Consider the following 239,093-nt stretch of genomic DNA (forward strand, 5'->3'; position numbering starts at 1 on the left):
TTACTGATCCAAGATTAGAATCCATTATAGAGATCTAAAGTCTTGGTCCAACAGCCACACCCATCACAGCCCATGTCAAAGTTCAGAAGTTCAGGCCAAAGTTCCATTGTCCATGTCCTGGTTCATATGTAAGGCACAGGCTCTAGGTCCAACTCCAAGATACAAAGTTTACGTTTGATGTTCAGGCCCAGGTTTGAGGCCTAGATCTGAGGAATATATCCAAGACTGAGGTTCAGGAACAAAGTCAAAATTCCATTACCAAAGTTCAGGAGCAAGGTCCAAACTCTAGATCCAAGGTTGACATTCATGTCAGAAATCCTGGTCCAACATTCATATCCATAGCCATGTGTCATTTCAGATCTGATGTCCAAGTCTGAAATCAACTACAAGTTAGAGACTAAAGTCCAAGTTCCAGTCCAAAGTCTATGCCCAGGTTCAAGGTACAGAACCAAACTCCACATCCAAGTTCAGATCAAGGTCCAAATCGGACCAAGTTCCAAGATAGAGATGCTGATTGAAGGCCCAAGCTCATGACCAGAAAAAATGTCTAAATCCAGGTCCAAGGTCCATAAGAACCAGGATGATGCCCAAGATACAGGTCCAGTTAAGAGGTCCGGGCTTAATATTCAGATACCAAAGCCTGCTTAGATTAATTTTAATTTGGACTTGTTTGCACAAACACTGGTTGGATTTGTTTTAACCTGTTTTAACTTTCAATAAAAACTTTTGAGAACACTGTGTGACTTGGAGCTAGTTTTCACAAATACTGCATGGATTTATCTTGTTTGTTCTAACTCAAAATAAGAGTTTCCTTTTTAGAGTAATGTGTGACTCTGAGCTTGTTTTCACATTTACTGCTGAGATTTATCAGTGTAGTTGACAGGAATGTGTATTTTCAGATTTTGCTCATGTAATGCTGATGCCCCTTACAGGTCATTTTGCCAAGCAATAAGAAATTACTCTGGAGGAGGATTTCTGAGACTGAACTTGTTTGCACTAATGCTGTCTTGTTTCAAAACAACAATGCAGTTTTCCAGCTCCACGAAGATGGAGTTGTCCCACTCTCCCTGCTCCTTCTTACAATTAAAAATCCCTGGACATGGGGCAGCCCCGGTGGCGCAGTGGTTTAGCGCCGCCTGCAGCCCAGGGCATGATCCTGGAGTCCCGGGATCGAGTCCCACGTCAGGCTCCGGGCATGGGCCTGCTTCTCCCTCCTCCTGTGCCTCTGCCTCTCTCTCTCTCTCTTTCTCTGCATCTCTATGAATAAGTAAATAAATAAAATCTTTAAAAAAAAAATCCCTGGACATAATACAACAGACAAGCATAAGAAGATTCTGAAGGGTAGAAAGAACACAGACTACCTAGAGACCCATAGATTTGATCAATCCTATGGTAAGTCTCCTGGGTTTCCTCCTTACTTCCCACATGTTCTAGACAGAGTATTGTGCAAGCTCCTATCCCAGAACTATGAACAGGTACAACCATAAAAATTTCAAGAAAATCCTGTTCTCTCTAGGTAAATGACCCCCGCCCCACCAAAAAATGATCTAACAACAGAAAACTTTGGCAGTACTTACCCTACTCCAATCAAACACCAATTTAAAAACCACACCCTGCCCTGGCAATTTGAGCAGAAACGTAAGGGGGTAAAAGGATTGATCTTCCACCCACGCCCTCACTCCACGGAAGTAAGAGGCACAATCTGATTTTTCTGCCAGCAGCGTTGGTGAGTCTGAGGAAGGAGCTAATATTCCATTCCCTGTGTGGCAGAAGCAGGCAGCATTCTGATTCTCCTAAAAGGTGGTGTCAGCCAGGTGCAGCAGTGAGCTCAGCCTCCATCCACCTACACCTGGCATCGATGCAACTCAGCAAGGCCCTGCAAGTTGGGGCTAGTCATCCCTCCACTTTCCTTCCATTCCAGGTATCAGGAAGGCCCAGGTGCGAAGTGCACCTCCACATGCACCCAGCAGCAGTAAGACTGAATGGCAGTGCAAAGCAGGGCTAGTCAGCACTCCAGCACCACCTTCCCACGTGCTATCAGGGCCCAGTGTGGGGCTGAACTTCCACACCTATCCTGTGGCAATAAAGTGGTATGGGTCAGTCCATTTCCCTCCAAATCCATGGTAGCTGTGCAGCCCAGTGGGGAGCTGAGCTTAAACTTCCACTCAGAAGCAACAAGACAGTGTAAGCTGGGGCCACACTTTTTCTGTGTCAGTGAGGCTCAGGGGCAACTGAACTTCCACCCCATCTCTGCCAACAAGCCAGTGTCCCACTTTTGTCAGGGTGGCTGTTGTCCAGACCACAGTAGGAAGCAGAACATAACACTCTCCCAGCCCCTGTGCTAAACAGAGGGACTCCCTGACTTAAAAAAAAAGACTAGGGGCTCAGTTGGTTAAGCATCCAACTTTTGATTTCTGTTCAGGCCATGATCTTGGGGTCATGAGATTGAGCCCAATATTGGGCTCTGCACTCAGCGTGGAGGCAGCTTGGGCTTCTCTCTCTTAATCCCTCCCCCTTATCTCTCTCTCTCTCTTTTTCTCTCTCTCTCTCTCCCCTCCCTCCCTCCCTCCTTCCAATAAATAAATAAATAAACAAACAAACAAACAAATAAATAAATCTTTAAGAAAAATATTAAACAGGACCCAGCATCTTCTAAGATATCCAAAATATCCAAGAGATAATTGAAAATCAACCATCAGAGGGGCCTGGGTGGTTCAATTTAGCATCTGCCTTCAGCTCAGGTCATGATCCTAGGGTCCTACGATCCAGCCCCCATGGAATTCCTGCTCAGTGGAGAGCCTGCTTCCCCCTCTGCCTGCTGATTCCTCTGCTTGTGCTCTCTTTCACTCAAATAAGTAAATAAATCTTAAAAAGAAAGAAAGAAAATTAATCATCATACCAAGAACCAAGAAAATCACAACACTGAGAAAACATAACATACAGATCCCAACACTGAGACAAATCAGGTATCAGAATTACTTGACAGAAATTTTTAAAGTAGCTATCACTAAAAAAAAAAAAAAAGTTTCAGCACATAATAATGAATTATCTTGAAACAAAAGAAAAGGCAAATATCTCAGCAAATGAAATCAAAGGTTTTTGTTTTTTTTTTAAAGGACCAAATGAAAATTACAGAACTGAAAAAGACAATAACTGGATTGCTTCAGGGGCTCAACAGTAGAGTGGGGATGAAGGAAAATAGAATTAGATCAATAGAATTTACCCAATATTAACAACAGAGAGAATAGATTGGGGGTGAGGAGGAAGGGTACCTAGAGGACAATAACAAAAGACATAACATCATACTGTTAGAGTCCCAGGAATAGAGGAGGGGGAGAGAGGAAGTGCAAAAATATTTGAATAAATAATGGCTGAAAACTTCCCAAATACACTAAAAGACATAAACCTACAGATCCAACATTTTCCAACTAGGGTAAACCCAAATAAACCTATGCCAAGACATAATTAAACTTCTGAAAACTAATTCTGTTCAAAATTTTTTAAATAGACAGGGGTGCCTGGGTGGCTCAATCAGTCAGGCATCTGACTCTTGATCTCAGTTCAGTTATTAATCTCAGGGTCAAGAGTTCAAGGCCCATGTTGGGCCCCATGCTCAGGATGGAGCCTACTTAAAAAAAAATAAAAATGTTCACATCATCCATGAGAAACCAAGAAAAGACAAATAAAGGAATAAAAAATACAGAGCGCAGGTGATAAAAAAACAAATCACCAACTAATGTAAATATACCAATAAACAGAGACTGACAGAGTAAATTAAAAAGATGATACAACCATAGGCTGTCTACAAGAAATTCACTTCATATACAAAGACCCTAGTAGACTGAAAATATAAAGGTGGGCCACTCCACCTAACAATAGCAAAATACACATTATTTGTAAGCACATACAGTATGTTTACCAAGGTAAACCATATCCTGGACCATAGGATAAACCTCAGCAAATTTAAAAGAACTGAGGTCAGGACAAATATGTTCTCTGAACATAATGGAATCACATCAGAGATCAATAGTAAAGAGATAACAGGAAACCTGCAAAATACTTGGAGAGTAAATAGCACACTCTAAATAATCCATGCATCAAATAAGTCTCAAAGGAAAATTTTAAATATGTGTATATATAAAGAGAAAGCTGAATTAAACTGAAAATATCACATATCAAGATATGGAGGATTCAGCTAAAACAGAAATGAGAAGAAAATTTATAATACTAGAGGCTTACATTAGAAAAAAAAGAGTTTCAGACCAATAATTTAAGCATCCATTTGAAGAAACTAAGAAAAGAAGAGCAAAATAAACCCAAAACGAGCCAAAGAAAGGAAATAATAAATATAAAAGCAGAAATCAATTTAAAAAATAGAGAAAAATCAATGAAACAAAAGGCTAGTTGTTTGAAAAATTTTTTAAGATAAACTTCTAACAAGACAGACAAAGATAAAGACCAATCACCAGTCAGATATGAAATACTAAAAGCAACTTTATGCTCATAAATTCAACTACTTAGAAGAAATGGACTAATTCTTTTAAAAACACAAACTGCCAAAGCTTAACCAAGGTGAAATAGATAATTCAAATAGTCCTATAACCACTAAAGAAATAGAATTTAGAAGCTCGTGAGAAAGAAATATCCAGATGCATAGGGTTTCACGGGAGAATCCTACCAATTTTTCTAATTGGCACCAATTTTACCAATCTTTTCTAAAAAATATCAAAGAGGAAGGAATATTTACCAATTTATTTTATGAAGTTGGTATTACCCTAAGATAAAAACCAGACAAAGACATTACAAGAAAAGAATACTACAAACCTATATTTCTCATAAGCGCACAAATTCTTAACAAAATATTAGCAAATTGAATCCAACAATGTACAAAAATAATTATGCATCAAGGCCAAATGTGATTTATCCTAAGTATGCAAAGTTGGTTCAACATTCAAAAGTCACTCAATTTCAATTCCACCATTTCAATCTGCTTGAAAAAACAACACATGACTATAATGATACATATAGAAAAAGCATTTGACAAAATACAGCACCCATTCATGATAAAACTCTCAAAAACTATAAATAAAGAACTTCCTCAACTCAATAAAGAACATCGGTAAAAAGCCTACAGCTAACATCTTACTTAATGGTGGAATATTAACACTTTCTCTTTAAGATCAGGAAAAAAGATAAAGATGCCTGCTCTTACCACTGCTGATTACTGCAGTACTGGAATTTCTAGCCACTGCAGGAAGGGAAGAAAAGGAAATAAAAGCATATAGACTGAAAAGAAAAAAATCAAAACGTTCCTATTTGCAATGATATGATTGTCTATGTAAAAATCCCAAATAATCTAAAAACAAAAAATAAACAACAAACTTCTTGAACTAATAAGTGAGTTAAGCGAGGTCACAGGACATAAGATCAATAAACAAAAACCAATTACATTTTGATATCCCAATAATGATCATATATAGAAATGGAAATTAAAAATACAGTACCATTTACAATCATTCCAAAGAAAACAAGATATTTAGATGTAGCTCTAGCAAAACATGCACAGGATATATCCTTAAAATTTTAAAGTACCGACGAAAGAAATTAAAGAAGACCTAAATAAACGGAGAAATGTACTATGTTCAGAAATGGAAAATTCAACATATTAAAATAGGTTTAATGCAATTCCTGTCAAAATTCCCAGCAAGTGTTTTATAGACAAGTTTATTCTAAAATGTATATGGAAAGACACAGTACCTAGAATAGCTCAAATAATTTTGAAAAAAAGAAGAATAAAGTGGGAAGAATCACTATACTCAATGTTAAGGCTTGCTACAGTAATCAAGACAGTGTGGTATTAGAGACGGATGGACACATAGATCAAAGGAACAGAATAGAGAATCCAGAAATAGACCCATACACATATGCCCAACTGATTTGTTACAAAGGCACAAAAGCAATTCACTGGAGAAAGGGACAAACAAATTATTTCAACAAATGATGCTGGAGCAATTGGACATCCACAAAATAAAATGACTAAAATGATTTTTTTTAAAAACTGTGATAACACCAATTGCAGAGAAACTGGATCACTCATACATTGTTGGTGGGAATATAAAATGGTAGAGCCACAGTGGAAAACAGGTTGCCAGTTTCTTAGGACATTAAACATGCAACCACTGAAAGACCCTGTGACTGCAGTATTGGGTATTTATCAGAGAAAAGTGAAATTTGATGTTAACAGAAAAACCTATATGCACATGTTCAGACAGTTTTATTTATAATTGCTCCAAACTGGAAACAACCCTCATGTCCTTCAATGAGTGGATAAATAAACAAACTCTAGTACATACATACCTTCAAATATGGCTCAGCAATAAAAAAAGAATGACCTTTTGATATGCTCCACAATTTAGATGAATCTCCAGGGAATTATTCTGAGTGGGGGAAAAAACCCAAAAGGTTACATACTGTATGATTCCATTTATATAACATTCTTGAAATGACAAAATTATAGAAATGGAGAACATATCTGTGGTTGCCAGGAATGGGGATCAGGAATGGGATAGGGAGAGAGAGGAAAGTGGGTGTAGCTATAAAAGGTCCACTGGAGAGATTCTTGGGGTGGACAAACTGGATCAAGGTCAACATTGCTCTCTAGTATTATAAGTTGCTACCATTGAGGGAGGCTGGGTAAAGAAAGGGTACACGGGATCTCTCTATATTATTTCCTACAACTGCATGTGAATCTATAATTATCCTAAAATAAAACATTCAATTAAAACATTTTCAAATACCAAAATAAAAATTGCTATCTAGATTCATCTTAACTGGCTCTAACTCACAATTAAAAAAAAAAAGTTAACAATGCATTTCTTGGGCTGTTCCCCCCCCCCCCCCCCCCCCCCCCCCCCCCAGATAAAGCTTACATCCGTGTCTGTTTTCTGACAAACATTAAGTAGTTACTTTTGAGAAGAATTTCTGAGACTGGGCTTTTTTCCACTTATAACTGTTTGTTTTCTCAAATGCAGTTTGAGTCATCTTCCTTTGCCTATGTCACAAGTAGGTAGAGTTGAGAAGAAAATGTGTTTCTGAGTGTCTTTGTTCACATTTGTCTCTAGTTATTCTAAAAAGCAGTAATAAGTTACTTTAGAGTAGAACATCTGAGACTGAGCTTCTTTGTTCTAATATTGCTTCTTTTCCAAATGCTGCTTAGATTTATCTTTGTCTACAAAATTGGCAAATACTGGCTTTTAGAGCAATTTCTTCCCCAACTCTAAGATCCAATTCAGGATCATTTATTTGGCTGCCATGTCTATTTAGTCAAATTTGTAAACAATCTTCACTCTTTGTTTTTTGAGACTTGGGCATTTTTGAAGAACACAGGTCCACTGTTTGTGCAGAATGTCCCTCAATTTTGGTTTGTTTGATTGCTTCCTCATGATTCAGGTAATGCATTTATTGGCAAGAATATTGCATGAACCATATGTCTCCAAGGTCACAACAGGAGGCAAATGATGTCAGTTTGTCCCCACTACTGGTGATGTTAACTTTGATCACTTAGCTAAGGTGGTATCTGCAAGTTTTGCCATTCTATATGTGCCTTTTTTCTCTTTGTAATTTGTGTGGGGTTTTATTTTATTTTTTAAAGATTTTAATTATTTATTTGAGAGAGAGAGAGAGAGATAGCAAGAGAGAGCAAGAGCAGGGGGGCACTGAGAGGGAGAAGCAGGCTTCCTGCTGAGCAGGAGCCCAATGAGAGGCTCAATCCCAGAGCCCCAGGATCATGACCTGAGCCAAAGGCAGATGCTTAACAGAATGAGCCGCCTAACTGCCCCTGGGTGTTTTTTTTTTTAAGATTTTATTTATTTATTTATAATAGACATAGAGAGAGAGAGGCAGAGACATAGGCAGAGGGAGAAGCAGGCTCCATGCTAGGAGTCTGACGTGGGACCCCATCCCAGGACTCCAGGATCACGCCCTGGGCCAAAGGCAGGTGCTAAACCTCTGAGCCACTCAGGGATCCCCTTTATTTTTTTAAGCATGTTTGATAATCATGTTTCTTGATATTTGGAATATCCATGTTGAGAGTAGAAGGGCAAATATCTTTATACTTCTGCCAGTTAAAATGTCAATCCCAACAAAGTGAACCTTGGTGGAACCACTTTCCAGTGTGGGGAGTTAACATCTCCAGTATTTTGCATGGTTGTCCTTTGAACACCAAGAAGCTATTTTCACACAGTGCTAAACACTGCATTAAGTAAGTGCTGGAAGCACTACCATCTCCCCAGCAGTGAAATCCATTTCATTCACCATGATGGAATGAGGAGATGATTGCTTTTCTGAAGGAATATCCAGCCAGAGGAAGTGCACCTTTCACCTGGGCACTCACTCTGGCCCCAGCAACTACAGTGGATATGGTGACAGCTCCAAGTGTTCCTGCATATGCTATATTTTTAAATACGCTCTACCCCCAACATGGGGCTCAAACTCACGGCCCTGAAATCAAGAGTTGCATATTCTATTGACTGAGCCAGCCAGGAACCCCTATACTATTTTTCGTGTTCACATAATCAGTATGAAGTTTTGTTCTAATGAACATGGACACGGGTTACTTTTATTTTTAGAAAGAATTTTATATTTGAAATTAATCCATGAATGACAACAACACAGGTCTGCCATAAAATATAATCAGTTTGTTGGTCAATACATAAATAATTTTTAAGTACATCATTATTTAAAGCCTTCCCGTTCAACAAAGAAGATACACAATGGAATATTACTTAGCCATAAAGAAAAATGAAATATTGTCATTTGCAACAACATGGATAGACCTAGAGAGTATAATGCCCCATGAAATAAGCCAGTCAGAGAAAGACAAATACCATATGATTTCACTCATATGTGGAATTTAAGAAGCAAAATAAATGAACAAAGGAAAAAAAAGAGACAAAGAGACTCTTAACTATGGAGAACAAACTGGTGATTATCAGAGGGGAGGTGGGTGGAGGATGGGTGCAATAGGTGAAGAGGAGTAAGAGTACACTTTCGATGAGCACTGAGTAATGTATAGAATTGTTGAGTCAAAAAAAATAAGAATTGTTGAATCACTAGATAGTACATTTGAAACTAATACAACCCTAATTATAGGGTTAATTATATTGGATTTTTTTTTTTAAAGCAACCCCTTTCAGTCTCAAAATTGTCCCAGTTTGGAGTACTTGGATAGCACAGTTGGTTAAGCATTCAACCCTTGGTTTTGGCTCAGGGGTCATGAGGTTATAGCCCCATGTCAGGCTCTGAGCTCAGCACAGTCTGCTTGGGACTCTCTCTCCCTCTCCCTCTGTCCCTCACATACACACACACACACACACACACACACACACACACACACCTCAGTCTCTCTCTCTTTTTGTCTCTCAAATAAATCTTTTTCAAAAAAAAGTATCCCAGTTTACAAATGCGATACTTAAAACTACAAAACTCTTCAAAGAAAACATGATAAAAGCTTCACAACACTGGATTGGCAATGATTTCTTGGATATGAATGACACCAAAAGGCACCAGCAATAAAAGAAAAAATAGAAATATTGAACCTTATGAAAAATTTAAAATTTAGTACATCAAAGACACTGTCCACAGAATAACAAGGCAATCCACAAAATGGAATAAAATATTTACAAATCACATATATTACAAGGTATTATCTAGAATATATAGAGAACTCCTAAAATTCTGTTTTCCCCAAAAAATTCAAAAATGGGCAAAAGACTTGAATAGAAATTTCTCCAAAATAGTTACTTAAATGGCCATTTAATGAAATGATGCTCATGAAACAATGCTCAACATTACTGATCATTAGGGAAATGCAAACCAAAACCATAATGAGATACCACCCCACACCAGTCAGAATGGCTACTATAAATAATAATAATAATAATAATAATAATAATAATAATAAAAAAAATGTTGGCAAGAATGTGGAGAAATTATAACCCTTGGGCACTGTTGGTGGGTGTAAAATGAGGCAACTGCTATGGAAAACAGTATGGCAGTTCCTCAAAAAATTAAAAATAGAACTACCATAGGATCCAGCAATTCAACTTCTGATATATACCCAAAAGAATTGATAGCAGGGCCTAGAAGAGAGATTTGTATGTCTATGTCCATAATGGAGTTATTCGAAATAGCTAAAACATGAAAGCAACCCAGCGTCCATCAGTACATGGCTTGGATAAGCAAAATGTGGCAAAATGTGGCATATCCATATAATGGAATATCATTCAATCCAAAAAGGGAAGAAAATTCTGACCTATACTACAACATAAATGAACCTTGAGGACATTGTGCTAAGTGAAATAAGTCAATCACACAAAAGACAAATACTGTGTGATTCCACTTACATGAGATACTTAGAGTAGTCAAAGCAGAAAGAAGAATAGTGGTTGCCAGGTTAGGGGTAATAAGGGTATTACTGTTTAATGGGTCCAGAATTTTAGTTTTATAAGATCTAAAGAGTTCTGTAGATGGATGGTGGTGATGGTTATACAATATTATGAATGTATTTAATACCACTGAACTGTACACTTAAAAATAGTTAAGATGATACAACTTATATGTATTTTATCACAATAAAAAGTGTTTTTAAGTGTCCCAGTTTGGACACTTAAGCCTACATGCCTGAGAATTCAAAGAAAGATTGTCCTTGAGAAGTTGAATTCAAACATTCTGGCAGAGATGGTAAAAATGGTTCCAAAGTAGTCTTCAGCGCCACCTTCAGTCACCCTCTATACATCCTCCCTTCCTCCATATACTCAACATCAGAGCCCTGAGCCCCAAACCAGATATGCCCCATTGATGAGCAAGGGCATGCCCTCCACTCCACGCTGCCAATGGGTTAAAGTTCCAAGCTAACAAATAGCTCAAGGGACTTTGAGCAGATCGGTAACTGTAACTCTTCTCTCTTCCCTCCCCTATCTCTCCTTCCCTCAAATGCCCTCATTTCACAGGGGAGGACAATGAGGTCCAGAAGAGGCAGAAGCTGAACCAACAATATTGCCAAGATAACCACAGAGCCAGGAGCCAACCTATCCCTTTAACTTCAAGAGAGTCCCTTCATTGGGGTGGGAAACAGGAATCTTGGATCAGGATTCAACCGCTCTGGCTCTCGACAGCTTAGAGAAGAGCCACTGTGGCCATCAGGAAAGCTTAGAGAAGAGCCACTGTGGCCATCAGGAAAGCAGTCTACACAGCACCAGACAAGGCCTCCAAGGAGGGCTGTGGGATGTGGCCTATGGATCCCTGGCCCCTCCAGGCTACAGTGTACCACTGAGTGCCGAGGGATGAAGTGCTCTCAAATCCTGGAAACTCTCCTTTTAAGGATCTCAACTCTCTTACCCCAAGAAAACCCACTATCTCCATGATCAACCAGACTACTCCAGGGCTACAAGTCCCTTCTACAGTCTGATATAGCCATAAATTGCTCCATGACCTACTGGATCACCGTGTGATTTCATCTTTTTTTTTTTTTTTAATTTAATTCAGACTCACTTGTTTTCTGAGTCAAATGCATTCACTAAGATGGGTAAGAAGTTTTATATTGGTCATTGTCAGGTCAGAGTCCCCAGGAGCATAGCCTGAGACAGGGTTTACTGAGGGAAGGACTCAGGAGAAGGGAACAGGTAAAGCAGAATGAGGCAGGAGAGGAGCTGAGCAAGAATGGTTTCAACAGGTCAAGCTCAGCCTGACCCCAAAGGGGTATTGGTGCAGGAAATGTACCAGAGTTGGTCCCATCAGTGGCAAGGAGGCAGACTTTTTTTTTTTTTTCATCCTCTGAATTGGTCTTTGGCTCTGAACAGTCCCTGGGGGTGAGAGGTATAATGCTCTGTGTGATGTAGTTCCCACAGGTGTAAGAGAATTCTCCAGAGAAGGCTGTGAGCCATCAGAACCACATTTACAGAGGCTGAGGTGGAGAGTCTAATGAAGGGGATCTGGGAGGTCACCACATCATCCAGTGCAGCTAACTACCAAAGCCCCTACCCCTGGATTCACCAAATCCCTGGGACCTTCAAGTCCCACAGATGGAGTAAATTTAAGTCTGAGGGTGTTCACTTGTGCTTTTCACATATACCCACTAGACTCACCCCGCCCTGAGGCCAACCCACTGCTTCAAATCCCAGGAATTCAACACTTCCCTAAATCTGGTTGCCAACCCACAGCCTGACTCTCAAAGCTAAGTCTCCACCTTCCCTGTTCTCAGGCAATCCAGTTTCATCTAGTTTCTTCTGAGAGCCTGCTTAGAGGTCTGAAAGGCAGCACACTGCTCCCAGGCAGCCTCCCACTCTGGAACACAAAGAGGCTGTTGATTCCTCCTTGGTGCTAAGGAGGACCCAGACCTTGAACTAGGCCTCTAGGAGGGTGGGTTTGCCTCTTATCCCTTTCCACTGGGTCTTTGAGAGCAAAAAACAATAACTTGTCCTGTGACAAACCTTCACTCCTGCTCCTTCCAGCCAGTTCTCTCTGATTCCAAGGAAAAGCTGTTTTACAACTTTAGGCTTCCTGTGGGTGTGGTGGGTGGGGCTGGTCGGCACACCCGCCCTCTGAGGCAGAATGTGTGCCCTTTGTTCAAGGCAGATACTCCAGGCCTCAGCCCACAGCCCTGAGAGGACCGGAGCTGGTAACCCTCCAGCACGTCACCACATTGCCACACCGCACCAGGGCAGTAGGTGGTGGTGTCCCAGGTGCCATGGGACCTGACCACCTCCACAGAAAGGGCTTAGCCATCCTCCAGTAAGGCTTTGTGGGGCTTACTGAGTTCATCTATAGTTTAAGTGATAGCTCTTTCCATTAACCAAAACATCCAATTACCCAGAACTTCATCAGCCAGCAGGGAGAACCTTCCCGTGTAGGTCAGGGCCTTATGGGTATATCCTGGGCCCCTGGGCCTCCAGAGAAAGGCCATGAGATGAGGAAAAAGAACCCCAAGTTCTAGCCCAGCCCCACTCCCAACTTGAAGATCTTCTGAATCCTCTCTGGGTTTTGACTTCTTCGGAGGTAGGCACCTCTTGGGTTATTCGTCTGGAGATTGCCTCCTGGCTCTACCAGGTCTGCCAGCTGTTGGCTCCCCAAGTATCCCCTGCTCTGTGCTCTGCCTCCGTGGAGTGGGGTCTGGAGGTTTCAACCCTCCTCCAAACCACTAATGAAAAATCAGAAGGCCCTGAGCGGGGCACTTGATGGGATGAGCACCGGGTGTTATAGTATATGTTGGCAAATAGAACTCCAATAAAAAAATATACAAATTAATTAATTAATTAAAGGAAAGAAAGAAAAAACAGAAGACCAGCTGAGGACAAAGCACAAGTTGACACCCTGTAAACCGCATCCCCTCCCCAACTCCTAGATGGGATACGTGTGACAGTCCTCCAGGAAGCTCTCAACTGTCTTAATGTTAATACCTTGCTACAGGGGAAAACAGCCTGAACTTGACAGTGGCAAGGCCTCCAATATCCTTTAGGTCCTCTTTAGAATATGAAAGTTCTTTTGAAAACCTCCCCTTTTCTTACCTCCCCCAACTCCCAAATATATAATCAGCCACGCCTTACAACCTCTAGGTAGCAGCTCTTTCTGCCCACAGGTCCCATGCTTTTATAAAACCACCATTTTTGTACCAAAGATGTCTCAAGAGTTTTTTCTTGGCCATCGCTTCCAGACCTCACCCCACCAAACCTCACCTATATTCCAAAACTACATCACCATCAGGTGTCTTCCTGGGGCCTGAAGCCTCCAGCCCTCTCCAAAGTGTGGACACCTTGCAGCTCCTCAAAGGTAACTGTGCTCCTTCATCCTGGGGTGACCTGGATCTCTCAACCACGTCTCATTTCCCCAGAATGGTAGGAAAGCACAAAGTACACAGGAGGGTCTGAGGGCAGGAGTAAGGGCAGGGACTGGAAATGTTCAGTCTAATTCCTTATGGCACTCTCCCCCAGGGCCTTTCCCCACCCCCAGCCTCAGTTCCCTCACCAGTATAATTGGCACAAGCATACACATTGCCCAGAGGCCAGCCCAGAATCCCCTTAACACTTGTTCAGTTCGGTTCCCTGTGCCAGCAGTCCCCTGATCTGTCACACTCTAAGTCTCATGCCACAGGGAAAACTGGGCCAGCTGATGCCTTCTCACAGGGAATTCCGGGAATTCCATCTTAAGGGGGATGATCAAGCCCAGACACAGCCCTCACCTACAAAGGCCTGGTCCAACAGGAATTGTGCACTCCTTTTTCCAAGCCAAAAGGGTCAAAGAGACTGAACAGCCTCTGAATAACTTGCAATTCCCCCTAGATAAGTAGAGAGGCTTTGCTGAGTATGAAAAATAAACCCCTCCTGTCAGCTGTTACCTCCAGCTCCCACTGCAGTTAGTAGCCACCATATTTCATGGACAGAACAGAGTTTTTAATAGCTTTGGATGTACTGCTTCTGAAAAGATTGGTGCTAGTTTCTGAAAAACAAATTGATTAATTCTCATTGGTAGACCTAAGAAAAACAAAACAAAAACAAAAAACCCAGCCCCTTTCTAACATGTCCTCAGAGCTCTATTCTCAAGCCTGACCTGAGACCAAGCCCCAACCCTGACCCAGACTCAGCCTGACCTTGTCGAGGCCAGGTTCCCATAAGAAAACTGAGCCCATCAAGCCAGAAGTATTTACACAAATCATGTACAATTATGGCATTGCACATGGCAATGGAACAAGTGTTGTATTAAACATATGAGCTGAGAATTCTGGGCAGGGAAAACTTGATGGGCTGGACTGTACCCTCAGAATAGAGCCCAGATGCTGGCATGGAGTAGGTGCTCAGGAAACATTGGGAGAAAAAGAGTAAGTTGAACCCTAAAATGCAGAGGGCCTTCCAGAAAGAAGGAGCAGCAGGAGCAAAGATAGAGAGTTGGAGTCTGGCAGACAGGTGGCCCCTGAGATCCCTCCCTTCTGGTGTTGCCATCTTATATGATCCCCTGCCTGTGAGTTTGGGTGGAAACTGTGACTTGCATCTAACCAGGAAAGGTGATGGAAAGTGTGTGTGTGTGTAATATAAGATTACAGTGCCCATCTTGTGGGCATTTGGGCGGCTCAGTCAGTTAAGCATCTACCTTCAGCTCAGGTCATGATCTCAGGGTCCTGGGCTCACTGCTCAGCAGGGATTTTGCTTCTCCTCTCTCTGCCCCTTGCCCCCAAGTGTGTGTGCTCTCTCTCTCTCTCTCTCTCAAATGAATACATAAAATCTTAAGAAAAGAAAAATATTGTAGTGCTCATCTTGCTATTATCTCTCTCCCTTCCTGGGTTTGAGGGAGCAAGCAGCATGTTGGGAAATATCACATGGCAAGGAACCCAGACAGCCTCTAGGAGCAGAGGACAGCCTCCAGCTAGCAGCCTCCAAGGTCCTCCAGCAGCAAGCACAAAAATGATGTCCTTGGTCCTAAGCTACAAGAAACTTGACTCTGTCAACAACTATGTGCGCTTGGTAATAAATCCTTCCCCAGTTAAGCCTCAGATAAGACCATAGCCGTGGCTTACAACTTGATGGCAGCTTCATGAGACCCTGAGTTAGCGAACCCAGTGAACCATGCTTAGACTCAAAACCCACAAAAACTGTGAGATAATAAATGTTCATTGTCTTAAGCTGCTAGGTTTGTGGTCATTTGTCACACAACAATAGGTAATGAATAGAGGGCTGCCCTGGGAAGTCTTTTTTTTTTTTTTTTTTTTTTTCCAAAATGTAGACTCTGATTCAGGAGGTCAAGGTAGCTGAGAGTCTGCATTTCTTTTTCTTTTTTTTAAATATTTTATTTATTTATTCGTAAGAGACACAGAGAGAAAGAGAGGCAGAGACACAGGCAGAGGGAGAAGCAGGCTCCTCACAGGGAGCCTGATGTGAGACTCAATCCTGAGTCTCCAGGGTCACGCCCTGGGCTGAAGGCAGGGCTAAACCGCTGAGCCACCCGGGCTGCCCTGCACTGGGAAGCGTTAATGGAACCTCTGGTCATTGGGATAGTTGAGGGTGGCTAGCAGATGACAAAATATTGGGTAGCAGTGGGGGTGGGGGGAGGAGAGCATGAAGCAGGTGATAACAGCCACCTCTAACTGAGCCCTTACTATGTGCCAAGCACTATGCTACATGCTTTACATGAGCTAACTCATTTAATCCTCACACACTCCAGGATAGGGTGACTATTACTTTCCCCCTTTTACAGATGAGGAAATTGAGGTGCAAATAAGCTAAGTGCATTCCCCAAAGTCATAAAGCCAGTGAGTGGCAGAGCTGGAACTCAAGCCAAGAAGCTTTATGGCATTGCTCCCCCACTTACCCCACCTCACTCCTTCTGTTTTAAACTGTTTTGCCACACTTGTGACTTCCAATTGTAAGAGAGCTGGGACGTCAGTCTGAGAAACTGCTCTTTGGGCAGTGGGAGCCTCGATTGGAGGGACAGAAGTGAGGCACAATCCATTGTATGTTTTGGAAAACCCTCACTAACAGGACAGAAGGGAGGGTGGGGAAGCAGGCTGTGGGAAGACTTGGAGGCTGGGGCGGTTTGTGGAGGATGGAGGTGTCAGAGGGACACCCAGAACCAGGCACCTGTAGATGGGCTGGGAGTGGACAAGAGACAGAATCAAGACATTGATAAAGAGCCACCTAGGCCAGCAAGCATCTCTAGCATCAGAGTTGGATTAAAATGATCCAGTCTGGTCCCTGAGGCTTATCACCTCTCAGGGGGTGCTGAGGCTGAAGGAGTCTGGGCCTCCTGTCCACAGCCCCCAGCCAGTCCCTGGGCATGCTCTTTCCTCCTCCTCCAAAGGCTCCCGGGAAGTACATTCAAGGGTGCACTTGAGAGGCAGGCAGAGGGAGTGCCACCAGGGCAGACCCCACCCCCATCCCTTGGGACTGAGGCTTGGCCTGGGTCCCCTTGAGCTCCTTGCAGCCTCCACAGCCCCCATCAGAAATGCAACAACACTGGACATGGACAGGAATGAGCCAGGCTTAGAGCAAATGCTGCAATTAGTTTTTTAATCTGGCGATTTTCAAACCTCTAAGACATCTGGACTGCTGAGCCGCAGAGCAGCTGATCCCACACTAGCTAATAAGGGCAGTGGCTTCCAGCCTGAGGGCCTGGCAGCTGTCACTACTGAGTCTAGCTGTCCTAAAGCCAAGATGTGTGCTGGTGGCTGGACTGGCTCTCCGGTAGGTAGTATCCACAGAAGGAAATGCCTGGGGGGCTCAGCATTGTGGAGCTGGGTCCCAGCCTGTCTGCCTGCTTATCTCTGTGACTGTGCCTCTTTACCGTCCTGCCCTCCCTGACTCTCCAGCAGCAACCTCAGAAACTGGCTGTGTCTCCTGTTGGGGATATCCTCTGCCACCCTGCAAATCACACTTGATTTTCACAGGCCAGTGTCCCAGTGACACCTTCCCAAAGCCCATCTAAAATGCTCTCTCTCCTTTTCTTAAGGCTCCTCAGCATGCTTGTCCGGTGGCCCTGACCACATTCAGCTTATAGGGTGACACTATCTCCATGTTCCTTTCCTTCTTGACTGAGCTCCTGTGCGTGGCTGGGGTTGACTCACTCAGCTTTGCCCTGGCCTAGAAGCCATGAGAGTCACGATGTCCTGAGGCTAGAGTTTCCTTCCTGTCCCCAGGGTCTGGATGCACACAGGCTAGCATTTGCCCTGACCTCAGTGGCTCAACAGCAACCAGCCCAAGCAACAAGGGGATCTCCAAGGCAGTGCATGAGCCTAAGAAAGTGGCCCATCTCAGGTGAGGCTCCCCAGAGAAGAGGGAATCTTATCCCTGGGTCCACTGACCCCCAAGAAACACATAAATAGAAATCAGAGGATCCACATATTTGGGTGGGAGAAAATGACAACTTTATTCCCACTAACTTTTAACTGAAATTTAGCGTTTTCTTCCACTATGAATGTAGGCAACAAAACACAGTGATATCTGCAGGAGCTGTGACTTAGTCACCAATAGAAATCCCAGATATTTCCATTTCACTTCCTCACTGGTAGAGAGGCCTCAAAATGTCACCTACTCTCATGGTTGTGCCCAAGATTGCGAATCCAAGAAACCACCAAGGAGCCAACACCGATGCAAGCACACGAGGGTTTATTTGCAAGCTCGAGCTTGGGTCCAAGTGTGCCCGACACAGTAGAGCAGAGACTTGGACCCCGAAGTGGGTTACAGCTGGGTTTTTATGGGCTGGTCTAGGGGATTTTCAGAAGGGGTGGAGGAATTTCTCAAGTTCTGTTTACATTCTGATATGGGGCTTTCAAGGGCATTGAGCTCTGTTCTCATTCTAATATGGGACTTTCTACCACTGGTGTGGGCTCTGTTGTCTTTCTGATATGGGATTCTCTGCCTAGGGCAATTCTGAGCTCTGTTGTCTTTCTGATACAGGATTCCCTGCCGAGGACATTCTGCAGTTTTTCCTATGAAGTTCAGCTCTTATTCACAAGGGCCTAAGATGGCTGTACTTGTGCTAATGCTAAACTTGAGGTGGAATGGCCTTGATTTTTCTTGGCCTCCACATTTCCCCCTCTCAGAGGAACCTAAGGAAGGACCCAATCATGGGTCCTGGTTGCTCTCAGAGTGAGCAAGGGGGAATGATTAAACCAGGATTCGAACCAACCTTGTTGCTGTTCTCTCTCCCGTTTACATCTAGCCAAATCTTTTCTGACATTTGCCATAGATTCCCAGACTATTCCTAAGTGGTCAGTAACGAAGCAACACTCCTCATTTGGGGCAGCACATACCTCCCCCCTCCCTTGCTTGCAAAAGCCTCTCTACAGTTAAGATGCTCCCATCTTTTTAAACCTTAAAAGACTTTAAAAGCAAGGCTGAATTGGGTGCACATTTTTAAATGGCTAATGGAGATTGGTTCTGGCACGAAGAGGACAGAGCATAAGCAACATTAGTGGGGTAAGTGAGAACGGCGCAGTCTTAACAAAGTCCATGAGAACGGCGTGTGGGTCTGCTGGCCGGGCGTGGGTGTAGTGGACCCAGGGAGTAATCCCGTCGACCTTGAGAACGGTGGGAGTGGTCAGGATCGGGATGTAGGGTCCCTTCCAGCGAGGTTGAAGTGTCTGGTGTTGGTATCTCTGCACATATACCCAGTCACCTGGCCGGTATCGATGGGGGTCCGGGGGTGGCCCAGTCTTGTAGAGGGCCCTCAGCTTAGGCCACACCTTGCTCATGGGTTTGTTGTAACATTTAGAGGGAGAAAAGGAGTTGGCAATCAAACTCAGCAAGCACCTCAGGTTTTAAATTGGGGATAATAGGTGGAGGAAGACCGACCATGATCTTGTAGGGAGTCAGTCCCATTTTATATGGGGAGTTCCTCACCCTATATAGGGTGAAAGGGAGGAGAGTCGCCCAGTCCCCACCAGTCTCCAGGGCTAACTTAGTTAAGGTCTCCTTTAATGTTCTGTTCATCCCCTCTACCTGTCCTGAGCTCTGGGGCCTATATGCACAATGTAATTTCCAATCTGCCCCAAGTACTAGTGCCACTCCCTGTGTTGCCTTAGAGACGAATCCTGGGCCGTTGTCTGATCCAATCTTAACAGGAAAACCATACCTCGGTAAGATGTCTTCCAGCAGTTTCTTGGTCATGGTCTGTGCTGTTTCGTGTTTGGTGGGAAATGCCTCTGTCCATCCTGGCAGACAGTTTGCGGCTGTGGGATCCTTAGGACGGTTTCCTTCCATGCATCCGTCAACCATCTTCGTCCATCCTTTAATTTGTACCCAAGGTAGCTCACCTCTGCTCTGCAGATCTGGGCTTTTTTAGCTGAGGCCCGGTATCCTAGAGCCGCTATGGTTTGGAGCAAGTCCCTGGTGCTTCGCAGGCATGTGTCCTGGTCCTCCACTGCCAACAGGATATCAAATGAGGGTGCTCAGAACGGAACTCACCCAACTCGTGTAAGGCCTCATCGAAGATGGTCGGTGAATTTTTGAACCCTTTTGGTAGTCGAGTCCAGGTGAGCTGGCCATTGATGCCTTTCTCGGGGTCCATCCATTCAAAGGTGAAGAGGTCTTGGCTCTTGGGTGCTAAAGGCAGGCTGAAAAAGGCATCTTTTAAATAGAGGAGGGTGTATGGGTTTGGGACCATAGGGTGCATATCCTCTACTTACCGGTTGACTTCGCTTAAGTCCTGGATTGGCCTGTAATCGTTAGAGTGCAGTTTCCGAACTGGCAGCAAGGGAGTGTTCCATGCTGATTGGCAAGGCCTCAATATGCCCGAGTCCAGTAAGTCACCATATGTGGGGTGGTGTGATTCCCTGAACGTGCTATGAGAGGCATGGGGTATTGGTGGACCTTGACACGGTCTGCCCCCGGCTTGAGTTCTATGTATATGGGCAGTCGGTGCCGGGCCAGCCCAATTTCCCCAGTTTCTGCCCACACTTGGGGAAATTCTCACAGCCAATGGTCAATGTCAGTCACTGGGGCTGAGGGCATTTGGTGGAGACAATATTCGTCTTCTAAACTCAGGACAAGCACCTGAATAGGGTGCCCCTCCTTGTTTAGGATTTTTGCCCCTTCAGGGTGGAAGCAAATTTGTGCCCCCATCTTGGTGAGCAAATCCCATCCTAACAACGGGTAGGGACACTCAAGGGTGACCATGAAGGAATGGGATACTCGTCCCATGCCGAGATCCACAGTTTTTCGGGTAGTCCATGAGTACTGTTTGGTGCCCGTGGCCCCTTGCACCCATGAAGTCTTGTTTGCCAATTTCCCTTGGGGTTGTAATAAAACCGAATGTTGTGCCCCAGTGTCCACTAGGAATTCAACAGGTTGCCCCTCCACTCTGAGAGTTACCCTGGGCTTAGGGAGGGGTGCCGAACCCCGACTCCCCTAGTCATCCAGGTCCTCCATCTCCAAGATCTTGGCAGGAGCCTTAGGTCTTTTGTTAAGACAGTCTTTCACTCAGTGGCCCTCTTCTTTGCAATAAGCACGTTGGTTTTTGTTCAGCTTAGGGTGCTCCCGACGGGGACCAGGGCCATCCTCCTTACCTGTCCCTGAAGCCAGCTTCTTGAGGTGCCTCCGTCTTTCCTGTGGGTCATCCATGGTTGTGGCCAGCAGGATCTTGGCCAGGTTTCAGGTCTCCTGTCACTTAGTTTGGTTTGTTGCTCTTCCAGACTTTCTCTATTATTATAGACTCTTTCTGCTACTATAAGTCCTGCAAGTTCTTCTCTCCTAGTATTCTCTCTAAGAAGGCTGCTGGACTCTCGTTCTTACCCTGTCTTACATAACCATACCTCAGCCATATTGGTAGACTTGCACGCAGCAGCCCAGACACCTGCCTTTAGAGTCTGGCAGTGGACCCGGAGTCTCTCCTTACCTTCAGCCGAGTTGTGCGCTTTGGGGAGTAAAAATGGTTTTAGCCAAGGAGGGGAATTCTTGATCTTGTCCTGCCAGACCAGGATGTAGGGTACCTGGTCAGGGTGACCGTCCGGTTTGTCCCTGAAGATCACGGCCTTAACCTGTAAGATAGTAGGTAGGTGGTAAGTTCCTTCTCGGGGCCATCCCACGCCAAAGGTTGGCCATTCTGACATGCAGTAAGTTTGAAATTTCCTTCTCCTTATGTAAACTGTTATGACAGTTAACAAAGACACAGTAACACAGACAAAGGTACAAACAGTTAACAAGGACACAGTAACACAGACAAATGTTCCAGTGCCACCGCAGAGACAAAACAGAAAGTAATCCGAAGGGCTGGCAGCCGGCCCTCCTTACAGATGAAGACTCCCGTCCTCCTTACAGATGAGGACCTCTGTCCTCCTTACAGATGAGGACCCTGTCCTCCCAGTGGGGGCAAGGGATGTCTCCTCAAGACCCCTGGCCGACGGCCCACTAGCACGCCCGCCTAAGCCAATGTCTACCCAATACAGATTGGAATTCCTACAGGTAAAAGTACAGTTTAGAGCTCTCAGAAAATATGCACGCAAAAAGGTGGAAAAAGTTGAGTGCACTCACCACACGTTGGACCCTCCGGATAGGGTCCTGGAGGTCTCTCAGATCCCAGACGAGCCCCCAAAAGTTGTGCTCAAGATTGCAAATCCGAGAAACCACCAAGGAGCCAAGACCGATGCAAGCACACGAGGGTTTATTTGCAAGCTCGAACTTGGGTCCAAGTGTGCCCGACACAGCGGAACAGGGACTTGGACCCCAAAGTGGGTTACTGCTGGGTTTTTATGGGCTGGTCTAGGGGATTTTCAGAAGGGGTGGAGGAATTTCTCAAGTTCTGTTTACATTCTGATATGGGGCTTTCAAGGGCATTGAGCTCTGTTCTCATTCTAATATGGGACTTTCTACCACTGGTGTGGGCTCTGTTGTCTTTCTGATATGGGATTCCCTGCCGAGGACATTCTGCAGTTTTTCCTGTAAAGTTCAGCTCTTATTCACAAGGGCCTAAGATGGCTGTACTTGTGCTAATGCTAAAGTACATGAGATGGAATGGCCTTGATTTTTCTCGGCCTCCACACTCATCCCTACTTTAAAGTCACTAGACTCTCTCTCTCTCTCTCTCAAATTAATTAATTAATTAAAAATTTTAAAGGGGCTCCTGGGTCGATCAGTCAGTTGAGCATCCGACTCTTGATTTCAGCTCAGGTCATGATCTCAGGGTCCTGAAATCAAATCCAGATATGGCTCCTCACTCAGCGGGGAGTCTGCTTCAGATTCTCTCTCTTCCTCTGCTTTCGCCCCTCCTCCCCTCTCTAAAATAAATAAACAAAGCTATTCAGCCTGCTGCTAGGTCTTATTATTTGATACATGAATTAAGAAATATATGTATTACTATGGCACAAATTTGTTTGCAATTTCTATTGATTTCCCTTGTAGTCCTTTATGTTTTATTTTTAATGCTTTAAAAACATCATCCTAACCAGAGTCTACAGGCTTCACCAGAAGGTCCCTGGCAGTGACAAGGTCCAAGCCCCTTCCATGGAGTAACCCCCACAGGAGAGGGAAGGGGTGACTTCCAGTCAGGAGGGGTCCTCTTTCAACCCTTGTGGAAGGGGTCTCAGGGAGTACTAGAAATGAGTGTTCTGGGACAGAAGCTGGGCAGCCAGTCTAACGGAAGGCTTTCATTCCATCTCTTCCTTCTACTTATCTTTAACTTGTATTATGGCTTCAATTTCTGAATATTTCCATTATACCCAGCATGGAACTTGGCAGAAGAGGATTCCTAGCTGGTGGAGTGGAAGGTGAGAGCCTGAGGGGCATGTTTGTGGTCCCCTGGATTGGGGTTTTACATAATGGCTGGCAGCCCACAGGGAAGCCCCCAGTTTCCCAGCTGGGGGTCTGGGAATGATCAAGCCCCCATGTTTCCTGGAGATGGTCCAGGTTGGCTTCACTCAGGGCTGGTGAGACAAGGCCAAGAAGTAAGCTCCAGGACAGGGCCCTAGTATGAGCCCATAGCACTGGCCCTAAGGAGTCAGGGGCTGATTTCAGGCCTTCCAACTTCACAGTCCAGATAGATCCCTGTGCTCAGGCACTTTGGGTAGGGCACAGGCAAAATCATCAGGCTATCTAGGTCAGAGATTGCAGAGTGGCTCTTCTTCTTCTAGAGTGGAACAGATGTTTTGGGGGGTCCCTCCTCTGATCATAGCCCAGCTACAGTGGAAAATCCTATGCAGACTCTCAGTATCCAACTTCAAAAGCACAGAGATCTCTCCCTCTGTCTGGTGCTGCTCTGAAGCCATGGAGCCAGGGGATGAAGTGTGGATAGATCCAGGAAGTATAGGACAGTTTATTTCTCAGGTTGGGGACCACATAAAAATGCCCCAGCTTTCACCCCCAGCATGACCACTCTGGGAGGTCCATGCTGAGCTGAACCCCCATCTCCTAAAGCAGAGACTTCAACAGCACCCTCCCTCTCTTCTTCCAGCCCATAGGATCACCTCCCAAATAACCTGCATCCACCTTCCTGCCTGCAATGTTGTGATTTATAATAAAAAATGTGTATTTGGTCTTCATCCCTGGTTCCTGGCACAGAGCTCCTAAAACCCTTGTAATTTCTAAGTGATAAGAGCACTAGGAGCATCTTTAGTTCTAATATTTGGTCTTTGACCCCAGTTCCTGACATAGTATTAAATGCTTTGGAGTTTTCTGGGTGATAGGAGTGACTTCTGTTTTAGCGAGACAAATCTGGTATGCTCCTGGATTGTACCTGGATGGGGACTGGTCACCAGAAAGACTAAGAGCAATTATAAACTTGAAATTTTCAGCCCTGCCCACCATTTTCTTAAGAAGGAAAAGCATTTAGGGGCACCTGACTCTTGATTTCTGCTCAAGTCATGACCTTAGGGTCATGAGATTGAGCCCGTGTTGGGCCCCACATTCTGTGTGGAGTCTGCTTGAGATTCTCTCTCCCTCTCCATCTGCCCTTCCCACTTGTGCTCTCTCTCTCTCTCTCTCTCTCTCTCTGAAAAACAAATACATCTTTTTAAAAAAATTAGAAGCACTAAAAATGGAGTTATTGATCCATCGATCATGCCCATGTAATGAAGACTCCAAAAGAATCCCAAAAGCACAGCATCCTGACGGCTTCCAGGTTTGCAAATACATCTATGTACCAGCAGCATAAAATATCCCCAACTCCACGGGGACAGAAGCTCTTGCACTCAGCATCCTCCCAGACCTCACTCTATGTGAGTGAGGCTCACTGGCTATTTATCTGAATCCTTTGTCATATCCTTCAACAAACTGGTGAATGTGAGTGTTTCCCTGCATTCTGTGAGCCACTTCATCAACTTAATCCAACACAAGGAGGGGTCATGGGAACTCTGACTTACAGCTAACTAGTAGAAGCAAGGTGACAACCTGGACTGGGTGAATGGCATCGAAAGCGTGGTGGGGTGGTTTTGTGGGACTGAGCCCTTAACCAGTGGGAACCGATGCTATCTTCAGGTGGAGGTGTCAGAATTGAGTTAAATTGCAGGACACGCAGCTGGTGTCAGAATTGCTTGGTAGGGAACCACCCTCACACATCGGGTGAGCAAAAGCAGCAGAAGGGAAGTGTTCCATGTGAGTAGCAAGGGAGACCCACAAGAAGTGGGGTGTGGGGTTTTCCCTACTGGCAAGGGAAAAACTGGCTTTCTTCCACTGTCCAAGTTCTGCTTTCAGAGAGACTCAAACTAAGCCATGCAGTAACAGAAGTTGGAAGCAGGGCACATGCCTGCCCCCTGATAAAAGCTACACTTCCCAGCTGTGTATTGTGGCTACATGTGGCTATGACGACATTTTGGGCAAGTAACATCCCACAAAAAGCCAGCATACACATCCTTAGAGGGCACTGTGCTACCTCCAGGTCACTCCATCACCAGGAAGGGGCACCCTCTCCTTCCCACTGACTGGAAGGCAGAAGTGGTTGATGAGCCACCGTGGGCCATGTAGACAAGGATCTTCACCTCCTGCCTGTACGCCACTGTGTAGCATCCTCCCACACTGAATCAGGAGTGGCCTGTGTGATCCATAGAATGTGGCAAAGTGACTGGGTGTGACTTCCAAGGCTAGTTAGAAGAGGCACTGCTGCTTCCTCCGTCTTGGTTTCTTGGACACCCTCACCCTGGGGGAAGTGAGACACTGCTGTGAGGATCATCAAGCAGCCCTGTGGACGGGTCGGGGGCTGAGGGTGGGGAAGAGAAGATGACTGCGGCCCCATGGGTGTTCTCAAGACAGATCTGTCCAGCAGAGTTGCTCCTAAATTCCTGACCTGCAGAAGCCATGAGAGACAATATGTGATTTACTTAAGCCACTAAGTTTAAGGATAATTTATTACACAACATTGGATAACTGTTATGGCTTGAATTGTATCCCCCTCAAATTCATTTGTTAAGGCACCTGGGTGGCTCAGTGGTTGAGCATCTGCCCTTGGCTCAGGTCATGGGTCCTAGGATCAAGTCCCACATCCAGCTCCCCGCAGGGACCCTGCTTCTCCCTCTGCCTATATCTCTGCCTCTTTTCTGTGTCTCTCATGAATAAATAAATAAAATATTTTTTTAAATCCATATGTTAAAGTCATACCCCCCCCCCAACACCTCAGAATCTAATGTTATTTGGAGACAGGGTCTTTATAGAGTAATCAAGTTAAAATGAGGTCATTGACTGATGTGCTTATAAAAGGGGCAATTTGGAGACAGACATGCCCACAGGGAGAGCACCAGGTGATGTCAAAAGCCAAGATTGGGGTTATGCTTCTACAAGCCAAATAATCCCAGAGATTGTCAGCTGCCACCAGCAGCTAGGCCAGAGGCATGGGACAGATTCCCTTTTGCAGCCTCAGAAGAAACTTTGTGATACTCAGAAGACCCCAGTGATACTTTGACCTCAGACATCTAGCTTCTGAATCTGAGGGACAACAAATTTGTGTTGTTAAAGCTACCCAATTTGTGGTCCTGTGTTACAGCAGCTCTCAAAAACTAATGCCGGGGATCCCTGGGTGCCTCAGCAGTTTGGCACCTGCCTTTGGCCCAGGGTGCGATCCTAGAGTCCTGGGATCGAGTCCCACGTCAGGCTTCCAGCATGGAGACTGCTTCTCCCTCTGCCTGTGTCTCTGCCTCTCTCTCTCTCTCTCTCTCTCTCTGTCTATCATAAATGAATAAATAAAATCTTAAAAAAAAAAAAAAGAAAAAGAAAGAAAGAAAACTAATGCCATGGCTGATCCAGGGGAATAGCCAAGGGATAGCAAGGCAGCCAAATGGAAGGATCCTGGGCCCTTAACATTTCAGTGAGGACCCTCCACACCAGCTCTGGCTTCCATGTGCTAAAGACAAACTTCTATTTATTTAAACCACTGTTGTTTTGGTCTCTACCACAAGCAGCTGAAGCTATATCCTAATTGATACAGCATCTCAAACTTCCCCACATGAAAAAAATACTAATATAAAAATTTTAAAAATAAATAAAACTTTCTTCCCACATGTCTTCCCCTCCCTCCAGCATTCATATGGAAATGATTCCTGCCAAATTAAATAAGTAAATGGAGGCCTACACTATCATCCATGAGAAGACAGCCTTCCTTCCACATACAGACTCTTAGCATTTCGTCCACATGAAAAGCAGGTGACACTGGGCTGGAGGAGATGCAGAGAGCCAGCTTCCCACCCTCCTCATTGTGAAAGAGCAGGTCTCAGGGAGAGGCATGGGGAACCACTGACCCTACTCGCCATATGGAGATGCAGGAGAGCATCTCATTATTGAAAAAGAAAAAGCACCAGATGCAGGAGAGACTCCCTAGATGAAGAGCAGAGGCCAATATGAAGATTCAAAGGCAAAATGTCTACCTGTCAGAGCTAAAACAAGCCACAGGCACATTTTCACTCCTCCCCAAGGTGGGCTTTTGCCCTGAACTCTCCCTGAACAACTCAGGTACTGGAGGAAGGTGGGATTGCAGTACTAGAATTTTTTCCAATTCATGCGACAGAAAGCCAGCATATGCTGGCTTAAGCAAAGAAGAATTTATAGCTCAGAAAACGAAAAGTCCATGGAGATACAGGCTTTTGGTGAAGCTGGATCCAGGAACTCAAACGATGTCATCAGAAATCTATCTCTCATCATCTCTTGGATCTGATTTTGTGTGTACTGGCTCAAATCTCAAGCAGGTAAATATGGCCACAACAGCAGCAGGCTTATATTTTTTTGGCATCATAGCAAAAATCCCTCCCTTCTTTCCCAAAGTTCTGGCAAAAGTTCCAAGGCTGATGCTCATTGGCTCAGCTGGAAGCGTGTGACCAATCAGCTTGACCCTTGTTGGCCAGGTCCGGGACAAGTACCTATGGCTGGAGCTAAAGTGAAGGATGAAGCCCACCCAACCACCCAACTGCATAGGGCAAGAGTAGAGGAGCTGTGGTTTCTACCTCAACAACCAAGGGGCTGTCATAAGCAAGCCACTGGATGCTGATGGGTGTGTACCACATGGATATTTTTTCACACAGACAGAGGACTGAGTAAATGATTCCAGTAGCTGAGAAGCCAACAGGTGCCAGGTAAGAGCAGTCTGGCCATGGCAATACATAGCCAGGCCATCCATGTGGAGGGGAACCCAGGACCCCAAACCAATTCTGGCCCCAAATTAAGCAAGTTGGCACTTTCCCTGGGCCAGGGGTGGGACATTTCTCTAATGCACACAGTTCTATACTTCCCTGGGGCAGAACCCCCTCTCATGGTCCTCTGGTGGTGCCCAGCTACCCTCAAATGGAGTCTCAGCTCCAGCCTACAAGGCCTCTTCTTTCTAGCTCATTCCTGTCCCCCTACTGTAGGTTACATACTTGCACGCGTGTGTGTGTGCACACATGTACATACTCCTCCTCCATCACCAGTCCAAGACCACCCTTCCCTGGTCCTCCATTCCCTTCAGTTCATGGTTCCCATTGAACCCCTCCCTCTGGTCTGCAGCACCCCAGGAGGCCAAGCCCAGCCTGCAGCCCCCACTTAAACTCCAACTCATCCCTATAGAGGATTCTGGTGTCTCCAACTACCCTGGGAGCTCCCAGGGCAGAGGCTTGGCTTCCTCTTTGCTTCCTCTCCCCAACCAGACCCTCCCTCTTCAAGGCAGAGGATAGATATGTCACATACATCCCAAAGGGAGAGAAATAATCTCATATCTTGGAAGCAAGAGAGCTAACAGTCAATCCAAGGTGGCTTCCCAGAGGCAGCAGCAGATGTCAGGGTTTACTTGAGCTGTAGCAAAGTTACTGAAGCTGTCTGGACCCCTGTCCCATCCCAGGCAAGAAGAGGCCTAGGGGCAGATACAACTGGCAAGTGACTAGGGCCTGGGCAGGATCCAGGATCAGGAGGAAGGGAAAAAAGCTTGCGTAGTAGCTGAGGCTATTTTTACCCAGACCTGTGCAAACAGAGGCGTGGGCTGGTCTGGCCAGTTTTCCCCTCCCCTGGTGCCTGGCCTCAAGTCTCTTGCCAGGTCAGCAGTACCAGCTGGATGGGGAGCCAGAGGGAAAGGATGGGTAGAGGATGGCCCGCTGACAAGAAGCTCCCAACTTTGAGGCTCTGGCCCTCAACCAGGGCCTGTGGACTCAGAAGTTCACACACTGCCTGCCAGTAGCCAGCCACACCCTCTCACTCCCTATGACAGGCAATGTGGATTGTGGTGGGAATCAAAGCCAGGGGTCAGCCTGGGGTCAGAAGTCAGGCCTCATGAGATAAGGCCTGCAATCAGAGTTAGATATCACTCCAGGGTCATGGGCCACTCTGGGTTGGGATCCCTGATCGGTGTCAAAGGTTAGTCTGGATCAAGACCCATGATAAGAATAAGGGGTCATCCTGGGGTTGTGGATCAGTCTGGGGTCATGGGTGACCCTGGGTGGAGGCCCAGGATTGTAATTAGGGATCAGCTGTGGTCAAGGGTGAGCTCTGGCCTAGAGTCAGGAATAGGTGTAAGCAGGAAAGGCGTGGAGGAGCTCCATTTCTCTCGCTTCCCAGCTTTCACTGACACTCGCTCTGGGCCTATTATCCCCAGCAGAGGCCCCCAGAAATCTTCGCAGAAGGGATGACTGATATGAACTCAGGCCCGAAAGCATGACAAAGTCACCCCCAAGCAATGTGTGGAGGAAAACATTTCTGGCAGAAGGAATAGCCCAAGCAAAGGCACAGAGGCTCAAAAAGCATGGCATTCTGGAAGACTTGGGTAGGGCAGGAGCAGCCTCCAAGGCCAGGCTAAGGAAGGGGAAGAGAGGTTTCCCATAGAGCCATGAGAGGGCTGCATTAGAAACCTGGTACACAGAGGGCAGCATCAGATATGGGTCTTAGGAGGAATCATTCATTCATTCTGTAGATATGAATAGATTTCCTGTGTGCCAGGCACCATTCTAGGGCCTCGAGATAATTTGGGAACAAAAGCCCCTAAAAATCCCTGCCCTTATAGATCTTCCTTTCCTTCAGGGAGAGAGAGAGAGAGACAGAAACAGAAACAGACAGAGAGAGAGAGAGAGAGAGAGGCAGAGACACAGGCAGAAGGAGAAGCAGGCTCCATGCAGGGAGCCCGACGTGGTACTTGATCCCGGGACTCCAGGATCATGCCCTGGGTGAGATATTGAGATATTTCCAGATAAAATGTTAGATCTGTGATTTGTTTCCAAATGATCAAGGCTGGGATAGGGACACAGGGAATGAACTAAGAGATGGGGGACACGAGGGAGCTGATTACATTATTTTATCCACTTTGTAGATATTGTAGCTCTTAATAAATTAAAAAACAGTAATCATCATCATCGTCGTCGTCGTCGTCATCGTCGTCATCATCGTCATCATCGTCGTCATCATCGTCATCATCATCAAGCTAGCTGCTGAGGTTGAAAAGTTGGGGGGCCAGGGAGAAGCTGGAGGTTATGAGGAAGCTACTGCCCTGAGCAGGGGAGGGATAAGATTCAGAAGAACTGAATAAAACAGGAAGGGGGTGGTGGAGCAGGGATGTGCTTGCCAGAGAGGACTTCCCCCATGTAAGACTTCCTTCCGCCTGGCTCCAGCATTTGGCTTCCCCCTCCTGCCTTGCTCATTCCTTTCTTCTCTCCCAAATTTCTTTCCACCGCCCCCCTCCGAGCCCCTCCCCCCTTCCTCATCCCTCCTCCCCCATCTCTCCTTCCTCTATTCTCTTCCTCCCACCTCCCTTCTCCAGCTAGCATCTTCCTGGCCTGGTTCCCAGCCCTGAGCAACTAGTCCCCCCCAGCTGGTTCTTCTCTGAGGTGGGGATGCCAGTCACCACCCCCCTCCAACCTCCCAGGCCTGTTCTCCCCAGTCGAGGGCTGCCCCCTCCAAGTGTCCCTCAGAGAAGAAAGGTTGTTGTTGCAGGAGCTACTTACTCTCCTCAAAGCAGTCACCTCAGCAGTTCTGGCCCAGCTTGGGAAGGGTGGAGTAGAGCCCAACCTGGCAAGGAGACCACGACAAAGCTTTTAGTGCTCTTCTTCCTGGGAGTAAGCCCTCTCTTGGGCAGACCAAGTCTCCCGGCAGAGCAAGGCCAAAGCTAGGAGGGAGCTGACCCTGCAGAAGAAGGAGAAGGGGAAGAGTTCCTTGGGATTCTGAGGCTGTCTTCCTGGAATAGCAATAAACTCCCTGCCCACACCCATTGTGCCCCACCTGGAGAAGGGGACTTCAGTCTCTACTGGGAGGCTGAACCCATAGACACAAGTACCCTCCAGGACTCCTAGGTCCCGAAACTTCAGCACCACAAAGGCAGCCAATGAGAGGGTCTTGGAATCAACCAATAAGGCCCAATAACAGAGGGGAATAGAGAAGGAAGAGGCTCCCTAATACTTTCCCAGCACAAGGCACTCAGGAAAGCAAAGAAAGGGCCAACTTGGGTTTTCTGCCAATCTGGTGTGAGGAAAGTCAATGCTAATTTTAATCCTAAGAAAATTAAGACGAGCTATATGTCATGAACCCGGGACTTTATGGACTGAGAGCCCCACTCACGTGAAGGGGACGGCAGGGAAGGGAACTGAGGGCTTCTGGCTCCAGTGAAGTCCCAGCCTGGCCACAGACAGCCTGCAGACCGTGGTCCCTGCCCAGCAGTGGCTCTCCAGCCTACTTCACGGTGTGTGGGCTGTGCCCTCAGGGTCTCTCACCCTCTCATGAGGGCCTAGGAACCCTGAAACAGCCTGTTTTCACAGGAAGGGTGTCCACACCCTCTCCAGAGAAACCAGAGGGCAGAGCCTGGGGTTGAGGTTCTGATAATAAGCGCAGTAATAAAGATGATAGTGAGATACATGTAAGGAGGATGGCTACACACCTGCGGGCAGAGTCAAGCTATAAAGACCCAGAAGCCTCTTTGCTAGACATCTGTGGCTAGGGTGGGGGACAGAAGAGGGACCAGGACAGGCTGTCCCCACCTAGCCTACGTCCCTTGCTCTGTCTGCCCAGTCTTCAACCACAGCCCAGTCCCAGTCCCGGAGCCCACCTTTCGGTCTGCAAATCACATGGTAGCTGCAGCAAAGACCCCACGACAGACTATAGGTCCCACTGATGGGAAAAGGAAGCCAGCTGGATGCTTTCACCCCAGCCCTGTGAGGACCAGGATGATGGCCGTGCCTGACATTTTCCAGACCCAGGTGATGCTCCATCTTCTCTGCCCATCCCAGCCTGACTTTGAGCCCATCCCCTTCTGAGAACACCTGACTTATCAACAGCAGCCTCTCTGTGACCAGCCTGTCTCAGCACCCACCTAGCAGGGAAGGCTGGCCTCTGCAGAAACACCTCCCAGGCCCCAGGGCCCCCACCTGGTTGGACAATGGCTGGCAGCATCCTGTATGAGGGGCATCAGCCGATGACAGAACTGCCCCCACTGTTCCCCGCCTCAGCCACCATGGTTTGCCTCCCTTGTCTCCATTTTTGCTTCTATGTGGGTGTAGGAATGTGAATTCAACATTCAACATGAAATCGAATGATGCATTAACGTAATTCATAAAATTACTTATTTATTAATATCCAGAAAATTATAAAACAGAATTAGCATCTTCTTCTCTGGTGCTCCCCATGCCTTGTTTTAATATCAGCAGTATGATACCTCATAAAATATCTTGGAATACAGTCTGTCTTCTTTGCCTGCTTCAAGCAGTTTGATTACATAAAAATCATCTGTTCCTTAAGGGGTTAGAATTTTCCTGTAATAATCCCAAACATCTTCTTGATAGACTGAACATTCTAATAATATGAACTATTTCTTTTAAATTTTCCATCACAAAGTCTCCTTCATTCACATCGACTATGGTGATCAATGTTTGCAATTATTTCTGATCTTTGATTCTGTGTTTTTATTTGCCATGTATTCTTGTCTCTAATCTATCCCTCTGTACCTATGGTCTTTTATTGAATTGGTAGAATTTTCCTTTTTTTTTTTTTCCTTCTTCTAGCTGTTGAGGAGTTACACAGAGACCTCTATATTTTTTTCAGTTGATACCCTTACATTTTTAACACACTCACTATTCTCTCATGACATCGATTGTGTTACTTACCCCCATGTCTGTCTTGTCCCACCCACATTATCTTCCCTTTCCAGAATCTCTGCCCAAGATCAGCTACACACCGATTCACAGGAACACAGGGCTGGGAAGTGGGGAGGTGAGTGGAAATTTAGGTCTCCTATGGGGTTAGTCTGAGCTGTCCCTGGGGTGGAAGGGCTCCAACCCCTATGGGAGTCCACTGCCCCAGGAAGGAGCTCTGAAAGGCAGAGCTCCTGGGCACCCTCTATGACACTTATCCCCTCTCTGCCCCTACTTACCCAGCACCTTGCTCTGCAGTCCATCTCCTAGCACACACTGGCCAAGCCCTGCTCTCAGACATGCCAGCTGGAAGCACATGTGCCCACATAAGGACACATACTCACACGCCCTTATAGATGGACACGTTCACATGCGCGCACACACAGTGATGTTGCAGTAAGCATTTGACCAAGAGACTGTGGCTGCTGTTAGAGAGCAAATGGGTGCTGGTGGAGGGCCAGGGTGGGGAGAGGTTCTTCACTTCTAGAGTCTCCCAGAATCACTGCACCATGACCAGCATGCTGAGTCGCATGATAATAGACTGCTGATAACCTGGACTCAGCTGAGCCTTGGGAGTCTGAAGGAAGGAGTTCCTTCTCAAGCCATCCCTCTGTGTGCCCAGACTGGGCTCCTCCCAAGGGTAGGACCTAAGTCTCTTCCTGTCTCCTGGAGCAGGGGCTCTCTCACTCCCTTCATCTTCCATTGCCTTGGTTTCCGCCCTGTGCTAGGCTTGGACATGCACCATTTGGACCTCCCCTCAAGAAAGAACTTGCCATTCAGCTGTGAGGAACACAGTGAGCCGAGAGCCTCTCGAGGTGGCACTTTCAGGATGCATCACAGCCTCTGAGCTGAGGCCCTGCCCTTCCCAGACAGCTCGCAGCCATTGACTGAGCACAGTGAAGTCACTAAGGCCTCTGTGCCATCCTTGCCCTAAAGCTCACTGGCAGGTTGCCAGACTCTCTCCTTGATCCTGCTCTCTCCTCTGATATCTTTCGTGGGGCTCCCCTGCCATGCCACAAACTTCCACAAACTTAGTTCCATCTTCAGGTCTGCTCACGGGAAGATCTGAACTGACACACCTGAAGTTGGCACCGTTGCCTCCCTTCCCTCTAAATCCTGGCGTCCAGGACCAAGGTGATGTGCGAAACAAAGGCCCAAGAAAAGTTATTAAATGTCCTTACTCCCTACAGCCCATTGACAAGTCCTTGCAACAGGAAAGAGTGACCTTCTTCGAGGGACTCACATGCCTCAATGTTAATACTTTGCAACATCGCAATAGGCAACAGGCAATCCTCGCCCGCCTCCAGGATCCTGTAAGTCTACTTTAACATAGAGAAATTACTTTAGGAATTTCTTTTATCTCAGGACACCTGGGTGGCTCAGCGGTTGAGTGTCTGCTTTTGGCTCAGGTCATGATCCTGGGGTTCTGGGATGGAGTCCCGCATCAGGCTCCCCACAGGGAGCCTGCTTCTCCATCTGCCTGTGTCTCTACCTCTCTCTGTGGGTCTCTCATGAATAAATAAATAAAATCTTAAAAAAAAAAAAAAAGAAATTTCCTTTATCTCGATCCCCCAAGATACATGTTGGCAATCATCCGCCAAGCATTTGGCCCACCCCTACACATCTGAAGGGTCTCATGACTAAGGTTTTATTAAACAGTAATAAATGACCTTTTCCCAACAATAGCCAGCCCCTCAGAGTCCTGATAACATTGCTTCTAAAATCCTCAGAGAATTACACTATCCCTGACCCCCTCCCAACTTGAAAGTATATAATGAACCACTCCTCACAATGCTGGGACAGCTCTTTCTGCCCATGGGTCTTGTCCCCTGCTTTAATAAAATCACCTTTTTGCACCAAAGACCTCTCAAGAATTCTTTCTTGGCTGTCAGCTCCAAACACTAATGTCTTTCCTACATCACAAGGGATGGTACAGGCCTTTTCAGAAATGGTTCCTGAGCTTCATTCCCCCACCAGTCAAGTCAGGGAAATTCTCCCTACATCACCTGTTCTCCCACGAACTTTGCTTTCTTCCTAGGTGCCGCTCTAGCACCACCAGAAGTTCCCCCCAGCATCCCACCCAAGCAATGCTAAGCTCCCCTGGAGGGGCAGCCCATGGCCAAGCCACTGAGACACCTGTAGAACCCATCACTGGCCAGCACCAGTGTAAGTAGGTGACACATAGAGGATAAAGGAATGCTATTTGCTGCCTGCTGTCATGGAAAGGATGGAGGAAATGTTGCTTCTTTAAATACCTGTCTGGATATTGCCTGGGTCCCACTTGCCCTCCATCAAACACAGCCTGGAGGGAAAATCCATCTTCTCCCAGGAAGAGCTAGCCCCAAAGAAGGGCAACTCAGAAGCCTAGAGAGGCTGTATTCACACAGCAATGTGGATGGCTCTGGAAGGGGAATCCTGGAGCAGTGACTCCCAGGCCAGATCCCTGCCTGCCCTACCCCCACCTCCCATGCTGGCCAAAACTACACAGTGGTCCCCAGGGGCCCTTCCACTCTACTGTGGAACCTCACCACGAGTGAGTCCCAGAGCTGGGAGCCTTGAAGCAGTGAGTACACTGCTCAGGGACGTGGGGAAGAACTGGGGGAGGCAAGGGTGGCACCCAGTGCAGGCATGAGGCAGGCAGCCAGGAAGCCAGGCAGGCTCCAAATGAGTAACTGCAGATTCTTCCTGCCTTGCCTGTCGTCACGGGGGAATGGCAAGTGACTGCTTCTCTCTCTCTTTCCCCCCATCTTCTGCACCCCTGTGATTTCAGGCAGCAGCCGGGAAGGCTCTGGGGTTTGGGCCACAGACAGGGGACAGATTCCAGGCATCCAGGAAGGAACATCTCAGATCAGGAATCAATGTCAAAGGACATGGGGGAGCAGGGAGCAGAGGGGGGCTGTGGCCCCCTCCCCAAGCCTGGACTGGTGAGGCAAAGGCCAACTCCCAATGGGGAACAGAGACCCAGCCAAGTCCCTGCTTTTCACACCCTCAGGTAGACTGTCCCCTTCCCCCGCCACCACCCCACAACTTTACCACCCCACAACTTTAGGCTTCTGATATGTGTCGCAGCCACCACCACCACCACCACCCCCCACCCCAGCCCCTGCCAAAGCCCTCCCAGATCTGCAGACAGGTGAAAGGATGGCTTTGCCATAAGATCCCTCAAGGACTCTCAGGTGATGTCCTCCACCTCCTCACCCCCCCAACCCCACCCTGCCACCCTGTGTTTCAGAACACAGAACAAATGCAAAATGTTAATAAAGACATGGTCAAAAGTAACCTCCACTGAATTCTTTAAGTTTTTGTTTGTATTTGCTATTTTCCTTTTTCTGCTCCTTCTTTCACTTCTGAATTTGTTTTGTGCCTTTTGATCTGTAAGGAAGGGTGGGTCCCCCAGGGGAACAATTCTGAAAGAACAAAGGAGTAATTTTCATTGCAAAGAAACTGCAGGAAAAGTGTTCTTCCCTAGTCACCTGCTTCATTCCTGGGAGCCCAGGGACTGCCACAGGGTGGAGAGGCCCTGCCGTCACCCACACTGGCTCTAGCTTGCCCGTGCGGCAAAAGTGGACCACCTTCCAGAGCAAGGGAAAAGGCAGCCCATTCTGGGCTGGGAGCCTTAAGATTCCGTGTCTCCTCTCCCAGCAGCCAGAGTGTCAGATGGCAAAATGGGGTCTGGCTCCCTTCTAATTCCCAATCTTCACCACTCCCCTCTCTATGTACTCTCAAGTACCCAAGATTCCTGTCCTCAGAGAGATCAGAACTCCAGTAGACCAAGAAGCTTTAGTAGGCCAAGCTTTAATGATGGGATTTCAGTGTCCTGCAGCTGGCTAGGTGGTGTGTGTATGTGTGTGTGTGTGTGTAGAGTGAGCAAATCCATCCAAAGCCCATGGATTTGCCATTCACATCTAGGACTCCTAGGACACTGTGCCAGCAGAAGTGACTCCCCATAACTGGGAACCGATTCCACTGTCCTGCTGGAGAACAGAGGCCTGAGAAGGAGTTCTTTCTGTCAGGTCACGAGGGAGGCAAGGCCCCTTGCTCCTGAGCCTAACCTGGTCCCCAGAAGTAGAGATGGCTAAGAAGCCTAAAGATTCTTCAAACCCATCCTCCGCTAAGGGGTTGAGTCCAAACCCTAGAATGGCCAGGTTAGGAGCAGAGGCATCTCCACAGTTCCCCTATCTGGGGAAGGGTTTATGTCCAGACTCATCTGGAAGGAGATGGAAATTATAGGGAGTACAATAGCTCTCCAGGTCCTCCACCCTCAAGAGGTCCCGCCTTCTTATCCACTTCCCTGCCCCAGCGCACAGCACAGAGCCTGGCACACAGCAAACTATCAATAAATGTGCAAGGGAGGGAGGGAGAGAAGGAGAGAAGGAAGAAGCAAATGCTAGCACCACAAATAAGCCTAAATTGAGGAGGGGCTGGGAGCTCATCCCCTTCAGGCTTTTCCCTGACTCCCCATAATTCGTTCCACCCCAGAAAGTCAGTGGCCCCGGTTTCCCGCGCGGTAAGGAGGGAAGCCCAGGTGGGTCTGCAAGAAACCCTGACGCACGTGCTGGTCAGCCAGCGCCTGGGGTTAGACCTCCGTCAAGCAGCCCGGCCGGCTGGGCGCCCAGACACAGGCCAGCCCCTTATCACATTCATCCACTATCCACCCTGGCCCTGCCGCCGCCGCCCCCTGCAGCCTCCAGCACACCCTCGGAGCCCTGGGAAAGAGGGCAAGGCGGCCCCCAGCTCCCGGCCTACAGGAAGCCCTCCGAGGCGCGGCGCCCGTTGAAACGTGGCCTGGTTTTACGGGTGAATAAAATCGCTCCCTAAGCACGCGCAGTGCGGGCCGCCTGGTCCGTTGTCACCCAGCGGCCGACCCGCCCAGGCTTGGGAGCGAGGCACCCGAGGCAGGGGCCCGAGTCCCGGCCTTTCTCTGCACCGCGGTTTCCCGGGCTGTGAAGCAGGGAAGGCGGGAGCAGGAAGAAGCGTCCCGCTCCGCTTGCGGGAGGCGGTGCAGCCGGGTCCCGAGCGCGGGGACGGACCTCCCCTCCCCGCTTGGGGGCGCTGGAACTTCGGCCCAGCCTCCCTCGGGAGGTGCCCGCGCTGAGACGCGCGGGGGCGCGGCGGTGCCGTCCTCCCCAAGGCACGACGCCGCACTCTCCTGCCAGGTCGCCGGGGCTGGGGTGGCACCGAGGAAGCCGGGACGGGCCTCGCTCGCGCCCTTGTGTCGCCTCGCTAGTCCTCGCTAGTCCTCTCGGGGGAAAGGGATGAGCTGGGGCGACTGGAGACGGCTCAAACCACGCGCCCCACCTCGGGGTCGCTTACACCCTGGGACCTTCCGCAGGCCGCAGGCCGCAGCCCACAGCCGGGGCGGGGGGGGGAGGCGGGAAGAAGCGACACGTCCTGTCTCGGAGTCCCGCCCGCCTGCACCGGTCTTCCGAGGCGCGGAAATGCGAAAGGGAGAGGCTGGCAGGGAGGCTTCCTGGAGGAGGTGGCTCTGGAGGTGGACGTGGAGAGCGTCCTGGGGTGGGGCCGAGGGGGCGGGTGGGAGTGGGAGACGGCATCCAGGCGCTCGCAGGGTGAGCCGAGCCGGGAAGGACGCGGCGGGCTGGGGTCTCGAGACTCCCGAGGGCGCAGGCCCAGGGGGTGAAGGCTTGCAGGTGCCTGGCCACCGGGGCGGGGCGCGGGGGCGCCGGCGGAGCGAGCGCAGGACTCCGCGCGGGCGGGAGAGCCCCCAGCCCCGCCCCACACCTGAGCGGCAGCCCCGCCCCTGCCGACCCATTGGCTAGCCCCGCCGCCCGTCAGACGAGCCCCCGGGGCCCGCCTCCGGCTCCGAGCCGCTCCTCCGGGCGCCGGGGCCCCAGCGACCGCGCCACTCGCGGGGCTCTCCGCCGTCCCCCGCGCCGCGCGCCGCCTGCCCGCCTCGTCCTCCCGCTCCCGCCGCCGCCGCCGCCGCCGCCGCGGGGTCGGGCGGACCATGCGCCCGAGCAGCCCGCCGCCGGCCGGCTGGCTGTGCGTGCTGGCCAGCGCCCTCGCCTGCGCCCTGGGCCCCGCGGTGAGTGCCCGCCGAGCCGCCCGAGCCCCCGCGCCGCGGGTGGATGGGGGCGGCGCTGCCGGGCCGTCTGCGCGCACGTCTGTGCGGGGCGCGGGGCGCCGGGCTCGCCTCCCGGCCGGCCTCGGGCCGGATCTGCGCCCGAGGGGTGGGGGCCCGTCGCTCCCGGTCCCTCCCAGCGCGGCGGGGAGCCCGCCCGCAGCGGCGGTCTGGGACGGCGGCGGGGGCGCCGGCGGGGAGCGCGCTCCGTAACTCGCGTCCAGGGTAGCGGCCGCGGTGGGCGTGCGGCGGCGAGGTCGGGGTGCAGGGTCGGAGACTGTGGCCGCCTGAAGCGCAAGGCCTGTAGACGGTGGGCGGCAGTCTGGGGGTCGTCGCTGTGTGCCGAGCCCGCCTGCAGGTATCTGCGGGGCGTTGTGTGTTGCGTGTGGGAGTGACGTCTCAGCAGCGCGCTCAGCGCTGGGAAGGGGCTTTGGGGGTAAGGGGCTGCCGGGCAGGCCTTTCCTGTGCCCTCCCACTGAGCAGAGCCCAAGGTGGAAGGTGGTGGGCAGTGAGAGGTTGAGGATGGTGTTTCTCAGGAAGGGCCAGACATGTGCTTGGTTGGAGAAAGCTGAGCAAGGTGCACACAGCCAAGAAGCAGTGGTGTCCTCTGCCTCCCGCTTCTGCTTCATCTCCATCTCCACGTAGGTGTGTATAAGCATTTGATGCATGTGTGCAGGTGAGCCCCTTGTGTGGATGTGCCCTCGTGGATGGCTGTGGGTGGCTCACCTCCAGGGCGGATGCTGGTTCAGGCAGGAGATGCGTGGATCATCTCCCTCTGAGATCAGGGAAGACCTCAAGATTCACTGAGTCCACCCATTTTGCAGATGGGCAAAATAAGTCTAAAAGACAGCTGACCCCCACTAATCAGACCTGAACTGAACTAGATTTTCTCTCTCTCCCTCTTGGGACTTGAGGAATCTGGGGTTGCTACTTAGAGCCTGAAACCCAGTGGGTCCCAGGCCTGACACCAGCTCAGGGTTGGCTGGTGGGTGAGTAGAGTATATTGATCACCTAGTCTCTTCTATCCCATGATTATCTCTCTTGCCATCACCTCCACCAAAGCAGGAATCTCTGTGTTTCCATCTAGACCATGTCTTGTAAATCCTGGGGACAAGAAGCTCATTGCCTGTCCTGGGAGCAGAACTTAAAAAGAATTGGTGGGAGCCTCCCTGCTCCCATTGAGAGGCCTGAGACCCACCTCCTGAGCACTCAAAGCCTCTCTTGGTTCTGGCCCTGAAGCCACAGCTCCACAGCTCTGGCACCTCAGTGTCATGGAGCTTCCAGGCCTTACCCACAGCCCTCTGGTTTTCCCAACTGGGCTCTGACCATTCAAATTCTCCTTGGATGATCCAGGGTTCTTGGGATCACTGCGGGTACACCATTCTCCAGCCTTGGAGGTTTCTCAGCCCTGGGGCAGGGTGATTTCAGCAGGGCCTCCCTTCCTGCTCAGCCACATCTGTCCCCCACCTCCCAAGGCAGTCTAAGCCTGGCTCCTCCAATGCCTACCCTCCCCTGTACTTTCCACATTTTATTCATTTAATACCCTACTGCATCACTTCCAGAAAGCCTTCCCTGATTGCTACAGCCCACTCAGCCCTTCCCTCCCTGACTCCACTCTCTGCCCTACCCACCCCTCAGCCCGGGCTCTTCTGATCATCCCACAGGATCAAGGGCTGAGGTCTGTCATCTTTGCTGTAGCCCGAAGCCTACAGCAGGGCTGCACCTGCAGCGGGAGAGAAGGGACTCACCCAGGACTGGGTCAGGGCAGCCTGTAATGAAGGAGTCCCCACATCCTCCTCCACTTTTCCCTCCTCCCCACCAGCCACCACTTGCTCCCACACTGAACACCAGGCAATCCCAGTCCAGCGAGACTCAGGGTTAAGGGGGCTGATGTTATCAGAGTCATAAAACGGCAGCTGCAAAGTTCAGTGTAAAGGCCCCTGGCCTTATCATTCCTGTTTATGGTGCCCTGACCTCAGTCAGGGAAGGGGAAATCTCTGAACAGGGAAGCAAAAAAAGGAAAGAAAACTTCTAGTGTCTCAGAAGAGGAAGTCTGCCCAAGGCCACCTGTCAGGCCTTCCACTGCCCCTACCGCCTGGACAGCAGGCACAGGGGCTCCTCGCTGGTAGCAGAACTGCTCAGGGCGAAGCCCAGCCCCAGGGACAGAGGGAGGGGTGTCAGAGGAGGAGGAGACCCAGGTCCTGCTCTGGGAAGATTCTTAGGCTGGTTAGGGAAAACAGAGCCTGTGGCCTAGGAGGAAGAACCCAGAGGGGAGTAGGGTGGGGCCTCCCAGGCAAGGGTTGCTGAGAGGAGCAATCAGGGGAGGCTCCCTGGGGGAAGCAGGACAGTGCTCTAAAGAGTTTGGCCAAATGGGCCAACCTTTCAGCAGATTATAAAAGAGCCTCTGTTGGCAGAACCAGTGGGCCTGATCCCAGAAGGACGCCCTCAGCTTCCCCTACCCCCAGAAGCTGGGATGGCCCATGAGTTGGAGAAAGTTTGGCTTCTCCTAATTCCTTTCTTTTTTTAAAAGATTTTATTTATTTATTTATTTATTTATTTATTTATTTATTTATTTATTTATGAGAGACACACATACACACATACAGAGAGAGAGAGGCGGAGACACAGGCAGAGGGAGAAGCAGGCTCCATGCAGGGAGCCCGACGTGGGAATTGATCCTGGCTCTCCAGGATCAGGCCCTGGGCTGAAGGTGATGCTAAACTGCTGAGCCACCCGGGCTGCCCTCCTAACTCCTTTCTGAGGCAGGTTGCTGGACACCTGCTCCCCGAAGGGCTTAGTCTGCCATAGGCATCCTGCCCTGGTCATCTGCTTTCAGGCTCTCTGGAGGCTGTCCACTGCTGGCCAGGCCCTTTTGGCCCCCAGCAGACCACTTTGTCGGCTTTAAGAAATATGGCTACAGTGGGCTCAGGCCTCCTCCTTGAGCAGAGTGACAACCACAGGCCAACCAGGGCTCCTGGGGGACCATGCTGGAAGAGTGACCTCCCTATCCTGATGCCCTGAGTCTCAGCCTTCCCTGATGTTTCTGGAGCACATGAGACCTGATTCTCACCCTCCTCCATGGCAATGACCAGTTGACCTTGAGAACATGTTTGATCTCTGTGGAAGGGCCTCAGTGTCCTCATCACAAAAGGGATGGTAGGACCCCGTGTGCAAGAAATGGGACGAGAGGGCCAGGCTGGAGATCAGCTCCATCCTGGGAGTGGGGCACAGTCTTCCCCCTGAGCCTCAGGACTCTGTGAAAGGGGCTTGGTCATCCAATCAGGACTTCAGTGAGACTTGAGGGAGGACAAAGTGCTGTGAGAACTGCGATTGGCCATTTCTTCTCTTGATCCCCAGTCAGGATTCCTGGGGACAGGGGTGTCTTCATGAGGTAGCCGGGCAGTGTGGCGGTAAAGCTCCAGGCCCAGGTAGTTGATGGGTCATCTCGGGGAGGGCTGGGAGGTAGGCAAGAGGCCTCCTCACATGGTGGCAAAACAACTTATGCCAAGCCTGTCACTTGGAGGGACCCCTCATTGTGGTCCCTCTGGCCATGGATGTTGGAACAAAGATTAGATAAAGCCCTGTACCTTTCTCCCTTGCTTTTGCTACTCAGCCTCCTACACTCTGCCCTCCCCAGTTGGAATTCCCAATGTATAATACATGCCAAGCTTTTCATATAACTTAGACGTATTTCAGAAGCAAAAGAAACACAGTTTCATCTCTCCACATTATGGATTTTTTTTAATTAACTTTTATTGTGAAACTTCTCAAACATATAAAAAAGAGAGAGAGAATAATATAAAGAGCATGGAAATACCCAGTCCTTGGAGTGATGTCAGCAAAATGGCAGTATAGGAATTTCTAGTGCTCATCCCCTCCTAATCCCTATGTCTGACAACTAGTGACCTAAACAATTAATATTTGCATCATTTCCACTTTTGGCTGAACTATTTTAACATAAATTATAGACATTATGACCTTGCACCACAAATTATTTTAAGATGCATTTCTAAAACCAAAGGACATTTTTTCTTCTGTCACTATGATACTACCACCACACCTAACAAAATGAACAGGCATTCCTATTATCTTCTGTTCAAATATCCCCAAACAGCATTTAGTCAAGCATTCCATGCTGAGTGGTGATATTATTAGGAGTTTGAGTCTGATTGCAAGGATCCTTGCCTGTGTTGTGATGAGCCTGTATAGCGAACTGATAGGTGGGTGAACATCGAGCCCTTAGCTGGCCAGGCCCCAGTCTTTATCTGCACCCCGCTTTCATGTGGCTAATGATGTGAGGGTCCATATCTCTCAGGAAGTGCCTCCTGCTATCTGAAAAACAAGTTCTTCCGGCACAGTCAGTCACCAGAAGAGGGGAAGAGGTCACCAACTGACTCTGTATGGAAGACTCACAGCCTTGTGGCTGCCTGTGCTTGCACTCAGCCCTCTGTAGGTGGCCCCAACACCAACATCGTCCCCTGGACACCGTGTGTGTAAACTGAGTCCTTTTTCCCCAGGGTGCCCAGCATGGCTTTCAAGAGGAAGAGGATTTTTTTTTTTATAGATTATTTATGTATTTATTTACTTTGAGAGACAGAGAGCACAAACGGGGGAGGAGGGGCAGACAGAGAGGGAGAACTAAGCTCCCCGCTGAGCTGAGATCCTGACAAGGGGCTTAATCCCAAGACCCCGAGATCATGACCTGAGTCAAAGGCAGCCGCCTAACCTACTGAGCCACCCCGGTGCCAGAAGCAGAGGATTTAAACCAGAGCCCATGCTGTTCCTGCTTTACTGGTCTTTGCAATAGTGATCCTCTACAAAGAATCCCTGAGAGGCTTCATTTCCCTAAGTACACCTCACAAGAAGGGCCCTTCGATTGGGTCAGGTTTAACCCCAGACTGAATATCTTTGCTTGTATTCTAATAATGAGAGCCCTTGTCCTGGGACCACCCTGAACTGTGGAAAGTTCTTTCTTGCCCCAAGCCCAAACCTGCATCCCCATGTCTCCTTGTCTTACCCCTACCCACCCCCCCACATACCACCTAGACTTCAGCCTATCCTGGGAAGAGGTGTAGTTGGCAAAATTTGGATATTCAGAAAGGGGAGGCCTCAGACTATTGGCAAAAGGGTGTAAAAATAGGGAGAGGGAAGAAATCAGACTGCAGAAGGGGGTGAGGGAATGCCTGACTCAAGACCTCCCCTTCAGTGGTCACAGCTGCCGTGTGGCAGCCAGTGGGACCTTCAGACTGCCTGGTGTCCTGCAGTGCATCCAGGCTGTGGTGAGGCTAGCCTGGCATGAGAGGCTGGCTGGGCCTCTGGCAACAACCACTAACCTTTCCTGGCTGTCCCCTGTCCTTTACATATGACCCTGGCCACAGCCCTGGAAGTAGATGGTGCTGACATTGACCCCATTTTATAGATGAGATGGGAAGACTTGCCCAAGATCACCCAGCCAGGAACTGGCAGGCAGTCTGATTCTGGAACCTGTGGCTAGGCATTGCCACCTCACCGAGAGGGGTTACTTCTTCCAAAGCAACCATAGCACACTGCAGGCTGCCCCAGGGCTTCAGAGACATTTTTAAATTTGTAAAATGGACACATCTGAAGTGACAGCTCAGGGAATTATCACACAAGTGTACACCTATGTAGCCACCACCCAGAACAAGCTATTCCACATTCCTGTCCCCCCATCCATCTCCCTTGTGCCCCTTCCCAGTAGGATGAGGCTTTATTGCAACTTCTTAGAGTGCCCTCCACAAAGCTAGGAGCAGGTTTCTCCTCTTTCCTGTGGCTTCTGTGATTTACCTCCCCTTCCTGTGCCCGCACCTCCTCCCCACTGCCCTCGCCTCCTCCTGCTCCCCCAACTATACCCTCTGCATCTCCTTACCAACTCAAATACAAAAGCCAGAATGAAGGGAAACTGGATTGGGGTCCTGTGTGCCTTTGACTACACTGCTGTCTCTCTGGGTCCTCAGTTTCCCCTTGTGATTCTTTGTTGCCCCATTATTTCAATGGGGGGAGGAGGCTTAAATAAATCAGGGAGTATGAGCTGGTGATGGGGGAGTGGTAAATGGGACCACCCCTGATCTTTATTTCCCATTCCCCTGCCCCTCCCAGCCATCCCTGGTGGGGGGGTCGGGCCCTCCTAGACAAGCCTCTGAAGCACAAATCATTGGGCCACCTGGATGGCTCAGTGGTTGAGCATCTGTTTTTGGCTCAGGTCATGATCCCGGGTCCTGGGATCAAGTCCACATCAAGCTCCCCACAGAGAACCTGCTTCTCCCTCTGCCTGTGTCTCTGCCTTTCTCTTTCTCTCTCTGTCTCTCATAAATAAGTAAAATCTTTAAAAAAAAAAAAAAAAAAAAAAAGTGGACAAATAATTTACACTGGCTCCCAGGGCTTGGTCATTTGCAGGCAGGAAGTTCTTTCTTCTGTTTCACCTAATCCAGCTTGCTGCATTTTAGACCCCTCTCAGAAACCAGCTACCCCTCAGAGGGTCACAAGCTTCTGTCTCCCTTGGCTTCTGCCACAGTTCTCTGGCCCTGAATGAGCCTGGGGGTTCTAATTACAGGTCAGTAACTGTGGAGTTCAAGCTTCCCTGGAGGGGTACATATGGCACCCACAAAACCTGAGTTACCCCCCCATTACTCAGAGCCCCTAGCATCTACAGCCACAACTTCCAGCATCTGCACCCTATCCCAGATCTCATGGACCCCCCACACACATGGAGGAGAAAGTAGGGACCCAAGCCCCTCACAGTGAGGATAGAGAAGAGGGCACCCAGGTAAGCCAGCATAATTATTGAGACTTGATTCATCTGTGCCCCCAACCACAGACTGAGGTTTCTCCTCCAACTCCCAGTTTGTCACCTCCCACACCCAGCCAGTACCATGGCAGGGGACATAAGCAGACCCAGGAGGAAGGGAAGCTACAGACATCCTCACTCTTGCCTGAGCCTCCTCTTCTGGGCTCAGGAACTCCTGCGAAAGAGAAGGTGCCGGGGGCTCAGTCTGGCCTGAAACTCCTACCTCAACCCACCCACAAGGTTGGGTGACTTTCAGCTCCCTTGGAGCTCAGCCCAGCAGGGGAGTTGGGGAGGGCTTGAGAGAAAGCCCTGCTTTCTTCCTCTCCATGTGGGGCATCAGGAGACAAGTCAGGAAGTGTAGGCAGTGGTAGAAAGAGGGAGGGCCTTGAATGCCAGTTTTGAAGTGTGGGCTTTGACTCCTAGGCGCTGGGGGCCTTGGGTTGCAGGTGGTGGGACTGAAAGCTAGTACACTGGTCCAGGCAGGAACTGAAGAGGCCTGGCCCCTGCCTGTATCCCACAACTTGTCTCCCAATGCCTCAGGATCCCTTGCAGCAGCCACACCATGTATTTGCAACTTTGGGTGTATTAGGCATTCTCAAACCTCCATGCTTCTGTACACACTACTCCTACTTTCTGGAATGTTTTTATTCCCTCCAATGGTCAAATTTACACCTCTTCAGAAACCCACCTCCAGCACCCATTCTCTAGGAAGCCCATACCTCAGCTATCTCTCACCCTGGAACCCTTTCCTGGAATCAATAGGCTAAGCTATATTTGGCTGGGAATTTTCAAACTTAATGTGTCTGGAGTCCAGAGGGATAATGAGGATGTTTAGTATAGTGAAATAAGTGAAAGAGGAAGTTCAAAGTCTGACTAAATTCCTCAGTGATAAGGGCTACAGGGAGCTGCCCTGGCCCTGGCCCCCAAAGGGCAGTGGTAGACCAGATGGCCCAAGGCGAGGCCATGGAGAGGGACTGATGCAATCCAGACTAGTGGTCAGAGATGTAGGTCCCATCTAGGAATGTGCATTTTCTAGGGGACCTCAGGTCTTTCTTTGGGTGTCTCCTTCCTCTACCCTTTTGCAAATGGAGTCTAGCACTCAGCTAAGCCAGAGTGAAGACAGAACTCATCTTCCAAACTACCCTCACTTTATTCAGAGACAGCCCACGCTGCCAGATTACCCCAGGGTTTCCTGTCCCTCCCCTGCGAACTGTCTCTCAGGAAAGGCTTTGTGGCTGTACTGCTGGATGGGACGGGCAGAGTTGGCTAGAGTAGTTGACCCAATAGCCTTCCAGCATCATAGAGTGGCAGGCTGAAGCTTCTATGAACCCTATGATGCTCTTGGTAATTGAAAAAGGATTATCTCTTGGCCAACAGCATGGCCACAGCTCTGGCTTAAGAGGACCCAGCAAAAGGGTGTCTAGATGCTTCAGTTGGTTAAGTGTCCAACTCTTGATTTCAGCTAGGGTTGTGATCTCGGGATTGTGGGATCAAACCGTGTGTTGGCTCTACCTTGGGCATGGAGCCTGCTTGTGAGATTCTCTCTCTCTCTGCCCCTGCCCCCTGCCTTCCTTTCCTCCCAACTTACACGATCTCTCTCAAAAAAAAAAAAAAAAAAAAAAAAAGGAGGATGCAGCAAATGAGGGCATCCGTTATCCTGTCCTCAGAGCACAAGTCTGGACTTTTTAGGTTATAGGGATAAAAAAAACTCAACTGACTTAAGCAATAAAGAAAGACATTGATTCATGTTGCTGGAAACAGGCCTACTTTCAGGCATGGCTGTATCCAGGGACTCAGATGATGTCAAGAGGACCCAGTTTTTCTCCATCTCTTGCTTCAGCCTTTACCTGTGTAGCTTTTGTTGTAGTGTTCCACAACAACACAAGAAGTAGCAAGATGGTGGCAGTAGTTCTAACCCCTGCACCCTTTGAGGTTTCCAATCTAGTGGGAAAGACAAAATCTACCTGTCTAATTGCTTAATCCAAAGTCCCAGAAATGAGCCTGCTGGATCTGAGCACCCTGACTTGGGCCATGCGCCAGGCACTAGGGCCAGGAATGCTCTGATGGACTCAAGTCTGATCACATGGTGATCTCTTAGAGGATGGTTTATCAGAAGGAGGTGGTTACGAAGGTAGGGATGAGGACATGGCACCAGAGGAAGGTAAAGGATGGTAGAAAGCAGCAACAAGAGATGTTTACTACCATCCACCCTGTGTTCCTGTTGAGGGGGCAGGGAGGGGAGAATGGGCAGAAGACACAGGTGAGGCTGGGAAGGTGCCAGAAAGTAGCCATGTTGCCGGAGGGCAACAGGGCTGGGAAGGCACTTTGGGGGGAAGCATGCCCCAGAAAAGCAAGATAGACCAATGGTGAGACACAAGCCATCCCCAGATCCTTCTTCCAGAGGCGACCTCTGGGGTCCTTTGGCCACCTCTCTTTCCATGCCTGAGCAGCACAAGCCAACCACAGATCACTTAGGACAGAGCATCTTGAGTGTTTCGGTCTGAGTAATGCTTTTTGGCAAGACGGGAAACACGTGACCCCAGAAAGGGACGGACCACAGGACGTTTCCTTCAAGTCTCATGTATTTTCTTTTAAACAGTTATACAAATGACCATATCCTGCTCCATAAGAGATCTGTTACTTTCCATAAGCCAAGTTTTTTTTTAAGATTTTATTTATTTATTCATGAGACACACACACACAGAGAGAGAGAGAGAGAGAGAGAGAGAGGCAGAGACACAGGCAGAGGGAGAAGCAGGCTCCATGCAGGGAGCCCAATGTGAGACTCGATCCCGGGTCTCCAGGGTCACGCCCTGGGCCGAAGGTGGCACTAAACTGCTGAGCCACCCAGGCTGCCCCCATATGCCAAGTTTTAAATGACTTACCAGCTCACATCTTTACCCCCATTGGCTGATAAAGTTAATGGCTCAAGATGGAATCTAGGTTCACTGTAGGGCTTCCAGGCCCTGACACATGGGTAAGTGAGGTCTGAGTGCTGGAGAGTCTGAGAGGCATCCTGGACAACGAGGCCTTCCCCTGCACCTGGGCCAGGCCAGCTGTGGTGCTTAACGGCATATTTTTCGAAAGTGAGACATTGATGACCTTTGTGACAATGAGGCTGCACCAAGACCTCCACAAGGAGTGACAGTGTTGAGTGGAAGGGACTCAGCTATGCAGCCTCCTGAGCATGGAGTTGTCAATTTTTGCTTGGACCCCCTTCCTCTCTAACAATCGAGAGCTCCCTGGCACCTGGGATGCTTATCCCTCTGTGGGGTCACCTTACTTAGAACAATGGTTAAAGTCACACCCTTGGTACCAGGCCAGAAGGAAGGAAACGCTTTCCTCCCTAGCCCCACTGCAACAAGACCTTGAGTCAGAAGGGGAGGTGCTTAAAGCCCATTTGAGGCAGGACCTTGTCCCAGGGCAGGAGGGACAGGTTGGACGAGACATTGTAAGTCTCTGATTCTGGAGCTGCCTTGCTGAACTTTCTCCAACAGCCCTGTTGGGGACTGTGGCATTCTCTTCCCTGAGCAGAGAGGAAGAAACTGATATGTGGTTGCCCAGGGATGGTAGCCACTTCCCCAAAGCCAGAGAGAACCGCAGAAGTTCCTACCAGCTCAGTGATTCCTCCATGGAGGCCTTCACCTGCCCTGCTCACCCAGTGGTTCCAAAGACCTGTGTTTTTCTGCCTGTCCCTGGGCAGCCATCACCCCTAGTCAATGTTGGCCCCAATGCCAATGTCCACCCACCCCCCACGCCAGAACGCAGGTCCAGTCCCATCCCTGATCCCTAGCCAGGGTGCAGGAAAGGGGAGGCAAGAGGCTTAGGCTTTCCCATCCTTTCTCCCCACCTCCCAGGGGGCAGAGGAGGTGTGGTGGGATGGCAAGCCATGCTAGAGGGGCCTCTCTTACTTCCTGAAACCTCCCCTCCTTCATTAGATCTGATATAACTTGAATAGCTCAGAAGAAGACAGATGAGGTCTGGGCAAGGAGGGCCAGTGTCCCCCTCCCAGCCTGGTGTCCCAGGAGACTGGGTACAGGCTCCCAGAACAGGGACAGATGCTAAAAGATGCAGCCAGCCTCCTGGATTCCTCCCAGGCCTACCTCCAGGGACCAGCGCCCCAGAACCATAACCACCAGCTGGACCCCACTCGTCCACAGAGACTGAAGCACGGACCAAGGACTCCCAACCTCAGGTGCAGGGTGGCAGAGTCCAGAGGGCCAGCTCTGGACTCTACGGAGAGGCCCTCGAACCTTTGTCCAGAGCAGTTCCATAGTGCCACCCGCAGAAAGACACAGCTGTTACAGCTATGGTATTTGTGCCACCAGGAAGCCATGGCAGGGCCCTCAAGGGGGACAGGACCCGGCTGTGGGGACAGTGGATAAGAGTTCTGGGTCCGATCCAGGTCAGGATCGGGTTTTAGTCTGCAGCTGGGATTGGGGTTCCATCTGGAACTTGAGTCAGTCAAAAGGCTAGGCCTTGTTGGTCTCATGCTTCTGGAGTCTGTGGATGAGAGGTAGACTGCTGATGAGGATGAAGGATGATGGGGCCCCTCCCTGTCTCTGTCCCCCAGGGCGGCCAGGCGACCAACCTGCAGTGGGAGGAGGAATGTTACCATCTGCGGATGATTGAGGAGCAGCACAAGAAGTGCCTGGAGGAGGCACAGCTGGAGAATAACACAGCAGGTGAGGCCCCGCAGGAAGAGAAGGCCGCAGACACCCAGGGAGCCCTGCTTCTCATCACATCGTGAGCCCAGATCCAGGCACACTTCTCCCACACATGTCAGGTGGGGATGGCACCACAGAGCTGCTGGGGGCGAGGAGAGGATGCTGGGAGAAGCTGGGGGACCTGGTGGAGGCAGGAAGTCCCAGCAGGCCTGATCCTATCACCTGCCCCAGGCCTGGGAGCTCCCTGCTGTTAGCCAAGGAGGATACACTAAGTTGGGGGTGCGGAGGCCCTGCTCCTTCCTCCCAATCCAGAGATGCCAACACACACACACACACACTGGCTCCTGGGCACACACATTTCCCTCCCCAACCCAACCCACCTTCCGCAGGCCAGATGAACCATCAGCTCATTTATTGTCCAGCTGATGAGACAAGTCACCGTCAAACTTAGAGGCTGAGCAGGTGGGGGCCCTGCTTGTCGTCCTGAGGGGGTGTGGGAGAGCTCCAGCCTGGTGGTGTGAAGGAAGATGCCAGGGTGGGGGGCACCCTCGGGCTGAGGAGCCCTCCCATCAGATGATGGACAGCACTCTCTACTCTCCACTTCCCCACCCCGGGTGCCCCACACTTGACATAGCCCCCCAGGAAAGGAATGGGAGGAATTACAGAGACCTTCCTTTGAAAAGTACCCTTGAGCCAGATTCTGAGGAGCAGGCAGGACATGGGGAAGCAGAGAGGCTGGGAAGGTGGGAGGTGCCCAGGCAGACCGCCCATGGGGAGCAGGGTTGTGTTTGGAGCCCCAGGCTCACTGAGGTGTAGAAGGGCTGTAGCAGCTGGGTGGCTGTGCCTGCTCTGGGCCTCCTTACCAGGTCACCTCCCCAAGGCCAAACTGGAAGTTATGTAACAGCCTTGCTCAGGAGTAGGGAACATCTTTACATCTCCCAGGCTCCCCAGTCTCCTGTCACCTCCTTGAGGCTGACAGTTATGCAACCCCTCCTGGATCCCTCCTTCTTGGCCCTGGTGCCCAGAATCTCTGCCTCCCGCACCACAAGTGAGTAAGTGTAGCTTCACAGATGGCCTTTACCTCCCCCAACTCTTGAGGGAGGACAGGACCCCGTCTCCCAGGGCCTTAAGACCAAGACCTGAGTGAGGGATGGCCAGACCACCTACTGCTTATGCACCCCACCCACCCCACCCTCCAGGGCAGGGAGGCAGGAGCCACTGCAGACCAGCCTCAGCAGACCCCAACAGTAGGATCTGGGACTGCAGGCAGCTCAGAGAGGCCCAGACCCCAGAATTTAGGCCCCACTGCAGTGCCTCCTAGGGCCTGAGGGCAAGCCACCCTCGTGATCCCAGTGAAGTCATTGCTGGCACAGGGCACCTGTTGGGTGTCAACATCCTGTCACGAGGAAGACGGCCTGGGATCCAGAGGAGGGCAAATATGAGTCTGTGGGCAGTGAGTCGGCCTGTGACCTTGCGTGGGGCTCTGTGCATGTTCGTGCATATCCAGATGTGTGGACGTGTGCTCTTGGCCCATGTCTGTCTGGAACTGCCTGTGCCTCTGGGATGCGTAAGGCTCCATGTCTGACTCTGAGCATCTTCATGTGTCAGGGGCATGTGTCTCTGTAAGCCTGGATACATCTGGATATGTGGCTCTGTGTGCTGGTTTGCGTATACATGTGTGTGTATACATGTGAACCCCTGTGGTATGGCCACTCCCGTCTATGCATGTATGTCTATGAGTTGCATGTGTCTCTCTGCATCTTTGTTTGTGTTTTCTAGTCTTTCCATGTCCAAGTGAGCATACATGTATGTGTATTTGCATGTATGTCTGTGGTTCTTTGTGTCTGGGGGTGCATGTCTGTATGTCTATCAGTGCATGCAGGTCCACAAAATGGCACAGCAGAAGCCCCCACCCTGCCTCACCACTTCCCACCCCTGTCTCCAGGCTCTCTTTCTTGTTGAGGTGTCAGTCCCCAGTGGGCACACACAGCCAGGTGGGGCCCTGCATCTCTGTGGGCCTGGGTGGCCTCTCTGGGACCTGCACACAGAGAATACTCCCAAGGCCCAAGTCAGGACAACAGACTCTCCAGATCACTAGCATTTTCGCGTCCTGTCACTCCCTTCTCAACTTCCTGAACCTGCTGCCTCCTGCAGGAAGCCTCCCTGACCACAAGCCCCCAGTGGCCTTTCTTCCCTGGCTCCCCTGCCATGTCTGCTGGCCCGTGCCCCAGCACAGTTCACAACCCTGTCCTGGTGGTGTTGAGATTCTGTGAGGCCAAGTGCAGCCTCCTGAAGGGCAGTGTCCAGTCTCCCTCTCCCCATGCAGCTTCTAGCAAAGCTGAGCTCAGGGCCAGGGACCCGGCCCCGAATCTGCTCTCTAGCCATGCTGCAGAGAGATCCAGAGAGCTCAAAGTCTGGCGAGGACCCAGACACAATAACTGGCCTACAAAACAAGGTGTGCCCAGCATCGTTAGAGAGCTAAACAGAATCCAGCCAAGCAAAATTCCCCCAAGAAATTGGCATCGAGCCCTTCAGAACAGGAGGAGTGCAAGAGGTTTGCTGGAGAGGGAGTGTATGTATGAATGTGTGAACCTGCTACACCACTCACCAGTGATGTGACCTTGGGGTAGTTATCTAATTGCTCCATGCCTCAGTAACTCATCTGTAAAATGGGAGGGTTAAATAAGTTATTTATTCAAAGAGGGTAGAACAGTGCCTCCCACATACAAAGGCCATGTAAGTATTGCTGATATTAAAAGGGTCTTGAATGGCTAGCAGGATTTTCCTGGCCTGATGGACCCCTCCACGGCCCCCAGAGAGGCTGGCACAGGAGTGGAGGAGGGACTGGGAGCCAGAGAAGCCTCAAGACAGAGTGGACAGCAGTGGCTGGGGCCCCCAAGAAAGGGAGGCTATGCCTGGCCAAGCCCTGCAGACCTAGGTGCTCTCAGCCCTGAGCCCCTGGTCCACCTGGCTACTGCAACCCCAGAAGGTATCCCCTCCCCACTGCCAAGCCCAATTCAGTGCTCAGAGTCCCAGGGCTCTTCCCCAAGTGGGAACATCCTTTCATCTCCTCTTCCCAGGCCCCCTTCTTGAGAACTTATGAACCTTCGGACTGGGTTGGGCTGGGCAGGGCCCAGCTGGCACTGGCTTTGGCTCAGGGGTTGGGTTTCCTGAGAAAAGTCTATGAGACTGGCAGGGTGGAAAAGAAACAATTAAATCTCCCCCAGGGAAGGGGATCCAGAGGAGTCCTAGTCCCTCAGGGGCCCCCAGGCCCTGAACTGGCAAAATCATACATCCGCCAATTAAAGCAGACTCCTCGGGACCCCACCGTGCAGCCTTCACTAGCCAGCCCTTGGGGCTAATAGGTACATGGTGGAAAACACCGCCTGGAGGACAGAGTCTTCTCTGTACTCACCTCCTAAACATCACCACCCCACAGCACAAGTCACCATTTGACTGAGTTGGGGGCTATGAGTTGCTTTTTAATTTTCTGAAGATTCCTCCAGAACTAGCTGAGTCCCAATACACCCATTACCCCCATCAAACCCTACACCTCCTTTTATAACAAATATTTTCTAATGTCTCCTGTACTACTAAGTGAAATTCGGGACATGTGCATTCATTTTTTTAAAAATGAAGTTCTGGTTGTAAAAGAAAAATAAAAAGGAAAGTGATTTATAATAAGATACTATGTACACATATTCAGGCATGATCACACTAACAGATAAGAAGACCTAGTCTGAAGGTTGTAAATTCTGGAAAGGCGACAGATAGGTTGATCTATACGGTGGTTGCTTCCCTGCCTCAGATTCACAGCCAGCATTGCTGTGAGTGCTTTTGATTTTTCAAAACCTTGAACAACCCTTAATAATATTCAACATCCAATGAAGCACAGTCTTCCCTCCCTTTACTCAGTTGCATTTCTGGAAAATGCCACACATGTTAAACCTGTACAGTAAGTGCCTTATGTTTATATGCAAAACAGAGTAAGAGTCTAGGCTGTGGTCATTACAAAAGATTCTCCCCTACACAAATGCCCAGTGGCTCATTTGAAAGTCTTACAGAGTACTACAGAATTCATTATTGTGCTGCACCTTGCTGGATGTCTGCCTGGCCTCCCTGGCACCTGCCCATCAAATGCTGGGTGAGACCCTCAATCTATCTGCAGCAGGAAAATACCCCCACCACTGTTCAGAACACACTCAGGGAGAGCTCCATCCCTCACTGAGGACCATGGAGCTGTAGTTGCGCCTCCTCCTCCCCACTGCCTGTCAGGAGAGGCCCTTTACAGCCTGGGCAGGGTGGTCCCACCGCCTCTCAGACTGGAGGTCCCTCTAGGTGGGACCCTCAAGGAGGAAGAGGAATGGGTGCCTATGGGCTCAAGCCCCAAAGCTGGAGGAACCTGGCAGAACCTGGTGACCATACTGACCTATGTGTTCTCCCCCTTCACCCCTCAGGCTGTAGCAAGATGTGGGACAACCTCACCTGCTGGCCAGCCACCCCTCCAGGCCAGGTGGTCGTCTTGGCCTGCCCCCTTATCTTTAACTTCTTTTCACCAATTCGAGGTAAGAGCCCTGGGTTGAGACAAAGAAGCTGAGGCAGCAAAGGTGGTGCCAGCTGGAGTGGGTACTTACCTGTCCAGGAAGTGAGAAGGCGAAGGACAGTGGTCAAAGGGGCTTGAGCAGTCAGTGGGGGGCTTCCTGGAAGAAGATGTGCTGGCACTAGATCTTTGAAGGATTCTCGGGATTTCATTAGCTCTTCACATAAAAGATAAGCACTTGGGAAGGGTTCACTAAATATTTGTTCAGCGATTGATAACTGATTGACTGGCAGATGCCTGACTATGTTAAGGCTCCTGTGTTCCTGTTATCCTGGACTGGTCATGACTGCCTTGCACTGCCTAGAGCCAATGACCTTTTGGGGTTTGCTTACACACCATGTCACATTCTGCTTCAATGAATGTTCTCATAGAAGGCAGAAAGGAAAAGGAGGAGCCTCTTTAGGAACTGGGCTTTCTTGCTATCGACTAACTAAGGAAACTTCCAGCATATATCCAGCCATTCTTTCATTCAGCGAATGTTTATTAAACATCTACTAGGATGACAGGCACGGGCTAGACAAACACAGTGCGGGGAGCGTTTAAACAGCCGTGCTATCTGCCTGCAGGGACCTAATGCTCCGGTTGAAGACATTTAGCACGAAAACCAAACACATGTCATAGATAGTAAGGAGTGCTGGGAGGGAGAAGGGGTGAGGCACAACACTAAGGCAGGTGTCCACGGACGGCCGGCTTGCCGAGGGGGAGGGACAGGCGGCAGAGACCATGCTGGCCCCAGGGACTGAGGGCTTGAACTTTTTCCTGAATTCACTGAGAAACCACTGGGGGCATTAAGCCAGGGACTGACACAGTTCAATTTAGGTTTAGGTTTTTAACTGATAATTTCAAATTTCCATGAAAAGAAAGGATTCTGGGGGTGCGATGGGAAGCCCTAATCACAAGGCAGGTGCAAAGTGGTAATGGTTTGGACTTAGAGCTTGACAGAGGAGCCAAGTGGGAAACTTGCCTATGAAGCGGGTGGGGGGCTCGTGGCAGAGAGGGAGGGATCCAGCGTATCCCCCCCTCAGGTCTAGGTTTGATGAGCTGGAAGACTCATCAAAGACTAAGGGAGGAGCAGGTCTAGACTGGGTTGGACCTGAGGGAGGAGCAAGTCTAGAGGGGAGAGGATTAAGAGGAGCTGAACAGAGATAAGAATTCAGAGGCCCAGCAGAAAGACTCTTGGGTATCTCTTACTCCAGGTGGCCTTTCCCTCTCTGAACCTGTTTCTCTGTAAAATGGGGACAGGAGGTGGACCACAGAAACTCTTTGGAGCAGGCTGGTTTTGCCCCCCAGTGCTCAGTGTAGTGACCCCTCTCCAGTGAGGGAGAGATGTCGGTGCCCTCCCTAAGGGGTCTGAGAGCAGTCAGAGATGTGCTGGATCTCAGGCCGGCTCCCACCTAGCCCCGCTCTCCAGGGGATCCCGGCACCTGGGCAGGTAGGCGATGAACTCCTCCAGCAGCTCTCACGTGTCCAATCAGCAGAGCCTGGCAACCAGCCTTCTCTCGGATCCCTGGAAGTGCCTGCTACTCGTGTTCCTCCCTGACACTCTGCTAATTGCATTCCTCCTGACGGCTTTTCCTTCTGTCCCTGCTGGAATTGTCAAGGCAGCCCTTTCACTTAAGAACCTGGATGGCAGCCCACCATCTGGCTAACCCCGAGGCTGCCAGCCTCACAGGGGCCCACATGGTGCCTTTGTGCAGATGAGAAAAAGGCAGCCCTTCCTCAGGCAGAGTCAGCCTCTCTCACCAGAACCCACCTAATGACAAGTTGGATATGAGGTAGATTGCAGCTCCCACCATTTATGAGCCAGATGCCCTTGTGCAGTGAACAACCTGCATGGCTGTACTTGGTGGCCTTAGCCTCTGAAAATGATGGACAAAAATAGAAGAGTAGGTTAGGAGAAAATGTAAGGGAAAGAGGGTATGTTTTCCTGGGAAGAAGGTGTAAACTGGTGACCTTGCGCTCCAAAGAGGGAGGTTTGTGAGTAAGGCAGGTGTAGCGTCAGGATAATGCCAACCCCAACTCTTGCCTCTTTGGGTAACAGGACTGGAGAAAGAATGTCCTCCCTGGAAGGGCTGGAAGGGATGTAGTTCTACAGGGAAAGCTGAAGACACCCAAAGAGGACAAAGAGCATTTGACAGAAGTCCTCTCCCAGGGCCGGGGGAGGGGTGCTGGCCAGGCAAGGGACTGCTCATCCAGGCACCAAAGTGTCCGTTGGAGCCTAGTCTTTTGAGGCGTGGTCTGCGTATCTTTCATCTGTGGTGTTTTTACCTTTAAATATTTGAAAAGACATTTTTTTTTTTAAGAGTGAAAACTAGGATGGCTGTTTTGGGAGGAACATGAGACTGGGAGATTGTGGGATTAAAGGGCCTAGCCTTTCTCTCCCGCCCTCCATATTCCCACGAAAGCTGTGCTAGTTCCTAGGCCCAGGCTGGAGAGAGACTTTGGACTGCTTCTTGTGGTCTCACGGTGGCCACCCTTGAGATGTTCTCAAGAACATTTCCCTTTGAGACCTGGGCCACAGTCCTAGTGTTCTTCGGAAAGACCACCCAGCCCAGAAGATGACCCACTATCTGCTACCTTCCCCCAATATCTGGGGCAGCCAGGGTTTCAGAGGCCAGGGTGCCCCTTCAACTACCCTGGAAGCCCAGAAAGATGTGGAGTCAGGCTAACCCGGGTCTGTATCCCAAGCCTGCTGCTTCCTTCCTGTGTGACCATAGACAAGTCACCCAACCTCTCTCAGCCTTGGCATCCCCCTCTTTTAGTGGAACTAATCATGACTCCTAATGGCTAGCTTGAACACAGTAACATCTGCTGCCCCCTGTCCCTGCAGAAGGCATGTAAAACAGCTGTGCAGATGCTGAGGGGTCACCTAATTCATGATGGTACCAGGTGCCTGCTATGTCATGGGCCTGGCCTCACCAAGCCCTGGTTCTTCTGGCAAGTGGAGAGCTCAAAACATGAGGCATTCATGTCCCAGCCTCAAAGTTGGCTGATTTGGCCTTTTTCTACTTGCCCCAGGCTGGTGAGGGAAGTCCACACAAGAATCGGATCCTGGGAGGGGCCCACGGTGAGCTCCTTAGATCTGGGGCTGAGGCAGGCCTGAGGCTTACTGAGGGCTTGGTCAAAGCCTACCCAGCTCAGAGGGCAGTGGGGGGAGCTAGGGGGCTGAGTGAGGACTTCTCTTGCAGTGGGAGCCTCTTGTAGCATGAGACTGGGAGACTGTGGGGTTAAAGGCCCTAGCGTTTACCTCTCACCCTCCAAATTCCCCTCAACACACAAAAGCTGTGCTGGTTCCCAGGCCAGTATACACGGGAGGCCTTCTTCGAAAGGGTTGCCAAGTCAGGAAGCTCTCCTGCTTGCTCCAGGACCTTGCAGTGGAAAGAGACCCAGGCCCAGCTACCCTTCCCTGGCTGTCCCCTGACCCCTTAGCTGTCCCTCAATTCCTCGGCCATCAAGTAGGATGCTAAGAACCTCTTTTCAATGGTAGCCAGGAGGATTTCCAGAAATAGCAGGCAGCGAATCACCAGGTCCAGTGAATTCCAAGCCAAGTTTAGAAATATTAAATGCACATACATTTAATAGCTCTCAGGACAGCTCGACCCCTCTTACAGCTCTGCACCTGGACCCCCGAAACAAGTCCTCAGGTCCCCCCAGTGCAGACAGGGCCAAGGTTACCTGGGAAGGCTCTGGGGATCACACCTGCCGTAGCCACATCTCTCCATGTGGCCTTGGCCCCTCAGAGCCTGGCTTCTCAAGTATGAAGTGGGATTCCCTTCCGCACCAGAGGGTTGAGGGGATCCAGTAAGATCCTGGGCCTCGAGCGCTCTGGACGGGATCAACGTGCGAAGGTTCTCCAAACTTGTCATGGTGATGGAGGTGATGATGGCAATGTCACTGCTGCTGGTGCTTGTGACAGTGACAATGCCAGTGATGGTGACAACAGTGGTTGTGGTGACCGTGATGGCACTGGTGGTGGTGATGCTGGTCACAGTGATGATACTGGTGCTGGTGGTGACAGTGATGCTGGTGGCAGTGCTCACGTGATGGTGGGATGATGGTGACACCAGTGACAATATGGCTGTGGTGCTGGTAAGGAAGGCGCTGCAGGGCAGAGACCTTAGGACCCATCTTTCTCTGCAATTCCTCATCCCCTCACCTCATCTCCTTCACTACTGTGCTCTCCCTCTTCCTCCAACCCTTTACCTCCTCCTCTTGCCCTCCTCTCTCCTGCTCCTTACATCCCCTTCCTTCTCCTCCCCTGTCTGCCTCCCTCCCACCCCAGCAAGCCAGCTTTCTCCTGGACTCGGACCCAGGCGCCTCTCTAGTGAGTCCTGGGGTAGAGGGAAGGGGATCTTCTCTTCCTCCCTGATTTTCTCCTCTACCCCTTCCCTGGGCTAGAGAGTGGGCAGCCCTCATGTCACATGCCCCCTTAGCCATCTTGTCCCTTTCCTACAGCTTTGGGCTTCCAAGGACAGTGGAAGCTGCCACTGCCCCGGAGCCCCAGGCCCAGCGAAGTTCAGCCCCAAGATCCTGCCGCGCTGTGCTCCTTGATCCCCCTCACACATGCCTTTGCCTGGGTGGGTTCCTGCCAGGACTCCCTGCTTCTCCATTTATGAGGATTTCAGACCCACACCCTTATCAGGTGTCCCCCTACCCCACTCCCTGCCTCACCTGTGGTGCCTCTCCAGCAGCACATCTGAGCCACACCAGATGTGGGGGGAAAGCAGGCCCGTCGGCCCAGGCAGGCTGACCCAGGAGGAGCCACTTGGCCCAGCCAGAGGGCTGCTGTCTGTACCCACAGGACAATGAAACCATCTGTCACCCCAGTGCCTGTGACCCTATGACAAGGGTGAACATTTAGCTCATGACAAGGGTCCTGCGAGTCATTCTGTACCAAGAATCCAGGCTGTGACGAGGATCTCTTTATTATTTGCCTTGCACCAGGGGTCAGTTTCAGATATTACAAGGGGGCAGGGCTGAGCCCAAAAAGGCCTGCTCTGACTGTAGCTCATGTTGGAGGGGCCCCTGGCAGCCCTGGAGGAGAGTTTCCCCACCTCGTGATGCCCTGGGTCTAGTGCAGGGTGGCTGGAGCCTGATGCAGCCGGGGTTGGCAGGGATGAGGTGAGCTTAGAGACAACCTGTGCTTACCCTGCGGACTCACCCTGCCCCCAGCCTCAACCTCTCTCCTCTCCACCCCTGCCCTCCACCCAGGCCGCAACGTGAGCCGGAGCTGCACCAACGAGGGCTGGACGCACTTGGAGCCTGGCCCCTACCCCGTTGCCTGTGGCCTGGATGACAAGACATCAGATGTGGACCAGGTGGGCCTCAGTGCACCCCTGCCGCCCCCAGAGTGCCTTCGCCTGTGAGGCTTCTTCCACTTTCTCAGTAAGAAGTAAGGTTGCTGTCTGTGTGAAAGCCAGGACTCACAGGGTCTGCCCTCCCCCAAACCTCCTCCCTTACCAGATTGGTACTTCCAGTGGCTCATCCCCCTGTCTCTCCCTTACTGGGAACAGGAAGAGGGCTTTTATCAGGATGACACAGAGCAGCAGAAGCTGAAGCAGCATCCCCCAGCTGGGCCACCCTGGGAGCCTTGCTCCAGCTCTGGAGGTGGCAGGGCAGGCAGGTATCATCTTTCCGACTCAGGCAGAGGGAAACTGAGGGGCCAATACCCAGCTGCCAGTCAGAGACAGGAACAGGGACAGGACCGTGGTCCTCAGTCCCAGGACAGGGTTATGTGCCAGAGCAGGTGAAGCTGTATGGCTGTGGGCCCAGGAGCCAGGTAGGGATGCTGATAGGAAGGTAGAGCGTAAGTGGAGTCCTCAGCTAGGAACCCCTCATTGCTTTGGTGTTGGGACACAGGTGTATATGTGTGTCCATCTGCTACGACCTCTGTCCCACCCCAGACACTCTTCTCAGAGCTTTCACTCGTCCCATGGGAGAAACTTCCTCAGAGGCCTTCAGAGCCCATCAGGTCATCAGGCAGGATCTAAATCCCCTAAATCCCACATGACCACTAGCCTGTACTCTGGCAGGGGTAGGACATGGAGAGCAAGAAGGGATTTGCCCAGTGACTGAGGCTCTGCATGTGTGTCCATAGGGAGGGCCCTGGGAGGCGCCCAGCAAGAATCCCTTGGATTCCAAAATAGTCCTGCCAGCCCCTGAAAGGCCAGATCACCCTCATCCAGCTGACCACTGCCTCTGAGAGCCCATGATGGGCAGTTATCCCCAGTGTCTTCTTTGCTGTTCTAATTCCCCGTGTGCCTCTCTTGCTGCACAGGGAAAGGGCCTCATATGGAGTCTGAAGGGCTAGAGTGTTGGGCCGCGAGGGTGCTGAGCCCTGGGCCTCTTCATCTGCTAAGGCAGGGATGGGAGGCCGGGTGGGGGGGCACTTGCCCCTGCCAGCATACCCTGGATGCGGCCACCCCATCCCACCTAAGACTCCCCCATCCGCCCTGTAGCAGCAGCAGTCAATGTTCTACAGTTCTGTGAAGACCGGCTACACCATTGGCTACAGCCTGTCCCTCGCCACCCTTCTGGTTGCCACGGCCATCTTGAGCCTGTTCAGGTGAGGTCTAGCCCCAGCAACAAGCCTTAAAGCAGACCCAGCCAGGTCACTCCTATGCTCCAGCCCAGCCCCGCCCAGTCGTGCTCCGGCCCCTTCCCCTGACAACCCCCCTCCCACCCAGGCAGCTCACAGTTCCTGCCCCTGTTCCCCTGCCAGGCCAGCCTCCCCGGGAGACACCAGGCTGCTCAGAGTGTCCCACCTGTCTTGGCCGAGTCCCCATGGATGGTGCTGCGCCTGGGGACAGGGCACCAGGGGGAGGGGCTGGCCCTGGAGGCTGAGGCATCGGGAGGCCAGGCCGCCCTGGGCTGGGGTGCCTCGGGGGGGACCTGCCCTCCAGCGGAGCCCCTGGACAGTGTGGTGGGGGTGGGGCTCCAAGGCCCCTGCAACTCCCCAGCACTGCCCACCTTGCACAGGAAGCTCCACTGCACGCGGAATTACATCCACATGCACCTCTTCATATCCTTCATCCTGAGGGCCGCCTCTGTCTTCATCAAAGACTTGACCCTCTTCAACAGCGAGGAGCTGGACTATTGCACGAAGGGCTCGGTGAGAACCCTGCCCGGGCCCACCTCGCTCGCCCTCTGCACCTTGTCACACCTGAATCCCTCTTCTCCCACTCCTTCTCCCTCTTTCCTCTCTCCTCCTTCCTCTTCTCTCTCTCCCCAAGGATGGCCAAAGCCCTATCTGATCCCTTCTGCAGCTCCTTGAATCCCACTCCCCTCCCAGCAACAGGACATGGTGCTCAGCTCCCCAGGTGCTTGCAGACCTGCCCGTGCCTGGGACAGATGCCTCTCCTTGGCAGGAAATGCGACATTTTGTAGCCAGAGTCCACAGCCCCCCCCTCCCCACCCCCCACCCTACCCCCACCCCCACCCACCCACCACCACCACCACCACCCCCACCACCCCCACCCCCGCCATCCTGCCACTATCCCTAACTTCCCGAGTGAACTTTGGGAACTCCCCGCCTAAGTTTCCCCATCTTGCAAGGACTTCCAAGCTTCCTTCCTACTCCCCCACCCCTGACCCCCCCCCCACCACCACCACCACCTGGAGCAAGTCCAAATACACACAGTCCTTCTCTTCCCTTCTTCCCCTGCCATCAGTCCTGTTCTGGACCTTCCTCAGGAAGAGTAGTTAAGAGAGTGTCTAAGGAATTCATTGCCCATCACTAAGGGGTCCATCTCCAATGATCATGAGCTTTGGACCCCTTCTCCAAGTGCTCAAGACCAGCCCTGGCTCCTACCCATTCATGAGAGACCTCAGAAGCAGTGAATTATTTCAGGGATCAGCAATACCTTCTCCCCAGAAAATGAACCTATGATGGTGGAATCTCAGGGATCTTAACAAGAGGGAGAGAAAACCCAGGATGGCCACTCTAGCCAATCCCAGAGCTCCTCAGAGGATCCCACCCAGGAGCTGGGGCCTCTGAGCCACAGAGCCTAGAAGCCAGGAAGCTCCTGCTCTCTTGTTAAGACTAATTGTGGAGCCTGCCTTCCTGGTTCATTAGCAGCTATCTGAAGCTTTTCTAAGGCAAGAAGCACAGATAATTGTCCTGTTAAAGAAATGAGCTATTCTAGTTGTAAAGCAAGTGGGGGAGGACAGGGGACACAGGCCCGCCTGTAGCTGGAAGGACTGGTGTGCCACCTGAGGAAGGATTTTGCAGCCCGAGGGAGAGGAAAGCAAGCTGCTCGCTGAGGATGTCTTAAAGCCAAGGACACAGGAAGGAAGGTTGGGAACCTGTGCTCCAGGGAGCAGTGGAATCCAGAGGGCTTCCTGGAGGGGGATGGCTTTAAGCTCTGGCTCACAGGTATTTGGGCTTGATCTGAAGTGGAAGATTGCTTCTGGGAGAGGACAGAGGGCCCAGAAGACCTTCCAGTGGTGCCAGATGGGCCACCCTGATTGCCCTACTCAGGGATCCCCCTGACTCTTTCCCTCACCTGCCTGAGGAACCCAGTCTCCCACCAGCCCCTCTGCCTCTAGGAGGAATGACCATCCCTTCCCTCTCCATTTCTACTTCCTCTTCCTCTGCCTCTTCCCTGTCCCCACCTGTCCTCAGCACCTTCATCAGAGCCCCACTCCACAGCCCCACTTCCAGCTACAGGCTACATTCCAGCTCTATACCTTTAGGCAACTCTTGCAAACTGAAGCAAGAATTCTCCCTCATACCTCTTCCAGCTGCCTTCAATCCTAATTGAAATAAGGTGAATGAGTAAGTTGGGGAGGGGTTAGTGAATGGGTAGGTAGATGGCTGAGTAAACAGGTGCATGGATGACTGTGTAGGTGGAAGGATAGATGGGCAAAGCAGGAAAAATTGGATAGATGATGGGTAGAGGAGGGGGTGAGTAGATAGGTGGATGGATGAGTGGATGGATAGCTGGTTAGGTGGACGGATGCTAGTGGATGTCTAATAGGTGGATAGGTAGAAGATGGAGAGATAGGTGGGTGAGCGCATGGATGGATTGATAGATGGGAAGATGAATAAATGATCAGTGGACGTGTGGATGGTGGATGGACAGATGGGTGAGCTGGTAGTGGGTATCTAGTGCGTAAATAAGTGGATAGGTGGGTGGGTGGATAGAAAGAGAGAAGACAAATGAATAGATGATAAATTGACGGATGATGGATAATTAAAATTGCAAGCTTATCCCAAAATATCAGATTATCTAAAATCAAGGATAATGGGAAAACCACCAGGTACCTTTCTAAGGGGACAATGCAAAAACATCAAAGAGATTAAACTGGCCGTGCTGCACCTGTGTTTGTTGGCCCAAATAGACCATGGGCAGACAGGGAGCCCTGCTAGCCCCAGTGAGCCCCTTCTCTGTCCTCCGCCTGCAGGTGAGCTGTAAGGCAGCCGTCGTCTTTTTCCAGTACTGTGTGATGGCCAACTTCTTCTGGCTGCTGGTGGAGGGCCTCTACCTGCACACACTGCTTGCCGTCTCCTTCTTCTCTGAGCGGAAGTACTTCTGGGGGTACATACTCATCGGCTGGGGTATGGTACCAGGGAGGGCATCCAGGCTGGGGACAGAAGGGACAAGGCCGGGGAGCCCACTAGAGGGTGGGTGCCGACCCTGCACACTTAACTATCCCTGGGCTGCAGGTCCTGCCAGGCTCTCCGTGGAGGGTTGACAAAAGTCCCCCAAATGTCTGACCCCAGGGCAGGCGCCCTCTGGCTGCAGTTGCTCCTAGGGCCCATCTGTGGGACAGGTTCTGTGAGCGCCTATTTCCCCTCCAGCCCTTGAAATACAGGGCCACTGCCAGTCTGTAAAGTGTCTCCATCAAAATTATAAAAAGTTTCTCCCTTTAGGTGGACACAGCCCCTCAGGCATAGAGCTCCACTCCCTCAATGGATGGAGCATCTTTGCACAATGAACAATCTATGCCACCACAGGTGGCAGCCCTGGCAACCTACCCTCTTCCCCCTTTATCTCTGGTTCTTTCTCCTAAATCTCTCTCTTGTGCCCTCTCCTCTCTTTCTCTCTCCTTCGGCCCTGTCAGGGGTGCCCAGCACATTCACCATGGTGTGGACCATCATCATGATCCGTTTTGAAGATTATGGGTGAGCTGTCACCACGCCCCTTCCCTCTGGCTGCCATCACTCAGGGCAGGTTCCCTGGGTGGGATGAGGGGGACCTGGGAGTAACAGACTCTGGACCTGTAGTTTCTAAAGGGTTCTGGGGCAGAGCTGAGGGAGGGCCTCTGACTCAGGCTGAGGACAACTGCTCTCATTCTCCCCCATCATGCTCTGTTCAGATGCTGGGACACCATCAACTCCTCATTGTGGTGGATCATAAAGGCCCCCATCCTCACCTCCATCTTGGTAAGACCTCTTCCTACCACATAGAGATGGGGAAACTGAGGCCCAGATTGGGTAGTCAGCTTACTTCAGGCCACAGGAAATTCACGTCAGGGTTAGAAATGAAACACAGGCTTCCCACTGCCTATGCAGAATTTTTTTAAAGATTTTATTTATTCATGAAAGACACAGAGAGAGAGGCAGAGACATAGGCAGAGGGAGAAGCAGACTCCCTGTGGGGAGCCCGATGCAGGATTCAATCCCAGGACCCGGGGATCATGCCCTGAGCTGAAGGCAGATGCTCAACCACTGAGCACCCAGGTGCCCCTTCCTATGCAGGATTATCCCCAGTCCTTTTCCCATCAGTTCTTCTTCTAGGGTCAAGAAAATGGATTGGAAGGCCCAGTCTTTAAGATGTGAAGTAGAGTTCCCACATAGCCTGCCCAAAGGGTGAAAAACTAGGGAAAAGATAAGATGGACAGGCAACAGGGTCCTGGGGGAAAAAATAGTCCAGGGAGCTGGACAACCAGGCCTCCTCCCCTTTCTGACCATCAATCTTGACCTCATTCACCAGGTGAACTTTATCCTATTTATTCGCATCATCCGAATCCTGGTTCAGAAACTTCGGTCCCCAAATGTTGGGAAGAGTGACAGCAGCCCATACTCGTGAGTAAGCCCTGGGACCTCCCCATGTCTCTGTCCCCAGTCTTCAAATCTGCCCACATTTCCTTAAAGTTCTCTGAGAACTTTGATGACTCCAGAGTCACCAAAAAGCCACCCTGCTCTTGCCCACCTCCACCCCCATGACCTGGCTCAGCCCTCAAGTGTCCCCTTCCCCAGCCCCACCGTCACCGGTCTCATGAGCCCCAGACCTGCTTATCCTGCGGTCACTTACCTAAGCAAGTGATCTGACCCAGGTATGCATTTGCCACCAAGCCACGGAGCTGGAGAAGACAACAGATAACCTGTGCTTTATTCACACCACGTGCCCAGTCCCTGGCACGTGTCCAGCGCAGAAACGGGACACAGTAAATGCACAGTAGATGCATGCCCTGGGGGAGCCCCCAGCTGAACAATGGGGTAGCCACATTCTGGATGCAGTAGCCCCCAGTAATAGTCCACCTGCAGAGGACGTGCAATAGGCATGTGTCAAGGGGTTTCCCCACATCATCTTATGTCATCTACACAGTCCCCTCTAAGCTGTTCCCATTTTACAGGTGAGGAACTAGACACACACTTCCTCTTCTTCAAGGGTCTGGGAGCACATCGCCATGGCAGGGGAGGGCACGGCATCCATGGGACTGTGGTCATGCTGCTTACTTAGGTGTGAGGGCTGTCCTCTGCTCTTGGGAGGACTGGAGGAACAGGAAGGGTTCCATGAGAATGACAGAGCTTGAAGACCGAAAGAAAGAGATAGTAGGGTGGGCTGTGGGGCGATGTGTAGGGGTCTGCCTGCCTACACATGGGAATAGGAGATTGCTTATCAGTACTCCAGAGACCAGACAACCCGGGGGCTTCCCATAAGGCCCTTCCAGTCCTGAGCTTCTGGACCATTCCTGGCTTGGCTTCTCTTTGGGGAGTCTTGTGCTGTGGTTCTAAGATTCTTGGCTAGAATGTCACGAGCTGCTGGATTTAGGATTCTATTCTGGAATCCTGTGATTCTCTCTGCTGAGACTAAGGCTCACGTTCCTGGTGTGACGGCATTCTCCCCCGCTGGGTGCGTAGGAGGAGCTTCCCTTCCAGTCTGAGAACAGGAAGGCACCGCAGGGGTCTGTAGTCTGCCAGGGGGCAGCATTTCGGGCCTGTGCATCCTCATCCTCAACTTTGCCTGTGGGGCCCTGTGTTCCCCAATGTACCACTGCTCCAAAGGACTTGGATTGGAGGCAAAGAGCTGGTCAACACCAGGGCCCCGTGGGTGAGACAGAAACTGAACAGCTGTCGGCAGTCAGAGGGTGGGGGGAATAGGAGATGGAGCTCCCTGCTGAGGGGCTGTTAGCTCCCACTCTCCACCTCCCCATAAGCCTTCAATTTAAAGAAAGCCTCCATCTGTCAGCTTGGGCTAGGTTTGTGGCCAGAGATGGGTGGGCAGTGCTCAAGATCTTGGCACGGCTGGGAACCAGGTCCAAGAAGAAGGAGCAAGAGGGGCAAGGAAGGCCAGCATCTCTGCCCGCGGTCTGCTGTGGGACCTGAGGCCCAGGACTAATGTTCCCTGGATTGACTGCCAAAGAAGAAGAAGAGATAAAGACCAAGACCCCTGCCCCTCAGCCCTCTCCCAGCCAGGGAACCATGGGTTCACACTGCATGGACCAGTTCTGAGGTCAGGTGGCTGGGAGGCCTACACCAGGATGACCCCTGCTCCACGGGAGAGGGATGAGTCATTTAGAATGAATATTAACCCTACCAAGCACACAAGGCTGGTGAAGGAGGCGCAGGTCCTTCAGGGGAGGCTGGGAGTGTGTGTATTGGCGTGGGGAGGCTGGGAGAGAGAGAAGCAATTGCAGAAAATGTGGTAACTCCTAGAGAAGTGGACAGCTGAGAAGCCAAAGGCAGCTGTGCTAAACCATGCACAAACTTGAGCGCTCAGCATCCTCCCAAGTGGCCTGGGGCATATGTGGTCACCCCAATTACAAAGACTTCTTTCCCAAATGGCCTCATCCCCAGTAGAAAATTGGTCTCTCCTAGATGCACTGTACTTTATAGCACCTAAAGCACTTCTGAGCTTACAGTTGGGCCGCATTTCTGTAATTTGATCATGTTGAGCATACATAAAGATTAGGGAAACTGAGACCAGGAGAGGAGAAACCAGGATCTCCTGTTGGCTGAGAACATCTCTCCCTTTGCTGCCACTGAGCCTGAAATACTAGTCTCAACTTCAGAGTTCAGTACTGGCCTCCTTTATAGTCTCTCCTCCAGAAGGGTGAGAATAGAGTGTCCTCCGTCAAGCTTTCCTCCAGGCTAGGAGAGCTGAGGGGCATGAGGGCATAGGCACTGCAGATACGGAACGGAAACAGGCGCACATAATATTTCCAGGAGCCAGCAGCCCACCCTCACACATCCTGGTCATTGTCGCTATCTCCTGTACCCACTGTCTGCCCCTCCCCTGTCCCCAGGAGGCTGGCCAAGTCCACCCTTCTGCTGATCCCCCTGTTTGGAGTACACTACATCATGTTCGCCTTCTTTCCCAGCAACTTTAAAGCTGAGGTGAAAATGGTCTTTGAGCTCATCGTGGGGTCTTTCCAGGTATGAACTCTCAACCGAAGGCTGTGGTCTTCTCTGGGCTTTAAGGGAAGTTAACCTGCGGCCTTGGCCCCATGCCAGTGGCTTCCATTTTTTTCACCGTAATAAATACTGATTAAGTACCTACTGTATGCTTAGCTCTTTGATTAACCAGGGGAACACAGGGGGGCTAGGGCCAGGGGTGGTACAGGGCTAGGGGCTCTCAGAGTCCATCCACCTCACCTCTCCTGCTCCCTTCTTCTGCAGGGTTTTGTGGTGGCCATCCTCTACTGCTTCCTCAATGGCGAGGTAAGCCCCTCCCAGACCGTGGGGACCAGGCAATAGCACTCTGGTTGGCCCAGGGTCTGGAAACACTTATGGGATATGGGAGCAAGGATGGATTAAATCTTGCTACTCCAAGTGTGGTCAGACCAGAAAATAGGTGATGGCACACACTTAGCACCTGGTTAAAAATGCTGTTTTAAGCCCCACTCATGCCCCTCAGGACTGGCTGACTTAGCAAATGCATTTTAAAACAGACACATACACACCTGGGATTCTGGTGCACCTCAGTTTGTTAAGTAGCTGGGTGCAGAGAATGGAGATGGAGGGAGGGGCAGGGGTGGGCAGCCAGTGGAGCCAGTTACTGTGGAGCACTGGTTACAAAGCACAGAAATCCATCCACTCACTGAGCCCAAGTGAGCTGGTGGGCAGGGATCAGAGAAGGGGGATACAGCCACTCCCAGGCCAGCACCCCTCTCCCTCCCTGGCCTGCATTCTCTGATCCTCTCTGCCTCCTCTCTCCTCCTCCCCCTCCAAGGCCTTGACCTGACCCCCATTCCTATGTGGTCCCAGCTGTGCGCTGGCCCAAGGTTGCATCCGGGTCTCTCAATGTGGACTCCCCAAGAGGATATGACTGGGCGGCTCAGCACCCTAAATCCCGAGCAGCCCCATGGCTTCTTGGGGGCGGGCTTGACGGCCCTTCCTTCCCCAGGTGCAGGCCGAGCTGCGGCGGAAGTGGCGGCGCTGGCACCTGCAGGGCATCCTGGGCTCCAACGCCAAGTACCAGCACCCCTCGGGAGGCAGCAACGGGGCCACGTGCAGCACGCAGGTGTCCATGCTGACCCGCGTCAGCCCCGGCGCGCGCCGCTCCTCCAGCTTCCAGGCCGAGGTCTCCCTGGTCTGACCCCGGGCGCCCAGCGGCCCAGCGCGGCCCCTCGCGCGCAGCACCCCGGCGCCCCCGGGACGGACGCCGCAGGCGAGGCCAGCCCCAGCCGGGTTCGGAGGCTGTGCCGACCCCCGGCCGCTGTCCGGACGCCCCCGAGAGCGCTCCCCCGGCGCCTCCCCGAGGAGAGGAGGGGGCCCAGGTGCGGAGCCGTCGGCTGCGCGCCGGAGCGCGGGGGCTCGAACCGGGAGGACGAGAGGACGAGGGGCGGGGCGCGGTCTCGGACCCCTCCCGCCCAGGCTGACTCGGCGCAGGGAGCCCTCGGAGCCCATCCGGGACCCCGGGGCGGCCGGCGCGCGTGCCCGTCCCCGACGGTGGGCCTGGGAACGCGGAGCACGCGCCGAGGACACAAGGCTCTTGCCCCTGCACGTCACCGCCGCCGCCGCCGCCGCCACCTGGACGGGCCCGAAGTTCCTCCTTTGGGTTAAGCGCTGCCATTCAGGCGTCTCTTCCGAGATGCCCACCCCCACCCGGCGTCGTCCTCTAAGCTGCCAGCCCCTCCCCCCGTGGAGGAGGGCCTGCCCCGGCCTCGGGCAGGTGCGGTTCTGATAGGGAGTTTAGTTTGGGGAGCACACCTGTCTCCATCGTCCCGCCCAAGTGGAGCGGCCGGGATGGCTGGAACAGTTGAGACTGCCGCCAGCCCTGCCCATCCCCACGGGCAGGGGAGGCCTCCCTGGGCTGGCCACCTGTGTGCCAGGCTCAGAGACGTGCCCTCCGGAGCCCTTAACCCTCACGTACCCAGTAAGGTGGGAACTCCGGTCCCTGTTGCACAGACCAGGAAACAGTCTCACAGAGCGGTACCTCCCCTGGCACACAGCTTAGGGTTTGATCTCCGATCCGACTGACGGGAAAGTGAAAGCTCTTAACTGCTGCATTTTATATATTTTAACAAGCTGAATCCTCTTGGTTATTTGTATCATCACTAATATTATTACCACCTTCCCTGCAACCCCACTCCCACCCGACCCACCCTAGCATGTGACTGAGGAGTCCTCTGGCCCCTACCTCATCCGGACAAGGGGCTGGTGGCCCTAGCATCCTGTCTGCCCTGCACCCTGTGGCCACATGGCTTCCTGCCCACGCCCCAGCCACAAGACCCCCTCAGTTCTGCAAACAGGCTTGTACAACAATAAATGGTGGGTTGAATTGTCTTGGTTTCCCCTGGTGAATGATGTTCCCATGTGGTCTAAAACCAGGACTGGCTTCCAACGTACAGCTGTTTTCCCTCATTCAGAGGAGGGGAGGTCACTTTAGCCAGCTGCCACTACCCCTCTGGCTTTGGATGGGAATCCTATACTCCCGAGTGAAGAGTATGCAGTTCTAAAAGTCTTCAACTCATGTTTCACTGAGTGGTATCCTCTGCCTTCCAGGAGTGATGAGATTATACCAGGTCCGCATTGTGTCCCCTGACCCTGTAGATCCAGCCAAGAGGAGACAATTCTATTCTTGGATCAGTAAGAAACAGCTGACAGAGCTGCCTGTGATCCCAGAATGGTTAAGTGGGAGCATTTTGCAGGCCACAGTGATTCCTGCAGACAGGGAGGGGTGCATGGGGGTATGAGCTGACCATATTGACATTGTCCAGAGTTCAGCTAAGAGGAGATAGAGGACAGAACAAATATCATCAAAATGAGTGACAGGTCCAATATGACTAATGGAAAAGTTTAGACACAGAGGCAGTAGGGCAAAGTCGATGTCAGTTAGCAAGAGAGGTCTCCAAAGCCATTGGCTGACCTGACCCCTTGGCTTCCACTTCCTGCAAACTTGCAAAGAGGCTATCTCGCTATAGAAGCAGGAGAGGAATGCCACACTGGTAAAAAGAAAAAGGAGGAGAAGAAGCAGAAGCAGCAGCAGTGGCTAGAATAGACTGGCAAAGGCTCAGATTTGCTTACAAGGCTCCTTCAAAGGCTTGTCCTACTCAGCACCATCCCAGGACCCATCACCAAATGACAGCCCCCATTCAGCACACTGCAGAGGCCCGAGTCCAGGGCAGTTAGGCCAGAGTCAGAGTGACTGAACCCAGCGCAGGGGCAGCCCCAGGCACATACCCTTGGATCAATGGCCCAAGAGGTCTGGCGGTAGCAAACTCTCCCCATCTAGATTCACATGTCATGCCCTGTGCATGGTCAGCTGTAGGACGGAGGAGGGAATGTTCCTAGCTTTGGTTTCTGGCACTGTCCGACCTGCTGGAGAGAGCATTCTTGGCACTCACCATCTCTTTCCCTACCTGGGCCAACAGCAGTGACCACTGATGGGGTGCTGGTGGTGGAGAGCTGGGTGGGGGCATTTGGGGCACCTGGAACTAATTCCATTCTTCCCTGAGAGTCCCACCCCTACTATTCCAAGGCACAGGGTATAAGAGGGAACATGCTGGATGGCCATGCTCCTGTTGCCCAGCTGGGCAATGTCACTCACTCTGATTTCCCTCCTCCCCTTCCCAACTCAGGACCTCTCTGAACTGAATCCAGAGACCTTGTCTACCAGTAAAGTCCAGAAGACCCAGCACTAGTCTTTTAGTCACAATTCTGATTCAGACGTTCTCATAGACTGGTTCTCCCTCTCTGGGCCTCAGGTTTTCCACCTGGTGGTTGGGTAGCCTCAGCTCCTGGCTAAGGCAAGAGGAGCTAAGGAGGAAGGGGCTGCTCAGGGCAGCCACCTGCTGTGTCCTCTGAGCTCAAGGAAGACACCAACTGGAGGAAGATCCCCCAGCAGACTGGGAACAAGAGACACAGTGGGGGATGAAGGTTGTGAGAGAATGAGGGAGGAGGGGAAGCAAATGGAAAGAGTTAACATATCCTAGAAGCAGGGCATTTGCAGAGGAAAGGGCAGCACCTTACTTTCCAAATCAGGGACCCCACAGGCTCCCTGAGCTAGGAGAAGGCCAGGAGGGGCCAAGCTGGACCCAGCCCATTCACCACAGTGCCTTAAATCGACCATTAGTGAGTCACGGCATCAGGGTAAGGAGAGAGCCCTGGGGAGACCAGACTTATCAGCCAGGAGAGTGGCAAGTGAAGCAAACATGGAGAGACCAAGATATTGGGAGGACAAAAGGGAGGACATTGGTGGCATCCTGCCCTAGAGGTGGCAGTAGGGGCAAAGCCCAGTGTTGGGCCATCAGGAACAGAGAGAAGCTGAAACAGCATCTCAGGCCAGCAGAGACCATGGCCAGACATCCCAAGCTGCCTATGGAGTTGGGGTGACCATGAACAGCATCTCTCCTGCACTCCCTCTTCCCTCCAGCTCCCAGGTCTCTCTCCTGCCTCTTAGGGCACCGGCAGGAGAGCCAGTCCGGCTCATCTCTATCGCCACCTGGTGGGTACCTCAAGTACTTCACCAAGGTTGGCCTTTCCGCCCCAAATGCCAGGGTGCAGGCCCCACCCCAGGAAGCCAGGTGACACAGAGGGCAGGATTCTCCCCTCAGTATCATTTCAGAGTGAAATACAAGAGGGAAGAGATTGTGAGACCACAGGACTTGTGACCCCAGGGACAGCCTGGGATTAGGAAGATTAGGGAGACCAGGCCCCTGACTTTTGTGGCACAAGGTGATTCCTGTGTCAGTCCCAACTGTAGGGCTGGGTCTCTAGGGTACAGATTGGGCCCTGGCCCTTGACTGAGCCCTGACTCCATTCCCTGAAGGCAAAGCCCAGTTAACTCAGGTGGGTACCTCCTGGAGAGAGGAGCAAGGGGCCCTCCAACCATCCTGATGCAGAGTCACCATCAATTTGATGGCAGAGGTCACTATGTGGACAGTACCTGCCACTCTAGGGCACAGGCTAAACAAGGAGGGCGGCCAGTGTGTCCACTGAATGGATAGGGAGCAACATTCCAGGTGAAGAGAGGTTGTCTCTAAGGACCAAGCAGTGATCTCTAGATTCCCAGAGGGCATGATGGATACCAGGAATACCTGAATCCAAGTGAGCAGGTACCTAGGGTTGGTCCTTAGCAGCAGGAACCCAATGCAGGCTTCTTAAATGGGGCCAAGGGGATGAGGCAGGGGCACTTGGGGCAGGCCACCCTGTCTGCTCAGAAGGGCCCCAGGGGCAAGCCAAGGGAAAGGTGGCAGTCCATCATTTGGGTGAGGGAAGAGGAGGAGGGGTTTTGGGGAGATGATGACCTGGTTTGGGACATGCTGAATGTAATATCTGTGGGCTATCTGGGGAGAGCCGTGAGCCTACTGAGATCAGGATCTGAAGCAACAAGGCTCAGGCAGGAGTGGGGAGACCAGGACAGCTCCCATGGGGGAGGGGCTACAGGGAGTCTGTATCTGCAGGCACCCCCATCTGGCAGCACTGGGCCCAGTGGGGTGAGGAGTCAGCTTCAGCCCCTCCATTCCCACCACTTGCCCAGGGCCTGTTCCCTGAGCAATGACCCTGCCTCCCTCCAGTCTCCCCCCATGTGGGAACAGGAACTGTTCTTATCTCTCCCGAGGGAGGGGGCCGGAGCCACAGCTGGCAGTCATTAAACACCCTGATCAGGCCAGGGATGGCGGAGATATTAATAGCCGGGAGTCAATGGCCCAGGAGACACAGCCTCCCAGGGACAGGGACAGTAACCTCGGCAGGCCATGGGGATGAGGAAGGCAGATCAGGAGGCCATCCTGGCAATGCCCTAGCCTCCGCACAGGACATATGGGGTAACCAGAGTCCAGAGAAGGGAAAGGACTTGTTGGAATTGCCAGCGAGTCATTGGCAGAGCCCATCCTTGAACCCAGATCTCAAAATCCTGGGGCCCTGCTTCGTCACCTGGATGTCATAGAGGAGATTCATTGAGAGTGCTCTGCGGAAACACAAGCAGAACAGTCCTAGCAGGAGACACCAATTCCTTAGTCTCTTTATAAAAATCTTGGTATTTTGTTCAGTGTGTGTTTTTTGCATTAGCTTGATTTTTTAAAATATTGCATTAAATTATTTTTTATCCTGGTTACTGAATTTTTTGCCACCTCCTTAAATTCTGTATCTGAGGCGAATGTCTTGCTTGCCCAGCCCGGCTCCCAGAGGACCCGGCACCCCTGGGTCCCAACATGTCAGGTGGAAAACCCTGAAGCCTTCTGAACCGGCCTCTTCAGAGCTCAGAGGGCAAGCGTCCTGCCTGGACGACGGCTACTAAAAGTAGGCAGCCCCAGGGTTAATGCAGCAGCTCAACCTAGTAGTTTCTGTCTGTCTCCTCTGCCATCCTCAGTATTTTGACTTTCATCCATAGATGTATCCCTGCACGATTACAAGATGGCTGTCAGTACCCCCCAAACATCATGTTCTCACAGAACCCCATCCAGTGGCAGAGACAATGTCTCCTGTGTGGCTCGTTTCATCAAAAATATAAGCTATCCCAGAACCCACCTTCTGCATGCATTCCTCAGGCTCTTGGGCCAGGACCAGGTCACATACCCAAGCCCCAGCTACAACTTCCAGAAGGAAAGTTGATCTAATAAGGAAGGACGTGTATGTTTTGGGAGGGGGGTGACTGCTGACTCTCAGTCTCTTTCTGGATGTGTCTTTAGGTAAATATGTGGCCTTTTAGCTTCCCTCCACCTGAGCCTAGTGGCACAGTATAAGGTAGAGATGAGGAAGCCCAATTAAGTGTGGGAGAAACAGAAAACACTTTGGGTGTTTTGTGCAGAAAGACATTTAATGTAGGGAATTATACATAGAAACGTTTGGAGAAATGGAAGTTAGGGCACGCTTTTGCCCTGTGGTAGGTCACCCTCCCCCAGCTGCCACCTCGCAGGAAATGATTGCCAATATCCTAGTGCCCACCCAGTAAGCCGGTGACAAGAAAGTGGAAGGAACACGGTGTCCTGCTGCTGCAAAAACTCATGTCTGTCAGATTGCACGCTGGAAGGAGAATGGCCTTCGCCTCCCTTCTGCCTTCCAACTCTGTCCTGCCGTGCTTCCCTCTGGCAGAGCCGAGGCTGCATCCAGATCCCTAGCAGCAAGCAGGCTGGGAAATGTAGCCTTCGGCCTTCTAACCCCTGCATCACATGGGAATATGGAAGGGGCAGGGAGAGAGAACGGGTGCCAATATATGATTTCTAGTGCAGAGGCTCAGGTGGCCTTGTAGCCTGAGTCCCCAGAAAGAGAGCTTGAGACAAAAGTCTGTGCCCAGGAAATAGGAACGGGGGACAGAGAAGTGTGAAACAGGAAAATGGGGAAAGCCAAAGTGAGGGTCTGTTATTGTGCTGGTCACCACTCTGATCCTGCATGAGGAACAGGCAGGACAGCTCAGGAGTGTCCTCCCAAGGGTCAGGACAGCATTCGCCCCTGGCTCCCACCATCTATGGCTCCAGGGCTGCCCACATCGGCATCCTCATACTTCCATGTGTGAGTTGTCAGGTGGGTTCCTGCAGGTGTCCCACACCGTGGCTTCAGAGGAACTCTGGGCAGAAGGTGACAACTGAAGTGGGGAATGGGCTCTTTCTGTAGGAGCTGGAAAAAGAAGGTCAGTAGGCTAGGAGGCAGCAAGTCCAGGACAGGTAGCCTCTTCTGGCAGAGAATAGGAGCCCTGCATGAACATCCTTCCTTGTGCCACCTCTGTACTAGGATCTCTTTATGGATACGCGGCCGTATCCATCATAGGCTGTTCTCTTGGCTGAGGCCCTAGGGCCTGCCCTGGCAGATCCAGCCCCACCTTGGCTCACTCTCCCCTCCTCCAAGCCTCTATCCAGCACTGGGTGTGAGCCCCTTCACCTCATCATTAGCCGTGGCAGTGCAACCATGCCAGGCCCACCCCCTCTGATTCAGCTGTCCTCCTCATGCCATGGGGAGCATACAGGAGCTTCCAGATCCCTTCCAGGCCTCTGGGAGCTGAGAGGGGCCTTGGTGATGCTCACTATGACTTTCTCACCATCAGATCCACAGTTCTATCATTTTTCCCTAGTAAGGCCACCTAAGGGGCACAGGCTCCGTGGGAAGCTGACTCCAAGTGCAGAGTGGGACACATGCCCCTCTATTTTCACCGGTTAGGGTTTTTTCCCCTCAAGATCTCATCCCAGAGAATGACAACAGGACTTGTGTGAGAGATTCTTCTCCTTCTCTGTCTTGCCACTTGCCAGTTGAAAATGGGCTTTCCTCCCTCCCTCCCCATCCTTCCTTCCTGCTCCCTGAGATGGCATTCATCCCTCTCCCACCCCACCCATCCCCTGGGTCATAACGATGGAGTGGCTCCAGGGAAATACAATAGCAGGAGGCAGGAGATGAGAATTACATTGCTTTTTTTTTTTTAAGTTTTGTTTATTTATTCATGAGACACACACACAGAGAGAGAGAGAGAGAGAGAGAGAGAGAGAGAGGCAGAGACACAGGCAGAGGGAGAAGCAGGCTCCCTGCGGGGATCCTGATGCGGGACTCCATCCCAGGAACCCAGGATCACGACCTGAGCCAAAGGCAGATGCTCAATCACTGAGCCACCCAGGCATCCCAAGAATTATATTGCTTTAATATTTTCAAAGTATAGATGCCATAACATTCATTCAGCAAATAGTTACTGAGCACTTACTATATAGACAGAGTGACCAAGGCCCCATCCTCATGGAGCTAAGCCCCTAATGGAGGAGTCAGATCATAAATGAGGAAAGTTACATGAGGATGAAAGGTATAGCACAGGAAAGATAGTCAATAATATTGTAATAACTTATGGTAACAGATGGTGACACATATTGTGGTAAGCACCCAGTAATGTACAGAATTGTGGAATCACAGGGCACCTGGGTTGAGCGTCTGCCTTTGGCTCAGGTCGTGACCCTGGGGTTCTGGGATGGAGTCCCCACAAGGAGCCTGCTTATCCCTCTGCCTATGTCCCTGCCTCTCTCTGTGTCTCTCATGAGTAAATAAATAAAATCTTAAAAAAAAAAAAAAAAAAGACTTGTGGAATCACTAGGTGGTACACCTAAAACTAGCATTGTATGCCAGTTATACTCCAATAATAAAATATAAAAAATAACTATTGATGCTCACAGAAAAATAAATGAGGACAATTATAGAAGGAAGAAGGCCAGATGAGGGGCTAGAGAGGGGGGGTTCTCTGTGAGTTGGGGTGGTCAGAGGACTTCTCCCCAAAGAGGTGAGAATGGAGTAGGGCAGCAAAATTAGAGGACTGTAAACTATATGCACCAGAGCCACGGCTCAAGAGCTTAAGATCCAGGTCAAAACCTGTAGCCCCTGCCTCTGCAGCAGCAGCCTGAGCAGTACGTGAAGAGACACATACTGGGGCCGGGGGCTCGCTGCTCCCTGGGTGACCAGGAGGGGTTGCCCGCCTGGACACGGGGAACCTTGCTTCTTGGGCCTTCCATTGCAACAGCAACCAGTCAGGCCCACAGATGCCATCCGGGTGTGCGAACCGAGAGGTTTCCCCCACCCCTGCAAATCCCAGCCCAGTGTCTTCTATGGTGCCAAGTGACAGAGAACAGGCAGCTCTTGAAAAGACTAATATTTACTCTTTCCAACAGGAGCTGGCACAGGCTATTTCCTGCAACTGGCATCTGGCTCGCCCCATGGGATGGACGCCACGAGGGTCACTAGAGGAGATAGGCAGATGTCCCCACGGACACCAGCACCCAGACAGACGTCGGGCCTCCGAGACGGGGCTGGAGCATGCTCCAAGGTCCCACCCAACACGTGGCATCTCCGTTTGCACACCTTCGCAGGGGCGTGCTCACCGCCCCCGGAGCCCTGCTGGCCAGCCCTGTGAGAAAGTTCATCCTGCTGTTAGCCCTGTGTTCCTTGCTTCTGGCCCCTGCTCTTACCCCTGGGGCCTCAGAAGATGTGTCTAGAATAACCCCTCGGGGCGATGGTGGTCCTGGTTAACTTCACCCTCCCAGACCCAGTCCCATCCGGCTTCCCCAGGCTCCTGCTGTCTGTCAACTCTGTGGCCAGAACAGGCTGTCTCAGGGGTGGGAGGAAGGAAGGCCTCGCCTTGGGGGCACCTCTGTCCCTCCTGCAGCTGTTCCCTTCTCCCTGAGGATCCCCTGTGACAGTCCTTCAGCTGAGTGCCTCATGTGGGAAAAGAGTCTCCGCCAGGAAACTACTGGTCAGACGGTGAGAATCTGGGAAGGAGGGAGTCCCCGGTGGCCAGAGCTGGCTCACCCATGTACTTTCCTCTCTTGAGATCCCTCCTCTGTGCTTTCTGCCCTTCCCCTTTCCAACGTGTTCCAGAAGTCTTCCCTGACCATGATAGGCCCTGGCCTCGGCCACGGTTCCCCGACCTCGCCCACTGGCAAAGCCTGGAGGCTCAAACGCTCTGGCAGCATTTGGACCTAGAGCCTCGCAGAGCCAGGTCTTCTCAGCCTCAAGCCCAGTGAGGCCTGGGCACAGCCAGGGCAAGACCTCCGGGGGCAGTGCAGGCCCCCCGGTCACCCAGGGCTCTCACACCTAACTGCTGACTCTAAGCGAGAATTCTCGCTTTTCTTCAAATTCTTTACTATCTCTAATCCCTAACTCCCATGCTCCAGGCCCCTTGCAGGCAACCGTGCAAATGTATGTAACATGTATCTTTTAAAACAGATTCTTCAGGATCCCTGGGTGGCCCAGTGGTTTAGCATCGCCTTCAGCCCAGGGTGTGATCCTGGAAACTCAGGATCGAGTCCCATGTCGGGCTCCCTGCATGGAGCCTGCTGCTCCCTCTGCCTGGGTCTCTGCGTTTCTCTCTCTCTCTCTCTCATGAATAAATAAATAAAATCCTTAAAAAACAAAAAAGAAAGCTTCCATCTAAAAAAAATAAATAAAACAGATTCTTCAAAATACTTTATCATTTTGTGAGCATGTATTTCTAATCATATAAATGTTATTCTTCTACTGGGCTCAACATTTTGAAGATCCATCCATGCTGCTACATTACATCTAAATCCGGTACTTCTGCCTGCCTGCCGTGTGGTGCTCCATGCTGAGCCTGCACACTTTATCTGCCCATGGTAGACACAAAGGCTGCTTCCTTTTTAAAAAAATTTATTTAAATTCAATTCATTAACATATAGTGTATTATTAGTTTCAGAGGTAGGGTTCAGTGATTCATCAGTCTTATATAACACGCAGTGCTCATTACATCACGTGCCCTCCTTAATGCCCGTCACCCAGTTACCTCGTTCCCCCCCACCCCAGCAACTCTGTTTGTTACCTATGATCAAGAATCTCTAATGGTTTACCCCCTTTCTCTGATTTCATCTTGTGTTATTTTTCCCTCCCTTCCCCTATGCTCCTCTTTTTAAAAAAGATTTTAAAATCTTTAAAATCTCATTCATTTGAGAGAGAGAGAGACAGAGAGCAGGAGCATCAGGGAGAGGCAGAGGGAAGGGAAGAAGCAGACACCCCAATGAGTCAAGAGCCCCAAGTGGGGCTTGATTCCAGGACCCAGAGGTCATGACCTGAGCTGAAGGCAGACACTTAATTATCTGAGCCACCCAGGTGCCCCTGCTTTGTTTCTTAAATTACGCATATGAGTGAAATCACACAATTGTCTTTTTCTGATTGACTTATTCACTTAGCATAATACCCTCTAGTTCCAACCACATCAGGTACAAATGGTAAGATTTCATTTTTCTGATGGCTGAGTAATATTCCCTTGCCTATGTATACCACATCTTCACAAAGACTGCTTTCTACCAACACAAACAATGCTTCTGTAAAATTTAACTTCATACATGTCCCCTTAAGGACCTGTGTGAGCATTTCCCAGAGACATAGAACCAGGAGTGAAGTAACCACAGCATGAGGTGTGTGCACACTACATTTGGGGAGATAGCCATATTAGTTTGTCAGGGCCACCACGTCCCAGTACCACAAACTGGGTGGATTAAACAACAGAAGTTTTTTTAAAAGATTTATTTATTTTGAGAGAGCAGAAGCAGAACAGGCAGAAAGAGAATCTCAAGCAGACTCCACAGAGGAGCCCCACATGGGACTCGATCTCACGACCCTGGGATCATGACCTAAGCTAAAACCAAGAGCCGGATGTTTAACTGAGCCACCCAGGTACCTCTAAATAACAGATTTATTTTCTCACGGTCTGGAGGCTGGAAGGCTGAGATCTCAGTATTGGCAGGGTTGGCTTCTTCTGAGGCTTCTTTCCTTGGCTTGCAGATGACCACCTTCTCCCTATCTCCAAATGCAGACATTCTGAGGTATTGGGGTGGGGGTCAGGACTTCAACATATGCATTTGGGGTAGGGCACAGTACAGCCCATGACTGTGGGGTTGCCCTTCAGACTGCCCATGCATGAAGTCCTATATCTTCTCACATGCTCCAACACTTGGTGCCATCCAGCTAAGTTTTGCCGAACTAATATGCATAAGGTGATATCTTGCTGTTGTTTTAATATGCATTTCTCTGGGTCTTTTCTAATGAATTTAAACACCTTCTTATGCATATTAGCTTTTTGGGTTTTCTCTCCTGCAAATTGTTCATTTTTCTACTGAGGTTGCTGTCTTTCTTGTTGACTTACAAGAATTGCTGATATAGTAATCCCTCTTGGTTTCAGACATTCTAAAGATCTCCCGTTCGTTTAACTTTGCTCAGGACATCCTTATTTGCACATAGTGAAGTTCATCAATCATTTTGCCTCAGGGTTGCACCACTAGCATTTTTATTTAAGAGCACTTTTCCATCCTAGATCACAAAGATACTTTCTTTCCTGTTCTTCAATTGAACTTAACAGTTTTTGCCTCGCACATCCAACTCAGTCACATCTGAGAGCTGACTGCAGAACCACCTTGCCAGCTGCACTCACTCCTCCACTGGCACTACTCAAAGATGTTTGGCAGTTGTCACACAGCACTCCTGCTCCCTGGCCCCATTAGCAGGGAGAGCCCAAGAAAAAGGAAGGCAATTCATCAGCCTGAACTGGCACCCAGCCCTCCTGGCACAGAAAGGGGATCTTTCATGGGCCAAGATCCCCTATTCCTCTTGGCGGTGCTACTGATGCATACAGTACCTTCTCCCCAGCCCAGGGGACAGTGGCTGCACAGTCACTGGCTCCCTGAGACAGGCCTCAGCTTCCCCTCTCGAGCAACAGGGGGGTTGAACTATGTGGTGTCCAAAGGTTCTGTCAACTCCCAAATCCCAGAACCCGAGAACTTAGTGTTTATTTTGGAAGCTTTTGCCCTCTCCCCAAAGTTTTTTGCTCAGGACAGATGGTGGAGAAAAGCTTGGAGCATGCCTTCCCCCAGTGTGTTTAGGATACAGGCAGGAGAGGCTGGTGCGTGTGTTTCCTTTCTGGGAATTGGGACAGCTGCTGTAGAAAGGTCCTCTGCAAAAGGGTGCAGTCCCCTGGGCCCGAGCCTGACCACTGGCTGGTGGCTGCGCCTCCTGCTGGCCATTTTGTGGCGGGGCGCTGTCCTGGGAGATGGGACTCAGAGCTCAGAGCCTAGAGCAAGGTAAGTGCTGGCTCACAGGTATATACATCAGCAGGAGCAGAGCTTGCAAGGAAGGCAGGCCTCCCTGCCCCCAGGGCTGCTCTGTGACTGCTAAATTGGCTTTCCCAAGGTCTTTCCTGGACCCATGATTGTGTTCCAGAGTCTAGGGATTAGTGGTAAGCACTGAGGCGGTGCGCCTGTCTGGACATTGGACAGGAGGACCTGAATTCCACTTCTCTCAACATCCCCCCTCCGTTATGCCGTGCCCACATCACGGCCTCTAGCGAAACAGACCTGTCACTCAGAATTTTTGACACGCATACACGCAAGTTAATAAGCACCTTAGATTTATTCTCCTCTCACTTCTGAAGCCACCTTATTTAACGTATATATACATAGTATATAAATGGCTATACAATATTCTTTACATACATTAACACAAGTTTAGGCCTTAGGACTGCGTGAGAGTTTGTTAAAACATACCCGTTGTTTATTCAAAATAGATCTTTCTTATTACATGAAAACAGTAAGAAGCTAGTACAACATGGACAGCAAGCATCCAGAATGAATATGTGAAATAAATGGTTTTGCCCTGGCTACATCAGCCTCAGTCTTTATACTCTTAGTAGAAAAGTCTATTAAATAAAACCGAATTCTGGGGGGTCAAGTCATAGGAATAATCCATTAAATAATACTTCTGAAGTAACCCCAGAATCACATAAGGGTTAATTAAAGAAGCTCACATGTACCAAGCACAGGTTAGAAGAACAATGGATTTGATCATTTTATCCTAAATAAAAGGCGCTTGTGGACAGCAGCTCTGTCGGTACACACGGGCAGATGTTTCCATATCCGGCCATTCCCAGATATTACTGACAAGCCTTTTTCCACAGGTTCCCTGCCAAGACGTTTCCCCAGCAACAGAGGTCTGACATCACTGCTCCCAGATGGGAGGATCAGAGCTCTCCTCATGTGGGAGGGCCCTTGAGGTTTGGTCCAACCAGCAGAACTGGCCTCCCTGGATCCTGAAGGGCCCAACGCCAACAGTACCAAGAGCTCTGTGACTGGAGAGCAAGAGGCAGGTTAAAGGAGGGGAAACAGAGGCCACATGGCCTTTGAAAGTGAAAGAATGAGTCTGTTTACATTGCAGTGTCAAGAAAATGCCCCCTTTTTGTAAAAGCTGGAAGACATGGCTACACTGTGCTGCCTAGAGCATGAATTGCCTTGCATCAGGTGAAAGCCTTTCTCTACCTGCACATGAACGAGGGATTCACTCCGTGTCCTCCTCCACCAGGCTTTTATCTTCATGACAGCATGCTGGGGAGGCAGCTTATGGCCACCACTTGCCAGCTGAGGACACTAGGGCCCCTGGGCAGGACTGGCCCACAGTGGCACAGGACCCCTAGCTCAGGGTCAAGCTGATCCCCAGGCCTCCTCCATCTCTCCAGGGCACATCTACTCTCTCTTCCTCCACCATTAACAGAGCACACAGCAGAGCTTCTCTGTACCTGGGCAGATTCTGAGTAGGAACATTTGGAATGTGAGCAACACCAGAACAGGGGGCGTGCATCTGATTCCCTGCAAACACTGCCATGCTTGCTGGTCCTCACCTGCGCTGCTGTGTGCGCATAGCAGCAGGCGCCAGAGGGCCACCTATCCTGCACGTTACAGTGAGAGGTTGACTCCTTCAAGAAACAGCCCGCAGCGGCCCTGGATGAGGGTGCAGTATGCGGTCCCAACTGCCCCAGCTGCCAAGGGGCAGCCACTTGAGGGCCCCTGGCTTTGCCACTCACTTGTGCCCTGCTCGCTGCGCCCCAAACAGCCAGTCCTGCTGGCTATCACCGCTGACTCTGAGCGGTGCTGACCACCAAAGTGCCATTTCTCTCTGAGCACAGACTCCTAAGTGTGTGTTTAAGTTCCTGGGGGCACAGAGGAAAAGGGCTGGGCCTCAAGCCATCTGTTCCCACTCTGAAGCTCCTGCACGCACCCCATCAGCTACAAGTAAAGGTGGCCTTCTCATCCCTCTGGAGATTCTAGTTTCAGCCTCTGCCTCCAGGGCTGGAATGTGTGGGACAGACATGGGGAGAGGCAGAGGAGTCCTAGAGAATGGGAAGCACCTAGGAAAATAACGGGGAGCTTAAGGTGAGGTGACAGAAATGAGATTGAATGTTTTCATCTCTTGATGCCCTTTTTCCCACCCCTTAATGAACTTTAAAAATGGTGGGCTTTGCTTCACAGTGCCTACAACAGAGTTCACAGCTAACAGGGGTGCAGGCCTGAGAAGCAAAACCAGGGGCCTTCGGTCACATTCCTCCTGCTGCCAGCAATGGGGCCTCCATACTGAGAAGTGCCACCCCCAACATGCCCCTGATTGTCTCCACCCAGGAAAAAGAAATCAGGAATGACCCTCATCGCAGTAGGACTAGCCCAGGGAAATGAAAACCAGAGTCTGCATGGTTCTTTGACCAGCATGCTTGGGGAAGGGAGAACCCTTCTGGTCTTGGCCCCTTGGTTGGGAAACCCTGGTCAAGAGCACTGAGCCACATTCCCTGCCTGATACAATCGATGGGAATAATGTACTCCAATGTTCAAGATCTTGCAGCATCTGATCGCAGAAGGCACTTTGAAGGTTTGTTTTCAACATTATTTCATCTATTCCCAGATCTATCCCTGTGAGGTCAGCTGGGCAAGTAGCATGATATCACTGAGAAAACAAAGTGCTAGAACAGTGAGCCTGTGGGGTAGTGAGGATGACTCCTGCGATGGGAGGCCAGCTTTCTGGCAACAAGGATGATATGACACAGGGAGCCACAAAACTCCAGGCCTGAACAGGTCGACCCCAAGCCTGGGATTTCCCTTGGACAATATCCCCAGAACTTCTTTCCTATCACTTGTCTCTTCCTCCAGTGAGCTGAGGCTTCTTTCAAGCTGGATTCTAGATAAACAATGTGTATGTGGTCACTATTTTGTACTGTTTGTCTAATGTACCTTTTGTCCTGTTTGTCTAATGTCTAATGTACCTTTTCCCTTTTGTTTGCAAAATTCAATCAATGTAGATGTTTATGGATGAAAACCACATTCAACCAAGTGTAGAAACATCCCCACCAGTGCAGGAAGCATCGGCCAGGAGGGACTCCTTTTCAGGGATGGTTCTCTACTGCCTGCTGAATGTGGATCACAGGCTCAGACCCCAAGAACATGAGCATCTGGGGATACAGGGCAACACGGCGATATCAATAACACTCGGGCTCAAAAAAACCCAAAAAAACCACAATTCACTTGTAAGCTGCTCTTATCAACTTTTAAAGTCCTTGGCTTCCCATTCTATTTTACCGTCTCTTCAAAATTATGTCCCAGAAAACCTTTAGATTCACCTGTTGGGTGCGCAGAAAATTATGCAGGTGCAGGATAAAAGGAGAGACAACTAAAAAAAAAAAAAAAAGGAGAGACAACTGTGAACTTGACATTTGAGGATGCTGCCAATATACCTTTCACATCCAGATGTTTCGTTTGATTGAAAATAGAAAGTTGTAAGAAAATGAAACGACTGTGGCAACATTTTCCCAACAGTTTCCAGTCACATATACTTGTTTTTCTTAAAGTGACATCAAGGTAGCTCAATAGCAAGGCGCTAACAATAACAACCAAGTACAACTGAATTCCCTAAAATTATATTCTTGCTTTCCCCACATCCTCAATAATTCTTGCAATGGTTTTCAACTTTTAAAAGCTATCAAAGCAGATTTTTTAATTTATCAAGGCCACATAATTCAACCTGATACCCCATGCAATTGCGGTTGAGCTATTCAAATTCCAACCAAGAAGAATCCAAAGGGCAAACTCGCAATATGGCCTCCTCAGTGCTACTGGACAACCCAGGCTGAAATTTCTGGAGACCTAAGAGATCTTACTCAGAGCCACATTTTGGAAAGCTGTGACCAATCAACTATTTTGACAATGGGAGAAGAAAAGCAACTTCGCAGAGCAAAGATATAATTATATCTTTAGGAAACTTTAAAAAAGTTAACACCTACTTAACTCCTGTTCATAAAGAATGAGGCCCTCGATCTAATTAAGATGAATGGGAAAGGCGCAGAAAGCAATTAATTTGGGAGGGCTTTCTAGAACAGGTACACAGGTCAGGCATTGATCATCATTAAAATGACAGGCACTCAGCTGCCATGTACAAGGCTGATGACAACAGCTTTTCTTTTTTTTTTTTAATACCACCTGCATCTGTAAAATACCAGTATGTGAATCCATGTGATTCACCTACTCCAGTCTGTGGCCCACTGCAGAGAATCCTGAAATTCTCAGGTTTTTAAGCTCATAAGCTATGATCCAGTAGCACTGGTTACTCAATTTTTAAGATGTTCAGATATACCCTGCAAATAAATACAAAACATTTCTGTACCCATGCGGCCCCACCACCATAAAAAGTTATATATAAATTAAATAAACTCATTTTTCTTAACCATTTTCTCAGCTTAAGTTTGTCCTTTCCCTAAATGAAGATAAGTTCAATTTATATCCAAAATATATTTAAATATTCTAAAGGTATCATATCAGACCTAAGTTATCAAAAAATGTAAACAAAATTGATCTAGCTTATATTTCTGAACCATATTTTAAAATTTTTAATTCACCCTGTATTGACCCTCTACAAAAAACCAAGTCGCATTTAGACTGAAAAGCTGATATGGGTTTTAAAGTGATTCCTCAGAGACAATCGCCAGTTACTAAAACTAGTGTTAATGAATCTAGTGGTTTATTGCATCATTCGGTTTAAAAGACCAAAACAATTCCGTTTTGATCTTTCCATAATGCTCCTTGTGAGTGAGCCCCCAGGTTCTGCTGTCCTAAGATGTGCTGACCTGGAGATTCTGCAATAACGCTCAGCACAAAACCAGGACTGGGAAATCAAGCCACCTCGTGCCTTCTACTGCACCTGTTAAAAATCCCCAACTTTCGGTCTCAGCCAGGTTTGGTCGAAGGGAACTTCAAGGGTGGAAACTTGAGGTGAGGTTGAGAAGCCAGAAGGGAAATACAGATGACCCTCTTAAGAAAGCCAAAAGATCCATCAATCACACAGTGTTGCCTTCAAACTCCACAGTCAGCCTGCTTCTCCTGAAGCTGCCTGGTCAGTATCTGATATGAAGACAGAAAAGCCACTCCTATGTGGAAGAGGATTTGCCAGAGGTTCCTCAGCCCATGCAGGTATATGTTGCCCAGGCAGATAAAGAGCAGCAGCAGCACCACCTTCATAGTCCTAGCTGGACTATAGAACAGGTACAAATAACACTGAAACGACATCATGAGAGACAATCCAATCAGAGATGACAAAATGGCCATAGGTCGGATACAAGATTCACGTCTTGCACCTGCAAGCACATTTGCTTATTAAACCGAATTCATTACAATGGAGCCTGGACATGCTGGGTAAAGTGCTGTTAATCACTGGATGAAAGTGGAGATTCAGAAGAGAGAAGAAAAGTGAAACAGATGTCACAGGAGGAATGAGAACAGGACACTCTTTAAAACACTTAAGATAGGGGGCTCCTGGGTGGCTCAGTCAGTTAAGCATCTGCCTTTGGCTCAGGGCATGATCACTGGGTCCTAGAGTCGAGCCCTGCATTGGGCTCCCTGCTCAGCAGGGGGGAGTCTGCTTCTCCCTTCTCTCTGTCCCTCACCCTGCTCATGCATTCTCTCTCTCAAATAAATAAAATCTTTAAAAAAATTAATAAATACAGAGAGAAATGCCCTAGTTGTAGGCTGTGGAGAAAGAAGAGATGCAGCTAAGGGAAAGAGAGCCAGGGCATACACTCCAATAAGACTAATGGGCCTAAAAAAAAAAAAAAAAAAAAAAAAAGACTTATGGGCCTCTGGCCGGATTCTTCTTTCAGAGGAGTCAGGACAAGCAGGTAAGCCAGTGAAAGGGCCCAGGCTTTTACTATCTGTTTTTCCTGAGTTACAACTACATCAGGAACCAGTGTTCCCTAGACATCCCCCTTATCATGTCTTTAAAAACATCTCTGGGATCCCTGGGTGGCGCAGCGGTTTAGCGCCTGCCTTTGGCCCAGGGCGCGATCCTGGAGACCGGGGATCGAATCCCATGTTGGGCTCCAGGTGCATGGAGCTTGCTTCTCCCTCTGCCTGTGTCTCTGCCCCTCCCTCTCTCTCTCTCTCTCTCTCTCTCTCTGTGACTATCATAAATAAATAAAAAATTTAAAAATAAATAAAGAAGAATAAAAACATCTCTGACACCAGGAAAAGTCTCATAGCTGGGAGAGTGGCCAACATTTAGTATAGGGTTATCATAAGAAAAGGGGTCAGTCTTGTTCTGCAAAAGGAAAAAAGTAGCTTTTTGGTTCAGTCTTGAGAAAAAAACAAGCACATCCTCAAAACACAGAGCAATTCAACAAAGGCTCAGTCTCCAATGAGTAGGAGAGAGTTCCCCACTGAAAGAGCTATCCAAGTACGAATGCAGTTGAGGGAACAGAGGCCAAGGGGTAAGACCCCCATGGCCCTGAAATACAGGCTCTAGGGCACCTCAAATGGCAATACCGAAGGTTCTGGAAACTTGATTTCTCAAAAATGAGTGCATTTTCAGTCCTGGGTTGACAAATTCTTTTTGCACAATTATATTATTCTTACAAAAAAAAAAAAATAGGGGATCCCTGGGTGGCGCAGCGGTTTAGCGCCTGCCTTTGGCCCAGGGCGCGATCCTGGAGACCCGGGATCGAATCCCACATTGGGCTCCCGGTGCATGGAGCCTGCTTCTCCCTCTGCCTGTGTCTCTGCCTCTCTCTCTCTCTCTCTCTCTGTGACTATCATAAATAAATAATAATAATAATAATAAATTAAAAAAAAATTAAAAAAAATAGACCATTCTAGGATGGATATGGAAGAGAGAGGAAGTGTCCTGAAAAACAGAAATTTTAATTGAAAGAAGAAAAAAAAAGGCTTAAGAATGTAGAGAAAGCCCTAAAATCCTAGCCTTTGAGGAGGATGAGGAAAGAAAATTACAGTTTTTTACTAGAATTTTACTAGAATTTTACTAAAAAACTAAAGTTTTTTACTAGAATTAACTCTGCCTATAGGGGATTCAAAAGCCCCGTTAAGTATGCAGCTTATTTGAAAATAACTAAGTAATAATCAAAGCCCACTAGTTAATGTTGTAATGTTTGTCTCAGTTCCTAAGGACAGATTTGAGTCAAATGACATCACTATTAAGAAATATTCTTTTAACCTAGTCCTGTTCTTTTAAAAAAAGCACATATAAATAGTTGTTACTTCTGCAGAAGGATGTTTCTATACTTGGACTGCCCTGACAATAGGTAAGACCTTACCTCACATTAATCAGGCCCAACTCAATCCCCACAGTAATCACATCCCTCCCTTCTTGGGAGTTGAGTCCAAATTCCTGGATTCTTTTCAGCCATTGTCAAAGGCTCTGTGGCCTAGGGCAAGTGGCTTTCTCTTTCTGAGCCTGGTGTTCTTCCTCTGTAAAATGAGATGACTAGGCAGGATGGGCCTAAGGTCCTTCCAATAAGGCCATGGCATTGTCCATGGCATGCCTTGGTGGAACAAAACCACATCCAGAAACATGTTGAGGGTTCCAACAGAAGAACAAAATAAGGCCATGGGGTTCAACCCACTCACCAAAATATCAATGTTTCACCCACCTGGAAAATACAGGCTAAAAAAGGAATAAGAAAAGCCAAGATATTTCCAATTTCCTCATGGGCAACCTAAAACGGACAGAGGAAACAAAAAGAAATGAATATTCAGATGAAAAGAAACACTAGGAGATGAAGCGCTTTGCACCTCATTCGCTCTGGTATGGTTGAGAATACAAAACCCCTGGCTGGGGAGACCTAACTCCCTGTTTATATACCAGAACCGGGAGTTGACAGGCAACTGTTTCAACAGCCTGGACACACCACACACCACACACCCTCGTGTCCCCATGGATCTGAGCTAAGCCCCAAACTGGAATGCCCCTGAACACAACTACCTCTTAAAATCCTACTCATCTGTCAGCACTTCACTTCACCTTCCCTAATTCTGCCCACCTCCTAGATACTGCTACCTTCCTAGTGATGTCACCATACTCTACTTTACCCTCCTGTGGGCCAGACATCTGTTCTAGTACATACAGACACTTGGTAAGTATCTGGGTGTGAATAATCATAAAAAATACGAGTGGGAAAAAAAAAATAAGAGTGGGAACCACAGCACACATTGGCTAAAGACAGGATGTGGTAACACACTCCACACAGGTCAGTCTACACAAGTCTCCTGAGACTCAACAGCAGTTGTGTTTCAGACCTTAGCAATCACAGTTGTAGGTGTGAGCCTTATGGCTCTATTTTTAAAAGCACTATCTATCTGTTTATGCCCACAATGATTCTATACTTAAGAGTTTTTAAGTACTTGAAAAATTTTAAAAATATATTTTAAAACCACTGAAACAGAAAGCTGCTTTGATTGGAGCAGGCTGGCAAATCAACTTCCTTGTGCTAGAGTCCCCTGACAAAGACATAGGGAAAGTGTCATCTGCATGATATAAATCAGAGTAGGGGGCAACTTTTCCTAAGGGAGAAACAGCCTGAACTTCAAGGTCTGAGAACCTAATTTGCTCTTGAGCAATTAAGCCCCTGGAGTGATTCCTGGGGCCCCACAGGTGTCCTTGTCACATGTTATTTCGCTATTTCTCACCCACTCCTCCGGCAGGCCCCTTTGGCTTCTAGGACAACAGATACAAAGGAGCAAGTTTTATATCTGTTCAACCTACTATAAAAAATAAACTGTAACATAAAAATCAAATTTTAATGAAAAATTTTTGAAATCTTTGTGCATAATAATCTTATAAAGTGTATCTCTACCAGTTTCTTCCATCATAGGTCCTTCAATTTAAACTATAATAAAAAAGGTTACCTGTAAAGAATGTTCTGCGAGGTGAATCCCACGAATGAGATTCAGAGCAGCACACATGATGTTGAGAATAAGCGAGAGGACGCCTAGGGCTGTCACCGGTTCCATTCGAAAATTAGGAGCTTCACAATTAAAAAAAATAAGTGTCTAGTGAAAATAATTTCTATATGAAAGAAAAATCAACAGAGACATGAACTAGACCTCCATTAATAAAAAGCTCAGTATGATAAACACAGAATTACAAACATATTAATTAAAAGCAGCTGCTGTTAGCAAAAAAGGCAAGAAATGAAGGACAGAATGGATCTGGGAATCCTAAGTGAGTTCTTTCGGAAAGAGGTCCTTCTCTGAGTAAGCACAGGTTTTTCAAGGCCTGATTTTCTTTCTATTTAAAGCAGTGGTTCTCAGCCATGAATGATTAGCCCCTCAGTGGACATCTGGCAATGCCTAGAGACATTTTGGGTTGTCAACAATGGTGAACAGGGTATTACTGCATCTACTGGGTAGAGGCCATGAAGGCTTCTATGCATCCTAAAATGCACAAGACAGTCCCTCAGAAATGAAGGATTATCCAGTACAAAATGTCAATATGGCTTAGGTTGAGAAATTCTGATTTAAAGCAATTTATGGCTTTATTTGTAAATTGGTTGTCAAACTCTGACAGCATTTCTATCATAGACTTCAACTCTCAGCTTCTAAACTAGGACAGTATTCAGTGTCTCCTGTGCTTCTGGAGCAATCTACAGCAAACACAGTTTCTTAAATTCTAAAATAATTGGGAAGAGGAGGGAATCACTGATTATTTGAGCTATAAGCTGTCTCCTGAAGTCTAACAAATAAATGATCATTCTCTCTTCAAAGATACCTGCTGAGACTGATTCTGGGTCATACAATTAAATGTGATTCCCACCCCCCACCCCCATTCTCTTACTATGATCTTTTACAATCATCCCTTCTGGTCCTTACATTTCCTACATACACATACACACATGCACACACATATAAATATCTAGCCACAACCCAACTGATGCCTATTGTTAGTCTGTTAGACTTTCCACTGAGCTATCAAAGTTCCTGTTAGAACAGAACATGCTACCTGTAAAGATTCTAGCCTCAGGACAATAGGGTGAGTCAAACCACAGTAAAATGTCCTAGAAAAATAAGCAAGTTGACATTTTCTGGATTTTGTTTCTCTTGTCTAAGTGGTTAAAAAACAAAATACATATTACAAAGTTACCCCATCTTTACATAAGGCAAAAGAAGCGGCTTGGCACTCAACTACCCATTCTTCTTTCTATGAAAGTTAAGTCGATCGATCCCCAATATAAACTACAACTTATTGATTGGCATGAGAGCCAATCCAGGAATGTATTGGTTGAAATAGATTAAATCAAAACACAAAGTTAAGTAAAAAATGTGAACATTTTAATACACCACTTCTAAAGATCAAACAATGAGTTTAGTATAAAAACTGTTAAAATAATGAGACTGTTATAGCATAGATAACTATTTCAAAGAAGGATTCAGTTCTTACACCATTACAGAATGTTTAAAATGTAAATACCACTTTCATGGAAAATTGGTTTGTGTGTAATTGTAATAAGGAATGCAAAAAAAGCATGCTTTGTTATATGCTGGGTATTGAGTGGCTAATGATGTTAATGCCAGACTAAGTCACAGAACGCCAGGGCACTCAGCTCAGAAATCCACAGGGATAGAGGGACATCCCCACAGCTCATGGAGAACCAGAATGACAGCACTAGAACTCTAGCTCTGACCCTGTACACTCTCATCCCCAAGGCCCTTCCCTCCCTCTGTCAGGGAGGGCAGGGGTTTGTTTCTCATTGGAGATTTGCAGTATTTCACTAAGTGATAAGATAAGGACTCACTGTTAAAGGGAAAAATAGAAAGTGGGGGAGGGAGAGAGAGGGAAAGGGAGAGAAACAGAGCATGTACAAATCTGTACTTACAGTTTAGTAAGTGACTTCCAGCAAAACAGAATGCATCTGTTTTATATTTAAACTTAGTAGACTTCATCCTGATTAAGCAATCTGCCAAGTCACTCTTCTGAATTTCATTATAAGAGTTGCCCCTTCCCCTGATCAACTCACTATCATAACAGTAAAGTGTTTTTTGACAGTCACCTAGAAACAGGATCAGTCCATATTTTTCCCCACATATTTTATAAACATCCACCCTCAAAAAACACCTCCTTGATAAAAACAAAACAAAACAAAACAAAAACAAAAACAATGTCCATTTGAAATACTTAAAGTCACCTCATTTTCACTGACACAAGAGCACAGCAAACCACTTACCAGGCTCCAAGTGTATCTGTGTGTGACCATTCATTATCCCATTTGCCACATCTGTGTCCTCCAGAGTGAGAACTACTGGAGGCTGGAACTCCAGCTCCTCCTGAATTTTTTCTAAGCTGCTGTCCATCTGAATGGAACTTATATGGTTAAAATGCCACTTCACTTTCTGAATGACACTGTCTGTAAAAAGAGAGCAACCCAAGTTAAACATTTGCTTCGGAATGGGTATTATAGAACAGTATGAGCAAAATGAAGTTTACATTTCTAAGCAAGCTGGTAAGTCAGCCAGATTCTGAGAGTGTTGAGGTATACCTAAAGGTCAAATGATTACTATATGACGTTACTGGTCTCATCAATCTCTTCAGTGCATGATACTTAAAAGGTGAGTGTCTACAGAGAAAGCAGTAATGCTTTCCAGAACCTCAGTGATGAGGGAGTCGAGGGATAGGGGCTTGAGTCTTAGCCACTACTGATAGTACAATCCTGGGCAATTCACAGAATGTTCCAAAGCTTAGAAAGGGGAGACAGTTATTCTTGAACTAATTACCTCTAAAAAAGGCATGTGAGAAAAAATTATAAGTAAATATGAATATGTTGTGCAAACTAAGATGATATATTTGAAAGGTTGGTTTTAGCTTTTTTATTTTTCTTAGTATTAAGCCAGTACCAAGTTTTAATAAGTATTTGAAGTAGAGCTTCATACATATTGGCAAAGCAAAACAATGCCTAATGCACACATAACAACAGCTACTATTATATTTGCCTCTCACTCAGCAGTGAAGAAACATAATGTTGGGGAAGGGTCTGCTGTCAAATCAAGCACACCACTTTAGAAGGCACATGCAAAGCCGGGGAAGGGGGGAGGGAAGAACAGAGTCAGCAGCTGCTATCAACTGGTAGTCAAGGGATGCCTCAGCTGTGGTGTTTGGGGCTAGCATGCCCTCTTTGGAGGAGGAAGTGGGGCTGAGAGCAGTGGTGAACTAGGCCTCACAGGGAGACTTGGGGAGAACGTCTGCTCTGTGTTACAGGTCTAGGCAGAGACCTGTGTGCCAGGGATTTTCCCAGCACCTTTGGGTGACCAAGAAATGCATCAGCCAGTGGACCACATGAGGGAGTATGAGGGCTTTGGCAATCAGGCCAGAAAGCGCATGGGGCAACACTTCTTGGCACCTACCGAGTGCTGAGAAAGCAGCTGTTTACACAGAGACCACAGAATGCCCCCCACCTCCTACCTCAACTCTTGTTCTCCCAAGAGCTCAGAATGACTTGACTCACCTGAGAAAAACAGAGCATACACTATTAATTATCAGGCTGTGTTCTAAAGCCTCTGAGCCTCTACAAGGCCTCTCTGGCAAGGTCTAGGAAAAAAACCTATCCTCTTCCAAAGCAGTATGCCTCAGACCTCTGAGTGAAGGGCCAGTTTTTCTTATTTCCAAATGGTTGTAAAAATATTGGTTGTAGATATTTTGATAAAATGCAATAAAAAAAAACTGCAGGAATACCAAATTACTGTACGAATGAATAAACACATTATTCTCATTTTTCTGTACCTACCTCATGACAGAAGAACAGGTTCACATACCACCTTTTGAGTAATACTTCTCTAGAGCAGGGGTTGGCAAATCTTCTTAAACAGCCAGGTAAATACCTTTGGCTTCTAGACCCCATATGGTTTTTGTCACAGCTACTCAACTCTGCGGAAGGGCAAAGCAGCCACAGGCGATCCATAAAAGAATAAGCATAGGCTGCATTCCAATTTATTTACAAAAACAGGCAGCTGGCCCTTGGACCACAGGTTTGCTGACCCCTGCTTCAGAGGACTATGGTGAATAACCAAGACAGGTTTCACCATTTCCCAATGCTGCCTCACAGTCTATGAGGAGATGGAAAGCCAGTGCTAAACTATGAAGCTTTCTGGGCCACTTCAATCACTATGAAATGTCAGGGTACCAGGTTGATCTCCAGTGACATGTTATAGCACCTCCAGGATTTGCTTTGATTGTCAAAGCCAAATCTAAACCATCAATCCTACACATACAATGCCATAAGAGAGAATGATATGTAAGAAAGAGGATTACAAACCAAACTCGAGAAAGGCATATGGCCTGGAGGCTAGGCCAATGCAGGTGGTATCATAGGAAGCTGTGAATTCCCACCACACGGTCTCCAGGAAACAGAAGGCCATGGCTGCTGGGCACTGGCGGGAGCAGATAGCCATGCAAGCCACATCCCGCAAAGAAGAAAAACTGAAACAAAAGGGCAACATCTCCATTACCGGGGAGCAGACCCCTGTACTCCCACCCCATACTCGGACACAGCATGCTTGAGCTGGCACCTGCCTGGCCTTGAACAGCCCTGTAGCCATTTGCTGCATGTATAGTGTCTCTTTAGCGGGCCTACCTGGCACTGTGTCTTTTGTGTGCTTTCTCTAAAATAGCAGTTATTTGCCACTGCTAGTGCGTGATCACTCTTTTTGATTCCCGCACGAGAAATGCACGTTCCACTAAGAAGGGATAGCCCCAGACTTCACTGAATCTATAGAGCAAAATATTTTTCTTCTTTAATCAACATCAATAGCTTTCTAATGTTAAATTATCCTGGAGTCTTGAAATAAAGCCTTCTGGGTGGTAAGTTTGTACATATTCACATACACACAACTGCTGGATTTAGTTTGCTTATGTTTGACTTAGGACTTTTCTGTTTATGCAAAGTAAGATTGGCCTATAATTTTCTTTTCTTTTACTGTCTCCATCTGGTTGTGGTATTGGGGTTATTCTGGTCTCATAAAACTGATGCAGTTTTTTTTCCTTTATTGACTGCTTTTCAGACTGTCATTGTGCTATCATTTCAAGTTCTGGGGACTCGAGTTCTCTCTGTGGTGTCTATGGACTCCCACTCATTATAGAATATCTCCTTTGGTGTTCTGTAATTTTTGGTGACAGGGCACCAGTGTGGACCTTTTCTTTTCCTGTAAGAATCTCTCAAGCACTGAGTTGTGGCACACTCCTTCCACAGTGGTTTTCCTTTCGCTTTGGCCAGCTACTCCAGGAGTAACATCAGTCTGGAACCAATACTGATAATTGAACCTTGGTTTAGGAATTCCTAGACCATGGGGAATATAAACTTAAACTCCAATCCTACATAAGGCACAGAAGTAGGGTTTGGTTTCTTAGATAAGACTTTATTTTTCCTTGCCATTCAAAGCCAAGTAGAGATGAGTAACTCCTGTACTGGTGAGCAGCTATTTCTCACCTATCACCCTTCCACCAGGGCTGTCGTCTGACAACAATCCCTTCTTCATGCATGGGTCTTGTCCCAACACCTCACCCTACACAAGCCCAAAGACCTCTCCCTTTACGGGTGCTGAAACTCAAGCCCCGAGCTTGAGTGATTACCTGATTACCCAGGAGCCTCAGTGTCAGCTCACACGCTTAGCACCCTGATTTCCTGTTCCCCTCGTTTCTGACACTTTGGGAATTCATTTCAAGCTCAGCTACACATTTAAAACACTTTTTCGGGGCTGCCTGGGTGGCTCAAGCCCCAAGCTTGAGTGATTACCTGATTACCCAGGAGCCTCAGTGTCAGCTCACACGCTTAGCACCCTGATTTCCTGTTCCCCTCGTTTCTGACACTTTGGGAATTCATTTCAAGCTCAGCTACACATTTAAAACACTTTTTCGGGGCTGCCTGGGTGGCTCAGTGGTTGAGCATCTGCCTTTGGCTCAGGGCATGATCCTGGGGTCCTGGGATTGAGTCCTGCATCTATGCCTCTGCCTATGTCTCTGCCTCTCTCTCCCTCTCTGTGTCTGTCATGAATAAATAAATAAAATCTTAAAAAAATAAAATATAATAAAACAAGTTTTCATGTACATTTACCTACATTTCAGGATGTTTCTGGCAAAGAGTTTTTAGGTTATATTGTTCTATCATCCTTTTATAACTGGAAGTCTCTATATAAAAACTCTGTCAATTGAAAAAAAAAAAAAGGATAACCTCCTCCTTATATGAGGAACTTTCCAGGAGGGCTTAAGTCTTTTTAGGATGAGGGCACTTCTTTTTGAAAGAGGAGCCCTATTTGAGGGCTGATGTGCATCTCCCAGAAAGGTATGTTGAAGTCCTAACTCCCAGTACCTGTGAAAATGAACTTATTTAAAAATAGTCTTTACAGATACAATCAAGATAAAATAAGGTTATAATATATGTGGGTAGCCTCCATCCAACGACTGGTGTGAAATTTCATTACAGAGATACAGGGTAGAAGGCCATGTAAAAAAGAAGACAGTGAGTGATTGGATAACTCTTGTGAATGACTAGGACTGCCAGCAGCCACTAGGAGGTAGTGGAGAGGCACGAGAAAGGTCTTCCTTAGAGCCTTCAAGAGAGTGCAGCCCTGCCTGATTTCAGACTTCTGGCCTCCAGAACTGTGAGAGAATAAATTTCTGTTGTTTTATTTTTATTTTTTTAAGATTTATTCATTCATGAGAGAGAGACAGAAAGAGAGAGAGAGGCAGAAACACAAGCAGGCTCCATGCAGGGAGCCTGATGTAGGCACTTGATCCCAGGACTCCAGGATCACACCCTGGGCAGAAGGCAGGCGCTAAACCACTGAGGCACCCAGGGATCCCCGATTTCTGTTGTTTTAATTTGTTAATGGTAAACGGGGGGAAATATTTGTGAATATTTCATCTAAAATATGAATGAACAGAATATTTTACATTCCAGTTTTCATTGGCTATGATACTGCCACTGCACAAAGCTACATTCCAGTTTTCAAAAAACTACTGAAGCACCCAGAATTTCATTTGAAGTCACAGCCTTTTTTTTTTTAATCAGAGAAAAGGTTTCCAATTTGCAGCTCAGCACCAAGTTCCCAAAGGATGTTAGATAATCAGAGCATAATGAGGAAGGGACATCGAGGAAGGTGGTTTCAGGCACCCAGAGAAAGGAGCCACTAATGGAGGCAGACACAGCTGTTTTTGGTCCTGAGCACCCAGAGCCCACAGCACAGGGTGACAGCTGCATGTACTTACCATCTGGCACCCCCTTAGGCCCATCCCTTCTCACCTGACCACACTACCAAGCCTGGACTTCTCCTTTCGTTTTTCTGATTCTGAGGCTGAAATCCCCTTAAAGGACCCCACCTTATCAGGTCAACTAAAAATGTACATTCAAGGGGACTGGGTCAGTGAGGGCCTAAATAATGGAAAACAAGGATGTAAAATCTATGACAAGCCATTTTGATATTTCAAAACCTGCCTAGCCCCTGATACCTTCTATAGAATGGCTTCTTGCTCTAAGTCCTAGAATAAGAAACAGTATAACACATGAAGAGCAACCATCAGGGCCCAGCTGCCTGCCCTACCACTTAATAGCAGGACAACCTCAGCTAAATCCCTGAACCTCACTTTCCTCCTCTGTAAAATGGGTAGAATACTCTTACCCACCTCACAAGCCAATAAACAGCTTAGCATTTGTCTGCCATATAGAAAACACTCAACAACACTAGCCACTATTACTAGGATTATTGGAACCACTTGATTCCTATTTCCACTGGAGCATTTTCCCCACTGTATTATATTTAGTTAGATATTGCTCTTGCTCCCTCATGAGTTCCTTCAAAAAAGGGACCTATTGTGCTCATTATTCATTCCCCTGCTCCTGTTACATAAGAAAAGTTTTAAAATCTAAAATTTTTTATAAAGTGAAAAATTTATAAAAGAGAAACTAGGCAAGAACCATAGTCTTTTATTTTCTTGGCTTTCCCACTCTATCTTTTTCCTTCCCTGATTTTTAATCTAGACTCTACCCTGCTCCATCTAAGATAGAGATATTGATAGAATAAACTATCAAACTAAACGCATGAAAACTGACTGAGGAACACCTGGGTGGCTCAGTGGTTTGGCTCAGGGCATGATTCTGGGGTCCTGGGATCGAGTTCTGCATCGGGCTCCCAGCAGGGAGCCTGCTTCTCCCTCTGCCTATGTCTCTGCCTCTCTGTCTCTCATGAATAAATAAATAAATAAAATCTTAAAAAAAAAAAAAACCTGATTGAACCCAGGGCTCCTGATGCTAATGAGCACTCCACTAACAGAAGGGCAGGAGTGGGAGCAGCATGCTCCATGCAGGGGTGGAACAATCATGCTCCCTTGATTCTGTGGCCATGAATACATACCACCTCAGACCACTGTCTGACAGTAGACCCACTCAGCATGCTGTGTGATCAGCCTCATGTTACCCTGACATAATGGTTAAAAGCAAACCAAAGTTTACGAAAGTGAACATGCTTGCTTACTGTATATTGAAGTCACATCCTTCTGCAGAACCTCGACCTGGGTACTGGGCCAGTCGCAAGGCTAAAGTCTTGAGCCGTCTCCTGCATTCCAGAAAATCCTGGGTGTGGTAAAAGTCAGTGGAAGCTGAGAGGGGCAGTCCATCCCTCACCCTCACCACACAGGCAAAAAGGATCATAGACATGGTCTGCAGGGGAAGTCATGAGGACACCTGGAGAAAGCAAGGTCATCTTGTTACTGAGGGGAGATGATGGTGACAGAGGCATCCCTGCCCTTGAAATGTCCCTCTGTTTGTTTCACCCTCACCCACACTGGAACTGCAAATGTTGCCTGTAGAATTACTTTCCTGGCCTCTGCTGCTATGTTAGTTGCTCCCTCTCGTTCTCCCTTCATTTTCCTTCCTGTCTCTTCTTCACCTGTATTCCCCTTTCCCTTCTCTAACAAGTCCCTCTCTTTCCAGAATTAAATCAACTAGAATGAGGGAGAATGGGATAGAGAAGCAAGGAGGCAGCACTTCATAAAGGCTCAGGAGCAATAGCAAAGACATTGGGCAGCCAGGACACAGGTAGCAACATGGCCCCAAAGGGAAAGGAAGCACCTGACACTGAAGCAGCAGGGATGCACAGTGACCTGTGCACTTCAGGTCACCCTGGGGAGGTACGGTTTGAGCAGTTTAGTTGTCTAATCCTCACCTGCAGTGGAAGGATTCTGAGCATCCAACCTGAAGCTGTTGGCACAGAGAACAGAAGGCAAAAATGGAGCTGAGAGTGTAGTAGGTCTTCTAGAATTTCTACAAATGTTTGATACCAAGCCAGTCTTCAAAATGATGACTGAGTCCCTACAGATGGCTTAAGGAAGTCATTTAGCAAATTCTATTACATCAAGATACTAAATATTTGGCCATGATACGTGGGCACTGTTAAGAAGCAAAAAGAAACAGATTCTGAGCCTTCATGGTACCCTTGGCAAATCAGAACAAGGTGCTTCTCACGGTAGAAACAGCCTGGACCAGTTCTGCTGGCAGAGCCTGGCTGGGTTTGAGCCCCATCTGTTAACTCTGCAGGTGCTGGCAAAGGGCATACCCTACATGTGAAGGCTGTGGCAGCCCCACAACCAGGAATTAGTGAGGTGGTCACAGCAGCTTTAATGGGTCTCTCTGTGCACCACATATCCTGTTTCACAGATTGGGTTTTTGAGGTCCTCTACCTGTTAGGATGTTAATAGGTGCATCCACTGGTGGACTTTTCGTTCCAAGAACTCCAAAGATGTAACCTCATTTGACCTCTCATTTCCTACAAATAGGAAGAAAGGGGAACCCCTATGATGCACACTCTTCTCTTCACCTCTGTGCCTCTATGTATTCTTTGCCTGTGTCTGCTATTCCTCTGACCATCCCGTATCCAAATGCACATTAAGGACTGTCTCCAGTCCCCCCTTTCCATGAAACCTTCCCAGATGTGTCCAGCTGGAAGTACTTCTACCTCCTCTAAATTCTCAGAGAGCCTCTTTGTTCTCTATTTTACTAATTTATCATTTCCATTACCTAAATATAAGTTCTAAGAATAAAGACCATATCTGGAATGGATAAATGAATAACTATTCCCATTTTATCCATGAAGAAACTGGTGTGGTAAAAAAAGGAGAAGGCAAGAAAACTTGAGTCTACTAGCTAACAGATCCTATAAAGTCCATTTGTCCCATCTCCTCACACTTCCACTAGGCAGTAAAAATGTGAAAAGTCCCAGGAAAAATATCTCCACAGACAAAATTGCTAAGTTCCTAGCACCGCTGGCAGAGCCTGGCCAACTGCCAGAAGGCCCTGTGGGCTGTACCCCAGCTACTTGGCCAATGCTGAGACCTCCAGCACCAAAGAGGTCATGGGGGCTGGAGTGTATGGAAGCTAATCTCATTACCTTCGTATACCGTCATGAATGTTTAAAATATTTAATTTAGAAAGCATTTTTAAAAAATTTACGGGTACAAAGCTCTGATAGAGACAGGGGAAGACTATAAGATCAATTTGAGACTAGGGCTTAGGGGTGAAACAAGATCCACAACTTGCTTGCTCTCCTGAGAACAGTGTTATTTCAGTGAATGAAAGTTATAGACATTCTGCAATGCATGTAGAGAAGTGTTTAAGAATACCTGTAATGAAGATGTTTCTGAGAACACTACTTGTTAAGAACAACTTCAATATGAATGTTAGGCCAAGATGAAAAGACATTGATCACTCCCTACCCCCTACCCCCACCTTAAAAAGGAGAGTGAGACACACACACAATGAATCAATGGGATATGAAGAGAGTCAGAGGCAGGACAGAAGCACCTCAAGGCAAAATAAGAAACTTTCTAGGAGGCTGAGTAAATTCTATGCTCTTCAAGGGAAAGTAGGCGCATATGCCAATTGTCAATCCCCAAATAACCCTCTCTACTGCTATTTTTTATAGAATATCTACTATGTGCCAGGTTATTGTGTTAAACCAGTAAAAAGGAAAACTGTGACCTTTCCAAGTGACAGTAATCTAAGAACCAGTTCTACCACTCTCTAAAGACCCAAACATCCCCTCCAGGCCCTCTACTTCACCCACTTGTATCCTCTTGGTGATGAAACCTGCCTCTCCCCAAACAATAGCATTCAAGATAAATAAAACTGTCAGTTCTATCAAGTTACTAGTACTGCAAACTAGTAAAACCCAAACCCATTTAAGATATTTTAAAATTTTTACGATGCTATGATATTAAATGTTACTTGTATTTGTGTACATGTATGAGTGTGTGAATGTACAGGATGGCAGCTGTCTGAAGGGTGGGGGGATTTTATACACTGCTGTGGAAGAGCCTAAGAACAGAGACACCAGCTTCTTTTTCTTTGTGACATATACTTTATATTCCAAAACATGAAAAATCTTAATGCAAAGAGAGTCTCATCTTTGTATCTTCACAGTGCCTGGTAAGGATCTGTAGGGATCTGACATTTGCAAATTCAGGTTATGAGCTATGATGAGATGGTCTATACTTGGATAAGAGATCTGACTGCTGCTCAAAAAAGAATGAACTGTGAGGACTTCTGAAATGGTGGAGTTTAAGTACTTTTTCCTACTCTCACTAATAGTACTAAAAACTATAGACATTATATATAAAATAAACATAAACACTTGAAAGGTGGAGAGAAGAAGGCAGACTGGCTAGGGACTTTGAGACCTGAGGAATGACACAGCTGTGAGCTTGCTCAGTTTTCTTTTTGCCTCATATATCCTGGTCTTGGTGCTGGAGAAGCTGGCAATCAAAAATGCCAATGAATGTGGACCAAAAAAAGAAAAGCCCCCAACAATGAAAAAAAAATAAAGCCTTCTCTCTCTAGCCAAAGAACCAGGAAGGATGCGTGCAGCCTAGCAAAACAGAAAAGTTTCAGACAAAAACATTTTACTCCAGCCAAACACCACAGAAAAACCTGCAGCCATCATATATCCACAACAAAGGCTGAATTAAGAGCCCAGACTTCTACTCCTGCCTGGCAGTAATGGCGTGTCCCCTCCTCCTCAATTCCCCATGCTGCTGGGGTGTCAGAGAAGATCAGGTAGGGAGCTACTGGGAGCAAAGAGCCAACCTCTCCCCCTGTATCATTAAGGAGACAGAATTCCTACCTATGGCCAGCAATAATAAGCAGCCCCTCTCTTTCAGGAAGCCCAAAGAGGCCCAGTTGGGAAACCTGAACTTTACTCCCACCTGGCAATAATGAGATAGCAACTCCCACCTCCCCTACTAAATGTCAACAAAGGCCAAAAAAAAAAAAAAAAAAGATCTAAATGAGATCCAGTCTCATAACAAAATGTCCAGGTTTCAATCAAAATTCACCAGTCATACAAAGAACCAGGAAAATCTCAGCTTGAATATAAAGAGACCATCAACTGATGCTAACACCAAGATGACAGACTTTGAAGTAACCATCATAAAAATAAACTGCTTCAGTGAGCAGTTATAAACACGTCTGAAACAAATGAAAAATTAAAAGTCTCAGCAAAGAAATACAAGACATAAAGAACCAATTGGAAGCTTTAGACTTTCAAAAAGACAATAACTGAAGTAAAAAATTCAATAGATGAGCGCAACAGCCAAATGGCAGGAACAGAAGAATGAATCAAATCAGTAAACACGAAGAGAGAACATAAAAATTACTTAATTTGAACAATCTGAGAAAATTAGATTGAAAAATATACAGAGCCTCAGGAATGTAGGACAGTAATAAATTATCTAACATACATGTCACTGAAGCAGAGGAGAAAGAGGTAAGGACTGAAAAAGTATTCAAAGAAATGTCTGAAAACTTCCCATATTTGGCAAGGACAGGCCAACAGATTCAAAAAGCGGAATAAATCCCAAAAAGGAGAGACGCCTGGGTGGCTCAGTGGATGAGCATCTGCCTTTGGCTCAGGTCGTGATCCCGGGGTCCAGGATCAGGTCCTATGTCGGGCTCCCTTCAGGTAGCCTGCTTCTCCTTCTGCCTGTGTCTCTGCCTCTCCCTGTGTGTCTCTGGTGGATAAATAAATAAAATCTTTAAAAAAAATTCCAAAAAGGATAAATCCAAGCAAATCCATACCAACAAACACAATAGCCAAACTTAATAAAACTAATAATAATATAGGTAGGTTGAAAGTAAATGAACGGAAAAAATATGCCAAGCAAACATTAATCAAAAGAAAGAGTGGGTGCCTGGGTGGCTCAGTCAGTTAAACATCCAACTCTTGATTTCAGCTCAGGTCATGTTCTCAGGGTCCTGGGACTGAGTCCTACATTAGGTTCTGTGCTCATCCAGAAGTCTGCTTGAGGATTCTCTCTCTCCCTTTCCCTCTGCTTCAGCTCACATTCTCTCCCTCTCTCAAATAAAAAAGAGTGAGTATATTAATATCAAATAAAGCAGACTTCAAAGCAAAGGAAATTCCAAAGATGGAGAAGAACAATATAATGATTAAAGAATAAGTCTACCAAGAAGACATAAAACTAAATGTATATGCACCAAACAACAGAAATTTAACATAGATGAGGAAAAATTGATAAAGCCAAAGGAGAAATAGACAAACCCATAATTACAGTTGAAAATTTCAGTATCACTCTCTCAACAATTGACAGAAAACCAGCAAAGATATAGAAGATCTCAACAATACTATGAGCCAAAGTATATACTCAACATTTATAGAACACTCCACCCAACAACAGAGTTCCTTTCAAGTACCCATGGAACAGATAGCAAAATAGGTGTGGGCCATAAAACAAACCTCAACAAATTTTTAAAAATGCTTACAGAGCATGTTCTGGGGCCATAATGTAATAAAATCTAGAAAATAATAACAGAGAGGTACTAAAAACCTCCAAACACTTAAAAGTAAACAACACACTTTCAAATAACCAAGAGTCAAAAAGGAAGTCTTGAAGGAAATTTAAAAATACACTGAATAAAAAGGAAAACATTTCAGAATTTGCGGGACACAGCTCAAGTACTGCTAAGAGGAAAATTTAAGCACCAAATGGTAATATTAGAAAAAATAATACGGGAATTCTATAAATAACTCTACACCCATAAATCTGACAGCATACATGAAATGGTCAATTCCTCAAAAAAGCTCTAACTACCACAATTTGCCCAATATGAAATAGGTAATTTAAACAATCTTACAACCAAATTTCCTATTAAGAAATTTTCACTTGTAACTTTAAAACTTCTGAAATCTTCAAATCCAGATGGTTTTCACTTAGATTCTACCAAATATATAAAAAATGTGAAAATCCTTAATAAATTATTAGCAACCTGAATTAAGCAATATAATAAAAAGAATCAGACACCATAACCAAGTGAGATTTATTCCAAGAATGCAAAGCTGGCTTAACACAGTAAAATCAATCACTATAATCCATTATATTAACAGGCTAAAAGAAAAATCACACAATGATATCAATTACTATAGAAAGGGCATCTGATAAAATTCAACACCCCTTCATGATAAAACTTCCAGCAAAATAGGAATAGAGGTGAATTTCCTCAACTAGGTGAAGAGCAACTACAAAAAAGCCTATGGTTAACATCATACTTAATGGTTAAAGACTGAATGTTTTCCCTCTAAAATCAGGAATGAGGATGTCTGTTCTCACAATGACTATTAAACACATTACTGGAAGTTCTACCCAGTGCAGTAAGGCAAGAAGTAGAAATAAAAGGCATACAGATAGGAAAGGAAGAAACAAAACTACTCCTATTTGCAGATGACATAATCACCTACATGAAAAATCCTGAGAAGCCTACCAAAAAACCTCCTAGAACTAATGAGTTCAACAAGGTTGCAAGACATAAGATCAACACACAAAAATCAACTGTACTTCCATAAACTAGCAAGGACACATAGAAACCAAAATTAAAAATAAAATACTATTTAAAATCATGCCAAAAAAATCTCAATAAAGCTATTATTTTTAAAATACAATACTTAGGTATAAATCTAACAAAACATGTACAGGGCTCCTATGCTGAAAACTACAAAACACTGCTGAAAGAAGTCAAAGAAGTCTTTTTTTTTTAAAGATTTTATTTATTAAAAAAAAAAAAGATTTTATTTATTTATTCATGACAGAAAGAGAGAGAGAGAGAGGCAGAGACACAGGCAGAGGGAGAAGCAGGCTCGTGCCAGGAGCCTGACGCGGGACTCGATCCCGGGACTCCAGGATCACGCCCTGGGCCAAAGGCAGGCGCTAAACCGCTGAGCCACCCAGGGATCCCCAAAGAAGTCTTTAAATAAATGAGGAAATATACTATGATCATGGATCAGATGACTCAACAAAGACATTAATTCTCCCCCAGTGATAAATAGGTTTAATGCACTTCCTACAAAAATATCAGAATGACTTTGTAGAGATAAGATTATTCTAAAATTTATGTAGGAAGGCAAATAAACTAAAATAGCTAAAACAATTTTGAAAAAGAATAAAGTGGAAGGAACCATGCTATCCTATTTCAAGACATTATATAGCTAAACTAATCAAGATTGTGATTGTGTGGTGTTGGCAGAGGAACATACAGATCAATAGAGCAGAAGAGTGAACATAGACCTACAGAAGTAAAGCCAAATGATATTTGACAATGGTATAAAAGCAATTCAATGGAGAGAAGATAGTTTTTTCAATAGTTGGTGCTGCAGCAATGGATAGCTATAAAAACAAAAATTCTTGACCTAAACCTTACACCTTACATAAAAGTCAATTCAAAATGTATCATAAATGTAAATCTAAGAAAATGTAAATCTAAGACTATAAAAATGGAAGAAAATGGAAGAAAAGATCTTCAGAACTTGGGGAAGAGGGATCCCCGGGTGGCGCAGCGGTTTGGCTCCTGCCTTTGGCCCGGGGCGCGATCCTGGAGACCCGGGATCAAATTCCATGTCAGGCTCCCGGTGCATGGAGCCTGCTTCTCCCTCTGCCTGTGTCTCTGCCTCTCTCTCTCTTTCTCTCTCTCTCTCTGCTCTCTCTCTCTCTCTCTGTGTGACTATCATAAATAGACAAAAAAAAAATCTTAAAGAAAAAAGAACTTGGGGAAGAGTTCTTAGACATGACACCAAAAGCATAATCCACAAAAGAAAAATTAGTAAATTGGATATCATTAAAATTAAACATTCAATCTATAAAAGCTCATGTGAAAAGGATGAAAGGACAATCCAGAGACTGGGAGAAAATATTTGTAAACCACATATCTGTTATATACATATCTAGATAACTAGAAGTTATAAAGAACTCTCAAAACTCAACAGTAAGAAAACAATCCAGTTAGAAAATAGGCAAAGTGCATGAACAGACATTTCACCAAAAAGAATATATGGATGACAAATAAGCACATGAAAAGATGTTCAGAATCACCAGCAATTAAGGGAAAAGTAATTTAAGATCACAATGAGATAAAACTGTATACCTATGAGAACAGCTAAATTTTTTAGAGTGAAAATATCAAATGCTGGTAATGCATGCATAGGAACTGGATCTCTCATGTGTTACTGGTAAGACTCTAAAATGGTAGAGTGACCCTGGAAAGTCGTTTGGCAGTGTCTTCTAAAACTAAACATGCAATTAACGTATGATCTATCAATCACACTCCTGGGCATTTATCTCACAGAAATCAACATTTATGTCCACGCAAAAATCTGTGTACAATTGTTCACAACAGCTTTATTTGTAACAGCCAAGAGCTGGAAACAACCAAATATCCTACAAATAGTGACTAGTCAAATGAAACAGTACATTCATATCATGGAATACTACTCAGCAGTAAAAAGAAATAAACTACTAAAACTCAAATCAACTTAGATGGATCTGAAGAGTACTGTGTCAAATGAAAAAAATCCAATCTCAAAAGGTCACATACCATAGGAATCCTTTTATGTCACATTCTCAAAACGACAAAATCACAGAGACAGAGAAATTATTAGTGGCTGCCTAGGGTTAGGGATGGTGGGGAGAAGGGGTATGGGTGTGACTAGAAAGGAGAACACGAGGAAGATATTTGTGGTGATGCAACAATTTTGTATCTTGATTATAGTGGTAGTTATAGGAATCTATACATATGGTAAAATGTCATGGAACTATATGTACTTTTATCAAGGCTAATTTCCTGGATTTGAGACAGGCACTAAAGGAGGGCACTTGATGGGATGAATACTGGGTATTATACTCTATGTTAGCCAATTGAATTTAAATATCTTAAAATTTTTTCCTGGATTTGATATCATACTATACTTACATTATGTAAGATGTAACCAATTGGGGAAACTAAGTAAAGGGTATATGGAACCTCTCTGTACTATCTTTGCAACTTCCTATAATTATTTTTAAATAAAATTTGAAGAAAAAAGTATTAACTTAAGGTCTTTACACCACTTACTTAAATTATGCTCCTATCTGCTTTTTATGTTTAAGTATTACTTTTAGATATCTCTAAAGTAGATCAATACTCTTGTCTGCTAATTAACTGAAGTTTCGAGGATCTATGCTTGAATGTTGAAAATATGTTTTATAGCAAGCAGGCTCTATAACTACATGACATTTCCAAACTGGAAGGGGCTCTAATCTTAGAGTTAATTAATTAAAATAAAAGGTGCTTGAAGATGACTAGTATTCAGTTTTAAAAAAACAAGAAGTAAGGCAGCCCCAGGGGAGGCTCAGTGGTTAAGCATCTGCTTTCAGCCCAGGGCATGATCCTGGAGACCCAGGTCGATCCCACATCGGGCTCCCTGCATGCAGCCTGCTTCTCCCTCTGCCTGTGTCTCTGCCTCTCTCTCTCCCCCTGCGTCTCTCGAAAGAAAGAAAGAAAGAAAGAAAGAAAGAAAGAAAGAAAGAAAGAAAGAAAGAAAGAAAGAAAGAAAGAAAGAAAGAAAGAAAGAATAAAAAACAAGAAGTAGTGTTATAAATCTGGAAAATCATGCCACAATTATAGAAAAAAATTATCAATTATTCAAGGGTAAAAGCACCCTCAGAGTACTCACACAGAGACACTAGTATGTCTTCCCTGCTCCCTCTACAGGCCAGTGGGACCTCATAACCTGACACCATGCCTGGCACACATGAGGAAGCCCTCAGTAAAAACTGCTAAGTAAATGAATGAATGACCTAAGAGCTGCCTTATTTTTGCCCACTGAGCCAAGAAATGCGGGTTTGCAGATCTTGCTATATTCTGAATATTTTTCCACAATAAATTTCTACTTGCAGGGAAAAAAAAATTAATAGAAGTAGAATTTTTTTTAAAGGAGAAACTGAATTAGTAATCAAACATACAGCACCTGAGTTACTACCAGGCTTTATAAAAATGGTATCTTAATCTGCCTCTTCCATTTCCTAAATCCTCTGCTCAGCATCTATTTATAAACTGCTCATGTCATAGATTATCCCTATTCTATCAGCAAAGACTTTGGGCCTAACTGGAGGCCACCCTTGTTCCCAATGTTGTTTTTTTTTTTCCTCGGCCTTACACTTAGCCCTCTCCCAAATCCCTACCACATATATGCCTCCCCCTCCTCTCTCCAAAAGAGAGAGAAAGAAAGCATGAGAGAAAAACAGCATTAAGTGACCAGGGCCTTGCAAAATAGTAGCATAAACAAGCAAAACAAGTTTAATTTGGCACACAAATATTCAAATATGTGCTCACCATAAGGCATATTACCCATTCCTCAAATACACAATATAGAAAACAAAATTGAGTTATGTCCTCCTTATTGAATTCATCTTCAGCCACAAGACTTGAGAACTGGTTACCCAAATTGTAGATCACTCAGGCTCCTTTGTTCCATGTTGCTTGGGGATAGTGGGTGGAGGTGCCTGGGTAGAGGTCAACTCTTTCATAGGAGCTAAGAAGAGCAGAGGCCTGAACTTGATAGCAACTCATATGCTAGAGTGCTAGAACCTTTAAACTGATAATGTTATTTACTCCTTATAACTATCTATGAAGTAGGCATAATCTATACCGGACAGGTGGGGAAACTGTAGCTCCCAAGGCATAAGTGATATAGAGCCAGGATTCAAACCCAAAGTTCCTTACTCAAAATATTCAAAAACCTATGTAACCTTTTCATTACACTCTCCCTCTCTAAATCCAATCTGTGGGATTACAGCTATTTTATTTTCTCTTTCTCCTAGAGCACCACTACTCAACTAATCAGAGACCTGTTAATAGAACAGAAGCCTGGGGTTCTTAAAAAGGAACACTTTTTACAACTGTTCATACTCCTCGTGTTACTTTTAGTAAGTAAGTCAGTTTTCCTCTCTGACCATCAATCACCTTTCCGATGCAGCTGGTTTCTGAGGCTCCTTCTAAGAATAAAACTTTTCCATTGCAAGATGTCTTCTGTGTTGTGAACACAAACACAGAGCTATAAGGACCATTGTCTAAAATGTATTTTCCAGAGCAAACACCGTTCTACCGATTTAATTCTATATACCAGTATTAAACCACTTTCAATTATTTGCATTTTGATTTCACTAAAATTGCCTTTCTCGACATGAATTCCTTTGTAAAACTTAACTAAGATTTACCTTATCCATCAGTCTGAGCTTTATTTTTTTGTTCTGACCATGTGACAAATTTCACCAATTACTTTTAGCCAACTCAGTGGCGAATATTCTTTTGTGGCTCTGATTTCCAAAAACAAAACAAAACAGAAAAACAAAAAAAACAAATTTTCCCCGGAGTGCTTCATCCTTCTGGCTCTGGAGGTCCAGAGGTAAGCCTATATATAATAGGCACAAATGTACATCTCACCTCCTATACCTGATGTTCGGAAAACTGGTCCAGTGTGCCCAGGATTTGGTACCGCAAGCCGTATAATTCCGGCATGCCAAGGAAAGTTTGCTATCAAAATTAAACTGTACTCTGACCGGGGCTTCGTGGACAATGAAGGAAACGATCGCCCCCTCTCATCTGGACACACCCCTTCTCCTCCCACTGGGAGCAGCGATCGGCGCGCAGCTGTCAGCTCGGGGTCCCTGCCGGCGCGCGCCTCGGCCGTCCCCGTCCCCAGTCGGCAGACCGGCCGGGGGAAGCCAGGCGGACAGATGACGCCGACGAGCCCCACGGAGCCAGGTGGGGCCAAGCCCGGCCCCAGGGTGGGGCGGGCCCGGGGCCGCCTCCACCTCCAGGCCCGCCCTGCGCCACACCCGACCCCGCCTGCTTTCGGCTAACGGGCCGCGGCGCCCGGCTCCACCCGCGAGCCCTCACCTCGCCCGGACGGCGGCCTCCGGGAGTCGGCGCCCGCGGGTCGCGCCGCCTCGCCGCAGTACCACCCGCCGCCGCCTCCGCAACCTCAGCCCACCGGGCGGACCCGGCCCAGGTCACTGGCGGCCCAGGCGCAGGTAGGCGGAGGTGCGCATGCGCAGGCCTTGAGTCTCCATTCGCTGCTGCTAAGCGACACCCGCACCCGAGCCGACCAATCCCGGAGCGCTCTCCCCGCCCGCCGCTGGCCGAGTCCCGAACCAGCGGGTTCTTAAAGGGCTGCGACCCAACGGCGCAGGGGCTGTGGCCCCGGCGCGCGCGCCTCTCGGCTTGCGTCCCTTCTCCTGGCTCTCACCCGTGTGGGCTTGATGTCCAGGCCTGTAATTCCCACGTCCGGAGGTGCCAGGAGACTTCTCCGTCCCAGCTCGGTTCCTGCCGGGGTAGAGTACACGACTGACGCGCCGGGGCAGGCAGGTTCCGCGTAACTGCGCGACACGCCCCGGCTGTGGGTTCCGCTGTCTGCGCGGCGGGGCGGGAAGCCCGAGATAGGCAAAACCAAAGAGCACAGCCTCCTGCCACCTCGGAGGAGGTGCTGAAGTCCGACCCTGGAGGGACACACCTCAGTCTGGGGGTGGAGGCGCTCACAGATACCACAGATGCGGGGCCCGCTGCGGGGAAGCTGAATTCGTCCATTTAGTTTTCCTCCAACAAATTTTGAGCACCTGCTGTGTGTCAGACACTATGCCAGGCACTGGGGACACAGAAGGAACTCCTGACACTAAGAACTATGTTAAGAGAGGGCAGAGGGCAGCCCGGGCGGCTCAGCGGTTTAGCGCCGCCTTCAGCCCAGGGCCTGATCCTGGGGCCCCGGGATCGAGTCCCGCGTCCCGCATCGGGCTCCCTGCATGGAGCCTGCTTGTCCCTCGGCCTGTGTCTCTGCCTCTCTCTCTCTCTCTCTCTCTCTCTCTCTCTCTCTCTCTCTCTCTCTGTCTCATGAGTAAATAAATGAAATCTTTAAAAAAAGAGGGCAGAGTGAGAGCACCAATCGAACAATTCAACAGTTACACGTGTGTTTAAATACAAACTGAGACGTGTGCTCTTCAGAGAGGAACAAGGTTTCCTTTTTAAGATTATTTTATTTTATTTATTCATGAGAGACACACAGAGAGAGGCAGAGACCTAGGCAGAGGGAGAAGCAGGCTTCCTCCGGGGAGCCTGATGGGGGACTCCATCCCAGGATCCTGGGATCACGACCTGAGCCAAAGGCAGACGCTTAACTACTGAGCCGCTCAGGCATCCCAGGAACAAGGCTTTTTAGAGAAATTACGGGAGCTTCCGGTCTGAACTTGGGAGTCAGAGGAGGCTTCTTTGAGAATGTGACACCAGCTGACTAGTAGCTAAGAGGCAAAAGGGGATAGAAGACTGGTTCAGACAGAGGGTAGAGTATGTATAAAGAACAGGAAGGCAGCAAGGCTTCTTTGAGGGATGAAAAGAAACGGGGTAGTACATGAGAAGCTAGTGTTGAACAGGCACAGAATTTCAACTGGGAAGGAGGAAAAAGTCATGAAAATGAATAATAGTGATGGCTGCACAACAATGTATAATTTTAAACGTCACAGAATTGTACATTTAAAAATGGTTAAAACGGGGCAGGGGTGGAGGAGCGGGTGGCTGGGTGGCTCAGTTGATTAAACGTCTGCCTTCAGCTCAGATCATAATCCCTGGGTCCTGGGATGGAGCCCTGGGTTGGGCTCCCTTACCAGGGGAGTCTGCTTTCCCTCACCCCTCCTTCCCATTCGTGCTCTCTCTTGCTCACTCTCTCAGATAAATACATAAAATCTTTTTAAAAATAAAAATAATATCTTTAATAAATGGTTAAAATGGTAAATTTTATGTATATTTTACCACAAAGAAGAAAAAGACAAGAAAGAAAGAAAAAACTCAGAGTTTAGACAGTAAGGAATATGGTGAGAGCCACTAGAGAGAATAGAAGAGCTAAGACCACGTAGGATCTTGTAGGCCATGGTAGAAAGTTTAGGACAGTGGAAAACTGATCAAATTTGCATTTTGTAAATCACTTTGGCTGCTGAAGTTAAGATCAAAATGAAGAAGGCTCATGGAAGCTCTGATAGGGGAGCTGGGAAGCCAATGCAGCCATCTGGGCATGAGAGGATGAAGTTGGAGCTTGGACTTAGACCTGAGCGATGGTGAAGAGGGTGAGAACTAGGCAGTCTGCAGAGACATAGAGGAGAAAAATCAACAAGACTTGGTGATGATCTGGATGTGAAACTACCGTTTCACAAAGTAGCTTCAAAGACAATGCCACTGTTCAGCCTTGAGTGACTGGGTAGAAAGTGGAGGGATTCATGGATATAAAGAACACTGGAAAAGGATCTGATTTTGGAGAGACAAATGATCACTAGTTCCATCTCAGACAAACTGAATTTGAGGCACCCTTTGACACTTCTGGTTGGGATGTCATTGTACACAGTCGAATATACAGGTTGGCATTCCATGTACAGGTCTAGGCTGGACATAGACTTTTGAAAATCATCACCAAATGGGCAGAAATTGAAGCAGACCTTACATAGAGAAAAATTACAAAATGAAAACAGAAGAGAGCTATGACAGAGTTGACCTCCAGGGATCGCCACTGAGTCAGGGTTGGCCTGTGTGACAAATGATCATGAGGCTAGATCATAAGAGGCACAAAAGATAAAAACAATGAGATTTGATTGGTAAAGGAGATTGAAACCCCCTCACTGTATGTGCCAGGAAAGAGGCTAGGATTCCCTCTGAAAGTGCATTCACACGTGAATGGAGATGAGGTCTTCTCACCACAGTCATGAAAACAAGGCTCTGGCTTGGAATGAGGAAGGAAAAATTGGCACCAGACCTACAGCTTTTGAATATGGAGCCCCGGGTTCTCAGAATCTACCGTTTGAGTGCTTTATAATAGGGCTTTGTGCCTTCTGATTGGTGCAGCTCATGTGACTGGGGCACCAGAGTGGACTGGGCTAAAAGGTAAGATGTAGAATCTGAAGTCCTAGCCCTCCTCTCCATCACTGGTCATTTTGACTTTCCCAGGCTTCTTCATCCCTCCACTTCAGGATCACACCCTGAACTGCTTATCACCACAGAAGAGCTCCACGTTTGAAGTTGTAAATGCAGACACCTGATCTCTGTCCCTTGACTGTTCTCAGAAATCTGCCCACTGTTCTCTGGCCTGCAGAAGCCTCCACTCCACTTCTCCTTCTTACTTTGTTCAATGTATCACCTCTCCCCAATCTTTATTTCCTTCCCCATCAGTTGAAAGTCCAAGGTTTATCACTTCCATCACCTTTTTCCCAATATGCTTACCTCCATTCTGCAATTATTCTTCTGTCACACCTGCCTGGCAGGTCTCCAACTCTGGGCGAAAAAAATCCAACCTTCTGGGTTTCTCTAACTCTGTTCCTGAGCTATAAGTACTGCTGGAAAAAAAATCTTACAACCACACAGATCAGTGCTATGTATATGCATTGCCCACCTCCACCAGGTCCTCAACACTGTCCAGCAGTCCTATGTTTGCCTCTCTCCAATTCTCCAGAATACCAGCCTCAAAATCTCCTGCATGCTTCCCCAATCTTCCACTCTTCAACATCCCCCTCACTTTCCCAGGTGCGTTCTTCACCAAGAAAAGAACAACCATTAAAGGGATAGCCCTCAGCTTGCACCAACTTCTGTCCCTCCCAACTACCACCTTTGTTCCCTTTTCCCCTTCACAGTCAAACTTCTCGGAAAGAGTGGCCTTCTCTAAAGATTCCATTTGCTTCACCTTTTCTGTATTTCACTATCCCTGACAATTCTCACTGCTGCCTCGACATATTGCTGGAATTTCCTCCATTAAGGATATCAAAGACCTAGTCTCTACCTTGATTGACCTTTCCACAGCATTTGTAATTGCTGTTCTGTCTTGCTTTCCTACTCACTCTTATTTCCCATATGACTGTCTCGCCTCTACCCCTCCACGCTCCCGGATTTCCTCTTATATCTCTAGTCTCCCCCCGCCCCCATTCTCCTTTGTAGTTTCTTTTCCTTGGCCAGGAGAGAAGCCAACTCACTTTCCTTGAGTAGTCTTATCCCCTGCTTGGTTCCAGTCAGTTTCCACAAGTGATGCTTCTCAAAGTGATGCTTTTATCACCAACCCGTCCCTTGACCCTGAGTTCCAGACCCAAATAGCCAGCCTTGCCTCTCCATTTGACCACCTTGCATGTACATGGTCAAGGCTAACTTTCTCACTCTCACTTCCAGTCCAGCTTCTCCTTCACTGTTCCTTGTCTGAATAAATGGCATTACCAGTCTCTCAGTTGCTTAAGCCAGGACACCAGAAGTCATCCCTAATTATTCCTCTCTCCCTCCCCCATTAATTCACTAAGGGCCTGTGGAGTCTATTCCTCATGTCTTTCAAATGCACAGATTTCTTTTTTCACTGCTCCCACCATTTCTGGCCTACACATCTGCTGCAAATAGCTCTCTCCGTGTTTGTTTGTTTCTCCTTTCTTCTTCTTGTCTGGCTGCCCTACCTTTCACCATACTACAGCCAGGAAAACTCTAAAATGCATCTCTGACTTCATTTTCCTTTTGCCTAAAACCATCTATGGCTCTGATTATTCTAAGGAGAGAGCCCGGGCTCTGGATACTTGTCACCTGGGTAACCTTCACTTCCTCTTCATACTGAAACGTCTATTCTCCTGGAGGGCGTTCCCTGCATGCTGGACCAGGTTGGTCCCCTACACTTGCCCCAACTTGACTCCGGACTCCTGTCCACACAGGGGACACCTGTGTGGCTCCATGGTTGAGTGTCTGCCTTTGGCTCAGGGCGTGATTGTGGAGTCCCAGGATCAAGTCCCACATCGGCTCCCCAAAGGGAGCCTGCTTCTCCCTCTGCCTATGTCTCTGCCTCTCTCTGTGTCTCTCATGAATAAATAAATAAAAATCTTTAACATCATCTCTGTTATGGTCCTTCCTCATTTGTGTAACAATAGGACTAAGCAGGGCCTAAATTCTCCTCCTAATGATCCTTCTCTGCCCCACTCTGCTTTCTGCAGAACCTCTGGGGACTTTTCCTGGGGAGGGAGACTGGTTTGCGAAGACAGGCTCCGGAATCAGGAAGCCCTAAAGTCTTGGCCCAGTTTAGATATGTTGCCCCATGTTTCTCAGTGGTATGAAAGCTGTGAAATGGGATGAAAGCTGCTTCCTTTCAGGGTTGAATAAGGGGACTGTGGAGGGAGAGCCCAGCAAAAGTAGATGTGAGTGCTCTGGGTCAGGGTCACCACTCAGGGAAATGAAGCTCTGGGGAAGAATTGCCCCAGATCTTTTTTGAGGAAATTTTTCCAAGGTCTTCCAAATGATGTGGCTGTCGCTCATTCTGTGCTGCAAGGAAAACCAACCTTGTTCCCAGGTCCTTAAGGGATGGGCTGAACCAGAGAGAAGACAACCACTTCAGAGTTTCGGTGGTTGCCGGTAGTAACTATATGGCCTAGGTGGGTGGGCCCAGCTTCCTTCTTTTCTCTTGCAGCAAACCACCTCTGCAGTATGTTGCACGGGCAGTATGGAGTAATAGCTAAGACTGAAGATTCTAGGGGCACCTGGGTGGTTCAGTGGCTGAGCCTCTGCCTTTGGCTCAGGTCATGAATCTGGGGTGCAGGATCGAGTCTTGCATTGGGTTCCTTGCAGGGAGCCTGCTTCTCCCTGTGCCTGTCTCTGCCTCTGTGAGTCTCTCATGAATAAATAAATAAAAGATTAAAGAAAAAAAAAAGAACGAGGGTTCTAAAAAAGCCATACTCCCTGTGTACAGATACCAGCTTTGCCCTTAATTGCCGTTAGATCTTAGGCAGGTTGCTTCACCTGTTTTCTCGTCTGTAAAATGGAGAAAATAATAGTGCTTTCTAGGGTTGTAAACCTAATAAGCATTATTACTACCCAGAGGAAAAATAGGTACGTATGTGAGTTTCTCCCTCTGCAAAGAGTAAAGCTAACACCAGTGTTTTCCTAGGCCCTGCAGGGTTTGGCTTGGCAGGAGGCAAAGGCTAGGGTTCACGCTCCCGACGCAGATCTGTTGGAACCGCAGTGATGTCGAAAAGAGGGAGGCGTGGACTCGGAGACCGAAAGCTGGTTGCGGCCACGACTCCCCCGTGACCCGGGCGGGCGGACCGGACGCACGGCCCCGCCCCGAGGCTAGCCCAGCTGACTGCGCACAAGCCCGGGAGGGGCAGGCAGCTCCGCGCCCCAGGGGCGGGGCGCAGGCTGACGCTCCGAGCATCGCCCTTGCGCGCCCAATCACGAATGACGTTGCGCCCTGGCAGTCCACGGGAGGACCCAATCAGCGTCGAGAGCGTGGGTCGGTGCCGCTGTGGCCCTGGTGGGGCTGGGGCTGCTGGTTGGCTCCAGGCGTGGGGGTGCGCGGGGCTGAGGCCGGGGCCCACCCGGCTTTCCGGGATGTCGGTGGCCTTCGTACCGGACTGGCTGAAAGGCAAGGCGGAAGTCAATCAGGAGACGATCCAGCGGGTGAGCGCTAAGCGCGGGCAGAGAGACGTTCCTTAGTTGAGGTCCCGAGGGAAGCTTCCTGGAGGGAGCAGCATCTCAGCTCAGGCCTGTGGCGTGCGTAGGGGGTCGACTTGCAGGGGTGTGGAGTGAGATGGGAACGGAGTCGGCAAAGGCACTGGGGCGGGACAGCTCGGCATGGGAGACAGCGGGGGTCGGGGTGGGAGGGGTGCGGGGAGTGTTCCCGGCTGTCCCGATGACACGCTGACTGACCCCGTTCTCTGGCCTTTCAGCTCTTGGAGGAGAATGACCAACTCATCCGCTGTATCGTGGAGTATCAGAACAAAGGCCGGGCGAATGAGTGTGTCCAGTAAGTACCCTCCCCACCTCTGACTTTTGAGTGTAGGCTGGAACCATGATACAGCAACTGCCCTGAACTGGGAGTCTTGGGTGATGGATTGCCCATGAAGCTCTCAGGGAAGTTGCTTACCTGCCCAAGGCCACACAGCACATTGTGAAGTCTAGATTCAGACGTGGCACCATCTTCAAAACTTGAGTTATGCTCATTGCAAATCTCAGGTAGACATGTCAGCTGATGGCAACAGGGATGGGAAGGGAGGGAGCACATGGAAAACTAGTCTCAAGAGATGTAAGCTGTGGCCCCTTTCTCCTCATAGATCTCCAGCTTATCTCCAGCTTTTCGGGGCTGGGGCGGGGGGGGGGGGTTGTGTGTCAGATCATTTGACTGCTGAGTTCCCTTTCATTTATTTATTTATTTTAAGTAGACTTCAGGACTAGCATAGAGCCCAGGGAGTGTCTTGAACTCACCACCCTGAGATTAAGACCTGAGCTAAGATGAAGAGTCAGAGGCTTCACCAACTAAGCGCCCCATCCCCTTCATTTTCTAACTTGGAGTCAGCCTGTAATGCACACAAAGACCAATAAAAGACTTCCAAGTTAATTAAGCCAAAGGCAAATTCTGCACAGTAATTGAATGTGGTCTCTAGCTATATACCAAAATGAGAGACAATAGTCTCTTTTCTAAATGTAGTCCAGGATTATGCTCCATTTATTATAGAAAAATACATTTTTCATTCCTACTGAAGATCTCTTTAAGAAAACCATACTTTCCCCATCCCCTTAAAAAAAAAAAAATCACCTATAGTCCCTTACTGAACAACTCAATGAAATAGTTGAGATATCCATCTTTGGGTGAGTCTTTACATTTGGTTCTGGCATCTGGTAATTTGCTTTTTTGCAGTTTATAGTAAACTCTCATTTTTCTATACAGAAAATAGTTGCAAAGACATTCTCAACCTATGGGTAAGAAAGTTATCAAGATTTCACATTTATAGGCCATGCTTCCTGGCTCCCTTAGTCTGATTTGTCTTCCTGGATAGAGAATTATACTCCTTGATTGATAATCACTACAATAGTAAGCTCATATTAATACCATAAAAGTGCCTTGTCCCTTCATTAAGTTTGTTCCACAAATATTTCACAAGTACTACTGACTACCAGAAACTGTTGCAGCTATTGGGGAATAGGTACCAAAACCAGCTCTGCTTTTTACCAAATCAGGTACCAGCTCTGCCCTTATGGAGTTTACATTCTACACTCAAGAATCTAGAGAGAGGAAATCATATAATTAGGTACATACTAATAAGTGCTTTGAGTAAGAATAAAGCAGTGTTAGTGGCGGGAAGGGGTGTTGTTGAGGGTATCTGATGGAACATCTGAGTAGAACCAGATGTGAGGGAGCCAGCCATATGGATGTATATATAAGGCAGAGACAGAATCAGGTGGAAAAGCCCCATAGACTGGAGCACACTGTTGTCTTCAAATCAGAGCAAAGAGGATACAGCAGCCAGAACTCAATGAGCGAAGGGAAAATGGTAGGAGCTGAGGTCAGAGAGATAATTAGAGGCCCCAACCATGTAGAGCCTTGTAGGCCATCAGAAAAGTTGGAAGGGCTAAGCTTTAGTCAGAATGAGAGGGGACCATTTGGAGGGTTTTAGTCAGAGGTGTGGCAAGTCTTGACTTAACCTGTACAATAATCACTTATGTTGCCATGTGGGGAATAGACTCGTCCAATACAATAGTCTAAGCAAGGATAGTGGCTTGGCCCAGAGAGCTGTGAAAGTGATAAGTGAGAACAGGTAAGATTCTGGATATATTTGCATTGGTTAAACAAGGAGGTTGATCATACTGAATCATCCAATCAATAGATGTGCCATTCTAGTATAGTGGGTAAATTCCTTTCCAGTATTTTGTTCATGTTCAGCAAGACAAAGCCTCTAATTTTTGCCTCTTTTTCACCTATAGGTACCAACATGTGTTACATAGAAATCTCATTTATTTGGCTACCATCGCAGATGCCAACCCAACCAGTGCTTCAAAAGCAATGGAATAATCTTTCAGTTGGCTGTCATGAGGAGTAACTGAGTGTAATCCATGTCCTATGAAGTAAAGACAGGCTCTTTACCAACTCAACTGCTTAAAATATGAATGAACCCTCTACGGCTCTTTTAAAAAATGTGACAATGTGAAGAAAGCTACTAGATTAACTGTATTCTCAGTGTAAATATTTACTTTAATAATTAAGCAGATTTAGTGGACTCCAGATGTCCTCTTTTCTGATAGGCATGTTGGGATAACAAAGATATCATGGGCATCATCTTCAATTCTACCTTTTCAGCTTCAACCTGAAGAGGAAACTGAGCAGGTGATACGCAATTAACAGGAATTGGGGAGACTCCTGAGGCCCTGCCAAATGGGCATGTAACTGTGTGCTCCCTTCTACCAGTTTGTAGTCATGGACCTGATCATCCTTTTCAGGTTGCTTTGAAATAAAACTTGCCTTTCCATGCAACACTCATATTGAGGTATAGAGATTTTCATGTAAGTGTTCCATTTGGTCTTCTAGAAAAACTATAAGAACTTAAAAATATATGTAACAACACTACCATTGCTACCAAAATCAATGGTCATTCTTCATTATTATTTAATATAATCTAATAATAAACTTTTAAAATACTTTTTAAAACACATTTTTCCTCCTATCTTTTGAAGGTTCTTGGCTGGGGCTCTATACCAAATGACAGATTAACAAAAGAAAAACATAAAAATTAAGTTTTATGTGACATGGGAGCCCTTCACAAGGAAATGAAGACCCAAAGATAGTTAAACCTGAGTATTTTTATATGAGATTTGGTAAAAAGTGGAAAGCTATGGAAAACTGAGAGGACCGAAGGATATGAGCTATGTGTAGTAAACTGGGGGAACTTAGCATGGCCTTTTCATTCAAATTCTCAGTGTCCCTCCATTTTAAGAGATAAGGATGCGCCTTTCTTCTGGGTATAGGGAGGGCACCCCTCACATGAGGGTCTCATCACCTGGTTCATGGGAGGTCAGAGAGTCCTTCCAATATCTGCCATTTTTCAGATTCTTCAGCTCAAAATATTCAATAAGCCAAGGTGCCACGTTTTGGAGTATTATGTCCTGAGCCCCATCAGTTATCATGGAATGTCTTTTTGTTGATTTAACTCAGGATCCAAACGAGATTCATACACTGCATTGTGCTGATGTCCGTTAAGTCTCTGTAAAAATAATTAGCAGTTCCCCTTCTTGTCTTCTTTGCTATTGGTGCAAAAACTAGGTCATTTGCCCTAAAATTTCTCATATTCTGGATTTGCCTAGTTGTATCCCTATGGTGTCATTAAATATGTCCCACTATTGCCCACTTTTCCTATAAACTGGTAGATCTAAAGGCTCATTCAGACTGAGATTCTAATATTTTTGGCAAGTATACATCATAGGAGGTAAGAGGTACTTGCTTTTGCATCACATCAAGAATGAGTTGACTTATTAATCAGGTGCTCAATAGCCTTTCACTTAAATTATGGTCTACCAAGTTTTGATCTATTACTTCATCAGGGATTTATACTGATGGTTTCCTATCTTATCATCCCTCTGCCTTTATTATCTTTATTCAGTAAAGAACTTTCCCTCTTTGAGACTTATCTGTAAAATGAAGCAGGGAGATTTTCTTAAGTAAACACAAAATTAGAACCTCTGGTGCCTGGCTTATTTAGTAGGAATCAAGGGTTACAACCCAGAGAGACTAATGTGCCAATAGTGAAGAGAGATCTCATTTTGAATCATAGCTCAACTGCAACCTCTGAGAGCTCTTGTTTCCTCACCTATATAATGAGGATAATGAATGTAGTATTTGCCTCCTAAGGTTGTTAGATTGAGATACTGTGGTTGAGAGCTGGGCATGTAGTAAACACAATGTATTAATGTGTGCTCTGATGTGTTATCTGAGGGCTCTGGCCCTTTCTGGCCCTTCTCAAGTCTGGGAAGAAGCCTGTTCTTTGCTCCCTCACCTATTCTTCCATCCTTAGGGTTCTAACCCATTAACAGACTCTTCCTTCTGCCTCTGTTCATGGGGTTGGTGCCCATACTCTATGCCAAGTGGGCTCTTGGGCCTGACCTGGTGAGCAGATATGGTGGGCACTATGCAATGTTTTTAGTTTTGAATTAGTTACTAATATTTAGAGAGGATTTTCCATTAAAGCCTGGATTTCTAGCCATGCTGGCCCTGTAGGTCCACATGGCAACCATCAGCTGGAGTTGGATGGCAGCTGTCTCTCTTTACTAGGCAGCTTGGCTTGTCTACAAATGGCTTGGCTCTAGCTGGAATGAGAGCACCAGCTGATGTTTCAATTTGTGTCTCGCCTAAAACAGCCTGAGACAAGGCCTTGGGCACAGATAGTTTATTTGGGAGATGATCTCAGGAAGCAGGAATAAGGCTGTGAGAAGAGTGAGTCAGAGAATGAGGAAAAGCCACTAAATGGGTGTGTTGCCAAGGCCATTGCTGTAGGCAATAAGAGCTCAATTGGTGGTTGGGGGATGATCTCAAAAGCATACAAATGTCCCAGAAGTGTCCACCTGAGTTGGAGTTGCTTACAGGGGACTGGACTAATAAACAGCCTTTGCAGCCAAGTTGGCCCTAGATGTCAGAGGAAGAAGAAAGTAAAAAGTGGCATGGCAGCGCCTGAGGTGGGCTTCTATCAGCACAAGGCTGAGTCTGATCTCGCAGGAACTGTTAACTACCAGCAAGGTAGGCAAGGGTCTGTGATGGAGCATCAGAGGTTCCAGTGTGTGGGCTCTGAGTAAGCCAGCATGGCCTAGAGCAGTTAAGTGTAGCTTCCTGTGTAGAAGGGATAATAGCCTTGAAGACAAAATCCAGTTCTCTCTCAGATGGAAGGAGCTTATGACCTGCTGTGTTCCTCTCCCTTTGTCTCTTGGAAGGTATTTCAATCCGCACGCAGAGGACTGAAGCAGGGCAAATCACAGCCTCTGGAAACAGCTGAGGCTACTTAAGCTACAGTTTACCCTATCTCCAGAGGGCCCCCTTCTGGGGAGATACACTGGAGAAGCTGGGACAGGCCAGTTAGTTGTCATTGTATGTGCCCACACCCACCCACCTCTACCTGTCTGCTTCAGAGATAGCCTGAAGCACAAGTATCTGCCATCCCTCTTAATGGGCCCAGAAATCAATATAGTTGTGAAACGTGATTTAAAAAGGTGAAGACCAAACCTGACCAATGTATTCACCATTCTCCTCAGAGGACCTCCTGCTTCAAGATTAAGTCTCTACTCAGCCTGTCTACCCTTTTCCAGCTCTCAGGGTCAAGCTGATCTTCCCAACAGCCTACAGAGGGCCTGAGCCTTTCTCTGGGGTTCCCAAGCCTGCCTCCCAGGATTTGCAGCTGTGGTGACTTCTGTCATTATCACATTCTCCTGGGTTGAGGATATGGCAGCTAAAACAAAGAAAGCAGATAATTTGAGGTTAGGTTTCTTTCCCTTTTTGTTTTTTTTAAGATTATTTATTTATTCATGAGAGACACAGCGAGAGAGGCAGAGACATAGGCAGAGGGAGAAGCAGGATCCCTGCAGGGAGCTCGATATGGGATTCTTATCCCAGAACCCTGGGATCATGACCTGAGCCAAAGGCAGACATTTAACCACCGAACCACCCAGGTTTCCCTTGAGGTCAGGTTTATTCCACAAATTGTGAAGCTATATTTCCACTGCCTCATGAGGCTTTTTGACATCCCAGTCTGACTTTTGGGGACCCCAAGTAACAATATGGCTAGGGAGGAAAGGATGTTCAATGCTATCTCCTATGCTCTTAAACCTCTGTAATCAACTTCAATTCCTAAAGGTGATGATTCCTAGAATCATCTAGTCTATTTCTTAAGTTGGGTACGTAGTATCTTCATTTTGTTGGTACTCTACCTCACACATAATAAGGTTTTGATTCCATTTTTTAATAAAGGCAAATTTAAGAAGTTAATTAATCTATTACCTCTTTTCCCAGTGAAAACCCTACAGATATTCCTCTGGAATCTAGGTGTTCTGTTCAGTCACTGGGACCTTTCTTTCCTTCCTAAATCTTTTTAATAAGAGTCTAGGGTCCAAAGGGAGGTTTTTTCATTTCTGCTTGTGATAAACTCATTCATTCAAAAAATATTTTCTGAATCACTAGTATGAGCTGAAGGTCCTGCAGTGAGGAAGCCAGACAATGTCATTGCTCTCACGGAAACTTCATTCTCATGTAAAGAAGACAACACAGTATAAATATCCTGTATTTATGGGGGAGACAGGCAATAAAATATAAACAATCAAGGAAAGTTTCACATGGCAATAAGTGCTGTGCAGAGAATTACATCAGGGTCATGTGCTGGAGAGTGTCTGGGTGGCTACTTTAAATTATGGAATCAGGAATGACCCTAGAAAGTAACACTGCAGCTGAGATATGAATAACAAAACCTGACACATGACCATCAAGGGACCAAGCAGTACAGACAGAAGCAAGAGCTATGCAAAGACCTTTCATTCCAATTGGTTATTTTTTCCTCTCTTTCTCTTGAGTCCATTTATAGAGCAGTGTTCACCTATGTGGTCATCAACTCAATTATAACATGAGTTATCCAGGCCTTATGCTGGGCTCGTGAAGAAAATAGAGAAGAAAGAGCACAGGGCCCTGCTTTCAGGGAGCTCCTAATAAGCCTGACAAGACAAAAGAGACCCACACAAGGCATGGACCAGGGCACTATGCAAGACCAAGGATGCTGAGAAATTGTCCAGATATTGAAGCTGCAGGGAATCCAAGTGAAATTACCAAGTGCTTCTTATATAGCATAGAAAAAGTCTAGGCTTTTCAATTCCTGAACACTCTTTTGTCTGCAAACAAAAAATTGCCAGTGGCAGCAGAAGCTTTCAGCATCCCACACTCATTCCTCGAACTTTAATTGTACTGCAGCTGAGTCCCAACAGTCCGTATCTCTGTCCTGAAGACTTTTTTCTAAAACTGGAAGTCTGCCTTGCCCAGGCATAGCAGACCAGAAGAACCTGGGGATTACCATGCTGGGAACAGCCCTCAACTGACTCTCGGTAGAGGAGTATTATGATTATTATGAGTATACTCATAAGTATATACTTATGAGTATTAGATGAGCTGGGAGTATTAACGTCCCAGCTCCCTCACCCCTCCATAGGGACAATTCCAAGATGTTTCTTCTGTACTGGTTGCCAGAGCTCCCCATCAGGGTTAAGCTCTAATCACCACCATGGTAGATGGCTTAATAGCACACACCTTATTGGCTATCTTCCCAGTTCACTTCTTCACTCTCTAGATGGAATTTCCTAGGGCCACTTTTCAAATAAGCAGGTTGCATTCAACCAATGTCTGAGAATCCTCTTCTAAGGGAAACAACCAAGATACTGGTTGTTTAATGCTTTACCTTTGGTGGATAGACCCAGATGGATTGGCTGAGCAAATATAGCTTCCATTAGTACCAGAGCAGATGAAAAATTTTTACCACAACCTAATTTACTTGCAAAAACTAGTGTCTAGAAAAAACCAAGGACTCAGCAGAATTTAAAGTTTGAAATCAGAGAACAAGTTGATCAGAAAGTAAGGAAACTGTCTAACAGGAAGTGCTTGTCATAGTGTTTTTCATATGAATTTGGTGGGATCCAAGTTCCCTGCTAAAGAGGATGAAGCATTCAACATTTGTGAAATATAGTCCTGCTTTAATGCAAGTTAGTGGCTAAAAAAAAGCCACTTGCCTAAAAGCCCAAAAGATGGATGTAGTATCAACAATTAAGGTGACTTCTTAGTTGGTACCCATTGCCTCAGTGGCCATCTCTGTGCTGCCATACCCCCATGCTTCTCCTGATTACTGGCCCCACCCCAAGCTGATCAATCACAGGAATTGCCCACTATTGTGGCCATCAAGACTGACTGGCATATTAACGTCATCAAGTCAACCAAATGTCTCGCTGGGATTTTTCTTACTAGTGCTGGCAGATAAAGTGCTATCCACTCAGACTTCCAGGCTATAAAGATGTATGTTTGGAGCTGCTATGGCCATGTCCTCTGACCCTCATAGAGAAAAGAAAGCCCATCTGCTCTTGACTAATCTTATGAGAATGTTATTCTATCAAACTACACATTTTTATGTAAAATGAAATAGTCTACTCCCTTGTTTCCCACAAAAAAAGAAATCTAGGATTTAAAAAAAATGTGTTTTCAAATTTTCAATATAGATTTTTGTTATCAAATTCTGGTATATTTGTTGCTGTGTTGTAGGTCTAAGATTACCTCCAGTTTTGATGATTAGCTAGGAGGACTCAAAGGACTCAGCATATAGCTATGATTTATTACAGCAAAAGACCACAAAATCGGCAAAGGAAAAAGGCATATGGGGTGAAGCCCAGAGGAAACCAGGTTCTAGCTTTCCCCTTCCCAATTCATTCCTCCAGGGATGAATCATAACAACATGTGAGAAAATGTCTACCAGGGAAGTTCATTAAAGACTCAGTGCTCAGTTTTTACTGGGAGATGGTCACATATGTATGCATCCTCTGCCTAGTACATACCAAATTTCCAGATTTCCAGAAGGAAAGCAGGTGCTCAGCATAAACCATATTGTTTGCTCAAACAGTTTAGGCAGAATGAAGCACTAATCGTTTAACTGAAGTTTTCTTTAAATGTTGGAAATTGATTACAGTACAGGTTCCCAGATCCACCCACAGGCCAACTTTTAAGCAAGTCCTTCTAAAGATGGCAGTCTTGGACTTACTCTTTTCTGTACAATTTTCTATTGAAGATATAGGATATCTTTTTATTTAAAAAATGGTGTAAGCAGGGGCACCTGGGTGGCTCAGTTGGTTAAGCATCTCAGGGTCCTGGGATCCAGCCCCACATCCTTCCTGCTTGTGCTCTGTAAAATAAATAAATTGGATTTCTTTTCTCTCCTTTTGTTCATCTTTTTGTCCTTTCCCTAAGTTATAAAAATGTAAAAGTTAACTTGGTAGGGATCCCTGCTTGAGGCTAACCTGTGTATTACAGAGGATATACTAAAGGAGCTGAGAGGCAATAGATAGATAACCAATACACCATACATTGGGATAATCATGTGCCTTTTCTTTAATCTGTTAATATGGTGAATTATAGGAATAGATTCTCTGATGCTGAATCATCTTTGCATTCTGAGTTAAAGCCAACTAGGTCATGAACATCTGGGGGTTTAATGCATTTGGGGTTTAAATACTAGGAAAAGTCCATTTCCTAGTGTTTTATTTGGACTTTTAAATCCATGTTTATAATGAGATTGGTCTATAACTTCCTTAAAAAAAAAAGATTTAATTTACTTACTTGACAGAGAGAGGGAGAGAGCACAAGCAGGGGGAGCAGCAGAAATAGACTGAGAAATAGGCTCCCCACTGAGCAGGGGCCAGATGTGGGCCTGATCCCAGGACACTTGGATCATGACCTGAGCCAAAGGCAGATGCTGAACTGACTGACCCACCCAGGTGCCCCAGGTACATAACTTTCTTGCCCTCTTTGTTTGGTATTGGCATCACAAGATAAGTTAGGTAGCTGTCTTTTTTCCATTCTCTAAAATATTTTGATTGAGAAAAGATTATTGATCCTTAAGGGTCTGGTAAAATGTGCCTATGAGACAATGTGGAACTTGTGTTTTTGGAAAGGAAGACTATATTTGTTCTTACTGGTATTATTATGAGTAATTTCAAAGAAATATAGAAGCGGAGAATATAGCTCAAAAATCCCCATATACCTCTCACTTAGATGCAATAATGAAGATTTTTGCCACATTTGTTTCACTCATTATACCTCAAAAACTAAGAACATTTTCTTGCATAACCACAATTTCATTATCTTTATCTTCATTATTCATTATTAGGTGTCTATCAAAATTAAGTGTAGTTCCTTGATTTCACCTAATATCTAGACCATTATCAAATTTCCCATTTAGTTATGTCAAAATGTCCTTCACAGAGTCTTGGTGTCCATTGAAAGATGAATAAAGATGTGGTCTATATATACAATGGAATATTACTCAATCATTAGAAATGACAAATACCCACCATTTGCTTCAACATGGATGGAACTGGAAGGTATTACTCTGAATGAAGTAAGTCAATCCGAGAAGGACAAACATTATATGGTCTCATTTCATTTGGGGAATATGAAAAATAGTGAAAGGGAATAAAGGGGAAAGCAGAGAAAATGAATGGGAAATATCAGTGAGAGTGACAGAACATGAGAGACTCCTAACTCTGGGAAATGAACAAGGGGTGGTGGAAAGGAAGTTTGGGTGGGGGGTTGGGGTGACTGGGTGATGGGCACTGAGGGGGCACTTGACAGGATGAGCACTGGATGTTATGCTATATGTTGGCAAATTGAACTCCAATAATAAAAAAAAAAGTCCTTCACAGTTGTTTGGAAAATTAGGGATTACTAATTCAACTTCTTCAATGCTTGTTAGTTTATTCAGGCCTTCTATTTCTTTGAATCAATTTTGGTAATTTCTATTTTCTAGAAAATTATGTTTCATCTAAATTTCCCCACTAGTACTCCTGATTAGTTTTGCCAGAGTCCTATCCATTGAAGTGCCAACTGCTGGTGTAATCCTGTTGTAATAAGCTTAACACCCAGAATCATGACCTGAAAATTCCTACTACTGAGTCTTCTCCAAATTAAGCCTGAGTTTGTAAACTCCTTGGATATTAATTTTCTACTACTCTTGCTGATGAGGGAAGAGGTATCAGTCCGTTTGGTGGATGCTAGCCCTAGGTTTTATCCTGGTAGTTTCTTCACCTTAACCAAGTAGCATACCTTATCCTCAAATCTGAAATATAATTTCAACTCACAGGACGGAATAAAATAATTTTCAGCAAAGAGAGAACTTAGAACATATTTCATCCTGCTTATTTTACAGATGAAGAAACTGAACTCCAGGATCAGAGTGATTTGCCCCAGATCATATGCAGGAAAGACACTTTAGTGAGTGGAGTGTCAAGAGAAGAATGAATTCCAGGAGATTCAAAGTATTTTAAATACTCCTCAAATTAAGCATTTCATTCCAGGGCCCTAAAGCCAACCTTACACTGAAGCCAGCTGCCCCAAAGCACAGTAATGACCAATTGCTCCCCTTCTTTCCTAAGTCTTTGTATGGAAGTTAGCTTTACCAACTAATTTCATCTCTGAATAGGCATGTACTGTTTTGCTTTTTCCAAACCTATTAAATGGTTAGCTGTAACACTGTAAGCAAAATCAGACCCAGGATCACTGGCTCTCAATTCAGCCTAGGTTACAAATATGAAACCCAGGAGACTTGCTCTACTAGGGATACTGTACTTTTAGAGAGGGAGATCTGGCAACCTCTGACAGGTATAGCACTTCCATGATGGTGCAGGTCTGTGCACTTTACAAGGTGGCACAGGTGCAAAAACAGATGAGAAACTACCTAAGTGACTCTAATTTTTAAATTTACTATAAAGCTATAGTAACCAAAACTGTGTGCCACTTCACACTCATTAGGATGGCAATTAAAAAAAAAAAAACCCCACAACATAACAAGCATTGGTGATGATGCTGAGAAATTGAAACCTTGTGCAATGCTGATGGGAATGTAAAATAGGGCAGTCACCATGAAAACCAGAATGGCAGTTCCTCATAAAAACAGAATTAGCTGGGGGCACCTGGGTGGCTTAGTCGGTTAAGCATCTGTCTTTGGCTCAGGTCATGATCCCAGAGTTCTGGGACCCAGCTGAGGTTGGGTTCCCTGCTGAGCTTGGAGCCTGCTTGTCTCTCTTCCTCTGTCCTTTCCCCTGTTCACTCTCTCTCTCAAATAAATAAAACCTTTTAAAAAAAAAGAAATTTAAAACAATTAGCTTATGACCTACCAATTCCACTTCTGGATATGTGCCCAAAGGAACTGAAGCAGGATCTCAAAGAGAAATTTGTACACTCATCCACACAGCAGTATTCTTCACAATAGCTAAAGATGGAAGGAACCCAAGTGTCCGTCCATCTGCTGATGAATGGATAAAGAAATAATGGTATATTCATACAATGGAGTACTATTTAGCCTTTAAAAAAAGGAAATCCTGCAATATGTGAGAACATTGATGAAAGGAGAACATTATGCTAAGTGAAACAAGTTAGTCACAAGACACAAATTGTACGATTCCATTTAATGCGTGGTAACTAAAATAGTCAAACTTATAGAAGCAATGTATAAAATAATAATTGCCAAAGGATGGGAAGGGAGGGAAAGTAGTTATCAATGGTCATAAAATTTCACCTGTGCAAGATAGATGAATACTAGAAATCCGCTGTACAACATTGTGTCTATTTTTTTTTCAACATTGTGTCTATTGATTAACATACCATATCTTACACTTGAAATCTGTTAAGGTTGGGGGTGGTGGTGGTGCCTGGGTGGCTCATTTGCGCTGAGCATTCAACTCTTGATTTTGGCTCAGGTCATGATTTTGGAGTTGTGAGATCCAGCCCTGTGCCAGGCTCCCCATTTAGCTAGCAGTCTGCTTGTCCCTCTTCCTCTGCTCCTCCCTCCACTTGGTCACGCTAGCTCTCAAATAAATAAATAAATAAATAAATAAATAAATAAATAAATAAAATCTTAGAAAAAAAAACTTGTCAAGAGGGTAGATCTCATGTTAAGTGTTCTTACCCCAATAAACTAAAAACGGGGCGGGGGAGGGGCGCCTGGGTGGTTTAGGTAGTTAAGTCTCTGCCTTCTGCTCAGGTCATGATCCCAGGAACCTGGGAATCCAGCAGCAGCAGGCTCCTGCTCACTGGAGAGCCTCCTTCTCACTCTCCCCCTTGCCACTCCCCCTGCTCAAGCTTGCTTTGTCTCTCACACTCTCTCAAATAAAATCTTAAAAAAAAAAAAATGTAGAGTAGTTGCCTGAGGCTGGGTGCAGAGAATGCAGAGTTACTGGTTTATGGATACAGTTTCAGTTTTCCAAGATGAAAAATGTGGAGATAAAAAAAAAAATGTGGAGAGATGTTGGTGATTGCGCGACAATGAGAATGTACTTAATGCCTCTGAACTGTACACTCAGAGTTAAATGATAATTTTGTGCAGTGTGTATTTTACAGTTTTAATAAAATAACTTAACAATGGGCCCTGGCATAAAGATACACCGAACAGTCAACAAAATAAAGTCCAGAAGCAGATCCACACATAAGTCATCACAAAGCCAAGGTAATTCAACTGACAAGAGGCAGTTTTTTCCAACAAATGGTGGTGGAACTACTCTATGCTTCCATGGGGAGGAGGGGGTAAGAACTTCAACTTGTACCCGACACAACGAAAAATTCCAATAGATCTTAGACTTACATGTAAACATTCTAGAAGAAAATACGGGAGAAAGTCTTCAAGCGGTTTCCTAGCACAGAAAAAGCACAAACCACGCGTGAAAACTAAGTAACTTCACTGAAATTGAAAACTGCTTTGCACAAAAATCAGTGATGCTTTGCACCATCATCAAAACAATGAAAACGACCCAGCTCAGGAGAAAACATTCGGAATTACATAGAGCAAAAGATTTGCATTTAGAGCATACATATGTCACCTGTTTGACAATACATCTGTACTCGGAACTCCCGCATCCAATAATAAGACGAACACGAATAAAACGTGGGCAAAGGTCTTGGGCGGACTCTTCACAAAAGATGAATGGCCATGGACAAAGACTATGCCAGCGACGTGGGCGCCAGAGGGGGAACGAACGCACACCTACGCCCTTTGAAATGCGACAGCCTAACAAGAGGAGAGTATCATCTACTTCTTGCAAAAAGGAAAACAGGCCAAAAGATCCGTCGCTCCACTGCCACTTCCCTCGCAGATCGCGAGCAGGTGTACACAACACGGAAGCATCGCGATACGGGAAAGTACGCGGACACTCGGATCCGGAGGGAAGGCGAGAGGAAACAGAGCGCAGGCGCGGCCAGGACTCCCAGATTGGACGACTGACTCTAACGGGGCGGGAAGGGGCGGGGCAAAAAAAGACGAGTTCAGGTATAGGAGAGTCGGGCTAGAGGCTCCTCGGGAGTTCCCCGACACGCCCACCTGCGCGCGCACGCTTCGGTTCAACACGCCCTTCAAGACCGTGCTCTCGCGGTATTTGTCCCGACTCTCGCGGGGTTTAGCGTGGCAAGGGAGGCCGGCCCGGGGGAGGGGGTGGTGGTCCGTTAGTGGCGTTGGGCTCTGGCAGCCGCGGTGGCAGCGCCTTCTCTTCCGCTCACGGAGAGCTGCTCAGGCTGGAGGCCAACCAGGTGAAGAGCTCGTCCGTATGTGCGTGCGCGCTGCCTGGGGGTCGGGAGGCCCGGGGCTGGGGTGGGGGGACCCCGTCTCGGCCTCCCGCGGTGTCGCGACAGGCCGGCGCGAGGAGGCGACCGTGGCGCGGGCTCCGCCCCAGCCCCCGCCCTAGCTCCCGCCCTGACCGCTTTCGTCCCCCTTTCTCCTAGCTCTTGCCGCCGCCTCGGTCGCGATGGGGGCGCAGGACCGGCCGCAGTGCCACTTCGACATCGAGATCAACCGGGAGCCGGGTGAGCGGGAGACTGGGTTGGTGCTGGGGCTTGGACGGTCCCCGGGGGAAGGGGAGGGGTCTGTCCTCGTCGACCCTCCCCCGAGCCTTCTTGGGAGCGGGTGAGCGTCGTCAGCACTACCTTTGCTCCCGAGCGAAAATCGATGGAGAGGAGAGGGGCCCGTATCCGCGCCTCGCCTCCTGCTGGGCCCGGGCCTCGCCCTCCGAAGCCCCTCGCCCTGCACCCCCGGACTGAGTGTCCGTGCGGTGCCTGGCGCCCAGAAAAGGAGTGCAGCCCTTCTCGGACTTTTTCTCTCTCGGTGCCTCTCGGGGCAAACACTCCCAGTTCCTTTTTTTGTTTTGTTTTGTTTTTGCCTCCGTACTGTGAGGCTTGGACCCGTAAATTCTGTACTTCCTAATCCTTGGATATCAGTAGGTTAACTCCCACTTCTGTTTTTTCCTTAAGTGTCTTTAGCCAGCACTTCTTGGTTCATGGGAAAATGACTTAGTGAAAAGTCTTGTGTGATAAATACAGCAAAGTATTCTGTACCAACAAACAGACTTGCAGCACGCATGCACTTAGCATTCTATGTCTAGGGAATCTAGCCGTTCGTTAGTATATATTATTGAAAATAAAATATTTTCTTTTAGAGGGTAGTTCTTATTCTAAGTAGTAGAGCCTGCCCGGTTCCGAACTGTTTCCTTAGAAAGAGATAAAATAAAATATTTTTTTCTTCTCTCAGGCTTTTAGAAGTTTTAGTTGGAAACATATGCAGTCTTTGTGCAGCATCTCGTTCAGCAGATTCTTGAGAGCCTGCTCCTGTTCAAAACTGGGGATATAGCAATGAATAAAACAAAGGACTTTCTTCCTTGTAATTTGTATTCTGTTGGGGGAAGCAGACCATAAACAAGGGGGGAAACCGCAGTGGCTTGTAGTAGGGGTACTGTTTTAATATGTTGGTCAGAAAAGGCTGTTTTGTGATGATAGCTATGCAGACATCTGAAGAAGATGAAGCGAGCCATTGTGGATATCTCTGAGGAGCATTCCTAGCGAAGGAAGTTAGTACAAAAAGGCGCTGAGGAGGGAGTGTGCTTTGGTGTTTGAAGAACTGCCCGAAGCCCAGGGTGGAGTGGAGGAGGGATGAGAGTAGCAGGAAATGGCTCTAGACCATTTGAGGACTTTTGACTCTGAGATACGGAGGTATTGAAGCGGGACTGACGCCTGGGTGGCTCAGTGGTTGAGCGTCTGCCTTTGGCTCGGGGTGTGATCCTGGAGTTCCGGGATGAGTCCCACATCCGGCTCCTGCGAGCAGTCTGCTTCTCCCTCCGCCTGTGTCTCTGCCTCGCTCTGTCTCTCTCATGAATAAATAAGTAAAATCTTAAAAAAGATATTGAAGGATTTTGAGCAAAGTAATGTTGTGATCTTAGAAATATTGTTGCATTCTGTTTTTAATATTTTGAACCTTAATGAAGCTTAATCCTTACTCTACAGTTGAGTCCATGTTTCTGATAACAGGGCTTATGGGTTTGTTTTTTTTTTAAGAATTAAAAATAGCAGACTCATGAAAAATGTAAACAAAAAAGGTTCTATAGCCATGTAAAGTACTCCTTTCCTAGTACATGTTCATATCCTAGATTTGCAGCTAACCTTTGTTATGAACAATTTTCAGAATGCTTTTGCTGAATGTTGAACAAACTTCAATCCCCGGCATTCAAAGTAATTCATTATAATACCATTCCAATAGAAATGACTAGCACTCTTTAAAACACTGAATCATACAAGGAATGCTTATACTGTTCTAGGTTGAACCAGTTGAAATTGGCAATTTCATGTGGTTCAGTCTCATAATACTTCTAACACTTTCCAGTATATTATCTAAATGATATTTACTTGATTTTTACACAACTTTTAAGGATCACTGCAACTGAAGTGAGGTACCTCACTTTGTGGGATTTAACCATTAGTATGTCATTGAGTTCTTAGCCAAGTGATATTCTTGACTTCTTGTATTGCTAGTAATTAACATGAGTAGAAAGTAAAAGATTTTTTAGGAATGACCATACTGACTACATTAATGAGAGATCAAGAAGTACTGATAAAGATTGAGTTAACTACAACACAGTATGTATTCTTTTCCATTACTATCAATGGAAATTTTTTTTTTTAAGATTTTATTTATTTATTCATCAGAGAGAGAGAGAGAGGGAAGAGAGAGGCAGAGACACAGGCAGAGGGAGAAGCAGGCTCCATGCAGAGAGCCCAATATGGGACTCGATCCTGGGTCTCCAGGATCACGCTCTGGGCTGGAGGCAATGCTAAACCGCTGAGCCACCCGGGCTGCCCTCAATGGAAATTTGTATGTTTTATAGCAAGTTATCTAGGCTTTTGAATTATAAAATGAGTATAAGTACATATTAGAAGGGGAAGAGTCTTTATATATGTCTTTTTCTCTGTGAATACAATTAATTGGTTCCTATTTGAAATAATTCCAGGACTATACTTTGGAATTTTTTTCAGAAGGTTTTTTTACTAAGATTTTCATTTCTTTAATAATTGCAGAACTGTTCACGTTCTGATGAGTTTATCCATGGGATTTGTAGTGATAGCTCCTCTTTCATTCCTGATACTGATAATCTGTGCCCTTTGTCATTTTTCCTTGGTTTATCATTATATTTATTATTGTGTCAAAATTTTGGTTTTGTTGATTTTTCCCCCCATTCCAGTTTTAATGATTTCTGCCCTTTATTTCCTTTCTGATGCTCACTTTGGCTTACTTTGCTCTTTTTCTAGTTTCTTTAAGTGGAAATTTGGATTGTTGACTTGAGACCCTTTTCCAATATAAGGATTTAGTGCTATAAATTTCTCTCTATATGAAGGACCCCACAAATTTTGACAGATTGCTCATTTTCTTTCAGTTTGAAATTTTTTTTTTTTTAAGATTGTATTTTTTTACTCTTGAAAGACACACACACACACACACAGAGGCAGAGACACAGGCAGAGGGAGAAGCAGGCTTCCATTTGCGGAGCCGGATGTGGGACTTGATCCCAGGACCCCAGTGCCTTGAGCCGAAGGCAGACACTCAGCTGCCGAGCCACCAAGGTGACCCATCAGTTCAAAATATTTTCTAATGTCCCTTGAGGCTTAGTCTTTGCCTCATGAATTATTGAGAAATGTTTTAATTTCTAAGTACTTGGATATTTGCAGTTGTCTTTCTGTTAATGATTTCTACTTTAATTCCATTGTGGTCAAAGAACATACTTTGTATGATCTCAGTTCTAAAATTAAGGTTTGATATGTTCTATTTTAGTGAATTTCCCATGTACACTTGAAAAGAATGTATATTCTGCTGCTTGTGTGTAGAGTGTTCTATAAATGTCAATTTGAGTCAGCTGGCTAATAGTATTGTTGTTCTAGATCCTGGCTGATTTTCTGTCTCCTTGTTCAGTTGTTTACCAAGGAAGGAGTATTGAAGTCTCCATCGATAATTGTGGATTTAATTCTTCTTTTTTCAGTTCTATTTGTTTTTACTTTGAGACACTGTTGTTAGGTGGATGCATGCGCATTTAGGATTGTTATGAATTGACCCTTTTATCATTATGTAATGACCTTTGTTATTCCTGGTAATTTTCCTTGCTTTGAAGCCTACTTTGGTATAAACACCACTGATTCATTTTTTTTGTTAGTGTTTATGTGATATGTCATTTTTCTATCCTTTTATTTTTAACCTATTTTTAAGGTGGGTTTCTTGGGGTGCCTGGCTAGCTCGGTTGGTGGAACATGTGGCTCTTGGTCTTAGGATTGTGAGTTCAAGTCTCATGTTGGATGTAGAGATTACTTTAAAAAATATGTGGGGCACGTGGGTGGCTCAGTCAGTTGGGTATCTGACTCTTGATCTCACCTAAGGTCATGATCTCAGGGTTGTGAGCTTAAGCTCTCTGTGGGGTTCTGCACTCTGTTTGGAGCCTGCTTGGGATTCTCTGTCTCCCTCTCCCCTGAAAACTAAATAAAGTGGGTTTTTTTTATAGACAGTTAATCAGTGGATCTTACTTTTTTAACCCATTGTCACAATCTGTTTCTTAATCAGTATATTTAGACTATTTACACTTAATGCAATTGTTTGAATTTGTCTAATATTTGTTTTGCTTCCTCTGTTTTCTTGCATTTTAGACTATTTGAATATTTGTAGTATTTTAAATTTTTTAATTTTTTGATGAACCTCTATTTTCTTTTTTTAAAGGTTTTTTATTTATTTTATTTATTCATGAGAGACACACAGGCAGAGGGAGAAACAGGCTCTCTGCCGGGAGCCTGATGTGGGACTTGATCCTGGGACCCTAGGATCACACCCTGGGCCAAAGACAGGTACTAAACCGCTGAGCCACCCAGGCATCCCCTCTCTATAGTTTTTTAAGTGGTTACTCTAGAGATTACAATATATATATTTGGCTTTTCATGGTGTATTTAGAATTAATTTACCATTTCAGGTAAAGTGTTGAAACCATCCCACTATATAATATTCCTTTTACCTTTCACCTTATGTTGTATTGATTACATCTACAAACATTGAAAGTCTTTGCTTTCAAACATCACACTTAGCAGCCTGAAAGAAAAATATTCTCATTATTTATTCACATGTTTATTACATTTCTGTTGCTATTCATTTCTGAAGTCTCAGGTTTAAGACTGGTCAGTTGGTTTCTGATAAGAAATCCGGAGTCATTCAAATTATTGTTGCCCATATGTAATGTGTTCTGTTCTTGTCTGACTGCTTTTGAGATGTTTACTTTGTCTTTAGATTTCAGCAGTTTTATTGTGATGGGTCCGGGTGTGAATTTCTTTGGTGTATTCTCTTTGGGGTTTAATAATCTTGAATCTCTGTCTTTAGCCAAATTTAAGACATCTTCAGCTACTGTTTCTTCAAATAGGTTTTTGTCCAACACTCTTTTTCCTCTCTTTTTGGGACTTTGATGACACAAATATCAGACCTTTTGACATTACCTCACAAGTCTGAGGCTTTGTTCAATTTTTTTTTTTTCAGGTTTTCTGTTTTTCACATTGGATAATTTCTATTAAGTCTTCAAGTTCATTGACTTTTTCCCTCTGTCATCTCCATTGTACTGTTGAACCTACCTAGTGAATTTTTAATTTTGACCATGTTATTTTTTGTTTTGTTTTGTTTTAAAATTTCCTTGTGGCTTTGCTTGAGATTTTCTGTTTTTCCATTCATTTTAAGAGTATTTGTACTTAACGTAATATGATTATAATAGCTGCTTAAAAGTCTTTGCCTAACACATTTCCAGCATCTGTATTATCACAGAGTTGCTGTTTTTGTCTTTTCCCTTGTGGAGTATGAGATTTTTTGTCATTCTTTAAATGTTGATAAATGTTGAATCATATCCTGGACATTTTGTGTATTTTGTTACATGACTGGGTCAAGTTTAAATCCTATGGAGAATGTTCACTGTTGTTGTTGGTGATGATGATGATGATGATGATGATGATGATAATGATAATGATATCATTGTAGCAGGCAGTCAGCCTGGTTAGGTGCAACTGGAACTACCTTGGGCTGTTTAGAATCCGATCCACATATATATAAGCCCATCCACACATGGATGAGCTCTGGAGTTCATACTTCGTGAGATTGTTTTCTTTTCTTTCCTTTTTTTTTTAAATATTTTATTTATTTATTCATGAGAGACACAGACACAAGCAGAGGGAGAAGCAGGCTCCATGCAGGGAGCCCGACGCAGGACCCGATCCTGGTACTCCAGGATCACGACCTGAGCCAAAGGCAAATGCTCAACCACTGAGCCACCCAGGTGCCTATGACATTGTTTTCTTGAGGAAGCTTCCTCTTGAAGATTTCCCCATACATTCTGGCCCTTAGGGACTCCCCCCTTTTTTTTTTTTTTTTTTTTTTTTGTCATCTGGCCAGAAAGCCAGGGTTTTAGTTTCCTCACTCTGCCATGTGCTTCTTAATAACTATGTCTGTCTGTCTCTGAGGCCAAGTGGCAAGAGAATAGAGTGTAAAAGAGCAGCAGGGATTCTTCTTGTGCTGTTGGGAGCACAATTTCTCTAGTCAGAAAGATTCTTTGCCTCCTTAGAAGTTTTACGTGCTTGCCTGGTTACGCCTGTTCTTGCTGCCATCTGTGGAGTTGCCTAGAAGCTAGAATGAGAGAGAATGGAAAAACAGAAAGAAAATGAGATTTTCCTCATTAACTATAATCTGTAGGGGTCCCTAGAAATAGAGGGCTTTCCTCAGAGCTCTTTCTGTACCCAGAATGCAGTTCTGGGTTTCAGATTGCTTTTGATTCCAATCCCTGAGATAATTGGGAATTCATTACCAATTAAGTGGGCTTTTTTAGTCCTTAGATAATTTTTTCCATGCTTTCTGTCAAAGGTTTCTTAGTTGCATTCAGTGAGGATAGGGTGGAGTATATTATTCCACCTTGACTAAGCCTAGAATTCCTTATAAATTTCTAAAGATATGAACCTGCAGAAATTAGCCAGTCATTTTTTAATGATCTCTACAAATAAGTTTGTGTTTTTGAATGCATTAGCTTTTTGTATGAAATGTAATACCCACTTTGGAAGTGTGTGTGTGAAATCCTCATTGACAACTTCATTTTTCCGCCAGACTCACCCTTCTCTGATTAAATGTTAGTTCTCTGGAGTTAGTGAGAACCTCCCAGGGCAGGCATGAAATGGTAATCTTTGTTTTTCCCTCCTTTGGTGCCTCAAGAGCTTGCCTTTTCTTTGCCTTATCATTGCCTTATCATTCAGATCGTTGTACTAAGAAGTTGGAGCCCAAGGAACCAGGTTTTAGATATCTACCAGTAAAATGATTTAAGATTGGCCATTAGGGTTTTTTTTGTTTATTTGTTTAGTACGTGTCTGGGAGTCACCAGTAAGTTAGGTGAGGGCCATAGTTTGCCTTTGTCAAACCTTGTTACCAGGGTACACCAAAAGTCACATTTTGCTATACATAGACTAGCAACCAAGCACGTCCACACATAAGAAACAGCTAGTTCCCTAAGTTAGATAAAGTCACCATTCTGGTTTTTTCAGTGCCCTGAAGCACTTTTTATGTGAAAGATTCTTTCTCTTGATAAATTGTCATGCAAATGTGTGTCAGGCACTAGAATGCGCTAAACTTGTTGCTAGACTGGGGACTCTTTTGGTGGACCCAGTCTCAGGTTCTATACTATTGGATGACCCTCCAGATTCATTTGTCTGTTGATGCAAGGGTGTGGCAAGGGTGTGGAATATCTGCAAATATTTTTATCCTGTCTGTAAATCACTAATTCTGAACATCACTAATTTTCCAGTAAAATCCCATTTCCAACATTTATGTTGCTAATTATAGAACCTCCGGTAATGAGAGATAAAGACAGCCAGAGTATTCTTAGTAGCCACCTCTGAGGTGTGGCTTTTGATGATCACTTTTGGACAGTATTTCTTTCTGGTTAAGATATAATTTGAAAACTCATGATTCCTTTATATCAGGATGTTTATGTAAGGTGTTTCAAAGTAAATTATAGTTATAAGTATACTAAATTATAATAGTAAAATGGTGCAGGCCTTTTGTTTTCAAATTGCAAGATGGCTTTCATGAGGCTCCCGGGTGTCAAACACCCATTTGTTCACTTGCATTCTGTCAGTATGCAATGGTTTTCCACAGGTTACAGGACGTGTGATGACACAACAGATACAGTGCAGGAACAAGCAAGATAACTTGTCTTCTGCTACACCAGACATTAGTGAGATTTGCAAAAATGTAAAGTGATGACACATTATAACCTCTTGTTCATTTTCAAAAATAAAATTACTAAAAATATTTGTGTTAACATGAGTTTATTTTATGAAAATTGATGGTCTTAAAATTTCTCCATTTCAGTTTCTAATGTGCTAAATATCAATAGATACAACCCATATAAAAAATCTTTAAGATCTTCAGTAATTGCTGAGAATGTAGAAGTGTTCTGAGACCAAAGTTTGAGAACTGCTATTCTAGACACATGTTTCACAGAATGCAAGCACTGGGGTTTATCTACAGAGATTTTGAACTTTTGGTGTGGATATTATTTCGTATTTATATGAAGTTGAAAAATAAAATTAGTAAAAATCACCCATCTGTCCTTTACACAGAATCACCTATTTACATTTTATACCATTGCTCTCTCTTTTTCTCTCTGCACATGCAGTTTTTTCTGAAACATATGAGGGTAAGTTACCCACTTATGGCTCTTTACTCTTAAATACTTCAGTGTATTTTATTTAGCATATTAAGAATAGAGATATTTCTTACATAACCACAGTGTAGTTACCAACTTATAAATTTACTCTGATGTGATACTTTAATCTACCATCTCTGTATTCCTTCTATTTTTGTGATTGGGCCAAAAAGTCAATTATGCATTCTTTCTCTCATAGTACAAAATCTAGTCTAGCATCGGATATTACATTCTGTTGCAAATTTCACTTTATCCTCCAGTTTTACAGGGTTTTTTGATTTTTTTTTTCTTTTTTGATGTCTTTGATGACACTGTTATTTTAGAGGAATACAGTGCCCTTCCTCCTTTTTAAGTAGAACCTTAGTTTTTGTGTCTGTCAGAGGCTTGAAGTTTGTTTTCAAAAGTGATAACCAGGGTATTTTTTAAGAGGAGTGTTTGACTTTGGAATTTTTTCTTAATGTGGGCTTTTGAGCAGTATAAAACCCTGGCAATTCATCAAAATAGGTAGAAATGGGTATATAGTTGAAATTAGTGTTTTTATTTTATTGCTTAAGATTCACATGGATCTAAGAAACTGAATTGAAAAGTCACTGCTTGGGACTTTGGGCAAGCCACTTGACCTTTTGGTAGGAAGGAAATACTATCAGTTTTGTCTTAATGTGGCTCTAAAGATAGCATAGCAAAATTTGCTTATATTCAAAATTACCCTCTTTTTTTTTTCTTTTTTATTTTTTTGAAAATTTTTTATTGGAGTTTGATTTGCCAACATATAACACCCAGTGCTCATCCTGTCAAGTGCCCCCCTCAGTACCCCAAAATTACCCTTTAAACCTTAGATTCCTCACACTCAATTGAGAGTGCGGCACGTGGGGATCTGATAATACACTGAGAGAACAGGAGAAATGCATCTGCCACCTCAGCCTCCTCCCCTGGTCCTAAACTTGTGAATATAGTGACTGGATGCAGTGGTCTGCACTATTTAGATTATTTCTTCCCTTTTTATATACTCAGAAATTAAATAGGACTCCAGTCCTATTTAATACATGTATAGTAAGGTTGTAGGGAAGTCTATATATAGTAAGGTTGTAGGGAAGAATAATAAAATAATACAACTGGCTATATTACAGATTGTGTTTTTGTAACATGAATTTAAGGAGCATGGTGGTTCTTCTTCTTCTAATTTTTTAAGATTTTATTTATTCAAGGGAGACACAGAGAAGCAGAGAGACACAGGCAGAGGGAGAAGCAGGCTCCTCTCAGGAGCTTGATGCAGGATTCGATTCCCAGACCCCGGGATCATGCCCTGAGCCGAATGCAGACACTCAACCACTGAGCCACCCAGGCATCCCAAGCAGCACAGTTCTAATTAGCAGACTACTGTTTGTGTTGTAACAATCACATAACAGGGTAGGAGCTAGTTGTATATGAAGCAAGGGCAGTTGAGCGTCACCGCTATTCTGTTATTCTTGTCTGTCCTAACTAATCTGAAAAACCGCAAGAAGGATTATGCTAGTGATAGTGCTAGGAAAAGGAGACAAGTAGCATGTGTTCAGTTGTAGGATTTCCACAGTAATGTTGAATTTTTATTATATACTCTGGTAGCTAAAAACGTGCTTTATTAGTGATACTCCTAACAGAAATCATTCTTACTGCAACCTTAAATTCCCTTGTTCCCAAACTCCCGTTTTCCCATAGAAATAATTGTTTTTATATGTCATTTTTGATAATGCAGTTTCTTTAAATTCTTTCATGCTATTGGCAGAACAGACTATTATTTGTAAAAAACCTAACAGTATCTGACATAAATTTTTTTGTAAGTTGCTTTAAATATTGTACGTTCGTGAGCATGGGCACTGAGTCAAGTACGGGGCTTTCATATTGAGGTATTATTTAAGATAGGCCTCAAAGATTAGACCTTTTTGTTCACATTTTAGGAAAGAGCCTTTTTTCAGGTTTCTAAGCAAGAGGGCTTGGTGCAGTTTCTTTCCCCTTTTTTCCTTTATTCACTTATGTTTTTAGAAATTGGGCCTGAAGGGATGTCTGGGTGGCTCAGTGGTTGAGCGTCTTCCTTTGGCTCAGGGAGTGATCCCAGGGTCCAGGGATCAAGTCCTACATCAGGCTCCCTGTGAGGAGCCTGCTTCTCCCTCTGCCTGTGTCTTTGCCTCTCTCTGTGTGTGTTTCCATGAATAAATAAATAAAATCTTGGGCAGCCCGGGTGGCTCAGTGGTTTAGCACCACCTTCAGTCCAGGGCGTGATTCTGGAGACCCAGGATCCAGTCCCATGTCGGTCTCCCTGCTTGGAGGGCTTCTCTCTCTGCCTGTGTCTATGCCTCTCTGTGTCACTCATGAATAAATAAATAAAAATCTTAAAAAATAAATAAAATCTTAAAAAAAAAAAAAAAGAAAGCAAGAAATTGGACCTGAAGCATCCCAGTAACACCAGGCCTGATTGGATGGTTTTGAAGGCAGAAACATGGATTTTTATGGGGACTTTGAGAGGAGAAAGTTGACTCCATAGCACCTTCCTTTCCCTACCCTTTCTCTTCCTCAAAACTCCAAGTGAAATATACAATGATTTTTTTCCACCTTTCTACTTTTAACTTAATATGGCTATTCCTTGTCTGACTCCTGCCTCCTATCTGCACCCCCACATTGAATCTCTGTGCTTTTCTATTATTTTTCTACTTTTGTTGGTATTCATCTGTCATTGTTGTTGCCAAGGGAATTCTGACATTAGTGGTATGAGCTAGCTGTCCAGTACGATTCCTTACAGTTCTGTTTTGCACATCGTGTACCTAGTCTTAAAGCTTCCCAGAGTATATATTTCAACCTGAATCCTTGGTAGAACATAGCACTTACAAGATGGTCAGGTGTTCGGTAAACACTTTTCTTACTGAGAATAAAAGCAGATGGAAACTAAAAAGATTTCTTTAAATAGGCAGAAAAAAGTTCAGGCTACAAAAGGGCAGGACTTGGGTGACTGGCAAAGTTATCTAGAACTGAGGTAATGCTTTTTCAGAATTATCTCAGAAATTGCATTCAAAACCCCTAGATGTGAATGCCTTACTGTAAGCCTTGCTATAGTAGTCCCCTATTTTAGTTTCATTGTATTCCAAGAGATTGTGTCTTAAGCAGATTGCTATAGAATGAAATCTGAATTCCCGTGTCCATTCCTTAGACTTGTACAAATCAGTGAAGCCTTATTCTTAGTTAGGTGATTTGTATGAGAAGAGGGGCTGAGGGGATCCTTGGGTGGCTCAGCGGTTTAGCGCTGCCCTTGCCCTGGGGCATGATCCTGGAGTCCCGGGATCGAGTCCCACATTGGGCTCCTGGCATGGAGCCTGCTTCTCCCTCTGCCTGTGTCTTTGCCTCTCCCTCTCTCTCTGTGTCTATCACGAATAAATAAATAAATCTTAAAAAAATAAATAAATAAAAGTTAAACCTGCCTTATAATCCTGCTGTGCAGAGATAATCACAACTAATTTTCTCTGAACATTTTATCTTAATTCTATGTACTGGTTCATACACAATTTTTAAAAATAGTATATGCTACATGCTATCCTGATGCTGCCTTTTCCGTTAAATAGCACGTTCTTGATTTTTTCCCATTTCAATAAATTGAGCTTTATGTAATCAGATTTAGTGATTATATAGTTTACTGTCATATGAAAGTATGATGGTTGCTAAACATAAAGGCTAAATAATGGAAACAAATTTAAGACACAAGTTTTCTCTTACATGGCTCTCAGAGTCAGCAGATATCTAGGACCCAGGCTTTGTCTTGTTAATAACTGTCAAAGGGTGGGTGAAGCTCTTAACAGAAGTTTTCAAGTTGGATAAATACAGATAAAATAATGGGATTAGAAGAAATATTTTGCAACCCTCAGTATGATTGATTCAGCAAAGGATCATCAGTAGCCAAACCATTAGTGAAAAGTTTTTATAGAACATGGTATGAACTTAAAAATCAAAATATCATTCCTCTATTAATGTAAAAGTAAGGAGAAATACTTTTACAGCTGAGAATCTAGCTAATACTTAAAACAGACCAAGGGGGATCCCTGGGTGGCTCAGCGGTTTAGCACCTGCCTTCGGCCCAGGGCGTGATCCTGGAGTCCTGGGATCGAGTCCCACATCAGGCTCCTTGTATGGAGCCTGCTTCTCCCTCTGCCTGTGTGTCTGCCTGCCTGCCTGCCTGTCTGTCTGTCTCTGTCTCTCATGAATAAATAAATAAAATCTTAAAAAAAAAAAAAAAAAAGACCAAGGCACAACAACCAAATCAGTGCATAATCTGTGGTTAGATTCCAGGATTTGAAAAAGTATAGGTCAGTCAGCCTCTGACTCTTGGTTTAAGCTCTCAGGTCATGATGTCAGGGTCAGGACATCAAGCCCCATGTTAGGCTCCGTGCTCAGGGAATTGGCTTGGGATTCTCTCTCCCCCTTTGCCCCTCCCACCGTGTGTACTCTCTTCCCCTCCTCTCTCTCAAATAAATGTTAAAAAAATGAAAAGGGTATAAAGGCATTGTGGAACCAGTTGGGTAAATTTGAATATGGACTATGTATTAGACTGTGGTGTTAATCACTATTAACATGATGTGGTAATTGTATTGGGATTAGGTAGGGGGAATATCTTTGTCCTTTAGAAGTATATACAGAATATACTGTACTTGTCCCTTTAAATGACATTAGTGCCGTACTAATGTTCCACCATTAAACGTAATGCTGGCTATTGATTTGAAGGATGTCTGAGAATTTTTGTGTCTATGTTAAGGGATGAATGTTAATTAACTTCATTAAGTGGTCTTTTGATTTTCCTAAGAGTTCTTCCTTCACTTCAAAAAATTAACAGATTTCCTAATATTTATTTTTAAAAGATTTTATGTATTTATTTTAGAATGTGTGTGTATGTGCTTACAGGGGAACTGGCAGAGGAGGAGGGAGAGGTAGAGATAATATGAAGCAGACTCCAGTGAGCCAAATAGGGGCTAGATCTCATGACCCTGAAATCATGAGATCAGTTGCTAGCCAACTGAGCCACCCAGGTGCCCCAGATTTCCTAATATTTAATGTGTCTTTAAAAAACCGAGATTTATCTATAGGGTTTTGTTGTTTTTTTGTTTTGTTTAAGATTTTATTCAGGGTCGCCTGGGTGGCTCAGTGGTTAAGCATCTGCCTTCAGCTCAGGATGTGATCGAGGATTTCGGGATCCAGTCCTACGTCGGATCGGGCTCCTGCGTGGAGCCTGCTTCTCCCTTTGCTCTGTGTCTCTAAATAAAATCTTTTTTTTTTTAATTTCCTTTTTTTTTTTTTTTTTTTTTTTTTATTTGAGAGAGAGAGAGAGAGGCAGAGACACAGGCAGAGAGAGAAGCAGGCTCCATGCAGGGAGCCCGACGTGGGATTCGATCCCGGTCTCCAGGATCAGGCCCTGGGTTGAAGGCAGCGCTAAACTGCTGAGCCACCCAGGCTGCCCGTTATTTGTATTTTCTTGCTATTTGCTTTTCTTTGTTTTATATCTTTTTATTATGGGTTGCTCCACTACAGTGGTTTGGAAGATGTATAATATGTTTTTAGCTCTACAGGTGAATTACATGTTTAAGTATTCCTAAACTATATTTCCTCTACCTGTTGACTCCCACTATGAAATACCAGGAAGCGGACTTTTTCTAACCAGCTCAACCCCTTCTTGTTGGTTTTAATGTTACTGTGATATATTCATTAAGTGAATAAAGCAGAGTACAGTAGTGTACATAACATGCTACCTATTTTTTTTTTTTTTTTAAACCAAGGAACTGCTTATTTAGAATTGAGATATGGGACGCCTGGGTGGCTCAGCAGTTGAGCGTCTGCCTTTGGCTCAGGTCATGATCCCGGGATTGAGTCCCATATCAGGCTCCCTACAAGAAGCCTGCTTCTCCCTCTGCCTATGTCTGCCTCTCTCTGTGTGTCTCTTATGAATGAATAAATAAAATCTTTAAAAAATAAAAAATAAAAAAACTGAGATATAATTGACATATAACACCTTCTAGTTTCAGGTATACAGCATAATGATTTGGCATATGTGTTTATATTGCAAAGTGATGACTGCAAAGTCTTGTTAATATCCATCACTACACAGAGTTAAAATTTTTTTTCTTGTGATAACTTGAATTAAATTTTTTTCCTTGTAATAAGTTTTAAGATCGGGACATCTGAGTGGCTCAGTGGTTGGGTGTCTGCCTTTAGCTCAGGGTGTGATTCCGGGGTCCTGGGATCAAGTCCTACATCAGGCTCCCCACAGGGAGCCTGCTTCTCCCTCTGCCTGTGTCTCTGTCTCTCTGTGTCTCTAATGAATAAATAAATAAATAAATAAAATCTTAAAAAAAAACCCAACTTTTAAGATCTACTCTCAGCGAACTTATGCTATCCTTTTTAAACAAGAAAAATAAGACTATGTCACCATTTGCCTGTTTGGGGATGCCTGGGTGCCTCAGTGGTTGAGCACCTGCCTTCGGCTCAGGGTAAGATCCCAGGGTTCTGGGATTGAGTCTCACATCGGGCTCCCTGGAGGAGCCTGCTTCTCCCTCTGTGTCTCTGCCTCTCTCTGTGTGTCTCGAATGCATGAATGAATGAATGAATGAATAAAGCTTTTTTTTATTTTTATTTTTTAATTTTTTAAAGATTTTATTTATTTATTCATGAGAGAGACACAGAGAGAGGCAGAGACACAGGCAGAGGGAGAAGCAGGCTCCATGCAGGGAGCCTGATGTGGGACTCGATCCCGGGACTCCAGGATCACACCCTGGGCCAAAGGCAGGCGCTAAACCTCTGAGCCACCAGGGATCCCCTGAATAAAGCTTTTTAAAAAATATTTGCCTGTGTGTATGAAAAGACACTGGAGGCATACATATGAAATTAATGAAAGTGATTACCTGTTGACAGAAGTGGGAATAAGACTACTTACTTACTTTTTTCCACTGTTGAATTTTTGAATCATGAAAACGTTGCCATTCAAAAGAAAAAGAACATTTTTAGAAGGTTCCTGAAAATAATTTTAAAAATTACCAATACATCCTCTATTTCTCAATAGCTGTTAACATTTATTTTTTATTTTGTAACCATGGTTACCATAGTTATTTAGGTTTAATTCTGTGTTGTAATAGATTTAGTATGCTCAATGCCACTCTTTTCCTACTAGCCTTTTCTCATTAGTCCTTTGAGTAATATCTCAGGCTTATATTTAACTAGATTTTTGGGGATAAAATCTGATTATTACATTTCCTTTGCTATATATGGAATTCTTTGTTCACAGCATGTTAGTCCCTTTATGATGGTAGATAGCTGCTGTCTCCAGTTTCTCATGTAGAGTGTCAGAAATCTGCTTAATTTCTTTTTCCCTGTAGGTGACATGATTTTATTGCTTGGATGCTAGAAGGATTCTTTTCCTTTATACCTTTGAAAATAGCTCTTATTAAGCTATGTCATGATGTTATGCCACTTGTTATACTTTTCCTGTTATATAATGAATACTTTATATCTGTGTAACTAGGTATTTCTTCATTTATATTTTGTTAATCTTTGTCTTTATCTGAGTATTTATTTGCATACGTATTCTGTACCAGACATGATACAAGTCAGTGGGGATAAGGTGGTGAGTAAAACAGACATGGTCCCTATCCCTCTGCCCTCACACTCATCAGTTAGGCCTAGGATGGATATAAGTGCGTTTTGTTCATACCACTGGTGGCTCATCACATTGGTTAAGAATTTGTATCTGTCATTCCCAGCTAAGCTGTCAGCTCCCCAAAACAAGCAGTCTTACATACAGTTGCGCAACCTGACTCATGAGGAGGATCTCAGTTAAATGGGCAAGTGCCCTGATTTTGTAGAAATGGTGCACCCATTCCTTAATTTTCTCTTAGATTTTGCTCTCTGCCTACTGACTATGATGTGTTCATACCTTTGTTCTTATCCTCATTCCTTACTTGTAATGGTATATGTGATGTTCTTTACCCTGTGTAGAATGCCATTTCCTAAATTTTTTGTCTCAACCAGTGCTTACTTTTTCAACTACTGTATCTTTTTTGTCCATGATAAATGTCTCCTTTTCCACTACTGTACCTGTAATTCCACTGCAGCTGTTTCTGAGAACAAGAAATAATAATAAAGATGATGTTCAATTTTATCCAGATTCTCAGTACTTGCTGATTTTATTCCTGCCACCTAGTGGCCAGATCAGGATTACAACATGATGTAAGTAGGTCTTGGCTTTTACTGTCTGTAGCCAGTATTTAAAAATGTGTTGATATTACCTGAGTAAACTCAGTATTGTTCTCCTGTCTTGGCTATTTTTAAGGATCTGCATGTTGGAATGTTAGGACTAAAGTCAGAAGCCATTCCTGCTCATCATTTTTGTTCTTAATCATATATTTTTTGCCCTAAATGCTTACACAAAAGTTTCAGATTTTAGTTTTACATTTATAGGGCAGTGTATTTATTGGCATAGTGGTAGTTCGTTGGAAGAAATCGTAGTATATATAAAAGATAATATTATTGGCAATAATGACTAATAAAAATTACTAAATCCCACTAAAGTAAAGTAGTGTTAACAGTGTTCCTGAGATCTTACTCATTCGAAAGCAGCACCAGTTTCCAAAGAGGCATTGGCAGAGCATGTTAACTTATTACAGGAGACAGTAAACCATAGGCATTTTTACTATTGGGAAATGGGGTCATTTTTTTTCATTAGTTTGGGAGCCAGAGAATCTTCTCTTCAACACATTTATTCTGTCTTTTCCTTAAGTAGCTGTAGTTTACATTTTTCTTTTCAGTATGTTTTATAATCACAGTTAATGCCACTTTCACTTGAAAATAAGCAAACTACTGAGCTACACTGACTTATTTTTCTTTAAAGACTGTATACATCAGAATATTTTCTATTTTGATTTTCAAAAAAGTATGTTTTCTATAAGAGTGCAATTCAATTGAAAAACATTTGTTGAAAACCTGCCTATCTTGCTAATGACTTGGTTCAAGTTAATATTTGCTGGTGTGTATTCTATAGTGTTCAGGAGTTAATACTAGTATGCCTCTTTGTAGGTAGAAATCATCTAATCATCTTCTTGTGTTTTCCTTTTTTCTGATAGAACACTTTAGCTTTGCCTTTTGTTTCTAGACTCTTCAAATTGAACATATGCTGGCATTTTATTTTATTTTATTTTATTTTTTTATGCTGGCATTTTAAATTAAGACAGTCTCAACCAATATCTGAATGTCCATAGCCTTTCTCATGTCTTACAAGCCCGATTCGGTTCATCTGTTCTTTCTATGGATTTTTAGGTTATTTTTCTGTTTTTGGCAGTGTTTTTAACCTTGCACCAAGGTATTGAAGGCAAAACATTTGGTTTTCCGCTTTTTTCTTTACTCTTAACAACATAATGCCCTAAAGCACACAACACCTCTGTTCTAAACCCTGCTCCATGGGATTGAGAAGTCAATAGATTTTTTTTTTTTTTCTTCACCAAGTTAGAGAATAAGATACTGGAGGTGAGTGTTTTTTTTTAAAAACATCATTGTTGTGTAGTATCCCTCTCTGATTATTAGACCTGGAAATATAATCACATTTAACTGTTTTCACATGTGTTATACCACTAAGCAGGTTCATAATTCCTAATCATCTACAAAGAAGAAACTATAAACATTTGAAACTTTTACTGGCTTTCTTTTAGAGGCATTAAATGTTTTGGGGAAAAAAAAAGAAACTTGATATTGAAGTTACTATGGTCGTAAAAAGGCTAAATTTTCTATTGTTTTGATTATATCTTTTATCCTGAAAAGTAACCATTTTACAGGGGCCCTAAATATCTAAATATATTCTAGTCTGCAAAATTAGATGACTTTGAATTTGACACCGACCTAGCCAGCCATTTCCCAGGGACTTAGGAAGGTTGATGAAAGTACTTTTCCAAATAAATACAGAGTGGTTATATTACTGATATTACATGCATTTTTTAAAATTCTCATTTCCTGGGGTGCCTGGATTGCTCTTTCGGTTGGATGTCCGACTCTTCATTTCAGTTCAAGTCATGATCTCATGGGTTGCCTGCACTGGGCTCTACGCTCTGCTTGAGATTCACTCCCTCTCCTGTTGCACCCTGCGCCCCCCCCCCCCGCATGTGTGTACCCCACCCAGTAAAATAAATAAAATTTTTGAAATTTCAATTTCATATCTTTCTTCATTCCTTTAGATATAAAGATCAGCTAAGACATTTTGAAATTGCTTTAAAATTTGGCTCCATTGAAGCTATAGACAGTGTTGACCCAGGAGAGTCTTACACCATTATTCTACTTTTTATCCCTTAAGGATGTCTGTTAGTAGTAGCTTTGTAGCTTTGTTTTGTACTCAGGAACTAACTCACATGACCAAGAATAAATTCAATTCTTAGCAATAGAGAGTAAGTCAAGTCAATTTGTGTCTGTGCTGAAAGTGACTTAAATTTGGTACACAGTTAATTTTAATTTATAAGTTCCTTTGAGTAAATAAAAATGTTCATCCATAATGGAAAAGATTCTGTAGAATAAAGGGAAAGAGGACTCAGGGAAGTGATTGTAAATCAAAATATTATTTTTTACTTTATTGAGAGCCTTTCATGAGGTCTGCAGAGTCAAAACTACTTTTGTGATAATACAATTTGCTTGTTGCGCTCCTATTCACAAGTCAAGTTTTCCAGAGATTACACAATATGTAATGATGTTGCCACTCTGAAAGTTCTGGAATGTGTGCTTTTTATATTCTTGTGTTTTTAAAATTTTTTGAGTTTTAATTTATAACATAGTACATAGCAATAGATTTAACCTACATTGTAAAAGCTCAATAATTTTTAAGAGTTGGAAGGAGTCTTGAGACCAAAAAGTTGGTGAGGCACTTTTTTGTAGCGTAGTTCGATCACATGTGTAGGCTTACTCCTTAGCATCTTCTGTGTATTGTATATTTTTGTCTGTTTTGTGTGGTTTTGGCATTTTTAGGAACCATTACCTATTCTCTATGCTCTCTCAGGGAATAGAATGTGTTTTAGTTGGAGGTGACAATTCAGGAGGTTGGCTCTAAATAGTTCTTGCATAGAGGTAGAAAACAGAAAGCTAGATATAGAAGACCAGACTTTCTTCTAATAGTACAGGCCAGAATGACTGTCTTATGGTCTGATGTGCTCTTATCACTGGAGGGGCTTAATAATAGATTGGACAACTATTATTGAGAACATTCTAAAGCAGATTAATAGTATTCAGGTAGGGGACTGTACTAAAAGGGATATAATAATGCAAAGCCCCTTTACAAGACACTTAAAGTCCTACAGTTTTGGAGCTGAAACCACTTAGGCTGCCTCTGAATTCTAACACTGACAAATAGAGTGGTATTCTTGTCGGTTGGTATTAGTTAAATTTTTTCCTGTTAAGTCTTTTGAAAAATTGAAATAAATTACAAAATTGGACCTTTCAATTTGTTAATTCTACTTATTTTATTTCTCCCATGTAAAATGTGGCATATTTAATCATCTTGCTTACCTTTTTTTTCTAATGTGTTTTATTTCAGTTGGTCGCATTATGTTTCAGCTCTTCTCAGACATATGTCCAAAAACATGCAAAAACTTCCTTTGCCTATGCTCAGGTAAATGAACTATTAAATTATTTCCAATGAGAAGTTATGGCTTATGGTTTTATCTTGCTTAACAGAATAGTTAAATACTGAATATTTCTGATATTCTGAATATTTCTGAATACTCTATATTTTCTACTGAAAATATTCAGTAAAAAGTGATTGACTAGAAAATGAGTTTAGCCTGTGAAAAAATACTATTTTCATTGATAGGAAATCAGGGAAGCATTTCTTAAAAGGATAGGGAGAACAAAAGAAATGGTCTCAAAAGTAAATAAGAAAGTACTACTGTGTGTAATAAAGTCATCTCTAAACATTGTAGTTCATAAATTCTAAATTTCAGTGTTTTGAACAAATTTAGTTTTCTAGATTCACAAGAAATTTAGGATTAGAAGATAGGTAAAATATGATGCAGTTGTTCTTTGTTATCTGTAATGGGATTTGTATTTTTTAAAAGTAGAAAAAAATAGGAAGAACATCTGTGATGTTATTTCAAAATAACAAGTTTTTTTTAAATCCATGCTTTGATTCACTTACATACATATATGATCTTTGCACCACCAACTCCTTGATTGCCCTCTTTTACCGGAGTGATAACCATTTCTGGTCCTTTTTTCTCCTGTGGCATGATAGAGTCTGTACCACACAATTTAACATTTATATGTTGCTTGATATGTTTTTTAGTTTCTGTGTATGTTACCTCGTTGCCCTATGTTTTGTATCTTGTACAGTGCTAGAAAACAGGGATTTCACGAAGGACTAATTGGATGCTTTTTTCCACAGAAAGATGTTTGTAGCTAAATTTCATTTCTTTCTTTCTTTTTTTTTTTTCCAGGAGAGAAAGGCCTTGGGAAAACAACTGGAAAGAAGTTATGTTACAAAGGTTCTACATTCCATCGTGTGGTTAAAAACTTTATGATTCAGGGTGGGGACTTCAGCGAAGGTAGAGCTAAAAGTTATGCTTTGAGTAACTCCATCAATCAGTTTCTTAAGTATATCATTCTATTAATTATGAATATTGTGTCACATATTGTATAAATATTAAGTGGTCAATGGATAGATGTTGGATGAATGAATGTTGTGAAAGAATGTGTGAAAAGCAAAATACTAAGCCGTTTTACTTTGATTTTTGGACCTTTTGTTGTTTTGTTTTTATGTACTTTTAATAATATTAGAAATACTTGGTCAGTTCTCTTAAAATGAATGCCAGGTACTTTTGGATTATTTTTATTCTTCCTGAATTTTGTTAGTGTGATTACTTTTTGAAATCAATGTGTTATAGAGATAATTCTTAGTAGTATATATTATAATAGGATTGGACTTTTTTTGAACTTCTATTTTCAAGGTAAAGTTATTGAGCATTTGTAGAATTTTTATTATTGCAATACAAGGTGTTAGCTTCTTTAGCAAATTGAAAGCATAAAAAATTATAATAAGGATTAATATATTTTTAATTTTCATCATAATTAATGTAGCTTATTATTTGCAGGTAATGGAAAAGGCGGAGAATCAATTTATGGTGGATATTTTAAAGGTAAGGCTTAATATTTTATGGTCTTTTGTTTCAGTTCTGATATTAAAGCAAATTTGATCATGTACTTTTAATGAGGAGAGGTTTACTTATAGTTCACTTTTTGCATGAAACTAATGCTGCATGAAAATACTTTATTTGCATGAACTTGGGGATAAATTATATTATAATATGTAACTTAATTGACAAGATTAATTAAGGCTAACTTTATGGTTAAACATGACTTTCAGCATGGAGGTTAGGCAACTATATACATGAAAACTCCTATCTTCCTGCCTAAAACTGTCAACATATTCTTTTGTTTATAGAGAATGTGGTCTTTTGCAAAATGAAAAGGTAAGAGAACGAAGCTCAGTAACACAAACTCCAATTCTGTTCCCTTGCACCCTTCCTAATAAATTTATGGACAGCCTGGGTTAGGTTGTGGCTGGATTTCTCATAATTGCTTGAAGACTTGGAAAATTCTGTATATTATTTCATACATGCATCTGTATCTTTTTTCTTTTCCCAATGGGTTATTAGTTCTACATCAGGGAAAAAAATCTAGTTGTGTTTTTTTCCCCCTAAACCAAGCAATTGCTTTGAATAAAAGTTGGTATTTCCTACTTTCTCAAAGGTTTGTATGTTTTCTTTTATATACTAGAACTATATGATTGTGTTTTATTCCAACAGTAGTAGTATTTGCATAAGTCTAACTATTGCACTTGCCCCAAAAAGCCTTAGAAAAGTCAGTTGCAGAGATTTTAATGGGATCCAATCTTACTAGATTTTAATGCCATGATAGCTTCAGTGTTATAATAGTCTTTTATATTTCTTTTGGGGGAAAATGGATTACTACTCTTTTTCAGAAGCCTGTTCCCAAGGTAATCATTTTTTAAAGTTTTCTATGTTTCTGTTTGTTCTAAAGAAAGATTGTTTGTATGAATGTTATAAGGAAATTTAAATTAGTTTTGAAGGTATTTCTGCTGGAATTAAAATCATCTCTGAGTGATCTTTATAACAGTTTTTCCTTTGAACCAGTATGAAGCAATTCATTAGCTGGTTCTATCAGCTTGTAGCAATTTGAAACTAATGTAGGCCACTTTAATGTGGTTCACTGTGGCAGATACTTGTGTATCTTAGAATTCTATTTTGCCCTTTATGTTTTTATTTTTATAGGACTTTCTTCATTAGATAATTTTTGATCCTATTCATTAGGAGTCTATATACTTGATTTAATTTAGGTACATCCTTACAACTTAATTTATGTAACTTTTTGTGTTTTGCTCTCATAGTCTAGCTTCAATACAATTAAATAATAAGTTTATCATATAGAAATTAAGCAGAGAAGATTATTAAACTTCTTCCATTTATAGTACGTTAAGCAGGATAATTGGAGAGTTGAAGGAAATGAACTTTACTGTAGAGATTTTTAAAGATTTTTTTACTGGTTTTCCCTGAAAGTTTATAGTTTACGTATCATTTAGCCAAAGTATGTTACTACTAAAAGTGACTGTTCTAAGGCTGTTTGTATAAAGCATTAAATACATGTTCTTTCCTCAAGGCTTTAAGTAGTATTTTTGATCTTTTTACGCTTTTGTTACTTGATTAGTTAAAATTTTTTTTTCTAAATATTCAGACAAGTATCTGTACTGACCAGAAGAGGAATTTCATCCTTTACTTTCTATTTATTACTGTGACATTACACTTTAAAAGTGGCTTATAATTGGAGACTGACGAATTTGTGTTTTCTTCAAACAGATGAAAACTTTATTCTCAAACATGACAGAGCGTTCCTTTTGTCAATGGCAAATCGAGGGAAACATACCAATGGTTCCCAGTTTTTCATGTGAGTAGGCATAATTCAGAGATGAGCTTTTCTTAAACAGAGAAGCGCTGTTCATGAGAAAGATGGTATAGTTAAACCAAGTTTAAATGCGAGAATACTGTCAAATTGGATTTTGTTATTAATCTCTAACGTTACAGAAACTTGGTAAGCTCTAACAACTGCCTCAGCATTCAGCATGTATCTTCTATTTGAAGATGGTACTTAAAAGATGTAACTTGAAGATGTACATTATTTTAAAAATATGTTGTCATCTTAGAAAAAGAATTTGGCTTTGACTTAACAAAATTTTGGGGCTCAGTTTACCAAAACTAGATTGGAACATAAACTATTGATCAGCATTTAAAAATGGACTAGGACTGGATGTGCCCTTGGCCTGGAGAAACCATTGTTTGGTTGCTTTTTCTCTTACTGTTGCTCTTCAATCTTATTTGAGAGAGATACCATTATTTTCTGATACTGTACAGAGATGAGTGATATTGCTGTTGCATCAGCATTGTAAAAAAACCTTAATCTTTGAGACTTCTATGCATAACTGAATTAACCCAATATTGCTGTCATTTCCACCAAAATTTATGAGATTAGTACTCAGGAAGCTTCAGAATGCTAAATTTGCTATTTTTTTTTTTTTAAACAAAACAAAAACCAAACACCTTTTCATGTATGTACATGCACAACCACAACCTTATTTCTCATCCGAAAGACTTTTGGCGTACTTTTAGTTACATTCTTATCTAAAGCAACTCTAAAACCTATTTTTATTATAATCCCAGGATATAAAATAGTAAATATAATTGGCTAGCATGAAGTTTAATCCTTTTGATTGGAGGTAAATCTCTATAGATGTGCTGTATATGTTGGAGAAATATTTTACTCATAGTTTGCCAGAAAAAATTTTTGTCATCTTTCTGAATGGACAAGTATGAATGGCGCTTCCCTGTCTTTAAAGGAGTAAATTATTCATGTAAAGTAAATCTCACAATTTAAATTTGTCTGCAGAATAGATTTCCAACATGATCTTATAAAGTTCAGATAAGGGGCATTCTGTTCCTAAGAATGTCCTAAAAATGGAAAGCTGATGGAAGATGACAGTGCTTGGAGCTGTGCAGAAATAAAGGAAGACCGAAAACATTTGTTCCTCGATCATATTTTGATCCCATAGAGCAGTAGTTATTAATACTTCTCTACTAGAGTATTTTTCTTTCCTTTACCTTCTTAAGGGCCAAAAAAATTAGTGGGAAATATTTTGAAAAACATCTTTTATAGTAATTTAATATAAAATTATATACTCTTTGATAGAGGTTTCCCATTTCCATTTTTAAGCTTATCTGAACTGCGAACATATAAACTAATGAAATTCATTGGTCAAGAAGCTACTATCTGAGGGCTCTAAAGTTTCTTTTAGATTTCCTTTTTTATATTAGTACATTAAAATTTATCAGGCAGCAGACGCTTCTTCCCATTGTTACATACCAATTAGCTTGTTTAATTAAATGTTACAAGTAAAAACTGGTACAGGTACATACATTAATTAATATTCTAGTATATGAGGTTCTCCCTTCAAAAATTTTTGTTTCTGTATTATTTAGTACTTGATTGTCTTTTGTAGGAATGCTTAGTAGCAAACAAAATTAAGGCCATTGCTGTTTCTACATAGTTAATTTTATATTGCACTGTTATTTTTGACAAGGAATGCCGAATGAAAATTTTAACACTGTGAATTCAGATTAAAATTTTTAAGCTTCTTTTTATAATTAACTGTAGATGGCACTAAAATCACTGTGAACTTGTGTTGAGAGAAAATGTTCTACTTTTAGTTTGAAATTTACTTCTGGAAATGAGTTTGCAGTTAAAAGCAATCTTGGAAGTAATTTAGTGTTTTTTGTACATAAAAAAATCCTTATTATTATTTTTTTAAGAAATTTTTGTGGCATGTGCTTTTTTATGCTGGCTGAAAGTACCAGTTCCCTACGAAATAAAACTTAAAATCCACCTTTCTAAACAAAACACTTCCTTGCTTTTATAGAAAGGGAAAATGGAGATGATGGCCCATAAAAAGAAAAGTCTTTGAAAATCTCTGTCTTGCAAGCCCACATCCTTTTGGAGTTGGAAGTAGTGAAGAAGTAAAATGTACTATCTTCAGGTTGTATCTGTGATCACAGATAAACACTCTAAAAGCCGGGGCCGCAAGAGTTGGTGGTGGCAGAGCCATCTGTTGGCTTCCCGAGGGTGGCTGCAGTGCTTTTTCCCCTCTCACCACAGCTCTTCCTTGAGCACCTCAAACAGCTCTTCTGCATTCCAAACAGGAAAGGGTAGTGTGCCAAGAACTGCCTTTATAGTTCCAGTTTTATAGGCTTAATAAGGACTTGTAATACTTCCTTGCAAAATTGTATTTGTAGTTTATATTCTAAATCTACTACTTTGTAATTCCTAAGGAGTGAATTTGGTGTTATTAGTGTATTTGCAAAATATTTCTCAAAGATTCTTGTGCTTTGTGCAGTAACTATTGTCTTCATTACTGACACATTTAAAACCTCCCCTTCATAAGGCATACATCATTTCTATTAAACATAATTATGCGTATATTGCTTTCTTTGGAAAAATTATGTATATGATAATCAGATTTTCTTCTATAAAGCTATTTGTGATTTTTGCAGTAACTGCTTATATCTACTACTGTATTAGTCATAATGATTTTGGTTTGGGGGTCCTACCTAAATAGAAGAAAACTGATTCTTCTGAAATAGTACTGCTCAAAAAACATGGAAGAAGTGATAGATGGTACTGTCCCCATGAATCACTGAGGATTCAGTGAACCAGGATTAATGGTTCATGTTAAGGTATTTTTGAAGGAATTCAAAGACCTGGAACCGAGGGAGTAACTAGGTTAACTCAGTATTTAGTCATTTTGTTCTTTTTATTATTTATTTGTTGAAGCCAAACACTAGGACTAGGAAGAAACCATAATAAAAGCTATAGAATTATAAAGTCTTAGTGGAAAAGGATTTCAAGATCATCTAGTCCAGCCTTTTCCTTGCAGAAGTAATGCTAAGGTAAAAAGACAGGGAAACATTTTTCTTTTCCTTTGGCTGTTAGTAATAGTCTTAATTCTGCTCTAATTTTCATTGTTTTTTTGTGCATTCATCAAAAAGATAAAAAAGGTATTGCATGAAGTAGTCATTAAAAAGATTAATTAGGTGGTTTATAGCTTTGTATTAAATAACTATGCTCCTGGGTTATTTTAGAGCCACTATTCTAGCTATCAGGAGACCTTGGTTCTTGCTTTATTGGCTGATTATCTTGAGTTAGTTTTGTCTTTCCTTTTCAACTTGTGAAGTATCTACCCCATTCTCAAAGATAAACATTTTAGCATGAAAACGTGGACATAAAAGGAAGAAAGTGTTTTGTAGGTTGATCCTAAGTTTCTGGATATGTGGAATGATTTGTGTGCAAACATCTTCTTGTCTAAAAGAAAATAGTTGTAACTGCCTAATTTCCATCAGTCTGAAAGATACAACAAAGAAGCTTCAGGCTCATTTGCCTAAATTAGGCAGCAGTCTTTGTCAGCTGGACATAGAAACATTGGCATGGTGATTACACTTGTCTCCCTTCCCTTAGTCTGTGCGACCTTCTGTACAACCATGAAATAGAAAGACCTGCAGAGCTTTGGGGAACAGTCTCTGTCGTTGGCCACCGTCAGTGATCATAATTAAAAAATTTAAGAAGACAAGATAATGTGGAAAAGTCCAAATTTTAAACGAAAGTGTTATCAGGTATAAATAGACCTATGGGACTAAAATAGATGTTCCGATATGTTCTAACCAGACTTGCAAATGGCTGCTCACCTGAGTGGGAGAGAAGTGCTGATTGTTTCAGAGCAGAGCAAGGGGAGTTGAACAGTGGTTTGGTGTTAAGGGATTTATAGAGCTAGGTTAGGATTTGGGGTAGCAAAAGTAAATTTGGGCAGAAATTCTTTTTCTCTCCACATATTCATGAGTCTGTATGAAAAGAAATGCTAGTAAGTGTTCATAACCTGGAAAATTCCTAGTTTTTCTTTCTTTTTTGGGGGTAGTATCTTTATGTGTAAATTGCAAGATTTTTCAAATCAGCGAAAAATGTTGATGAAACTTAACTATAAACCAGGTTCTGAATATCAAGTGTCCTCTGTAACATCCAGTCTTACTTAGTGTTTATGTGACCTATGTATTAACAACCTGGAAGGAATTATGTATCTAGTAGTGTTTGATGTGTATTATGTTAACATTAGTGCTGAATTTTTTAAAGCTCTCTATTTGGTTATTTTTGGAACACAGGAGAGCTCTGTAACATGGCTTGGTTAGTTTCCATGGCCCTTACACAAGCTGTGTTACTCTGTATAATTTGGTGCCTCTTCCATGATGGTGTGGTAGTTTCAGGAGTTGAAAGAAAAAAATTGCTTGCTGTTCAAGGCTAGTTTATACAAATAGGTTATCTTTATAAGTTCATACTACTGTACACCTAGAATCACTTTTTTTTTTTACAACATTCATTGAAAACACATTATTTGAAACATGTTCTTTTTGACAGTAATTCCTGTAGCAGTGCCTTTATAAGGAATTAAAGCTTGTTTTTAAATATGTCAAGATTTAATATGTCCAAAACTTTTTAAAACAATTTTGTATGTATACAAAATATATATAATATATAATAGGGATTTTGGTCTGAGTATAATAGATGTGTTTAAAGTTTAAAAAGTTGGTTAGACTGTATTTTTTGAAAAAACTTTTTTGTACAATGGGGAAAATTAGGAAAAACAAGTATCACAGCCAAAATTTGATAGCATACTTTTATACTTTCATCTCTCTTGCCTTCTTTATCCTTTGAGAAGATCCTTAAAATCCTTGTTAAGCTGCTTTTTTGTTTTACTATTATTTTGGAAGACTTTAACAACTCAGAGGTTGTTAAGGCAGTGAACAGAAACTATAGTCCAAACTCTACTCATTTATTCTTGATAGTGGTCTGTTGTGTGTGCTGAGAAAAGATTTCTAATGTAGAAATATGAAAGATTTTTTAACTATTTTAAGTGAATTACTAAAAGAAGAAAAGTTCCCTGAAATTTTGTTTTGAATTCTCTTAATTCTTTTCATTGAAATTTTTGCTTTCTACTGGTAGTAACTGCTCCTAGGCATTCAGATTTTTTATATTCATTTATGTACTCAGGATACATTATTCTCTTTTTGAGAAAGATGTTGGTTGACTTAGCTAGTTTGTAGGATTTGCAAAGTGAAATATAATGTTTGGTTACGCACACTCTAGTGTTAAAATATTAAGGCTCTGAGCAGATGCCCACTTTCAGCACAGTGTTTTTCTTAGGCATAGTTCATCTCTACATGCGTATCCTATGTGAAAGAAAATTTAGAGCCCTCCATTTTAAAAAAGCTTTCTTGCTTTGCATAAAACTTGCAAATATTTAATTTCAAAGTTATATTGATATTAAAACATAGATTCAGTCTTGTCTTAAAAGTGTATTACAATTTATTTCTTGCCATTTTTGTGTAAAATTTACAGAAAGAGTGTTACACCGTGCGCTCCAAAGGTAATGTCTCATTACTCTAAGGCTCTCTTTTTCTTTCTTTGCCTTTATCTCTTTAATCCTATTGTTATGTGCATTGAACCATTTTAAGAAAAACTTTCTGCTTGATTTATGGCAGCAATACATGTAAAACAAGTGTGTTTTATTGTTCGTGGTTAATCCTGGGAAGTATATTTTAATTTCAGTGGCTTGTTTCCACCACATTTCCACACCTCTTCTGGGGGAGGGTGGGGAAGAGGGTGTATTGTATATAATGGTTTAGATTTCATTTCAGTACAGAACTGTTAATTTCTATATAAGGCCAAAAGCTTCTTTGATAATGGGTATGTTCAAGAGGTGGAGAAAACTGGAAAATTAGTGTCTAAGTGACAGGAAAAAAATGGAAATGTGAAAGTATTGAAAGCTTTTATAATTATAAGTGTTCTTTGTGGTTCTTTCTCCTTTAGGTATGTTTTCATGAGCATGTGTAAACTTACATATTTATGATAGTCTCTGGCCTTCAGGTCTGAATTTATTGAACATATATCATCAACTGCATGGGTCTTTAACAACTGTATAGTTTTGAAAGATTAGTACAATTAAGAGCTGGTGGGATGAGATCTCTTTGTCCGGTTGAGTAGGATTGAATAGCTTGGACCGAGTATATAATTTCTCCCTGCCCATTTGGCAGTGTCCTCTGTTTATCCATGTCTGGTGTTAGCCTAGTGCCAGTATGCCTGCTTTACACTGTTATTTCTACTCCTGGAATGTAGGCTGAGAACCCCAAGGGGCTTCTTTGTTAAGATACTTTCAGTATTAATATGTAGTCTAATGCAATTTAAGTATAAATTTGTATTTCTGCATCCTGAATTGCGGATGCAAGTGATGGGCTTAATTATTCACACCAGTTTAGGCATAGCAGGCCAGCTGAAGTTTGTTCCTGAAATAATGTTCTTGTCTTCATTTTCTTCACGATTGCAGTCAAGGACCAAGTTTTTTTGTCTTCAGTTTTCATTTGAATTTAAAACAAAATTGGAATCTGTCATAGGGTAGCAATTCCATCCTCAAATTGAGTCTCAAATAGTTTATTGCTACCTCACTGTAGTTAGCTAGAGTGTTTTCATCTCACCATTTGTTCCAAAGGTTTGCTGTAAGGTGGTTTTTACAGGACTCCTATTAGCCAGTGTGGCAAATTGAATTGGGTTCTCTGTGTTTTAGAAAAATCTGTAGGCTTTTCCCCAAAAGATCTGAGAGTTGTGAGAGAAAAGATCAAGGAATATACCTAATCAATAAATCACTCCTTGTTTTCACTGCTACATATTTGAAATTGATCCCTTAAAGTTGTAGAACATTTTTACCTTTACAGATTTTACCTCTTACATCTTTCATGCAGTGGAATCACTGTCTAGCATATGTACTAATTTCTTCCTATCATAAGCGTGCTTTGGTAAAGTTTTACTTATATGGGAAGCACATTTCCATCTTCAAAAGTTCTTATCCAAAGTAGTTTCTGGATGCTGGTTTAATTATTTAAACATTAGTTCCTCACCTGCTTGCTAGATTTTCTTCTTTTTCTTTCTTTCTTTCTTTCTTTTTTTTTTTTTTTTTTAATTTACTATTATAATAGCTTGAGTTTTGACTTCTTCGGTCTTCTAACGGGAATTTGAGACTTTGTGGTTTTAAAACTCAAGATTGCTTTTAAAATTCTGGAACTTCTTAAATTGACAATTTTTCAAATTCTGTAGTACTTTTACAGAACTGAATATTCTTAATGTAAGTATAAATGCCACCATTCCTTGTAGAATAATGATTTTTAACGTTGTCAAGGTGAAAATTGTGTTTGGTTGACTTACATGTCTTAGAATTGCCTTAAAATGAATATAAAAATTGATATGGGAGCTTCTAGTACAATTGACTGCTTTACATGGCCTGATATCCAGTGTCCTTCTCAAAATCTTCTATTTCTCATTCCTATAAACTAAAATATTTGCAGTATATACTTCTGAGTCTAGTTACCTGCTTTTGAATTTTTTCACTGCAAATCACATAGTATGAAGATTTGTGAAAATGCTATGGGAAATAACAGCTGCGTTAAAAATCTCTTAACCAGATGTACCCCATAGGCTTCCCAAGAGTGACTATCTGCGTTTGTGACGACTGTAGAAGAAGCAGGTTGGGTATTTTCTGGGCCATAGAAATTTAAAGTGTCTATAATGTTATCCATCATTACTTACTTACTGTCAGAAGTATTGATAAAGGAAAGGTTTGCTCCCTATTGCATTTTCAGAGTTGCTGTGAGTGGCAGAGCTTCATCTTAGGTGAGAGAGGCAGAAAGTTCTGAAAACAGGACTCCTGAGTCCTATCTCCATCTGCCCACCTATAAGATGCAGATTGATGCAGTATGAGAAATAACAAATAGAAGAATTCATTCAAGCGTGGGGGCCAAGTGTTGATCACACTTTCCTTTCCTTAGGACAGATGATAGTGCTTTTTATTCTCTTTATCTTGATAAATTTTGAGTTTGTTTTTGCTTTTGTTATTGTTTTGGATTCAAGAGTAACTTTAATTTTAATGTGTATTTCATATATTTCGAAGCTGTTTCATACATATGTATAAGGGTAGACTTCATATTGGAGAAATAGATACAATTTTATGATTTGTTATAATCTTGAGAATCTTTTTTAACCAGTCAAGTGTCTACTACTGCTGTTTGTAAAGTTCTTAAATTTAGATATATGCCACATTTAACTTTTCCCCTATCTTTTTATCTTTACCTCTTTGTTCTCTACATGCTGTGCTTTAAACCCTTCTGCTGTGTTCACCTGAACACCTGGTTTTTGCCATCTTTGTGTTGATGTTTATTACACAGTACCACAAAACCTGCTCCACACCTGGATGGGTAAGAGTGACATTTTATTACCTTGGGGAGTTGTTGGGTGGCCAGTCCAATACAGGTTGGATTGTGAGTGAACCTCAAGGGGGTACTCTTGATTCTGGGTTAATCTCTCACAGCCAAGCCCCTCCCTAAGGATCACAGGTTAGTTAGTTTTGAGACCTCCCAGCTGTCATGTCACTGAATGGGGTCTTTATCTGGGCCCATGGATAGACCTCTCAGTCATGCTGTCTTGAGTGACCCTGTAACAACAGTTTCTGAGTATCAAGTGCAATCGGACTGTTCTCAGACTCTACCATAAAATAGTTAAGAAATACTGTTTTAGGCAGAAAACTAAGGCCCAGTTGAGTAATTGTGTGTTTTTTTCCTTTTATGAAGCAGATTTCAAAAATTCTAATTTTCTTCTAGTTGCTTCATTCATCAAACACTTTGCTTTTTTTATATTGAGGTCTATAGACATGTCATTTATAACAGTTGTCATAATTACTACTTATGGTTTAATTGTCATCAAACCAATTATTTCTTGAATTTGTATTGTGACAGGGTGCATGTCGTCTTTGGATTAGTTATTTCTGGTTTTGAAGTAATCGAACAGATTGAAAATCTGAAAACAGACGCTGCAAGTAGACCTTATGCAGATGTGCGAGTTATTGATTGTGGGGTGCTTGCCACAAAATCAACAAAAGATGGTAAGAGTTTTTGTAGAGTGGTCGGAGCTTGGATACAAGTAAAACATGTTGAAGACTATAACTTAAAGATACCTTCTAGATTTTAGTAGTGAGAGAAACCATACAAGTAGTATAGCAATAGCCCTGATGCCTCTGTATCACACCTTCTATCCAGGCCATCCACAAATCTTATCAAATCTTCCTTCTTTTTACTTCCCCCTGCTATTAGCCTTGCCCAGACCACTGCTGTCTCTTACCTGAATGATTGCAGTAGCCTCATAACTGTTCCGTTTACCTCTGTCCTTCTTCTTCTTCTTTTTTTTTAATTTTTATTTTTATTTATTTATGATAGTCACACACAGAGAGAGAGAGAGAGGCAGAGACACAGGCAGAGGGAGAAGCAGGCTCCATGCACCGGGAGCCCGACGTGGGATTCGATCCCGGGTCTCCAGGATTGCACCCTGGGCCAAAGGCAGGCGCCAAACCAATGCGCCACCCAGGGATCCCTACCTCTGTCCTTCTTTATAATCTTTTCTCAGCAGCAGGAATTTACTGCTGGTAAATTCTGGTCTCCTTGCTTATACTCTTGATCCTCTGTAGTCTGTCCTTAATAACAACCAGAGTGATCTTCTGCAAGGGCTCCCTTCTCAGTCAGCCAAAGCTAAAGTCTACTTGGTTTCTAAGGCACTCTGCTCTCTGTGTATCTCTTCCTCCTTATTCATCACCATCTCAGCTATGTTGACCTTTACTCAGACACACCAGGCACACAGGGACCTTTGTACTAGCTGTCCCCTCTGTCTGCAACATTCTCTATCCAGATATCTGCATGACCCCTTACCTCACTTCCATCAGGTCTCTGAAAGTAATTTTAAATTACCCCAACTCTCCCTATTCCCTTTACCCCCCGTTTGTGTGTGTGTGTGTGTGTGTGTGTGTGTATGTTTCTATCCTAGCACTTACTATTTGCCGTATTTTGCAGTTACTTATTTTCTTATCTGACCCAGCTAGAATATAGGCCTCATGGAGGGCAAGGGCTTTGTTGCATTAGAATCACACCAGCAAATGGTATTATTAACATGTAAAAAAGTTTATTTAAATTTTGTCTTTAGTTTTCTGTTTATAAAGTATGTTTTATGATACCTAGGTAGTCACATTTTCTATTCTGGAAGGTACTGAAATCCAGTACTCATATTCTTAATATTTCTTTAAAGTTTTTGAGAAGAAAAGGAAGAAACCAACTCATTCAGAAGACTCGGAATCCTCTTCCAATTCCTCTTCCTCTTCAGAATCTTCTTCAGAAAGTGAAATTGAACATGAGAGAAGCAGAAGAAGGAAACATAAGAGGAGGCCAAAAGTTAAACATTCTAAAAAGAGACGAAAGGAAGCAAGCAGTTCAGAGGAGCCAAGGAATAAACATATAATGAGCCCAAAAGGGTAAGTGTGAAATGCCAGGGGAATCTAAAAAACACACACATCCTGATGGGGAAAGTATGTGCAAATTGTGTAAACTTAGCTTTATTACCTGTTGTTGAAAAACGATAGCGTTTTTTGGACTTTAATCTGAAATCTGACTGCTCTAGGGGTAGCACAGACGTATCAAAGATTATATATTTGCAGGTGAAAAAAATCCTTGGAACTTAAAAAAGTTGGGATCATTTGACAATTTTCATACTAGAACTTTAGTACTGTGGCATTTAGTAAGTGTTCATGCTTTATATGTTCTCTTTGTGAAAATTGTACAAACCATTTGAGTGAGATTTGTAAGTTAACAAATCTATTTTATTGCTATTATTAGTTATTGTTAATATGATCATGAAATGCAAACATTGCACATTTTAATTGGTGACATGCTTTGTTCTCAGTCACTCTGAGAGGAGTGATACCAATGAAAAAAGGTCAGTTGATTCAAATGCTAAAAGGGAAAAGCCTGTAGTCCGCCCAGAGGAGATTCCTCCAGTTCCTGAGAACCGATTTTTACTGAGAAGAGATATGCCTCTTGTCACGGTGGAGCCTGAACCGTAAGTATGGTGATTAATCTCTTCTTTTTCATTTCTGTGAATGATAATTCCATCAGCTCATTGCAGTTCCACACATTTATTGAGCATGACCCTTAGTCAAAGCACTTTGAACTATACTGTGGGAGATGCCAGGTTAATGGAATGACGTGTACCCTATCTTTCAAGAATTCACATTCTACTAGTTGGTAAAAGGGGGTTGGACAAGTTGGCCAAGGGAGAGGTTCTTCATGGAGCTCTGGAAAGATTGCATTACTCATTTTTTCTTTCTCTTTCATTGGAGATGAGATTTGGTTTGTCAGAGCAGAGGGTCTTTTGAACTGTTTGGAGCCAATTGAATGATAAGACATGTTCCAATTTGAATAGTATAAAATTAATTGCATGGTGATTAGGGATATGATTTAGTATCATAAATATGTGACTTGCTCACTTGCTTTGCTGGATGATAACGTCTCTGCATTGGGAAAGATGTGTAGCTTTAGATTTAGTCTCAAAAAGTAGTATGTAATATATTTTGTGTGTTACTTCAAGTTTAGAATTGTTAAATGTTTGAACAAAAATACCATAATGTGGCGTATCATTGGTAAATTCGCTATGAAAAGTTCTGTTGAATGCTGAGAAGTTATGCACATGTCCCTGTTTACAGACAGGTATCTACATAAGGTTATCATGTAATTGATTAAACATTTTTAAAGCCTAGTATTGTCTCATCTCAAACAGCTGTTAGAAAATGGGATGTATCTTTGAATTAAAAGCTTATTAACATGCTGATGTTTTCATTTTTAAAAATTCTGGCTTGTTAATAAATTTTAGTGGGATCCTTCTTTCTTAAAATACAAGACACCAAGTTCACTGATCAAATCTATTTGGCTTTCAGCATGTAGGAAACTTGAAAGGGCAGTTTCTCTGTCATGGCAGGTGTTGTCCATGGGTCACATTTGGCCTATTGCCTATTTTTGTACAGCCTGTGAGGTAAAACATGATTAAATGTTTGTAGAAAAAAAGGAGAGTAGTAGTTTGTGACATGTGATAATTATATGAAACTCAGTTTTCAGTGTGCATGAAGTAAGTTTTAGTGGAACACAGCCACATACATTTGTTCACTATAAGGCTGTTTCTGTGCTACAACAGCAGACTTGAGTAGTTGTAGCAGAGTTTGTATGTGGTGCTCTGTTGCTTTACACTATTACTTGGTGCACTATGCATCACAGTGATGCTATTACAGCTCTCTGCTATTTCAGGTACTAGACACACAACCCCTATGTATGAAAAAAATTTTTTTTTTTTTTTAATTTTTATTTATGATAGTCACAGAGAGAGAGAGGCAGAGACACAGGCAGAGGGAGAAGCAGGCTCCATGCACCGGGAGCCCGATGTGGGATTCGATCCCGGGTCTCCAGGATCGCGCCCTGAGCCAAAGGCAGGCGCCAAACCACTGCGCCACCCAGGGATCCCTGAAAAAATATTTTTAAAGATAAAATATGTACAGTCTCATTACAGGTCAGCGTTACCAGATGAACAGCATTATCTATTTTGATAGACAACACTATGAACCCTAATTAAGTGAAATGTTATTCAGCCCCCCCCCAAAAAAGAACCCCGTTCCTCTTGTTAGTAGATCTTTATTACAAAGAAATAATACTCTTATAATATTTCATATTTCATTGATAAAACATTAGTGAAAATTTATTTTCTTTCTTCTTATCTAAGTACCTAAATAATAACCTTAATTTTCTTCTTGGCCTACCAATCCTAAAATACTTACTCTCAGATTCTTTTCATAAAAACTTTGCTGACCTTTGTTATCTGGTATTGCTAAAGGAGTAATTGCATTTGTGATTGAAAAGTGCTGATGATTTTGTTTGGTCACATAACATCTTTGGAAGTTATTTTATGCAGAATTATTTTAAATCATAATTGGCTGGTAGTTGTTTCATGCAAAGATAGCACAATTATTTTATTTTATTAGGATCTTTGAGATTTTCATCAGTTGTTTGGGAGCTATAATGAAGTGTCCTTCAAGAAATCAGTATATGCAGGACACCTGGGTGGCTCTGGTTGAGCGTCTGTCGCCTTCGGCTAAAGACATGATCCCGGATCTGGGATCAAGTTCCACATCAGGCTCCCTGTGAGGAGCCTGCTTCTCCCTCTGCCAGTGTCTCTGCCTCTCTCTCTCCATGTGTGTCTCTTATGAATAAACAAACAAACAAACAAACAAACAAATAAATAAATAAATAAAAAGAAATCAGTATATGCGAGGATAAGAAGCAGGGGCTGTCAGCCACCTTACTGATATACCAGCAGTTAAGCTCATATCCCTTGTAATTTGCTTAGCAGAATTTGGGTTCCACATTTGGCTCTAGTTTATTTGTTCTCAACCTTAGCTGCACGTTAGGATAATTTGCAGGCTTTTAAGAATATCAGTTTCTGGGCCATACAGCAAATCAAATCAGAATGCTGTGGGGAGGAGGTAGATAGTGGTCACATTGAATCAGTATCTAAAAGGTTCCCATGTAAACATTAATTTTTGCTGAACACATGTAGGCAAGATCAGTGCTTTTTCTTCATGAGGAAAATGGGATTAATGGTTGTGTACCACAAGTACTTACTTACCTCATTGTGAGAATTAAGTAATGTCATGAAATGACTGAAAAAACTATATACTTTGTAGTTAAGACTCTTATAGTAACATTAGTATGTTTATCTGGAGCCTGCTTCCTAGAGCCTTAGAAAATCCTATGCATTGGCTTTAAGAGTCAAGTTGCATTTCTTTCTGACTTTGTGCAAGATTTGTAGCCTCCTTAAAATTCTCTATCTTTAAAATGAAGATGCTAATAGTACCTACCTCATAGTGTTATGAGAATTCAGTGAGCTAATGCCTTTATAAAGTGCTTGTTAACCAGCAATGTACAATATGAAACGGGAATTAAGAAAGCAATTCTATTTAAAACAACATCTAAAAGAATGAAATACTTAGGAATAAAGAGGTGAAAGGTTTGTACAATGAAAATTACAAAATATTAGATGTAAATTAATGGAAAGATGTTGCATGTTCATGGATTGGAAGACTTAAAATTGTTAAGATATCAGTACTCTCCAAAGCAAGCTTTGGATTCAATGCAATCTCTACCAAGTTTCAACAGCCTTTTTGCAGAAGTGGAAAAGTCAGTATCAAATCAAATGGAATCCAGGGGGGCCTCAAATAGCTAAGACCGTCTTGAAAAGGACAAAGTTGGAGCATTTGTATTTCATGTTTTCAAAACTTAAAGCAGCAGTCATCAAAATAGTGTGGTACTGGCATAAAGATAGATACATAGACTGATGGGATAAAATTGAGAGTCCAGGAATAAACCTGTACCAGTATGGATAGCCAGGTGATTTTAGAAAAGGATGCTGAGTCCACTCAGTGGAGAAAGGAGTCTGTCTCTTCAGTGAATGGTGCTGGAATAACTGGATTTCCACCTGTAACAGAGTAACGCTAGACCCCTACCTCACATCATATACAAAAACTAAAATGGGTCCATGACCCTAAACATAAGAACTAAAACTGTAAAACTCTTAGAAAATATAGGCGTAAATTTTTAAGTCCTTGGGTTTGGCAGTGAATTCTTACAATTGGCACCAGAAGTATGGATAACTATAACAAAAAGACAACTCAATTTAAAAATAGGCACAGCACTTCAATAGTTGTTTCATATAGATGGCCAGTTAGCACATGAAAGGATGCTTAACATCAGCATTAGTCATTAGAGAAATACAAACCACACCCACAGTGAGATAATACTCACCTGCCAAGATGGCTATAATTTAAAACAATAACCAAGAAAACTAGTGTCATCAAGGATATGGAGAAATTGGAATCCTTATACATTGGTGGCAGTAGTCTAAAATGATTCAGACATTGTAGAAAATGGTCTGGTGGTTCCTCAAAAAGTTAAACATAGATTTACCATGTAACTGAGCAGTTCCATAGGTAGGTATATATCCAAAAGAATTGAAAATAGAAAATCAAACGGAGAGACGCCTAGGTGGCTCAGTGGTTGAGCATCTGCCTTTGGCTCAGGTCTTGATCCCGGGATCTGGGATTGAGTCCTGCATTGGGCTCCCTACATGGAGCCTGCTTCTCCCTCTGCCTATGTCTCTGCCTATGTCTCTGCCTCTCTCTGTGTGTCTCTTATGAATGAATAAATAAAATCTTAAAAAAAAAAATCAAACAGATACTTGTATGCCAGTGCTCATTGCAGTATACTCAACAATAGTGAAAAGGAAAAGACAGATCCCAAGTTGGTTGGATACACAATGTGATGTGTACATACAATGGAATGTTCCTTGGCCATGAATTAGAGATTACTAGAGGCTGAGAGAGCTCATGGGGTTGGGGGTGGGTGGGGACATAGTCCTTAATGGGTAGAGTTTGGGTTTGGGGTAATGAAAAAGTTTTGGAAAGATAGTAGTAGTGATGGTTATACAGCGTGAATATAAGTAATACACTGAACTTTACACTTAAAAATGGCTAAAATGGGATGGATGCCTGGGTGGCTCAGGGGTTGAGCATCTGTACCTTTGGCTCAGGGTCTGATGATCCTGGGATCCGGGATCGAGTACCGCATTGGGCTCCCTACATGGAGCCTGCTTCTCCCTCTGCCTATGTCTCTGCTTCTCTCTCTGTGTGTCTCTCATGAATAAATAAATAAAATCTTAAAAATAATGGCTAAAAAGGCCAGTTTTACATTATATACATTTTACTCAATTATGTTAAAAATGCTTAACATAATGTCTGACACATAGTAAGTACTCAATAAAAGCTAGCCATTATGTTAATAACAAAAAACTTGAGGTATGAAGATTTCTCATGCATGGAGGACAATAGTTGCCACAAAAACTATACTCTTAGAATTACCACAAGGCTGCAGATTCAGAGCATTGACAGAGGGGCAGCTTGTAGAGTGGGGGGAAGACAAAAGATTTATTAAAAATATAGAATAAAATATGGTTTTAAAAACACAATTGGAGCATCAGAGTCAAATATCTCAGGATTCCCTTAGAACATCACTATTTTGACAAGAGACATGTAAAAAGGGATTTTGTTTAAAAGTAGTTCTGTGCTTAAGAAGATACATAGTATCACTACCCATTTTTGGGTTACTTTTTTTTTTTTAAAGGTTTGACATTTAAAAAGTTTGCCTAGAAAATCAGATTATATGGAGTGCCTTATTCTACAAAAGTGTTGGATCTAAATAAAATGATTTTTTTAATAGGAGTATAAATTCTGCATTTAAATTTTTTTTCCTGCGTTTAAATATTGAGAAAACTGCTGAGCATTTGCTTATTTTTAATTTTCAATCTTCTTTTCCAGGAAGATTCCTGATGTTACACCCATTGTAAGTGATCAGAAACCTTCTGTATCAAAATCTGGACGGAAGATTAAAGGAAGGGGCACAATTGTATGTGTGTTAATAAGACTTCTTTTTTTCAAATTACGTATCTAAGGTAGTATAGGCAAAATCCTAGCTTTAATTTTAGGTAAAATCCAAGATCTGTTCAAGGAGTTAGTTTTATTCTCCATAGGTATATTGCTAGTAGAGCAAAATTTATTTGCTGTATTTTAAATATGAAATGATATGTGAAACAGTGAGTATGTTGAGAAATCTTAGTATGTTGAATAATCTAGGCTAATGAATGCAACCATTAGGACTTAAAGAAAAAAATCCCATTTCTTTTAGTCTCTTTTATGTTTGGCATAACTTCATATCATCTTTTGTACTTTAATCATTATTTCTTTTGAATGGCATCTGAGATTGGGTCTTATACCTAACTCTGTCCTATAGCAGATTGTAACTGAGAGGTATTATCGAAACAGTTATTCCTATCTTTGTTTTTGAAGCGCTATCACACACCTCCAAGATCAAGATCATGTTCTGAATCAGATGATGATGATAGCAGTGAAACTCCTCCTCACTGGAAAGAGGAAATGCAAAGATTAAGAGCATACAGACCACCTAGTGGAGAAAAATGGAGTAAAGGAGATAAGTAAGAGCTTTGAGTATGAGCACAGTCCTGTTACTACTATATTTTAAGTGTTAAGAGGCTAGAGACTTACTTCTGGACTTTTCATGAAAGACTTAACATTAAAGTTAGACCATGACCAAAGAATACATTTGAGAATACTTGGCAGAAAGAGAGCTATTAAGTAGGAGGGCTGATTGGCTTCAAGATGCTTTTAAATCAAAATTCTGGGGACGCCTGGGTGGTTCAGCAGTTGATTGCCTGCCTTTGGCCCAGGGCGTGATCCTGGAGTCCCAGGATCGAGTCCCACATCAGGCTCCCTGCATGGAGTCTGCTTCTCTCTCTGCCTCTTTCTCTCTTTGTGTTCTCATGAATAAATAAAATCTTTTAAAAATAAAAATAGAAAATAAATCAAAATTCTGTTTTCCCTCCCAAAGCTGTCAAACTACTAAATCAGAGATACCCTTGTTCAATTTTAGAAATAATCAGGACTTAAAAATCATATAGCAGATCCTCTTCTAGCCAGGTCTCTTAGTCATTGATGAATGAATTAGTAGGTAGGAAAATCTGTACCTAGCATGTGCATTAGCTTCTGACCCCGAGGACTGTTGGTTCTTCAGAAGTGTACCATCTCTTACCCTCAAAATATTATTCCAACAATAGCCATTGTTGAAATGGGGCTGGCTCCAGAATAGCTAGTGAAAAATACACCAGTGGGATCCTCTATAATTGTTCATGGTAGTAGTCTCTTCTCTTCTGTGGGTGTCCAGTAGAATGGTTAGAAGTTGGAAGAGGGAAGAAAAGATAAAGCATCTGTTGTGTGAGAGTGATTTAGACACAGTGATACAGAGAACTCTTAATGTTGAGCCCTGACACTACCCATTACCAAGTCTGCATCTATTTTCATGTGCTTTTTCCTCAGTTTCTGTAGTAAGTAATTAAACCTTAAGAGAAAATCTTGATTACTGTGAAGCTGAAATAAAATAACAGCCATGTTAGCTTCTTAAGAGGCTTCTTTTTAAAGGTCAGGCAGCTGTCCTGTATCTGCAGGAAATCAACAGAATTGTTTGGGAACTTGATTTGACTCTCCCTCAAAAATTGTTCCCGGAAGCAGAGGGTCATGAACAGATCCTACCTAGCCAAGGAGCTCTGTCACTAGTGCTCTTGTGATTAATTGGTTTGGTTTGGCTTCCAGAACTGTTTTTCTGTGAAATTTGAAATCTTTTTGCTTAGTTAAAAAAAATATATCCTTTTATAAGTGAATCTGCTAGTAGTTGTCAGCAGTTTCAGCATTTCTCTGAAATTATAGGTCAAGAGGAGGCCTATCCATACCCTTTGGTTTATCCTTCCTATATGGACTTCAGGTGTTGATGGAGTCAGTAATTTGCTCTTTAGGCTTTTGTCAATTCATCTGTATTGACAACAGATGTGTTTTTCAATCTAAAGCATAGAAACATGCTTGTAAATAACCATGCATCTTATATCCTTTTCCATAGATTAAGTGATCCCTGTTCAAGCCGATGGGATGAGAGAAGTTTGTCCCAGAGATCCAGGTCGTGGTCTTATAATGGATATTATTCAGACCTTAGTACAGCAAGGCACTCTGATGGTCACCATAAAAAACGCAGGAAAGAGAAAAAAGTTAAACATAAAAAGAAAACTAAAAAGCAGAAACATTGCAGAAGACACAAGCAGACTAAGAAGAGAAGGATTATTGTACCATCAGACATAGAATCCTCAAAATCCTCCACCCGACGAATGAAATCCTCTTGTGACAGAGAAAGGAGATCTCGTTCTTCCTCGTTATCATCTCATCGCTCCTCAAAGAGGGACTGGTCTAAATCTGATAAGGATGACCAGAGCTCTTCAACCCATTCCAGCAGAGACTCCTACAGATCTAAATCTCACTCGCAGTCTTATTCTAGAGGAAGCTCAAGATCAAGGACTCCCTCAAAATCCTCATCACATTCTCGAAGTAGATCAAAGTCCAGATCTACTTCCAAGTCAGGGCACCAAAGGACAACATCAAAATCACCAAGAAGAACAACCTCTCAGTTAAGTGAAAGTAAAGCAGTTAAAACAGAACCCTTAAGAGCAACAGCACCACAAAATGAAAACGTCGTAGTACAACCAGTGGTGGCAGAAAATATTCCTGTAATACCATTGAGTGACAGTCCCCCTCCTTCAAGGTGGAAGCCTGGACAGAAGCCCTGGAAGCCCTCTTACGAGCGAATTCAGGAAATGAAAGCTAAAACAACCCATTTGCTGCCCCTCCAAAGCACTTACAGTTTAGCAAATATTAAAGAGACTGGAAGTTCATCATCCTACCATAAGAGAGAAAAAAATTCAGAAAGTGATCGGAGTGCTTATTCAAAGTATAGTGATAGAAGTTCGGAAAGTTCACCAAGGTCAAGGAGCAGATCTTCTAGGAGTAGATCTTATTCCAGATCATACACAAGGTCACGAAGTCTTGCTAGTTCACATTCAAGATCTAGGTCTGCCTCCTCTAGATCTCATTCACGAAATAAATACAGTGATCGTTCACAGTGTAGTAGATCCTCGTCATACTCTTCTGTTAGCAGTGATGATGGAAGACAAGCCAAGAGAAAATTTAGATCCAACGGGAAAAAAAATAACACTTCAAGTAAGAAGCACAGCGGCAGCTCTGAAAAGAGACTTCACCATAAATATGTGAAAAACAGAGACAAGTCTTCAAGTCAGAGAAAGTATAGTGAAAGCAGGTCATCTTTAGATTATTCTTCAGACAGTGACCAGTCAAGTGTTCAGGTTACACAGTCAGCCCAGGAAAAAGAGAAGCAAGTCCAAATGGAAATGAACAATAAGCAAGAGAAGAACAGAGATGAAGAGAAATCTAAGCCTGAACAGGAATGCCCTCGTTCTAAGAAAAGAGTCTTGAGAGAGAATCTTTCTGATCACCTTAGAAATGGCAGTAAGCCCAAAAGAAAAAATTATGCTGGGAGTAAGTGGGACTCTGGGTCAAATTCTGAACGAGATATAACAAAAAACAGTAAAAATATTTCCCGGCCATCTTCTGATAAGGAGGAAGGTGAGGCTACATCAGATTCTGAGTCAGAGTTTGGTGAAATTCACAGCAAAGCCAAACCTGCAACAAAGTCTTCAGCAAGTGCTTCGCTGCCTGATGGTAATGGTGCTTGGAAATCAGGTAAGCAGCAGTCTTCGACCTCTGATTCTGAGGGTTCCTATTCCAATTCAGAAAACACTAGAAGAAAGGCACGGAAGCGCAAACATGGGTCAAAGGAAACTCTTAAAAGAGAGCAGACCAAAAAAGCAAAGGAGAAACTGAAAGGGAAAAAAGACAAAAAGCACAAGGCTCCAAAACGAAAACAGGCATTTCACTGGCAGCCTCCACTAGAATTTGGTGAGGAGGAGGAGGAGGAGATTAGTGAAAAACAAGTTACTCAGGAGGCAAAAGAGAAAAAACAAGTTTCTGAAAATAGTGAAACCATGAAAGAAAATATTCCACACACTGAGAAGTCCTGTGAAGAGGGCAACTTTTCAGGTAAATGCAATCCAGTCACGACTTCTTCGGATATGGATCAGCCTGCTAAAGAGGATACTAAACTCAGTGCTTCTCCCACAGCCTTAACTACTGAGGAGAATGTCACTGCTTCTCCCTCCAACATTCAGCCTATTGCAGAAAGTGTCCCAAGCGGAGTGGAGGATGTGCTGCAGACAGATGACAACATGGAGATCTGTACTCCTGATAGGAGTTCCCCAGCAAAGGAGGCATCCCCTCTAGGGAATTCAAGGCTTGCCACTGCAGACGTAAACATTGTTCTAAAACAGGATATGCACACAGAGCATCCTGAGACAGAGGAGTCAAAACAGGAGAGCAGTATGTCCGAAAGTCAAGCAATGGGGGATGTGGGGAAACAGGACAGCAGCCCTGCTAGCTTGGCCAGCACTATAGAAAGCACTGTGAAGAGAGAGGTGGCAGAGAAGAGCCAGATCAGTCTCATGGATAACAAATGGAAGCCCCTGCAGGGTGTGGGGAACCTGGCGCCACCAACTGCTCCCACATCCAGCACTGTGGAGGTAAAGGCATTGACTACTGCACCTGACATGAAGCCACAAGGCCTGAGGATAGAAATTAAAAGCAAAAATAAAGTTCGGCCTGGGTCTCTCTTTGATGAAGTAAGAAAGACAGCACGCTTAAACCGGAGGCCAAGGAATCAGGAGAGTTCAAGTGATGAGCAGACACCTAGTCGGGATGGGGATAGCCAGTCCAGGAGTCCAAGCAGATCTCGAAGTAAATCTGAAACCAAATCAAGACACAGAACAAGGTCTGTCTCCTACAGTCACTCAAGGAGTCGATCACGAAGCTCTACATCATCTTACCGGTGAGCAATGTGTTCTCTTTTTTCCTCCCCCAAGGAGCATTTATTACCGTTTAACTTGGAAGAACATTAAAATTAGGGACAAGATCACTCTTTCCAAAAATCTGGAAGGGAGTAAGGGGGTAGTCTTGTGCTCTGTGGCTAAGAGAGCCAGTTTGAGGACATAGGAAGTGGGGATTTTAGGTGAAGAAATTTGGGTTCAGTGTCAAAAACTATTATTTGTCACTTAAAGCTCTCTGGTAACAGAAAGGAGTTGCCATGATAGGTGGCAAGTTTCTCTCCTTGTCGGTGTGACTCTGCTCTCCCGCCTCTCAATGATGCCTTCGAAGGGAATCCTGAATTTACAGAATTATGTAGGATTTAAAGATCACTAATCCAACCCTCCATTTTACACTAGTGGGAGGTGAGAGGCAAAGTTACTTGCCTAACACCTGCATCTAGTTGATCTTTATTTTGAGGGTTAGCAGGGAGGCTGTGGTAAAAATGATCGTCTTTAGATTTATTTATTTTGGTTCAAGCTGCGTCTAACTTTTGTCATCAGCATAGGCTGGACAGTGCAGAGAATGAGAATTTTTACAAACTAAAGAAATTAGGATGATGATATGAAGCTAGTAATTTGTATTCCTTTTTTCTTTTCCTTGTAAATATTTCATGGTTTACCTCACTATCTCTTACTTAATTGCTCATATCTCGAATGTGTACTTGTTTTTCGTCACTTGACCCTAAAATATAGTAAGAATCTTTGGGGTTTTTCTCCCCCCTTTCTAGCTATTTGTCTTCCCTTTCTCACCGGAATTTCTTTAAAAATAGGAACCAACGCTTGCCATCTGTAACAGCTGTCTCCCATTTACTCTTTAGTTGCTTGCAGTCTGTCTTCTGTGCTTCCCTCCCCCGCTTCTTCCTAAAAGGGCTATTTTCAGGTACTTCGAATGAGTGCCAGGGTATGTTTGCCATCCTTTCCATCTTTCTGGAACCTGCTGCTAGCTCTCCTCGACCCTCTCAGACCATTCAATGCCTGTGTTGTGGGCCCTTCTTCCTCCTCTTGCCCTGACTTCCAGCAGGCCCAAAGAGCTGCTGAATCCTGGCCTTTTCTTTCTAGGTTCATGTTCCTAGATGCAGGCAGCTATTGAGCTATTCCTGTCTGCTTAACGTCTGCCTGCCATTCGTGCTCTGACAGTTCTGTGCTGTTGGTGATGCTGGCCACCCTCATTTAGCTTCCTGCCGCTGCCTTTGGGGTGGGTCTCATTTCATTTTATAAATAAAGACAGGGTTAGAAAGCCTAAGGAATTTGCTTTAAGTTATGCAGCTGATGGGTAGTAGACTAGACAGTTAACCTTTACTCCCTCTTTTGGTTACTCACCTGGCTGTGACTCTGCTACTAGACTGAACTCAAGTCTGGGACCATTTCCTACTTATCTTTCAGTTACCTCACAGAATCTGCTCTGTAATTATTTGTTGAGTAAACGACTAGAGTCTTATTAGAACATAACATATTCTTTCTCTTGTAGATAAACTAGAAGCAGAGCATGTCTTCTAAAACATGAGTACAATGTAGTGAATAAAATAAAACCTATGAAGATGTTACATAAGTAGCCTAGACACAGGGGTCTTGTTCTGTCATAACAGGTAGAAGGTTGAAGAAGAGTGGGGAGCCGAGGGAATGCCAAGGGGTGGAATTGCACTACTTAAGTTCCTTGTTTTATTAAATACTAAGTAGATTTTTTAAATGATTAGGTATAAATAATATTTCACATTATGTCATCTAGTTTTTAAAAAATAGAGCTTTGACATACCTGATATATCCCTACCCAGTGCCATCCTACTTTCTTCTCTCTTAGAATTAAACATTATTCTAAACTTTTGTTGTAGTTTTGTTGTTGTTCTTTAGATTTGGCACAGATATTTCTATCTGTATACAATGTTTTTGCATGTCTTCAAACAAAATCTTTACAGATAATATACCTACGTACTTACGTACATACCTACATTCGTGTTCTACCTCTGCATTTTTCACTCAGCATTATGTCCAGGCGATGTCTGTGTTGATGTACTTCATTCATTTTCCTACTTGAGAATATTTTACTGTATATTTGTGGGCCACCCCAATTCTGTCATTAATGGAGATTGTTTCTTCTTCTGGTCTTCCAGATAAAGCTCCAGTGAACATACCTTTACCAGCCTTTTCTGTTTTATTGCATTCCATTCAGTTTGTTTATTTTTTTAAGATTTTACTTATTCATGAGAGACACAGAGAGAGGCAGAGACACAAGGTAGAGGGAGAAGCAGGCCCCACGCAGGGAGCCCGATGTGGGACTTGATCCCGGGTCTCCAGGATCACGTCCTGGGCTGAAGGCGGCGCTAAACTACTGAGCCACCTGGGCTGCCCACATTCCATTCCATTCCGTTTAAACCCTCATAAGCTGTCATTGTCAAACCTAGTATGAAGAGTTTGTGAATGGCCTTTCCTTTGGTTGTATTCTCCCTCTTCCTATCCTACTAGTAATTGTTTGAACAGCATGGTGAGTTAATATATTTTTTCATTCTTCATTGTAGATCAAGAAGCTATTCTAGAAGTCGGAGCAGAGGATGGTACAGCAGAGGCCGCACAAGAAGCCGGAGCAGTTCCTACCGCAGTTACAAAAGTCATAGGTGAGTGTGGGGAACCGACCCTACCATGTGGTCTGCATCCTGTCTGCTTTTCTTTTTTTTATTTATTTTTATTTTTTATTTTATTTATTTATTTTGTCTGCTTTTCAAGGGCTGCACAGGCAGAGTGGTGGGAGCCGATGAAAAGAATCCTACCATCACTGAATACCAGACAGGCCTATTGTCTTGTCTAGTTGTTTCTTTCTAGGAACTGTCAGATTCTCACTGGCTTTTCTCAGGATGTGATTTTCTCAGAGTGAGGAAAGAAGCAGTAGAAATCTTTAAGAGGCCCTGCCTGCCCTGCCAGGTCCTCTTAAAGATCCCCGGGTGGCTTAGCAGTTTAGGCCTACCTTCGGCCTAGGGCGTGATCCTGGAGTCCCGGGATCGAGTCCCACATCGGGCTTCCTGCACGCAGCCTGCTTCTCTCTCTGCCTGTGTCTCTGCCTCTCTCTCTGTCTCTCATGAATAAATAAATTAAAAATCTTAAAAAAAAAAAAAAAGGGGGGGCTCTGCCCACCATCTCCCCCTCCCTGCAGTATATCTTCTTTGACCTCAGTTCACATCTGCAGTCACCTCTTGGCTTGGGTTTAGGACTGGGATAAGAGGATTGATTTGTTAATAAGAGGCCACAGGGTGGAGCATGTGGGACCCATGTTCTCCCAGCTTCATCAAACCCTCTTTCGCCTCTCAGGTAATCTTTCTAATGAAATCCAACATGCTTTTTTTAAAAATCCAGTGTTCGGGATCCCTGGGTGGCGCAGCGGTTTGGCGCCTGCCTTTGGCCCGGGGCGCGATCCTGGAGACCCGGGATCGAATCCCACGTCGGGCTCCCGGTGCATGGAGCCTGCTTTTCCCTCTGCCTATGTCTCTGCTTCTCTCTCTCTCACTGTGTGCCTATCATAAATAAATACAATTAAAAAAAAATTAAAAAAAAAATCCAGTGTTCTTTTGATAAATGAAGTAGATACAGCTACTGGATTTCATGGTGTTTTTTCCTTGATGGTAAAGAAATGTCTAGATTTTTGATATGGCCTATCCTGACCTACAAGATGATAGTCCCTCATGTGATTCATATTAGGACATCCAGCAGGAGCAGATCCAGGAGCAGCTCGTATGATCCCCACAGTCGGTCCAGGTATGAACAGGGATGGGGAGCCACCTGTGAGGGAAGATTTGAAAGGCCTTGTTTTATAAACCCTTCATTCCCTTTCAGAAAGTGTTATATTCTATTGAAAAATTTAAACACATGTATTTGTCTCTCATAAAATCATATCCTATCTGCATGAGGTTTTTTTTTTGACCAGCTTTTATCTGTTGGCTCATTGTACTCTGTAGTGTCAAAAGTGAAAATTGATACCTGATGGCAGGTATTTATTGAATATAATTGCCTAAAAAGATCCACCAGATTCAGTCAGACTAAGTCAGTGTTAACTTTGTAACATTTTTCAATGCAGAAAATAAATTAACATTTTTCTGTTTAACATGGTAAGTCTCCCTGGGTCACTTGTTAAGTGTTTCCAGTACTTGCTGTGCAAATGTGTCCCTCACACTGTCATGTAATAATGCCCATGTTCTCAGAGAACACTGATCAGATCATAAACAGAAGTGGAAGCATGTGAATATTTGAATGGGAAAATTGAACATTGTGTTGTTGCTGTTAAAGCAGGTCCTACACTTACGATAGCTACTATAGCAGGAGTCGGAGTCGAAGTAGGAGCCAGAGGAGTGACAGTTACCACCGAGGCAGAAGTTATAACAGGCGATCCAGGTGAGTCTCCCTCCTTTAGATGACTACAGGGTGTGCTGTGCACACTGGTGTGGGAGGTGACTTTGTCCACTGTGTCTGTCCCTAGGATCTAGCAAAGTGACTGGCTCCCTGAATACTTTTCAGAATAACTGATGGTGACCGTTGCCAGGTCCTCTTGATGTCCCAGTGGTCCTATCCATACCTGCCCCACCTTCACCCCTCGTGGGGTCCCCATTTTGATTTCTATGTTTTTAAGGAAACTCGTTATGTGCCTTTTTTTATATTCCTTCTTCAGTCTAATTAAATATTGATGTTCATTTTGGGTAACATGGAAAATTACTCTGCTTATTTGCATGAGTGGATTTCAAGTAATTTCCCAAGATGCGATGTTTCTTTATCTTAACCTTGATATTACTACCATCTGTCATTTAAAACATCTTTGAAAAGTCTACACTGTTGCCACAGTCAGGACCCTACTCATCTACCCACTGTGCAATGCACATCAGTATTGCTTTCAAGCCACTCATATCAAAAAAGAAGCTTTAAGAAGAATTCAAAGGGTTGAAGTTAAAAGGTGTCTGTATATTTCTTTTGTTACAGGAGTTGTAGATCTTATGGCTCCGACAGTGAAAGTGACCGAAGTTACTCTCATCACCGGAGCCCCAGTGAAAGTAGCACATATAGTTGAAAATGTCCCCTTTTTTGATACAAATTATATATTATTTGTAAATATCTGGTAACTTAAAAGTTTAAGAAACTTAATGGCAGTCTGTTGTTCTATTTCAATATTAGAGATAAGTTTGAAAAATAGACATTTCTTGTTATTGTTCATTTACATGTGCACAGAATTTAAAATACAGATATGTCTCCCAAAAATATTTTTATGCCACATTTTACAGTAGCCAACTATGGAAATGAATTTCATTTTCTTGAATCAAGAAATCATGAAATTTAAGTATAATTTGCAATATTACTTTAGGTTGTCTCTTTCCATCTCTTGTATTCCTTAGAATACAGATTATTTTTGCCCGTTTTTCAGGTTTTAGCATATCTGCTGCCAAGCACAGAACTGTGAAGAACTGTTAAAGGTGGCCAAATATTTATAGACCAGTTACACCGTCTTATACATTTGTGCTCTTAAAACAAACCACCCAGAATTGATACTAATGGAAGCCAGGAGGATAAGGCAGTGGCTCTGGAGTTCTTCATTCATTCATTCCTTCTTGCTTAACCCAGAGGATCAGGAAAGTGGTCATCATACAGCCCCCCATCTGTCTTACTCCAGGCTGGCTGGTGAGGTTAAGAAGAGTAAATCAGCCTTAACTATAATACCTGCACTGTCTCTAAGGCCCTAATGTTTTATGTGCTTTTTAATAAATACTATCAGAAGTTTAGATTATAAAAAACAATTCTATTCCAGTTCATGTTTTGGTGCTCGGTACCTTTTGGTGCCTCTTTAAGTATACTTTACATTAGAATCTCATAGGAGAGAGAAATGATTTTTTATTTTTATTTTTTTTAATTCGCTGGCACCAGGCATGGTTCCTTCTGAACTATATTCACTTTCAGAATTGGAGAGCTTTCTCAAGTTCAGGTGTGGCCTGGGACCCCCTGGAGCAGGCAGGATTGGCACAGGGAGTTGTGTGGCCCCTCAGGGCTGCTGCACATAACTGGCATGTGTGCCTCTAGGAGAGTGGATTGAAGAGTTGACTTCAAAGTACTACCAAAAACCTCACTGCCACCATCCTGGAGACATTTTGGAGGGCCTTTGAGTCTTTCAAGTAAGAGAGATCTACCACAATAGCAGTTAAACTGTTCTAAGCACCAGCATGTTTCTCCTCTTTCTTCTGTGACCCACTCTGACTCAGTGAACCCTTGCGTGACGGAGTGAGTACAGGATGACAGGGGAAGGGAGCGCCATACAGTACTGCACAAATTATACATGTTTGGTTTTGGGTGGTTCCTCCAAAAATGATTTGACCTGTAGAAACTGGTGTGATTTTTTTTTTTTTTTAAATCTTTGAGTTTTTCCCCCAAGTGTACTTAATCACCTTAGTGCCAGTTTATAAGCCAGTTATGCAGAAGAATTCATATTGGATGTTTGATATGGAACTTTGCACCATTCTACCCAGGCCTTGCTTGGGGTACTTGGGAAGTGGGAAAGAGCCCTCAGTTGGAGGTATCTGACAACCCTTGAGGGGTGAAGCGGTGACCATGGATATATTAATAAAATCATCACCCATAAAAAGTTCATAAACAGGGTTAAATTGTCAGCTGTTTGCCAGATTGATAGACGAGAGTACATTGAAAAACAAGACCCAAGTCAAACAAACGTACTTCCTAGTGAATACAGAACAATGTGTTATTCATGTGAAGGGTTTTCAAAAGTTGCCTGTAATACTCTGTGGGGAAAAAAAAAAGGCATTCAGAACCCAAACCAGAAACTGCCAAATCTAATTAGGTTAGGAAAAGTTACCTTTGGACAATGTATTCATTTTCTATTGCTATGTAACAAATTACCCCATACTTAGCAGCTTAACAACACCCATTTCTTAGCTCACAGTTCTGTAGCTTGGGAGTCTGGCACAGTGTGGCTGGACTCTCTGCTCAGGGTCTCACCAGGCTGAAATCCCGGGTTAGCAGAGCAGCATTCCTCTATGGAGGTTCTGGGGAAGAATCTGCTTCCAGGTTCGTTCAGTTCCCTGACTCAGCCAGAGGCTTCTCCCTCAGCTCCTGACGGCTGCTTGCTTTCCCTCTTGTGTGTTCCCCTCTGTCCTCAAACCCTCAGTGGCCCATCTTATGCTTCCATCCCTCTGCCCTCCTCCATTGTTTCAAGGTTTGTATAATTAGATTAAGCCTGCTGATCAAGTCTCCCTATTTTCAGGTCAGCTCTGCCATAGAACATAGCATAATCACAGGAGTGACTGCATAGGTGCAGGGTCCTAGGATGGGTGGGGGGTGGCGTGGGCCGTTCTAGGACCCTGTGGACCCCAGACATTAACTGCCCATTGCAGTGGGGTTTCATCCCCAAAAGGTGGGCCCTTGGAAGAGTTGATTATTTCCAGCCGCAGCATTCAACTGTGTGTTTACTGAATGAACTACAGAAATAGCTTTTCTGCCTAGAGGGGATTGTTCTGTATTTTAAGTTATTTTTTAATAAAATTTAATTATGTTGTGTATTGTGCTTCTTAATAGAAAATGTATTATTGGACTGTTTTTGTAACGTCTTGTTTACTGCAAATGAAACATATAGCTGGTATTGTTCAAAAACTGTAGAAAATACTTTTGTACATATTGGCAGTGTCTAATTTGTATACAATTCATTAAAATGTTCCTAAAACTTGAAAGGGGGACCTCATAGAAATTAAAATATATACTTAGTCTAAAGCTGTGCCTGTTTCCTTTCTTTACTCATCCAGACTTCAGATCTTTCTGAAGTGTTGAGTCTCTTTGCTGACCCAGCCAGTAAAGAAACTTCATCTCTGCAGCTCATTTTCATCTTGTCCCTTAGTATCAGTGGTGGGGCATGAGGTGGAGCCGGAGAGAACTTCAGGCCGTGATGGAAATGTTCACCTACCCAGAGAAGCATTGATGATGCTTGGTCTTTCTTCCTCTGCAAACTTCGGATTTCCTCCAGACTTTGTTGTTGTCATTCAGCTGAGGTGACTTGCATACAGACATCTTTGCTAAGGAAGGAATATGTCCCATCTTATTTGGGAGTTGCTGCCAAGGGACAGCACGTTTACCTGTGAAACCACGTACAGCCTCCGCACATCCTCCCTAACAGTGGTTCGCCGGGCACATAGCACTCGCTCCTAGAGAAAACATGATATTTTTAGTGTCCACATGAGAATTTGCAGGGCAAGTACAATTAACTTTTTTCTCCTCAGAACTCAGAGGAATTTGTATTTTTTTAGTGAATACAACATAATCTCTTGCAGAGATTAAGTTTTCAGAATTAACAGTGGACCCTCAAGTCAGAATCCCTGACAAAAGTCAAATCTGGATGAAGTAAGATTTAAAGAAAATTTTCAGTCTTTTTTGCTGTAGGAAAATCCCCAAGTGAGGTTCCTTTTTAGTGAGTTCCGGCATTTTGTTCACTGATAGTGATCACTTAGATCAGCAGGGCAGTACTGGAGGGAAGTGCATTGAGAGCTTCAGTCTTGACTGTTCTGAATTAGCTGGGCATCAAGTAAAGGGCAAGTGACCATGGACACTGGCTAGGCATCACTGTTGGGAAGGGAGAGGAAGCTGTGATCCCTGCCCTGCTAGTGATGCAAATTAGTTGGCCAGGTGAGGCCTGGAAGCCCCACCTCAGGCTGAAAGAGCCTGGACTCAGTTTCTAGAAGTCCCGTGAGGAACTTGGGATAGAATGAGCTGGGAAGCAAGCTGAGAGGAATCGTGCTGGGCAGGAAGAAGTCCTTGGGTGCTCTAGGGGTGGTAGGCAGCCTCGAATCCGATCACGAATAGGTTGGGGGGCCCTGGAAGAACAGGGGGAGCGCACCACCATGACAAAGCAGGAGGCTTTAACCGTCCATTTAAAGGTTTTGGTTAGAGAGAAGAGGCAGTGCTCCCTTGCCCCTTTCTCCTCCTCCCTGTGGATCACGAGGCCCCAGAGGGGCTGTGTCAAGCTTGAGGCCAAATATTTCTGCCTCCTGAAGACCCTGGGACCTCTGTTCGCAGCTCCACAGCCAGCCTGAGGACTGTTTGGGTCCCCTCGACCAGGCTAGAGGGCCGAGGAAATCAGTAACAAAGGAGTGACCCCGAGCCTCTGACTGCTCACGTGTACTAAGAGGAGTTGGACTGCCTGTTGCTTGGCTCACGAGCCCTGAAAGAGGGTGTGCACAACTGGCAGTTGTGGAAATCGGTGGTGCCCTCCCAGAGGGCTGATGGATAGAGGCTCGGGCTGGCGCTTCCCAGCCTCAGGTCACTCAGGTCCTCCTGCAACCAACATCTGTACCAGCAGGCCAGATTCTCAGAGAACGGCTGAGCAGGACCCCACTAACCTCAATGCCTCTGGCTTCACTTGATTTTATTTTGAGCAAAGGACCTCTGTGAGCAATTATTCTATGGCAGTCCCAAGGGATTTGAGCCAGAGCCACACTGCCTGGGTTCAAGTTCTACTCTGCCAATTCCTAGTTGGATAACTAGATAAATTGCTTGACCTTTGTAATTCAGCTCCTCATCTGAAAATCTGGAAGACCAAGGCCTGCCTCTTAAAAGCAGTGAGAATTAAATACTTAGAACCGAGCATACATCAAGGTCCAGGGATGCCGGCCCCTGGGGTTGCCTCCAGGAGGAGCGCAGGAGCCCATAGGTTTCATGTGGAGAAGCCCAGGGTCCCTTGAACCGAAAGGGTGGGAGAGGACTCTGGAAGCTGCTGGTGAGGCATCGAATGCCAAGGTTGTGAGGTTTACACAGCAGGAGGGAACTGGGCAACCTGCTGGTTTGAATTAGGCCCCACCCTCCAGCAGCTGCAGCCTATTAGTGTGGTGCTCGGTGGGGGCAGAACACAGGAGCAACACCCCCAGCTCCACACCCAGAGCTCTATGCTCGTGACCCTGCAGGGCCCTGGTCAGCCCCTAGTGGGCAGCTGGAGCTGCCCTGTCATCCCACGGGCTTGATGCCGTGTTGTCCCTCTGTTCTCTGGCACAGCCCACTGCTGTCCTGTCTCAGCTGCAGCAGCTACATGGCCTCTGCCCCCCTAGGGAGGCCGAGCCCTGCACATGCAGGCACCCCCACCCCCATGCCCCCTGTCCACCGCTGGGCTGTTTGTTCTTCCCAGGTTCAGTGGGGCGGCGGGGGGCGGCGGGGGGGAGTTGTGTAGTCCGGAGTCCCCAAGCAAGCCTAGGAACTGCCCTAGCACAGTTTGGGTCTCTTTCTCCTCCTTGCCATGGGAGAGAAATGGGGCTAGATGCTTAAGGAAGCGAGAACACCCTGGAGCTGGCCTCTCAAGGCGGGAGCATGGCTTTGCTGACCTTGCCAGCACCCAGCCCCAACTGTCCCAAGGATCACCCAGCTCTGCACCTATCTCCATAAACTCCTGGATTATTACTCCTGGGGCCTGGGATTCTCCTCCCTGATAACCCAGTCCTACCCCACCCCTCCAGAAAGCCTGCCTTGACCGAGCCTGAAGTGAAGCTCCCAGGGCAGGGCCCTCTCCAAAGGCAAGAGCCATTTTGCCATCCCTGTCAGGCCATTCCCGCCCGACAAGAACCTGGGCTTTACCGCATCAAACCGCCTCTAGTTCCCTGCAGATGCTGCCCTGTCTCCTCTCCTGGCCTTTGCAGGGGCCGTTCTCTCTGCCGGGCATACCCCTCTGCTCTCCCTCTGCTCTAGTTAATGTTCACTTCCAGGCTTCAGCTCTGGGCGGCCCCGTCTGAGCCCACCATACTGGGCTCATGTACCCAAGTGCCAGTGGCCTCTCCCAGAGCTGGCTCTGCCCTGGGGCTCCCCTAGTAGATGGACTATAGACCCCAGTATTCCGTCTCTTCCCATCTAACCCCAGCCCCTCCTTGGTTTGACTGCAGCAGCCAAGGCCAATCCCGAGAAGGCCAGCAGCCCTACCTTGGTTACTTAACGCTGGCCACACCCCCTCGCCAAGCCTTAGCTGGAAGCGGGCCCAGGAGTGTCCCGTGCAGTCCTCTCTGCCAGGCTCCTCCTAGCCCGCCGGGAAGGCCACTGTCTCCCAACTTCCCCTTTCCCCAGCTCCTGACACTGGTGCCTGGCTGCATGATTTGTCCTGCTCTGGGCCTCACTGTCCTCATCCAACGATCCTTCCCTTGCCACTTCCCAGGTCAGTGCCAGGACCCCCTGGGTCCGATGAAGTGGGCTGGAAGGGAGGAAGGGGCAGAAAGCAGCCCTGAGGTGACCAGCTGGTCAGGCATGCTGGCCACTCTGGCCTGGCCCCAGCCTGAGGCCTCTGGGAGCTGAACCAGCTGTCTGCGCACTTACCAGGGCCACAGAAGTGTAGGATGTCTGCAGCAGCCGCCTCTGGGGGCACGTCCCCGGCTGTGCCCCCACCTCTCCTCCCATGCCTTTATCTACCAGGGTCTATCTATCTACCCCACACACCATCTAGCTATGTGTATCCCTCCCCTTCCCCTTGGCACTCTTCTGGTCACCCCCATCTTCTTTGCCCCTGAGATGTCTTCTCCCTGGCCTCTGGCTCAGGAGGCCCTTGCCATCTTACAGGACAGTCCATCAGATTTTATGGTGCTGCCTGCCTGGGATCTTCACCTCTGCTCCATTTCCTCCCCCTGACGCCCAGAACCAAGTCACTCTGAGCAGGCTGCAGAGTCCCTGCCCACTCATGAGGAAGATTGCATACCCCGGGGCTACTGCGCCAGCTGGGCAGGGGCTGCTGTGTAAGCACAGGGCACGTGTGTGGAGGGCCACGGGTGCTGCCAAGATAAGGGCCCTATCAGAGTGACCAAAAGTGGGGCAGCAGCCAGCCTGGGGTGGGGTGGGGGCCCAGAAGGGCATCTGAATGATGGCATGGGCCACACGAGAGGCCCACAGAGGCCCCCTCTCCACAGTGGTCCAGCCCCCACCTGGGCCCTGCCAGGCCAGCGCCCGTGGTCCCCACCCTGCTGCCTGCCTGCTCAGCCTGGCAGCGTTCCTTTGCAGCCTCCTGCCAGCACAGCGAGCCCCCTGCCCCCACTGGTGTCCATGCCAGAGCAGCATTCCGCAGGCCTGGCTGCATCTCCCCAGCAGAGTCTGAGCGGGGAGGCTACTCAGCAGTGGTCAGGTCACAGGGCTCAGGGGCACAGCGGGGCCTGGGCCTCTGGCCCCCCCTCCTTTCATCTTGCCTATTCCCTGCCAGGGTCCTGGGCCGGCCACCGTGAAGGCCTGGTCACTGCGGCTGTGGTCCGGTCCCGCATCTCCTGCCCCGTGTGGGCGTGGGCGTGGGCGTGGGCGGCCGGAGGAGGCCACCAGGTAGGGATGGGTCCCCCGGCACAAGGAGCCCTGGGCTGTCCTGGCTTGGGGCGGGGCGGGGCGGGGCGGGGCGGGGGCGCCAGCCCGGGTCCCAGACTCACCCTCAGGTCGGAGCAGCCCGGGCCAGAGGGTGGGGGGCGGTGAGCGAGGCTGGGGTACGAGGGTTCGTCTCGGCGTGGGCCCGCTCAGGGCAGCAGGTGGAAGCCCTTCCGCAGCCCGTGGGGGAGTGGGCGCGCCCAGCTTCCCGACCTCGGGCCGCCTCCTACTCCGCCCCCGCCTCGGTGGCGCAGCTGGAAGGCACCGAGATTAGACTCCGGGACGGACTTCCCCGCACGCGGGGGCTCCGCGCAGGGCCGTGGGGCCGGGGCCCACCCGCTGGGATGGGAGCAGGGGGGCTCGGCCGGGGGCCCCCGCGGCCCGCGGCGGAGCAGGCTGCGCAGGGGCCGCGCGCACCACGCGTGTCCGCGCCCCCCGCCGGCGCGCAGGGCGGCCTGGCCCTTTAAGCGTCCAGACGGCGGCCCCAGCTGACGCGCGGGCTCCAATCGGCGCCCCGCGCCCCCCGCCCGCCGCGCCCGAGGCTCTGGGGCCGCAGCTGCTCGGCGGCTGGACTCGCCGCGGCCCTGCGCCTCCGCCCGCCCGGCCGCGCCCCCGGGGGCCATGGTCGCGGGGCCCTGCGCGGGGGCGGCCCCCAGCGCGGCGCTTCATGGAGCGGCCCCGGCCCGGCCGCCGGGGGCAGCGCGATCCCGCGGGGCCCTGTGAGCCCCCAGCGCCACGGCACCATGGTACGCAAGGCCCTGCCTGTCCCGCCGCTTATCCGCCCACCTGCCCGCTGTGCCCTCGGAGCGCGAGGCCCGCCGGCTCGGGGCGGAGGAGCGGGAGGCATCTCCTCCCTCGCGGGGTCTCCCGGCCCCTTCTCGCGGGTCCCCGCGGCCGGGAACGCGGCGCTGTGGCGCGGCCCTCGGCGGGGAGGGGGTTAAATTCCTGGGGTGGGGGCCGGGCGCGAGAGGCTGGAGTCTTGCTAGGCACCCGCGGAGGGGGGCGCCTCCCCGAGCCTGGGACGGCGCCGCCCTCGGACTGGGTGATGGGGGGGAGGGGGGAGGTCGGGTTCCCGCCTGGGCCTTGGGCCACGTGGGCGCCGGAGCCGCCCTGCCTGGGGATTTGGGGCGACGGGGCCAAGCGGGGTGTGTTGGGGCGGGACGTCCGCAGCTCCGGTCCAAACTACTGTGTGACCTTGGGCCAGTCCTCTGCCCTCTCTGGGCCTGTGTCCTGGGAAAGGAATGGGGCCATGAGCAGAAGAGGCTGGCACAGACACCCCCTCTCCAAGAGGAGGAGCCTGGAAGTCATGACCTGTGCCCCTTGCTCCCCCTTGCTCCGGTGGGCCCCACCCCCGGCTGCCCGGCAGTGAGGATTGGCGTGGGTGTTTGGGGGGTGGTGCAGATCGTGCCCAGGTTTCAGCCCAGGGCCTCCAGGGAGGTATCTGGCAGTCTAGGGAGCCCGTGGCTTTGTGGCACTGAGACAGGGTGCCCCTGGGATGCAGAAGGCTCTGGCCCTGGTGAGCAATCTCAGCAGGTGTCCCTGGCACCTGACCTCCCACTCCCCCAAGCCCCACCCTGCAGTGTCTCTGGCAGGTACAGTTTGAGGGCTTGAGGCTCCCGGCAACAGGGTGCCTGACCACTGGCCTGATGGTGCATCTTAGACAGGCTGACCTGGCTTGGACTTGAGGGTGGGGTGTGTGGCTGCAGCTGGCCCGGCCCATAGGGCGGGATATGTGCACTTCCAGGACCTGGCACATCTGGCTGGGCAGGGAGGCAGGCGCAGCTGGTGGGTTTTGCATGGGAGGTGCCAGGTAGGGGGAGGGGGTGGCTGAGCCCCGCTGGAGTATGGACTCTGGCAGCGCCCAAGTCACAGTCACACGGCTGTGCCCTGTCAAGGAAGTCCCACCAGGGTGCCTGAGAGTCTGAGAGTCTGAGGCCCCTCCAGGGGGCAGGGTGGTGCTGGCTTGGGGCTTACTGCCCTGGGAATGGAATCTTTGGGGGCACCAGTATCTTCCAGGCTAACCCCTATCCCTCCTTCCCTGCTGAGGCCAGAGGGACCAGATCTGCACACAGGAAGGTCAGGCACTCCCCTTTCTTTCCAAAGCCAGGTAGGCACTGGAGGGTACTGGGGCTCTGGGACCCAGGATGAGCTCCTCTCAAGGGCTTGGCTTTAAGAAGCCCTTATCTAAAGCCATTTCTGCCACTGTCTGGCCCCCCAGTGGCCCTTAGAGGCCCTGCCTGTCACAACCTAAGTTGCATCCTGAGCCCTCCCTGACCCGCAGGTGGCAGTAGCTCAGGGGAATAGGTTGCAGGTTGCTTGAGGTAGTGGTGGGGTCCCGGGGAGCCCAGCCGGTCCCCTGAGTCAGAGGTTCCCCAGATGCCTCTTTCTGCTTTTTAAGTAACTGAAACCCAAGAAATCCATCCCTATGGCATGGTGTCTAGTCCAGTCCAGCAGGGAAAGGGTGGCCTTAGCAGAGCTGGAAGGCCAGGGGCTCTGCTTCTGCTCACAGAACCCATTCTGAGCCTCGGTTTCCCCATCTGGGCAATAGAGTTTGGTCCCAGAAGATGAATCAGAATGAGTCAGAGGAGGGAGATGGGAGGGACTTGGCACCATATCCTTGTTAGATTGGCCAGGCCTGGACAGGCCAGCAGCCCTGAGACAGAGGGGAAGATGGGTGGCTTCTTGGCTGCGGGGAAGGCAGTGTGGGAGAACTCAAGGAAGATGGTGTCCATGGTCAGGAGGCTGGCCAGACTGTGAGCTGAGAGAGCATAGGGTGGGTAGTACGCAGGGGTGGAGGTGCAGGGCAGGGCTGATCCGAAAGCAGGTTGCCCCTGTGGCTCCTCCAGGTTCATTTAGAGGCCCAGGGCTGATTCTCCTTGAGGCAACTGAGAAGGTGAACATAGATAACACCCCCCAGCCCAGTCTGTGCCTACCCACTGCTCCCCCACCAATGGAAGGACTAGCACGGACAGTTGGGTTGGCTATGGATGGAAGGGACTGGGGTTTCATCCCATGGCTTGCAGGGAGGTGCTTGGGGGAGAGAGCTGATGGCATTTTGGCAGTGGGGCAAGGTATCTCTCAAATATAGGAGGCTCTGACCCAGCTAGACAGGGCCTGAGGATGGCCAGAGGCTGGGACCTGTGGGATTGGTCCAGGCGGGCAGGTGGTCGGTAGATATTAAGTGAACACCTGTGGCCCAGGCAGGGCAGTGGGCAGCCTGCCCCCCTGTGGGGTCCACCTTTTGGGAAAGCTGCTATGGAGAAGCCAGGCATGATTAAGCCAGCTCTATTTCTCGACAAATCACGGGTTCTGGATGTGGCTCAAGGGCCTGATAATCTGACCCACCAGACTTTGAGGGCCTCTCTGAGGCTCCAAAGGCCCCAGGTAGCGTGGCTTCCGAGATGGGGCCATCTCAGAGCCTGTGGGCCTGGACCATACCTGTCCTGGGGTCTGAGGGCCTTTGAGAGAAGAGGGTCTAGGGCAGGCTTTCGGGGCCTCCCGTCTCTAAGCATGGTAGATGGGAAACTCAGCTCTGTCCTTCTACCCCCACAGAACCCCTGTATGAGGGGGAATTGCCGGCAGCCAGGCCTGAGGCCGTGAGCAGCAGCCTGGCCCAGTAAGAAGGGGCAGGCTAGATCCCATCAGCCTCCTCCAGCAGGGCAGTGGGACCAAGGCCTGGGCCTAGATTTCTTCACAAGAATTTCTACCCCTGCAAAGCCTTGGGCCCAGGCCTTGAGGCCCCCACTGCTGGTGAGGTGAGGGGTTTCCTAGGTACTACCCCTAGGGGTGCAGTAGCAGCCAGAGGCCAAGCAGTAAGCTGGTGAGCCTTTCATGCTTGAGGGACCTGAGGTTGGGCAGGGTGGCTTCATTTGTATGTGCGAGTGAGTATGACGCAGAGAACCCGTGGAGCATAGGACGTGCTGAAGGAATGCTCGGGTCTGGGGGGACCGACCACCTCGCCCCAGTTTGCCTGGATTGGCCCTGGTTTTAGCACAGAAAGCCCCACATCCCAGGAAACCCGTAGGTCCCAGGCACTCCTGGATGTCGGTGACCCTAGTCCCTGTTCCTTCCTCTTTCCTTTCTTCCCCTTCCTTGCGCAGGATGACCTCCTGTTTCACGGGGAAGAGCTGCAGGCCCAGGAAGGTTAGCCACTCACCCAGGAGCCGACGGTCGCGATTGGAGTCTGAGCTCTAAGGGGCGGCTGGCTCGGGCTGGAGTCCTGGTTCCCCTGCGTCCTTGCCGGAGCTTCGGCTCCTTTATAGAACGTGGAGCCAGGAGTGATGGGCAGGCTGCCTCCCGGAGGGTGGGGGCTGCCCAGGTCACTGGCCTTGACCTGACCTGTGCCCTCTGCCCCGCAGTTGCTGGTTGAGAAGACGACAGACTCACCGGCGGCCGAGTTCTCGCTGGTGGAGGACGTGGCGCTGCACTTCGCCTGCTTGATGGGCCGCCTGAACGAGCAGCGCCTCTTCCAGCCTGACCTCTGCGACGTGGACCTGGTGCTGGTGCCCCAGCGCAGCGTCTTCCCTGCACACAAGGGCGTGCTGGCCGCCTACAGCCAGTTCTTCCACTCGCTCTTCACCCAGAACAAGCAGCTGCAGCGCGTGGAGCTGTCCCTGGAGGCGCTGGCACCCGGCGGCCTACAGCAGATCCTCAACTTCATCTACACGTCCAAGCTGCTGGTCAACGCGGCCAACGTCCACGAGGTGCTCAGTGCCGCCTCGCTGCTGCAGATGGCTGACATCGCCGCGTCCTGCCAGGAGCTGCTGGACGCCCGCTCCCTAGGCCCCCCGGGCCCCAGCGCTGTGGCCTTGGCCCAGCCGGCCACCGGCTGCACCCCGGCCGCACCACCCTACTACTGCGACATCAAGCAGGAGGCGGACGCCCCAGGCCTGCCTAAGATCTATGCCCGGGAAGGCCCTGACCCCTACTCTGTACGTGTCGAGGACGGGGCAGGGACCGCGGGTGGCACAGTGCCTGCTGCCATCGGGCCGGCTCAGCCCTTCTTCAAGGAGGAGAAGGAGGGCGGCGTGGAGGAGGCCGGCGGGCCGGCGGGCAGCCTGTGCAAGCTGGAGGGTGGGGAGGGGCTGGAGGAGGAGCTAGGGGGCACTGGTACCTACAGCCACCGGGAGCAGTCCCAGATCATCGTGGAGGTGAACCTCAACAACCAGACTCTGCACGTGTCCACGGGGCCCGAGGGGAAGCCGGGCACCACCACGGGCCCCGCCACCATGGTGCTGGGCCGGGAAGACGGGCTGCAGAGACACTCGGAGGACGAGGAGGAGGAAGAAGAGGAGGACGAGGAGGAAGAGGAGGACGAGGAGGAGGAGGAGGGTGGTGGCAGTGGAGGGGAGGAGGAGGAGGAGGAAGAGGAAGAGGAGGGTGGCAGTCAGGGAGAGGAGGAAGACGAGGAGGAGGAAGCACACAGCGAGCAGGAGGAAGAGGAGGAGGAAGAGGAAGGGCACAGTGAGCAGGATCAAGAGAGCTCAGAGGAGGAGGATGAGGACGAGGAGGGGGAGGCAGCGAGCAGACAGGGGCCGGCGGGGCGGCGGGGCGGCAGGGCAGAGCCCCCTGCCCATAGTCGTATGGCCACGCGGTCTCGAGAGAACGCCAGACGCCGAGGCCCCCCTGAGCCCGAGGAGGCCAGGCCTCGGGGCGGGAAGAGGCCCAAGCCGGCTCCGGGAGGAGCCTCTGCAGCAGCCCGCGCGGGGCCACAGGCCGCTGACGGGCTGGGGGCCAAGGTGAAGCTGGAAGAGAAGCAGCACCACCCGTGCCAGAAGTGCCCTCGTGTCTTCAACAACCGCTGGTACCTGGAGAAGCACATGAACGTGACCCACAGCCGCATGCAGATCTGTGACCAGTGCGGCAAGCGCTTCCTGCTGGAGAGCGAGCTGCTGCTGCACCGGCAGACAGACTGCGAGCGCAACATCCAGGTGGGTGGGCCTCGGGGGCTCCTTGCGGTAGGCGGAAGGTCCGTGGGATGGCCACCCAGGCCACGCACCCAGTGTCTTGCTGCCTGCATCACTCACACAGGCTAGGGAGGCCAGGCTTACCTGGGCCCTTGGGGCCAACCCGGGCCCAGGGTAGTGAGAGCCCAGGGGATAAGTCAGGGAGGGCTTCCTGCAGGAGGCAGGTAGACCTCGGCTTTGGCACATGGAGACACATACAGATCGGACAGGAACAAACAGTATCCTTGGCCAGAGGGGCCAAGGAGAGGATGAGAAGAGGGAGTTGTCTGTGTACTGGTGGCTGGTGGGTAGCCAGTTCTGAGGAGGGGGGAGCCCGTGTTTTTAGGAAATCCTAGAACTGCTGAAAGCCAGCGGGGCCACCATGTAGTTTCACAGATCCTGCACTGCACAAAAGTACAGATGAGGTAAGGTAGGGTTTGCCCAGAGGGGGCGCCATTTCCACTTTGCTACAAAGTCTGGATAGAGCAAGGGGTGGCCCGGCAGGAGGAAGCCCCTGCTGTCAGCTCTTTGGAGATGCCAGCTGGCCTGAGCTTGGGAAGAGGGATTGGATGAGAAATTTGGGAAGAGCAGGGGCTGCCGAGGCCAAGCAGGGGAGCTGGGCTGCGTGCCAGGCCTTGGGTCAGCCGGAGTGTGTGCCAGCCTGGCCTCTCAGGGTTTGGGTAGCACAGGGCCCGCCAGGCTGTTTTTTATCTCTTCTGGCCGGGAGGAAGTTGTAGGGGCAGCAGGTAGGCAGGTACTAATTGCCTGAGCTAATTGCTAATTCCTGTGCCCTGTGGAGAAAGTGTTACCTGGGGGTTACCTGGTCTCCTGCCCCACCCTCCTGCACCTGTTCCCACTTGCCTGCCCGCTGGGTTGCCCTTTGCCTCTCCACCTGCACACACCTGAATCTTCCTCCTGAGGGAGAAAGATGCATGTGCTTCTTCTGACCTGGACACCCTGACCCATTTCTGCTCATGCCCTGACCTACTCCAGCCCTCTAGAAGTGTGTCCTTCAGGAATCAGTAGGACAAGGGCAGGAGGGGAGCACAGCCCCCAGGGTTCCCACCACCTTCCATTTCCTCATGGGACACGAGACCTCCTGCAGTTCCCGCCATGCCCAAAGCTGGCCCTTTGGCACCTCTCTCCTTGGGTCCCAGTAGGGGGGAGGCAGCAGAGATGGTGCCCCACTCTGGTGGGCCTGCTATCTTAGGAGGGCTTCTCCACGCACAGCGTGTGTGGCCTCCTCACATGTCATGGCCCTTCAGCCAGTTATGTGTCTCCCCTCTATAGACAGGTACCTTGTTGAGATGAGCACAGAGTAGTAGGGGCTTCCTGGTATAGGTGGCCCCTGACCCAAGCTAAGGTCAAGGATGGGGGGGGGGGGCCCAGGCTGCAGCCCTGGGTAGGTGGGCATGTTTCTAGGGAGTTACCCAGAACGTTTCCCAACTCCCAGAACGTCAGATTTGGCAGGTCACTGGACATTGAAGGCTCTTCCTCCAGCACAATTCAGGTGGAGAAACTGAGGTCCAGAGAGGGGGCAGATTGTTCCAGGTCACGGTCCGGACTCAGGACCCGGGACCTGTCATCCTCTCACCCTGCAGTGTGTGACATGCGGCAAAGCTTTTAAGAAGCTCTGGTCCCTCCATGAGCACAACAAGATCGTGCATGGCTATGCTGAGAAGAAGTTCTCATGTGAGATCTGTGAGAAGAAGTTCTACACCATGGCCCATGTGCGCAAGCACATGGTTGGTGAGTCTGGGCCGGGAGAGGATGGGGCCTGAGGTCAGAGCTGGGCCAGCTGTTGCTTGTGCTGGGAAGGACTTCCATCCCAGGGTATTGGGAAGGTGTGAGAAGGCCCCTCTCAATTGGGAAGCCTGGGGAGGCTGGTTGTAGTGGCAGGTGTGACCTGGATAGACTCAGAGGTCGGGGCTACTGTGTACAGTTGGACAAGTTGCACATTGCACAAGGGCTCCTGGACAAGATGGCAGATGGGGACCAGAATCCAGCTGGCACACTGCTAACCAGACTGTGCATCTCAGTATGGGGTTGTGGCCACCAGGGAAAGGTGTACCTTTTCCTCCATTACACAAAGTGCCATATGGGCTGACACAGGCCCTGTCTCAGTTTAAGGACAGCTGTGCATCTAAATTTTTCTCACCTTCCAGCCTTTTTTTTTTTTTTTTTTTAAGATTTTATTTATTTATTCATAGAGACACAGAGAGAGAATGAGAGGCAGAGACACAGGCAGAGGGAGAAGCAGGCTCCATCCAGAGAGCCTGATGTGGGACTGGATCCAGGGTCTCCAGGATCACGCCCTGGGCTGCAGGCGGCACTAAACCGCTGCGCCACCGGGGCTGCCCTCACCTTCCAGCCTTTACAGGGCTTCAGGCTTCTCTGAATCAAACACGGTAATGAGGAAGGCCCCGCAAATGTATGCTGGGCTACTCCTCTGCCTTGGGCATGGCTGTCCCTCCCCTCTAGGAGGGCCTGACAGGGAGTCTGGGGTTCAGGTGGCCCTCCTTTCTTTGCCTGCTTGGGGCTCAAGGGCCCCAAGGGAGGCAAAGAAAGGGAGGAGTGGCTCCTGGCCAGGCCTAACCCCCTTTCTGCAGCCACCTGGGAGCAGGGACCCCTGGATGGAGGTCCCAGCTGGGAGCATATTGAGTAGCCCAGGACTAGTCTTCCTGGGCTTGGGTTCCCCAGCTCCGAGCTGTAAGGGGATGACCTCTCTGACTCCAGTTGCTTCCTCCCAGATCTTCCTTGAAGAGTTTGTTAGTCCTCACCTGTCTGTGGTTTTGAGGGGAGCACAGTTAACTCCCTCTGGACTGTTCAGTGTCATCCCGTGAAAAGCCCACCTTTGAGGCCTAAGACTACTCCTAGCCTCTCTGTAGAAGGGTGCACTGGGGCATGCAGAGGCTGTGCAGGGAGTCAGCGGTGGGGCCAGGGTTTGAGCTGAAGTCAGTCCTGCTTGAGGTCCTTTGCTCTCTCCCTGAAGCTTTGGGAGTGAGGCAGCCTTTGCCAGAGGCTGAAGAACACGAGGGCCTCCATGCTAGTCTGACCAGACTTGAGAGCAGATGGACAGACCTAGCCCAGAGAGAAGGGGCTTGGCCTGCAAGTCAGCCCCAGGTCCCAGCCTGAGGCTCTGAGGCAGACCCTGGAATAGGGGGGCATCCCAGGAGGCCCCATATGGGAGGCAGCCAGGCAGGGACCCCCGAGAGGAGCCATGGGGGTTACCCTGAGACATAACGGCCTGCCCTGCAGCCCACACCAAGGACATGCCCTTCACCTGTGAGACCTGTGGGAAGTCCTTCAAACGAAGCATGTCTCTCAAAGTGCACTCGCTGCAGCACTCTGGGGAGAAACCCTTCAGATGCGAGGTGAGTCCCTTTCTGCCCCTGCCCCAGGGGCCACCCCGGATGGGCAGGGATCAGTTGCAGGAGCTGCCTAAAAGCCAGGGAGCTGGGGGCAGGGGAGTCTGCCCACCGCCCCACCCGCCCGGCACATTCAGGGTGAGCGGTCTCCTTGGGCCGAAACCACGCCTGGGACGGGCCTTCTGGGGAGGTGGACAGAGGAGCCTCTCGGGCAGAGCAGAGACGGCTGCGGGCGGGGATGAGGAGGGCCCTCCGACAAGGAGGAAGGATCTGGGGGGCCCTCGGCGCTAAGCCTGAGGACTCCATTCCGTGGCTTTTTCCCACTCCCGGACTTCACCCTCTCCTGGGCCCTGCCTGCCAGCGGCCGCCCCAGGCCCGTCCCGGGGTGTCCTCCCCGCCCCCCCCCCCCCCCCGCCCTGGGCCTCACCTCCGCCCCACCCCCAGAACTGCAACGAGCGCTTCCAGTACAAGTACCAGCTGCGGTCGCACATGAGCATCCACATTGGCCACAAGCAGTTCATGTGCCAGTGGTGCGGCAAGGACTTCAACATGAAGCAGTACTTCGACGAGCACATGAAGACGCACACAGGTACGCCCCGGCCCCCCGGCCCTGCCCCCGCTGCCTTCTGGACGCGGCCGGGAGGTCGGTGCCTGCACCGCTGGCGCCGCCCCCCAGTGACCCGCTCTGCCGGCGCCTAGGGGAGAAGCCGTACATCTGCGAGATCTGCGGCAAGAGCTTCACCAGCCGCCCCAACATGAAGCGGCACCGGCGCACGCACACCGGCGAGAAGCCCTACCCCTGCGACGTGTGCGGCCAGCGCTTCCGCTTCTCCAACATGCTCAAGGCGCACAAGGAGAAGTGCTTCCGCGTCAGTCACCCGCTGGCCGCCGACGGGCCCCCTTCCTCGGGCCCAGGCCTGCCCCCCGCCCCGCCCGCCGCAGCGCACGCGCTGCCCCTGCTCCCGGGGCTGCCCCAGACCCTGCCGCCCCCGCCCCACCTGCCGCCGCCCCCGCCCCTCTTCTCCACCACTGCCACTTCGGGCGGCAGGATGAGCGCCAACAACTGACTGCCCCCCTGCACGTGCCGGCGGGGGGGTGGCCCGGGGCCCAGGCCCGCCTCGGGGGCCCCCTCCTGCCCTCCTGCCCTCCCCTCCTTCCTGCGGGAGGACGCCGGGCTGCGGCCGCCACCTGGACGCGGCTGGACGCCTGCCCCCTGAGGCCCCCGGCCGTGTGGGTGTGGGTGTGCGGCCTGGTGGCCCAGTGCGGGTGGAGGACACCTCACTCCCAAGTGCCCCCCTTTGCAGTGACTCCTTGAAGCCTTTATTTTATTTTATTTTATTATTATTTTTTTGGAAGTGAAGGAAAAAGCAAAGAGAGGAAACTATTTGCAGCACCCCCTCCAGGTGAGGCGGGTACTGGAGGCAGCAGGTACAGCAGGAAGCGAGGGGCTGGGGAGCAGGTGTGACCCGTCACTCTGCTGAGGCCTGAGCCCTAGGGGGTTGGCCAGGCAGGCTTCGGTCAGTTTCAGTGGCTCATCTCTGCCTCCCCCGTGCCCCCCAACTTGCCCCCTCATCCTGGAGGGCTTGGGGGAAAGTTGGGGTGCCAGCCTCCCGGGAAGAAGCCGTGGATCTGAGGGCTGTGGACACCGGAGCAGGGGCTTGAGTGTGGACTCCCATGAGCATGTGGTGGAGGGAGTAGGGTGAAGTGTGAAGGCTGCAGACCCAGCTTTGCACCGTGTGCGGTGGGGGAGACAGGGGCTGGACCCCAGGCATTTGCTCACCCACCCACCACCCTGCCAGCAAGCGCAGGGATCCCTGAGCCATACCAGGCTGCACCGAGGTCGCCAAGTCCAGGAGAGGACATCCCCAGAAGCCACTGGGCCTCAGGGGGCTGGGAGCTAGGCCCTGGGTGGGCAGACGGGCTGGCTCCCGCAGCACCAGATCCCAAGGGCTGCAGTCCAAGAGTCCCTGCAAATGGGAGAACCCCAAGGGCAGGTCCTGAGAAGGAGGCACTGTTTGAAGGTTTCAAGGTGCTATCAGTGGGGCAGGGGGCGGGGCTGCTGTTCACAGAGCCCCCGGGTCCTCACCAGCTGCCCTGGTCGTCTCTCCGCACCAGAGGAGATGTGTGTGTGTCTGTACCCATCCCTGCTCAGAAGGCAGAGGCCTCCTCCTCTTCCTAGGCCTGGCCACAACCCACTCCAGGCTGGTGTCCAGCACCCCTGTCCTTCCTGGGCCTCTGCACTGTGCCTGGGTACCTGTAGCACTGTCGGTGAGGAGCCCACACATTCAGGCCCCCAGGGTGGGGGGGTGGGGATTGTGGGGGAGCCCCAGCTTGTGCCCCACGCTTGCCCCCATGAGGCTGGCACTAATAGGACACCCCTTTTTTGTTGTCATTTAACGTCTTTATTTCCTGCCTTTAAAAAGGGGAGGAAGGTTCCATAAGCTACGTGTTTCCTAGTTAAGCTCTTTCCTTTTGTGTTTATACAGTTTTGTTTGTTATACTCTGCACCTTAAACCCCCATGACTACCCCCACACCACCACCTTCCCAAGCATGGCTGGAGTGGGAAGAGGCCTAAGCCCAACGGAGGGGACAGCAGCAGGGGGCAGGGGGGGACGGTGGGGGACTGGGCCCCCTCAGCTCAAGGGCTGAGGGGGTTGGAACCCCTCTGACCTCCTTGTGAGGCCCGTGGCGCTGGCTGGGGGCTGGGGACATTTTAATCATCAATAAACGAAGCACTTTATTCTGTACAGATGTGGGCAGGTCCGAGAAGCCCAAGTGATTTGAGGATTTATAATCCAAGCTACACAGCTCTGACTGTTCTCTGGGCACAGAGGGGGCGGTGCCCTGGCCTAGTTGTGTTTGGGGCTACAGCATCATAGGGTTAGGGCAGTGAGCCAAAGCCTACAGACGTACTCTCAGAACGGTCCTGCCGTCCCTCTGGAGAGAGAAGGTGGGCCCTTCACTCAGAGTGGAAGGCTCCCTGTCTGGCCTGGCCGCAGTTCTGCAGCTCCCCGACCCCAATGCTGAGGCTTCCAGGCTCCTGCTTTACCGTAGCTCCCTCTCCCCCTCGCCCTTTGATCTCTGGGCTTCCATGACGTCCTCAGGGTCCCCTCCACTCTCCTCCTCTTCCTTGCTACTTCTAGCCTCTGGTCCCAGTGCCTGGCAGCTCTTCAGAGCTGGCTCACATTTGCCCCCCTAAAAGTTGATCTCCCCCAGTGTGCTGTAGGTCGGGACCCCCATGGGTTCCCCAACCCCTGTCACTGACACCAGGGTCTCCCATAGGGACCAGTGGCCTTGTCACCAGCTAGCCCCATTGCAGCCTTACTGAGTGAGCCTGGGTGGCCCTGGCCAGGCCAGGTGCCTGTGAGGCCACACTTTAATAAGCAGAGGCTGGAGATGAGTATTGGGGCGGGGTATCAAAACTCTGTCCCAGGACTTGGGTTCCCTGTTCTAATACACCTCTCCTCTGAGCACACGGGTCCGGACGGTGGGCTGGCCTCTGGTCAAAAGGGTCATTGTAGCTGTGGGTGGGCACAGTCAAACCCTCTCCTGGGAGGCACCTGTCCCACCTGTCCCCTACCTGTCCCTGGGAGGCAGGAACCCTGGTCCCTGGTGCTAAATGCTCTCTTCCCCTTGGGCCAGTGTGGGCAGGAGCTCCTTTCCAGCCAGATCACAAGGGTCTGAAGCAATAATGGAACCTCAGCAGTGCCAGTATGGGTCGGGGTTCTTGTTTTACCAGCTTTTACATTTCCTTTTGTTTCTAAAACAAATGAACAAGCACCTAGATATTGGATGAAGGGGACTGGGGTGTCTGTCACCCACTTCCCAGGGCTGGTGGCAGGGAACTGGGGTCAGGATCATCACCTCCCACTGCAGAGGGGCTGGGGGGCCAGGGTTCAGTCCAGATGAACTTCTCAGCCCGTTTGGCCAGAACTCGGGTCTGAAACCTGGGGCTGCCCCCTCATCAGCTCCCCCGGGCGCCCTGATCCTGGGCCAGCTGGGGATGAGCAGAGAGATGAGGTGGGGCCACGGGTGGGGCCAGAGCCTTGGCCTCTGACCTTGGCGTGTGCTGCCACAGCTCCCCTCCCTGGGGGCTCAGTGGTGGCGGAATGGCTGTGCCAGACGTGTGGACCTTTGATGTCTGGGCCCCAAGTGCATGAGGGGGGGGACGATAGCAGGAGGGTGAGGACACGAGTGAAGGGGAATAAAATCCGTACAACTGTCCCTTGGCCCAGCCTCTTCTTTACATGTTGCCTGCCCCGCCTGCTGGCTGGAAAGACCTGGACCAGAGCAAGGGAGCCGAGCAGCTCAGCGGCAGGCTGCATGGGTCCCTGTGCCCCGGAGCCGCTCCAGACCCCGTCTCCCACTTAGGGCGGGCTGGGCTTGAGGAACACGCGGAGGCAGGAACTGAGGCAGGAGCAGAGATGTTTGGTCCTGAGCTGGATGCAGAAGGGAATTGAAAGAGGAGAGGTCCTGGGGTGCTGATGCTGAGATCCCCAGAGGCAGCACCCACAGGAGGCCAGGGCCCCCACAGCATGGTTTTCCACGAGCACCGGGCATGCAGCCACGAGAGCCCCAGGGCAGCAGGGGCCACTCCCACTCGTGTGCTCAGCGCTTGGCAGGCAAAGGGCGGTTTGAAGGAGCCAGCAGCCATCAGAGATGCTGACGTGGGCGCCAGGAAGACAAAAGCTCCCATGGAAGGCAGCTAGTGCCCTCCAAGGAGGCAGCAGACGGCTTTCCATGGGGACCTCCGATGAATTAATTCATTGCACAGGTAATATACGGAGCCACGGCTCCGGGCCACATGGTGAACGAAGCCCCTTTGTTTTTGGCACTTTGGCCCAAGGTACGTGAGGAGGGGTCTGAGCAGGAGGGCAGGGTGGCTTCATGAGCCAGAGAGGAGGTGCAGGTGCTGCGCTCTGCGAGGCCACGCTGACAAGTGGAGGCTGGAGATGGGAGTGGGGGAGCTGGTCCTGTCCCAGGACTAGGGCTTCCTCTTCTTGCACACATGCCCTCTGAGGGCAGGGGTCCAAACAGCAGGTCCCAGAATTTGGGAGCCTGCACCTTCCCACACAGCCCACCTTCTTGGATGGAAAGGAACAGGCTCACCCAGATCACCCCGAAAACGAGGCTTGCTGATGAGCCCAAGGACTGGGCTGCTCCCCTAGACTCTTGGTGTTCTGCTCTGCGTTTCTGCTCTCCAGCCGTCCTGCTACCCATCTGTTTGCATAATGCCTCTCTGCGCAGCCTCTCCCTTCAGTCCCCAACCCCCCATTCTAATAACGTTCCCAACTTCATACTCCAGTGCTGCTTAGGCACGAGTCACGCTGAGCTGGGAGGAGGAGACCAATGGGTGCTGGCGGCATCTCTGCAGCACTTAATTCTCCCTTGGTTTTGCTCTTTGGGACCAAACAGCTCATTAACAACCCATGTCCTGGAGGGTGGGCCCTATATTTATACCCCAGTTGTAACGGAGGCTGGGAAGGCAAGCATGTCTTCTACTTCAGGCAGGTAGCACTCACCAATAGGAAAAGGCTGTCCAGAGGCCCTGGGTGGCCACAAAAGGTCCCTCTCCCATCCTGAGTCCTGGTTCTGGGACCCAAACATCCTGAGAGAGACTGTGGCACATGCATTCCTCTGGAGTTTGTACTGCATCCCCTAGGAAGCTCCCGGCCTGGCAAGGTGAAGTCTGGGGCTTGTTCCCTAACGGATCCTTCCCTGGACAATGCCACCCTCCATAACATCAGCTGCTCCTGGGCGCTGGGTAAGACCAGTGCATGCTGTGAGTACAGCCTGGTGCCACACAGCACTGTTTTGTGTGGAATCCCTGGGGAAATATCTATTTTTTACGATTAAATTTTTTCTTAGACATAGTTGAAAGAGCCAGATATTTCTGGGAAGCCCTTTTTTAAAAACAAAACAAAACAAAACAAAACAAAACAAAAGTTGCAGTTGCCTGTACTTCTTTTCCCCACTCCCAATAGGCAACCAGTTCCAATTTGATTGGTATTTTTGGTGGTTTACTTTCATGCCTATGAAATCACACCTCCACTCCTACTTCCTGATTGATTCAGTGTTAGGTATCATTCATTGGTTTCTTTCTTCAACACTCCACACACACACACACACACACACACACACACACACACACGCACACACACACACACAGCTTCTCTTCCCCTTTCTTCAAGGATAGTTATGTTATTACTTGGGGTTAGGTTAACATTCAGTGTATATATTATTATGACTATGTAAACACTGATCTCAACGAAGCCATGTCATAGAATATGATTCCATTTCCTTTCCTGTACAATGTCTTACTTTTGTCTCTTTTTAAAATGTGGTTACATCGGCGTCTGGGTATTTATCACTTCTGTGTCCCTTAACTCTGCCATAACTGTAACTCTCCTTCTTGTATGTGTGCACACAGCAGGTGTCCTATCAGCTCCCTCTTGGCAGTGTCCCTCCAGAACCCTCACTCAGCTCTGGACTGGTTGGTTTCCCCCCACAGCCTTGATGGGATCACCCATTCTTCTGAGGATCCCCGTTGCCAATTCCTAGGCGGATCTCCCATTTCCCCCAATCCTCTCTCTTCTTCTATCTGGGTAAGCTCCTGCAACTTGGTGAAGCCCATCCTCCAGGGGCTTCCTGAGGTGGGGCTTATGGGCACATGGGAAGCCATGGCCAGACCCGATGTGATCGGTCCCCCCCTAGTAATGCAGGAGGCAGCAGAGCTAGAGACCATCAGAACCTGGCTTCGTTGTCACCCTAGCTCGGGAGCAGTGCAGCAGGATGGCCCTCGTGTGCCCAAAAGTGAAGCCATCTCCCGTAAGGACACTTACGCTTAACAGCATCCCCAGACCTACCTTCCCTATCACACACTCTGCTGAGACTGTATCCCTTATAGTTTACTGCAGAAAACTAACTAGAAGATTCATGTCTTAGTGAGCTACTTTTTTCCCTAACCCTACAATGTAGCTTCTCTTTGGGACCACTTCAGGGCACGAAATCCTGAAGATCTTGACTATTTTTATTCTACCCTCACATGGGATGAGTTTGCCTGGGTTCAGAACTCTAAGTTGGAAATCATTTTCCCTCAGGATTTTATTTATTTATTTATTTTTTAAGATTTTATTCACTCATTCATGAGACACAAACGCACAGAGAGAGAGAGAGAGAGAGAGAGAGAGAGAGAGAGGCAGAGACACAGGCAGAGGGAGAAGCAGGCTCCATGCAGGGAGCCCGATGTGGGACTTGGTCTCAGGTCCCCAGGATCATGCCCTGGGCCGAAGGCAGGAGCTAAACACTGAGCGACTCGGGAATCCCCGCCTCAGGATTTTAGATGCCAGTGTTTCTGCTGAGAAGCCCGATCCCCTCTTGACTCCTGAAGCTGTGTGTGGCCTGCTTCCTGCTCTCTAAAGCTTTCAGGGCCTTTGCTTTGCCTCCAGCCTCATGAGCCTTCACAGCGATGTGCTTGGTGTGGGTTTTGTCTCATCTGTTGAGAGGGGTACTCGGTGATCCCTGTCAGTTTGGGAAATTTTCCTGATTTATGGCTTTCAACCATTTCTTCTCCAAGTTTTTCTCTGTTCTTCAGCTCCTCTTCTTTAGATTTTGGGCCTCTGGGCGGCTTCTCTCATTCTCTTACCCAGTCCCCTGGTCTTCGCCTTTTTTGTTCTACTTTCTGGGTGGTTTCCTCAAATTTATTTTCTAAACTTTCTATTGAGTATTACATTTCTGTCATTATACTTTTCAATTTCCAAAAGTTCTACTATGTTTCTCTGGAAGTTCCTTTTTAAATAGCACTTACCCTATATTATATTATGTAAGCGTCTTTCTGATACCATTACTAGCAATGTTTGATTTTTATCTGCTTCCAACTAATTTTTATCTTTGTTGCTTCTAATTTCCTTTCCTTTTGTTTGTTTCTTATGAGACTTTTTTCTTTAAAGATTTTATTTATTTACTCATGAGAGACACACAGAGAGAGCGAAGCAGAGACACAGGCAGAGGGAGAAGCAGGCTCCATGCAGGGAGCCTGATGTGGTACTCGATCCCGGATCTCCAGGATCACGCCCTGGGCTGAAGGCGGTGCTAAACTGCTGAACCACCTGGGCTGCCTGAGACTTTTTTTTAAATGAGATTTTCCTTAAATGTTGGGTGATCTTTGATCATTTTCTTCATTGGAGTTTTTATTGCGATAATTACAGATTCATATGCAGCTGGTTGAGCGTCTGCCTTTAGCTCAGGGCGTGATCCCAAGGTCCTGGGATCAAGTCCACATCAGGCTCCCCATGGGGAATCTGCTTCTGTCTCTGCCTTTCTCTCTGTGTCTCTCATGAATAAATAAATAAAATCTTTTTTAAAAAAAGAAGACAGAAAACCTCCTGTACATTGTACCTAGTTTCCCCCAGTGATAACATTTTGCAAAACTAGTACAATACCACAACCAGGACATTGACACTCCACTGATCTTATCCAGATTTCCCCAATTTTACTTGTCCTCACTTGTGTGTGTATTTACTTCTATAGAATTTTATCACATGTGTACGTTCACATATCTACCACAACAAAGGAGACAGAACATTCCATCACTATACACAACCCCCTCCTGTGACTGCCTACTCTGTCCCTCAGCACTGGCAACCAACGATCTGTTCTCCATTTGAAAATTTTTGTCATTTCAAAATGTTATATTAATGTATATGGTATGCAATCTTTTGGGATTGACTTTTTTTCATTCAGCCTAATTGCCTGGAGACTGACGCAACTGACCCAAAAGTGTTGCTGAGTACTATTCCATAGTTCGCACGTACTACATTTATCCAGTGAAGGAGAACAGGGCTGTTTCTCATTTTTTGCCATTACTAATATGGTTGCTATGAATATTCCTGTATAGATTTTGGATAAACCTAAGTTTTACTTTCTCGGGGATAAATGCCCAAGAGGACAATTGCTGGGTTATGTAAATAGTGGCATGTTTAGTTTTATAAGAGACTGCCAAAGTGTTTTCTATGAGGCTGTACCACTTTGCAGCCCCACTGGCCATGTATGAGGGATATGGTTTCTCTTCTTTACCAGCATTTGGGTGTTGTCACGATTTTTTATTTTAGCTGCTCTGACAGATGTGCGGTGATATTGTGGTTTTAATTTGGATTTCCCTGATGAGTAATGATATCAGACATCTTTTCAGGAGTTGATTTGCCATCTGTACATCATCTTTGATGAAATATCAGTTCAAGTCTTTTACCTGTTTTCCCGTTGGATTGCTGTTTTTTTGTTGTTGTTGTTGTTGTTGTTGTTGTTTTACTGTTGAGTGTTGAGATTTCCTTGTGTGTCTAGATATTGCAAATATTTTCTCTCAGTCTGCAGTGTGTCCTTCCATCCTCTTCACATGGGCTTTTGCAGATCGTAAGTTATGTATTTTGATGAGATCTAATTTATCAAATTCTCCTTTTATAGATCATGCTTTTGGTGTTGGGTCTAAAGAACTCTTTCCCTAGCCAAATGCCAAAGCTACTCTCCTGTTGTTGTTTTTTTCTCTAAGACTTTTATAGTTTTTTTCACATTTTTATTTTTAATTTATTTTTAATTTTTTAAAGATTTTATTTATTTATTCATGAGAGACACACAGAGAGAGGCAGAGACATACGCAGAGGGAGTAGCAGGCTCCCTGTGAGGAGCCTGATGCGGAACTCAATCCCAGGACCCCGGATCATGACCTGAGCCAAAGACAGACGCTCATCCACTGAGACACCCAGATGCCCCTTTTTCACATTTTTAAAAAAGATGCTTGCTTACTTTATTCTTTAAGAGCCAACTCCAGTAATGAGACTGACAAGACTCTGTGTATGTGTGTGTTTTAAATTGTGGTAAAATACACATAACATAAAAGTCACCATCTTAACCATTTTTAAGTGTACAGTCAGTGGCATTAAGTACATTCACATTGCTATATAACCATCACCACCATCCATCCGTGGGACTCTTTTCATCTCATAAAACTAAAAGTCTGTACCCATTAAATACTAACCCCCTATGCCTCCATGGCCATCCCCAAGCCCTGACAACCACCATTCTACTTTCTGCCTCCATGAATTTGACTATCCTAGGTATCTTATATAAGTGGAATCATACAATATTTGTCTTTTTGTGACTGACTTATTTCACTAAGCATAATATCCTCAAGGTTCACCCATGTTGTACCATGTGTCAGAATTTCCATCCTTTTTAAGGCTGAATAATGTTCCATTTGTATATCAACCACGTTTCATTTATCCATTCATCTGTTGGTGGACTCTTGGGTAGCTTTCATCTTTTGGCTATTGTGAGTCATGCTGCAATGAACATGAGTATACCTGTTTTTAATACCTTTGGGTGTATAACCAGAAATGGATTCCTAGGTCATATGGTATATTATATTTTAAATTTTTTGATGAACCACCATACTATTTTTCATAGTGTCTGTACCATTTTACATTCCTACCAACAGCACACGGAGTTACAATTTCTGCACATCTTCACCAACTCCTGTTTGTTTGCTTTTAAATAGTAGCCATCCTAATGGATGAGGTGGTATCTTGTGGTTTGGGTTTACATTTCCCTAGTGATAAGTGATGTTATACATCTGTTCACGTGCTTATTGGGCATTTGTACCTCTTTTTGGAAAAATGTTGAGTCAAGACCTTTGCCCATTTTTAAAAAAAGATTTTGTTTTTAAGTAATCTCTACATCCAACATGTGGCTTGAACTCACAACCCTGAGATCAAGAGTTGCACATTCTACTGACTGAGCCAGCTAGGTGTCCTTATTTGATCATTTTAAAATCAGGGTTTTTTTTATTTTTTAAAAAGATTTATTTATTCAGAGAGACAGAGGCAGAGACACAGGCTGAGGGAGAAGCAGGCTCCATGCAGGAAGCCCGACGTGGGACTCAATCTGGGGTCTCCAGGATCACATCCCCAGCTGCAGGCGGCACTAAACTGCTGCGCCACCGGGGCTGCCCCTATTTTTATTGTTGAGTCTTAGGAGTTCTTTATATTTTTTGGATATTAATCCTTTATTTGACTTGCAAATATCTTTTACTATCCCATGGGTAGCCTTTTTTGTCAATTGTGTTCTTCCATGTACAGAAGTTTTACGTTTTGATGTAGGCTAATCTGTTTTTAATTTCGTTGCCTATGCTTTTAGTGTCATATCCAAGAAATTGTCAGATCTGATGTCATGAAGTTTCAGCCATGTTTTCTAACAAAAGCTTTCTAATTTTTGCACTTACATTTTGAATTTATTTTTGTATATGGTGTAAGACAAGGGTCCAACCTCATTCTTTTGGATATGAGTATCCAGTTCTCTGAACACCATTTGTTGAAAAGACTGCCTTTTCCCCATTGAATGCTTTTGGTACCTCAGCCACCAATCATTTGACCATATATGAGACTTTATTTCTGGGCCCTCTGTTCTGTTCCACTGGTCTATATATCTGTCTATATGCCAGGACCACACAGTTTGATTACTGTAGGTTTGTAGTAGGGTTTGTGAGACCTCCAACTTTGTTCATCTTTTTTCAAGATTATTTTCAATGTTTTACATTTTAAATCCATGATCCTTTTTTTTTTTAATTAAAGATTTTATTTACTCATGAGAGACACACAGAGAGGCAGAAACATAGACAGAGAGAGAAGCAGACTCCCTGCAAGGGAGCCCGATGCGGAACTCAATTCCAGGACCCCAGGATCACATCCTGAGCCAAAGGCAGACGCTCAGCCACTGAGCCACGCAGGCACCCCTGGTCTATGATCCACTTTGAATTAATTTTTATATAAGGCGTGAGATTTAAGTTGAAAGTGTTGCTGTTTTTGCCTCTGGATGTCTAATAGCTCTGTAACCATTTGTTGAAAAATCTCTTTCCTCTATTGACTTGCTTTGACCTCTGTCAAAAATTAGTTGAGCATATTTGGATCTATTTCTGGGTCCTCTATATCCTCCATTGATCTATGTGTCTGGCGCTCTGCCAATGCCACACAATCCTGATTACTAGTGCTACATAAGAAGCCTTAATATCAGGTAGAGTGATTCCTCCCACTTTATTCTTCCTTGCTAAGATTGCTTCAACTATTCTAGATTGTGCTTTTCCATGTAAACTTTAGAAAAAGTCTGTCTATGTCTATTAGAAATGTTTCTAGAACTTTGATAGGCATTGAACTAAACCTATAGTTCAATTTGAGGAGAACTGACATCTTTACTGTGTTGAGCCTTCCAATCCATGAATATAGTATGTTTCTCCATTTATTCAGGTCTTCTATGATTTCTTTTATCAGCATTTTATAATTTTTAGCATAGCTCCTGTATGTGTTTTGTTAAGTATATTCATTAATATTTCAATGTCTTTGGAGTGATTATAAATGGTGTTAAGTTTTAAATTTTGATTTCTACATGTTCATTGTCAGTAGACAGAAATGCGTTTAATCTTTATGTGTTGATCTTATACCCTCCAACATTACTGAGCCCACTTATTAGTTCCTAAAGTTTTTTTGTTTTTGTTTTTTAAGATTCCCTGGAATTATCTCTTTCATTCCTGATAGTTTCACTGAATACAGAATTCATCATTGACAGTTCTTTCAGTTCTTGAAAAATGTTGTGCCACTTCTTTCGGCCTCCATGGTGTCCCATGAGAAATTCACCATCATTTGAATTAGTGTTCCCATATAGGTAATGTGTTTTTTTCTTTCTGGCTGCTTCTAAGATTTTTTTCTTTGTCTTTAGTGTTTGGAAGTTTAATTATGATGTATTTTGGCATGGATTTCTTTGGGTTTATCCCTGTTTGGGTTTTGCTCAGCTTTTGAATTTACAGGTGTGTGTCTTTCACCAAATTTTGCAAGTTTTCAGCCATTACTCCTTCCATTACTCTTCCAGTCCTTCTCTCTTTCTCCTCTCCTTCTGGGACTCTCACAATACAAATGGTGGATCTTTGGTTATTGTCTCACAGGCCCAAGATGCCATCCATTTTTTTTTTTTCACTCTACTCTCTCCCTCTGTTCTTCAGATTGGGTAAATCCTATTCACCTGTCCTCAAGTGCACTGATTTTATCCTCTGTCATCTCTCTCCTCTATTGAGATTATCTAGCAGATCTTTATTTCTGTTATTGTGTTTTTCAGTTCCATGATTTCCATTTGGCTCTTCTATATAATTATACTTCTTTACTGAGATTTTTCTCTTTTTCAAATTTATTTCAAGAGCATTGTACTGATAGTTGAAACATTTTTATGATAGCTGCTTTAAAATCCTTGCCATATTACTTCAACATTTGATTAATGTCAGTGTTAGCATTGGCTAATTCTTTCTACATTCAAGTGATGATTTTCCTGGTTATTGTTATGATAGGTCACTTTTTTTTTAACCGTACTCTGGACATTTTGGCTTTATGTTAGAAGACTTTGGGTTCTATTTGGTTCTTTTTTTTATAAACAGGCAGTTGCCCTGTTTAAGTTTGGCATGCAGGTGCTGGCCTACTTTTGTGGGCTGAGGTTCCAATGACAATTTAATTTCCAGAGATTTTGCAGTGCTATTTTCACCTGCTTGGCCTGTCTGGTACTGCTGGGGTGCCCACCTGTTCCTCCTGCTGCTGCTAGAGAAAGCAGGAGTTTCCCCAGGCCAGGTTGCCCAGGGGAGGTGGGTCTCAGGCCAGGAAGGAGAGCGCTTCCTCTGGCTGCTTGTTGTTCATGGGCTTCTGACAAACTCCCCTTGTTGGTGATGCTACATTTGTCTGATATTGTCAGGGGATTCCTGTTCCATTTGCAAGAGGAATAAACCTACCCAGGTCATCTTTGATCGGCTGAGTGTGTGTGACACCTGCTACTGAGTTGTTCTTTTATTCTTAGGGTCTCAAACCAATTAGTCATCCTTCTCCCACTTTTCAGAGTTATCCTTTAATTGCCTCTTGCATATTTCTATGGCTTATAATTGTACTTAATAGCAAACAACAGGGAGAAATGAGTCCCACATTGTCTAGGCCAGAAGTCATCTTTTCAATAGTTTTTTAAAAGTGCAACACCAAAAACCCAGTGGCAGTCAGCATGCATAAAAGGCCTTGTGAACTGGGGGGCTTCACTGCACCCTGATCTGTCTCTTTGAGGTCCTTTGGCTATCAATAGCTTTTTTGTTTTTTTCTTCTAGGCTGTCAGAGGTAAGGGAGGCTGAGAACAGAAGTTCTGGCTTCTACCTTGGGGAAGGACCACTGCTGTGGGACTGTCCTGAGCACAGAAAGACTACTTAGGAGATGGGAGGAAACCGCCAAGTGTGACAAATGTCTGTCACAAATGGACACCTACCATGGCTACTCCAGCAAATACTCTGCAGTGAAGTCACCAGCCCACAGGCCTACCTCTGGGTGAGCAGTGAGGCTCACTGCTCATGCAGTGAGGGCTACAGACCTTGTAGAATTTCTTGGCGCATCTGCAAGGTGTTCTCTGACCTTGGCAAAATGAGTGTAAATTTTCTCAAGAATTTCACTTGGCATTTTTCTTAAATAACTCTTGTGATGTGCTAAGATTCCTAATGAAGGCAGAACATGAGTAGACAGACTGGATGAAGTTCAAAATAGTTATCTGAGTAAAAGAAGTCAGGACAAAAAGATGGACAGACAGGCAGAGCACAGTCTATGATTCTGCTTATATAAAACTTTAGAAAATGTGAATGGATGATGGTAACAGAAAACAGACCAGTGACTGTCTAGCTGGGGATTTGGTGAGGAGAGATGAGAGAGGAATTAAAGGGCATGAGGACACATGGCTGATGGATATGTTCTCTAACCTGATGGTGGTGCTGGTTTCAGGGACATATATCATCAAAATTCATTAAATTGTGGGTGCCTGGGTGGTTCAGTTGGTTAGGCATCTGCCTTTGGCTTGGGTCACGATCCCGGGGTCCTGGGATCAAGCCCCATATCATCAGGCTGTCCGCTTAGGGTGAGCCTGCTTCTCCCTCTCCCTCTGCGCCCCGCTCCCATCATACTCTCTATCTCTATCTTGTGCTCGTGTGCTCTCTCTCTCTCAAATAAATAAATAAAATCTTTGAAAAAACTTAACCAAATTGTACACTTTAAATATATGCAATTCATTGTATGTCACTTAAGCCTCAACAAAGCTGTTTAAAGAAAAACAAAAACATGGTAAGACTGATCTCTATTTGCTGGCCATCTAAATGTCAGTTTCTGTAAAAGGGGGTAAATAATACCTACCTCATCATTTTGGATAATATTAAATGAGTAAAAATTTGGGGCACCTGGGTGACTCAGTTGGTTAAGCATCTGCCTTCAGCTCAGGTCATGATCCCGGATCCTGGGACTGGGCCCCAAGTCAGGCTCCCTGCTTAGCAGGGAGTCTGCTTCTCCCTCTTCCTCTGCCCCTCCCCCTGCCTGTGCTCACTCACTCTCTCTCTCCTTCCCTCAATCTCTCTCTCTCTAATAAATAACATCTTAAAAAAATAAGTGAGTAAAAATTTAAAGGATGAAGTGAGATGACATTCTCCCTTGACTTGACCGAAAGCCACAGTCAGGCTTTGTCCCTCTCTGTCCTGTACTCATGTCCAATCCCTGGTCGTCTCCCTGGGTAATTACCAGAGTGGAGGGCAGGTGTCAGAGGTGAAACAGGATTGGTCATGAGTTGATGACTAGATAGTTGCTGAAGTGGGGAGGTGGGTACATGGGAAATTGGCATATTATCCTCTCTACCTGTGGATATGTTTGCATTTCCCATAATTATAATTAAGAAATAAACAGTGGCTCCCCATTTCCCTGAAGGGAAAAACTGGCCCACATGGCCCTACATGGTTCCCCACCCTTACCCCTTTTCCCTCATCTTCTCCTATTCACCTCATCATTCATTGTTCCAGCCCTACCAGCTTCTGGCTTCCTCCCAGCTGTTCCTAGAATATGCCAGGTGCACTGCTACCTCAGGATCTTTGCTCAAGCTGTCCCCCACCCCCCACCCCAGAATCCTCCTATCCTGTGGCTTGAACATGCTGAAATGGAGTCCTCTCAGTGAGTCCATCCTGACTACTCCACTAAAATTATTACCACCACTACCCCTCCCATGCCCCCTTCTCTGCTACTCATTACTTAGCAGTTATTATCATCTGACATCCTGTATAATTACTTGTTGCTGACCATGCCACCCACTGCTTTGGCTGAACATAAGCTTCATAAAGACAGGAATTCCTGCCTGATGTGTTCACTGATGAACTCTCAACACTGAGAAGAGTGCCCAGTGGGTTCTTGATGAATGAATGAGCCACATGTTAATGTGCTACTGGAATGCCTGGTAGGGAGTGAGCACTATGGGATTCATCATAATCTAAAAATACGTCATTGAGTCATTTGATAAACATAAGTTAATTGTTCACTATGTACTTTCTGTCCTGGTCTTTGGAAAATGAAGCTACCACTAATTTTTTATTGTTAATTGGTGGGAAGCAGTATGGTAGGGAGAGATTCCCACAGTCTTTGGAGGTGAGCAGATGTGCTTTGAATCCTGGCTCTGCCACTTGCCAGCTATGAGATTGGCCAAATTGCTCAGCCTCTCAGTGCCTGAGCTAGTCTCTGATGGTGCTTGTTGGAAATGCCCTACAGTTGGGGGCTGGTCTGGAACCCTGGGAGTGAGACTTGGTCCTTTCCACAAGACGGACAGGACTACCTCCAGGACCTGCCTGGCTGCTGTGCCTCTCTCTAAGACCTGCCGGTGGGGTGAGCAAATGATGGCTGAATGCGCTGCTCAGGAGGGACAGGCAGTGACATCTCTGAGATCACAAAAGGGGAGGTGACTCAGCCCTGGCCCATCCTGGCCCCTCAAGCCTGAGGTTATAAACAAGTGACTCAGAGGAATGATGGGAGAATGCCCCATAACAGTTCACACCAGTGTCCTGGGGGCTAAATTTAACCCACAGCTGCAGCTTCTGGCACTTTGGGAACAAGTTAATCTTGGTGGCTGAGGCTGGTGTGTGTGTGTGTGTGTGTGTGTGTGTGTGTGTGTGTTTGTGTGTAGCGGGGGGCAGGGCGGGGGTCAGAGGGTGGTAAGGAATCCAGAGAAGGCTGGGCATCAGAACTGGCTATCCTGTGCCTCTACCCTGGACACCCCTTAGACAGAAAACAAGGTGCAAGGGCCCCAAAGCCAAGGTAGGCTCAGTCAAGCTTAGTATGGATCAGGGACAGTGAGCATAGACAGCTATCCTGGAACATTAAACTCTTAGAGTGTTATTTTTTGAACACTAGAATCCAGAATGTCACTCCCCTAGAATGCGAAAACCCTGGGAGTTTAAATACCTAGAATAGTTGAATCCCAGGAAATTACTTTTCTAGCTCGTCTGACACCTTGCAATGCTAAAACCCTGTGACAGTGTACCCCCAGGGACCCACTCAGTGCTTCTGAACCTCAGCAGCACTGTAGCTGAGACGTTTAGAATCGAACCCATCCAACTCCCATTGTGTAGAAAGGGAAACTGAGGCTCAACGGAGCCATGTGACCTGTGCAGGCCCTTCAGAAAAGCTGTGACCCTCTTTACCTAAGGCATCCTCTTGTAGTCTTGAATGGTCTAAGGACGGTCTCTGATCCTGGAGTAGAAAGGGGTAAAGCTCTTTCCATTTTAGTTAGTTTTTTTTTTTTTTTTAAGATTTTATCTATTATTCATGAGAGACACAGAGAGGCGGAGACATAGGCAGAAGGAGAAGCAGGCTCCCTGCGGGGAGCCCAATTTGGGACTCAGTCCCAGGACCCTGGGGTCATGCCCTGAGCCAAAGGCAGATGCTGAGCCACCCAGGCATCCTAGCTCTTCCCACTTTTAAATGTGAGGCAACAAGGTCCCCAATGACTGGATGTCTTTCCAAGCTCATCGAACAGGAAACCCAGGCACAGTGTACCCAGGGGAGTCTGGGGTGAGATATACTCCAGGGAGGAAGACAGAAAGTCCCAGAAGGCAGGAAGGGAGGGAGACCCTGGAAGAGTGACACCAGTGCTTCTCCTTATGAGGACTAAGGGGCAGAGCTTGCTCATCCCTTCCCCTCAGGGGCACCGCCTGACCACGCAATGTGATCAATGCCTGGCCTCGCTCGCTCCATTTAGAAATGAGGCAGCGAGGGCCTCAGGGGCCCAGGTACCCCACCCCTGCCGCATGAGCCCCTGGGGCTGAGGCAAGGCCTCTCTGGGAGGGGGCCTCTGCCCAGCTGTCTGACCCCGCAGCGTCATGTGCAGGAAGCCGGGCAGCTCGCCTTACACGGCCTCGTCCACCTCTATATATAGCCCTGCGGAGACAGCTGCGGAGACTGAGTGACCCAGAAGGAAAGCAGGGGCCCAGCGACAGGAGGCCCCCAAGCCACCCACCATGACGCTGGGCTTGGAGCAGGCGGAGGAGCAGCGGCTGTACCAGCAGACGCTCCTGCAGGACGGGCTCAAGGACATGCTGGACCACGGCAAGTTCCTGGACTGCGTGGTGCGGGTCGGGGAGCGCGAGTTCCCGTGCCACCGCCTGGTGCTGGCCGCCTGCAGCCCCTACTTCCGGGCGCGCTTCCTGGCCGAGCCCGAGCGCGCGGGCGAGCTGCGGCTGGAGGAGGTGTCCCCGGACGTGGTGGCCCAGGTCCTGCACTACCTGTACACGTCGGAGATCGCGCTGGACGAGGCGAGCGTGCAGGACCTGTTCGCCGCCGCGCACCGCTTCCAGATCCCGTCCATCTTCACCATCTGCGTGTCCTTCCTCCAGAAGCGCCTCTGTCTGGCCAACTGCCTGGCCGTCTTCCGCCTCGGCCTCCTGCTCGACTGCGCGCGCCTGGCCGTGGCCGCCCGCGACTTCATCTGCGCGCGCTTCTCGCTCGTGTCGCGCGACGCCGACTTCCTCGGGCTCTCGGCCGACGAGCTCATCGCCATCATCTCCAGCGACGGCCTCAACGTGGAGAAGGAGGAGGCGGTGTTCGAGGCGGTGATGCGCTGGGCCGGCAGCGGCGACGCCAAGGCGCAGGAGGAGCGCCAGCGCGCGCTGCCCACGGTGTTCGAGAGCGTGCGCTGCCGCCTGCTGCCGCGCGCCTTCCTGGAGAGCCGCGTGGAGAAGCACCCTCTGGTGCGCGCCCAGCCCGAGCTGCTGCGCAAGGTGCAGATGGTGAAGGACGCGCACGAGGGCCGCCTCACGGTGCTGCGCAAGAAGAAGAAGGACGAGGGGAAGGAGGCGGCCGGGGCCAAGGCCGCTGACAAGGGCACGGACAAAGCCAAGGCAGAGGAGGACGAGGACGAGGCGGAACGTATCATTCCCGGCATCCTCAACGACACCCTGCGCTTTGGCATGTTCCTGCAGGACCTCATCTTCATGATCAGTGAGGAGGGAGCCGTGGCCTATGACCCAGCAGCCAACGAGTGCTACTGTGCCTCCCTCTCCGCTCAGATCCCTAAGAACCACGTGAGCCTGGTGACCAAGGAGAACCAGGTCTTTGTGGCTGGGGGCCTCTTCTACAACGAGGACAACAAAGAGGACCCCATGAGTGCTTACTTCTTACAGGTGCCTGCCCAGCCCTAGGAGGGGCAGACAGTGCTGGGTTCCGGGAACGGGGTGGGGCGGGGTCAGCTTTGGGGCCCAGCAGAGGCTTGTGTCTACTTGTTGAGGGGTGTCATTGGATGTTGTTGTTCTAGGATGAGATGTAGACCAGGGAGGTTGACTGGAAGCCACTTGCCTGAAGGTCGAAGACAGTTATAGGCAGTGGACAATTAGCTGCATTGATGTCTGACGTCTCAGTTTCAGGGGAATGTGAGCCCCAGGATGGTCAGATATGTTGGAGGCCCTATCTCTCTGCACAGGGTTTGGGGTCAGGCACAGTGAGAAGGGGGAGCAAGGTCAGTGTAGGGGCCTGGGACAGGACCTTTGCATGAAGCCAGGACTGGAGCATAGAACAGAGTGTCCCAAACAAGGGGACCATCCCTCCTAATCTTCTCATTGTACAGATGAGAAGACTGAGGCCCAGAAAGCACCAGTAGAGTGAGGTGGCCAGTCCGAGTTGTAGTGTTGTGTGGGATCTCAGAGGGCAGAGATGGTTTCCTGGTGACTGGCCATGTAGGTTTGAGTCTTGTCATTTGGGTGGAATTTGGACACATGAAGGGGAAGTTAGGGTGCTTCTGCCTGAGGAATGGGGAACTAGAGACAGACAGAAATGAGCCCAGTGAGTGGTGTGCCCAGTGAGGCCTGACCAGGTGTGAGAAGGGCGAGGGACAGCTTGGTACCAGGGTTAAACTGGGGGCAGGGAGGCGGAGGGGCAGCTCCACCAGTTACCAGCCAAAGCCTATCACGGGCATTGTTTATTTTCTCTGGGCCTCCCTTTGTAACTGGGGATATTTATTCTTCCTGCTTGATAAGGTTGTTTGAAGGTTACAGATGGTTATAAAGTGTTCATCAGCACATTGCTCAGCCTTCAGAAAACTTTCCAGAAAGATGGACCACAAATATGGTTGTGAGACTGTGGCGGTATACAGGGTCGCAGACTTACACTGTAGGTTGTAGGAGATGAGTGGCAGAGCTGTATTTGGAGGTTTTCTGTTTGGTGGGATGGGGTGGAAAACAGGACAGGAAGGCTTCAGTTTCGGATTTGTACGTGGGGGAAGGGACAGGGCTCTGCTTGGGGTGCCCCATCGTGGTGCTGTAATGCTGGTGCCCGGGCGCCCACCTCCAGAGGGCCTCGGTAGTTCTCAGCCTGGAAGGAGGACAGGGCACTGTCTCCAGGGATGACCTCCAGGCTTTGCTGGCCCTGCCTGGAGACCTGGCCTCCTCTGTGACCCGGGGAGGCCGGGCAGGGCTCACCTGGGGAAGGGGGGCCTGGGGGCCGGTGACTGACTGGACCCCCGGCCCGCAGTTTGACCACCTGGACTCCGAGTGGTTGGGGATGCCGCCGCTGCCCTCGCCGCGCTGCCTCTTTGGCCTGGGAGAGGCTCTCAACTCCATCTACGTGGTCGGCGGCCGAGAGCTCAAGGACGGCGAGCGCAGCCTAGACTCGGTCATGTGCTACGACCGGCTGTGAGCGGGGAGCGGAGGGCGGGGCGGGGCCGAGGGGCGTGGCCTAGGGCGTGGCCCAGGGGCGTGGCCGAGGGGGCGTGGCGTGGCCGAGGGGCGTGGCCGGGGGCGTGGCGAAGCCCGCGGGGGGCGACAAGGGCGCGGACAGCCGCGCGGTGGGGGCCAGACAGAGCCCGAGCCCAGGGCCGCGCCGGGAGGCGGGCTTGGATGGGGGCGGGGCGGTTGGCAGCGGGGTGGGAGCGGGGACCCGACAGGTGCCGGTAATGCATCGGGTGCACCCCAAATACGTGTTGGGTGGGTGGGTGAAAGCAGAGACAGGGACCCAGCGCACCCCTGAACCCGGCGCTCGCCCTGCTGCGCCCTCCTCCAGGTCGTTCAAATGGGGCGAATCGGACCCGCTGCCCTACGCGGTGTACGGCCACGCGGTGCTCTCCCACATGGACCTGGTCTACGTCATTGGCGGCAAAGGCAGTGACAGGTGAGGCTCGGGCCTGGGGCGAGCGCAGGCGCAGGGTGCAGGGTGCAGGCCAGAGCGGGAACACAGCGTCCCGGGCCGCCGGGGACTGGGTCGGGGCGACTGCACCAGACGGAGGGGCGCGGTGCTGGGGCTTCCTCCCTCTCACTCCCTGCCCCCCACCCCCCAGGAAGTGCCTGAAGAAGATGTGTGTCTATGATCCTAAGAAGTTCGAGTGGAAGGAGCTGGCACCCATGCAGACCGCCCGCTCCCTCTTCGGGGCCACCATCCATGATGGCCGCATTTTTGTGGCGGCCGGGGTCACAGATACGGGGCTGACCAGTTCAGCTGAAGTGTACAGCATCGCAGACAACAAGTATGGCTGTTAGCCGCCCTCCCACTGGCAGCCAGGGACTGCGAGAGCCCCATTGTGACTGGCGCACTGTGACTGCCTCTCTCCATGATTGCCCTGGCAGGACCATAGTCGCTGCTCCTGGGGGTCTGCAGCTGAGCTTGGACATCAGCACAGAAATAGCCTCTCTCTCCTAAGCAGCAACGAGGCTGGCTTCCCCCACAATTTGGGGCAAGGGTTAGGGGCCAGCCTGGTCTGCAAGAGAGAGAGCTCCAGGGGTGGGGTGGGAGGTGCCAGCTTCCTCATTCAGACTCATACCGGGGGCAGTGGCCTAGTGCTAGGGATACAGTAGTGACCAAGACAGAAGTCGCTCTTGCCCTGGGAGAAAACAGCTGGCAATCTATTTGGACTTAGCCAGCAAAAAGGATGGCGGGAGAAGGATGCCCCAGGCAAAGGAAAGTTGGTGCCAAGGCAGTTAGGAGAAAATGAGGCAGGCCCCTTGGAGGAAAGGTCATAGCTCAGGTCAGATAGGGTATGGTGGGTGAAGGGAGGCTGGGAGGGGGGGAAGCACTGGGGCTGGAGAGGTGGCAAGCAGCGCAGAGGGACTTAACCCTGAGGGCAGTGAAATGCCTGTGACGGGTTTTAGGCTCACATCTGTGTTTTATTAGGTGACAGCGGATGTAGAGAACAGATTAGAGGTTTCCCAGGAGGCAGGGGTGCAGCTGTAAAGCAGCAGGAGGTAGTGGTGGCCTGGAGATGGGGGCACAGCAGAGATGCGGCAGAGGGGATGCACCGGAGAAAGACACAGGCTAGTGCTGCTCACACTGTGAGGTGTACACAAATCCCCTTAGGATCATGTTAAAATGCATTTTTTTTTAAATGGATTGAGAATACTTTATATATATTTTTTTAACATTTATTTTATTTATGATAGTCACAGAGAGAGAGAGAGAGAGGCAGAGACATGGCAGAGGGAGAAGCAGGCTCCATGCACCGGGAGCCCGATGTGGGATTTGATCCCGGGTCTCCAGGATCACGCCCTGGGCCAAAGGCAGGCGCCAAACCGCTGCGCCACCCAGGGATCCCCAAAATGCATTTTCTTATTCTCAGGCCTGGGGATGGGCCTGAGTGTGTATTTCTAACAACCCTTCCCTTAGGTGATGCTGGTGCTGCTGGTCCATGGGCCACACTTTGAGTAGCAAAAGTTTAGGAGATAGAAAAAAAAAAAAACACCAGAATTTAGAGATTGATTGAATGTTGGGGATAAGAGGGAGAAGTGGATGCTTCTGAGGAACCATTGGGGTTAGATGGGAAATGTGAGGGTCCAGTTAGGACATGTGGATTTGAAGGACCTGGGAGTGTCCAAGAGGAGCCCATTAGGGCAGAGAGAATGCTGAACTGGGGAGATCTGGGGCCAACAGTAAATGGAGGGGACAGGCTCCCTTAGGAGAAAGAGGGAGAAGCTGAGGCCTGAGCCCTGAGGGATCGTGGGGGCTGATACATTATCCAGGAAGGAGTCTGAGGACATGAGAGGCTAGGCAGGTGGGAGATGAGAATGTCACATCAGCAGAGGTGTGTCCTGTGCCTGAATTTTATGCTCCGTGGTGACTGTGGATTGGAGAGCTGTTTTGGAGGGTAGGGATGGAAATTGGGCAGTGAAGAGGGGAAGAAGGATGGGGCAGGGGTACCAGGGAGGACAGCTCAGGGCCGCAGAGGTAGCGAACAAGGAAGAATTAGTTCAGGAGCAAAGGATAGTCAGTGGGGAGATCCATGGTGGATTGTACCGGGCTGGATGCAATGACCAGCGGACCAGGAAGGGAGATGGGAGAGGTAGGAGAACAGGGTCCACCAGAGGGCCGTGCTGGGAGGGGCAGGACACTGGAGGTTGTGTGGGGAGCATGGGTGCCTGGGATTTGGGTTTCTAAGGGGTGTAGTTGAAGCTGTGGGCACTGGGGCTACTGAGCTGAGGCCCCTGGGTGATGTACCTCTTCACACCCTCTCCTCCCCACCAGGTGGGCATCCTTTGAGGCCTTCCCGCAAGAACGCAGCTCACTCAGCCTGGTCAGCCTGGCGGGCACCCTCTATGCCATTGGTGGCTTTGCCACCCTGGAGACTGAGTCTGGAGAGTTGGTCCCCACAGAGCTCAACGACATCTGGAGGTGAGCCAGAGCCCAGGGGGGTGAGGGAAAACCTTAGCAAGGCTGATGCCCCTCAGTGGCGCCTGGCAAGCTCATCTCGGGGTGGGGTGATCCCTCTTCCAGGGGGTCCCGTGGGGAAGGGATGGCAGACATGCCTTGCTCAGCCTGGTTCTATTCCGGTTTGGCTGGCACAGTCCTGGTTTGCTCACAGGGCACCATGCCTCACTGTGGAGCGTCAAGCATGCTGCAGTCAGGAGCTGCCCCAAGCCTAGGGCACAGACCCACAGAAACAGGCCCCAGGGAGTAGAGGGTCCCCTGAAGAGGCAGCCAGGCCTTTCCTCCCCGCTCCGCCTTTGGGTGCTCATGCTGGAGTGGAGAGCTGGGGCCAGGATTGAAAAGAAGCTGGACACCAACTTCTCAGAGCCATGGCTTTCCACGCTGACCCTTCCTGGGGGTGGAAAAGGTGTCAGTGTCTGGAGCTCCTGCCATACCTTCAGTTATTCCCACTGCTGCAGCCTGGGGGCGGGTGGGTCTTGGGGGGTCTTCTGGAGTGCTGCATACAGAACTCTCCAGAGAAGGGGCTGTGGGGATGTAGGCCTTCCTGAAGTTGTGGCATTCCCTGAGAGGTGACCCTTCCTGGAAAGGGAGGTGGCTGTTCTTTGGAGGTGGGCCTTTGAGGGGCCCCCTTTCCCAAGGCATGAGAGTTCTCCAGGACCTGACCTTTCTGGAGAGGGGCCTGGGGCTGTGGGGACACTCCAGAGGTAGGCCTAGTAGACGCTGCTCCCCACTGTGGCACACTCTGCACTACTAGGCTGACCCGGCTCTGTGGCTCTGTCCCCACTCCCTCCCACCCCCAGATATAACGAGGAGGAGAAGAAGTGGGAGGGCGTCCTGCGGGAGATTGCCTATGCAGCTGGTGCCACCTTCCTCCCTGTGCGACTCAACGTGCTGCGCCTGACCAAGATGTGACCAGCGCAGGAGGTCTGAACCGAGCAGCCCTCCCATCCTGTGGCCACACAAGCCCAGGCTTCCAGGGGCTCCAGAGAGGAGGCCGGGAGAGGCTAGAGCCCACCTGGATCCTGTTGTGCCACCAGGGCGCTGCTTCAGCAGGGGAGGGGAATCGCTGCCCAGTCCTGGCCTTTCCAGCAGGGACCGGGAGCTTTGGGGCTCTCTGGTATCTCCATGTCCCTGGTCTCCTTGTTCCATGAGCCAGAACCACAGGGATGTGTTCCCAAGCTGCGTTCTAGGCCAGTCCCAGCCAGCCTGTGTGCAGGTGAATTTACCCACAGGACTCTGTCTCCTTGCCTGTCAGATGGGGAGTGTCCCTCTCAAGCGCACCCCGCAGCCTGGATGAGTCACCTTCCTTAAGAGGAATAAAGTGCCTTCTGAGCAAGTAGCTCAGGGTCTGAAATCAGGTACTCCGAGAGTCAGTGGCCAGGTGGTTGAAGATTCCGGGTGTCAATGTCAGTTGCTGGGTTGCCCAGGTCGGTGGCCTCCGCACCCCATGTGGGTATCTCTTCCACATCCTGGAAGCCTGACCCACCTCCCTGTAACCCAGAACCTCCACCTCTTCATTCATCATGGACAGAGAGCCAGGAGATTGCTAGTGGAAGGGATAGGGAACAGCCAGACTATGGTAGAAAAGTCTTTTATTCTATGGGTCAGGCCCCGTCTGGCCTGGCCTGGCCTGGCCTGGCCTGGCCTGGGCCTGGGCTTGGGAATAGCTGCGCAGAGCCATCCTTCTTCCCTCCTTCCTCCTCCCACCTACTCCCGCTTCTCTTTGTCCTGCTTCTGGTCCTCCTCTAGTGCCATGGTTCTCTCTCGCTCCTTCACCAGCTGGACACCACAGTAGGTGACAAATAGGACAGCCAGAGTGGTCTGGGGGAACCCTGTGTGGGGAAGAGGTCATTGATGCCCGGGAGCAGGACCCCATCCTCAATGACTCTTCTTCTAATGGCTCTCCCCACCTGATTGGCCCTCCCCACTGAGCCCCTGGGGTGTTGGGGTGGGGTGGGGGCCTTTCAGAAGGTCACAGACCTCAAGGTTGATGCCTGGCATTTCCTGTGTCCACAACCCCCCTGGCCCTCACCTGTGAGTAGCAGTCGCCTGGCAACCAGCTCTGTGAATTCAAGGCTGTTCAGGCTTACAAGGTTGTACATGATGATGGCCCAGAAGTTCATGGCTCCGAACAGGGCCCGGACCCTGCGAGACATCTGCTCCGACATAGAGGCCTTCCCAGTCCAGGGAAGCATTGGCAATGGGACAAGAGGGCCAGGGGAAAGAGGACATGCTTGGTCAGAGGCCCTGCCCACATGGCTACCCTGGGTCCTGGGCATGTGCTTGGGTCTCTGAAAGTCCCCAGGTCAGCCCTCCCTCGTTGTTAAAGATGGGAATACTGAGTACCAGAGAGATGGGAGGGCCTGACCAACACAGCCTGGCCCAGGTACCCACACCCCACAGAAGGGGGTGCTAGATACCTGCAGGGGGAGCCATTGCCCTGACAACAGGGACGTTGTGTTGAGAAAGTTCTGGACTGGGGGCCAAATGTGAGAGCAGTAGTGCCACCCTCTGCAGTGATCCAGCCAACTCCTGCCCCAGACCTGCTGCCACTCACCTCAATTTGTGCTAGGGGCCCCCACTCTGCCAGCTTCTGCACCCAGAGCTCAAAGTTGAGGCCAAAGCAGTTAAGGAATGACCACAGGTAAACAATATCACAAGGTCCAAGCCACAGAGTAGTGATGGCAAATGTGGCCACAGTGGCCCCCAGCTCTGGGATCACCTCGGAGTGCTCCCCACCAATGTGATCATACACATACCTGCAAGAAAGGCAGGAGAAAGGACCAGAGGGAATGTGGGGGAAGGCAGGTAGGAGAGGGACAAAGGGTACACAGCAGGGGCAGCCCCATTCAACAGTATCATCCTGGGCACATCCAGCATGCCTGACCTCAGGTGGCTGCTCCTCCTCTCCCAACTTCAGAATGTGGAAGGCTCAGCTTTGAACTTCATATCTCTTCATTCATTCCCGAAGTGATCTCATCTAGACCCAAGACTCTGAACCTTGTCTCTATGCTGATGAGCCCAAATCTGTGTCTTTAGCCTGCTCTCTTGACTCATACATCCGTCACTAGACATCTCACTTGGATGACTGATTCCCCCATCCCTGTCCAAACCCGCTGCATCCTCATCTCAGATAATGACACTTCCAGCCATTCAGTTGCATCTGGAAGCCTTGGCGCCATCTTGGACCGTCAGTTCTTCTCTCCACATCCAAGCCAGCAAGTTCTATGGGCTCCACGCAGTCCTGACTGCTGCTTGCCACCCCCACTGCCACCACCCTTGTCCAGCAGGTCATCCCCTGTCATAGATTACTGCAAAAGTATCTTAAGTCATTTCTGTGCTTCTGCCTTTGAACCCGTACCATCTGTTCTCCACACAGCAACAAGAGGCATCTCAAAGGGTATAAGTCAGATCACATGACTTCCCCAATCAAACCCTCCCCCAATGGCTCCCTATTGCAGTTAGACTAAACTACCTACCTACTAAGGCTAGGAGATCCCACGATGTCTGGTTTCTGCCACCCTCCCTGACTTCATCACCCACCATTTCCCTCTCATGTTGTCGCCTTACTTGCCTTCCCGTCCCTCCAACAAACACGGCTGGCTCCTGCCTCAAGCCTATGCACTTGTTCCTTCTCCTTGGAATTCTCTTCCCTAGATTTCCTTATCACTCAAGTCTCAGTTTGAATATCATTGCACAGAGGCCTGCACAGACCACAACTGTAGAAGCTTCTGTCCTGTGGCCAACCTCTATTCCATTACACTAGTTTCATTTTTTTCATAACACTTACCACTCTCTAAAATGATCTTATTTATTGTTTGTTTACCTGTTTATGGTCTTTTATCCCCAATAGACTGTAAACTCCAATTCAAGGCCTTTGTCATATTCACTGTTGTAAATCCCCAGTGCCCAGAACAGTGCCTGGCACATAGTAGGTACTCAATAAGTACTTGTTACATACATTCAGTAGAAGACCCACTGAGGAAGGCCTCTCCATGCCTAGACCTCTTCATTTCCAATGGTTTCTTCTCCACACCATCTCAGCCACCTGCTCCCATGGCCATACTCCCAACTTTGGCACCACTTGAATTTTCATTGCTTCCAAGTTACCATTCTCCCCCCATCCCTCCAGATGTGCCCCCCGCCAAATCCAGTTCTTCAATCTCGTTGATCCCTCCCCCTCTTCCTCACCTTGAGACTCTATCTTTACTGCCCTCTTTAACTGGCTTCAATTCAATAAGTCATCATTGTAAATAACCTAAAGCCCCTTATCCTTCACTTCTTCCTTCTTGCATATCTGGGAGAGCCTGATCACCCGCGTTCTCACTTGCACTCAAGAAGCTAAAATCTCACAACTTCACATATCAAAGTCCATATGTCCACTGCCTCCACCCCCACCTGGGCTCTCAATGCCAAGGTTTCTCTAGTCAGCTTCTTCTGCCATGCTCTGCAGTGGGTACTCCACCCTTATCACTTCCCCAGCTGTGAGTGTGTGTGGTGGGTGAGCTAGCCAAGAGGAAAGGTGGCACAGTGATGCCCAACCCTGCATCTGTCAGCCGGTGACCTTGTTTCCTACTTCATGGAGAAAACTGAAGCCTTCAGGTGGATCCTTTACTTTTCTACACTAATCTAACACCCTGTATCCATGCTAGCTTCTCTTTCTCCTCCCTGTCCTGAGGCTGAGCTTCTGCTTAGCACTGGTTCCATTGCCTCCTCCCTCCTTGGGGACCTCACCCTATCAATCACCCTTCTATCCTGCCTCCCCAACTTATAGTTCCTCTTAGCAACCAACCGTGGCCCATTATTTGCTGTCTTAAGACACCTCACTTCTCCCTTTAGCAACTCCTCTGTCATCCCCCTCAGTAGCTAGCTTCTGACAGCAGCCTGTGACCCAGCTGCCCCAGTCCTTCTAGCTCCAATCTCAGCTATACCTCTCCTTTTCTTGACTTTCTCTCCTTGGAACTTATGCACTCCCAAGGACTAAAGACCACCTCCCACACTCAATGCTCAGAGCTGCATCCATCCTCCAGACTTCTCTGAACCCCAGACCTTCACACCCAACCACCACAAGGACCTCTCCCACTCCAACCATTTCTCTCATATCCAGTGCCCCACCCATATCCAAACCTCTGTCTTTCACCTAGACCTCTGTGACGACCTCCTTCTTCCTTCCTCTGGCCCAGGGCTTATCTTTTAAAGCGTGGACCATCTCTTCACTGCCGGGCTCAGATACCTGGCAGGATGACTGTGACCACTGCCCCACTCCACCCCACCCCAACTCACTTGCAAAGCCAGTCGTTGATGCCACGGTCAAAGTGCCTGAGGAAGGAGAGCGGATGTGTGTGAATCAGCCAGGAAGACAGTTCCAGGGGAATAGGGGAAAAAGGCTAGTGGAAGGTGAGGACTGTAGGGGCGTGCCCCCCAGACCTCCTTGCACTCACGTTTCCGCGAAGACGTAGAGTGCTGTGATGCACTTGGGAGGCTGGGGTGGATCCAAGTGGTCGAGGCGTGCCACAGTGTTGACCACACCAAAGAGGACAGCCGCCTTCACCCAGTCATACACCAGATTTGAGTAGGCTAGGCCAGCTGGGGGCAGGGTGTCATCACTGCCTGGAGGGCATCGTGCTGGTCTCCGCTCCCCAGATCCCCCAAATCGTGGTGGGGAGGCACAGAGCCCGGCCCTCCCCTATGGCCTCTCTGGGCAGGTTGGCAGGTCTGGGGAGAGATCCTGGCCCCTGGTCCACCCCCTTGGAGACCTCACCCCCCCCCACGTCCTAGGGGAGGAGCTGGGCCCAGCCCAACCCAGGGAGACCCCATCCAGGTGGTGGAAACCGTCCCAAGGCCCTTGTGAGGTGGGCTCTGCCCCTACCTCTCTGGCTTCTCAGAACAAAGCTAACTCCAAGTCCTAGACATTTCAAAGAATAAATCCCAGCTTCCCCACCCTTGGATAGGTGCTGTGCCCTCTCTGGGTGTCAGCTTCCCCAGGAGTGATGCCAGGGGGTGCAGAGGGTGTGTCTTTCTGTCTTTCCCGGTCCCTGTTCTGTCCCGGATGCGCACCCACCGAGGGCGCTGTCCGGGAGGCGGTTGGCAAACTTGAGGTCACTGGGGATGGTGAGGATATAGAAGAAGTGGAAGAAGATGTCCACGGCTATGATGGTCACCACGCTGAGGCCGGCCTGGGCCCGGATGCGCCACAGCTCACCCTCTTGCCTCACGGGCTCCACCTGGCTCATCTGGGGGATGCAAAGTGTCTGAGTGGGGACGCAAGCCCTGCTGGGGGAATCCTGTCTGAATGGGGAATCACCAACTGCCTGGGGATCCGAGGGTGAGGGGAAACGGGGCTTTATCCTGGCATCCCTGCTTGAGAGTGGAGTCACCTTTCCAACCTTTGATCCCCGTCTGAGCAGGGAATGTGACCCCATACTGGGGTCTGAGGAGGTAAGGTATTATGGCTTCATCTGGGAGTAATGCCTGGGGTGAGGACACAGCCTGCCTTGGGAGTCCTGGCTGAGATGGGAGCCCCTGTCTGAAGAGGAAGTCCCAGGCCTGTGCTGGAAGCTCACAGGGTGTCTCCTCACCTGGGCATGGAAGCGATCAAAGGTCATGATGGGCCCGAAGAAGAAGAAAGGCAGGTAGAAGTTGTACTTGAGCAGGTCAGCTAGGGAGTAGCGGCGGTCAGGGTGGGCACAGCTCTCCAGCGCAAAGCTGGTACAACGCAGCACTGTGAAACCGCTGCCCCCATGAAACAGCACCTCTTGAAGATCAAAAGTGCCTGTTACAAACCCGCTCTGGATGGGAGAGAACAGGCCGCCAGCTCACCAGGTGTCCCCGTCTCTGGGAAGCCCACCCAGCTTCGCACAGGGGCCCAGCCTTGTCCTGTCCCTTCCTCTCTTGCAGAGCCAATCCACACTGGCCACTGAGTGCTAATTCGCATTAAGTGCTTGGATAGAGCAGGGAATGAGCTAGACACATCCCTGCTGTGGTGGAGGGGACCACTATGGGAGGGGGGGTATGTGCCACATTCAAAGGCTTAGAGACAGGTGGGAGAGTGAAGGAAATTCTTAGGGGAGATTCTGGAAGCAAGGGCTTTGGATGGGGTGAGAAGTTTGGGATCCTATTTCTGTACCCTCCACCTTTGCCCCTCCCCAGTGCACACCTGCCAGGAGATTAGGGGATCCAGCTTGAAGGAGGCAAGGCTGACTAGGCCCAGGCCAAGACAGAGCCAGGGCTGGCCCAAGAGTGAGGCCACATAGAGGCTGACACAGTGACCAAACAGCAGCAGCAGGTACCAAGGGCCCATCGTGCCCAGCACAGCCAGGGCCCCATACACAGCATACATCCAGGAGCGGAGCTGTGAACAGAGATAAGGAATGGCTTATCTAACCATACAAATGGAGGTGGGACCCCAACCCTTGTAGCTTAGGGGAAGCTGGCAGGGGGGCTGGGGTGGCCCAGGTCCAGCTCACCTGGGGGGCAACCATCGTGCAGAGTTTAGCAAACAGCACATGTCCAGAGAGGGCGAAGACGATGATATTGCGGAAGGAGGTGAACCACATCACCCACTCGAAGTCAGCCACGTCCTGGAGCGGGCCCGGGCAGGTTAAGCAGGGGCAGGGGGCAGGATGGGCTGGCACTTGGGCTGATCAGAGTCCTAGTGCCTCCCCAGCCCCCGTATTCTTGTGCATTAGAGGACAGCCATGGCTGGCAGGCCCTTGCCTTCCCCTCTGAGGGAAGTACCAGCCAGGTAGGTAGAAAGAAGCGAGGGGCCCATGTGAGCTGCCCTACCCCTCAGAGCTCCCCTACCCCTCAGAGCTCCCCCTCTGTTCAGCATATTGCCTGACATTCCAGCATTATGGCATTGTTCCTGGGAAAGATGGTGCTGGAAGCCCCTGCTGAAGCATGTCTCAGTTTAACTTTTCCTAAATGAGCAGTGTCTGGGGGCAGGTTTGATGTGGCCCCAGGAGGACACAGGTTGAATCAGTGAGAGAAACTGAAGGCTCTGGAGCTCAAGCCAGGGACCTTTCTCACTGTGAGTCCTCTGTTACATGGGAACATCTAGAATGGGGGGATAGTTGGGAAGGGTCTGGGATAAGAGAGATATGCCGGGGATCGGGGACCTCAGTCAGGGACACTGGGGCATGGGGGACCTACCATCTTCCGGCCAATGTACTCCCAGCCAGGTCGCACGGACTCCCGGAAGGCCTTCCTGTGGGCCCCATCTGAGAACAGAGTGTGGTCTCAGTGGGCGCTGGGGGGACTTCACACCCACACCTTTGCCTGCCCCTACAGCAAGGCTGACCCCCACCCTACTGGGGAGGGAATGGGTCTAGGTCTCTCTGTGCCTCTTCTCTGTGGGTCTCACTGTGTGTCTTGGGCCAGGTCTCTGACTGTCTCCCTGAGTGTCTCAGTCTCTCTCTGGGGCCAGTCTCTGTCAGTGTCTTTCCTTGTGACTACACCTAGCTCAGTTCAGACCCCTGGAATATTCTGGGTCTGGAGTCTTTAAGTTTATGGCCTTGCTGGGTGGAAGCCTGAGGCCACAGGGAAAGAAGGGTCCCACCCACCCTGTGCTCCAGAGTCCGGCTGTTACCTTGTGAAGCTTCAAGGAGGCCTCGGCCAGCATAGGCCAGAGCCCCACTCAGCACCAGGGAGTACAAGCCCAGCTCCGTTGTGGGCAACGTGGTCCTGATGCCCATAGCCTCGATGGCACTGGGGAAGACAGATTGGGTGAGGGTATTGCCACCCCCCAGCCCCGCCTAGCCCCACAGAGGTGATGGGGATCCCATTCGGAAGAGAGATTGCCCCTCTTCCCCTTCAGGGATCTCATGCTATTATCCTACCCTTTCCCTACTCCCCCCTACTCCCCCACTCCCCCCTACTCCTCCCAGATGCCATAACATCGGGCTCCTCTTCCTAGCTGCTGCTCTAGCTCCCACCCTTCCCTTTGGAGGCTTTTGAAAGCATAATCTTGACTCTCAGCTTGCCTGCCTCACCTTCATTTACTCCTTCATACCTTCCAGGTGGACCCCCTCTTTGCTCAAATTGCTCCTGCCAAGGCCTCAGATAACCTTAACACAGAGGTACTCCATCTGTATCACTTCAGTCATGTTTCTGTTCCTCAGGGTCCCCAACCCCTCAGTGAACCTCCGTCAGCTCCTGACAATGCCGCCCCTCCCGCTAGTGCCCCCTTCTCTGATCCCACACCCCTCTAGAGCTGCTTTACTTCCCTGAGGTCTCCTGGCCTCCCAGGTCCGATCCCCAGCATTAGGCTTCCTTACCTCATTCAGCTTCCAGCCTCTCACTGATTCCCATTGCCCCAACAGGCCCCTGAGCCCTGGCCTGCCACTTCCCTGGTCCCTGCCTGTGTCTGTGGCCACACCAGCCCACTCTCTCAATGCTTGGGTATTCGGGCCCTGGATGCCAGCTGGAGGCTGTGCTATTTGAAGAGGTGCCCTGGGGGTTGTGGGTGTGGGGCCAAGCAGGGCCGGTTGGGCACTGGGGAGGGTGCTGGCTACTGTCCAAGGTGCTGACCGGTATCGGGCTCAGGGTGAGCCCAGCCACTCCCTTCTTCCAGGGCCTAGTTCATCCCCAGCAGTCCTGCTGGGCCATCTCCTCCTGTGCCCCTCCCATGCTCCAGCCTGGCCTTAGGCTTTCCCAAGGGTGCACAGTTAAAAGACCCAGTAGTTAACAGACCCAGGGCCAAATTAAGAGGAGGAACGTGTCTAGGCACCTTCTTGGGCTAGGCCAGGCTGGGCCAAGAGGAGGCTGGCATGACCCTGTCTCCCACCCGTGATCCTCCCCGAAATTTCCCTTACCAGCACTGCAACCAGCTCTCCTGGGCCCCCACAGTCAGCATTCTCCCCACTACTGAGACAGAGGGGCCATGGACCAGAGAGAGGCAGGGACCCGTCAAGGTCACACAGTGAGCCTGGGACGGGATTGTGTGTTCCTAGGGCAATCTCAGATAAGAGAAGACCATTGCTGCCCCTGCCCATACCAGGGGGCTTCCCGGACTCTGTACTGTTGGCCTGAGGGCTGAGGCACCTCCTCACCCGCCAGGTGGGGGAGGGAGGCCCGGAGGATCGGGTTAATGGAGCAGGAGCTTGAAACCGGAGCACGGTGAAGAGCCCGCGAAATAGCTTTGTCAGCTGCCTCCCACTTGCCACTTTCCAATTTTAGCTCCCCATGGCCGGTGCAGGGTGTCCCCAGTGAGGCCTCCGTGAGCAGGGCCCGGGCTGGCCCCCAGCCTGAGACCTCTTCCGGCAGACCCCTGGACTGGGGCCCCCATTGGACACAGCAGTGCCCCCGTCCCCAGGACCTGCCTACCTCAGGTACACCTGCAGTGAAGACTGCTTTGGGGTCTAAAGTCTGGGATGAGGGGCCTGAGGTGGGTTCCACAGGTATCAAGGACCCCAGAGTGGCTGCATCCCCGGCTGGCACTGACCTTGAGGAGGCTGTGAGGGACCCTGGCACACTGCCCACCTCGGGGCTCCGGGGTCCTGCGTCCAACCGTGCGTCCGTCCGACCAGCTAGGCTCTGGGGCCACAGTGAGGTGTGTCCAGCCCTGGGGTCCCCACCCCCTCAAGGCTATGAGCGGTGAGTGGTGACAGCAGGAGGAGGGTGGAGGAGGGCAGGGAGGAGGTGGCCTTCCTGGAGCGGAGCTGAGCAGAGTGGAGCCAAGCCGAGCACTGCAGAGCTGCTGGCCACAGGGAGCCGCAGGGAGGATCATGGGGGGGCAGGGGTGGGGGAAGGGGTGGCCAGTGGCCTAGGTTCTAACAGGGACACCTGGGCCCCACTTCGGCCTGCCTCTTCTGCTCTGTAGAGCCTGTGCCTCCCTCTCACTGCTGGCCAGGACTCCTCTCTTCCAGGAAGACTTCTGGGCAGTCCCCACCCACCTCTTGTGAGCCCTGCCCCCACTGCACGCATTCACAAGCACACTTCATGCTCAGCTCCATATTCTAGCCCGCACCTTTATGAGTGAACTCCCAAGGGCAGAACCATACAGCCCCCTGCCCTGCCTTATTTCATTATGCTCAGAGTCCTAACTGGCCAGGCATTGGTGCCTGAGAGAGGACTGGCTTGACTAGCAGGATTGGAACTGTCAGGAGACATGTGGCGGGGGGGTCCCATACTCCAGTCGTGTCTCATATGCAGTTGCTCAGGGGGAGGGGTGCTAGTAGGGTCACTTGGCAAAGCTTAAGTAGGTTCCTGGAATGGCTGGCATCCTTTTGAATGTCCCTATCCAACTGGGAGCCCTGTAAGGGCAACAGGACAGAGCTGTACTCGTGGAAGGGGCAGTCAAGGCCTCAGCCCAGCCTTCCCCCAATGGGGAAGGGTATTCTGAAGAACCCACCAAGAGGATGGGAACATCTGGCAGTCTTCCTTTAGGATGAGGACCTCAGAATCTAGGGTAGCTGAATACACTTGTGCCATGTCTTTGGAGGCCAGTTCATGCATGTGCAGGGAGCAGGGTCTGAGGCATGGAGGGTTAAAGGAGCTTTGTGACTGTGACAAGTCACAGGACAGGTCCTAGAGCTGCTGCTGATTCTCTGACTCCAGCCATAGGCTCGGCTGCTTCCTGCATCCCTCTCCCACCCCCTAGCAGGGGAGCTTCCAGAGCCTGACCAAGGCCCGGGAAGGGGAAAGAGAGTCTCCTACCCTTCCATGATGCCCTTAGGCAATGAACTTCCTCCCAAGCAGACACACTGGCCCAGAGGAAGCAGCAAGGAGTCCCCAGCATACATACCCCATAGAACAACACAGAGGCCTTCATCACGGGTGCCCGGCCCTGAGAAGTGTACACTGAAATTGCTGCACCATATAGGGGCTGGGGGAGGGCTGCAGGTGGGCTCATGGGCACTAGGGGAGGCCAGTGTCAGGGACAGATGCCTGAGCAAGACTGCAGGGGTTAGGGAGTGCTTCCTGTACAGGGGGTGGGTGTGGAGGCACACCTGAGCAGACTCCTGAGGTAAAGAGTCAATGGTGGTTAGAAGGGTAGTAAGTTAATCACAGCACCTGGGCAATGATTTTAAGGCTTTACATGGACTAACTCCTTTTCATGTCACCACAACTCCTAGGGAGGGTGTTACCATTGTTTGACAGTTGATAGAAAAGGATACTGACCCACAAAGAGGTCAGCCCCATAAGCTTCTGGAATTGATTGCCCTGCAGGAGTAAGAACCCCACCACTCACCGATCCTGGGTGCAAGCGGAGACCAGTCTGGGCCAGCCGTCCAGCTGGTGACCCCATGAGGCTCGGAGAGAAGGGCTCAGAAAAGTAGTTCAGAGCACAGGTTCGGCCAGCCGACTTGCACAGAGCCCAAGATCTGCCTCGCTGGGGGGATCCACTTCTCAGAGCCTCAGAGTCTCATCTGTAAGTGGACCTGCTCTCTTATTTATTGGGCTTTTGGGGGGATTCTGTGGCTTATTCCATGCAGGGCCTGGCTCACTGAATTCCTCACAAAGAGAGATACAGATGCCTCACTCCAGAAGCCCAGAAAGGTAAGGCTCACGCAGCAGGAGCTGGGCCCCAGGTGACCCCATGCAGTGGGGTCTGCAGGGAGCCAGGCATTTGGGGATGGCAGCCCAGATAGAAGGCTGGGGAGGCCTCTTGGCCTGGCGCTGGACAGCCCAAGGCCAGTTCCTCCTTATATGAGAGGGGCGGTGAGGGAGGGTGCCTGGCATGTCCAGCCCACACAACAAGGGCAGGAAGCTGACTAGGCTTTGATTGGCACAAGGGCCTGGGGTCAGCCTCCCGAATGCCACCAGGGCCACTGGGAAAGATGCAGTGGGCAGGGGGGGCAATTCTCTCAAGTCTCAGCATCCCTTGTCATTTCTCAGTATGTTGTTACTCAAAGTAAAAATTCATGGAGAATATCCTGTGTCTATGATTGTGTTTTGTGTCAGTTGTATGTGTATGTGTGTATGTTTTGTGTTGTGTGTTGTTTGTGGCATGTGTTGTTTGTGTATGCTGCATGCGCTCTGTGTGTGCACGTGTGTTGTGTATATGTGTGTGTGATGTGTGTACTGTGTTTGTGTGTCTATGCAAGGCTTACACCGTAGGCAGTGCCTGTGGAGAGGAGATAGGGCAGCTGTGGGCTCGCTGGAGGTGCAGAGGGAGAGGTGAGGCTGGTTCTGGCCGCTGCAGATGGCGGCTCAAGGGAGGACCCCCGCTGCAGACCATCGTCCCTGAGCTCCTGAAAGCAGGGAGGGGCCCAGTGGGGATGGAATGTGCTCGGGGCTCCAAAGGGCCTGAGCCAGGCTACGCCCTCTTCCGGCTCAGCTGCAGTGCCCCAGAGGCCTTCATGGGGACGGTGGCCCCTCCGCACCCACAGCTCGACCAGGCTCACCTGTCAGTGTTGGAACCCGAGCACCCAGGCCGGCAGCACCTGCGTGGGGTGCAGCCAGGGGGAGTCCGCACCTGAGGCCTCTCCACCACCCGCCTCTTTACTTGTCCTTGCCCCTCTCTCCCCCTCCTACCACTTCTGACTCTGTGAAGGGACCTCGGTGTTCTCATCTGTGAAAAGCAAGTCCAGCCCACCTGCTTCCCACTGGCGCCCACCCGCCCTGAGGGCTGGGGGTGCCTCCTCGGGGTCCCCAGGGACAGGTGGTGCTGCTCGGGAGGGGTCGTGGGCCCTCAGCTGGACAGACCAGGTTGCCCCACTCCCCGTCTGGCCCACATGCATTAGATCCTCAGGGCCCTAGTCCTTGGCCCCTTTGACAACCCCTCCCTTCTTTAAAAAGTTCTGCTCCCTGGCTCTCCTCGGTCTTCCCCTTCCATCCCCCACCACCCATGCTTCAGGGAAATATGGACAGCCCCGTCCCTGCCCAAGTCTGGGCGGTGAGCCCAGAAATCTCGGCACAGAAGGTGAGAGGCTGTGAGGGGCTGCATTGTCTCTGCATCCCATACCCCCCACCCCAACCTCTCCTTTGGCAAATCCGATTATCTCTGACTTGGGGAAGAGGCTGGCGTGTGAGTGGCACTCACTGTCTGATTCAGGCAGGCTGGATGAGTGGATGGTGACCTGTAAGTCTGTCTCCCCAGCTGGCAGGGGACTTCCTCGAGCTCAGGGACGGTGTCTGTCTCACCTGATACCACCGTGCCTGGGATGGTGGGGCTACTCAACAGGTGCTTGCTGAACTAACAGATGTCATACTGAGGGCTACCATTTATTGAGTGCTTACTGTGTGCTAGCCTCTGCTCTAGCACTCGACTCCTGTAGAGGGACTCTGATGGGGGATGGAGCAGCTTGGTCTAACTAAGCTGATGGCAGGTGCCAGCAGACGTGACAGGGGCCCCTGGCACGCAGCTCCACAGCAAAGCTCTCAAGACTGCCCATAGAATCTGGAAGTTAAGACAGTTGTCATTATGCCCCCAGTTGGCCTAAGCAAGGACTGAATGCCCAGACTGACCTCTGCAAGATGCCAGTTAATCTGTTGACCCCAAAATAAGCAAACAAGCTTTACTACACCTGACTGCAGTTTTCCTGTCCACTCTCCTTCATGTAAAGCCTGTTTCATCTTTGTGGAATGAAAACAATCTATTGATACGTGTCCATTGTATAGAAGTAAAAGGCAACCTAATGATTAGCTCAATGTCTTTGAGCTATTCTTTGACACATATAACCGCAGCCCTTGAAGGAGGTTTCTCTTCCTGTCCCCGTTTTACAGATGACATGGAGGTTCAGGGAGGTCCAGTAACTCGCCTGATGCCACACAGCTGATGAATGGGGAAAGAGATGTGCCCCAGGTCCCCCACCAATGCAGACCCTGTGACTTGGTGCCCTTTCCTCTCTCAGACGCAGCCCTGAGCCAGGAAAGGCAGCAAAACCACCCTCAAGTGGTTAGGGTGTGGGTTATGCCACCCTGTACTTCCTGGAGGTGGCCCCTGCCCCTCTGTCCATCCCAGAGGAAGGATAGTTGGTTATCCCTCCCAAGGACTCCACAGAGGGCCTGAGCCTGCACCCACACATGCTCAGATCACCCTGTGGGGCTTCCCATGCCAGCAAGGGAAGGTACGGACTACTGGGTCTGGTGCCCTGACTCTGTGTTGGGCCAACTCCTCACTGTCACACACTGTCCCCTCCCAGAACGGGGCCTTTCAGCCCCTCTGGCTCTGCCTGGCCATTTCCTTTCACAGGAAATCAGAAAAACTCTTCCCTTCCTGGAGCCCTAAGGAGCCCACCAGAGTCACTGATGGCCTTCACTACACCTTGCCAGGGGACCTCTAGACCTGTGTCTAGAGCACCCCCACCAGCACAGAGCACCTCCATGGCCCCACCTGAGGAAGGGCCCGAGTAGGCAGGTCCCAGGAACCCCAGGTGGCTTCCCTCTGGGAGGTCTCCACACAACATGTGTCCCCACATCTGTGAATCACTGGGGAGTGACTGGTCTTCGTGTGTGTGTGTGTGTGTGTGTGTGTGTGAGCAGGAACACATGCCCTGTGGAGAGCCTGAGTCCAGAGCCGGCACTGTCTGGGGTGCACAAATGCACCGTACAACTGCGTGCTCCTGAGTCTAGGTATTTCCATGCATCTACAGCTTTGTGGGGGCCTGAGTGTACACAGGTGCAGCCAAGGGGTCTGGTTG

At 47.3% G+C, this 239,093-nt stretch overlaps 8 protein-coding genes across 23 annotated transcripts; 5 read left to right on the plus strand and 3 right to left on the minus strand.

Annotated features, from left to right (window-relative positions):
* Nucleotides 1-38,359: 38,359 nt before the first annotated feature.
* VIPR1 (vasoactive intestinal peptide receptor 1) lies at nt 38,360-71,130 on the plus strand. Of its 5 annotated transcripts, none has more exons than XM_041734477.1 (13): nt 38,360-38,504; nt 50,483-50,594; nt 55,034-55,141; nt 60,388-60,494; nt 61,635-61,741; nt 62,155-62,287; nt 64,582-64,735; nt 65,242-65,302; nt 65,497-65,563; nt 66,114-66,205; nt 68,650-68,779; nt 69,023-69,064; nt 69,750-71,130. In XM_041734477.1, exons 2-13 carry the CDS (start codon nt 50,534-50,536, stop codon nt 69,939-69,941), a joined length of 1,254 nt encoding a protein of 417 aa, XP_041590411.1. In that variant the 5' UTR covers nt 38,360-38,504; nt 50,483-50,533; the 3' UTR covers nt 69,942-71,130. The 5 variants fall into 5 exon arrangements, with proteins under 5 accessions (XP_041590411.1, XP_041590408.1, XP_041590409.1 ...); XM_041734474.1 differs by lacking the exon at nt 38,360-38,504 and adding an exon at nt 38,537-39,068; XM_041734475.1 differs by lacking the exon at nt 38,360-38,504 and adding an exon at nt 39,113-39,462.
* An 11,517-nt stretch (nt 71,131-82,647) lies between these two features.
* SEC22C (SEC22 homolog C, vesicle trafficking protein) lies at nt 82,648-112,458 on the minus strand. 3 transcript variants are annotated; one of them, XR_005984632.1, is made up of 8 exons: nt 111,603-111,832; nt 99,865-100,073; nt 95,655-95,818; nt 93,573-93,752; nt 91,258-91,376; nt 90,003-90,068; nt 87,192-87,618; nt 82,648-85,741 (listed from the first exon to the last, which is right to left on the minus strand). XR_005984632.1 is itself a non-coding variant. In XM_041734473.1 (7 exons), exons 2-7 carry the CDS (start codon nt 100,044-100,046, stop codon nt 87,418-87,420), a joined length of 912 nt encoding a protein of 303 aa, XP_041590407.1. In that variant the 5' UTR covers nt 100,047-100,073; nt 111,952-112,458; the 3' UTR covers nt 82,648-87,417. The 3 variants fall into 3 exon arrangements, 2 of the variants coding, with proteins under 2 accessions (XP_041590407.1, XP_041590406.1); XM_041734473.1 differs by lacking the exon at nt 111,603-111,832 and adding an exon at nt 111,952-112,458 and having other exon boundaries at nt 82,648-87,618; XM_041734472.1 differs by having other exon boundaries at nt 82,648-87,618.
* Nucleotides 112,459-117,966: 5,508 nt separating this feature from the next.
* SS18L2 (SS18 like 2) lies at nt 117,967-120,999 on the plus strand. The gene is made up of 3 exons (XM_041733568.1): nt 117,967-118,145; nt 118,415-118,491; nt 120,447-120,999. The coding sequence occupies exons 1-3, from the start codon at nt 118,077-118,079 to the stop codon at nt 120,532-120,534; spliced, it is 234 nt and encodes a 77-aa protein (XP_041589502.1). The 5' UTR covers nt 117,967-118,076; the 3' UTR covers nt 120,535-120,999.
* Nucleotides 121,000-132,655: 11,656 nt separating this feature from the next.
* Nucleotides 132,656-183,682, plus strand: NKTR (natural killer cell triggering receptor). 6 transcript variants are annotated; one of them, XM_041734311.1, is made up of 17 exons: nt 132,656-132,810; nt 133,003-133,083; nt 152,869-152,943; nt 153,767-153,874; nt 154,421-154,465; nt 156,203-156,290; nt 164,708-164,737; nt 165,275-165,420; nt 166,611-166,833; nt 167,262-167,417; nt 172,771-172,858; nt 173,299-173,444; nt 174,917-177,802; nt 180,353-180,448; nt 181,524-181,580; nt 182,109-182,213; nt 182,793-183,682. In XM_041734311.1, exons 2-17 carry the CDS (start codon nt 133,026-133,028, stop codon nt 182,878-182,880), a joined length of 4,395 nt encoding a protein of 1,464 aa, XP_041590245.1. In that variant the 5' UTR covers nt 132,656-132,810; nt 133,003-133,025; the 3' UTR covers nt 182,881-183,682. The 6 variants fall into 6 exon arrangements, with proteins under 6 accessions (XP_041590245.1, XP_041590246.1, XP_041590247.1 ...); XM_041734312.1 differs by having other exon boundaries at nt 182,112-182,213; XM_041734310.1 differs by lacking the exons at nt 132,656-132,810; nt 133,003-133,083; nt 152,869-152,943 and adding an exon at nt 154,771-154,798 and having other exon boundaries at nt 153,797-153,874.
* LOC121478889 (translation initiation factor IF-2-like) lies at nt 177,797-190,789 on the minus strand. Of its 2 annotated transcripts, XR_005984603.1 has the most exons (3): nt 190,232-190,542; nt 185,770-186,007; nt 177,797-181,604 (listed from the first exon to the last, which is right to left on the minus strand). XR_005984603.1 is itself a non-coding variant. In XM_041734319.1 (2 exons), the coding sequence occupies exon 1, from the start codon at nt 190,787-190,789 to the stop codon at nt 190,316-190,318; it is 474 nt and encodes a 157-aa protein (XP_041590253.1). In that variant the 3' UTR covers nt 185,374-186,007; nt 190,232-190,315. The 2 variants fall into 2 exon arrangements, 1 of the variants encoding a protein (XP_041590253.1); XM_041734319.1 differs by lacking the exon at nt 177,797-181,604 and having other exon boundaries at nt 185,374-186,007; nt 190,232-190,789.
* Nucleotides 189,930-203,704, plus strand: ZBTB47 (zinc finger and BTB domain containing 47). 3 transcript variants are annotated; one of them, XM_041734317.1, is made up of 7 exons: nt 190,738-190,912; nt 194,267-194,309; nt 194,525-196,096; nt 197,713-197,860; nt 199,370-199,485; nt 199,924-200,068; nt 200,179-203,704. In XM_041734317.1, exons 2-7 carry the CDS (start codon nt 194,268-194,270, stop codon nt 200,544-200,546), a joined length of 2,391 nt encoding a protein of 796 aa, XP_041590251.1. In that variant the 5' UTR covers nt 190,738-190,912; nt 194,267; the 3' UTR covers nt 200,547-203,704. The 3 variants fall into 3 exon arrangements, with proteins under 3 accessions (XP_041590250.1, XP_041590251.1, XP_041590252.1); XM_041734316.1 differs by lacking the exons at nt 190,738-190,912; nt 194,267-194,309 and adding an exon at nt 189,930-190,130; XM_041734318.1 differs by lacking the exon at nt 194,267-194,309 and having other exon boundaries at nt 190,744-190,912.
* Nucleotides 203,705-217,665: 13,961 nt separating this feature from the next.
* On the plus strand, nt 217,666-224,863 carry KLHL40 (kelch like family member 40). Its single transcript, XM_041734438.1, has 6 exons — nt 217,666-219,008; nt 220,351-220,511; nt 220,879-220,986; nt 221,153-221,338; nt 223,327-223,473; nt 224,310-224,863. Exons 1-6 carry the CDS (start codon nt 217,848-217,850, stop codon nt 224,419-224,421), a joined length of 1,875 nt encoding a protein of 624 aa, XP_041590372.1. The 5' UTR covers nt 217,666-217,847; the 3' UTR covers nt 224,422-224,863.
* Nucleotides 224,864-225,084: 221 nt separating this feature from the next.
* HHATL (hedgehog acyltransferase like) lies at nt 225,085-234,342 on the minus strand. 2 transcript variants are annotated; one of them, XM_041734440.1, is made up of 12 exons: nt 233,951-234,342; nt 232,097-232,215; nt 231,661-231,728; nt 230,976-231,089; nt 230,666-230,860; nt 230,088-230,297; nt 229,571-229,742; nt 228,951-229,095; nt 228,793-228,828; nt 226,067-226,268; nt 225,542-225,683; nt 225,085-225,341 (listed from the first exon to the last, which is right to left on the minus strand). In XM_041734440.1, exons 2-12 carry the CDS (start codon nt 232,200-232,202, stop codon nt 225,217-225,219), a joined length of 1,515 nt encoding a protein of 504 aa, XP_041590374.1. In that variant the 5' UTR covers nt 232,203-232,215; nt 233,951-234,342; the 3' UTR covers nt 225,085-225,216. The 2 variants fall into 2 exon arrangements, with proteins under 2 accessions (XP_041590374.1, XP_041590373.1); XM_041734439.1 differs by lacking the exon at nt 233,951-234,342 and adding an exon at nt 232,785-232,905.
* Nucleotides 234,343-239,093: the final 4,751 nt, after the last annotated feature.

Source organism: Vulpes lagopus, chromosome 19 (genome assembly GCF_018345385.1).
Source record: "Vulpes lagopus strain Blue_001 chromosome 19, ASM1834538v1, whole genome shotgun sequence".
Taxonomy (NCBI): Eukaryota; Metazoa; Chordata; class Mammalia; order Carnivora; family Canidae; genus Vulpes; species Vulpes lagopus.

What these genes read in the sequence shown, in the direction of transcription:
- VIPR1 (XM_041734474.1), top strand. Translation starts at nt 38,991, where the DNA reads ATGCGCCCGAGCAGCCCGCCGCCGGCCGGCTGGCTGTGCGTGCTGGCC. An exon ending in CCTGCGCCCTGGGCCCCGCG is followed by an intron (nt 39,069 to 50,482) that starts GTGAGTGCCCGC and finishes TCTGTCCCCCAG; the next exon opens with GGCGGCCAGGCGACCAACCT. An exon ending in ACTATTGCACGAAGGGCTCG is followed by an intron (nt 62,288 to 64,581) that starts GTGAGAACCCTG and finishes CTCCGCCTGCAG; the next exon opens with GTGAGCTGTAAGGCAGCCGT.
- SEC22C (XM_041734473.1), bottom strand. Translation starts at nt 100,046, where the DNA reads ATGTCTATGATCCTTTTTGCCTGTGTGGTGAGGGTGAGGGATGGACTG. An exon ending in GGATGTGACTTCAATATACA is followed by an intron (nt 95,819 to 99,864) that starts GTAAGCAAGCAT and finishes CTTTTGTTTCAG; the next exon opens with TTTTTCTTCTTTGCGGGATG. An exon ending in TTTTAGCCTGTATTTTCCAG is followed by an intron (nt 87,619 to 90,002) that starts GTGGGTGAAACA and finishes ATGTCGTTTCAG; the next exon opens with TGTTATTTGTACCTGTTCTA.
- SS18L2 (XM_041733568.1), top strand. Translation starts at nt 118,077, where the DNA reads ATGTCGGTGGCCTTCGTACCGGACTGGCTGAAAGGCAAGGCGGAAGTC. An exon ending in ATCAGGAGACGATCCAGCGG is followed by an intron (nt 118,146 to 118,414) that starts GTGAGCGCTAAG and finishes CTGGCCTTTCAG; the next exon opens with CTCTTGGAGGAGAATGACCA. An exon ending in CGGGCGAATGAGTGTGTCCA is followed by an intron (nt 118,492 to 120,446) that starts GTAAGTACCCTC and finishes TTTCACCTATAG; the next exon opens with GTACCAACATGTGTTACATA.
- NKTR (XM_041734311.1), top strand. Translation starts at nt 133,026, where the DNA reads ATGGGGGCGCAGGACCGGCCGCAGTGCCACTTCGACATCGAGATCAAC. An exon ending in TTATGGTGGATATTTTAAAG is followed by an intron (nt 154,466 to 156,202) that starts GTAAGGCTTAAT and finishes TTCTTCAAACAG; the next exon opens with ATGAAAACTTTATTCTCAAA. An exon ending in AGTTATAACAGGCGATCCAG is followed by an intron (nt 182,214 to 182,792) that starts GTGAGTCTCCCT and finishes CTTTTGTTACAG; the next exon opens with GAGTTGTAGATCTTATGGCT.
- LOC121478889 (XM_041734319.1), bottom strand. Translation starts at nt 190,789, where the DNA reads ATGGCCCCCGGGGGCGCGGCCGGGCGGGCGGAGGCGCAGGGCCGCGGC.
- ZBTB47 (XM_041734317.1), top strand. Translation starts at nt 194,268, where the DNA reads ATGACCTCCTGTTTCACGGGGAAGAGCTGCAGGCCCAGGAAG. An exon ending in AGAGCTGCAGGCCCAGGAAG is followed by an intron (nt 194,310 to 194,524) that starts GTTAGCCACTCA and finishes TCTGCCCCGCAG; the next exon opens with TTGCTGGTTGAGAAGACGAC. An exon ending in TGTGCGCAAGCACATGGTTG is followed by an intron (nt 197,861 to 199,369) that starts GTGAGTCTGGGC and finishes CCTGCCCTGCAG; the next exon opens with CCCACACCAAGGACATGCCC.
- KLHL40 (XM_041734438.1), top strand. Translation starts at nt 217,848, where the DNA reads ATGACGCTGGGCTTGGAGCAGGCGGAGGAGCAGCGGCTGTACCAGCAG. An exon ending in TGAGTGCTTACTTCTTACAG is followed by an intron (nt 219,009 to 220,350) that starts GTGCCTGCCCAG and finishes CCCGGCCCGCAG; the next exon opens with TTTGACCACCTGGACTCCGA. An exon ending in GAGCTCAACGACATCTGGAG is followed by an intron (nt 223,474 to 224,309) that starts GTGAGCCAGAGC and finishes TCCCACCCCCAG; the next exon opens with ATATAACGAGGAGGAGAAGA.
- HHATL (XM_041734439.1), bottom strand. An exon ending in TTGATCGCTTCCATGCCCAG is followed by an intron (nt 229,743 to 230,087) that starts GTGAGGAGACAC and finishes TGCATCCCCCAG; the next exon opens with ATGAGCCAGGTGGAGCCCGT. An exon ending in GGCCCCTAGCACAAATTGAG is followed by an intron (nt 225,684 to 226,066) that starts GTGAGTGGCAGC and finishes TGGACTGGGAAG; the next exon opens with GCCTCTATGTCGGAGCAGAT.